Source organism: Podarcis pityusensis (assembly GCF_964106645.2).
Source record: "Podarcis pityusensis genome assembly, chromosome: 3".
Classification (NCBI taxonomy): domain Eukaryota; kingdom Metazoa; phylum Chordata; class Lepidosauria; order Squamata; family Lacertidae; genus Podarcis; species Podarcis pityusensis.
Window position 1 is genome coordinate 2,420,781 of NC_138026.1, and position 288,358 is coordinate 2,709,138.

The following is a 288,358-nucleotide window of genomic DNA, read 5'->3' on the forward strand; positions in this document are numbered from 1 at the left end:
TGTCAGGAGTGCTCTGATGGTGTTTCCTGCTTGGCAGGGGGTTGGACTCGATGGCCCTTGTGGTCTCTTCCAACTCTATGATTCTATGATTCTATTGTACTGTCTCCCCTCTGCTTCTGAAAGGTTCATTGACCTAAACAGAGAACAACTATTTTCTCTTAGCACGCAGTAGCAGGCTGCATGCAATGGATGAGGATCTCAGCATGATCACCTATGGAACAAATTATTTGCATTGGGCTGGAGGCCCTGGAAGGTAGAGTAGCTTTAGAAGGCAGGGGACAGAGTTCAAAAAGTCAGAAAATTTGGCTTTGAATGTCAGCTGTTCAGAGTTCTTGCCTGTCACCACGTGGACCATTCGTGTCCCACTGAAGACTTGTGATAAGCAATGAATAATCTGGAATTGTGCGTTATGTAAAAGCAGCCTGCTCAAGGAGGCCAATCTGCTGTAAGCTTTGGTCTGGCTATGCCTGCTCCTCAGCCCATATATGCATTGAAGCATAAAACGCTCTGGATATTTTTAGAGCTCGCTTTGCATAAAATAGAGAGTTTTGAGCACAAATTGTATTTTACTATGGAGTCCTAGGCACTACAGTCTTCAAAATGCAACCTATTTTTATATAATCTGAGAAATCCACCCAAAGAGAGAAAGGGATTCTCCCAATTTGATTAAGGTAGCTAGACAAACCTGGTTAATTCTCACACAGTGATATATACAAAAGGGAGAGTATAAAATGTTTATATAACCTTTCCTTCAGAGAGCTTAAATAATTAAATTTAATTCATTACATCACAACAACCCTTGTTTGTACTGATTTTGCCCTTGATCTCTGTCGTTAGATACCACCAACCATGTTATCCTCCTGGATGAGGGCACTGTATTACATGGCTGAGTTCAGACAGTAGTATCGGGAGAATTATTTTCAGCCTCTTGGCAGTTAGTACCACAGAGAACTGTTTAATTCCCAATGCTGTTTAATATCAATAGGGAGACCTGAGACTAGTCATTAGGCGATTGGGGCAAGGTGCCATCAATATGCTGGTGACAATATGCTCCCTGCAAGGCCCTTTCCACCTGGGGGCAGGCTCACCCTGCCCTTTCTCAGCGACTCCTGGGAGACCAGAGGGACACTTACCAGCTGTGGGTGCTGAAGAGCCCACACTCACTGGAACAACTCTGGGGTTGGGGCAAATGTCAAAAATGCTTTTAAATGTTTTTACATAAATGGTGGTTTTAAATTTTGGTTTATGGTTTGGTTTTTGTTCTGTTGGAGGTGGGATTAGCACTTAGTTGGGGCTGGGGATTAGTTTAATGCTTAATAGAACTGTGATTTTTTAAAATTAGTTTCCATTGTTTTATATGGTTTGAATTTGGTTCTTAAGGGGAGAGGGTCAGGGAAAATGGCTGGGGCAGGTTCCATGGGGGGCGGGGGGGGGATGCACTGGGACAGCTGATCTCAGTGAGAAAGAGTTATGCTAAGACCAGACCATGTCATTACCAAGGAGGCAGGTTTAGTCATTGTTTGAAGACTATCCCTGCCTCCAGATGTGGTCTTGACCGGATGGATACTGGAATCAACAAGAGAGACCCACATGACCTGAAGGTGCTGCTGTGCAATGTCAGGTCAATGATTCATAAGACCACTGCCATCTATGAATTGATTGTGGATAGAGGACTTGACCTGACATGCGTGACAGAGACTTGGTTGGATGAAGCAGATAGGCCTGTCCTTGCCGCTGCTTGTCCACCAGGTTTCTTGTATGCACAGCAACCCAGGTCATATTGGCGGGGCGGGGGAGGGGTTGCAGTGATTTTTTAGGATGTCCCTAGTTTATACCAGGCGTCCTATTGGGAAGACCCAGTTCTCTGAGTGCATGTTCTGGAAGTTGGGCCATAAGGGCAGTACAAGATTCCTTTTGGTGTACCAACCTCCCTGCCAAGCTGCTTCAGGTCATGGTGGATGTTCTCCTAGAGATACCTAGGGGATTTTAACATCCATGCCAACATAACCTTACAAGGGGTCGCTCGGGACTTTGTGGAAAGCATGGCCTCCATGGGGCTGTCCCTGAGTAAGTTTGGCCCAACTCATAGTCACAGACATGCCTTAGACCTGGTGTTCACCTCTATTGGCATGGGTGATCTAACACTAAGTAAAAGCAAAAAAAAAAAGAAGTGCCATGGTCAGATCACTTCCTGGTGCAACTGGACTTCTCCATGACCCTTCCCCTCTGCAGGGAGGTGGGACCAATTCGGATCGTTCACCCTCCCTCACCACTTAATGGATCTAAATGGTTTCTAGAGAGTGGTAGGGGATGTTTTATCCTATGTTGATGGCCTTTCAGCTGATTCCCTGGTGGCCCGCTGGAATGCAGAGTTATCCAGGGCTCTCGACTGTCTGGCTCCAAAGTGCCCTCTCTAATTGCATGTAGCCTGGACAGCCCCGTGGTTCCCCAAGAGTTGAGGGCGATGAAACAATTGCTGAGACAGCTAGAGCGCTGGTGACGGAAAACTCATTCTGAATTGGACCGGACACAGGTTAGAGCTCAACGTTGAGCTTACCAAGTGGCGATGACGACGGCGGAGAGGACTTTCTTTACCGCCTCTATTGCATCTGCAGAAAATAGCAGGAGGAGACTCTTTCAGGTGGTTCGCAATCTAATGGAACCACCTTTGCCATCGGGGCCTGGTAAAGACACCAATATCTCCCGCAATGATTTTGCAACTAAAGTTGCTCAGATTCGGAAAGAGGTAGACTCCACCGTGGGAGCAGGGCCGGGGAGGAAGAGTGCTATAGTCCTGTCTAGTCTTGTTACATGGGATCAATTCCAATCTGTTACCTCCGAGGATGTGGACAGGCTGCTTGGACGAGTGAAACCGACCACCTGTCTCCTTGCCCATCCTGGCTCATAAAAGCAAGCTGGGAAGGGCTGGGCAATATTTTTAATATTTTGTTGGAAGCTGCCCAGAGTAGCTGGGGAAAACCAGCCAGGTGGGCAGGGTATAATTAATAAATTATTATTATGACACTCAGTTCTATGTTAGTTTGTTTCTTAATCTCCCGCAACTGAGGCACTGTAGGTGATTCTTATGTCCAAGAAATTGTACAACTGCCTGCTGTGGGCAGATTTGCATTTCTTCTGAAAGAGCAGATGCGCAGTCTGGGATGGGCTTCTGAATCCAGTATTGTCCTTGAAGGCTCAGCTGGCCTTGGTGGCTAGATGCTGCTTTTATCAGCTTTGGCTGGTACGACATCTGCAGCCGTTCCTGGACAAGGATAGTTTGGCTACAACAGTCCAGACATCGTAAACTTCAAGACTGGATTACGTCAGTGCATTCTATGTGGGGCTTCTTTCGTGGCTGATCTGGAAACTGCCAGTTAATAGAGAAGGAGTCTTGGTTGACCACAAACTTGACATGAGCCAACAGTGTGACACGGCAGCTAAAAAAGCCAATGCAATTCTGCGCCTCATCCTAGATCAAGGGAAGTAATAGTGCCACTGTATTCTGCTCTGGTCAGACCTCACCTGGAGTACTGTGTCCAGTTCTGGGCACCACAGTTCAAGAAGGACACTGACAAACTGGAACGTGTCCAGAGGAGGGCAACCAAGATGGTCAAAGGCCTGGAAACGATGCCTTATGAGGAACGGCTAAGGGAGCTGGGCATGTTTAGCCTGGAGAAGAGGAGGTTAAGGGGTGATATGATAGCCATGTTCCAATATATAAAAGGATGTCACATAGAGGAGGGAGAAAGGTTGTTTTCTGCTGCTCCAGAGAAGCGGACACGGAGCAATGGATCCAAACTACAAGAAAGAAGATTCCACCTAAACATTAGGAAGAACTTCCTGACAGTAAGAGCTGTTCGACAGTGGAATTTGCTGCCAAGGAGTGTGGTGGAGTCTCCTTCTTTGGAGGTCTTTAAGCAGAGGCTTGACAACCATATGTTAGGAGTGCTCTGATGGTGTTTCCTGCTTGGCAGGGGGTTGGACTCGATGGCCCTTGTGGTCTCTTCCAACTCTATGATTCTATGATTCTAAGGCTCCAACCTGATTTTTGACAGGAGTAAGAGTCCTATTTGCACAATACACCTCTGTTCGAAAATCTCACTGGCTGCCAAATTGCTACTGGGCCATGTTCAAGGTATTACTCTAGGTAAATAAAGCCCTTATTTATGTAAGAGCCTTACCCATAAGGCACCCATTTGATAATTCAGACGGCAGAACTGGCACTTTTACAAGTGCCACGTGAAGTCCATTCCACATTGCAAAGCGTCATTCCGTTAAGTGTCGCAGAATCTACTCTCTGAAACACCTCCCTATTATACTAGGAACACACTTTCATTGTATTGTTTATGGCACCTATGTAATAAAAACTTTTGTTTGGGCACAGCTACCTAGACATGTAATATTATTATTATTGGTATGTTTTTTTATATACTTTTCAAAATAATATCAGTAGTGTCTTACGAATATTTTATATTGTTTTATGTAAAGCACTTAAGAGATTTTGAGTAAACACTGTATCTCATGAAATAATGAGTTGTGTTTTAAATACCATATTTTCCGCCCTATAGGACACACTTTTTCCCCTCCAAAAATGAAGGGGAAATGTGTGTGTGTCCTATGGGGCAAATGCAGGCTTTCGCTGAAGCCTGGAGAGCGAGAGGGGTTGGTGCGCACCGACCCCTCTCGCTCTCCAGGCTTCAGGAAGCTCTGCGCAACCCTAGGGAGCCCGGCGCCAAGGGTTGCGCAGAGCTGCCTGCGCTCCCGGGCTTCCCGCAGCTCTGCGCAACCCTAGGGAGCCTGGCGCGAAGCCGCACCGGGCTCCCAAGGGTTGCGCAGAGCTGCCTGCATTCCGAAGCCTGGGGCGCGCTGAAGAGTGCACCCGGGCTTCGCACAGCTCTCCGCAAGCCTGGGGAGACCGGTGCGTATCCCTAGGCTTGCGGATAGCAGGCTGTTCTGGGGGCTGGGGTCGGGGGAAGCTTGGGCTTCCCCCGTGCCAGCCCCGTGCCTGGGGGGGAAATATTTTTTTTCTTTATTTCCCCCCCCCAAAAAAACTAGGTGCGTCCTATGGGGCGGTGCGCCCTATGGGGCGAAAAATACGGTATATAAATAACTTAATTCCGTGTTGGTCAATTGTTCTGTATTAAAAAATAATAAATTTATAGTTTTAATGATTTTATTGTACATTGCCATGATGTTTTTTTTATGAGCGAGTGCTTTAGAAATATTCTCATTAATTAAATAAAAATGACAAGATCTTGCTGACAGATATATCTAGATACAGGTTTACATGCTTATCCACAGTTCATACAAATTAGGCTTCTATGCAGTTCTATCTAATTGAAAACAGGGGGGCTCCTGGTTGGGTGCATTAATATCCTGATCGTGTTGCACATTCTCTTCAGTTAAGCACTTAAGCAGTGACTAGCACCGGCATCTATGAAGACTGCCAGAGTGCAAAACACTGGTAATACTATTCGTAGAATGAAATAAAGTGCACTGACAAATATCACTCACCCACCATAACCAACAAGGGATGCGTGACAAAAACATGGCACCCCACCAATAATTTTCAAATGCAGTTTCTTTCTTATTAACTGATTGGGAGAATGGTAACAAACTGAACTGGTGCCCTAGAACATGTCATAGTATCATCAGCAATATAAAGGGGATCCTCATGGAAGTCTCCTGAAGATTTAAAAAATAGCTGCTATAGAGATGCATTTGCAACATTATAATTTCTTATCCTGTCTGTTGGGTTCCTGGAACAGACAGACTCTACAGGAAAGTATATATTTTTTCTACTTCAGATTTCCAACTCTCTCTGGCTTTTCATGAGTATCTACTCTTATAGCTCCATCTACAGGCTTAACTGTAAATTTTCATTTCCCAAGACCCATTGCAGGGAACTGATTCCACTTAAACAATTAAGCAATCACTAATTTTCTGACTCAACTTTTTGTAACTGAATAAATATTGCCACACTGGGTGACATTACAGAACAGCCTTATGTCCCTAATATTTTACTTAAGCTGTGTTCCTACAGGTAGACTGTTTAGAGAACTGAAAGGGTTATTAGGAAGAACAACACTCCTTTGTTTTACATTCTATCCAAGGCAGAGCTGCAAAATGCTGCCACTCAGACAGGAGAATAAGTAGACTTGTACTGGTGTGCCTCTTCCACCATTCTGCCTTGCTCCATTTCTCTCCTTCCCAAGAGTGTAAGGTCCAACATATTCCTCAACTGCCTCACTGACAATTTCATTTCACAGACGGTGGAAGAAGCAATGAGGGGGTCATCTATCTTGGACCTGGTCCTCACCAACAGGGAGAAACTACTGCATTTGACAAAGTGGAAGTGCTGGGAACCTTGGGAAGAAGTGATTGTGTCCTCTTGGGTTTCATTATACACAGGCAAGGGAAAGCTGAGTGTTGTCAGACTTTAAACTTTAGACTTTAAAAAGCTGATTCCAAAAGCTGTAAGAACTACTGTGTGTAGTACTATGGCCAGAAATACTCAAAGAGAAGGGAGTCCAAGTGAACTACTGAAGGTACAAATGCAGACAATTCCAATAAGAAAAGTGGTAGGCATCGAAAGAAACCAGTGTGACAGCATTAGGAGCTTGCAGATGAGCTGAGATTTAAGAAGGCATGTATAAGAAATGAAGAAAGAGCAGCCAACAGTTGCAGGGAGAGGGTCAGGCAGGCCAAAGCTCCAAATTAGCTCAGGCTTGCAAGAGAGGTTAAAAATAATAAAAAAGGTTTATTTGGCTATATTTGAAGCAAGAGGAAGCAGCATCAAGTAGTAGGTCCTCTGTGTGCAGAGTACAGAGAAATGCTATTATAATCTGTTTGAGCTTGCCGTAGAGGTATTGTATATTCTGTGCATGGTTGTACCTTCAAACCACTCTAGTTCCAGATTTGCTTTATTTTAAAAAATGCACACAATCTGCTTTATGGTGAAGGTTGTGTTTTACATACTTTCATGAAAGCAAGGTAAACAAAAAACCACAAAAGCTGCTTACTCAGCAACATTTAATGTAATTTCCAGTAAAATTTGTGCATCAATGATGGTCAACATATGGTACATTCATTGTATGCAAAATGCATTTCCTACTTAAGAGATTTTAATGGTAGAAATATAGGCTCTTGTGCACTTTGATAAAGACCAATGGTGGCTCTAATTGTACTTGATGAATAAAGTACTAAAGCCCATTTCATAAAATCAGCTTTTAGCACTATATAGCTGGTTTTAGTGTAATTAAAGCTGAAAGGCTACTATCCTTCTAATGCACAATGCAATACAAGAAGCAAACAGTAATAAATCAAGAAGATTTGGTCAAGTGTGCAAACTACTTTCGAAACATGTTGTGCAATAACTTCATTACTAAGAGCACTCAATAACAGGCACAGATGTACCAACAAAGCAGGTATTGACTGCTGCAGCGGGGCGGGGAAGACAACGGATGGATACAGTAATCGCATTTGATGCTGAATTTAGAGACGACTTTTAGACTCCTCTGTGTTTAAGCCATCTCCCGAAGCATCCTGAGCAGCACCTAGTCATGCACTGGACAGAAACTCCACAGCAGTCTCCTTTTCGTCAGTGAGCTCTTTAGCAGTCAAATCCATCTTCTCACGGGAGAAGTCATTAACAGGAAGGCCTTCGACCAACTTCCATGTTTTATCCTGTGAAAAATAAATTGGTGACTTCTAAAGCCTTTAAACCATAACAAATTTCAACTCCACAGTGTTACAGGATAAAGGTGTGACAGGGCTATTGATTAGGTCAGCCTTTCCTGCTGACTGGGGATAATGGGAGGTGTCCTCCAAAACAGCAGGAGGGCACCAGCTTGGAGAAGGTTGGATTAGGTATTCACTAGCCTCCGCACAGGAGCTTAAAACAAACTAGACATTAGATATAGGGAATCATGGAACCACAGACTTCTAATAAACAAGCTGGTCATTCCCAACCAGCAGAGGTGTTTTAGGGAACTTCACACTTTGCCAAAATACTTGATTTTTTGGAGAAAGCTACGTTAAACTGTTATGAAAATAATGTAAGTGGTGCATATGATTTGAATGACCACCCTATGTCTACAGTTACTACGATACTGTATTCAATATATTATTGAGGTGGGGGCAAACCTTGATGATACCTTTGAAAGATGTGATGAACAATATTTTAGAAAAAGGAGATATCCCAGTAACATGGAAAGAAGTATTTATTACTTTGATTCCAAAACAGGATGCAGATATGTTACAAATTAAAAATTATAAGGAAATATCGTTGTTAAATAATGACTATAAACTGTTGTCAAGTATTTTAGCAAACAGATTGAAAAGAGTATTAAAAGATATAACACATGAAGACCAAGCTGGCTTTCTTTCTGGTAGTTAGATGAAAGATAACATAAGAAAAATAGTTGATATAATTGAATAGTTGACGACCAGGAATGATAAGCAAGCAGTGTTAATAGAGGCTATAAGTGTAAAAAAGCTAAATATGGAAAGAAATTGGGCCACCTATGAAGATTTGGTGATGGAAATAGATAATCAGTGGAAATTAAAATCTTATGAGGAAATTAAAAGTTTAGTAAAAGATTGGTTGCATTATGGTCAAAGAAATGAAATATTTAAAGAAGATTTAAAAAATAATGGATTTGAGTATATAAAATCCAGGTTTGAATTAGATTTGTTAAGCTCCAAAATTAAAATATTGTCAAAAATGTATAAATTACTTTCAGAATGGCATGTGAAAGATGAAGAAGTTAAATCTGTTATGGTACATTGGGCAAAAGATATTGGTTATAATATACAATTAGAAGACTGGGGAAAACTTTGGAAAGACGGAATAAATTTTACAGCGCGCAGTTCGCTTAAAGAAAATGTAATGAAAATGATGTACAGATGTACAGATGGTATATAACACCGGTGAAGTTAGCAAAAATGTACTGATCAGATAATCAATGTTGGAAATGTAAAGAAAAAGATGGTACCTTCTATCATATGTGGTGGGTTTTTAAGAAAGTGAAGGCTTTCTGGGAAATGATATACCTGTATAATGAACTTTAAAAAATGTTGAAATATACATTTGTAAAAAAACCAGAACCTTTTTACTGGGTATTGTAGGCAGAGAAATACATAAGTAAGATAAAACACTCTTTTTATATGCAACAATTATATGCAATTATTGGCCCAAAAATGGAAACGGGAAGAGATTCCGACGAAAGAAGAGTGGCAGAGGAAACTATTGGACTATGCAGATTTGGCGAAATTGACGGGGAAATTTTGGAACCAGCAAGACCAGATCTTTCTGAAAGACGGGAATAAATTTATGCTGTATTTGAAAGACAACTGTAAACAACTGACATTGTTAGTAGAGTTACAAGAAGTTTTATAAGGTTAGATGTATCATTTATTACTACAGTTGAACCTCTGTTTACGTAAACTTTGGGATGCGCCCAAGGAACGGATCCCTTCCACAACCGGAGGTACAACTGTAGTATGATTCTTAAATAGTTTATTTAAGATTAGGATTTCAGGGTAATAACAACAATAATAAAATGCAATATTAGAGTATAAATAGGAAAACCATTAGTCGAGGAGGAGGGAAGTCTGAGGCTGAGATGGCCAAGTGGTTTTTATATATTATATGTAAGATGTATGTTTTGCCTAAAAAATATTTGTAAAACTCAATAAAAATAATTTCAACAACAACAAAAAAATAGAGGTGTGGGAGGGAGTTCATCGTTACACAAAGGTGATTGTTCTGTCAGGCCAAGCATTTTAGCTTTTCTAAAATGCCCCTTGCGTGCTGTTCTGAGGGTTCTCCTGGCCCGCTCCCCAAAGCCGGGAATGACGAGGAGAGAAGGGGAGCCCCACTGCACAAACAGAAACCCTTCACAGTGGCTCCACTTGCAGGACTCATTAGTTAAATCCTGCACTATGTGCTTTAGGGGTAGTATCTAAACTGCTGTTGCTGTTTTATAGATTCTTTAATGCTCACGGTAGTGATGTCCACATTGCATTTGTGCTTCTTGAACTTTGCACAGTATCACATTTACTTAACAAGTATTTCAGAAACTGCATATTTTTTACATACCTTTATTACAACAGGAAATGAATAGATCAGATCTTCAGGGACACCATATGAATTTCCATCAGAAATAACACCCATGGAAACAAATTCACCCTTTAAATAAGAATACAAATAAATAAATAGTGTAGTACTTTCCCAATTATTTACTTCACATTTGGCATAAGCATATATCGTTCTGAAGGAAGGGTCTGCATCCTGTTACAATTCTTTGCATTCCAGAATATCAACTTGCCATTTTTCTCTTTACACTTATGATCAGTTTTATCACATTTGTGATATTTTATCACATTTGTGATTTTACCAAGAAATTCATGAAAGCATATATAAGATTATCAGGTGATCAGCTGTATGCCTAATATAAAGGAAGTATATACTAAACTTTAAACAGCTATTATCAAAGCTAGCTTCTTTATGGGCTGCTGCAACACTTACCTCTGGAGTGCCAAACCACAGGTCTCTCACATGATCACAGATAGCTTTGGCTGCCGACATTGCACTTGATAGCTTCCTGGCTTTAATAACAGCTGCACCTCGCTGCTGAACAGTCTGTAGTATTGACAGAGGAAAATTACTGGACTATTTGCACCTACTACCATAATTACTCATTATTATAATGAGTCCAAGACAGAGAGGCTGGGGTTTTTTGTTGCTGGGGTTTTTTGTTTGCATCCTGTCACATAACAGTTCTGGAATAATGTATGGGGGGAGTTTTTTCTTCTACCGCATAAAGTAACAACTTATGTGAAAGATCCAGAATAGATTAGGGCTGGGTAAGATTTGGTTTTCAACATTATGATCTATCAGCAGCTATATACGCTGATATATCACAATGCCTGAAATGTATCTTGGCTGCTTCCTCCTCCCCACCTTAGGGGAGGAAGACGCAGCCAAGATACGTTGCTCAGCCTCATACCACTCTGACGGCTGCAAGAGAAGTATGGGGGCTTGAACAGCTGAGGGGTGGGCAGCCCCCGCCCTCTGGCTCACGTGAGCTGGAGGCTGGGGGCTCCCTCAAAGGTGCCTGCCTGCCTTTGCTCAAGAAGCCAGGCAGCGTCTCTTATTTTTTCTTTTAAAAAAGTAAGATAAACAAATTTTAAACAATTCGACATTTCAAATTTAGCAATCAATCATTCCACCTACAAAATTCTCTCCCTTCCTCCATGGTTCCCTCAAAATTTCAATTTGTGCTGCATATTATAGTTACTCTATACCTTCACCTTATCTCACAGTAAAAACAAAAAGTGCACCCCCACTGCTGTTCTCACTCAAATCCTCAAATCTTACTTACCAATTCTACATATTCTATCTATTTCAGCTGCCATTCTTCTTTGGTAGGTATCACCTCATCGCACCATTTTTGTGCGTACAATATTCGTGCTACCGTGGTTGCGTAAAGAAATAGATTTATACGAGTTTTTTGGATATCTGCTCCAGCTATCCCTAGTTAAAAAAAAGCTTCTGGGTTGTGTTTTTTTTGGGGGGGGGTTACCTTGAATATCCTTTTCAACTCATTATAAATCATTTCCCAAAAGTCCTTAGCTACTTTGCATGGCCACCACATTCCCAACAAAGATTAGATGTTGATTTATAAATTTTGGCTAATTTACTTGGTGTTAGGGACCATCTACATATCATTTTCATAACAATTTCGTCTTGGGTTTCCTATACTAACAATATCTTATATATCCTCGAAATCAGTTTTTCTCTATTTTCTATTGGTTCCCTTTCAGACTGAGAACTTTGGTCATCAAAGCCATACTTTTTATGACATTTGAACATTTCATTCAGTTGGTAGTAATGCAACCAACTCATTACCTGATTTCTAATATCCTCAAACTTTTTCATTTTACATCTTTTTCTGTAAAATGCCGAAAGTCTCTCTATATTGACTACTTCTTTTCCATGTTCAAATTCTTCTGGGAGATTGCTTCCTTAGCTACAATAGCACTGAAATAAAGCGTATGGGGGAATTGTGTCTCTATGCAGTGGTCCCACTGGTGTAGGGCATACAGTCCTGGGAAAAAGAAAACCCTCTTTGAATTCTGAATTCAGACACTCTGTAATATGACATGTTTTGTTGCTCATCTGGGGTTCTATTTACCTAATTTTAAGACCTGCTAAGGAACAGATGGTTGTTATTATGTCCTCATATGTAAAACCACAGAATTCAAGGTGAGTGTACTTTCTTTTCCCCATGACTATACATGCATAGAGTTTATCTACATGCAAATGTCAGAGCATGGCCACTGTACAAAACCGCTAATGTAGAAGCTGATATTCTGAAATCCTGACTCTGGAACATCTGCTACTCATGTTACGTTGCTGCAATAGACAAGACAAGAAAAAACGAAATCACCCACATTATTAACTTACAGTAATGAAGTCACCCTTGAGCCAGTTATCATTCTTCACAGCTTCATAAACTCCAATATCTTTTCCTTGCACTTTCACCTTGGCATGATTAACATCTGGATATTGAGTAGAGGAGTGATTCCCCCAGATGATGCAGTTCTTAACATCCCTGGCAGTCACACCAACTTTGATAGCAATCTAGTTTTATTGAGGGTAGGAAGCAGAAAATGCCAAGATCAGATGGTAATTTCAAGCATTTAGATTATTCAATCTTTTAAAGTTACTTCTTTCTTTTAAACAAATTACTTCAATCTTTTAAACAAATTATTTCAAAAAACTGGCTTACATAAAGAACAAAAAAGTATTTTCTATAACTTAGAAGAGAGTTCCTACCTGGGATTTAGCTCTGTTGTGATCCAGACGGGTTAAACAACTGAAATTCTCCTTTGGTATAGATGGAGCAGACTTTGAGGCAATCAGGCAGTTGGTATTTGCTGGATTGCCTACCACAATAACCTGATTGGGGGGCAAGGAAGAAAGTGGACTATTTACTGCAAGTCTGTCAAGTGACCAACCAGCTAAACCACAATTGCTGAGATTTCAGATGTGATTTATAGTTTAGAGATTTTTTTTTAATGCTAAAGCAGTATATAAATTGTGTAAATCAACATTTCACTGATCATGTGGAAATTGAAATCTGATAAATGGCAAATTACTAAACTAGAAACATTTTGTAAACTGGTTAACAAGACAAATGGTACAAAAATGTCTCCCCCCCCCCCTTTAAAGACTCAGGTAGCTTAAAACTTGGATGCTCGACTTTAATTAAAGAAGTGCCAACTTCATTTCTGTATTCAAAGTACTTCACATGTTATGATAGCAATCCTTTTAACAGCTTAAAGGGTAGACCAGACTTAGTGTCCTTATATTATGGACAGAAGTAAGAGAGTGACAATGATGAGATGATATGTAAATCAGCAATCTCTTGAGGCACAGCTCATTCTCTTAGCAACCACGTCACACCAGCTGTATTCACCTTAACAGTCTTCTTTGCATACTTGTCCAATGCAGCTCCTTGTGACTTAAAAATTTTCACATTTGCCTTGAGCAGATCTTTGCGTTCCATGCCCTCTTTCCTTGGCATGGAGCCAACTAGGATGGCTATATCAAGGTCTTTAAATGCAACATCTTCTTTGTCAGTTGCAATTACCTCTGTAAGTAGAGAGGAAGAGGGCTGAAAGATGAGTTTATGGTAAAACTATGAGGGGAAACCAGTGCCTTCAGAACAAGGCTGTGACCAAAATCCCAAAGCATATCAAAAAGTCTGCCACTGCGTCTGCTCAAGTGTCAATTCTCTCTTTTTCTAATGCCTCAACCTAATGCCTTTTCTCTAATGCCTCAACCTATTAATAAATTGTGAAGTGAATTTGCTTCGTGACTTCCATGATCCAAACTGGTCTAAACTTTGTTTAGATTAGTGTTTCTCAAACTTGGCTCTCCAGCTGTTGCTGGACTACAACCCATCATTCATAACCACTGGTCATGCTAGCTAGGTATGATGGGAGTTGTAGTCCAACAGCAGCTGGAAAGCCAAGTTTGAAAGCACTGGTTTAGATGCAAGCCAAAAGAAAACACAAGCCTCCTTTTTCTCCCGTTTTTTTCAAGGTTATTGAAATAATGATTCAGTGGCCACTTTATTAGGTAAGCATAACCAAAGGCAAAAGCTTTCAGCACTGAAATTAACTACATCACACAAATGTACAATCACTGAATCAGTGTGAGGTAGGTTTCTAAAAAATTTGACTTTCTTTTAATTGGCACTAGTGGTCAGTAGAGCAAAACGTGCAAGTATACTACCGGACAAGCTTCCCCAGTGCTTTGAAAATTATTTTCTTCCACCACAGACTATACCTCCCATAGTCTGCTTAATGCGTTGGGCTTTTAATCGTTGGGCTTAATGCGTTTTTAATCTTACATTTAATTCCTCATGCAAGCCAACATCTCTTCAATTTACAGAAAGGCAAAATGGTCCTCTTTTGCCCTGACATATATGGCCACTACACTGAACAATGCTGTTAAATCTGGCAGTAATGTCTCTCTCATTTGCCCATATATTTCAAACCTAAGCATCTGCAGACAGAGCACAAACTGAATTTTCTTGTCACCTCTTAACAGAGGAAGAGCACAGTCTTGCAATTCCATAAGTACGCCATCCAGTACAGTCATCATGGGAGTGATATCCAATAGCACAAGAATAAGAGGCTGTAAAGCAACAACAGTTGTGTCAGTTACTTAGTTTATTTAACATTGATCAGATTACATGTAAGATCAAATTAAATTAGATTCCTTGTCCTGTTTGTACCACCATATTAATGAAGTACAAAATATATTTAAGAATAATTTATAATTTGTCAGAATCTTTCTTACCATTCTATACAATGAATATATATTAAAAAACTCATTTCTGCATAATGGAATCTCACTTTCCCTCCACAAGATAGTCACTTTAATAACAATTGACAAAAAAGTCAATGAGGCCCTTTTCTTGCACTGGATGTCTGTTAACAACTGCAGAGTTGACCTTTGTGCTCATATGGACTGCTTATGGGTATGCTATCATTCATTTTATCCATTACCTGATCTGCTCCGAAGACATCACCCTTAGCAATGCCGTAGAGCAGAGAGTAGGCAATCTGTCCAGCAGCACCAGTCACGAGGACTTTGATTGGTTTGGACTGAAAGAGAAAGAATATTTGTAGATTTCCATAAACACGTTTTCTCTTGTTACTGTAGAATGAACTTTCATAAAAGTTAGCGTTTGGCAAATAATTTGTCAGGAAGGTTGTTAGGAGGTCTATGATTCAGCTAACCTTCCAACTGTGAACGAACCAGACTGCCAAGAATTCATTATAATTATTCAGTCTTGGGACAGCCAAAACACATTTTAAACTTATAAACAGAACAGAAACGTTAAAAGGACAAATCTCCCATGCAGAATACAGAAACATCAATATTCCGTACCAGCCTAAACATGAGCTATTTTAAAGAGATTTCTCAAAAACTACAGTCTTTGGAAACACGGCAGTTACATGTAGAAAATGAAAAGCTGAAAGACAATTTTTATTTAAGACCACCATATAACAAGACAAGGGTGAAAAATATACTAGGTAACCTTATACTGTCAGATATATATGAGAATATAAAGTGCCTTGCAACTTTTGGTATCTACAATTAAACATCTGACTTTAGGCAATGACATAGGAAACTGACACACTGTTATAGAGAACATGCATGCACATATTTAAGAGATCTTATGGGGAGCAGTTCTCCTTATGCTTGTACCCTGCCTTTCTTTCATCATGAAACCCAATGTGGCCATATGTGGTTTCCATTTAGGCACTGGCCAGATCTGCTCTCACACCAAACTCGTGGGGTAAGCTAAGTGTTGTGCTCATTTAAGGAAGGTATTTGAGTCTATTCATTGCTAGCAAAATGATGCAGGCTGCTATTTCAAAGCAGAGAAATTTCAGCTCACTCAAGCAACAGCTCTTAGATTAAAAAGTTTGAACAAAAGAAAAGATGTGGCCTCAAGAAAAACAAAATGCAAGTTTCAACAAGGGAAAAAAAGTCTGCTATTTTATATCTGATGCACTACTTTAACTTAGCAAGACAATGTTTTTCAGGTTTAGTAGGATTTGCAACTTATGTAATGTTGGATGCCAGCTGTTTGAAGTCTGTATTAATTACAATCCCCAAGATCCTCTTCCTAAGTTACTGGTGTTGGCCAGTTTACAGTAACTGGATAAAATAATCATGGTTATCAACAAAAAGAACTGGTTTAAACTAGAGAAATACAAATCCATTTAAATGTTATGATTAATTATGAGTAAAGAACCTGTACTAGTGAAAGCAATCATGAAAGACAATGCATCATACCTGTAAAGGGAAGGAGAAAGTTAAATAGACTTATTAGTACAGTGGTACCTCGGGTTACATACACTTCAAGTTACATACGTTTCAGGTTACAGACTCCACTAACCCAGAAATAGTACCTCGGGTTAAGAACTTTGCTTCAGGATGAGAACAGAAATCGTGCTCCGGCGGCGCGGCAGCAGCAGGAGGCCCCATTAGCTAAAGTGGTGCTTCAGATTAAGAACAGTTTCAGGTTAAGAACGGACCTCCGGAACAAATTAAGTTCTTAACCTGAGGTACTAGTGTATTAGTTATTAATATTGTTACTAGAATTCTGGCTTCCTTGTATCTTTGGAGAGGCATAATTACCACAATACCTCAAGGACTGCCTCTCCCCATATTATCTGACCTGGACTCTGCAATCATTATCTGATGCCCTTCTATGTGTGCCTCCTCCACAAAAGGGTGGCAAGACAGGAATGGGCCTTTTCTGCAGTGGATCCCTGTTTGTGGGATACTCTCCCCAGTAAGGCTCACCTGGTGCCTTCATTATACACCTTTAGACGCCAGGCAAAAATGTTCCTCTTCAACCAGGCCTTTGGGCTGTGTTATATGAAGTATTCCCAACTCTCACCTGTCACAAGTTCCATGTAACTCCTCCCTGCTGTTTTCAGAAAAGCAACAGCTGCCAACATACTTTCAGCACCCTTCCCCATGTGAAGTCATGACTGTAAGCTCAACTTAAAATTGCGTGCAATTAATAATTCTCATAATTCTGTGTATAATATTGGCTTCTTCACTGAGTGCCAGAGCCTGCAGCTGGGAGTGTGAGGGAGGTGACTTGGCACCACACAAGTTTCCAGAGCCCTTCAGTTTAGACTGGGAGTGAACTGTGGACTCCTTTTATCTCCAAGCAGTGGGTATGTAGGTCAGGGCTGTTGGAAGTCCAAAACAACTGGAATGCTCATGCGGGCTACCACAAACTTAGTAGATGCACAAGCATGTTGATCCACCTACAGTTCTTCCATATTTCAACAGCGCTGCTGTATTACTATAAAAGCTCACAGTGTTATCTGTAAAGATTTAAATGCTTTTTTTAAAAAAAGGTAACTTGTATAATTTGTTACTAAGAGTTAATTCTTTATACCATCTCTGGTTTTACTGCAGAATATGTCCTGTGCTCTGACATCATCAGGATTAAATGGTGTGTTGGGGATTATGGGGGAGATTGCTGCAATCAACATTCCTGCTTTCACGGGCGTTTTATTAATGATGCCATTCATTTAGTCTCTAGTAGTTAAAGTAAATCAATATTTTCCCTCCAGGGTTGTGCTACAAGTCAACACTGACAGTTTCTTTATTCCAGATGCTTCTGTGGCATAGCTATACAGCACCGTCTCTTTATACAATTTTGGTGCCTAATTGCTTCCATCACAGACTGCACTAATTTAACAGCCTGATCCTGTGAGCTTTTATACCTTTACCCCTTAAGATAAAATATTTTTAAAAGCTTCTTAAAAGGTAAAGGTAAAGGGACCCCTGAACGTTAGGTCCAGTCGTGGCCGACTCTGGGGTTGCGGCACTCATCTCGCTTTATTAGCTGAGGGAGCCGGAGTACAGCTTCTGGGTCATGTGGCCAGAATGACTAAGCCACTTCTGGCAAACCAGAGCAGCGCACGGAAATGCTGTTTACCTTCCTGCCGGAGCGGTACCTATTTATCTACTTGTACTTTGATGTGCTTTTGAGCTGCTAGGTTGGCAGGAGCAAGGACCGAGCAATGGGAGCTCACCCCGTCGCGGGGATTCGAACCGCCGACCTTCTGATCGGCAAGTCCTAGGCTCTGTGGTTTAACCCACTGCGCCACCCGCATCCCTAGCGCCAAAAGCATTTAAATCTTTACAGATAACACTCTTACATGTTACCTAATAAAGTGTTATGAGCTGCAGACCATAAGGAAAAGGGTGTGTCTTATGGGACACCCATTGCCTCCTCTCAGTGGATGAACAGCTATATGGTCACATACCATAAACCAGACAAAATTTTGCAATTGATTTGCACCATCATAACACAGTGAATATAAATTTGCACCTTAAGTCAGTCCTTTCATCAGAAAGCATCAGACTATGGCTATGGCCCCAACCAGAATTTGGAAGTTTGCCTACTTGAAGAGCACCTTGAAAGTCATACAAGGAGACATTCCAGCAATACCAGTAAGTCACACACTGCTGAAATTGAAGACGATAAATGGGGCATTGTTATTGAGCAAGGCTGGCAGTGCTCTCTGCAGCTGTCCCCTCAAGTGCTATATACCCTGGTTACTAATGAACAACAGTGACATAAAACTTGAGAAAAATATTTTCCCTTCCTGCCCCATCACCGCTTGTAGGTTACCTTCCAAGCCAAGCAGATACTTTTCCAATTTACAAGGAGTTTGGATTTGATATCCTGCCTTTCACTCCCTTTAAGGCGTCTCAAAGCGGCTAGCATTCTCCTTTCCCTTCCTCCCCCACAACAAACACTCTGTGAGGTGAGTGGGGCTGAGAGACTTCAAAGAAGTGTGACTGGCCCAAGGTCACCCAGCAGCTGCATGGGGAGGAGCAGAGATGCGAACCTGGTTCCCCAGATTACGAGACTACCGCTCTTAACCACTACACCACACTGGCACCACAAAGGCTTATGATAGCAAAAAGAATGTAACTGGGTAGAGCTTCTTCTCACATACTCTGTAAAAACAGAGAGCCAAGGCAGCGTGCATCACAAAACCCAAGTACAGTGGTACCTCGGGTTAAGAACTTACCATAATTTGTTCCGGAGGTCTGTTCTTAACCTGAGGTTAACCTTAACTTTAGCTAATGGGGCCTCCTGCTGCCACCACGCCGCTGGAGCACGATTTCTGTTCTCATCCTGAAGCAAAGTTCTTAACCTGAGGTACTATTTCTGGGTTAGCGGAGTCTGTAACCTGAAACATATGTAACCTGAAGCGTATGTAACCCGAGGTACCACTGTACTAAAGCCCAGAAAATGTTTTCATTGCTTGCACTGCAGTTGCAAAATGGGAGAACAGCAGCTATGGGCTTGCTCTGATTTACCAGGACTTTCATGCATGGTTGAAGATCTATTACTCCAACTCTCCTTTGTCCTTGCCACATGTATTCATAGAACCATAGGATTGTAGAGCTGGAAGGAACCACTATATAAAGTGGTATAGAAATAAAATAAGTAAATAAATAAATAAATAAAGTAAGTGGGGCTTGAACCCACGACCAAGAGATTTTAGAGTCTCATGTGCAACACACTAATCTACTGAGCATATAACTCAGCCAAGGGGACCCCGATGTCTCATCCTACACCACGCTCAACCCCCACGCAGTTACCTGAGCCGGTGCTCAAATTATGGTGGCAAATTACGTCTGCAATGCTCGTGGGTCTGGTTTTTTCCAATTAAACCCATCTGCCCCAGCCCGATTAGTCAACCCCAGTCCCTGGCTCGCCTTTTGAAATAGAGGGACCCCCCCCGCCCGGGTCCCTGCCCCCCGACCCCGCCCTTCGAGAGCAGAGCCTTCAGGCGCCCGCCCGCAGGTGGGAAGTTTCCTCCCCTCATCCTGGCAAGGGGCCTTGCGCCGGTTTGACCAGGTGGCCGCTGCCCCTCCGCCCCGCAGAAGAAGGACAAGCGCAGCCGCTGCCTTCGCTGCCCTCCCATTTCACTGCGGGTTAAGGCGCCCCCTTCGCCGCCGGTCCAGGATCTCGTCAGAACCTCCTGCCTCCCACCCAGCCGAGGAAATAATACGATTCATTTTAAAAGGCTGCGGGACGCCTCGCTGCACAATCTGATCCCGAGCTCAGCCTCACTGACCATGGCGGCGGCGGCGGCGGCGGCGGAAGAAGCGCGCGCTCTCTCTCTCTCTCTCTCTCTCTCTCCCGGCAGGTCACCTTCTCCCGAGGAGCGGCAGTCGGCGGCGACAGCAGAGAAGGCGGAGCTCCGAAAAAGCCACGCCCCGCTCTCGTCGCCGCCTCCCGCTTTGCCACCTGGAAGTTGTAGTCCGTAGCTCCCCAGACGGCATGTGGCGCGGAATCAAGGTTGCGGCCCAGGAGAACTACAAGGCCCAGGACGCACCGGAGCCGGCATTTGCCCTCAGTCGTGCGTCCGCTGAGGGAAGACTCGGCTTTCGCCTTGACGTAGAAGTCACGCGCTTCTCTCAAGAGGAAGGTGGGGGGGGGCAGTTGGGGCGCATGCGCAGAAGGCGCCTGAAGGGCTCGTGATTTGAGGCGCCCGGGAGTTTGGCTTGAAGTTCATGGATTTTAGCTGGCAGCACGGATTTGAAGTAACAGCTTTCAAACAATTTTCAGACGGAAAACTGAAAAAAACGAAGACGGAGAAACTCAAAAACCAGGATGAACTTTCATGGACGACAGTACATTCCCATCAGATATATGAGCCCGGTCTTGGCTGGGGAGGGCGGGGTATAAATAAAAATTATTATTATTATTATAATTATTAATAATAATGAAGTGTTACTCTGAATTCCAGGTGGGGAGAGAGGAAATTATAAACAGACGTCCATAGCAAATTAAATGCCAAAAAGGACAGACAGTAACAGTTAATGTATATTAACAGTGGGGGCTGCAAAAAAAAAAAAAAAAAATCAGTTATTAACAGCACAAAAAATCTATCTTTGGTGAGGTGGCAGACTCTCCTTTCTTGGAGGTTTTAGGCAGAGGTTGGGTTGCAATCTGTCAATGGATGCTTTAGCTGAGATTCCTGCATTGCAGGTAGTTGGGCTAGATGGCCCTCGGGGTCCCTTCCAACTCTACAATTCTATGATTCTATCATAAAGATACTTTGTATGGCTTGCCATGGCAGAGGCTGCTCATTTCATCAGAGCCGTTTCGCACGGAATATTTTGAGGATGAGATGGGAGTAATCATCCTCCTAACCCTGTCAGGACTGGAGGGGAGGGAGCTTCACCCACAGATCGCCCAACAGTTGCCCCCAATCCAGAAGGCATGAGGGGGCTGGGGACGCTGGGTGGAAAGCACCGTGTGTCTCTTTCGCAACTCTCCAAAGTCGCCGCAATGAGCAAACTCCTGTTTTTTAAGATTAAAATTCGGACTTAATTAACGGGCATGCTCTGAGTGAGCAGAGATAAACTACTAATTGATTCAGCCACTGAGGAGCTAAAGGATTTGAGTGGAAGAGGGGTTATCATCACAATGGAACTGGTATGTTGGAACAAAAGGGGGGTGAGTCTTTCTTGCTTCTTTTTGATATACTTCATATTTGCTATTTTACTTGGCAAATCTCCCTGGAAGGAATGACTACCAATTGATTATGCATGCAAGCGGGATTGGAGAATATTCTAATATTTAAGACTCATTTTGACCTTATTATTAACTTTGTGGAAAAGATTTAGGAAGCTGCAATTAATTCTAAATGATCGTTAAGAATGGAAGATGGGAATTGAGGCTTCTAGCTAAAGTATGGGCTTAACTGATCTGGACAGAGATAAAATGAAGAGGTTTGGAAATATGCCTGGTACAATTGGCAGAAAGTCAGATTTCCTCCATTTTGGAATGTGTCGCAGTTGATAATTACAGGCACAAAGAAGTGAAAGTGAAAGACATGGAAGAAAATAAACACCCACACAAAAACATATTGTTTGATTTAACTCACTTGCAAGACAAACTCAGAGGCTGCGAAAAATGAACAAAGGATTAACATCGGATTGATTTATGGGAATCACCTGGACTAACTTAGAGACGCAGCACAAATGTGAGATGATTGCTATCCCCCGACCTCAGAGCATGGGAAGGCAAACAAAGATTTATAATTTGGAATAATACATGGACTGTTTGATTATTTTATAATTTGGAATGTTTTTAATGTGGCTTTTATTGGATTCTTAAATTGGAAAACTTAATAAATATTATTATATATGTATAAAAAAATACTTTGTTCTGTTAGGATATCTGAACCTAAGGGGTCCGGATCCAGTCACCTCGTGCCCTCGCCGTGAGCGTGAAGGAGTCAAGCAGACACCAGGGTGGGTTTCACAGAGAAAAAGGTTTATTGCAAAATCTGCGCAGAGACAGCCAGCGGAATAGCTTCCAAAGACTGGCCGCCCCCCCTATTGTCTTACAAGCATTCTTATACTTAAGCTGCAAGCTTGGTTCCTCAGTTGCTCCCCCAATCAACAGGCAGAGATACACTTCATTACCTTATTAGGCTAGCTAAGCCCTCCTCCCCCCCTTTGCATATATTGTTTGCTTTGCATTGTATATGTTTGCATGTTCAGCACAACTGAAGCAGGAAGCCAGACAGGAAAACCACTGCTGGCCTACATAGCTGGGCATGTTCAGCACAACTGAAGCAGGAAGCCAGACAGGAAAACCACTGCTGGCCTACATAGCTGGAGCAACCTGGCCTGCATAGCTGGAGCAACTGTTAGCTGGGGCACTAATACATGGTGGGGTTTACCCTCCCCTCTCCCTTCAGTTCCAATTCAGTCCATAATTGATGGCACTGAATCTCATGAAGAATTGTAAGCCAGCAACTTTGCACTGTAGTCTCCTTTGTGAAGTTCCTTTGTTTTTCATACAGTTCTTTTAAAACAACTTTCCATGCTGCTTACCTGACAGAAGACATTTGGGATATAAATGTACAAAAATAGATAATGTTGATAACTGATATTCTCAGCTTGAACAGAGCCAATGAGGCAAATCTAAAAAACAAACAAACATGGAAATGCTACATAGATCAACCCTCAATGAGATGCAGAAAAAGTATATTTCAGAAAGAATTGCAAGTAATAATGACATCTACAAACAGATATAAAAACACAGCAAATTGAAATTTATTGACATTGTACCCGTCCACTTCCTGCACTTGTGGAAATGAAGCAGAAGGAAAAAAGGAAGAGAATTTTTGGTCTTGAACTTTCTCATGACTATGGCTGGCTAGGACTATGATTTTGGAGTGAAAAAGCATTGGAAACAGACAGCTTGACCTTCTCATAAAAGCTTCTGCTGTGCAGCTCCTATGACTCTTGAAGGAGACTGAAATTTCCAGGAACTCTTTCAATCTTACATTCTGCCACATTAATAGCCCAGTTTGGAGTTCTTCCCAATTCCTTTTTTGTTTTTGCTACCCTTAATAATTAATTATGCAGACACTTGGCCACCTGACTACTCACCCTTAATTTCAGATCATCCATGAAGACCCAAAACAGATCCTGTGCACACAGGGGTGAGGGGAGACTGTCGGAAATCAAGCCTTTATCAGGAGAAACTGGCAACTCTCCCAGGCACCCGGCTTGGTCTCCTGTTGACCTCCCTGCCTGCTTTCCCGGCAAGATCCAGGCAGAGGTCGCGATAGGCAATCCTTCTCAGTGTGAGAAGAACACACCCCTCTTTCCCCCGGCAGGGGAAAGAGATAGACAGAAACGTATTTACATGCCTTTATTTCTGTCTTTGCAGCGTTACAGAAAACATGACTGCTCTCTTCATACTCCTGCAGTCGAGAGAGAACAAACACTTCCTGTCCAGCTCATATTACACTCTGAGCTAATTCCGGTGCCCTCTGCACTGTGAATTGACTGTCCCTCTGTTTCCCACAGAACAGTCCCAACATTCCCATTATGTTTTGCTTTCAAGCTAGCAGCTTGCAGCTGCATTGCTTCAATATCGTAACAGAGACAACTTCCATTCATTCACTGCGAGAACTGTCCATTTATTTATCTTCCATGCTTCCTGCACTTTAATCAGTTACCAACTCTTAAGATGATCCATCCACTGATAGCAGACATCTAAGTTTGCTCAGGAGCCTTTGATGGGGATTTTGTCAGACTAATAATAATAATAATAATAATAATAATTTATTATTTGTACCCCACCCATCTGGCTGGGTTTTCCCAGCCACTCTGGGCAGCTTCCAACAAAAACCAAAAATACACTAAAATGTCATGCATTAAAAACTTCCCTGAACAGGGCTGCCTTCAGATGTCTTCTGAATGTCAGGTAGTTGTTTATCTCTTTGACATCTGATGGGAGGGTGTTCCACAGGGCGGGCGCCACTACCAAGAAGGCCCTCTGCCTGGTTCCCTGTAGCTTTGCTTCTCGCAGTGAGGGAACCACCAGAAGGCCCTCGGCGCTGGACCTCAGCATCTGGGCAGAACGATGGGGGTGGAGACGCTCCTTCAGGTATACTGGGCCGAGGCCGTTTAGGGCTTTAAAGGTCAGCACCAACACTTTGGATTGTGCTCGGAAACGTACTGGGAGCCAATGTAGGTCTTTCAAGACTGGTGTTATGTGGTCTCTTGGTTCATCTTGCTCAGTATTGTCCTTGTCTACGCTGGCTGACAGCAACTATCCAGTGTCTTTCCCAACACTGGCTAGAGATGCCAGGAACTGAATTTAGAACCTTCTGCAAGCAATGCAAATGCTGTATGGCTGAGTCTGCATACTCACCTACATTTAAAGCACATGATTCCCCCAAAATAATCCTCAGAACTGAACTTTGTTGAGGGTGCTGAGAATTTTAGTTTGGGAGATAAAACGAATAGTTCCCAGGATTCTTTGGAGGAAGCCATGTGATTTAAATGTATGATATGTAAGTTGCTGACATTACAGCCCTTTCTCAAATAAGTTTAAGATACTTCTAAGGAGATCTTACTCATTTCCTTTAATGTGAAATAACATTGAACTGGTTTGCAGGCAGGCAAGTTGCACTTTTGAAAATATTGTTTCTCACGAAATAAAACTTAGCATGAAATGCCTGTCTGTTTCTACTTTTGGGGGCCTGGGGGCGGGAGGACGTGCTGGTGTCCAAACATAACTATGCTACTATCCTGATTTTTCCGATTTCTCTCTTTGGAGAGGAAAACAAGCTGTTAAATGCAGATGCCCTGTACACTCGAAGTCTACGAATTAGAGTGATACAAATGAGGACCAACTTAGACCGCAGTGCCAACCATGGGTGTAGCCAGGATTTATTGGGGGGGGGGGACACCGACTTATCTGCGACCCAGTCGGTCAGTTGTTTTCATTTATTTTCTGGATTGGGGGCGGATGCCCCTCCGGCTCCGCCCATGGTGCCCACTGCAAAAGACGGAGCCGGCGAGGCCTTGCCCCGCTTCCTGTCTCGGCGCGCGCGCAAACGAATCCGAGGCAGCGGCGGGCGGGTCCCTTGGGCTTCCTGGCTGGGGAGCCTCTGCTTCGCCGGTTGCCAAGTGACGCCGAGAAAGCGCGCGCCCGGCGGGAAAGAAGGGGTTGCCGCCGCCGCCGCCTTTGCCTTCCTCCTCCTCCTCCTCCTCCTCGAATGGTGAGCGCTGCGGGAGACATTTGTGCATTTCGGAGCACCCGAAACTCGCCTGCTTTGCTCTGCTCTTTTTTCCTCGCTTGTTATGTTTTGAGGGGCGGGCGGGGAGAGAAGCCCCCATCCAAGGACCTGCGAGGGCAAGAAGAGGCGGCGGGCCGGGGCTAGTCCCAAGTTCCTCGCGTAGCCGGATTTTCCTTTCCTTGACCCTTTTTTATCCTATTACCCTGATTACCGCGGTAGTTTTCTGATACTCCTGCCTGCTGCCTTTCAGTTTATTTACTGCGCGTCGCTTGTGACTCCTCTCCGCAATATAGGCACCCAGAGCTGTGTTTCGTGGAAATAAATCGCACTCGGGATGCACTCACACCCTAGTGAACAGGTCTTTGGGGTTACATGCATTTTTATTGAAGGAATGAAGCAAAAGCAGCAAAAAGTCCTGCAGCACATTTGATCATGGCATAAGCTTTTACAGACTAGTGGCCACATTGTAAGATGCATTGAATGAAAGCTTAGGTCACGTTTTGGTGTTTAAACTGCTGCAGGACTTCAAACTAACACAGCTGCCTCTCTGGAAATTGGTATGAAGGTGACCAAGCTTAGCTTTGTAGTCTCAAAGGCAATAATAGTTTATGGTGATTCATATGATTTAATATAAATTATTATGTTTTGAAATCTTCACTAGAATTTACAGATGTGACAAAGTTTCAGTCTCCTTCTCACACCCAATCCTGTATTTCCCAACCTTTTCCCGACTGTGGCTCCATTCCAACCTTGTTTCCTTCCTGTGGACCCCACCCCCAGGCATAGACAATGGGGCGGGGGGCAATAAGTAAAAATAAAAATCAATACAAATCTGAAGTTCTGCCCCCCAACAAAAGCATGCCCCCTAACAAAAATCCTGGCTACGCCCATACTCCCCCATCCCACCAGTAAAAAAGTAGCTATTTAAATGTTTGTTTGTAAATGGAATATATTTTATTTATAACTTATACAAAATACAATTACATAAAATGATAGGAACATAATGAAATATTGTTGAAGCAGGAAAATGTAGAATCACAGAGCTGGAAGGAGCCCCAAGGGGCGTCTTTCTAGTGCAGCCCCTGCAATGTAGGAAACTCAGCTAAAGCATCCATGACAGATGGCCACCCAAGCTCTGCTTAGAAGCTTTCAAGGAAGGAGAGTCCACAACCTCCTAAGGGGGATCCATCTTCCATGTATTATAAAAAGTAAACAACACTTATTTGTCCCAAGAGGGAGAAACCTACAGATACAGACCAAAAGGCACACAGAAAGTTCTGTATATTTGGGAGAATTTTAAAAAGCAAATGGTCCTCACTGACTTGGTTCAAAAAGATCTTATTCGGAGGAGCCCTGGCTGCCTAGATAAAACTCTATAGTCCACAGGTTTTCAACCTTTTTGAGTCTATAGCTCCCTTGGCCAACTACATTCTTTTTGCAGCACCCCTGTGGGTGTCAGGAGCCCAGTTATGTCCCCCCTTGCCTGCAGAGCTGGAAGCTTCTCGCCCCTTTTTGAAGACCCTCCCTTGTGGAGTGTTCCCTCAGCCTCCTCTCTTTTCTTCCTCTCCTTGGGAGTCCTCCAGGCAGCAGCTGCCACTGCCCTTGATCTCTGAGCTGCCCCAAAGAGGTGCCTCCTCACACTGCTCCACAGGGGCCTGGGAAGAGGATGTCCCCAGCCTTAGTAGCCCAACAGAAACTGGCTAAATGTGAGGCCAGCACCTTACCTTGCGTGCTGCCGGGCATGCATGGCAGAAAGGCTTCCCTTCAGCACCAGGCACTCGGCTCCCAGGCAGGGAGCACAGCAAGCACAAGAAAGGCCAGCGTGGTGCCTGCCTGCCCGCCCAGCCTCCCACTTACTGTCCATTCCCACCAGCAAGGGCAGGTAGACTGGCTGGCTGGGCTCCCTCACCCACTTTCTTGCTTACTCCAAGGCCGCCTCTGCTCCTGGCAACCAGCACCCCCTGGTCAGCCCCAGAGGTACCACTTGTGGAGTTTGAAGGCAGGGCTGCTGAAACAAACAAGCCTTTGGGAGACAGAGATGTGATAGGACATCAAAGGGGAAGGAAAGAGGGACTGAGGCCAGTGTTGCCTGCGGCACCCCTGACCATCACTTGAAGGTACTCCAGGGGGCCCTGACACACTGGTTGAATATCACTGCTATAGCCTCACACACCCTTACCTGGGAGTAAGGCCCACTGAACAGAGTGTGGCTTTCTTCTGAGTAGACACTTATCTAGGCGCTGGGGTGGATTGCACTATGCCCCTTGCAGAGTTAGGCCCAGACTACCATCGGACCCAGCACTAGCAGCAGCAACAAACAGCTCTGGCTCGCCCAGCCCTATCCATTGCCACTCCACCACCGCACTTACCTGACCTGGGTGTTCAGGATCGGGAGCCTCAGCGATTGCCCTCTCCCGCTGGAAACAAACCAGGACTGCTCCAAGAAAAATGCAAGTGGCAAAAAGGAGCACTAGACCCACAATTTTTTTAAAAAAAGAATTTTTTCTTCACTTCCTTCTGTGGTCTCCTTGCCTTGTGCTGTGGCCCTTCATTTATGCAATTTATAGCTGTGCTCCCCTTGGAATATCCCGGGGGGCCCTAGGGGGCCATATGCCCCCCAGTTGGGAAACACTGCTATATACGATCCTTACCAATTTCCACGGAATTTGTTCATTGTTTAAGATGAGGACGCAAGTGTTAGATGAGGCAACCTGTTTACTTTTTAAAGTATCTTCTAATGTGAATGGTTCTGACAGGTACAATACTTAACTGAGGATCAGATGGCACTTTAGTATCTTAAAATGTTGTTCTAAAAGGAGTTAATAGACTTTAATTACAGGGCTTGACAACCTGATCCCACTAACTCTGCCTACTTAGAACAGATTTGTTTAGCGTGGGCACTGCTTCTCTCCAAGGATGTTTTGGTCATTTCTAGATTAGATTTAATCTATTTAAAATTTTAAAAGATGATGCTGTTAAGGTGCTACACTCAATGTGCCAGCAAGTTTGGAAAACTCAGCAGTGGCCAGAGGATTGGAGAAGATCAGTCTACATCCCAATCCCAAAGAAGGACAGTGCCAAAGAATGCTCCAACTACCACACAATTGCACTCATTTCACACGCTAGCAAGGTTATGCTTAAAATTCTACAAGGAAGGCTCAAGCAGTATGTGGACCGAGAACTCCCAGAAGTGCAAGCTGGATTTAGAAGAGGCAGAGGAACCAGAGACCAAATTGCAAACATGCGCTGGATTATGGAGAAAGCTAGAGAGTTCCAGAAAGACATCTACTTCTGCTTCATTGACTATGCAAAAGCCTTTGACTGTGTCGACCACAGCAAACTATGGCAAGTTCTTAAAGAAATGGGAGTGCCTGATCACCTCATCAGTCTCCTGAGAAATCTCTATGTGGGACAAGAAGCTACAGTTAGAACTGGATATGGAACAACTGATTGGTTCAAAATTGGGAAAGGAGTACGGCAAGGCTGTATATTGTCTCCCTGCTTATTTAACTTATATGCAGAATTCATAATGCGAAAGGCTGGGCTGGATGAATCCCAAACCGGAATTAAGATCGCCGGAAGAAATATCAACAACCTCAGATATGCAGATGACACAACCTTGATGGCAGAAAGTGAGGAGGAATTAAAGAACCTTTTAATGAGGGTGAAAGAGGAGAGCACAAAATATGGTCTGAAGCTCAACATCAAAAAAACAAAGATCATGGCCACTGGGCCCATCACCTCCTGGCAAATAGAAGGGGAAGAAATGGAGGCAGTGAGAGATTTTACTTTCTTGGGCTCCATGATCACTGCAGATGGTGACAGCAGTCACGAAATTAAAAGACGCCTGCTCCTTGGGAGAAAGGCGATGGCAAACCTAGACAACATCTTAAAAAGCAGAGACATCACCTTGCCAACAAAGGTCCGTATAGTAAAAGCCATGGTTTTCCCAGTAGTGATGTATGGAAGTGAGAGCTGGACCAGAAAGAAGGCTGATCGCCGAAGAATTGATGCTTTTGAATTATGGTGCTGGAGGAGACTCTTGAAAGTCCCATGGACTGCAAGAAGATCAAACCTATCCATTCTGAAGGAAATCAGCCCTGAGTGCTCACTGGAAGGACAGATCGTGAAGCTGAGGCTCCAATACTTTGGCCACCTCATGAGAAGAGAAGACTCCCTGGAAAAGACCCTGATGTTGGGAAAGATGGAGGGCACAAGGAGAAGGGGACGACAGAGGATGAGATGGTTGGATGGTGTTCTTGAAGCTACCAGCATGAGTTTGATCAAACTGCGGGAGGCAGTGGAGGACAGAAGTTCCTGGCGTGCTCTGGTCCATGGGGTCATGAAGAGTCGGACACGACTAAACGACTAAACAACAACAACAAAGATTAGATTACTGCAATGAGCTGCCCTTGAAAGCCATCTGGAAACTCCAGTTGGTGCAAAAGCAGTGGCAAGGGTCTGATGGGAGCCTTATTATGCAAGTATGACACTGGCTGTGTTGGTTTCCAGTGTTGCGCTCTCAATACAAGATGGTGATTTAAAGCCTACATGATTTGGGACCTTGGTATCTGAAAGACACTGTTCTTGTATGAACCTACACACATTACAGTAATCAGGAAAGGATCTCTTAAGTAGTAGTGTAGGAAGGGGTGTGGGGTGCCCCGGGTGGCACTGGGGCTGCAGGGTGCCCCAGTCACTGCCTCCTAGTCCCTCCTGGCCCCCCTCCCAGGCACCCTCCAGACTTGCAGAATATCCTAATTTGGCCTGTAGGTAACAGCTCTACGAACACATTCCCAATAGTGGTTTGCTTTACACAACAGACTCCCTCTTATTGTTGAAAAGAAGAATCCTTTCGTGTTGCCAGATAATAGAAAGGCTGAGGCTGCAACGCCTGCAGGAGGCTTTGCTAACAAGAGGGAAACCCCTCAGGGCAGAAGCGGGGAAGGAGCTCTGACTGGGCTTCTGGGGGTTTCCCAGAGTGGAGTGGCTGTGGAAGTGAAACGGGAGCCAGAAATGTTGCGCTGGACCTGGGCTGGGCCTGGAAGGAGGTGCCTGGGGCATCTGCTGCTCTGGAGCGGACTCTTAAGGAGCTCCGCCTCCGGAGTCCTCTCACTGGGCCATGACACTTGCACCCATGTAGCCGCCACCATCGTGCATGATGTCGTCGAGCCCCTGCCAATCCTGGAGAAGCTGCCACTGCAGATGGACTGCTTGGCCATGTGGGTGAGTCAGCTCCAAAGGGCCCAGTGCTGTCTGAAGAAGCAGTGCAGGAGGCAGGCTGTTTTTGGCCAGCACTGGGCCGGCATGTATGTACTAGCTGCATCTCTCCTGGGAGGGACGAATTTGCTTGGGCATGAAGAAACCAGGTAACTTGCTTCAATTGCATATTCAGGCAAAGGGTCAAACAGCTAGGACCCAACTCAGTCTGATGATGGCTGTTGCTAATAACGAGGGCAGGGAAAGAAATACAGGGCTCTTGGAAGTGGATGTGTATATGACAAGTCAGTCTTGTGAGTACGTATTTTCAATTAGACATTCACAGGTCAGGTTATAAAGGGAAAGTCCTTCCTATTTGCCAAGTATACACAATTCCTATGCACAAATAAACTGCCTGTTGAGTTGTGGGGTACAATTTGCATAATGACTGGAAAGCTGAAGAAATGCAAATGTTGTCGTATGACAATGGAGTGTTTTTGTGTGTGTGCGTGTGTGTATTCTTTGAAAGTTTTGCAATTGGTTTCCCATCTTACTAGGAAGCCTGCTTTACTTTCACTGTATTTCTGATGAAAATTTGTGAAGTTTTGTCCTTGAAATCAGTAAGCTTTGTAGGCGAATTATTCTACTTTATTATGAAGTTACTTTTAAAATGGCCTTCCTACTGTGTTTTGAGAAATGAAAGAATAGTAGAAGACTGGATAATTCCATGAGGCTGTGGTGCATGTTAAATAACTTTATCCGGCATAATTTCCTGGGATTTGCATAGTGAACTTTCATCAGCTGCAAAAAGCATTCCAGTGACACAGACCAGGCTAAATTGAGAGGCCCAATATGCAGTGAAGTGAGATTGGAGGCAGGCAACTGCAAGAATGGAAGCAATGAAATGAGTTGTTCTAGCAGGATGACTTTCTGTGGAAATTTACATAATTGCCACTCTAGCACAGTGTTTCTCAAACTTTTCTGACCGTGTCCCCCTTCCAACCTTGTTTCCTTCCTGTGGCCCCTCCTGTCCTACCGGTAGAAAGGTAGCTATTTAAATGTTTTGTTTTGATAAAGAAAAATAAGGGTGGTTTGCTTTTGCTGCCCCACCCCCCAAGGGACTGAGTCCCCGAAGTCCATGATCGGTCAGAGATGAATGGATGGAGGCAGGATGCAGCGAAAGCAAGGCAGATCTTTATTTCTCTGTTGCAGCCCCCCCCAGCAAGGAGGCAAGAGAGACCCAGAACCAAGAAGAAACATCTCTTTTAAGGGTTTTCATTTTGGTGTGGAGAAGGACATCCCCTCTACAACAGTCAGAAATTATATCATACATAAGGTTGGGGTTTATTTTTTTACTGTGGCTCAGGCCACAGGTGTGATATTTCTGAGGATTTAGCAAGTTTTACATCGTTCCAGACACAGTTTACACAGTCTTGTGCCGTGGCCCCCCATTTACACAATTTTCACCTGAGGTCACCTTGAAATATCCTGGGGGTCCCCAGGGGCCGTATCTGTGACAAATGAGTTTTAATAAAAAAAATGTTCTATTTACAAATGAAACATTTAAATAGCTACCTTTCTACCTGTAGGACAGGAGAGGCCACAGGCAGGAAACCAGGTCGGAAGGGGGCCACAGTTGGAAAAAGGTTGAGAAACACTGTTCTTGGGTTTAAGCTCTATAAACTTTTGTGTTTACTTTTTAGTAAAGTTGCATAGGATTGCACTTAGTAATGTTATTAAAATGATTGCTGCAATTTTCAGTCTACCTAGAAGGGAATGAGGGTTGACCTGTACAGTAAACATCTTATAGGTAAGGAACATAAGACACGTGAAACAGTTAAAACTACAGTAAATCTACTTGGTGTCTAAATTCATTGATCCAAACTAGCAGTTCATTCTGTTAAAGTAGGAAATGGGACACAAAACAACTGTGCCCATTTAGATACCTTTTTTTTGTACTTCTCAGCACCAGTCAAGTAATCTTGAACTCAAACTGCAGGAAATACTTGGAATTCCACTGTAACAATATCCAGCAGAGAATATTTAAGTAGTATTAAGTTTCAAATACCTGAAGCAAAATGCTCTTCAAGCATCATAAGCAGTTGCAGCTTATAAGAACTAGTATAATCTAGTTTCTTTTTACCATTTCCCAAATGAGGCATAGTTTTAATTTTGTCACCAGAAATTTACTGCAGGGGGGAAATGAATATTGCATTTCATTAAAGATTGTCTAAACTTTAGTATCCCAGGTAAGGCTGGGTGATATCTAATTTTCAACATATCACCAGCTAAACATCACAATATTTTAATATATCACGATATATGGGTCTAACTCTTAAACTGACAAATTTTTACTTACTTTTAACGTATTGTTACAACTGTTGTGTTATAGTAGTACTGTACCAGTAATGTTTAAATTAGCACATTTTGTCTAAAAATAAAGCTCTAGAAGTAATCAGTAGCATAGATATCAACACCAGTTATTTGATTGTTTGTTAATTTTCTTTTCTACACCAGGCCAAAATAGAAAAAATAGAATGAATAAATTTTAACAGAACAAAAGATTTTTAAATAATATTTTTATTGCAAAAAATGTGCATTTCTTTTATAAACCAGGCTAAACCCCTAGTAACACCAATACGATATAATTTTTTTAACGGCAGGAATCTTGTCTTCAGCTTATTTATAGAATTATAGAGTTGGAAGAGAACCTGAGGGCCATCTAGTCCAACTCCCCTGCAATGCAAGAGTCTCAGCTAGATCATACATGACAGGTGGCCATTCAACCTCTGCTTAAAAACCTCCAAGGAGTGGTCGGTTGGCTGGATGCTCTCATTCTCTCTTTGCTGCTCAGAGTAGGAAAGCCTCCTGTCAGACCAGTTACCAGGAACGTGCTTTGAGACCGTGTGACAAGCTGACAGAAATATCCCCAGGAGTCCCTCTAAATTAATGTGGAACGATAGGGGTGTCTGTAGGACAAGAAAGAGGGTGGCTTTGAGAGTTTGGTGAAACCATGTAGACCATGTGAACATGTGGATGGAATAGTTTCACATGCACCAAGTGGAATAAAACAGGTTGATGTGATAGTATGCTAATTTTGGTGAAACCTTTGCTTTACCTACTAACTTACATGAAAGTGAGTGGAACACAAAGGGACCTCTTTATCAGATCCTGGTGAGAATAAGTTTGATCACAGTCATTCATACATTGGTAACATTCTGATAAGATCATCATGCTCTGAATAGTAGAACTACCTCTGAAATGCAGTGCTATAGAGTTCTAAATAGCCCAAAGGAAAAACAGAATACTAGCTTTATGTTGATTGCTCAGGCTCAGTTCACCTTGTTTGTTGTTGTTGTTGTTCAGTCGTGTCCGACTCTTCGTGACCCCCTGGACCAGAGCACGCCAGGCACTCCTGTCTTCCACTGCCTTGTTCACCTTGTTTAGGTTGATATATACTGTATTTTTGCTCTATAAGACGCACCCGACCATAAGGCGCACCTAGTTTTTAGAGGAGGAAAACAAAACAAGATAGCAACACAAAGCCTCTTGAGCGAAGAGGGAGGAGCACTCCGGCTGCGCTCAAGAGGCTTTGCGTGTCTATCCCTGAAACCAGAAGAGCAAGAGGGATCGGTGCACCAATCCCTCTTGCTCTTCTGCCTTCAGCGATAGCTGCGCAGCCTGCATTCGCTCCATAAGACGCACACACATTGCCCCTTACTTTTTTGGAGGGGAAAAGTGCGTCCTATAGAGTGAAAAATACAGTATATTTTGCTTATATATTTTTTTTATTGAATTTAAATGTTACATCACAAAATTAAAAAGAAAATCATCGGTTAACAAAAATATGTTATATAGAAAGTAAAATGTTACTAAAAAATAAATGTTACATATACATAAAAGAAAGTTCTTCCATTCTTTAAACCCTTAAATTACATCCTCCTGTATGAACCTGCCCACAGTAAGTGTCCAGCAAAAGACTAGCTCTGTGTCCTCTCATGTTCAGAGAGATAGTGGCTGCATGCATTGGGTCAGGTTTTCCCCTGCCCTGGACTTTGACACTCTTCTCTCAACCAGCCACATGCCATGTTGCTTATTTGGCCATATATGCTTTCTACTTCCAACAGTTAAGTTGGTCAGGCAATAGATGGAGAGAAGCTTGTTTCTAAGACTGCAATCCTATACACTTAAACCTGGAATTAAAATCTCATCAGACTTGGATCACACCCATAGCATACATTTAAATCACCCCTATACCACTTTAGGGGATGTGGGTGGCGCTGTGGGTTAAACCACAGAGCCTAGGACTTGCCGATCAGAAGGTCGGCGGTTTGAATCCCCGCAACAGGGTGAGCTCCCGTTGCTCGGTCCCTGCTCCTACCCACCTAGCAGTTCAAAAACACATCAAAGTGCAAGTAGATAAATAGGTACCGCTCCGGCGGGAAGGTAAACAGCGTTTCTGTTTGCTGCTCTGGTTCGCCAGAAGCGGCTTAGTCATGCTGGCCACATGACCCAGAAGCTGTACACCAGCTCCCTCGGCCAATAAAGCGAGATGAGCGCCACAACTCCAGAGTTGGCCACGACTGGACCTAATGGTCAGGGGTCCCTTTACCTTTACCTTTATACCACTTTAGCAGTCATGCTGTCTCCCAGAGATTCCTAGGAAATGTAGTTGTTAAGAATGCTGAGGGTAGCTTTGTGAGCGGTCTCCTCTCAACAGCCATAACAAACTGCAGTTCCCAGGATTCCTTGCAGGAACCAATGACTGTTAAAGTGGTATAGGGGTGATCTAAATGCATGCTGTGCATGTACCGGTAACTTTACTGTGGCTTATGCTTGAGTATACATGGATAGGATTAAGCTGTAAATCATTCTTTTAAGATGAACATTCAAATGTTATTGGGGTTTTAATAGGTGATGTAGTATACCATCAGAAGACCTTTTTCTCCATCATGGACTGGTTGAGCAAGATCCAGTAGTTCCAAGATTCCTTTTGCTGGGAGCTGTGTGACGTCAGGGATCAATAACAATGAGGCCCAAAAAGGCTACCTGATTTTATTGTGGTTCCATGTGGGCATCATACAGTTCCTCTGTTCCTCTACTACAATGGTTCCCAATTAGCTAATTACTGAGGACCCCTTATTTTTCAAAAGCCAAGCCACGGACGCCCTACTTTTGAAATTTTTGATAACTCTATGCTGGTTACCTCTGCAAAGCAATTTTTTGAACAAAATGTGGGGTAGCTCCTAATAAGCAATGGATTTTAGGTGCACTAAAAAGCAGACTAGGGCTGGGTGATAGCTGGTTTTCAACATCATGCATCAGCAGCTAAGCATCATGATATCCTGATGTACCACGATGTGTGGTCCTCCCCCCCAAAGATGGACCTGGCGATGGTGGGGGGGGGGAGTCTAACGGAGACCTCACCCCATTGCTGGCTTGTGCTGGAGGCAAGGTGGGGGCTCCTTTAAACCTCTCCCTTGAGGGGAGTGCAACTGCACGCCTCTCAGTGGAGAAGTGTGGCACAGCGTTCACTTCCCCAGCTGGGGCTGAGGGGGGTCTGGGATGCCTTACCTCCCAGCTAGCAGAGAACTACAGTCTATGTCTCTGCTCTCCACAAAACTCTCCTTCCTGACTGCTTCCTCTGGACTTTTTAAGCTCAGCAGTTCCAAGAGATCTTCATGGGTCCCAGGTGGTGCCATCTGCTTGCTGCTCCACCCATCTCTTACCTTGCCTGATTACACTGTTACCCTGGCCACTTACAGGTAACTCACAACATACGCACATTTAACTTGCGCACATTCAGCTTTCCACACTTTGCAAAAAATGTTAAAAAAAATTAAAAGGGAAAAGGGGTGGGTATCCAAGAAAAAAGATTTTGTCAATCCCAGCTGTGGAGCTGGTAAAGCTGTAGGTTGCAAAGGAACAACTGAGAGGCTTAGAATGTACTCTTGATTGTTCCTCTATAACGGACTTCTTCAACCTCAGCCCTCCAGATGTTTTTGGCCTACAACTCCCATGATCCCTAGCTAGCAGGACCAGTGGTCAGGGATGATGGGAATTGTAATCTCAAAACATCTGGAGGGCCGAGTTTGAGGAAGCCTGCTCTATAAGCAGGGCTGCCTTTTAAGTTCAGTGCTGACTTGAATTCAAGTCAAGACTGCAAATGAAGAATTGAGAGTGAATTTAGTGTGCTTTTGATTCTTTGAAATTATATGACTCTATAGGTCATTGGAAGACGTGTGGCCTGCATCCATCTGTCAAATATTGCTTTGTAGAGAATCACAGGTGATGTGTATCTGGAACTGTGAGTTGTGTCTCTGGAACTGTTTGAATTGTGCTACTTAACAAGTTCTTCAAGATTTTCTATAGGATTCCAACCCCTGGATAAAGGTACCCCCAGGGTGTAGATTAAACTGACAGGTGGGTTAGAAACTGAAATCTATCAATATTCTAATGATTGCTTAGGCTGCTTCAAAGTGTTCTTTAATATTTTCCCAGCATTAAAATTGTAGCAATAAAAATTGAATGTTACCCAAGTGCTGAAAAGAAATATGTAAAATACGTTCTATTGGTTCTGTTCTTGACTAAACTGAAACCTTGCAATTATCATGCAATTGTATGTAGTTAATTGTATAACATATGTTTTTAGTGTAATTGCTTCTCTTTCTTTGCAGTGAAATCATTTTCCATTTTAGGTATTGACCTACTGACCCAATGGAACTTGATTTTCACCTTCAGTTTCCCCCCTCTAGTTCACTTTCTTCTCTTTCTTCCTGCTGTGATCAAAGGGGTCCCATTATCTTGAAAGAGGGGGAGAAGGACATTCTTGTTCGGTATTATTTACACCGGACAAGAGGGTACACAGAGACTGAACATGGAGCCCGGCACCACTTCCGTTGCGGAACTCTGCAAGCTATCCGTGCCTCCCGCAAAAATCCTCCTCAGGCCTCTTTCTCTTGCCGGTAGCAGAGCGAAACACAGCGGTGAGAAGCAGAATGCAGCACGTGTGGAATAAATCAGAGCAGACACAAGGCAGTCCTTATCTACTCTTGCCTTTTAATCATGAAGAATAACATCATAAATTCAGACCTGGCGAGAACTGACACATTCTCCCTTTCGCATCACGTCCGAAAGTCAGACTGAAACACACGGAGTCAAACCCCTCCCTTAAGTGTTTCTAACCACGCCTCAGGAAAGAGACGTCACCAGAACTCTTTAACTCTGTGAGTTCTGAAACCATTAACACCCCCTCTCGTCACGAATCCTGAGGGAAACTGTGAACCCCTATTTACAGACCTCTTTGAGTTCAACTCACCTCCCATTGCCTTTTGCCTCCCACTGGCATCTATCCCAGGCAATTGTTGAATCCCTTCCACACTCCCAGAATCACACTGTGCGAAACCAACCCACGCACTGGTGACCTGAAACCTCTCCGGTGGAATCCCCTTTGTGGTCCGAGTTGACCGCCGGAGCACAACCTCGGGCGCTCCTCCTGACCCACTGGGGTCAGCAAGTGTGTCTCCAGCAAGCTCAAAAGACTCCCCCTCTGACTTGCTGCGTCTTCGGGCTTCCCGCACTTGGCTAACAGGAGATGAAGGCTCACTCTTGGGTTCCCTCTTAACCTGTGGAGAAACCCACCCCTGTGCTTGACCATCATCAGAAACCTGGTCTTCAGCAACAGGCTCCGCCTCTGCCTCTCCTTCCTCCCTTTCTTCCTCCTTTTCCTCCCCCTCAGAATCGGACAAGCAGTCTGAGAGAAAATCAGAACCATACCTAGGCTGTGACCAACCATCCTGCTCAAAGAACTCAGCATGCTTGCTGACCAGCAGCGTGGTCTGATCACCCTCTGGGTATGCAAACTTCCACCCATTTGTTGCAGGATCATACCCACAGAAGATCATGTCCTGGTACCTAGGACCACCCTCCTTCCGTTGCGCTGTTGGTATTGGCACTGAAGCCTTGGAACCAAACGAACGGAAGAAATGCACCTGTGGCTTCCTCTTGTGCAACAGAAAATACGGTGTGTCACCTACATCGTGATTGTAGGACCTGTTAAAAACAAAGTTGGCAGCTTTCCAAGCTTCACTCCAAAAGCTCTGAGGCAGCCCAGAGTCACCCAGCAAAACTCTGACAGCTTCAGCCAGTGTTTCACTCCTGTGCTGTGCCACGCCTCTCCCTTGAGGAGACTTTGCACCCGTCACGTGGTGACGTATTCCTTTTTCCTTGAAAAACTCCTCCAGAGCAGACCCAGTAAACTGTGACCCTCGGTCGCTCTTGAACCCTTGCACCCTGGTGGAAAACCTTCGTTCCACTTCCGCAACCCAATCCTGGATCAGTTGCGCCGCCTCCCCCTGTGATTTGAGAGAGAAACACCAGCCAACCTGGCTGTGGTCATCTGTCAGCGATAGCACATACTTGGCCCCACCCAGACTCTCACACCTCATGGGTCCTGACAGATCTGTGTGAATCAACTCAAAAGGTTTTGTGGTTACCCTCTTTACCCCGGGAAACCTGCACCTTTGAACCTTGCTGCATGCCCTGCACACTAGGGATCCCTCACATGGTGTGATTTTACAACCTTCGGTGCAGCCTGGCAGCCTCTTAACATCCTCCAGACAAGCATGAGACATTCTCTTGTGCCATACATGAACACATGAATCATGGCTGGGAACACTAGCACACTGCGCCTGTGCTTTCCCTGCATTCCCACCACCCTCCAGAGGTGTTTCCAGAACAAAGAGATTGTCCTTGCTCTCCACGTTGACAAGTTGCCTCCCCCCTCTGAAAATGGAACAGGTGTTATTTTCAAAACAAATTTTGTATCCCTGCTTCGCCAGAGCAGAAACCGATAACAGGCAACACTTCATCCCTGGTACAATGAAGCACTCCAGCTCAGCCTGCAAAACAGAATTATAGACATTTGCCACTTTAGATACATTTCGTTTTTTCCCGTCAGCAAATTTACAAGTCATTCCAGTTAAAACAGCCCTGCAATTCTGCAGCTCCCCAGCAGATGGCGTTATCAGGTGATGACTCGCTCCTGAGTCCAGCACCCACTTCATAGTTGTGTCCCTGCTGGCATTGTTGTTCAAAGTTGCCAGAGAAGCCGCGAGATGATAACAGTCTCCCTTCTCTGAGTCACGTCCCTCCTTCGCGTTCCCACGCTGGCCTCCTCTCCGAGACTGGTTCCCATGAGAACTCAGCTGGTTGACCTTGGGGACATCCTGCCCGGCCTCTCTGCTCCTCTGCGGACAAGCCCGTTTTAGGTGGCTGTTCGATCCACAGACATAACATCGACGAGTGGAAAAAGCCTGAACACAGCTCTCATCTGGCTTGCCCCCCCCACCTCTGCAACCGGTGGAGCTGCCTGCGCCAGACCTGCCTTCTCGGACACGCCTCTCCTGTTCGTCCGAAAGACGCCCTGTCACGTACGATAGCGTCAAATCCTGTGGACTCATCGATTCCATAGACAGACACAAATTGTCATAACTTTTGTCCAGAGAGCTGAGCAAAATATAAACCTTCAGCTCTTCTGAAAAGTTGACCTGTAACAGGCGCAACTCATTGAAAACAGATAGCATCTCAGTAACATGCTGTCTGATGTTCCCACCGGGACGCAGCTTCATCTCAAACAAGCGTCTGGTGGTGTGGATCTTTGCACCAGCCGTGGTTCTGTGGTGCACCCTCTCAAGGGCTTGGTAGGCCTCCTGAGCAGTCTCAAGCCCTTCAACCAGAGGAAGTTGGGAACCCTCCAAACTGAGCACTATAGCTCCCAGGGCTTTCTGGTTTTTCCTCTGCGACGCGTGAGCAGCCGCTATGTCCGCTGCCGCTGCTCCTGCTGCAGGTGGTGGGAGAGGGGGCCCCTGGGTCGCCTCCCACAACCCCTTGGCTACCAGCCAGGCCTTTAGCTTCCGGCTCCATTCGGCCCAATTTTGTCCATTTAATTTCTCAAAGGGAACTGAGAATGATTCACGATCGTCTGCCATCTCCTCCCCGGGGGCTAAGCTTACTCACGTCTTCCGGCAGTAGCTTCCTCCGCCTCCCGGCTCCGGCAGATCGCTTCTCCCCAGCGAGCTCCTTCCAGCTTCAAAGACACAGCTCCAGAGCTCCAGCTGGACCCCAGCAACTTTCCTGCTGGCTTCCCCCACACGTGGGACGTTCCTGCACTGCTTCAAAGCTTTGGCGAGCTCCCATAACCTGTTCGGTATTATTTACACCGGACAAGAGGGTACACAGAGACTGAACATGGAGCCCGGCACCACTTCCGTTGCGGAACTCTGCAAGCTATCCGTGCCTCCCGCAAAAATCCTCCTCAGGCCTCTTTCTCTTGCCGGTAGCAGAGCGAAACACAGCGGTGAGAAGCAGAATGCAGCACGTGTGGAATAAATCAGAGCAGACACAAGGCAGTCCTTATCTACTCTTGCCTTTTAATCATGAAGAATAACATCATAAATTCAGACCTGGCGAGAACTGACACATTCTCCCTTTCGCATCACGTCCGAAAGTCAGACTGAAACACACGGAGTCAAACCCCTCCCTTAAGTGTTTCTAACCACGCCTCAGGAAAGAGACGTCACCAGAACTCTTTAACTCTGTGAGTTCTGAAACCATTAACAATTCTCTTGGCATTTTACCGCTGCTGATTCTCTGAAGCAATGTTTTGTCTCTGAGAAGGCATTCAGTGGTGTAGTTAGCACGTCACATTAAACTATAGTTTAAACTATACTAAAGTTCAATGAGATCTTCAAACCAGATGTCAAGTGTGCCTTTGGGAGAAAGATCAAACTTTTTTTGTTTTTAGGCTGACAAACACCAACATGTACAAGTGATATGCAGTTGCTTTCACTTCAAAAAGTGGGCAAAGTGAGTTTATATTTTAAACATATTGGCATCTCCAGTAGTCTTTACGAGATGTGCTTCAAGGAATCTTATGTTTTTTTAACCATAGAACGAATGATCTTGGGACAAGTTCTGAGGGATTGTTTTGAGAACCTTCTACTATGTTGAAAGATATTTTAGCTAACAGCATGAAGATTGACTGCTTCATTTGTAAAGGGAAGGATTAAAAGAGTTAGTCAGAAGTCATTACACTGAATTACATTTTCTTGCTGACAGTGATTGAGATATGTTAGTAATAACTCGAATGTGTAGGTGCCTTTTTCCTCACAGTGTGTTTGGTCTTTTATGAATACTTGAAGTAGTCCCAGTAGTGGGTCATCTAAGAAAATAGACAGGGTTGTATCCATTCAGGGCCAGCCTAAGACATTTTGGCACTTGAAGCAGACCCTAAAATGGCACTCTGCTTCACCAGGGTAGAAGGGGTGAGGGACGACCTACAACAGGAACAAAGGGGGAAAGGAAGTTTGGCATTGGGTTCCCCAGTGGATCCTGCCGCCTGAGGCTGTTGTCTGATGGGTGGGCCGGCCCTGTTTTCAATGGCTACCTTCTGCCAGCAGAAGGAGGCCTTCTGCTCATGGGAGAGTCTTCAGTCATGCTGAGGCCTCTGCTAAGCTAAGCAAAGAGAAGAAGTGGAGACGATTTCTGCCACTTACTCCGGCAGTAATTCCCCTCATGTCACTCTTCCATGTTGCCTAACACCCTGGAGCAGATTTTTAGAGATGGATGGGACTATACAAGGAAGGAGGAATTGGGAACAATCACCTTCTGCTCTCTTCCATTAGCTGAGGCATTTGCTGGCGCAAAAGGCCTTCTGTGAGCATAATGTGTCTTTTCTAGGGATCAGACAAATATGGAATTTGGGCCCATCTCTATGCCGCTGACAGACTTCCAGCCCCAAGGCAGTAGGGAAGCTTGAATTAGCCACACCATCCCATATTGCCCAAACTGTACACGGGTTAAGGGCATAGCTCTTAACAGCTGCATTTTCCTGGCAGTTTGAAATCTGAGTAAACATTGAACTTAGCACAACATGCTAATTGGAAGGTGGGAGGTTTATTTGCTAATTGAATGTTCTCATATTATATGTAGCAGAAGAAGCCTTTGAAATAATTAGGGTTGGACATTTGACCTGTCAAAAATACTAGAACAAATGATTAAGACTTAACCAGGTGTTTAATTTTTAAAGCCCTAGTCAGCAATTAGTTTTGCTAGAGGAAAGGAAGATAGTAAAGAACCAGGCCTTTGCCATGCTCCAGGGTAGACCTCTGGCAGGCTCATTGCTATAGTGATTGCTCCAGTTGTTGATTCCTAATTTAAAGCATTGATTATTCCATGTTGCAATAAGAAAAAAAGAAAACTAGGCTGCCATCTTCACAAAGTAGAATTCTAGATGTTTTTTGATTGGTCAGATAATAAACAACCACAACTGGTCAGTTGATTGGCACCTGAATCCTAGAAGAAATACTTGAAGATCATGGCCACAGTTACCACAAAGTCTTCAGAGGATGATGGGCTAATCCAACTAAAGCATGCTTCCCCAAACTCGGCCCTCCAGATCTTTTGAGACTACAATTCCCATCATCCCTGACCACTGGTCCTGTTAGCTAGGGATCATGGGAGTTGTAGGCCAAAAACATATTGGAGTGCCAAGTTTGAGGAAGCCTGAACTAAAGCAAAATAAAGCTCATATCAAATTAGGCTTCATTTAATTATTTGTTTGCAAAACCTTGTTAGAAGCATGATCCATGTTTGGGTTTTAGGCATGTCTGTATTGTTTGGCATGAAAACAACTGTGGGAATCAACTGAGAAATGAGAGTGGTGTGTTGAGGTCTCCTTCCTATGCAGTAGGAAAAGTGTTATTTTATATTTGCATGATCTGCCATGGGTTCTGCCTCTGATTATTAGTGGTATGTGCACAGGTGTCAGAGTTTGTGGTAACATTTCAAAATTTTGTTAGAATCAAACTTATTGTTTATGATCAGTTACATGGAGAAGATTTGCTTGTTCATTTGTGTTAGAGGGTTATTTCTTTGTGCTGCAGTCAATACCAATTCATGTTTATATTTCCCTGTCTTCAATTTATTCAAAGTCTCTCCAACCTTTTTTTCTTCATTTATGTAATGAATGAACCTACTTTTCTGAAGAACAGCATAATATAATTTAATATATACCTGTTGAAATCCAAAACGTGTACTTCGTACACTTTTCTCCTTCTGAGTACATCTGGGGTGACTAACCTGTGGTCCTCCAGATATTGTTGTACACCAGATTCCATCTGTCCCAGGCAGTAGTCATGGGTAGTGGGAGCTGTACTCCAGCAGAATCCAGAGGGTCAAAGGTTAGTGGCCCATTTTCTAAAATCAATAACAGGTTGCATATTTGTTGGATCAGCTATTTCATGTTTGTGTTCTGTAAGAACCCTCAGATGAGTGCTCTCAAGATCCAGTTGTTAATATTAAATTTATATTTTATCCTCAAAATGTGGGAACTTTTCCACTAATTTCAGTGTGCATTGGATGGCATTATTGATTTAATAATATTTATTTGGTGGGAGGCATTTACACTTCTGTCACAATTGAGGAATGGTGGTCTTTTTGTCCTGGGAAACGTCTCTTGCTGCATCACCATATAGATTTCATTATGTGTAATCTGATGTCATTCAACATTTTCTAATACACAGGGTAACACCTGAAATATGGCTGTTGGCAGTATTTTTCTTGCTCGATTTGAACACTCACTTCTCACTATATTTTAATGTCTCTTAAGAGGCATAACAAATCTTTGTGTAGTTTTTCCATTTGTGCTGGAATGATCATTCCATCACATACACCATCATATCAGTTTCCTTGCTATTTTAAATTTAAAGGGATCTTCTAATTGCATATTCTGTGCCTGTGGTAGTTCTGTTCCTATGGCCTCCAATTTCTTATGATATGCCTTGGATTTTCCTGGAGAGCTAATTTTCTGTATTGTGAATGGGAGTGAAAGCCTCAGGTTCTCTGTTACATTAACAATTTAGAAATATATGAAGAAAAGTCGTTCTTCTCTTCCTGGGCAAGATGGAAGTTACTTGGAATTAAGTAATCCTTTAACTTAAGTAGATATTTATACAGTGGTACCTCTGGTTAAGAACTTAATTCCTTCTGGAGGTCCATTCTTAACCTGAAACTGTTCTTAATCTGAAGCACCACTTTAGCTAGTGGGGTCCCCTGCTGCTGCACCACCACCGCATGATTTCTGTTCTCATCCTGAAGCAAAGTTCTTAACCTGAGGTACTAATTCTGGGTTAGCGGAGTCTGTAACCTGAAGCGTCTGTAACCTGAAGCGTCTGTAACCTGAAGCGTCTGTAACCTGAGGTACCACTGTACATGCTTGAGAACTGGACTGTTCATTTACAATGTCAATGCTTACTGAGATGGGTGGGGAGGACCTCTCTTTTTCAAAACCTGGGATGGGGAGGGAGGGATGTAATCAGTATTAAAAACTCAAATATACAAGCTAGGTGCCAAATGGCTTCTTCAGCCAGGGTTTATAATTGCCAAAATGGAATGCCTAGTAGCCGTTTTGGGGACAGATGGCTCGAAAGTCTTATTTTTCAATACAACTTTTTGGTTCCTAAAATTCTGATTCAGAAGGGGAAAGACAATAGTTTGCTTATTTCTCCTCCCCCAGAACTCTCTTGTATCCCCAAAAATCTGTCTGGCAGGGCTGGGGAACCCCCTGGAACAGGGGCAGTGTTGGGTGCTAGAGGAAGTTTCAGTGAAAACCACATCCTCTTTGTTTCCAGCAGAAGTCCCCACTACAGTGGAACCCATTCTGCAATAGAAGAAAACCTTCCATTGCTGGAAGGATCCAAAAAATTGCATTTTAAATGTTGGAAAATGCAATATATCCAGAAGAGATGTTCTAAATATTGAAACACTTTCATCCTATAAAAGAGAGAATTTTACAGGATGTGTTGCTAGTGTGTGAAAACAGTCAAGATCCAAGGATCCCCAGGCAGGCAGCTCCAGATGGTGGAGATATCAAGTGCTATCCTGGCAAGCATCTTCACTTGATCACAAGTGGCTAATTGTTTTCAATTACATGTTTGAAAAGAGTTGTTACCAATTAGGCCTCTTCTAAGTGCCAATTCTCCACTGTGAAAATGGACAAGAAGATTCCACAATGCCACCTTTTACAGGTATTTTTCCCTGTATAAGACGAGGGGGGTCGGGCGAATGTTTTTTGGCGTGAGCCCGAGATTGTAAGCGGCGATTGGCCGCTTGATGGTTTGGGGGGGGAGATGCCGAAAATCACTCACCCGCCAGAACGCAGCAAACAACCGCTGCATGCTTTTTAAAAAGAAGAATTGTGACACACACAGCTTTATAGTGGTCCATAGACTCAAAATACACAGTACAAACAATGGTATATATCACTGTTAAGGCGTAAGAGCCGCCTTGCTAGCCAACAGAGGAGCTTTAGCCTGTACAGTGGTACCTCGGGTTAAGTACTAAATTTGTCCGGATGTCCGTTCTTAACCTGAAACTGTTCTTAACCTGAAGCACCACTTTAGCTAATGGGGCCTCCCGCTGCTGCCGTGCCTCCGGAGCCCGATTTCTGTTCTCATCCTGAAGCAAAGTTCTTAACCTGAGGTAATATTTCTGGGTTAGCGAAGTCTGTAACCTGAAGCGTATGTAACCCGAGGTACCACTGTATATACTGATTTCTGATTCTTGCTGCCTCCGAGAGAAAGTTTGCTACAGCCTTATCCTCAAGGAGAATCTTATCATAAAAGGAGTCAGCAATTCCAGGTTGTTCTGCTAATATTGGTTTGACAAACGCTGTCTAACCTGTTTATACAGACTAGATTATAATAAAATGTGTTTCATACATTCAACATCCTGGGAACATGGGCACAGCCTATCTTGGTATGGGATGCCAGCCACTCTTCCACTCAACATTTTAGATGGAAAAACATTTAATCTGACCTTTAAAAACGGACAGTGATAGTTTGGCACGGTCAGATTCTTAAGGCAGGGAGGTGACAGAAAACCCTGCAGATACTGAATTCCTAATGCAGATGAGCCACAGGTCACATATGAGCGAGATTGGAAATCACTGAGGGCAACATCCCATAACCTCTGTTTCACAGTTTTGAGGGCAGTATTAGAGTTGCCATATTTTGAAGAGCAAAAAAGAAGCCACTGCCAGCCCAAGCTGGGGAAAGAGATGTGAAGGTACGCGGGGCCTCATTCCCAAGCTTGGGCTGGCAGCAGCCGCGGCACGCAGAGCAGCCTGCGCCTGAGGAGCCCGAGCCCAAGCCAAATCCCCCCAATAAACAAACAAACAAACAAACAAACAAACCCACCCCCTGGACATTTCTTTTAAAAATAAAAAATTCCTCCCGGATGGGCATGTTGGCCCCCCAAAAGAGGACATGTCTGGGATTTCCTGGGCGTATGGCAACTCTACCCCTGGGCTATTACAAGGGCAGTAGCAGTTCTAGGAGGAACACCAGACAACTGGAGAGATGCTTTAACATCACATTGCCCAGGCATCTCTCTTGGCTATGCTACAAACAGAGTTTAACAGCTTTGTATTTGAAAAGTTAAAATCTGCTATAAATTGGATTGATGGAATTAAAGGTGGGATTATACATCTTTCAGATAAATCAAGAAAAGCCTAGTCTACTGGCATGCCTTACAGAGGGGTGTGAAACTACTGTTTTCTAGAAGTACCGTACTTACCCGTCCATTAGACACCCCCATGTATAAGACCTGCCCCCTATTTTGGGGGACTCAATTTTTAGAAAATGAAGGGAGATTGCCAGAAGTTGTTGAGCCTCTCTCCCTCCCCCCAGCTGCGGGCAGGAAACACTCCCTAGATCATTTCCCGCGTGCAGGTAGGGAGTGTTTCCCTCGTGCAGCAACATCAAGGGAAGTTGTGCTCCAGCCAGCTGGTTGGCAACTTCCCCTGATGCCGCTGCACGCAGGAAACGATCCAGGGAGTGCTTCCCGCGCACAGCGGCATTGGGGGAAGCTGCACGCCGCCAGCTAGCGCTCCCAGATAGCTCCCTGCGCGCAGCGGCTTCTTCCCCCCAATGCCACTATCCATGTATTGGATGACCCCAGTTTTTTGACATGATTTTTGTGTCACAAAACCTCGTCCAGTGCACAGAAAAATATGGTATATTGAAATATTTGTTGTTCTGTTTAGTTGTAAATGTATAGTAGTAGTTTAGGTCAAGGGAAAAAATACTTCATAGTGTTTCTGTGTACTTATTCATACAAGAGATGTCTCTAAGGGGTAGCAAATTCCCCCCCACATATTTCACATATAATGCCATTCACTCCTCCAATTTTCACTCACAGTATACCACTGTTCTATATAGTATAGTAAATAATTGCTCCCTTAATAATAGCCTTCACTGTTGTGATTTTGCTCCACATCAATCCAGAGCAAGTCACAGCTCATAGGTAGCAGAGTAAACAAAGCTTAAACACTATGCAGAGTTCCAAAAAGATTCAGATGCAGTCAGCTTCATCCAGTATTATTTACTGAAGGCAAATGAGCATAACAGTTACGAATCCAACTCTTCTGGATTGGCACAGTCCTTAAGAATCCAGTTGCAGCAAAACCTTAAACTTAAAATAAGACTAAAACTTAGCACTTAAACATACTATGTACAGATCACCACACAGGAATGAAGTAGACAGAACCAAGAAGGAAAGATAAAGTGAAAGCCAGGTTCCTTCTGGCCTGTTATTATTAGGCAGCATGACCTTGGGAGAACGAACTAACAGGACCAGTTGTTTTAAATAAATATTTTTTATTAATTTTTCATTAATAACAATCAAATATGAGCCACATTAATACAATACCATATAATACAATTAAAAGAGCCAATTATCCCATTCCAAATTAAACATATTTGAGTGACTTGCCATGTTCTGATTTAGGAGATAATGTTCCTTCGTCCTGCTCCAATCCTCTTATTTAATCCAAATAATACAGTTCCAGTCTTGATCCTTTATTTTAACAGCCACTGATGTGATGACTTTCGTTCATATTTAACTATTCCATATCCACTAATTTGCAAGAGGAGTTTACCGTATTTTTCCGTGTATAAGTAGGTTTCCCCCCTAAAAAATAATGTCAAAAATTAAGGGGCATCTTATACATGGATACATCTCGCCCCATTTTCTTAAATCTGAGTCCCCCCAAATAGGGGGTGTTTTATAAATCGGGGCGTCTTATAGACGGAAAAATACAGTATACATTGGAACCTTGGGTTGCGAACATGATCTGTGCGGGAGGCATGTTCGCAACCCGCACCGTTTGCAACCCGCAGCACTGCGTCTGCGCACACGCGGGTTGCGATTCAACGCTTCTGCGCATGTGCAAGCGCTGAAACCTGGAAGTAACCTGTTCCGGTACTTCCAGGTTCGGCACAGTGCGCAACCTGAAATTGCGTAACCTGAAGTGTCTGTAACCTGAGGTACCACTCTCCAGATTGAGACCTTGCACTAAGTGGCATCTTGTCTCCTTCATCCAGAACATGCCTGTTTTTTAAGTCCAAAGTCAGATCCATCTTAAAAAACAGAAGAACCTCTGCTCGTAGTGGCTGCGTTGGAGAGTTTCCGATACGTGCAGTGCTGTGCACTCAGCATTCCCTGTCCCCTGCATTCTGTGGGAATGGGACTGGGGTGTAAATTCACCCCCAACCCTGGGGAGCGGGGGCGTTGCTGCAAGGATAATTATTCTCAAATTATCCTTAATTGGCTGCACTTAGCTGTCTTCCACTATCGTGGGAGCTGCTGTTCACCATAGCGGCAAGCACCAGAAGTCCTAACAGGACCAGTTTGAACCAGCTTAAGCCAAAAGAACACTTGCTCTCAGCATAGAGGAAACTTGTCAGCAAAAAAAGGTTTCAGCTTGCACCAGCTAGAAAGTACTAGCTCAGGGTTAGGCAACTGAAGGCCCAGGGGCCGGATGTGGCCCAATCACCTTCTCAATCCAGCCCCCAGATGGTCCAGGAATCAGTGTGTTTTTACATGAGTAGAATGTATGCTTTTATTTAAAATGCATCTCTGGGGTATTTGTGGGGCATACGAATTTGTTCATTTTCCCCTCCCAAAAAAATATAGTTGGCCCACCACTTGGTCTGAGGGACGGTGGACAGGCCCATGGCTGAAAAAGGTTGCTGACCCTTGTTCTAGATTGTAACACAGAGAGAAGTTTCCAGAACCTTTTTCAATCAAACAGAATAGAAAATATATCTACACTTTAAACCAATACTTTCTGTACTTCAAAAATGCTAGCCACGACATTTACACCCCCAAATTAGTTTTTTTAGTCACCCCAGATTCATACAAAAAACTTCCTGTTCATTTCTAGTCAATTAAATCTTCAGTTTTTAAGCTTACTGGAATCTAATTTGTAGAAGAACAGTTTGGATGGGTAGTGATTAGTGGTTACAAGTACAAAGTTAATATGTCTGCTTTGAAAATATTTGTAAAGTCTGAAACATTGCCATGCATATAATACAATGTTAATTCTGTAAGCAAGTCTTATATCTACTTTTGAGGACAGTAAAGGTGAGCCTAGAGATTCACACTAAAAGTACATAAGATCACTTACTCACCTCCTTTGTCTGTAATGGGGATTGCAGAGTAGGTATCTCTGCTCCCTTTGATGTTTATATAAAACAGATAAAATGCATAAATTGGTTATAATCAAAGATGAATTAAAGCCAAATAGCATCCCAGAGGACAAAGCACCCCAGGCGCCCATCAGCAGCCTCACCAAATGACAGACCTAGAGGAAACTTCAAAGCTGCAAATATAACTGCCAGTGATATCCACAAAGAATCTAGATGCTAATAGAAACCTAATTTTCACAGTTCTGAGATACCCAGGTTTTAGAAAAGAAGTGATGGATACTACTCATAAGCCACCTACTTCGTTAAATGTTTTATTTTGCCACTCTTTCAGAAGTACATCATAATATAACAATTGATTAGTAACACAGAAAGGAAAAACATTTGATATACTTTTTTGAAACATTAGTATGTTACAAAAGTGTCTGAGTCTTCATATGTTTTAGTAGGAAATTCTTCATTTATTGTATTTGATGTAAAATTATACCCAATTACTAAATTGCATATGTTGGGGGGGGGGAGGGGAGGGAAATCATACCAAGATTTCAAAAAAGTTTTTTGGGTGGGAGGGATACCCACAATTGTTACTGCATAATTTTTCTTCTAATATAGTGGCTTAAGTATTAAAAAATAGGTAATTTATGAAATTTTAAATTTATATTTGCATTTCATTATGGATGACATGTTCTAATATAAATATGTGGCAATAAGCTTTGCATTAAGTACACTTTTACACACATTATAACAGTAATATAGAGCAGTAATATTTAATAAGCATATTACTTAATTAGATGCTACTCAAACAAGTAGCAGCCGTGTGTGCATACTTCTTGACTCTAAACTGGCGTAACTCTAAACTTTGCATTACAGTATGGCTAAGAAATGTGAAAATTACCTTCTAGGTAAAAAATGGTTAAGCAAAAATGTCTTAAGTACATTTTTAATAACTAAAAATTAATTCCTATGCATTTGTCTTTAACATCTGGCTCTGTTGTTCAAAGATGGTGTTGTGCAGATTTTTTTATACACTTGTAGACCAAAAAAAGGGGGGGGGGACTTTTACTGGCAAGAAGCCAAATGCAATTTTGTATGCTTACAAAACATACTTTTTCTTTCCATTAATGTTCCTCTGGGGCATTCCTTATTTGACAAAAGTATGTTTGTTAGCCTTATTCCAATAACTTTCCCCCTCTGTATCTTTCCTGAGAGTCTTTGGGGCTCCTGGTGGGGCCGGCCTTGGCCAGAGGGCCGTAGTTTTGGCCTAAGAGCAGAGGGCGAGAGACCAAGCTTTTGCACTGAAAACTGTTGTATTCGGTCATTCAGTACTGTCTGGATTCACAGATTGACAAAATAGACATGTCTCCACAGACTTGAAGTGCTCGTATGCATAACGCGGAGACTGAAATGAAAGTGATTTGAAGAAGAGTTACAATCTAAACTAGATGTCCACAGAATTTTGTGTGGATCATAAGGGAAGCTTACTTTCACATCCACCCATGGGCATGGCCGGGGGGGGGGCAGGGATAAAAATACATAGGTAACGGAGGTTCCGCCCCTCCCAACAAAAGGCTTGCTCCCCCCTTAACAAAAACCCTGGCTACGTCCATGCATCAGCCCCTTTAAACTCCATGATACCCTCATGATGGTCCGTCCTTCGGTCAGAAGAGGTAAGAGATGTGAAGGTTCAAGGAAGGGCCTTTTCAGTAATGGCTTTGCGTATGTAGAACTTCTTTCCCACTGAGGATTGTCTTGCCACTCCATTCTTTTTGATGACGATAAAAGACTTAACTCTTCCACCAAGTTTTTCAACAGGATGGATTTGATGAGTTTTCCCCTTTGTATTGTGCCATGATGCTCTTTTAAATTTTTGATTCAGTTTAATTCTTTTAAAGCTTGTATTTTTTTCCCCTGACTATAGGTGACCATAGGTGAAGAGTGTTATATAAATATTGACACAAACAAATTATGATGCAGCAGTTTGAGATATAATGCTACCTGTATTAACCTGTATAGATTTTTGGTAGTTACTTCAGGAAGTCCCAAGTTAAATCCTTGGGACCTTCAGTTAAATGCTTATGTTGCAGCAAAAGCAACAGAGTCTTGTGGCCCCTTAAATGTTATTTCATTGTATTTCATGGTCTGGAGTTCAGTTCACCTGATGCATACATAACTTTTTTATTCTAAGCTGGCAGGGTGGTTGGTGGTTGGAGTAGATTGCAAGTAATGAAGTCAGGGGAAAATAAAATGCAAAAATTACAGTGGCAGTTGTATTAAGTCTTACATGTATTGAAAATTGTTCTGATGACCAATTGCCAGGCAGTGTTGATTATAAATATCCTGGCATCAATACAATACAAGAATGGTGTAGGTGCAGATTATATAGAAAAGTTCTGCATTAGTTTTAATTGTTGAAAAGAAAAATGAAGATATTGTGCTTTGGAACAGTTACCATATTTGTACATTCTTTGTAGGCTACTTGTCTAAGACAGGCTCACTAACTTTTTTGTACCAGTAGGCACGTTTTGAATTTTGAGCTCTGTGGGGCATGATTAGTGCATACATTTTAGGGTCCCCTCACCGCTGAAAACCTCATGATAACTGTGGAAAGTGAACCCTGTCCTACCTGATCCTGATTGTAGAGACAGCATAAAATTGACACACCCACCCACCAGGACAATATGATGTTGTTGCTGTCTTAATAACATAGTATCATGAAAAATATACCAGGTGGCCACTCCACTTTCTCTTGTTCACCCCTCTTTCTCTCTGAGCAGCTCACTCACATACATGCATGTACAGATCTGTCTCCACCAAAGTGCTGTCTCTCTCTCTTACACGCACAGAGCATACTTTAGCCACATGTTCAGAAAAGGCGACAAAATGTGTAACAAAAGTCTCTGCTGCCAGATGACTGCTGGCAACAAGTGGCTGGCCGAATAGGGCAACCCCTGTCCCTCCTTCCTCTCTCTGTAATATCTTGAGGGCAGAAGAGGGGAAGCAAGCGCCCACCGCCAGCTCCATGTGGGCAGCAAACAGGATGGGCAAACATCTGAGGGGGGGAAGCCATCCCTGCTGCTTTTCATCTCCCAAACACTCTTCCAAACCAGCTAGAGTGCAAAGGAGGGGGCTCTCCCAGGTCTCCACAATTGCGCTGTACTGCCGTTTCCACAGCATATAATATTTCTTGCAAAGAAAAGCAGATGAATGCATGCAATCAGGTTAACAACATCCCATAAAGTGGTTGGTGCACTGGGAGATATGTAGCACAACAACCACCTAAAACAGTAAATTTTATTTTTCCTGTAATGATATCAAAGCTTTTAGTAGTTTAGTTATTCTGGAAGGATCCACATCAACATGTCTCATTAGGAAACTGTCCCCTTAATGTCCTCGAGATAAATTATACGGGTTTGTTCCACTTTGCTAGTCTCCAAAGAAGCTATCTGTTGCTGAACAAACAACACTAGTCACATATTATAAGGCACCATCCTGGAGCTTTCATCATGCACTTTGTAATAGTTTATAGTCTGAAAATAGTAACATTAAATGCAATAGTTAGGCCATTATAATTCTGAGCAAAAGGTTCAACATAAATGGTGTGCAGATGGTAAATAAGGCTGCACCATCACCTCTGCCCCGTAAAAACTTTGTTATGGACTTCTGTTTCAAAATAAATTTCCCCCACTGAATACAGCATACTTAACTAGGGCCACACATTTGAAAGAAACAGAGGAACATGTTCATAGCAGAGCATACAAAATACTGTTAAATAGTTTTAACCCCACTCTAGAGTTCCTGGTCCCTGGTATAAGGAAATAAATCCAGGGTGCCTGAGTCTAGAATCTGAATCTATTCTGAAAACGCATGATGCAACAACTTTGGCTGAAGCAAAACAAGTATGTCTCTGGAAAATCAACTGTGAACCTTTTGTGTGCCACCTTGATTTTTGTTGGGAAAGGCAGAGATATAAATGAAACAAAACTGTTGGTGGCATGCACATTTAGTTATCGTAAGAATCAAAAGAAGAAACCAAATGGGCTGCCTTGGAGTACTTAAAAAAAAATTATTTGCGGTCTGATCTATTCCTTGTACTAATATTCCCAACCTGCGCTAGTGTTTTATTTCAGTTCTTTAATGCATTCAGTTTTATTTCATGTTGAAATGAAGAAGAGTATTGTCCGTGACAGACAATCCTAAATTAGGCCTGGAAAAAGTGAAAGGTTTTTCTTGGAGTATGTAGAAGTTAAGTGGACAAAGACACATATATACAACAAACCTGATGATTTTTTTTTAAATCTGTACATTTCTCACATGGAAGGATGAAAGGACAATAGGTCATCCAATAAATGGAATAAAATATTATGTTTCAACACTAGATGGCACTATTGTGTAAAGCTGTGTAAATTTTTTTATGAACCTTTCCTACCTTTTGAACTGTGAATGTTTATTTAGAAGTTATTTAATTCTGTTTATTTGCAAGGCTCCATAGTATGCCCATCTAATCATTTTTCAAAGCATAATTAAGTGCATCTTTGGAAAGTACTGGTATCACCAAAGTCACATGATGTTATTAAGATATTTGTATGAAAATTATTTACCTTCTAGATCCCGGGGGTGGGGGGAGGAGAGGTCATTCAACCAACATTCTGCAAAACAGGGAGCAGGTAATTTCAGATTCGTTGTGAATATAGTAAAACAGACTTCCCTTGTATTACTTCAAATACTCCTTAAAATGCCTTAGGATTAACGCAATTATGTGTAATACAATATTGTCTAGATTTGAAGCTGTCCATGGATTGGGTGAAAACATGAAATTCAGCTTTTCCTCCTTCTTTGAATAGTCAATGTGGTTTCTCTTCCCCTTGACTACCAAAATTTTGCATTCTTCATGTGGTCCAAAGATATTTAAAAAATTACATTGTATATTCACAATTTTAATAATGAGCCATAATTGGTGTTTTTAACACTTTGATATTAAAATTAAAAAGAGCAGAAGGAAACAATTTTCCTGAGAGTGCACAATATTTTCTTGAACTTTTTGGGTTAATGGGCGTCTTGCTGCAGTAAAAGATTAAAGTCACTAATCAGTGGATGGGTCTCTCTCTTAAAGTTTGTGTGCCTTGTAGAATACATGTTTAATCTTGAAAAAGCCTCTTAAGCGTAGCCAGGATTTTTGTTAGGGGGAGCAGGCTTCTGCTGGGGTGGGGGGCAGAACCTCAGTTAATTGAGTGCTTTCAATGCTTTTCAATATTTTTTGTGGCTGGCTCTAGGGGGGCAACTGCCCCCTCCCCACCCCCCGCAGCTATGCCCATGTGGGCTGAACCATATTGCAAACTTTATATTTTAAGTTGTTCATTTACTTGCGTGATTAATGATTCTTACTTTCCTGGAGCAACCTGTGAAATTTAATTTTGGCACAAGTTCCTAGAATCATAGAATTGTAGTGTTGAAGGTGCCCCAAGAGTCATCAATGCAGGAATCTCAACTAGATTATACTGTATATGACAAGATGACCATTCAACCTCTGCTTTAAAAACCACCAAAGAAGCAGAGCCCATCACCTCTCGTTGGAGTTCATTCCACTGTAGAACAGCTCTTACTGCCAGAAAGTTCTTCCTGATATTTAATCAGAATCTCCTTTCTTACGACTTGAATCCATTGGTTCTGATCCTTGCCTCTGAAGCAGGAGAAAAAAAGCTTGCTCCATCTCCTATGTGACAGCCCTTGTGATATTTGAAGATGGCTATCATATCTCCTCTCAGTTTCCTCTTTACCAGGCTAAATATACCAACTTGTCAACATCCTTCTTAAATTGTGGTGCCCAGAATTGGACACAGTATTCCAGGTGTGGTCTAACCAAAGCAGAATAGAGAGGCATTAAGACTTCCCTTGATCTGGACACTATACTAGAATAGCATTAGCTTTTTTAAGCTGCTGCATCACACTGTTGACTCATATTAAGCTTGTGGTCTACTCAGACTCCTACAGTAGATACTTTTCACATATACTACTGGCAATCCAGGTGTCCCCCATCTTATATTTTTGCAGCTGGTTCTTCTTGCCTAATTTTAGAACCTGATATTTGTCACTATTGAAATTCATTTCATTACTTTGGGCCTAGTTCTCCAATCTGTTAAGGTCAGCTTGAATCCTGATTCTAGTGTGATGTCATGTGCAAATTTGATGAGCAATCCCTCAGTATCTTAATTCAAGTTGTTTATAATTATGTTGAACAACAATCGGGCCCAAGCTCAGTCTTGTGTTTCACAAACAATAATCAATAAGGACTTAGATGACCTTCAGATTGCAGAAGAGTTGGCCGTGGTTCCTAAGATGCTGTGTTGTGGCTCTTTACTTAAGGCAATGCGCTTGCATCCATAGCATTCCCTTAAAAGGCGTTGATGCCAGTGATCAAACTTTCACACTGAAAAAGTAATCTGTCACACAAGGCTGCTTATTATATACATTGCATGTACATTGAGTAGAACGCACCTCTCCCATTTAATTACACAAACACATTTTAATTAATATGTCTCATATTACCATAATCAAGCAGAAGATCACATGTTAGAGGTGTGTTTTGCAATCTTGAAAAAGATGACAAGTCAGGAGGATGTTGTTACTAAACAGCATATCTTGCAAGTGAAACAGCAACTGAGAAGAAACCAGGGTCATACAGCTATTAATTTTCATCACACAAAGTTACCTCCATACAACTGTCACAACAAGCACTGAAGTGTGGGTTGGTGGTGTCCTCAGTGAAATATGTACTGACGGCTAAGGGAGTAGCAAGTCAGTTCCATTTAAACTTGCTTCCATTCTCTTAGGAGATGTAGCCACACCAAGAAAAGCTAGATCCCTGTGTGTGTGTATAGTCCTGTATCTTCTACGACAGAGAAGAAAACTCCAGGTGATGAATAATATTCGCCTTTGTCCTTCCTAAGTCAACTGAGGGGGGAATTTAGGATTTTGCTGTGGACTGTGATGTGGACCAAGTTAACCTTCTGTTGTCCCCCTTCTCTCAGTCTACACTGGGTAGACCTTCAGCATAGAGTTTTGTGAAGAACAAAACAATCCATTAAAGGAGCATGACTCTCCTGCATGAGCAATTGAAGAAGCATTTCTGAATGGCTCCCTTAGTAGGAAGAAGCATTCTTTGAAATTACACAGTCAGCAGTAGAAAAGCATATTGGTGCAGCAGCTCAAAAGCACTGCCCTTTGCCTCTATTGTGCACGGGGGAAATAAGGGTTCAGCTTTTGGTGCTGAGTAAATTGTGCTTTCACTTTGATGGTAGGAGCTCTTTAGCCTAATACTGCTTCCTTGAAGAAGAAACTGCATGCTTCCTGAACACCATTCTGTCATGTCACCAAACAGCTGCTGAAAAATTACACTTTGGATACCCTCAGTCTAAGCTAGAGGAGTTGTACTTTTTGCAAGAGCCAGCCTTGGGCCGGTTTTAAAGTTTAAAATGTTCAGTATTTTAGGCTTGCTTTTTTATTATAGTGAAGCTGATTTTGGGTAGTAGGCCCTTCTGAAAGGATCATGTAGTCCGGTGTTAAATGCATTGTTGGATCAATGGAACATAATTCCTTCTCCTAGAAAGCACAGCTGCTACTTTTCTTGGGGCTGTTAGAGTTTCATTCATCAAAGCCAACTGAGCGTTATCTCGAATCCTAGTGAAGCCATTGAGACTTGAGGGTGTGCATACTCAACCACCAAGCAACCTAAATCATTCATTGGAACAGCATTTTGGAATGGGGAAGCATTAGAATAATAGAATTGTAGAGTTGGAAGGGACCCCAAGGATCATCTATTCTAACTCCCGACAATGCAAGAATCTCAACTAAAGCATCCAGGATTGGATGAATGATCCAGGATCATTTAACATCTGCTTTAAAATCTTCAGCGAAGGAGAATCTATTACTTTCTGAGGGAGTCCATTGCACTGTCAAGCAGCTCTTACCCTCAGAAAGTTCTTCCTAATGTTTAGTCACAATCTTTCTTCTTGTCATTTGAATCTGTTGGTTTGGTTTCTACCCTCCAGAACAGCAGAAAACAAGCTTGCTCCCTCTTCCATGTGCAAGCATGTTGAAGACGGCTGTCGTGTTAAAGCAGGCCAGACCCCTGAAACAGAGCAGGCAACCCAGAGAGACCTGCAGCTCCATTTAAGGCTCAACCTGGGCTCAGTCTGGTGCTGCAGCAACATTGCACTAGCCGAATCCTGAACTCTTGCCTTGGAATTCCTTTGCTTGGACTGGAAGCCCTGAGCCACCGAGACCGTCACTTGGAGCAGAATGAAATGGCACCCCCTGATATTGGGACCTCAGAGAAATGCGGTGTCAAGATGGTGGTCATATCGGTTGGCAACCCCGTCAGGCTTCCCCTCCCAAAGGCCGCACCCCATGCACTCATCCCTTGCTGCAGGGCTTCTGTCTTCTCTTGATAGGCAGCCAGCTGCTTCTTCCACATTCCACATTGGCATTAGCTTTGTGCAAGGCAGCCACCAGCTTGTTGCTGTTGTTGTCTTTCACGGTGAAGAATTCTGCCTCCCACTGGACTTTGCAGACAGATGATTAGGATTACTTAGCAGCTGAGGCAGTGTTAGGATCTGAAAGGAATTTTAAGGAATATAACTAATAAAAGGTTAGAGCAAAGCCAGGAATGTAGAGCCCAAGCCATCTCAACCAAGGTGCAGGGGAGGGGTTGCTTCATTTTACACAGAAGAAGACTTATCACAGAGATTTGAAGGGGGCCGCCTTCTCACCCAGTCACCTGCGCCTGAGTAATTTCCCTATTCCCTACACTTCTGGGCTGTCAGAGTATACCTGGGAGAGACACACAAAAAACAACCACAAGCCATCTTGAGCTGCCAGCAAATAACTGCTTCTGTGGGAGCTTTCATGAGGCACTTCCCTCTGTCTGTTCCTCTCAAGCTCTTCCTTGTTATGGCTGGCTTGTTTGATGCTGGGGAAGATCTAGTTGCTTGTATAGCTAACATACATAGATGTCAGGGTACTGCCAGAGGGTCCTGGCTCCCACTGAGGAAATCAAGGATGCAGATAAAGAGAGCGCTTTCCTGTTCTTTTATTTCAATTAATGAAATGCAAGGAAACCCAGCTTACTCTCAGTCTGACGTTGCCCAGAGTAAAGCTCCACCTCCCTCACCTTTGTTGTTGCTGTTCAGTCGTTTAGTCGTGTCCGCCTCTTCGTGACCCCCTGGACCAGAGCACGCCAGGCACTCCTGTCTTCCACTGCCTCCCGCAGTTTGGTCAAACTCATGTTAGTAGCTTTGAGAACACTGTCCAACCATCTCGTCCTCTGTCGTCCCCTTCTCCTTGTGCCCTCCATCTTTCCCAACATCAGGGTCTTTTCCAGGGAGTCTTCTCTTCTCATGAGGTGGCCAAAGTCTTGGAGCCTCAGCTTCAGGATCTGGCCTTCCAGTGAGCACTCAGGGCTGATTTCCTTCAGAATGGATAGGTTTGATCTTCTTGCAGTCCATGGGACTCTCCAGAGTCTCCTCCAGCACCATAATTCAAAAGCATCAATTCTTTGGCAATCAGCCTTCTTTCTGGTCCAGCTCTCACTTCCATACATCACTACTGGGAAAACCATGGCTTTAACTATACAGACCTTTGTTGGCAAGGTGATGTCTCTGCTTTTTAAGATGTTGTCTAGGTTTGCCATCGCCTTTCTCCCAAGGAGCAGGCGTCTTTTAATTTCGTGACTGCTGTCACCATCTGCAGTGATCATGGAGCCCAAGAAAGTAAAATCTCTCACTACCTCCATTTCTTCCCCTTCAATTTGCCAGGAGGTGATGGGCCCAGTTGCCATGATCTTCGTTTTTTTGATGTTGAGCTTCAGACCATATTTTGCGCTCCCCTCACCTTTACTTCCTGCTGCCTACTGCGAGTGTGAAGGGCAGATTCCCTCTGGGCTCTTTGGTCAGAGATTCTCATCGAACGCCTGCGTCTTGGTGAGGGTGGGGGTTCTGGCAAACTCTCCCAAGACAGTAAGTCACTTGACTGCTGCAGATTCCAACACATCTGACTCCTGTCTTGGGTCAATGTTTCTTCGCTCCTGTCCTTCACCACTCATTATTTCCCAACTCCCCCCCTCTCCTCCTCCTCCTCCTCCTCCTCCTGTATGACCTGTCTGAAACCACAATTTGAGGTCCATACTGTCCGCCCCCACCTCCTCTCTGAAGGCTCCTGCGGTGGCCATCCCCACCCATCTTCCTCATTTGCTCAGTCCCTGACAATAGGTAATCTATCTGGTTTTGGTCATGTGGTAAAAAGCAAAATATTTTATTATCTTATAATTTCCCCTCCCCTTGTAAGGATTCTTGAATCTATATTTTATTCTTTCATTCACACACACCCCGGCCCTGATTATGCTTTTAACAATATATCAATTCTCTTAATTCTGTCCTGTCCTTTCATTTTAAAGTGTCTTGTTACCCAGATGAACTGCAAACTTAAGCTTTGCAGTTGTTCTGTTAGTAATCTTGATACTAAGCCAAAATGTCCTTAGCAACTGGTTAGCGACCACATACCAGAAAGGATACATTTGTGTGCATTTGTTTGAATGTTATTTGCTTACAGAGCCAAAGAACAAAGAAACAGGGTGGGGCTTGTACATGTGAGGTGTGGAGATCAAACTTGAACTGTGATGCAAGCAATCTGGACTTGGCTGCTTCAACATGTGGAAACTGCGTTTACGTAATGGATGTTCCCATGCATGTGAAGAGAACAATGTTGAGACAAAGCTGAATTTTTGGCGATGGATTTTGTCACTTTCGCAATCTCCATCACATGTCTCTTAAAATACAGTTCTTTCTAAGCAGCAGTTGAACCCCTTCTCTCCAATTTCTGTTTTCCTTTCTTCAAGGGTAACTTGGAATTTCCTTTTTGGTCTAGTTACCAGTATTTGTCCATATACTGCCTTGCAAACAAAAGACCTGAGACTGTGGTTGTTTACTGATACATCCTTGCATTCCCTTGCCAAAAAAAAAAGATCTCAGGCTGTTTATCTTGGGCATGATCCCCTTTGGCATATGTAGCAAGGCTGTTGTTTAAAGTTACAATCCAGTTTGGAAATTGGAACTGGATTATTAACACTAGACCAATGTCTGCCCATAATAATGGATTGGAAAAGTGTCAATAAACTAAAGCTTAATCTAGATTGGTTCCCTAGGTTGGATGAGTGGGATATGTCCTGTTTTTGACAGGGTAATTTACTCCTTCTGAAAGAGCAAGTGCATAGTTTGGGGCAGTTCTGGATCAAGTATTGTGGCTTGAGGATTCATTGGTGCCAAGTTCCTTCTAGTAGCTTTAGCTGGTGGACCAGCTACAGCCCTATCTGGACAGTCTGACGTCTGTTGTTTATGCTCTGGTAACCTGTAGGTTAAATTACTGCAATGTTTTTATACATGGCGCTTGAAAACAGTTTGCAAACTGCTGATACAGAATTCAGCTGCCAGATTGATCACTGGGGCAAGATGATCTGAACACATACCACCAATCCTGGACCAACTGCAATGGCTGCCAATTAGCTCCAGGTCCAATTCAAAGTGAGCCTGTAAAGTTTTCAAAGCTTTCACCTCTAAGGCCTTGTGTAACTCAGATGCCCAATAACTTGAGGACCACCTCTCTTCACAAGAACCAACTCAGACCCTGTGTTCTTCATCTGAGGCTTTTCTCTGTGTGCCCCCTCCTAGGCAGGTGCAGAGAGTGGTGACAAAAGAATGGGCCTTCTCAGTGGTGGTTCTCTTCCTGGCCCCCTGCATGAGCCATTCCGGCTGCCGCGCTGCGCCCCGCCGCCAGCCAATCAGCCTGGCTCGGGGGCGGGGTTTAGTCACACCTAAGCAGCTGCGGCAGCGCTGCGCCCTCACTTTGCTCCGGATTTTCATCGGGCCACCCGTCCAACCCTTCCTTTAGGTCATATCGTTATGGTTGACGTTGCTATGGAACTTGGTTGCTTGCCTTGGTTGTCCAAGGAGCCTGGTAGGAATTTTTATCCATTTGGCTAATTGGCTTTTCGCCTACCTCCTAGCAAACCGTCACAACATTTTGGGTATTGGCGGTTAGGCATTGGAATATGTGTGCTGTGTTGGAGGGCAGGTCGTGGCCATCACCTACCCCTCACATTTTGGGTATTCCGTTAAAGTGGATCCGGTGGTCGTGGATCCTGTCCGATGCCCTGCTGGTGGCTAGGGCCATGGCACGACCCTCGGTGACGTCAGGGGGAAGCTTTCAGTTGTATTTGCATCAACAGGCTCTTCCCACTGGTCGTTAACCCTTAAAATGACTTCCTGCTGGATGGGGTTGAGTCATGTATAGATCATCTGATCCAATGCCTAAGCCAATACCACTCACATGCTGTAATCAATAAAGTTGTGACCTCATTTAGCCCATTAACCTAAAATACATGTGTCCTTGTGTCTTATTTATCTCCAAGTGGGTGGCAGGTCCTCAACTCACAAATTAGACTGTTTGCTTTACTAAAACCCAAAGTGAGTAGCTGTTGTGGTGATAAACCACAAGAGTGAAGTTTTTGATAGACAATTTTAGACCAGACACTCTTGTGACAGTCTTGCATCACTAGGGATATTAGACTGGGGGGATTTGAGTTTAGGTGAAGCCACAAGTTAAGTGTTTTACGCCAGATCCATAATTCTACCGAGGGAAGATTAGGCGCAATAATGCGTTTGGGACACAGGGTGGTACAGAATTTTTTTCCCTTAAGAACTTTGATTGGACAGCTTCCGTAGATCTAAGGTGAGTGCCTGTCCAAATCTGAGCCCCATATAATAACTGTGCTAGGGGTTTAGCTTGGAACACTTCCAGGACTGATGGTATATATTTACCACCTTTTGTGTAGAAGAAGCATGTCAGAATTTTGGTGCTTTGGGATGCTTTTTCTTTTACACATTTCTGGTGTGCTCCCCATGACCCCATGGACTGAAAAATAAGGCCAAGATATTTGAAAACTTTGACCTGTTCAATTGGCTGGTTGTCCATGCGCCATCTATGGGCCCTATAGTTTCTTAAGAAAAGCATGACTTTGGTTTTCTTGTAATTCACGGCCAGCTGTTCTCTCTGGCAATAACCTGAAAATGCTCTGATCAGTCTTACTTTTGTTTGGGATAGAAGAACCGCATCATCTGCATATAATAGAATTGAGATTACTTTTGTGGCCAGTTTCCCAATGTCCGAAATAAGAATGGCGCTAAAAAGAGGCATTGGCTGGCTTCATGGTTTTTACCACATTGTGATTTTTGCCAAGCACACACACACACACATCCTGATTTGCGATATATTTCCAGGTCAGAAATTATGAAACCAATATAACAATATGGACTTCAAACCTGTTTTGGATGATATTTTTAAGTCACTTTGAGTTTAATATTTTTGTGGAAGGGGAGCTATTAAAAAAAAAAGAAAGAAATATAAAGTCACAACCTGTAGACTGCACTGAGTGGCTCTCTGGTAGGTCTTTCTCAGTCCTCTCTGGAGATGCTGTGGTTGAACCTGGGACTTTTTACATGGAAAGTATGTTTTCTACCACTGAGCTGTGGTATTTCCCCAAAGCATTAAAGTTTGGGCTTGACTGTGTGTGGTGGAAGAATATTGGGATATTATTATATAACTCGTTGTGTGCCTTAGTGAGATACGTGGTACCTGTATTTGTAATGATTGCATAAGAAGCAGAAATTCAGTTGTTTGAGCTTTTTCTAGCTCTTTTTAGCCTGGAGATGTGGGAAAGTTCACCTATTAGATTTCTGCTTCTCATGAAGTGAAAAGGGCACAGGCTATAAATAGCTGCTTAGTTTTGTGCACCACACACTAGCTTTATTTCTCCCTTTTTGTACTGAACACTCCAGCAGTAATTCTGTGCATGTTCAAGTGGGTGCATGCTGGCAGATCAGCTCTTCCTTACGTACTTTTCAGCTTTCTTCAGGATCATAAAGCTTTGTAGGTTGTTCTAGCATGTAGGCCACTTTGCATCCATTAGAGGGTGCTTCTGTATCAATGACCTATCTTGCTTCTTGGACTCCAGTCTTAAGTCTTTTGTACCTGTTACTACATAGATGAATTGTGCTTTGTAGCAGCACTCCGGAAATACATTTAATCCTTTTTTTCTGTGAATACCATTTACATAAATGGTCAAAATTATATGAATATGTAGAAATTAAACATTACTGCACAGTTTGATATACTGCAAATTTGCAAACAAGGTAGCTAACCAGATATATGTATGTGATGGGACGATGAGCTGCTTGTGTGTAAAATCCTAGTCCCTCAGAGTTTGGTCAAGTTTGCAAACCTCTGTCTGTAACGGAGCCCCTTAAACATGGCTCCGTCAGTCGCTGGCAGATTCCGACAGTGGTTGCTTTCGGAATCGCTTCCAACATAAAAGCTCCTTAACGGAAACACGTCTTCTGGACTCTCTGCGTGACAGTTTCCGGCGAGGAGTGGGTGTCCCTACAGGAGGTCCTGAAACCTCCCCACTGTTTTCGCTGGAAGTGTCTCTGAGCCATCCCTCCAGCTCCCTTTCCCTCAGCTCAGCTCCTCTCCCCCTACTGGTTCCCTCTTCAGCTGCTGAGTCTCTCCCAACCTGTGTGAGCCCTTTCACTTCCCTTCCTTCCGATGGCAGTTCCCTGACATCCACCTCCCCTCCAGGGCCCCCTTCATCCCCTCTCGCCCCCTCCTCTACGGGCGGTGAGGAGGCAAAACCCCGGAATGAACTTCCTTCATCTTCCGATGTCCCGAACACTTCTCTCCACCTGTTGCGGTTCCTGGTCTCGAAGTACTCCTCCTCCTCAGAGTCCATCTCCCCTTCCCCTTCCGATTCCGAGAATCCTTCCAACTCCTCCTCCTCATCGGTGGTCCCAAAGTATTCCCTCCGGAACCTCTCCACAGGCTGAGGTTTCCTTGGGAACCTTTGATGGAACGTTTCTATCAATACCTCGTCATTGATATCTTCTGCCATTACCCAAGTGTTTTCTGACTCCGGTTCTCCTTCCCACGCTACCAAATACTCCACCTGATCCCCCTTCCATCTGGCGTCGAGGATTTCTGCCACATGGCTGCTGCATTCCCTTTCTTCTATGACCGGTCCCCGAGTGGCCATCCCTTCTCGTCCCCCCTCATACGGTGACAGTAACGACCTGTGAAATACTGGGTGCAGTTTCATGTGGTTGGGTAACCGGAGCCTGAAAGCCACTGGGTTGACCTGTTGAATGACCTCAAAGGGACCCAATCTCCTGGGTCTTAATTTCTTACAACCTCCTTTGAACGGCAACCCTTGGGTTGACAGCCACACCCTATCTCCCACCCTTATGGTTTCACCTTCCCTTCGGTTCTTGTCTGCCTGCCTCTTGTATTCTTCCTTCGCCCTTTCTAAGTTGAGTTGGAGCTGACGATGGATTGCTTCCATTTCTTCTACAAAATGCTCGGCTGCCGGGACACCCCATCTCTCCCCTTCTCCCCCTGGGAAAGCCCTGGGATGACACCCATAATTAGCCAAGAAGGGGCTCATCCCTGTGGACACATTCTCGGCATTGTTGTAGGCAAATTCCGCCAGCGCCAACTTTTCTACCCAGTCATTCTCTCTGTCATTGACATAACACCTCAGGTATTGCTGGAGGACCCCGTTTGCTCTTTCCGCCTGCCCGTTGGTTTCAGGGTGCCGGGCAGTCGAAAAGTTGACCTCCACCTGCAGTAAGCTCATGAGCTTCCTCCAGAACCTGGAAGTAAATTGTTTTCCTCGGTCTGAGACCACCCTCAATGGCACCCCGTGCAACCTAAAAATGTGTTCTACAAATAACTTCGCTGTCTCTTCCGCCGTGACTGCATGCGAGCAGGCTACAAAGTGGCACATCTTTGTTAGTAGGTCTACCACCACCATGATGGCTGTTTTCCCCTTGGACTTCGGCAGATCAGTCATAAAATCTATCGACACTGCCTCCCAAGGTCGTTCTGGGGTTGGTAAGGGTTCTAATAGCCCCGCCGGTGCCCGCCTCTCCCCTTTGGCTCGCTGGCATTGCTCACACCCTCTTACATACTCCCGTACATCTTCCCTCACCTTAGGCCACCAAAATTCCCTGGTGACCAACCACATGGTTTTGTGTTGTCCAAAATGCCCCGCCGTGGGGCTGTCGTGCAACTGCTTGAGTACCCTCCCCCTTAAGTCTCCTTCAGGGATATACAGTGCCCCTTTGTAATACAAAGCTCCATTTCTTTCCTCGAAACCCCCTGGTTCCTCTCCCTCACCCCTAAGACCTCTGAGCTTATTCTGGGCGTATTCATCATTCTCTGTTTCCTCTACCAGTTCTCTTTGTCCCACCAATGCCGCCCCACACACCCAGCGGTCCTCTGGAATGACATGTCTCTCTTCGGGTGCTCCCTCCCCCTCCAAATATTCAGGTTTGCGTGAGAGAGCGTCCGCCCTAATGTTCTCTGGGCCTGGCACGTAACAAATCTCAAAGTTAAATTTGGAGAACTCCTGGGCCCATCTCACTTGCCGTTGGTTGAGCACTCGTGCCGTCCTCCAATACTCTAGGTTCTTGTGGTCAGTGCACACTTGCACCTTATGTTGTGCGCCAATTAGCAGGTGCCTCCATCTCCGGAACGCCTCATGAATGGCTAGTAGTTCTCGGTCATACACCGTGTAGTTCCTCTCGGATTTGTTCAGCTTTCGCGAAAAAAAGGCACACGGTCTCCACTCTGACTCCTCCTTCCCTGGCTGCAGAAGCACCGCCCCAATAGCTCTGTCTGATGCGTCAGTTTCCACTCTCATCGGTTTTTGTAAATCCACATGCAGGAGTTGTTGTTCCGAGGCGAAGGCCCTTTTTAGTTCCTCAAATGCTCGCTCCGCCTCCTCAGTCCAAACGAACTTCTTCTTACTGCTGAGACAGTCCGTAATGGGCGCCGTCAGGTGGGCAAAGTTTCGGATGAACTTACGATAGAAGTTCCCAAATCCTAGGAACCTCTGCACATCCTTCCTTGTTTTGGGTGTTTTCCATTCCAGCACCGCCTGGACCTTGCCGGGATCCATGGCCAATCCCTTGTCTGACAGGCGATACCCCAGGAATTCCACCTCCTTGGTATGAAACTGACACTTCTCCAGTTTCACCCACAGCTGGTTGGCTTGCAGCCTGCTCAACACTTCTCTGACGTCTCTCACATGCTGCTCCTCATTCTCAGAATACACCAACACGTCGTCTAAGAAGGCCACACAATTCTTGTAAAGCAAAGGCCCCAGGACATGGTTCATAAACGATTGAAAGCACGCGGAGCCTCCTTGTAGGCCGAAGGGCATAACTAAATATTCAAATGCCCCCAAAGGGGTGAACATGGTGGTTTTCCATTCATCCCCCTTCCTTATTCGTATCAGGTTGTACGCCCCCCTTAGGTCCAGTTTAGTAAAAATCTTTCCCTTCCTGACCCTTGTCAAAATGTCGTCAATCCTGGGCATAGGGAAAGCCACTGGTTCTGACACTGCATTTAAGGCCCTGAAGTCACACACAAGCCTCGGCTTGTTCGTGTTTTTTTTATCCACAAAAAACACTGGGCTGCCCCCCACCGCCCTGGACTCTCTGATGAACCCTCTCTTCAGGTTCTTGTCAATGAACTCTCTTAGCTCCTGCATCTCTCTGTCTGACATGGCGTACAGCTTGCCTACAGGGAGCTGTGCCCCAGGGAGTAAATTGATTTGACAGTCAAAGGGTCTATGCGGGGGTAGTTGGTCAGCTTCCCTTTCGCTGAAGACGTCGCGGAGATCTGCGTATTGTCGTGGTACCTTCACGTTCTCCGTTACTTCAGTCCCTGCTAGGGTGGCTTGGGCCCCTGCCAAACCCTTTCCCTCTTTGCAGTGTTCTAAGCAATGTGCTGAACCAAAAGAAACCACTCTCTGATGCCAGCCCACCAGCGGATCATGTAACGCTAGCCAGCTCATCCCCAATATAATGGGAGCTCCTCCCAAGGTGGCCACATTAAACGCTATCAGTTCGGTGTGCCTTGCCACCTTCATTATCATTGGGACGGTCTGCAAGCTGACTTCTCCTCCCAACAGCTCCCTGCCATCGATCGTGGTCACCTGCAGGGGGTTGCTTAAAGGGATCGTCTGTATCTGGTGTTCAGCTGCAAACTCTTTGCTCATGAAATTGCAGGAGCTGCCTGAGTCCAACAGCGCCTTTATCTTTAGAGGGTGTCCGTTTGGCAGCTCTAGCGCCACTTCTATCACTAGGGCGGGTTTAGGAGGTTCTGGCGTGGGCACTTTCACTGCTCTTTGGCCTGGCTGCTGTGCCCCGACGGTGGCAGCCAGGCGTTGGCTTTTACTTGCTTCGGTATTTCTTCCTCTCTTCCCTCCACAGCTCCTACCATCCCTTGCCATTCCTTCCTCTGGGGGCAGACTCTGGCAAAGTGACCTGGCTGTTGGCAGAGATAGCATTTCCGGGCGCCTTTTCCCTCCTTCTTTCCCCCCTCACTGGGCTTTGAAACTGCGCGCGCGCGCGCTGTTCCGATTTCCATCGGCTCTGCCGGCGGGAAAGTTGGCTCTGGAATGTCTGGAATGCGGAACTCCTTCCAACGTTCCCCCTTCCCTTCCCGCCTCTCCAATGCTCTCGCCTCCTGGCGCGCTCCTATGGTCAGCGCTGATTTGGTCAGCTGGTCCATAGACTCCGCCCTGGGCGCCCGGGAAAGTTCGTCTTTCACAGCCGAAGAAAGCCCTTCTTCAAAGAGCATTTGAATGGGTTCCGCCGATAGATCCCACCCCAATTTATGGATCAACATGGTGAACTCAGTCCAGTACTCACGGACAGATCGGCTCCCCTGTTTGCAAGCCATTAACTGTCTGCGGACCACTCCCTGTTCAATATCGCTGGAAAACATCAGATCCATGGCGCGAAAGAACTTCATCGTGTCCTTTAGGACGTCACTATTCGCTGCCATCAGGGGTCTAACCCAGTCTCTCGCCCCCTTTTCAAGATGCCCAATCACGAAAGCCACTCGTGATTCCTCGTCAGGGAATTCATCAAACTGCAGATTGAGGGCATATTGCATCTCTGTCCGAAAGCCATGATAGTCTTTGGGCTCCCCCCCAAACTTCTGCACCAATCCTGGTACCTTTCTGACGAGCTGGGTGTCTTTCCCCTTTTTGTCTGCATCCTGAGCCCTCCTCTCCTCAAGCCTCGCCGTCTGCAGCGCTAGCTGGACCTCCAACACCCGGTACCTTTCTTCCAGGCTTGGACCCGCTCCAGCTCCTGCTTCTCCGGTTCCGGCTGGGTTGCTCATGATGCCTTCTCCTGCACAAGCTGCTCACGAAGACTGTCGGAATGCTGTGATGGGACGATGAGCTGCTTGTGTGTAAAATCCTAGTCCCTCAGAGTTTGGTCAAGTTTGCAAACCTCTGTCTGTAACGGAGCCCCTTAAACATGGCTCCGTCAGTCGCTGGCAGATTCCGACAGTGGTTGCTTTCGGAATCGCTTCCAACATAAAAGCTCCTTAACGGAAACACGTCTTCTGGACTCTCTGCGTGACAGTTTCCGGCGAGGAGTGGGTGTCCCTACAGGAGGTCCTGAAACCTCCCCACTGTTTTCGCTGGAAGTGTCTCTGAGCCATCCCTCCAGCTCCCTTTCCCTCAGCTCAGCTCCTCTCCCCCTACTGGTTCCCTCTTCAGCTGCTGAGTCTCTCCCAACCTGTGTGAGCCCTTTCACTTCCCTTCCTTCCGATGGCAGTTCCCTGACAATGTACTTTGTACATAATAGGGTTAGGAGATATAAATGCATTTTGAAAGTTAATACATTTGACCCACCGGTAGTGCTTTCTGCTTTGGAGAGGGTTCTGTTGCCCTCCTCCCTGCAGTTGGCATATTTTAGGCTAGCCATGTGTCTTCTTTTTCCAGCACATGTTCTCTTTTTCAGGGTTACGATTTCTGTCCAGGTGGATTTTTTAAATTTGCCAAAATGTCTCTGGCTATACTTTCTGGAGGAGACATAGACATAACTGGTGCCTGAAGTCTTGCTTTCGTCCTCTCTTCTGCCCCCCTCAGCAATATATCACAGCTTCTATAGCCTACATATAGCGGGGGTATTTAAAACGAGAGTTGTAATGGCGTCCTCTTTTTGTTGTAGTTCAGTGTAGTACTTCAAGTTTGACTCTGTTTGGTATGAGAGGTCTAAATGCCTGGCAAGTACTTTACATCGTAAAGGATAGAAATATGTTTGGTATCTTTGAGTTAAAAAAAATACAGTTAAAACATGTTCTTTTGGAAAGAATTGCATTCTACTGAAGATGGTTCTTAATTATAAGCTTTTAAAATGATGCTAAAGGGCTAGATAATGACATAAGCTAAGTGCATTTTTTTGTGTTTCTGCCTCCAGACTGTCTGAAAGAAACATAGACTGTGATTGCTTTTCTATTTCTTTTGACTTTAGTATTAAACCATGAAAGATTTTCTGTAGAACCCCAACTTAAATTTTAATATTCCCATGCAGAATGGGGCTCTAGCCCAAATGGTACCTCAGTATAATGTGGTTCACAAATGCTGATAATGCTTAATTAAGCTAGTAAATTCTACAATATATTTTTCTACGAAATACTGTAATGTTTTTACACAGACAACTGGTGGTAAGGTGCATGATTCCCTCCTGAGCTGCAAATTAAAATGTTAGAATATGCAGACAACAGGAAGAACAGGTTAGCTTAGGAAGCTATTCCTGACTCTTACTTAATTGGAAAAGTGTTAATTGGATAATAAATATTCTAAGAGTATTCTTTATAGACACAGATTCATTGTTAGAGGACTGGTCTTACAAGGTGGCAGAAAGGCAAACTTCCTAAGAGTGACCGCTATCAGTCCATCAAGAGACCTAATGATAGAATTGAACTAATTATTTTAGTCATACAAACAAATGGTAAAGGTATAATATAATAAATGTGGCAATAGATGCCTGGGGTGGTAAGATTACAGGTGTTCTATTTATTTGAAAACTCAGGTGTCTGATCAAGATTTTTGTGATAGAATAATGAACTGCTGTAACTATAATACCAATTTGGAAAACAAGACAAAGAAAAAGTGAAACCCAGAATATTCTGTCATTTTCTAGTTAAAATAGAAAAGTATAAAAGGAGGAAGTGCTGAAACAAGCGCCAAGAACAAATGACAAAACTAGATGTTACTTTCCAAACCCAGCCTATATGAGGGAAACTTATGTTCCCCTTATTAGGTATAAGAGGGTACTGAACTTTAACAACTTTAATTTAAGAGATCTTTAAACATCACTCATTTACCTCGACCAGGAGTGATAAATTAAGATGCCATGTTCTTTATAGCCTGACAGCTTTATGGGGATTGTGTGTAAGCAGCCATTATAGGTTTCCTATTATATTCAGTCATTAAAATATATACCACTTGATTGTAGGAACACCCCTCCCCAAAGGTTGATATATTGATGAGTGGCATTATAAAATTATGGTCTTTCTTCATACCAAAGCACCGCCAGTGAGGAGGAGCTGGCTTCTACGTCTCTCTGTATAGAAAAAGCTAGGCCATTAACCCATTTCACGTGTTAGAAGTTACATCATGTTATAAGTCTCTTGCCTCGGAAGTATTCCAAACTCCTGGAGACTTTCCACATGGTCAGGCCGGCACATGTGGACTCCATCACTTCGAAATGAGCCTTCACATGTGGGCTGTAGACACACAAATCCCTCCAATCATATATGTGCTTAGTGAGCAATGATCAGAGCCAAATATTTGTGTAGACTAGGAATGTTTTCATATTCATATTTTCATGTTCAGATGGAAGGAGTCTGTCTTGAGCTGCTAAGAAAAGGTGCATATTAAAATTAATGTGTTAAAATTATAACATTTACACTTATGCAAATGCTTTATTTTTGGTACTTAATTATTTTAAATGTGATTACTGAAATGTTTGAACAAGTGCATATGTTTCTTCAAAGTCATTTTGTCCTCCCTATCTGTACAAGGACACACAATAAACCTAAACAAGTAGTGGAGCAATCTTGAATTATTAGAATGTAAACGCTGATGGTTCTTTTCTTTCCTTCAATGGAGGTGGGCATATCTGAAAATAAAGTGCTTTTCCTAATGCAATTCTGTTTGAAGATCAGAAAAGAACAGAAAGGCAGAAATAGAAATGTAGTGTTTAATTTAAGTGGATTATTCTTACAATTTTTGTGAATTTTTAGAAATGGTTTCTCTTTAATTAATTCTCATTCATATTTAAAATAGTTTTATCTTTTCTGTAGTAAATAACGTCTTAAAACTGTATGATTCTCAACACTTCAATTTATAACTTATTGAAATAGTGTTCTTAAAAGAGTTGGCAGCTCAGATTCCTATAGTTATCCTGTGTCAAGTGTCAAGAGATATCTTTAGTTTGGATCACTCATCTGCTATCAAATAAGCGACACAGGCCTTACGGTTTTTGTGATGTTTTTTATTGTAATGTTTTCTGTTTATTTTTATACTATGCATTTGGCTTTAATCTTTTGTAAGTTGCTTAGACTAAATGACTAGTAAGTTAAATAAATAATTCTCTAGTAAAATATGAATGTAAAACTTTTAATCCTCTTAAGAATCTAACAATTTGTACTTTGATCACTTTGCATATCCTTTTTGATAAACATTTCTAAGGTTTGTAAGCTAACTTCCAGCATCAGTTGAACACTGAGTGCCAGCTTTCATCAATGTTGTCACAGGTAAAATTGATATATAAACTATATGTATCCTCTTTAATAAATAGCATTGCCTTAAGTTATTCTGTTGCTCTGTTTAATCTTATTACCACTTCAGTTAAGCTGTTTTGAAAGTCATAGCTTTTATCAGTGATAGAGACACGAAACAATACCTTGTTCAATAGTAGACAAATCAGGGAGATATAACCCGCTTCATGTTATTCAGTGCAGGAATGGGGATCCACCAAGTAGCCATGCCCCAAGTGGAGGGTGAGATCCAGTTGGCAGACCAGAATCTTATTTCCATACACTTCTGGGGACCAGTGACATCAGGTGACTCATTTTTTCCCATGCGGTTTTTGGGAAGAGTTGCACACAGCATCATTGGTGTCCCCAAAGCCCCTTTCGTCCAAGCCCCCCCTTTAGCTGCCCAATACTAGATGTGGTAGCTGAAGTCAGGTGTAGCAGGAGGTGAGCTTGGTCAAAATGGCCTGATGGAACCCAGGGGAAGGCCTAACAGGCTTAATGAGGCCCACTGGCTAGAGATTCTGGACTCTAGGGTGTGCATGAATAGTTCAGCCATCTGTATAAAAGTGAAGACTCTGTCGCTGCAGCCAGCTGTGATCTTGGCATGGTTGCTCAGTGGTGGGGCTGCTCCCCTTGTCCTTGATCCCACGTTAAGTGACTTGGGGCTAGGTTGCTTAAGCAAGGTTTTTGAGAAAGATGTGTAACGTCTGAAGCAAGTGTTTGCAGGATTATGCTGAAGCCTGGAAAGCGGGAAGCAAAATCCCACTTGCATTGCCGGTTCTTTTGTCAAATCACCTGAACAGTTCTTGGGTTTGATAGACAGAATTTGGGCTGATTCTCATACTGTCTGTCACAGATTGCTTGTGACATCTTGTACAGTATATATGTTCACACATTGTAACGTCAGAGTAATGGAACTTTACTAGCCTGTAGCTTGTTTGGGTGGTTTGAAAATGATTGATAAAGTTCACTAGCAGCAATGAGTAATTTAGGTGGGGAGGGGAATTCTTTTTCTTTTTCAGAAGACTGGTATTAGGTTTTCAGAGCTAACACAATTAATGGGACTTGGAGTCCCAGCTTCTGCTAGCCTAGCAGTTCAAAAGCATACCAGCGCAAGTAGATAAATAGGTACTGCTGTGGCGGGAAGGTAAATGGCATTTCAGTGAGCTCTGGCACTCATCATGGTGTCCCATTGTGCCAGAAGCGGTTTAGTCATGCTGGCCACAAGACCTGGAAAACTGTCTGTGGGCAAACACCAACTCCCTCGGCCTGAAGTGAGATGAGCGCCCTACCCCTTAGCTGCCTTTGACTGGACTTAACTATCCAGGAGTCCTTTATCTTACTTGGAGATTTTCTAGACTATGGACTTCTAGCAGAATGAACATACAGTTAGAATCATAGAGTTGAAAGGGACACCAAGGGTCATCTAGTCCAACCCACTACAGTGCAGGAATCTCAACATGTGATCCTCCATCCAGTTTGAAACCATACTGGAGCCTGCTTGGTTTTTGCAAATGTCAGTTTTATTGCTGCACCACAGTTAATTTTATTATCAGGATGAAAGTGTTTCAAGGTAATATTTAGAACATCTCTTCTGGATATATTGCATTTTCCAACATTTAAAATGCAATTTTTTGGATCCTTCCAGCAATGGAAGGTTTTCTTCTATTGCAGAATGGGTTCCACTGTAGTGGGGAGTTCTGCTGGAAACAAAGAGGATGTGGTTTTCACTGAAACTTCCTCTAGCACCCAACACTGCCCCTGTGCCAGACAGATTTTTGGGGATACAAGCGAGTGCTGGGGGAGGAGAAATAAGCAAACTATTGTCTTTCCCCTTCTGCTTATGGAAGCATATTCTGGGCAAAACTACACTTGGGAAAAATATGGATGTCATTACTGGAACAGCATGGTTCTCCAACTATTGTGTCAATTGAAAGTGATCTTTGGAATGTGGGAAAGGGAGAGTTAGATCCTTCATATCACAACCCACAACCTAGGGATCTTGCAGTGCATAAAGGAGAACTCTTGTTGATGATGAGGTTCAATCAACATCCTTGGGGGAGAACTACCAGTACCTTATTCACGGGACAACTGGCTGGAAGATACAACCCTCCAGCTGCACTGTGCTCCTTTGGGAGGGAGGGCAGGTGTGATGGACAGCAGAGCCAGAATAGAGTCTGGTGATGCAGTTCCTCTGAAACTCCACCAGAGTGCTGGAGTCAGCACTTTGGGGGGGAAGAATAAAAGGAGCAGTTTCTGAGGGAGAGAGTTAGGTAGGGCTGGATTTGAAAAGAGGGATAGGATTTGATTTGAGATGTTAGACAGGTTTCAGGTTGGGAGATAGGGAGTGAGAACTGGTTCTGAGTTAAGTTAAACATACACACTGATTAGACTATCCATAGCTAGAGGAAGTAGCCTCATAGCTTAGGCATTAAGACCGTGTTGAGGGTCTGGGAAAGGTAAACAGACAGGAGTGTTCTGGGAGGTAGATCCTGTGGGAATTCAGGCTACCTGGGTCTCGGTATAGCCAGGAGGGGAGAGTTTTTCTAGGTACAGAAGATTCCCAACCCAACAACAAGGAGTGAGGTGACCCCCTGGGTCTGTTATACCATCTAGAAGAGCTCAGGGGTGGGATGGTTAAGAGTGGGCAACTGAGGAGATGTGCCCCTCGCTCATGAACCAAAGTATTAAGCTGTGAAGGAAACTGTATGGTGTTGAAAGTATTTAACTGTAATATTTAAGTAATAGAAACTGAGTTGAGCATTTTCCTATCTGTTCTAGAAACCTGGACATCTACTACCTGAAGTGTAACAACTGATTTTTAGTAACTGAAGTTTAAGAAGAGTTTTGCCTATAGTGGCATGTTTAAGCCTGAGACATCTTAGAGTTAGTTAAAGTAAACAAGTTAACTTCTACCTGAAAGAATGCATTTCCTGACCCATTTTGTTTCATAAACTTCTTTAGTTTAATGAAACTTTTCTTGTTTGTTTAATCAACTCCTACCTGAGACTCTAATCCAGGCTCCCTCAAACTTGGCCCTCCAGATGTTTTGAGACGACAGTTCCCATCATCCCTGACCACTGGTCCTGCTAGCTAGGGATCATGGGAGTTGTAGGCCAAAAACATCTGGAGGGCCAAGTTTGCGGAAGCCTGCTCTAATCACTAAGTTTTCCCTTACACAAGCCCCCCAACAATAGCCTGTGGTAAATGGTAGAAATTTGTGTAATTGGTGCACAGTGAGGTGGGTGCTCTATATTTAATAGGGGGCAGATAGTGGGAGTGGATCTGCCACATTATTAATTGGTGGTATTAAGTGGTTGCTCCGCTTCAGCAGGATATAAATATAAAAACAAATAACAAATAAACACCGCCACCATCCTCTGACAGAGGACGAGTCCTCTGCTGTGCCTCACAGAATTCAAAGGCTACAACATAACACGAGATACCTTTAACTAACCACCCAGTTTCTTTAGAGAAGCAGAGCCTACCACACTTCAGATCAGCCTGCGCGAGGCTTCAGTTGGCTCCATTATCATCTCATGTACCTTCCTTCGCAAGGCTTCTTGGAGCTGTCTAAGGTCCTGTTCCTCTTTGCTCCCTGCTTGATGACATTGCTGGTTTCACCTTGAGCCGCTACCTCTCATGGAACTGGACTCTTCCATGTAGATCCACAGTATTCGCTTTATTATCACTCTATTTAAAATAATTTTGCATTGTTGAGATCCAGGGAAAATTTATTTATCCTGCTGCAAAATAGTGATGCACAATGGCAAAGCTATTTATAGCAACACACCATGGTTTTGTATATATACTTTGTATATATACTTTATGTGTGTATAATTTTTTTTATAGAAAGATTGCAATCGGCATGGCTGTTCCTTTGTCACAAATACATCTTTCTTTCACATCCAGTAATCTGCATCCCTTTGGGACAGCATATCTCTCTCTGGTTCTCACCTGTACCAGGTGCTGTTTTTAGGGATGGAGTCTCTGCCACAAGCTCACCTTGAGGACTTTGGTGGCAGCAGTGTGAGGCGCACAAAGATCACCAGAGCAGAGAGGATAACTTGAGAACATCTCGCTCCTCTGCTGCCAGAGGTTGCTGGCCACCTCAGCTCTTTCAGAAAGTACCTGTCGAGTGAGAGGACCAGTAGAGCAAAAAGGCAGCTGCTGAAACATCATTTAGCCATGTGTGTATGTGCAGAAGTAATACTATTATTTAAAAAAATAATTTATATGCCACCTTTCATTTCAAGAAGAAGCCTCTCGGTTGAGAGCTGGAAGGAACTGTTTTCAGGGTGATAGCTCTGGATTTCTAGTAGCTGGAATTTAGGTAATGTTTCTGGCTATGAAGCACTTACTATGAGGAAATTATGAGCCTGGGTGAGTTGCAGGCTGGGTGTGTGGAAAGAAAGGGGGAATAGCAACCAAACATTGTTGTTCCTATGATTTCTTTGAGTGCTGCATGTGTGTTTTACTCTGTGTGGGGCTGGGAGGTGGTGGATTTAGTATCTGCATAATGGCAATACTTTGATATTGAACAGATAATTCAACAGTTGGTCTGTGATTACTTAGAAAAGGACGCTGTGATTACTAAGACCCAGCATGGGTTTCTCAAAAATAAGTCATACCAGACCAATCTGATTTCTTTTTTAATGGAGATACAAGTTCAGTGGATTAGGGGAATGCAGTAGACACAGTGTATCTTGATTTTCACCAAGTCCCCCATGATATTCTCACGAGGAAGCTCGTAAAATGTGGGTTGAACGAGGGAACTGTTGGATGGATTTGTAGCTGCTTGACTGACTGAACTCAAAGAGTACTCATTCATGGTTCCTCATCATGCTGGGGAAAAGGGGTGCCGCAGGGTTCTGTCCTGGGTCCGTTGTTGTTCAGCGTCTTTATAAATGATTTGGACGAAGGAATTGAGGGGATGCTCATGAAATGTGCAGATGATACCAAACTGGGAGGGGTAGCTAATGCCGCAGAAGACAGAATCAGAATTCAAAATGACCTTAATAAATTGGAGAACTGAGTCCAAACTAATAAATTGAATTTCAATATAGACAAATGTCAGGTTCAACACTTAGGCGGGAAGGACCAGATGCATAAATATAAGAAGGGGAACACCTGCCTTACTAGCAGTACAATATTACTATTATTACTATTATTATTACTATTTGTATACCGCCTTATACCCACAGGTCTCAGGGTGGTTCACAATATAAAAACACAAAATACATAATCGAAATAAAATCAAGAACCACCCAATAACCCCTCCCCCATGGGAAAAGGATCTAGGGGTGGACTCCAAGCTTAACATGAGTCAACAATCTGATGCAACAGCAAAAAAAAGCTGATGCTATTCTAGGCTGCACCAGCAGAAGTATAGTGTCCCAATCAAGCGAAGTAATAGTACCACTCTATTCTGCCTTGGTCAGACTACATCTCGGTAAAATCTACACACATATAAAAAAAGTTCTGAAAATGCCTTTTTAAAAAGTGTTTTTAAAACTACATTGAATTTTTCATAAGGCTCACCATCGCCATTTAGTGTCCCATTGTATATCACACTTAAAACGTTTTATTTGAATAGCTGAGTCCCTGGAATACTGTGTCCAGTTCTGCACACCATAATTGAAGAAAGATGTTGACAAGCTAGAACATAATAATAGAAGTAATAGTGCCACTGTATTCTGCTCTGGTCAGACCTCACCTGGAGTACTGTGTCCAGTTCTGGGCACCACAGTTCAAGAAGGACACTGACAAACTGGAACGTGTCCAGAGGAGGGCAACCAAAATGGTCAAAGGCCTGGAAACGATGCCTTATGAGGAACGGCTAAGGGAGCTGGGCATGTTTAGCCTGGAGAAGAGGAGGTTAAGGGGTGATATGATAGCCATGTTCAAATATATAAAAGGATGTCACATAGAGGAGGGAGAAAGGTTGTTTTCTGCTGCTCCAGAGAAGCGGACACGGAGCAATGGATCCAAACTACAAGAAAGAAGATTCCACCTAAACATTAGGAAGAACTTCCTGACAGTAAGAGCTGTTCGACAGTGGAATTTGCTGCCAAGGAGTGTGGTGGAGTCTCCTTCTTTGGAGGTCTTTAAGCAGAGGCTTGACAACCATATGTCAGGAGTGCTCTGATGGTGTTTCCTGCTTGGCAGGGGGTCGGACTCGATGGCCCTTGTGGTCTCTTCCAACTCTATGATTCTATGATTCTATGATCTACAGAGGAGGGCAACCAAGATGATCAAGGTTCTGGAAACCAAGCCTTATGAGGATCAGCTGAGGGAATTGTTTGGCTTGGAAAAGAGGAGACTGAGAGGAGATATGATAGCCATCTTCAGATATCTCAAGGGCTGTGACGTGGAAGACGGAGCAAGCTTGTTTTCTCCTGGCCTGGAGGATAGGACTTAAACCAGTGGCTTCAAGGTACAAGAAAGGAGATTCTGACTAACATCAGGAAAAACTTTCTGACAGTAAAAAACTGTTTGACTGTGGACCAGACTGCCTTGGGAGGTTGTCGACTCTTCTTCCTTGGAGATTTTTAAGCAGAAGTTGGATGGCCATCTGTCATGGATGCTTTAGCTGAGATTCCTGCATTTCAGGGGGTTGGACTAGATGACCCTGGGGTCCATTCCAACTCTGTGACTATGATATTGAGGATGTCTTTCCTTTCATTGGGTTATTTTAGTTGACTGACTGTGTGTATAATTAGACTGATTTTGTATAACTGTCTGTGGGTTTGTTTTAAATTGCTTCAGTTTTTAGGTTGAAGATGGTTTTATAGTTTCAGTTGGTTACATATTTGAGAGTAAGATTTGTGAACTGCTCTGGGATTTTCTACATTAACACACACCATAAACCCCCACAAGGTATCAGTCTTGAAACACTGTAGAATAAAAAAAGTCTTGATTCCATGTCTAGAGGCTGGCAAAGCGGGGATTTGACCGAGCTCCCAAAGAAAACCAACATCAAAAATATCTTGTCCCTTGTTTTCAACAACTTAACCTTAAGGCCTGGATAGGTAGTCTAATAAGTGTCTAATAAAAATAGTGGTTGAATATTGTTGAGGCAAATTAATGCTTTTAAAAGTTGTGACTGCATGAGTGGATGTCTATAAAAGCTGGACTATGGTGTCTCCCAACAATTTCATTGCAGAGCTCATGATATTTGATATTTTACTTAAAGACCTAAGGACATGGAATCTATTCAGTACATGAAAATTGAAGCCTTAGTTAAATAAAGCATTTTCTATTTCTCATGTTTGCCCAGAAGAAAGGACTAACCACCTGATATAATTTTGGTACTGTTACACATGTAAATGTCTTAAAATTGAAAGCTCTGTAGCTATAACATGACCACTTATAATTGCAAAAGATAGGACTTATTTCCAGACTTCTTAAAAATGTGAAGAATTAATTCAGTGGAGCATGAAACAACTTCTCAGCAAATGGAAATAAGTTTACAGTGTGTGATTTTCATGCCACTATTCTTTGGTTATCAGATAATGTATTTCTTTTCAGCGATTATTATACAAGCCATAGTTAGGCCTTTTTGACAATATGCGCTTCGGTGTGACTTTCAAATCAATATAGAATATTTTTAGTTTTATATCCATCAGTGTGTTGCTGTTAAAAGGCACATTTATAAGGATAATACTGACACACATTTAAAATCTTCACAAAGCCCTCACTTTGCCACCACATTGTTATCTTTGGCTTGCATGCTATAGTTTTAAACAAAAAGAATTTGAATATATTTTTGTCTTTTGAGTTGATGAATTTTCAGAGCAACAAACAACTCTCTACCTTTTAATGAGTCATTCTAGCAACTTGAATTTAAGAGGGAAAGCATTAACTGAGCACAGTGGTTCAAAAGTAAGTTCAGTTCTTCCCCAAACCACGTTATCCTGACAGGGCTGCTTTCAATTACAGAGCCCCATTTAGAGAGAAAACTGCTTAGGACGTGAGGACTGCATCTTCACTGATGAATAGGACACTATTTAGCATGTTTGAGAAAGCATAAATGTATAGTGAAGACAGGAAGAGCAGAGCAGGATCATAAATATGGATATGAAGTTAGGGTGCTGCTGCCATTCAGGTCTGTGTGAACACAGTTTGTACTTAAATAGGATTTTTGATGTCTTCCTTCCTTCCTCTAATTTGTTAAATGAATTCCAATAAACCCAAGTTTCTGTTCTCCTTCTCTTCTTTCTCTCACTTTTTCTTTCTATTTAACTTATTTACTGCACAAGCTTGCAATCTTGTGTCCATGTTTGTAATATCAGCTGTTTAAAATACATGTTTTAAATTGTCGGAACCTGCCCTGGAACCCTTTGGGTGAAGGGCAGGAAGAAGTAACAACAACAACAACAACAACAACAACAACAACAACAACAACAACAAACAAATTTGCCTGTTTTCTCTTTTGAGGCAACTAAAACATGATTTGCCTTTTTTCTTTTCTCCCAAACCTCTTTGTTCTTGTTTGAATTATTTCACTGTTCTGTTCCATTTGTTACTATGCCTGTGTTCCTTCCCTTTTCTGCTCTCTACACTGCCTCCCTTTCTCACCCCCCTGTATTTTATTTAACTTCCAGTTTAAATATAATATGTCTTCCTTCCCTTGCATCTACTTATCTGTTCTTTCTATCTAGGCTCCCTTCATTACTCTTCTGGTGTCTTTTAAAAACAACAATCTGCTATTCCTTTGCTCAGCCTCTTTTTCCCTCTTACCATCAAAACTGATTACCTCCTTGAAAAGTAAACTGCTAAGCTTTTATGCAGATACATTTTTTGCTCCTCTTTTGGTAGTATCTGAACATGCTGGTATACTCACATTGTGTGCAAGCATTTGGGGATAACAAACCTTGCTATCGGAAGAATAACATTTGGAAAGTAGGCATAAACATAGTCTATGAATTCCCTACTAGTTGCTTTTGGTTGTGAAAGAATTAAAAATTGGGATACTTGCTGTTCTTAGTTTTTATAAGTGTTCTTTTTTCAGCTTAATGGACAATCAAATTCAATATCTTCTTCTAGAATTAACTCTCAGCTGCTTCAGATGACTGTCTTTCTCTCTGAAATGCACCTATGGTCTTTGAAGAGCACCTTGCATGTTCAAGGTAAAGCAGATGTTACCATTTTGCCAGCTTTAGCAATATTCAGAAATTAACATGTAGTAGTTTGTTCATGTTTTTCAGAACATACATAATTCGAAAGCCTGCCCTTTGCTCTCCATCCACTGTCACAACTCCTCTCATGTATAAACAAAAACCACTGTACTGATTTCAGAGCAACTTTCAGGATAAAAAAGATAATTTGAAAGAACAATGTCTCTGTATAACGATTTATATACCTGACTCTGTAAAATAATTTCCTTATTGTTTCAAAATAGAGAAAAATCTCTGTGTTTTACAACATGTGAAGTTGTCACCCATCTAGTAACTGGTGAAAGAGCCTTGCAAAGATGGCAATCCTATGGATTCTTCTGGATGTCTCAGCAGTTTTCAGTATCATCAAACTATGCTATCCTTCTAGGTTACCTTAAATGAAACAGCTGATGTGAAATCATTTGGGGGTTTTGGACTACAGTGCAACCATTGTAAGGGTGACAAGCAGTTTGTATGTGTCCTTTCCATCTTAAAATCTCAAGAAGGCTAAGGAACCTCCTAAACTGGAGGTTGTTTTGAGGTAGATGAGAGTGAAGCTGAAGTTAAATACACATATACAACAGAGGTACTGTGGGTAGGAAAACCTGCTGAATTGGATGGAAGGGTGCTACTGATCTTGGATGGAGGACTCCCCCAAAGGACCAAGTTTGCATTTTGGGGCTTTCCTTAATTTCAGAAGGTGCAGGTAGTGTTGGTATCCAGGAGGACCTTTACCATCTTAGGTTGCCTCTGGCACACCAATCTGTATGCCATCAAAGTCCACATAAAACTGAATTTTATAAAAGTTTTAAAACCTATTTTGTGTGAACCCCCCCCCCCCACCTCACCCCGCCCCACTCACTGCTTGCTGACCGAACAACTGAGCAGTGGGGAAATAGGGTTTTTTTATAGTTCTGCTTATCAGCCGTGTCTCTTCTTCCCCACTGCTCAGTGCAGTCTCTTTCTGCCTGTGGTCCCAGTCCCTTTCTCAGCTCTCAGGACAAAATATAGCAAGCTTCTGGTGGAGAATCAGAGTGGTCTCTTCATTCATTGGCAGTTCACATGCCTTTTATGCTGGATGCTGAGAAAGACTGTATTTCTTAGTGTGCAACACAGAAATGCCAGGAGAGAAAGGAAACAATCCATTCTTCCAGCAACACCCCACTTGGGAGGTGAAGCTATGTGGGTGGGGGAAATAGAGTGGCCATGGACTGAACCCCGGTGGATTGCATCCAGGTCAAGAATTAGAAGTTCCTTTCACCTGCCCCAGTTTGGGGCTAGTTCATCTGAAAAATTTCCTAGGCACCAGTATGAATTGCCCAAGCTTTAAGTGCATCTTTGTGGGCCCTATTTGTAGGCTTGCTTGTAAGATCAACTAGCCTAGTGGGCTCTGTCTGTCTATTTATGTAAAGCATTCTGTACTGCTCTCCACCTGGAAGGTCTCCTATAGTGGCTTACATAAAATCAATAAGAACAAGGACAGCCATTGCCCAAAGGCTGCCAATCTAAAAGAGAAAAGAGAAAAAGAAAAAAGCTATTGGTAAGTAAAAAGCAAATTCAGCCACTGATTCTTAAAGTTAAAAAAATTGCGTGTGACAACCATCTGGGCTAGAAGCAGCTCAAGAAGAAGAGGCACCAGATGTAGCTGGCCTCTCAGCAGAGCTGATGGAGTGGCCCAGCTGCCTTCCTCTCTTCCTCTCTGCTGCAGCCTGATGCCAGGTGACAGTTGAGTGATGGAAGGGCCAATAGAGCTGGTCCTCAAGGAGTGTCAATGGAATGGTCCTGCTTCCTGTACCTTCTAGTGAATCAAAGAGAGGGCCTTTTCAGTTATTCCCCCACTCCCTGGGTTTTAGAACTCCCTTCTAATTGTAGAACCATATGTAAATCAATAGGAAGGCTTTCAGATGGAGTCTCAAAACCCATCTATTTTGGACAGTTTCCCATTAAGGTCTTTAAGTGGTGCTGGCCCGAAAGTATTTTCAGTGGGTGTTTCTGGAAGTATTTGTATGACTGCATGCATGGGTTCTCAGTTCTGTTTATAAGATAGTGCCCACCCTCCCAAGAAACATGTCTAATTTCAAGTGCCAGAATTATAATTCAGTTTTTTATTTCCTTATTTATGTAGACCAAGACATTGGAATCTATCATTACTATGACAAAAAGGAAGCAGGTAAGATGTAAACCTCATGAAAAAATTATATACACTCCTCACTTGATTTTTTTTTCAAGCTCTCAAAACTGAAACACAAACACACAAATATATATTTAACTTTTCTGAATTTTGAAAGTACTGTATAGGAATTTTTTATGAATTATGTTGCGGAACCTGAAATTCTCTGCAGTTAAATTAGTTAAACCATTGGTTCAAATTATTTTAAAGCAATTATTTTAAAGCAATGAATCAGCAAAGACAACATATATGTCAAAAGTCATAACCTCATTTTATAAAATTAGGTTTAAAATGTAATGCAATATTTGATGCTGGGCATGCTAGTTAGTTTTTATTTATTGGAGTTCCAGCAGAGGGCATTGTAAATTCATAGGAGTGCATTGGTCTTGGCCTCCTGGATCCTCCTCACCTGATATTTTGAAATAGACATTTCAGAGTGAATGATCAATTTTCTTTATCTGATTAATCCTTTTAATCCCAGAAGATTCATGATGGGCCAAAAGGTGCAGTTACTTCATGTTTGAGTCCAGGTTAAAGTGGTGGCTTGTATGGGCATCACATGCTACTTCTAGAGTTCTGGTGGCAGCCTGACTCAGCTTCTCGTTTGGATTCAGTTGTAGTTCACTTCACTATCTGATTACATTCAATCCTTTATAATATTGACCCACCTGCTGGGATTGCTCAAGTCTATTTCACTTCAGACTTAAGACATCTGTCCAGGAAATGAGAACTTTAGAACTCCCCCACCTTTCAGATCTCTGTACTTTTCCTAAATGTGTAATAATTAGCATTTTGCTGACAATAAATGATAAGGTTGTTGGAACTTTGTTCTTTTTCTCCTTCTTTTAGAACCACAAGCGAACTTTGGCTGCTTATATGAGAAACAACAGTTAGCAGAATGTAAGACCTATTTTCAGTTTCCTTATTACTGTAAAAAAAAGAGTTAAAATATTATGTTTTAATTTATTTGAATTTATAACCTGCCCAGTACAAAACTGAAAACAGTTTTAAAAGTTAAAATTATACAAAATACAATCACAAAAAATGCATGAGTACAAAATACACAACTGTGAAACTCTCATGGTTTAGACTGTGTTAATTACTTTTCAGTTTATATGCTTTGATGTCTAAACGTAGCCCATGGCACCAGCCCTTTTTGCTGTTTTTACCAATATGTGTCTGGGAAACTCACTTTGTCATAAAACAGAATCCTGAAATAAAGGTGGAACACACACAAATTATTCTTGTTGTTAATTATATACAGTGTTGATCTATTCTACTCTTCATCTCCTTCTAGTAAAAGTGGATGCAAGAGGGCAGAATGAGGAGACAGGAGAAACTGGACTTGTCGTTTGTCTCACTCCAGACAAACCACAAGCTGTAGCCAGTGCTTGCTCCTGACTTGATGCTCATAGTTTAGAGAAAATAAACCCTGAACCTGGATCCACACGTAACCCTAAGGCAAACCATGGCTTAACTCTTGGTAGCACTGCAGCAGCAGGACCAGTGGAGGAGAGAAGTGGCTGCAGTTTTGCTCCATGTACCACTATGCTTTCTCAGATCTTTAAATGAAAGGCAGTATATAAATCAACTAGAAGAAGAAGAAGAAGAAGAAGAAGAAGGAGAAGAAGAAGAAGAAGAAGGGGAGTTTGGATTTGATATCCTGCCTTTCACTCCCTTTAAGGCGTCTCAAAGCGGCTAACATTCTCCTTTCCCTTCCTCCCCCACAACAAACACTCTGTGAGGTGAGTGGGGCTGAGAGACTTCAGAGAAGTGTGACTGGCCCAAGGTCACCCAGCAGCTGCATGGGGAGGAGAGGGGAAGCAAACCCGGTTCCCCAGATTACGAGACTACCGTTCTTAACCACTACACCACACTGGCTCTCTAACCAACTAACTAACTAACTAACAAACATTTAGCCATGGTTTTACTTCACATTATAGTGCAATACTGCTTTCAGTTCACCATTCCTTCTGTGTGCCCCCCAAAATTGGCCCTAGGGAGTTGGAATAACCCCTGGAACAGCAAGCAGGGAGTGGAGGAGAGGGTGAATTGTTTCATCTAGCAAGCCAAAATGCTTGTCCTGATGAAATTACCACCTTAGTATGATGCGAAATTCCTTACGTTAAGTGGTCCACCAAGACCCTCAGCAATTTTTAAGTGGTCCATGGGGGGGGGGGAGTTTGGTAGACATTGCAATAGAGCAGGGGTGATAAGCATTTTTTTGGCCCAAGGAAAGTATTGTCTCATGGCCAGCCACTAGTGGGTGTGGCCAAATCAAAAGTGGGTGTGGTCATCTATTACTCTGGCACACAGACATGCACAGCACTTATGCAGGCACACACCAGCAGTGCAAAGTACTATACCCTTAACACAGTCAGAAATGCATACAGTCACACACAGTTGAACGCTATCAGCAGACTTTATACAGATACTCTAGGCACTCGACATAACACACAATACATACACTGTCGTCCCTTCTCTTTCTCTGTCCTTGCTTCTTTCTGGCAATCTTTTCCTGGGTCATCAGCTTACTTTCTGACCGTGAGTGGTCTGGAATCTTCATTTGAACACCTCCACAGCACTCCCCCCAAAGACAGAAGTGGTGGACTCTGCTGGTCTTACTGATTTTCTGTGGACTTTAGAGGTTGTGCTGTGGTTCCCCACTAGGGTTGAAACTGTGTGGTTTGCTGCCCTCTCTTTGTAGAGGTCTCTGCTGCCAATTCCACCAACACTGCTGCATTCAGTAGATTGCTGGAGGGCCAAGAAAATATACTTGTTTGCACAGTGGCTTACTGTGGCCTTCGTACAGAGCCCCCGGTCGTCTCACGGACTATTGACCCGTACACCACTAATCCGCTGCCACCAACCAGGTCCTCCCTGGTAAAATCACTTCAGTCTCAGTCAGCTTTTCAATTAATAAAGAAGAGTGTATTTTATTTCAGACACAAATAAAACTTTTACAGCATTCCAAACGTTGTTGCTCTTTACTTTCTTAGTCTTATTTTCCTCTCTCTATCTCTTCTACCTCCCCACACTCAAGAGCCCACTGCCCTAACTGTCTCTCTATTACCAACTGCCTTTCCCAACCAGCCAACCCACGAAATCCAACCAACTACCCACCCACAACTCCCAACCAACTCCTCCCAGAACTAGTTTTATAGACCCACTGACTCCACCCCCCTGGGTCCTGTCTGTGCAACCTATTTAACTATTTCCCCTCCAGCACTCTCTCATATATGTTAACGTCACACTTACTACCCCTATTATAGAGTTTGTAGCCAGTAATAACCATGTCCCCCTGGTTCCATTTCAGGCAGTATTGTAGCCAATCAGATTAATCCAAGGTGTACTTATTGCTAATTGAACACTTTTCAATACATTGTCTGTATGTTCCTTTTAAAATCTTAGCCATGCAGCTCCCCCATCTTGGCTCAAAGGCTTCTATCATTAACATGTAATAATAATAATAATAATAATAATAATAATAATAATAATAATTTATTATTTATACCCCACCCATCTGGCTGAGTTTCCCCAGCCACTCTGGGTGACTCCCAATCAAGTGTTAAAAACAAGACAGCCTTAAATATTAAAAACTTCCCTAAACAGGGCTGCCTTCAGATGTCTTTTAAAGAAAGGATAGCTGCTTATTTCCTTCATGTCTGAAGGGAGGGTGTTCCACAGGGTAGGAAGGCCCTCTGTCTGGTTCCCTGTAACCTAACTTCTCACAATGAGGGAACCGCCAGAAGGCCCTCGGTGCTGGATCTCAGTGTCCAGGCAGAATGATGGGGGTGGAGACGCTCCTTCAGGTAAACAGGACCGAGGCCATTTAGGGCTTTAAAGGTCAGCGCCAATGCTTTGAATTGTGCTTGGAAACGTACTGGGAGCCAATGCAGATCTTTCAGGACCGGTGTTATGTGGTCCCGGCGGCCACTCCCAGTCACCAGTCTAGCTGCCGCATTCTGGATTAATTGCCGTTTCCGGGTCACCTTCAAAGGTAGCCCCACGCAGAGCGCATTGCAGTAGTCCAAGCGGGAGATAACTAGAGCATGCACCACTCTGGCAAGACAGTCTGTGGGCAGGTAGGGTCTCAGCCTGCGTACCAGGTGGAGCTGGTAGACAGCTGCCCTGAACACCGAATTGACCTGCACCTCCATGGACAGCTGTGAGTCCAAAATGACTCCCAGGCTGCGCACCTGGTCCTTCAGGGGCACAGTTACTCCACTGAGGACCAGGGAAGGCCCCACACCCGCCTGCCCCCTGTCTCCCCAAAACAGTACTTCTGTCTTGTCAGGATTCAACCCCAATCTGTTAGCCGCCATCCATCCTCCAACCGCCTCCAGGCACTCACACAGGACCTTCACTGTCTCACCTTTGTCCCTAGCCCGCCAGAGGTAATCGACCAGCGCAACCAAGGCAGTTTCAGTCCCATGGGTGAGGCCTGAATCCCGATTGGAAGGGATCCAAATGGTCCACATCCTCCAGGCATGCTTGGAGTTGTTCAGCAACCACCCGCTCAATCACCTTGCCCAAGAATGGTAGATTTGAGACTGGGCGATAGTTGGCCATATTGGCCGGGTCTAAAGATGTTTTTTTTAAGAAGCGGTTTAATGACCACCTCTTTCAGCGGGTCTGGGAAGGCTCCCTCACAGAGGGAAGCATTCACCACCCCGCAGAGTCCATCGCCCAGCCCTTCCCGGCTCGCTTTTATCAGGCAGGATGGGCAAGGATCAAGGAGACAGGTGGTCGATTTCACTCGTCCAAGTAGCCTGTCCACATCCTCGGAGGTAACAGATTGGAATTGATCCCATGTAACAAGACTAGACAGGACTCTAGCAATCTCCCGCCCTGGCCTTGCTCCCACCTCCTTCTGAATATGAGCGACTTTATCTGCAAAAAACTTTGCAAAAGCATTGCAGGAGATCTTGGGGTCCCTAGCAGGCCCCGGTGATGCAGGTGGTTCTTATAGATTGCGAACCACCCGAAAGAGTCTCCTGCTGCTGTTTTCTGCAGATGCAATAGAGGCGGTGAAGAAGGCCCTCTTCACCGTCGCCATTGCCACTTGGTAGGTTCAACGTTGAGCTCTAGCCTGTGTCCGGTCTGATTCAGAATGAGTCTGAATCAGAAAACATGGGTCTCTCTCCAAATGCCTCTGACACGTGCATTTTCCTTTATGGCTCTTTGGCCTCTTTGACTATCATGTTCCACTACTTTCATTGCCTAAGTCCTGTTCCATCCCCATTTGGACAGTCTCTGCACATGAAAAAGTATGACCCGGCCTTATTCAACATCTTTATCAACGACTTGGATGATGGACTCAAGGGCATCCTGATCAAATTTGCAGATGACACCAAACTGGGAGGGGTGGCTAACTCCCCAGAGGACAGGATCACACTTCAAAACGACCTTGACAGTTTAGAGAACTGGGCCAAAACAAACAAGATGAATTTTAACAGGGAGAAATGTAAAGTATTGCACTTGGGCAAAAAAAATGAGAGGCACAAATACAAGATGGGTGACACCTGGCTTGAGAGCAGTACATGTGAAAAGGATCTAGGAGTCTTGGTTGACCACAAACTTGACATGAGCCAACAGTGTGACGCGGCAGCTAAAAAAGCCAATGCAATTCTGGGCTGCATCAATAGGAGTATAGCATCTAGATCAAGGGAAGTAATAGTGCCACTGTATTCTGCTCTGGTCAGACCTCACCTGGAGTACTGTGTCCAGTTCTGGGCACCACAGTTCAAGAAGGACACTGACAAACTGGAACGTGTCCAGAGGAGGGCAACCAAAATGGTCAAAGGCCTGGAAACGATGCCTTATGAGGAACGGCTAAGGGAGCTGGGCATGTTTAGCCTGGAGAAGAGGAGGTTAAGGGGTGATATGATAGCCATGTTCCAATATATAAAAGGATGTCACATAGAGGAGGGAGAAAGGTTGTTTTCTGCTGCTCCAGAGAAGCGGACACGGAGCAATGGATCCAAACTACAAGAAAGAAGATTCCACCTAAACATTAGGAAGAACTTCCTGACAGTAAGAGCTGTTCGACAGTGGAATTTGCTGCCAAGGAGTGTGGTGGAGTCTCCTTCTTTGGAGGTCTTTAAGCAGAGGCTTGACAACCATATGTCAGGAGTGCTCTGATGGTGTTTCCTGCTTGGCAGGGGGTCGGACTCGATGGCCCTTGTGGTCTCTTCCAACTCGTTGATTCTATGACTGCCATCCTTTAAGGCTTATTTATCTTGAACCAGATGTTCCTGAGCTGCTGCAGCTTTCTCTGCACCCTTTTCACGTTAAGGCCAGTGCAAGTCCGCCTTGTCCCAAAACATTCCCCCATGCCAAACATTCCCCCATGCAAACCCTCCTCACAACACCACTGCCTTGCTCTTGCATTGAGACCCCACCGCTAGCTGGCCCTGCATTTAGAACTGCTTTCTTAGAAATTCTATCTATGTTCAAGATACTGGCTTTCAACCTCTTACCTTACAATACAAATTTGGCTTCCAGTTCTGCAGGACTATATTTTACTATGTCATTGGTGCCAAAGTGCGCTGAAACCAATGACTCCTCCCCAATTTCTGGTTGTTTATGGCCACCAGCTGAGTTGCTAAATACAAGACATTTAAGTTGAATGAAGTCTGGACTATTGTATTTTGGGGGCTGACTTCAGCTGATCTGAATGTTGGAATTAAATACAATTTTGGTGGTCTCTTACTCCCTCCAGATTAAGTTGCATAATTTTACTGAAAGCATTTGTCAGAAGTGCCAATCTAAGCATGCTGGTTTCATTATACAGGAGGAGATAACAGTTTGATCGATGATACGACAGGGCATTTGGTACCATATGATCTTAAAATATTTTGGTTGCGCTATTTTGAAAGGAGTTATTGATAATATCACTTAACTTGATATAGAACCTGCTTATAGCTATTTAAATGTGTGTTCCCTTTGGGAAAAGACAGAACCTCTACCAGAGTGATTCAGATTGATTTAATAAAATGTTGTCTATGGAACCTGTGTCAGAATTATAAACACATTTATTGTAAGGTAGAAAATATTCAGTATTTAATAATAAAATATGAAGTAAAATCCAGCATTTTACATATTTGGATATGTAGATAATATCTTATACATACTTTTTATTTGCTAGCTCGAGATTATCCTTGGATACTTAAGAACAAACGTCCGGAAAAGCTGCGAGACACACTTAAGGAGCTAGAGGTACCTTTCAGAAAGTTTCAAGCATAATAACAATTAATCCAGTTTTTCAGATCTCTTTCAACAGCTTTAATTTTCATAAAAGATCATCCCTTCTGGAGATAAGTGCTCTTTTGTCTGGTGGGTTATCCAAAACAGTTGCATCTTTGTTTAGCATGTCAGGCAATCTCTCCTCCTTGAAAATCAGAAGCACTTTATCTACAAGTGAAATGCGTACAGCCATCTATACACTGTCTATTTTTGGTTGTCCTCCAGGAACTGATGCAAAACAGTCGGTGTGTGCTGAGCAAATGGAAGAGCAAATACGTCTGTCAGGTAAAATATTTTGACATGCTCTTGCAATGTTCTGTCAACAGAATTGAACAATTGTTAAGTGATTATGTAGAGGTACAAAGTTAACTGGTTCTGTTTGCTTAAAAAAACAGTTTAAGACCCAGCTAAAATTCATCTTGGTGAAAATGGCTATATTCAAATAGGGATGCAGTCAGGTAAAATGTATGATGTGCTGTGTTCTCATTTAAAATTAATTGTTCAATATATTAAGCAACTTTGAACTGGACCTATGCTGAGTCAGGTAGTTAAAGAGAAATTCATTAAATTTTGAGCATGACACATTTGTCTGTAAAAGTAATTAATTCAAAATGTGCAGCACAGTGACAGGAACTGTAAAATAACCAACTAGTTTAGATTTGTTACCAAATGACGTAAACTGCTCAGAGGCCATAGTGGCATGTGTCTGTATTCCTATCTACATAAATATCCATACAATATATAAAGAAAACATCTGCTCACATCCTTGTTAGCAGCATGGGAAGTGGGAACAGGTTGAAAACCTAGAGTGTGTGATTCAGCATTCTAATCAACAGCTTTTCCTTGAAATATGTTTAATGTATTTAACTCATTAAAAGCTATTCCTAGCTTTTTATCCCTGATCTTTAACAGATATCTCCTTAAGCTTACCACTGCTTAACAGAGAGTGTTGAATTTTGAACAGTATTACTAATATACAGTCTAGCCCTCAACCAGTGTCATTTATCCAAGCCCCATTAAAATGAATTGAATTCTCTTGTAATTGTAACTGTACTTTCCAAAGTTAAAATCTGTTCAACTCTAATAATATATTTAGCCTTCCCTTGTAACCCAATTACTTTTACTGAAAAATTCAAAGTCAAAAGTAAGATGGTGATGGTTAATAATAATACTGTTTAAGCTACAATCCCAGGTACCTGAGAGTGTGCCCATTGAACACAATGAGGCATACTTCTGAATAAGCATATACAAAACTAATGCTGTAATCTTATGCCCACTTACTTGAGGGTGGTACATGTGTAGGATGACAAATCAGAGGTGGCGCTGAATATATCCCTCTTAAATTCAAAACTGAAAAATTAATTTCACCTCTACTTGGCCTCCTTACAAGAGGACCGGAAGGTAGTCCTTCTTTTTAAATAAGAAGAAATGATACACGAGATCAGTAAATTACAGCACATTGGACTTCTGTACCAGGAGAATTGGTAAAAACTAGTATTTAACTACAATCATGAAACATATAGGGGAACAAGCCTTACTGAGGATTGGTTTAGCATGACTTCTGCCAAAGGGAAAGCCTGCCTTGCTAGCCTTTTAGAATTGTTTGAGAGTGTCATGCAAATAGAAGCAACCTGGTAGACTGTGACAGCAAAGGTCAAGACTTGCTGATCCTTTGCTGGTATCTAGCCCTTTAAGTAGGCCCTGATCCACACTACCAGGCACCAACAAGCTGATGACATTTGGACTAGGAACTGCCCTCCCATGAGACTGGAGGATGCAGTCATCTCAGGATGGCAGTTGGGAGGGGCAGCATAGCCAGGCCCCGAGATGTGCACTGCCCACTTCCTTCTGCACTTGTTGCTGGCCTTATTATCTGATTCCCCCCACTGCCTGCTCTTCCGATGCCCCACTGAGAGGAGAAGAAGGTGGAAGGGCATTGGAAGAGCCTGTGGTGGAGGGGCATCAGAGGATAAGGCAGGGGGACCTGGCAGCAGGTGTGTGTTTGTGCCATTTTCTGTTTTGCCTCCAGCAGCAAAACATCCTGAGGTGGCCCTGATTGGATATTGCCCACAAACTCCACCTGGGAAGGAAAAAGGGTGAGGCACTATCCTGATGGCATGGAAGAAGACTGGCTGCTGTGTCTTAGGCAGAGTGAAGGGTGGGGAGACAAGGAGGATATAAAAAGCTTCAGAGGGAAGTAGGGGGGAAGTACAGGGAACAGTGGAGGTACAGGGAACAGCCTGTCCACATTTTGATATAAGGGTGGGTTGAAGCTGTTTTGCACCTGAGAGGGAGATGTAGTTGTGTGTTTCCTCTCCCAATATTTTAAGCCTTCCACACCTTCCTGGGCCCAAAAGCCAAGCATGGGTCACACCCTTTCCTTCCTTAAGATTGCAAATAGTTGGATCTACTTACCCACAGAAATATTTATTGTGTGTTGTTTTAAGTATGTATGTTCCTTGTGAGGGGAAGATGAGTAAAATAAAAACAATGATTTTGACTTGCATGTGTCTATAAAGAATGCAACACATTTTTTTATTTATTTTACCAGTTTCTGTTAGTAGAACTGAACTCTGATTTGCTGCTATTCACATTTACTTGTGCAGAGCTTGAAAGATGAGTATTATGACAAGTATGAACAGGTGATATTTTGGTTTTGAAATCTATTTAGCAGCATACAAGAACAATGCTAAAATTAAGACAATTCTGCAGATATTATATTTAAGAAGTATCCAATGCTTGCTTAATGCTTATGCTGCCCTTGCGTTTTAGCTTACCATCAAAGTAGTTTTTAATACAACCTATCAGGTGTTCCTATGACCCGTTCCCCTTCATTGCATTTTGAGGAGGACTCACTTGTTCAGGAGGCAACATACAGTTAATTACAATTATATGGTCGGATCAAATACATCTGCATCCAATTTCTGAAACAGTAACACATAAAACCAATATAGAAGGCTAATGTTACCATAAAGGAATATGAGTGGAAGGGTGTGAATGAAAACCTCACAAACCTGCTTGAATTGCCTTACAGTTGTTCTATTACTATTTGTGCATGCGGGTGGCACTGTGGTATAAACCACTGAGCCTAGGGCTTGCTGATCAGAAAGTCGTCAGTTCAAATCTGTACGGTGGGGTGAGCTCCCGTTGCTCTGTCCCAGGTTCTGCCAACCTAGCAGTTGGAAAGCATGCCAGTGCAAGTAGATAAATAGGTACTGCTGCAGTGGGAAGGTAAAAGGTGTTTCCGAGCGCTCTGGTTTCCATCATGATGTCCCATTGCGCCAGAAGCGGTTTAGGGCTGCTGGCCACATGACCTGGAAAGCTGTCTGCGAACAAACACCGGCTCCCTTGGTCTGAAGCGAGATGAGCACCACACCCCATAGTCGCCTTTGACTGGACTTAACTGCCCAGGGGTCCTTTACCTTACCTTCACCTTTACCTTTACCTGTGCACTGTTCTGAGTGATTCTTTCTAAAGGTTTTGAGCTTATTTCCTCTAGTTTTGATGGTGTACAGTGCAGCTTTATATTTAAGCACTCTTCTGGTAACCTTTAGGCAACAAGAAATTGCATGCATGCAAGTGAGTGGCCTGACAGAGGTTTCTGATGTGACATATTGCTGCCACATGTGTATGGAATTATTCACATTGTGTACATGAACCTTCTCAGTTGCCTCTGGGTTCAAGCTTCCTATCCAACAGGCTCACTGTCGTGGGAATGGCACTATTCTTCTGTTGTTGTTTTAAAAATGTTATTTGAAGATGGTTGCAGGATGTGTTTGGTTTGCAGGCGGATTGAAGTGCAGTCGGAGTGAAGCTCTGGAGCTTGTGGTTGTAAGCATCATTTAGTGGACAATGGGAGCCTCTAACAATAATTGGGGGGCTCTTCTGGGGATTATAGATAACCCTATGACAGGATCCACTGGGATCAGCAACTTAGATGCAATGGAGCTCTGTTAGCTTTAATTCCCCAACCCTGACTCAGCTGAAGATACAGTGGTGTAACTTGATCATCACAGCACAGCTGGGAGTCAGCCAAAAGGGGTGCTCTGAGGATGTAGCAGAAGCAAAACCAGACAGCGGGGCTTGGGATGAATCTTAAGCTTGTTCAACTAAGTTGCATGATCTGGCAACCTAGGATACAGTGCTAAAAGACTTGTTTTCCCTCTGCCAGGCTTCAGCAGCAGCAGCTCTGCTGATGAATGGAGTTTGGATCTGTTATAACTTTACTCTAGCTTAACTTGCTTACTCAAGTTTCTTGTGCATAGGATTACTCCTCAAATAATTATAAAATTCTCAGGGAAGAAAATAGGACAGCCCTAAAAAGAGGTTTAAATGACATACTTGACAGTAATTTATGTTGCATCATTGTGTTGTTATGTTGGTCACAATAAATATTGCGTGTGAAAAAATTTTCAGTTAATATGTAATCACGGTTTCTTAATGCTTGCTAAGAACCTCAAAGAAGAAATGAAAAATGAGTCTGTAGGTTGACATTATCATGAAATTACCCTCATGATTTATTTGTTATAGGAGTTATGGACAGGGTTCCATGACATCATCATGGCATATCTGCTGTCACTGCATGTTTGTTACCTACCAAGCATGGATAATATGGGGTATTGATGCTTCACATTGGAATGAATGATAACAGAATTGCCCAATACACTGTAGCTTGTCAATATTACTATATTATGTCATGTTTCTGCTAGTATTGCTTTGCTTTCAACATTGCACCTGGGAATGCTTAGAATTATGACTACACTATGCAGATCTGGCACTGGCACTGCTGCGGCATAGTGGTTGTTGGCATAAGGAAGTTAAGTCACATTGGAAAAATATTCTATTGTGTTTGAAATACATTTTTGTAGGAATTTTTGGGCCCTTAGCATTTGGGCCTTGGCTTTTCTGTTCCTCCTCCACACCCCCAAGATAGATTTTGTGGCAATCTCTTGTTGCTGCAATCAGGTGGTATATTTATTCGCTCACATACTAATATGTGAAACTTGTCAAGAAGACTTGGTGGTATGTGGTACTTCCCAGGGTTCTTTGGCATAGTGGAATCTATTTTTCTGGATTAATGATACGTTGCTTTCTTGAGCATGCCTCAGTATGGAGTACAGAGGTCAACCGTTTTTCCACCTGGCCTACAAACTAGCCTACTCAACTTCTAGAGAGTTTTGTTGTTCTTCAGAAACTTTATCATTTATATTTTGGGGGCAATTATAAGAACTAGCCGAACACCTCTGAGCTGTAAGATCACATTATCAACTTGAGAATAAATTGTGATTTTATCTAATCCAACTGCAACATAAGGATAAATTGAAGTTTTGAAAGGTTGCCATAAGTGCTGGTAGAGTGTGACTGTGTCTAACATTTTTACTAGGACAAAACCTTAAAGGACATCTGCCATAACTGGGGAAGCTGATGATTATACAAAAAGATACTCACTAGATTAACAGAAAAAGAGGTTGTTCTATTTCTAAAACCACAAACTAAATCAGAACTGCTTGATCTGGATATGCATTTAGAAAGATCTGAATAGCAGGATTATGTTTTTGTTTGAACTTGTGAACCATTTCAGAAGCAATCCTTTGTACAAACTTTTTATACTGTGTTAAATGCCTGTACTTTGATGGCACTAAACAAATAAATACTGGAATACATTTGATTTATATAGCTGAAACAGCTTTATAAGTTTTATCTTATTCATCCTCACAAAAGTCCAGTGAAGCATATTACTGTCAGTTCACTTTATAGACTGAAAACTGAGGATGAAAAGTGTTTATGTATGTCCATGGCTGAGGTGGTTGCACCTTTCTTTCTTTGCTACATACCACTCAAATGCTCACATTAGTTGTTTTTCTCATAAAGTTCATTCTGCTATCTTTTGATACCGATTGATTATCCAACATAGCTGATCCTGATCCAGAGAAGTGCATGAAAATCTTCACCTTGCATTGGGGGTTTTGACTTCAGCTGTTAAAGGTTCCTCCACAAGAAGCTTGTTCTGAGCACATACTTAAATTGCTTGAGATAAATGAGGCTTCTGTGTTAATTGTCTGCATAGCAATCTGTTCATAAGTTTGTAATAGGATAGCAGGACTATTCTTATGTGCTTATGGCCAATGCTCAGGGATGATGGGAGTTGTAGTCCAACATCTGGATTGCCAACATGGGACAGGTAGAAACCTGGGTTAGCTGAACATCTGCAGGCCCCTCCAAAGTGTTCCACAACGAGTTCTTTAAAAGAGGCTTTCCAAGTTGATAATTGTGTCTTGCCAGGTCTCTTGTAAAATGTGTGCACACGCGCTCTCTCTCTCTCTCAGACTCATAAGGTGATTGACAGGTGGGTGGCTCTAACCATTTGTCAGTCATGGTCTGCAAGGAGCAGGGGCAATAATTCCCCGCCCCTGCTATATAGTGTGGAGTAAAATGATACTCCTTGCTCAACAGGAGTGGGGAACCATTCTTCCTCCAGCCCCACTTGTCAAGCACTCGGTATTATGACAGGCTGAATCCCACCTGGTTCTCTGCAGAGATCAGCTGTGCAAGTGAGTTCCCCACCAATCCAGATGCGTCTCTGCCTGTCCCACATCTGATGTCACATCTAACATCAGCGGTGGGGCACATGGATGTGGCTGGGGAAAATGGTCTCACAAGCCAGGGATCCATGCCAGGCTGGATTTGATTCATGGACTGCTGGTTCCCCACCCCATGGTAGAACACAAAAACAAGATATTTGTAATGTGCACCAATCCCTTTTTAACGGAAAAAACCCTACTGCCTATGCCCACATTGCAGAGCCACAGAAGTCACCTTTAAAATGCTCCTTGATTGCAGTAGTGCTATGTTAACAAGAGCAAGAACATTTTTGGTATGTAAAGTGTACAAATTAAGCATGGATGTCCTATTTTGTGCACCTGTTCTCTTTCTATCCTCACTTCTCTGTTCCTATTTCCTGGGTTTTTAATATACCTTTGGATTATTGTTTTCATTGGCCCTATGAGTGGTTAACTGATTGTGCAGAGCACATGAATATAAGTTATCAAGTAACTCCACCTCACAGGTTCAAATCTATGGTGTCTTCTTTGCTTATCCAAATTTTTACTGGGCTGTAGCTTGGGGAAGGATTACAGCCATGAATAGCAGCATCTGCAGTTACTATTTTCCATGCAAATTATGGGGAATTATATCCTATAGTGAAGCATTTCATGCATAGTTGGAACAGATGTAGTCAAAGCTCGGTATGTTTTTGCTTTTTCCCTTCTCTCTCTCTTTATTCATTTCTTGTGGTGCACCTAATCTGTTTTGCCAGCCAAGCTGTAGTATATGAAATCTATAAAAATATAGATGATAAAAGGTATTGTGGAACATATCATTCTCTACTGACAAGTTGCATCTCTCTCTCCCCCCCCCCCCCCACTATTTGGTTCAGCTCCTCTTTCATTCAGGTGTACTGGTATCCCTAGGCCTTTCAGGGCCACAGCTGGAGCGAGTGGTGATTGACAGAACCCTGATGGGGAAGCTCATCTCCGACACTATCAGCGATGGTAATTATACCCATGTGCAATTCAGTTCCCTACATTTGCAGTGGAACAGGAGGAATAGTATGTCAATTATAGTATGTCAATAGAGCAATTATTACCACTGGGGACTTGGCAACACAACAAGTAATTGCATTTAATGCCACAGTTGCCACCCTCAGGACCAAAACCACTTTAGGAAAAATATTTAACATCAAAGTTTCTATTCTTATCAACTGTTACATTTGTTTCTAAATCTCAGTTCCTTGTATAATTTCCCCCAAAGGTATTCAAGTTTAGCACATGTAATTTCCTCCCATCTGAGAGCTTTGTTCTATATTAGTACAATGACTTGAAATAAACAGTAATACAACAGTAAAGCTTTCTGTGTGGCCTGCATCTAAAAGTTCAGTAATAATGTTAGATTACAGTATAAATTGACTTGGTCATTTTAAATATGTTCTTCCCAATACTGTCAGCTGTGACTGAAAGCAGTGTCCCAAGATCTCAGAAAGAGGGCTTCTTCCAGTCGTCCTCACTTGAGATCCTTAATATGTTAGGGGAACTTCAAGAGCATAGGTTCCTATTCCTTACCCATTGAAAAAAATGAACACAAAGCATGTGGCTTTTAAAATGGTATTAGACAAAATCTTAGAGGATATCTATCAATTGTTATTAATCAGGATAAGTAATGGAACCTTCATGTGCCAAGTGCAATGTACCATCAAATAGCACCTGTTGAGCTCTTGCTTCTATGCTTTTCTTGTGAGCTTCCTGAACATATCTGGCTGGCCTCTACTGGAAGCAAAGCTCTAGTCTAGATGGAGCCTTGGTTTGCTTTTGATGTGTTTGTTGCAATACCCTTATCTGTGGGAAACAATTTCTTTTTTAAAAATATAGACTTTGAAAACTAAATACTGTCTGAGGGACATGATGGATAAAAATTGCAGCTCTAGTCTTTAAATAATCTTACATCGTGTTTTTGCATGTATGTGGAAAGCACTGTACAGAAATACATTAATTTCACAATTGCCCTTGTAAGTAGATCTAATTCTGTCTTATAAAAGGACTGCTTGATACAAGGTTCCAGATTATGCTTCTAGCTGAAACAAAGCTGTACTTTGTTGTAAACTAGTATGCATTAACTGTTACAGCAATCAAATAGTATGTGCAGTTGTCCAGAAAACATATGATGAATTGCAAAATAGGAAATATGTGTTTTTTTCTGTATTTGAAAGACACTGGAAGAAGTGATATTTTGTCAGCTAGTGAAAACTCATCTGTTCACTTGAGCCTGCCTGGGCCTTTGGTTTTTATTGTTCCTTAGATATAGCAGATGAACATTTTTATACTTTCATTGGGTTTAATGCATTTTAATGGATTGACTTAAATTATGTTGTATCAGTAAACTTGCTTCAATACTGGGGCTGCAATTTTTGTCCCTCATGCCCCATAGACAGTATTTGAATGGCTTGCAGTTACAAAAGTCTGAGGTGAACTCAGTTCAAAGCTTTCTTTAGAATAATACCTTGACAGAGGCTTTCTTCCAGAAAGGATATTAGCATTGTTGATGTTCCCAAGCAGTAAGCAGATTTTATATTTATTAGTGCTAATGTACTTCCCATGGGTGGTATAGATAGGGTGACAGAACCTGCTTGGTTCAAGTTGTTAAAGCTTGGAAGAGGCACGCTTGCCACTCTATCTAGAATAGGTAACAACTTGTGTCTTGAGCCAAATCCGTATAACAGAAAGATCCTTTAACTTAAGTTGCACTTGTCACTCCTAAACAGTGTACTGTACTGTTCATACTTAGCTTTCATCTAGCCTTTACTGCTATGAAATTTCATAGAATTTCATCTAGCCTTTACTGCTATACATTACATACTGTATTTAATTTAACTGCCATCTGAGCAGTTTAAAATTACAGCTGCGCTAGGGAAAACAAACTAATCAATTAATTGAATAAATTTAAATACATAGTGGGTAGGATCCTGTATTCGGATTGGGGACCCAGGTTCAAATCCTTGGACAGGTCATGAAAACTAAAAGGTGCAGATTGCCATACCTTTGACATCTCATGAACAATAAAACTGGGGAGAGGATTATTTATTTATGTACATTTTCTTGATTTACAGAAGTATGTGCATTGTCTCTTTTTTCTTATTGTAAAGTTTTTCTATATATCAGTTACATATGATGTGAGGCATTAGTGTTCTATATACAAGGTTAGGGAAGGAGAAAAGAGGGGGAATAGGGGAGAGAAGTGGTAAACATATTCTTATATTTAGTGTGGGGTTTTTATGTCACCATCATTTGGGTGGGTTCTCTTTCTGTTTCTTTATTGTATTTCCTTGGTAGTGAGAGAGTTTGGGTGTGGGGCCCAATGTATGGTTGGCTGTGTTTAGTTGGCTGCTGTGAGATTTGTTTTTGTTATTTATAATAATTTTTATAAGGTTTTACAAATAACAGCATAACATCATTTTTCTATAATCATCAAAACTATATTTGGCTATATAAGCCTAAGACTACCCTCATCCCTGACTTTTGGTTTTCCCACCTACTCTCTTATATTGCATTTTTGTAAGTTTTTATTATTATTAAACCTTAGTCTTTATCAATCATTTATATATTATACTTAATAATAATTCATAATCATTTAACCTTACAAAACTTCTTGTAACCCTGCTAGCGATGTCAATTGTTTACAATTGTCTTTCAGATATAACATAAATTTATTCCAGTCTTTCAGAAAAGTCTGGTCCTGCTGGTTCCGAATTTTCCCCGTCAATTTTGCCCATTCTGCATAGTCCAATAGTTTCATCTGCTACTCTTCTTTCATTGGTATCTCTTCTTGTTTCCATCTTTGGGCTAATAATATTCTTGCTGCAGTTGTTGCATATAAAAACAATGCTTTATCTTGCTTGTGTATTTCTCTACCTACAATACCTATCAAGAAAGCTTCTGGGTTTTTTTTATAAACGTATATCATTTTCCAAGAAGCCTTCACCTCCTTACAAACCCACCACATATGATAAAAGGTACCTTCTTTTTCTTTACATTTCCAGCATTGATTATTTGTTCTATACATTTTTGCTAATTTCACTGGTGTTAAGTACCATCTGTACATCATTTTCATTATATTTTCTTTAAGCAAACTGCATGCAGTAAAATTTGTTCCATCTTTCCACATCCTTTCCCAATCTTCTAACTGTATATTATGACCAATATCTTTTGCCCAATGTATCATTGCAGATTGAACTTCTTCATCATTTGTATGCCATTCCAATAGTAACTTATACATTTTTGACAATATTTTTACTTTATTGCTTAATAAATTCAATTCAAATCTGGATCTTTTATATTCAAATTCATTTTTCTTTTTATCTTTAAACACTTCATTTATTTGACAATAATGCAACCAATCATATACCAGATTTTTAACTTCCTCATAAGGTTTTAATTTCCACTGATTATCTATTTCCATCACCAAATCTCCACAGGTGGCCCAATTTTTCCCACATTTAACTTTTTTTATAGTTGTTGCCTCCAGCAGCGACAACCACCATGGCATTTTACGCTCTAATAAACTCTTATATCTATTCCACACCTCATATATTGTTTTTCGAATTATGTGGTTCAAAAAACCTTTGTGAACTTTTACCTTCTCATACCATAAATTTGCCACCCAAATCTGTTATCAAATCCTTCCACATCTAATAGATCTGGGTTTTTTTAACAATATCCAATCCCTTAACCAACAAAGGCAAGAAGATTCATAATACAATTTCAGATCTGGTAGAGAGAAACCTCCTCTTTCTTTAACATCTGTAAGTAATTTAAATTTTATTCTTGGTTTCTTCCCTTGCCAGATAAATCTTGTAATTACTTTTTGCCACTCTTTAAAATCACGCACACCATGTAAAATCGGGATTGACTGAAAAACAAACAACATCTTGGGTAGTACATTAATTTTGATTACTGAAATTCTACCCCATAGGGATAATTTCATTCTTAAAAGAGATTTCCTACATCCTCCATTCATCCTGGGGCTACTTCCAAGAGATTTATATGATAACATACAGAAAGTTTTAGGGAGAGATATTCTAAATTCAGTGTAGCATCTGTGTAGAAATTAAAATGAGTAGCATAGGCCTGATGCGATGGTTAGCAAGGAGGTCAGTTCTTGACAACAAATGCTGAACACTTTCACGCTTTATCTGTAGTAGTACTTTCTGCATATTGGCAGTTTTCTAAACTTCAGAAGGCAGACAGTTGGGACAATTCACTTCTGGTATGTTGTATGTGAAAACTTCCCAGATTTGTCTGTCCTTTGACTCAACAGCTGCAAGAAACTCAACTGCTGTAGTCGAATCTGCCACCTCTCTGGTACTTTCCCCCCATGTATGCTTGATTGCAGCTGAATAACAGTATTTTCACTCAATCAGTGAAAGCTATCATAAAAGAGAGTTAGATTTCAAATTCTAAAATAACTGAAGAAGAAATGAATATAGGATGAGAAAGCATTATTATATTACAGAAGGGATTTGGAATATGATAATTTATTTAGCTGTACTTAATCTGAGTACCCCCTAAGCTTCATTTCTCATTTCCAGCAAGATCCTGAGAAGATGAAACACTGCTGTCCTTTAGGAGATCATAGAAGGCTGAATGTAATATTTTAAGGTGTAGCATTGAAAATTTGCTTTTCTTTCCCCAGTGTCTCAGTGGAGACTTCAGTAATTTGTTTTCTTGGTGGTGACAGTCAGGTATTACAGTGTTGACAGTTTTTCTTTGTTTTTCAGCTGTTCTTACAGACAGTTTCATGATCTTGTCCTTTTGGGAGCAAAGCAAACTCTGCTTTATTCAGTTCACAAAGAAGGCAAATTCTCCTGATGCAAACATAAAGCTTGAAAAACTCTCCTCCTTGGATTTTAAGGTACAACCACCTGTGATGTTTGCAAGTTTGATCATTATAATTATGGGCAAACGTATACTAAGAGTGGATAGGTAATAAGTGTCACTTACTAAAATATCCAAAACTAATTTTGAAATTGTAACTATTTGAAAGGTTCTAGTTTTTTTTAAAAAACTGAAGCTTGAAACAGCCAAGTATTATAGATAACTCTTTTAAATGACTCCCAGAGATAAAGTAACTTTAGGCAGACTTCTCTTGGATTAACTGGATGGCATTTTACCATTGTACTGTTGAGAGTGTATTAACTTATGGTCTCTGTGTGGGGTTTGGGGGTGTGTGCACAGTTAGGGAAAAAAACAATGCTGTCCAGTTGTAAAGACTGCGGAGAGAATAATTGGGTGCACTCTTCCCACCTTGGATCAAATCTATGCTTCCAGGTGCCATAAGAAAACTGCAGAGATAGCGCAGGACAGTGCGCACCCCGGAAATGATCTCTTTCAGCTTCTGCCTTCTGGAAGAAAGTACAGGGTTATAAAGACTAGGACTAGCCGCCTGAGAAACAGTTTCTATCCAAATGCGATTTTGGTTTTAAACGCAGTGTAAGGAGTCTCTGTGGGAGTATATTGTATTTACTGTAATTATGGGGTATCAGAGTTCTTAGGGGGCTAACCAGGCTGGGCTAGCAGGCTTGTTGGTTTTTGAATATCTGATGTAGATTTTTTTCAATTTCGTTGTTCTGTATGGGACAATGACAATAAAGATTATCGTATTGATTATCGTATCGTATCATAACTATTATGCTAAGCATCTATAGTATATGATTTTAAATAAAATGGGTTTCTGTCTTGAGTTAGTACTCTAGTATCTCCTATATTTGTTTCTAAAACAGAGATAATTTGCTCACCATGTGTCAGGGAACTGCCATCAGTTCAGGAGGGAGAGAGCAAAAGCCAAATGAATTATAGAGAGCCTACAGGGATCGTGGGAAGTAGCTCCTCTTCAACGGAGGAGAGTAAACACGCCTCCAGTGGAGAGGAGGTGCAGGAGTCGGAAGTGGCGAGGCGGTCCCAGGACTCCTTGCCTGGGAGAAGCGGGGAAGAAAGGAGTCCTCCGCTGCCCACGCCCTCTTTGCGCAGAAAGCATCCACGCAGAGAGGAGAGGCGCAGACTGGGCGTCAAGAAGCTGCTTTGCTGGGGAAAGTTTAGGAACTGCCCACTCACAGATTCTGCCAGCGATTGAGTTAGCCACGGGAGAGTGGCGCTCCGGACAGATAAAGTTTATTTTGGCAGCAAAACCAAGGCTTCACAGCCAAGTAGGGAGATATTTGCCTGCTTGCTCTTGAGCAACCCCTTGGAAACATAACACCATGGAACTGGAGAGCCACAGATATTCACAACAGTATAGTAATTTAAAATAAAATAATGGTACAAATGATGATGATCTTTGCAAATGATAATAATTGGGAGGGTCTAAGGCAAGTGCTAAGGGGCCAAGTCTTCTGCAAATCTGGCTGGATATGGCAGCCCACCCACCTTTATGCATGAATGCTGTAGAGGAGGTTACTGTATGCGACAGAGATCCAGAATCCAGAGCAACATAGATGATATGTGCTATTTAGCTTTGATACAGGGGTTTTGAATGAATTTTACCCTTCTTAACGTATCTGGAAAATGTACAAAATATGAGGCTGGAGATTCTTCAAAGCAAATAAGTAAACTTTTTTATTTCATATTGTCTCTTTTCAAAATACAGAGTGGAGATTAGTAAAGAGGCTGGTCTCTAGTGCATCGAAAGAATCCCTGCTCCCCTCACCCTAAGTGGTACTAGAATGCAGAATGCAGGGAAATGTTTTGCTCACCAATATTTTTTCATCCTGCCACTTTTTTCTTCTTTTATTTTATTTTTGCTTAATCGGGTTTATAGCAGTAAGGCTGGCTTTTCTTGGATTATGTTACACTTTTTACCACATTAAATTATAACTTGTTTGTTGGGAATACTCTCTGCTAGAATGGACATCAAATACATTTTCCAGGCTGTTTCAGTTCAAGGCCTCCTTTCAGCACTGACTTGTGTTTGCAAGATTGATCCAACCTCTGTGACATGGATTTGAGACAGTTCACTGTTCACAAGGAACTGAGCTGATATGTTGTTTACTTCAAAATGATGCACACTTGTGCCTGGCTGAGTATTTGTTAAGCATGGGCTTTTAGTACCCATGATCATGATCTGTGGACGTTTAGCCTAACTGCAAAGCTATATTGGGAGGGCATCTGCTTTGATAATTTATTTTCTAACCATGTTTCTGGACCCATATGCATGGCCCAATACATATTATGCCAGAAACATTATAAGTATAACTATTTAAGAAAAGAAGGAAAAACCACAGACAGCTTTGATCCATTGCGGGGCGGGGGGAGTCAAAGCAGTATCAATAACACAATATTTATTAGGACCATCTAAAATCACAAATCAGTAAGCTGCCTTTTGAGTTTAACAGAACTCTTCCTCAGATTTGATGTTTCAAAAACAAAGTTGCTAGTTGAGGGCAAAGTGGAAATTCAGTCTGGAATATGTTAACAGTTTTAAAATGATAATGCAGAAGACTCTTTGCAGATTTATTAGGTTAGACTGTGACCTGTACATATGGTCACAGGCTATACCAAGGTATTTATAGAAAAATAAGTAATGGCACTCTTATTTTGAAATTATGAATAGATAGTTATATCTGCATCTGGCACTTAAAGGAGGTTTCTTAAAGGACTCCCTCCCCCTGGCCCAGTACACCTCCAAGCCTGGCAGAAAAATAAAATTCAGAGAAGCACTTTGGAATGACAAGCCCTCACTTTTCACAGTTAGTTCAGGAATTGAGCTGGGCAGGAGGATGGTAGCAGCCAGGTGTTTGCCACATTAAGTGCCCTAGCTGCAGGGCGGCAAAAGATGAGATGTGGTGATTATTTTTTGATATTTTTAGTAGGCTCCAGTTTTCAGCCTATCAGAAAACTTACGGAAAACTGAGAATTCATAGACCATGTTCCCAACAAAATCAGCGAACTCATCCAGATTGATACAGGTAATATTGCCAGATTGATACAGACGAGACCAAAGAAGGCGCAAGGCACTGCTGCTCCAGTGACACCTGTACCAACCTTCAAGGCTTACACCATTAAATTTGTAAGGTTCCCCAATTAATAGTATGTAGTATCCATTACCCAAGAGAATGGCAAACGGGGGCCAGATGGCTGGAGGCCATTGCTCAGTTCAACTCCAGCACCCATGTGCCACTGAACAGTCTTCCTAGACCAAAGTGGTATAAAGAAGTGGAACCTTTGTCACTCCCATCATCCTTGACCATTGGTTATGCTGGCTTGCCTGAGCAACAGTGTCTGATAGAGCAACACTTGTTGAAGAAAAATCAACATAGCTTCTACAAAGGCAGCAAGAGCAACTTGTGTATGAGGTGGAGACAATGGCGCTGTTCTGGTGGCAGCAATGTGCTTGTCTGGGCAGGGTAAGGTAGCAGCAGTGAGGTCGGGGGAGCTCCAGGCTCGTACATGTACTTTTGTGGGGCTATTGCCCCAGTGCTCCTCCCATCTTACTACTACTGCCTTGCCACATCCCCATGCCAAAGAACACAGTACTGCCCGGAGAACGCTGCCTCCGCCTCCTCTTCATTGAGGCAGCACTGAAATGTAAGTCTTGTCTTACTAACCCTTTAGAGATCTTTGAGTGTCAATAGGCATCTAGATAGGGGTGATCTAGTAGACATTGTAATTAATAGACTTTAAGAAAGCTTTTGATAAAATTCCTCACAAAAGGGTCTTGATTCAAGAACAAAAGTTGGCTACAACTCATAATTAGTGAGGAGGAAATTTAACCAGAAGCCTGGCTTAGTTTGCCTTAGTTTAGTGTGGCAGTAAAAAAAAGACTGGAGAGGAGCAGAGTGACTGCATGCTCTTTTCTGCAAGCCTACAGATTTGCAGGGTCTCATTTAGCCAAGGTTTGGTTTAGCACAGAGCTTTCCAAACTGTGTCGCAACACATTAGAGTGTTGGCTGCAGTGTGTCACACAAACACTCTCCGCGCTCCTCCCGGGACTGGAAAGGGGTTAGTTTAACCTCTGATTTGCTAGTAAAACTGAATTACTGTGTCGCGAAATGATCCATGTCTAAAAAGTGTGTCACCAACATGAAAAGTTTGGAAAGCTTCGGTTTAGCATGTTGTGTGAACCAGGCCACTGAGTCCGGACACTGACCATGCCCCCTTCCCTTTGAAGTGACAGCATCCCATGTTGGGTTGCCATTCTTTCTTTTTTCTTTTATTTCATAGAGTCAGTCTTTTTTCTAAGATCTCCTTCCAGGTCATCTTCTCCAGCAGCAAAGTTAACACTTGCATTTACATTTTCTTCTTTATAGGTATTTTCAATGAAAAACCTGCTGCTTCTGTAACAAACTGTACAATAAAGTGTCAGAAAAGATTCTACCAAATATATCTACTTGACTCCTATTTTATAGCTATTTTTATTTTATGGGTCAATACCCATAGTGGTTTAGTGGTTTAGTGTGGTGTAGTGGTTTAGTTCTGATAGACTTCTTCTTGGCAAGAGTTTGGAAGTTCTAATCTTTACTTTCCTTTGATTGATGCATACATGTATTAAACGTTCAAAGGGATGATGTTTTTACAACTACTACCTATAAAACTGAATACAGCATAGGAAGTGGCATTATGTTATGTATCACTTTAGTGTTATTGAATTGTAATTTTCTTTTTAAAAAATGTATCATAGATTAAACAGCTTGGACGAACTAATTTCCCTCCTTAATTTCATTTTTTCTTAATTACTCAATCCAACACCTCTGCATTTGGGGGGTGGGGCACAGTACACTGCTTACATGTAGAGGAGGGAAACTAGCAAGCACAGGAAGGGTGGAATATTGTAACTCTATTTATTCTCCATTGTTCATCTTGCTCTTAACTGATGGGATCTGACCGACGCTGTCTTGTTCAGACAACTTTCACCACTAGTAATTGTGTGAGTCTGAGTTACTGAATTGGTCCATGGGAAAGGTGTCTACTGCTAGGCACCATCAACTTGATTGCAAAATAGAGTAAAGGAGGTGGGGAGCAGTGGGAGTGTGTTTGGAAGGCCTTCTTCTCTGACCTTTCCCCCTCAGTCATTCACACATTATTATTTATTTAGGAAATTTATACATTAAATCCCCCCAAAATTATAGAAAAAAATTCATATAAAATAATTCCAGGATAGTTTACATAAAAATATCAGCAAAGACATAGAATATAATTAGCTTAAAAACATTGTATTGAAACTAAATTAGTACACAATAAGTTAGTTTTGGAGGGGCAATTACAGATAAAGCAATTAGCCTTAGAGGGAGGGAAATGAAAATTACTAACTTTAATATCTAATAATTTATTTGATTGTGAGCTCTGTCAGCACACATCTTAAAAATACTACCATTCCATTTCCCCTTTTATTCTTCTAAATTCCCAGCATCTTGGAAAGTTAAACCATTGACCTTTTACAAGTTTTTCATTCCTATAGCTTTTTAATCCATTTCAATTTACTGAGGAGTCAGAAGGGAGAGTACAAGGAGTTAATGTTTACTGTGAGAGAACAACAGTGGTAATTACTTTGATTTCAGTTCCTTTTGATGTGTATTCAGGGGATGAAGAGGTCAATAATATTATGACCATGCAAATAGAAAGAAGTTCTTTTGGCCATAAAAAACAGCAAAGGATTATTAAAGCATTAACCTTGATTTTTAATGGCCTTGGTTGAGTGGTGAGATCACAATTTGGATGAGCCTGATTATTTACTAAATACAATACATAAATGCAACGGGTTCTTAACACCCATTGCACTCTGGCATTATCGCATTACTGCCATCCTTTGTTGCCTTGCAGACAGGAATATGAAAGCAATCTGTCATGTAGTGAGACTGGCTCCAGAAGCATTTCTCTGATAAGAAGACCCCCTGCCCTTTGCTAGTGTCTGGTCCAGTAGGCTTAGCCATGCGCTTAATCCCCAGAAAGTGGTTCGATTATTGCTGACCAGCAATAGCAAGATAGGTTTTTTTCCACCCCCCTAGCTATCAACCTTCCATTAATTCCTTAAGCAGAAATGTGGTGCAATCTATATTTCCTTGGCATGTGTCACCCAGATGGTGTACTGCTCATGTTTTCAAATAACCATGCTCCAAAATAACATAGTTTGAATAATAAATTCCACAAATCCTTTTGGAGGAATAGAGGCACACAATTCTCAAGAGCCACATAAACTTTACGCAAGATGCTATGGCTCATCCATATTACTTGGCGAAAAGTACATCTTCCCTTACAGCACTTGGCATTCTTAATCCAGGAGAAAAATAAATGGTACATCCAAACATTGTAAATGACCTTTTAACGTTTGAAGCTGTGTCTGAAAAAAGTAGCCTTAGCCTTTTGGTCAGTATTGCAGAACTTAATATGAGTAGCATTAAATCCTTACATGCAGGTCGATGCTGTCAAGCAACCATGACTGTGTGTTTTGGTATTGATTGGAGTCACAGCAGTAAATTCCTCCTTAACTCATGTGCTTCCTTATCCACCTATAAAACTAGGGACATAAGTATCTCTGCTTACAGTATTCTTTTGTTTACATGTATAAATGATGGGCTGGAACTCATACATGAGTACATGTCGTAATAGTGAAGCTAGTTCCTAGATGTTTTCAGTATTACGGTTACATTTAAATACAAATTTAGATGTAATCTATACATAATCAAGCACTGTTAATCCCATTGATTTCTATGGAAAAATTAAGCAAAATCCTTAAAATGTAACATTGAAAAAAAGAACTGAAAAACTCTCAAATTTGACCCATCCCATCACTATATGTAATGCACATACCATTTTTACTATGTGCAGTAGTAATGCATAGTAATTATTAAAAATGAGCAGTGTGCTTTTCCATATATCAGTATACGTACAGGATACAGCTTAATACCTTTTTTGATCCATTTTTCTCATCTCACAAAAAATATTTTGAAACACATTGTTTACTGGCTCATTTGGAGAAGAGATTGTAGTTCACAATTTTTATTTTGGTACAGTAAGACAGCAGATATAAGAGTTCTGGAAAAAATTGCAGTCACCCTCACTGTGATTCCTTTCCTAAAAAGCAGATAGAAATAGCTACTAAGATTAAGCACTGACCACAGAATGTAACAGTGAAAGTTAAATAAATTAAAAGTAAAGAAACAGCTACACGATAAAGCAATTTTTTTAAACTACCACAGCTTGTAGATGTTAATGTCAATTCTTCTGCATATTCCAAATATGTGTAGTCCAAAAAGAGCTACAGAATCACTACATAGCCCAGTGAATGACACATGGTGCCCCACACCAGTTAAGGGTGCTAAAACCATATATATATATTAATAAGTAACATTAAAAATAACATTTCTCCTTAGGCTAGCCTGTCCAGATACATAGAATGTTGACATGTGTTTTAATCTGGTTTTTAGCTTATCATTAATTTTACATATTTTTAATGTTTTAAATAATTGTTTTAACTGTTTTTGTTGATAATTTGTTTTATTCTTCTTTTAAACTGCTTTTAAGATTTTTTTACATTCAAGTGGTGTATACAACCTCAGTGTCACAATCCAAATGTAATTGACAGGTGGGCCTTGTAACTTCTTAAGTGTAAAAAAAACAGAAGTTCCACTCACTGACATCCTATAACATGTCTAGTTTTGCCCTTAATTTTAAGTTCAGCACTACATGTTGTGCAAAGCATCTGCAAACTTAATTAAGATTCATACTCCTCAAATAGAATACATTTATGGACAAAACCCAGCTACTTCTTTTAGGTTTTAGATTTTCAACAGGAGAGTTAAACACAAGTTTAAATATATTGTTGTTGTGTACTTACATAGCACCATCTGTGAACAGTGCGCTTTATAAAGTCCGGGTATGATAGCTTGCTACCCAGTGAAGCTTTCCATCTAAAATAGTCAAAGAGAAAATGGAGGCATGGGAGAAGAATGGGTGTTTATGTCAAATTCATGATTGTTTTCAATTATTTCTCCCACTGTCATCAGTTGAACTTAAATGCCTACGGTTGGCTAGATCTGGAGCTTCCATGTTTTTCTGACCCTTGGGCACCTTTTCAAACCAGAGAAACACATGGGCACTAAGTCCACAGCACAAGCTATTACATTATTACAACAGAATATTTCTTTCAAGCCTGATTTGGGTTCGGGTAGGAGTGAAGAAGGCACTCTGTGGGCACCAGGGACAGCCGCCATAGGCACTGTGTGCCCCACACAGATCATCCACCAAGGTGATCAAAGCTATCTCTGTTTCATAACTACCTGAAACTGGATTGATGTTCATAATTATATGAATTGATTTGCATTGTTTCCATAAAATTACCTATTGCATAGTCTCATACAAGCAAAACCTCTTAAAGATATGTTTCCAACACTTCCTTTTAAAAACAGAGCAACTTTTAAAAGTTTGTCAGGCAGCTTGCTCTGCAGTAAACCAGATAAACTTGGAGACACAAACTTTTAAAAAAATTCTGGTGCCCATCAATAAAGAATTGTAATCAATGCTTCCATAATTCACGTGTGATTTATGGAAATAACCATGCATGCAAATGAATTTTGCTGTGAACTAAAAATATATTGTTATAGTGATAAGTAGATATTTGTTCCTGTTACACAGGTTATTATTACCAGTTCAGTATTAGTCCAATATATTGCTTCTTTCCTCTAAAGCCAATGGATTGGTTTCTGTTCTGTAACACTCCTAATCCCCATAGCTTGAGGTAGACAGTGGTATTTCTTTCTCTGATCCATCCTCACAATAGCACTGAGAAACCAGCAGTGCTGTTTCTATTTCATAGACAGGGAACTGAGACTGAAATCTAGTGATGACTTTCACCGATCTTCTCCAGGTCCAAGTTCAATTCAAGACCAAATTGTCTGCTGCGTTACATTAATTCTGGAGAGTTTCTTCACCACTATTCTGGGCTATCACTACAAGTGAAATCAAAGAATAGATGGGATTCAACTGGAAAAGGAAGTAGTGTCTTCATTGGACAAATCATATTTTTACATGCAGAATGATTTTGTGAGAACCTAGGTGTAGACAGCCTAAGTAGCAAAAGTGTTGCTTTTCTAATTTCAGATGTGTCCTGCATTTTTTCCCCTCAGATATCTTATATTGATACACCCGAGCTAGGCAATAGAAGAACAAAGCATCATCTGGCAATAAATAGCAAAGAAGATAGAGTTATATGCTGGTGGTTGACAGCAAAGGATGAAGTGTGGCCTTGGTCTCCTGGTTCCAGTGAAAGGGAGAGAGCCAACTTGCTGCTCTTGACCTATGAGCATGGCAGCTTGCAGGTAGACATTTAAATTAAATCCTGGTAATCTTCATGTTTAACACTGTTACTGTGTGTTGGTTATTTATTTATTTATTTATTTATTTATTTATTTACTTATTTGAAAATGGTTTTACCCAACATTTCATCCCAAAGCACTTCCAGAGTGGCCTACAGAAGATCAATAACACATGAGGCAGCCACCTCAGGCTTACAGTCTAAAAAATAATGCATAAAGGAAAAAGGATGAGAAGGGTGGAAAAACACAAGCAAACTCAGGTGTTTTGTGTGTGTGTGTGTGTGGTCATTTTAAATAAACACAACAATCAATTTACAACAACAGTGTCATTCTTTAAAACAGCAGAAGAAATGAAAGGAAAAAAGTTGAAAAAGTCTTAAATGACCAGTTTGAATTGATGTTAGGCTGAAGTATTCAGGTCCAATAATTTTTGTCTGGAAAGGGGTGCCATCTGGTGAGGGGGCAGCCAGCCCCAATATTTTCAATAAGGGGTCTGTGCCCCCCCCCCCCAAAAATACTCTGCGGCAATCGTCTTATGCATGCTAAACATACTCAGCTCCTTCAATTGTTCCTCATGCAGCTTGGTTTCCAGACCCATAATCATCTTGGTTGCCCTTCTCTGCCCACATTTCAACTCCTCAACATCATTCCTAAATTGTGGTGCCCAGAATTGGACACAGTATTCCAGGTGTGGTCTAACCAAGGCAGAATAGAGTGGTACTATTAATTCCCTTGATCTGGACGCTATACTTCTGTTGATGCAGCCTAGAATAGCATTCACTTTTTTGCTGCTGCTGCTGCTGCTGCTGCTGCTGCTGTATCATCATCATATTATTGACTCATGTTAAGCTTGTGGTCCACCAGGATCCCTAGATCCTTTTCACATGTATTGCTAGTAAGCCAGGTGTCCCCCATCCTATATTTGTGCATCTGGTTCTTCCTGCCTAAGTGCAGAACCTGACATTTGTCCCCGTTGAAATTCATTTTGTTACCTTGCACCCAGTTCTCCAATCTGTTACAGTCATTTTTAATTTTGATTCTGTCTTTTGCGGCATTAGCTACCCCTCCCAGTTTGGTGTCACCTGCAAATTTGATGAACATCCCCTCAATTCCTTCATCCAAGTCATTTATGAAGATGTTGAACAACAACAGGCCCATGACAGAACTCTATAGCACCCCACTTTTCACTTTTTCCCAGGATGATGGGGAGCCAGTAATGAGTACTCTTTGGGTTCGGTCAGTCAACCAGCTACGAAACCACCTAACAGTTCCCTCGTTCAACCCACATTTTACGAGCTTCCTCGTAAACAAGAATGGGGGACTTTGTCAAAAGCCTTACTGAAATCAAGATACACTATGTCCACAGCATTCCAAGTTTGTAACTCCATCAAAAAAACAAATGAGATTCATCTGGCATGACTTATTTTTGATAAACTCATGCTGGGTCTTAGTAATTACAGTATCCTTTTCTAAGTGCTCACAGACCGACTGTTGAATTATCTGTTCTAGAACCTTCCGTGATATTGATGTCAAGCTCACCGGTCAGTAGTGGGTCTCCCCTCCTCCCTTCTGAAGATGGGGACAACATTTGCATGCCTCCAGTCTGCAGGGACCTCCACTGCTCTCTAAGAACTCTCAAACTTTATAGACAGAGGCTCTGAGATTACATCCACAAGCCCCTTGAGTATCCTTGGGTACCTCAGGCCCTAGAGATTCAAATTTATTTAAAGTAGCTAGATGTTCCCTTACCACCTTGTTTCTTATCTTGGGCTACAGCTCCCTCCTTACATTGTTTATTCTGTTATCTCCAGGTTGGACACTGCTTTCAGGTGAAAACAAAGTAGCTTGTTCTTGTTTGTTCTTCCTCTTGTTCTTCATATGGATTGTCAGCAAAAATGTCCCAATATGTCTTCTACCCAATTCAGGATGGAGGGCAGAGTCTCAAGAAATTTCGGCAGGGGGGAGAGCAGGCAGAGTCTTTGGGCCTATCAGCTGCATACAGCACACAGAATGTTCACCTTTTAAGATTTATGTTGGGAACAGTGCAACTGTCAGCCATATTTCTACTGAGATAATGATTCTGAGAAGATCACAAGTCCTTAGGAATGAAAGATGACAGGAACCAGCTTAGTAGCTTCTGGTTCCCTACTAAGTTTCACTCAAGATAGTTGGTATCCGAACCCTGTAAAATGATGCCAGATTTAAATGAATAAAAACAACAGATTTCAAATAAAGTAAAATGAATAGCACCCACAATATCAACAAATTAGACTGTTCACAGAAATGGGAATACAGTGCATAAGCAATAAATTTGTAGGTAGAGCCTTAAATGTTTAAGCAATGAAGAAAAAAACAAATACACATTTCTTCAGGAGTGTATGTAGGAGTCTCCATGTATTGAAATTTTCACTCAGCATTTCTAATTAGTTTTTTTTACACAGTTTCATAGTGTGAAATTAAACTAGCAGTTTGCTAACATCTGTAAAGTAAATCAAACAGTTTTCTCATCTTAAAGACAGACAATTCAGTCACAGAGGGCTAATTTTTATGTTTCCTTTATTTTCCTTTTTATCTTCCTGGTAAGCCAATTTTCTGCTTAAAATCTAATGTTTAAAACTATTATTTCCTTCAGTATGGGGGCTTTATCCCTTCTTCTCTACTTCTATGCAAAATGATGCAATTATTTATGTGCTTCAAAGTGTGCAGAAAAGAGCAAGTACCTATTGAAATAAGAATCAGGATTATTATTTTGCATCCCAAACATAAGGTTACAAGGACTATACATAAGATAGCAAATGCTCTAATTGCAAAGATTAGTTAAGCTTTTAATGGTTCATCTTTTCTTTTTGTCTGGACTAAGGTTATATAGATAGTGCTCTTTTCTTGATTAGCTAGATCAGGCTGCTAAAATGGAAATGTGCAACAATTGTACGTAGCAATTTTTAAAGTAGAAAACCAATCTAATTATATTGAATTATATTTTAATATTACTTTCTGCTACCATTACTGTTACTACACTAAAAAAAATTGCATCATGTCTGCTTAGTGCAGCTTATACACTACATGATGGGTAAGGCAGAGAAGTCCCTGCTCACATTACTTAAAAGTTAGAGTTCTGTCTGCAAGGTACCTTTCTGCGATGTCCATTTACTGCTGTGTACAAACTAAATAAGAATATGGATTTGGGGAGCAGACAATGAATATCTCCCAACTCAGACAATTCAGGCAATCTCCTACTAGAAATGGGCAGGTCAATCTATTTTCAGTCAGTATCAGTTTTGCATGTGTTCATTCATTAGTCTGTTGAGTTTTCTTAATTTTGTTTAATCTGCATGAGAATTTGTTTTTAAATACAGTAATGCATTTTATCATAAGATACATATTCAGATACATATATTATCCCAGTATTCATAATTCTTAAGTTTTATCCTGAAATACATATTTTGTTCTGTGCTTTGGTACTTTTTGAGAGGACAACTATTATCACAAATTTTAGAGAACTGTCAAATCTGAAGAATAAGTACATTCTCTTCTGCACATTTTTCTGGGAAGTGCACTGCAATTCATAGAAATCAAATTCCTCAAGCCTCCCCATCTCTTATACTCTTAGTTCTAGGGAGCAGAATAGAATAGGCAAAGAGAACTATTCCACTCACTATGTTTGAGAAGTATGGAGCTGCAGTGCAAAAAAATTCTCAACAAATCTAGAAGAGGCATCACCATTTGGAATGGAATCCAGATCAGAAAATACTGCTTTCTTATATGCAGTTGTGCCATTTGTTCCAGCTCTTACTTCAGAACATCCAGCTTCTTAAAGCATATTTTAGTTGTTTATGTTTTGCTCTTTAAGTTTGTTATCAGCCCTGGATGCTATTTTTGAGGAAAACGCTAGGGTGCAAATATTTTTTAATAAATAAATAGTATTGAGGTGTTTCTTATTCTTGAAATGTTGATCTGGTGACCTTTTTATGAAATGAAAAGTGATGCTGTGTAGAAAAGCAGATGAAGTTTAACTTTTTTCTCTCATTACCATCATCTTGCAATATTCTGCGGAAAAGGTGTGTTGTGCCCTTCTTGCAGTTTTCAAAGACTGGATGTCGCCATTCTCCTTCCATTATTACACTGTCTCAAACTCATCAGGTATAACTGCGGGAAAATGTTTTTCTCAAAGTCTTTCTCTCCATACACAAATATGAACAGCTGTATGCCCACTTTTTATGATTGATTTTATTTATTTTTAGTCTTCTTTTTGAAGAAAGCTCTAACTGCTCTGTTACCTATTTGTCTACTACCAGTGTGTCTCCAGAGGCCCCCCCCCCCCCACTTGGGACTAATTTGCAGTAGTGTTCTTTGACAAATAGTCAGAAAGCATGACTGCTTTCAGTAACATGATTATTTTCCCTTTCCCAAACTATACTTTTTGATCTCTTTTGCACAATTCAGTTATTATAACTTTCCCATGGTTGTTTCAGTCTAACTTTGTTAGCCTTATGGGTCACTGAACCTACATTTCTTCATCTATTATTCTGTAGTTGTTTGTTCTGAATCTACTGACATGAGCAGGAAATCCCAGTGTTTTTGTTGTTTATTAAATTTTTTGGCCTACTAATTTTTAACCTACTATACAGATACCAGTGTGGTATACGAAAACATGAAATAAAACTACTGTAGTAATACAGTAAATCAAAATAATAAAAGGAAAATCAGAATGGACAAACAGGGGCCCAGTTTCAGAATGTTGCGCTCTTAATTTTTACAGAATTAATTCTTATTAACAAATAGGACACTGTTGTTTACATAGTCACTTTTTATAACATAGGTCAGAGCTGAGTTAAGAGCTGCTATAAAAGGCTCATTTGCTTCATTTCAACTTTATCAACTTGATTGAGAAACTGCTGCCTTGGAGTGCCACCCCAACTGAATTTTCCATTCAACCTGGTCATTAGAAGAATTAAGAATTGGTAGTCTTGCCTGCCCTACACATCTCTTTTTCCTTTTGCGTCATGTATTTTAGATTATCATGATGTGGGCAGGGATTATCTTGCCTTTAATGTGTGTACACTGGGGTTTGCCAGCCTGGCACCTGTGGGCACCATGGCATCCACAACGGCCTTCATTGGCACCCAGAAACAGAGGACCCAGGCTCTGAGCTTTATTTAGCCCATCTAGAAAAAAGTTAGAAAGCAAAATGTGCAGGTACACTTCCAAGCAATTTCTTTGAAATGAAGCAGCCTGCCTGTCAGTGTTTTTAGCCCTTGAGTGAAGTCAGAGCTGTGGTTGATAAGAACTGTTTGGATACCAGGCAATAGGAATCTCTGGGGTCCTAAGGAGTGGCTGTTTTCCTTCTCCCCTTTAGTGCACTTTTCCTGCTTCTGTCTTACTTTCTAGCCCTTAGATCCACCAGTTTGCTTCTCTGTTTATTTTATTTTGCTGCTGCCAACAGCATGGAGCAGCCGGCAGGCATACAGTTAATAATAATAATAATAATAAAGAAATCTGTGTGCTGGGTAGGGGAAGAAGCATGGGAATCAGCTGTCACAAATTTGCTGCCTGCCAGCCATATGTAAAAGTCACAAACTGCTGCTTGAGAAACTTTTTGAAAATGTGGGGTTATGGTAAGAAACGCAGAAATCCTCCCTTTGCAGCTGTGTGTATTTTGCTGCATGCTGGCACGTGGAACAGCCAGCTGCTTGGGAGACCCCACAGTTAATGTCAGGAACTGGGCAGAGGAGGAATGATGGAGACTTCCTCCCCAGACCCACCATCTCCCAGAACCCGGCAAGCCTTAAAAGTGGGAGAGCAAAGAGCTTGAGGACAGAGGGCACTAAGTGGCACCCGTAGAGATGATGATGACAAATGAGGAAGTGGGAGGAGGGTGGAGATTCCCTTGGGACAACACCATTATCCAAGAGGCTGTGTTCCAAGCCTCTTTCTGTAAATACTGAATAAAAAGCAGATGGTAATAATTTTTTTTGTCTTTGTACGATCCTGGCAGCCGGCTGTGGGAGTTGCTTACAGCTGCCTGACAGTTAAATCTATGTGTGTGACTGAGAGAAGGAGAGAAGATATGGGGCTTGTCCACACTTCTGCTTCTCCCACCACTTTCTCCTGCGGAAATCAGCTGTTTACTTCTAAAGGAGAACAATCATCAGTCTGGTTTTCTGCAGACCCATGTCTAGAAAGCATGGGAAAAGTAGAATTGTGAATGAGCCCATGGCAAGCCTTTTTTGTTTCTCCTGCATATTCTACAGCAGGGACTGTTCCAAAGCTGTTTGGGGGGCAGAGCCCAATGCAGAAACATGAAGATGATCTTCATAACAAAGATAACCTTTTCCTGCTTGTTTCCAACTTGTTTCTTTTCCTGATGGGTCCCAAGTTGAGTTTTGGTGGAGAGAGGCATTGCCGAGTCATCATTATTCCCATCACCTTTTCCTTCCTCGTTCACTGCAGGCATGGTTCCCAAGTTTTTTTGTCGGGGGGGCAGGCAATCAAAGGCAATCATTATTATGATCATTTCCTCATACACCCCTAATTTTGAGAAGCTTGTAGATGACATTCAGACTCAAACATCACACTAGTTGGGACTGGTATTGTTCAACCAGTACTCTGGTGAGTTTTTAATGTATTCGATTTATATTTTCCTTGTATTTCTATTATTTTCTATTCCACAAAGATAGTTTAAAAAAAAAAAAATACTTGCCACCCAGCATTAAGTATGTTTTTATATTTGTGACTATGCATGTATATGGCTGTCTGTAGTAATTCAAAATTATTCTTGGATTCAGCTTTCTTCTGTTTTCTAGCTCTAATCCACAGCAGCATAGCAGTGGCAGATAACCGAAACTTAGCATTGTCTGGGGGGAAATAAAGTTTTTCAAACATTCTTGTTATCGAACAATAACAAAAATGAATTGATGTTTTCATATTTGAACCATTTTATGTTCCAGTCCCTTTTCTTATTCTGTTCTTTTGGAGGTGGCAGCCATTTTGTGTTAGGCCACACCCGGGCAGCAGCCATTCCCTGATTGGTGCCTTGGCACCTTCTCAAAATTCCAAATGTACCCTTAGACCCAAATAGGTTGGTGACCATTGGTGAACACAGTGCTTCTGCTTCCTAAATTTTAGGTATTTTATAAATGATAATAATAATCATGGGTGATATCTAATCTTAATTAATCTCAGAATAGACCCATTGGAATCAAGTAACTTAACCTTATTAATTTAAGTGAGCAGACTCTGACAATGACTTAGTCAGATATCACTCAATAACTTCAGTCTTTTATGTGCTTACACAAAGGTCAGAATGTCAAAACCAAATAAACTACCATTTTCTAAGAATATTAAAGTCCATCTACATAATTTTATAGTTGGCTGCACGATTCTCTCCAAAATCAAGAATAGATATGATATGGCCTGAGAATTCAAGGATTAAGTTACATAACTGATGGATATTTTTGATTTGGTAACAAATACAGTCTGAGTTGTCCATATTTTCATTAGATCAAAGCTTCTGTGACAACAATGTTCCACAAGACTAATAATGAACAAATATTGGACAGGACTGAAAGGCAACAACAATAGATTTTATTACTTACAATAATTTTATCATCTGCAATGTGAATGGGTCCTATGGTAAAGCAAATAATATAATTCCATTTTTAGAATTTATTAGCATTAGATTGTTTAAATCCATTCAGAGCTAAACTAAATTGTTTTGAAATTGAGTGTGTGTATTGTTTTACAGATTCTGAGTTACATACGTACCGATGGGGATCCACTTGATGCCGGCTTTAGCTCATGTAATCCTTATCAGATTCATACTGTAGAACACGCTTTCAATGCAGACCACGAGCCCATGGCTGACAGCTGCGTCTATGAGTATGTTAAGAATAAAGTTCAGTGTGTGGCAGTCACCAAAATACCACTGCTATCAAAGGCCATCAGCTGCTGCCGGAACATTACAGAAGACAAACTTGTTCTGGGGTGTGAAGATTCTTCAATAGTCCTATATGAAGCCTACCGTCAAGTAACTTTATCAGCACAGGCAGAACTATTGCCTTTCTTAATGTGTTGCCACCCCAGTGAAGCCATAGTCCTGGTCGGTAGTTCACAAGGGGAACTTCAGCTGTTTGACATGGCACTATCTCCAATTAAAATGCAGGTTTTAGCTGAAGACTTCTCAACCAAATCAACTTTGCAGTTCAGTGAACATTTTGATGTATCCAGCAGCCTCATCCAGATCCAGTGGGCTGCTCCTAAAGTTTCATGTCCAAGTATGGATGATGTAGAGATCCATGATCTTCTCTTACTTAAGTTTGACAAAGGACCTATTGGAGTGCTGCATTTTAAAGTTGGTAAGTTGATGCACTGCTTGTGGCAAAAGGGATTATGTTCTATAATTAACTGGTGCTGTTTCATAGTGAATCCACTGGAAAGGGATTTCTACGTTTTTCAAGCTGTTCAAATTGCAAATAGAGTAAATAATGATATTTTGTTATTTTATTATATTTATATATTCTATTCATTCCGTCATAAAACCCAAGAGAGTGTACATGTGGCACCCATCCGTGTGTAAGGAGTACCATGAGTATTTGCAGGGGCCAGACCCTGAGTGCAGTGAGGAGTTGCAGAACCAGGCCCTTGCTGTCTTTGTCTTGGAGTCGAGGGTGGCCTGGCTGGTGTGGCCAGGACAGGAGATGTGCAGCGCCTGGAGGCAAAGCCAAGAGGAGTATAGAAGGCCAGCATTTCCCCCTGGTTCTTGGCCACAGCAACATGGTTTATACCCTGCTGTTGCCAGTTCCTGCTTTTGCTTCTGATTCTGCTTCAGTTCCTGATCCAGCTTCAGTGATCCTGGCCTTGCTCCAGTTTCTTCTCCTTTACCAGTTTCTGTTTCTGCATTCCAGCCTCATCAAGTTTCCATCCCCCATTGAACTGCTACCATTGTTACCATCCGACCCAGACTGTTCACTAACCAGACCCAAACCTGCTTAGTTTCTGCAAATAGGTGGTCTAATGTGCCTCTAGACCATACCCATTTTCTGTTCTATTATTTGTCCAAATGCATTTTTTAAAACTAAATCTAACATTTATGCTTTTCAAAAGATGAAAGAGTGAGATATTAGAGGAAACAGTCATGCACATCAGCATAGGAAATAATTGAAGTCTGTTCACATTGCCACTGCAATTAGACGCATAGACACATTCCAATTTCAAATTAACTATCGACAGTTTACAATCAAACATAGGTGCAGATTTAGTCATATATATATTATTTGTAAATTGTCCTTGTTACCCAATAAATCTATTAAATGGGGGGGGGGGGACCCTTCTAGATATCCTGAGACATTTTGTCCAGTAGTGTGTTTAATAGTTGCAGACATCTACATGGAATTATATAATTAAAACAATTATTTGATGTATTCATACATGTTGTCTATTTTTAAATGCCTCTAAATTACCCAGTTACCTGTCAAAACAGAAGGCACTCTGCCTACATGTACCTTGTTCTCCACAGTTCTCCCCTGTGGCTCCAACTCACAACAGCTTTCCAGAAAGCACAGCTTTCCTTTTCCTATCTCTGGCACATTTGTGTTTTTTCTGAGACAAACAGGCTCTCAGCACAGGGATTTAGAGGCCTTTCTGCTAATTGCCAGCTTGTAAACTTAATTGGACTGTCTCCCTGGGTACTGTTCCTAAATCAATTAGGCAGTGAGTTGGCTGTCACCTTTTTTTTACCAAAGTAGGTCACTTGGAAATGTACCACCCAAGAGAAGTCAAGAACCCAAATGGGAAGGTGCTTACCTCCATGGTTAAAAGTTATCACACATTAAAATTTGTTGTGTGGGTTTCCATCAAATCAATACTGTGCTTGAGAGATTGTTGCCCTGACTCAGCTTGTTCATTAGATAAAATACAATATTAAAATATCCTCCAAAATATATCTAGGATAGCATTTGGATGTCTTTTCTCTTGACCTTTTTATGCATAGTTTAATAGCTTTGGTAGCTAAAACTAATATAACTCTAGATCTAATTAAATATAATGCTTATTTAATTTAAGAAGCATGTGTAACAGAGACTTGGTTGGATGAAACAGATGGGCCTGTTCTTGCCACTGCATGTCCACCAGGTTTCTCTTATGCACAGCAACCCAGGTCATGTGGGCGGGGAGGGGGGTTGTAGTGATTTTTAGGAAGTTATTAGCATGCACCAGGCGTCCTGTTGGGAAGACCCAGTTTTCTGAGTGCATGTTCTGGAAGTTGGGCAATAGGGGCAGTACAGGATTCCTTTTGGTGTACTGACCTCCCCGCTGCACCAAGGATTCCCTGCCCAAATTGCTTCAGGTCATGGCAGATGCTCTCCTGGAGACACCTAGTTTGGTTGTCCTAAGGGATTTTGACATCCATGCCAACACGACCTTACAAGGGACCGCTCGGGAAAGCATGGCCTCCATGGGGCTGTCCCTGAATAAGTTTAGCCCAACTCATAGTCATGGACATGCCTTAGACCTGGTGTTCACATCTACGGATGTGGGTGATCTGACACTAAGTAAAAGTGAAACAAAAGAAGTCCCATGAACAGATCACTTCCTGGTGCAACTGGACTTCTCCGCGACCCTTCCCCTCTGCAGGGAGGTGGGACGATTTGGATGTCCGCCCCTGCCACTTAATGGATCCAAATGGTTTCCAGAGAGTGGTAAGGGATGTTTTATCCCATGTTGATGGCCTTTCAGCTGATTCCCTGGTGGCCCGCTGGAATGCAGAGTTAAACATGCAGAGGGCTCCGAAGCGCCCTCTCCGATTGCATGGAGCCTGGACAGCCCTGTGGTTTTCAACGGAGCTGAGGGCAATGAAACGGAGCTGAGGAGAATGCATTTATATACTGCCTCTTGCACCCAAGGCAGTTTACAATTTTAGAATACTTAAAAAAAAGAAAGTTAAAAATGGAATAGCAAAAGTCTATCCGGGAACTGATGACAATACTCTCCCTGACCTGGATGCCTTCCCATGGGGCATAGAGGTCTTCAAGTAGGCCCCTGGGAAGCTGGGAGTGAAGCTGCCTTAACTGTTTTCTCAGGCCTTGATGGTTTCCCCAGGAGCTGGTGTCACAAGTGCTTTTCTGTTAAGGTACGTAACCTTATAGGCCTTGAAGCATTGCAGGTTCCCTAATAGAGACTCTGTCCCTGTTATCAGGCATTTTCATAGCTATGAAATGTCTTCTGGTGTAGTTTCTTCTGCTGTAGCCTAACTGGGAAGTAGAATGGGAGAAAATGCCTCTTTGTTACAGAGGGATAGGGGAACATCAAGAGTCCTGCATTAGCTGAGCAGAAGTGCTTGATTCTAGCCCAAAGCCACCAACAGATACAATCCTTAATGTCTGCCACTGTTGGAAAGCACTAATTTTGTCCACAATTGTCTTGTTTCCTCTGACAGGTGTCATCCCAAGAGGCCAGCTTGGCCTTGTAGAAATCATCCAGGAGTATATTCATCAGAATGAGATACATGAGGCAATTAATATCCTGAGCAGCATGAACTGGAACATAATGGGCCATCAATGCTATATAAGCCTAAGTGCCATACTAAACTATCTTCTCAGACAAAAGCTGAATCTTACAAGAGAAGGTACATTTGTCTGCATATCATAAATATGAGTAGCTGAATCATGAAAATAATAGCAGACATTGAACAGATGACTTTAGTCTTAACTTGTTATGGTCAGAGTTATATTTGTACTTGTGTTAAAATGAAGTTGTGTGCAAACAGAAGATGTTCAGTATCCTATATCAATTTACTCTTGTTTAAGAAAGACGGGCACCAAACTTATCATTTCAACTGAAATAGTAGTTGAAATGTTCCATTCTGTTTCGTACTGTTATCAGTGGTGTGTATGCATGGACATTACTTTCCTCTTCGTGAATCAAAAACCTCATTTGGGGTGACTTTTTCTTAAGATAAGTGTTAATAATTCAGTGGTGATTGGTTAAAGGAATACATCAACCAGCTTTACATGTTACCTGTTGTATACCCTCATACTTCTTTCCTTCTTTTGCTGTATCTCCCCTGTTGCCTACAGTGATGTCTGAAACCTCCCTACATTGACAGATCAATTCAAGGCTTAGGCTCATCTCTGCTTGATCCTGGGGGGATGGTTCTCCAATGAATAGCTGTGTGTGTGTTAGAACTGTGCTATTCCCAGGATTTAGATAGGAGGAAAATTAAGCAGGAAAACTTCATGCCATGACTCAGCGTGGAGGTGCAGCTGGGCACCAGGCTTGCCTTTTGTGGTAAGAAGGGGGTGTAGGATATGGGGAACAGCAGATATTAGAAAATTTGCTTGCTGCCCAAACCTGCCCCCAGGCCATCAGGCTGAGGCAGGCAATCCCTACACTGCAGTGTGAGATGCAGGACTGATTACCTATGTTTAATATTCCAGCAGACAAGGTCAAAATCTCCTCTTGGAAAACTTCTGAAAGTACACAGTGGGAAAGTGGAAGATGGCGGGGATGGGTGGGAGGGAGAGGCTTTTCATGAAATTTTGTTTTAAAATATTTGTATTATATATAGCTGTCTTGTTGAGTTCTTCCCTACATGCAACCCTGCTAATTCTGCTTTATAGTAGAGTTTTATGCCATCCAGGATTTATCCTATACAAGCCTAACAAAACCTGTCATGGTAATTTGTTTTCTTTTTATTAGAGGAACCCAGACAGCCCTTTCATTTGTAATGATTTGACGGTTATCTTTGAGATCTTCATTTCTGCCGTCAACATCAAGCTGTGCTATCTAATGAATCTGTAACTGTGCTAATACTTACTTGTATTCCATGTGGGCCATAGCATTTCAGAAGTGCAAAACATGCTGTAAGGAAAACAGCAACAGCAAGAGAGCATGCCTCCCCCCCCCAATAACCTACTGTACGTATTAAATTTTAATCAAAATTGATTGATGCTTTTGAAGGGAAACACCTTCAAAGTTCAGCTTATCTCACTGTCTAGATTTAAGATACTACAAAACCTCATTTCCTAACAGGTTGCCAATGCTCATAACACTGGACTATTAGAGCCTTCAGTGCTATCAAATCTTATAAAATAAAATGTACCTATGCTTAGAACTAAACGATAATTATCACTGAATACCGAATTGGTTAGTTCAAACAGACATTTATGGCAGCATATCAGAGAGAGAAATTTCCCTACAGGTCAAACACCTTTAAAGCACTTGAAAACTTTGATTAACTAAAATTCAGTTTGCCCATCTGCCTTGAAAGGAGCGTCTGTATCTCAAATCAAATTGTATCTGCAGCTAAAGGAAGAGAGGGATTTCTATCAATTATACTTTGCTTCTAGATGACAACAGAATTTTATTCCTTTTTTTGTGCTCACCTAGCAGTCATCTATGTTGTTTAACATCTACATCAGAGCTTTCCAAACTGTGTGTCCTGACGTGTTAGCGTGTCAGCTGCAGTGTGCAGGTGTGTCATGCGAATGCTCCCTGCTCTCCTCCCAGGGCTGGCAAGGGGTTAGTTTAACCTCTGGTTTGCTAGTAAAACTGAATTACTGTGTTGTGAAATGATGCAAGTCTAAAAAGTGGGCCACCAACATGAAAAGTTTGGAAAGCTCCGATCTACATGAAACCACTGAGTGGAGCCAGGTTGCTCACCATGAGAAGACAGTTTGAGCACATTACACTAGCTGCCAATTAGTTTCTGGGCTCAATTTAAAGTGCTGGTTTGGACCTATAAATCAGCTCAAGACCACAATATCTCAAGGACCGCCTCCCCATATGAACCAACCCGGACCCTGCAACCATCATTTGGGGCCCTCCACGAGAGGTCCAGGGGATGGCAACATGAAAATGGGCTTTTTCTGTTACGACTCCCAGTTTGCAGCATGTCCTCCCCAGGAAGGCTCGCCTGGTGCCTCCATTACATGTCTTTAGGTGCCAGCCAAGAAAATTTCTCTATAACCTGGCTTTTGGCTGACTGAACATGCTATGGCCTTTTAAATGTGTTTGTGGAGGGGGGTGTAGTGGATCCCATGGCTAACCACCAATGTAGTGGACTCACCCCGCTAACTATCCTCAATTAAATATAGCGGACCCACCACACAATACACCATTTAAACAAATTTCTACAATTTACCACAGGCTGTCTTGTAGGGGTCTTGTGTGAGGGAAAACTTAGTAATTTAGAGTCTAAGGCAGGAGCTGAACAAACAGGAAAAGTTTTATTTACAAAAATAAGTTGGTGAAACAAGCAGCAACAGCAAGAGAGCATGCCTTCTCCCCCCCCCCCCCCCAAATAACCTACTGTATTAAATTTTAATCAAAATTGATTGATGCTTTTGGGTCAGGACTTGTGTTATTTCAGAAACCAGTTAACTTATTAATTACACTAAAGATACTGCAGGCATTAAAACAAAGGACAGTGGTACCTCAGGTTAAGGACTTAATTTGTTCCGGAGGTCTGTTCTTAACCTGAAACTGTTCTTAATCTGAAGCACCACTTTAGCTAATGGGGCTTCCTGCTGCTGCCGCGCCACCGGCGCGCGATTTCTGTTCTCATCCTGAGGCAAAGTTCTTAACCCGAGGTACTACTTCTGGGTTAGCGGAGTCTGTAACCTGAAGCATATGTAACCCAAAGTAACACTGTAATAAAGGTACAGCTTCTCTGCACTTCAGGTAGATGCTAAGGTTTCTGGAATTGGTGGTAAATGCTTAATTCGGTTTCTGTGACTTTACTTTCATTCCTTTACTTAGTTATTACAGTTACTTAGTTATGTTACAGTTACCGTATTTTCAGGCGTATAAGACGACTGGGCGTGTAAGACTTTTCCAGTTAAAATACAGAGTTTGGGATATACTCGCCGTATAAGCTACCCCTCTCCAACGCACACCAAATAAAATTTTGAAAAACCAGTCTCCAGTCCGGCTCAGAAATCTGCTCCACTTCCCAGTGACCGGGGGTGGGGGGGGCCTGGCCAGGTCCGTTTAAACAGAGGAGTGAGCCAGAGGGCTTCCTCTTTGGCTCGCTTCCTCAATTGCTAGGATGTCGCTGAACTTCGCTCAGTTATTGCTTTTGTTGGACCTGCTGAAGCATTGGGGGGGGGGGATTTTTTACTGCTTTTGTTGAGCCACTCTCGTGGAATTTGCTTGGGACGTGGAATAGCTGACAGGCACTGTTTTAACCCAGGGTGGCTGGGAAAAAGCTTTTATCGGACGCCCCGATCAATTGGCAGTGGGTGAGTCCATCGCTGTGCGTGGGGAGCAGGGCATTTGAGGGGAGTGCTGTCTCAATTGCCGCTCTCGCTTTACAACTTTGCCGCCCTTGTGGCGAAAAAGCTTCCGGGTTTCTCCGTTCCTGGCCACCTCCCCCTCTCAGCTTCCCCTGCCCGAACTGCTCCCTTCGTCACTGCGGCTTGATAATCGGCTTCCCTCCCCCCCCCCGCCGTTTTCTACCTTTGCTTGCCCCTTCCTCTGTGCCACACTGTGCTGCGCTTAATGCTGTTGTTGGTTCCCTGCCTTTGTTGTGAGTCTTTCCTTTTACTGCAGGGGCTGCTTGGGCTGAGGCAGTGGCCACGTGTCTAGTTGCTGGGGCAACGCGAGGCCGCCATTTTGGACCACATGGTCTACTACCAGGAGCGGTTAGGGTCGTTCTGTTGCTGCTGATTGAGGGGGCTTCTGGGGCCAATTTTCAAGTGTATTTCTGCTTCATCTAGAGAGCTTGGTGTCCTCTGATTTAATTTGTTGTTGTTTTGTCCTTTGGTGGGGAGTTGCTGCAGGAGCTGCTGTTGTAGCCGGCATATAAGATGACCCCCGACCTTTGAGAAGATTTTCCTGGGTTAAAAAGTAGTCTTATACGTCAGAAAATACAGTAAATACTTTTGACACAGCCCAGCGCCCTTTGCAGCCTAATACTTTGGTTCATGAGCGAGGGGCACTTTTCATCAATTACTCTCTCTCTTAGCAAGCCCACTCCTGAGGTATTTGAATTAGTATAACATACCCAGGGGATCCCCTCACCCCGTGTTACTGGTTTGGGAGTCTTCTTTTCCTAGAACTCTCCCCTCCTGGCTAGAAGTCTGTATTCCCACAGGTTCTGCCTCTCCTGGCTCAGACTCAGCACTCCTGTCTGTATACCTTCCACAGACCCTCAACCCAGTCTTCCTATCTAAGTTGTGAGGCTCTTTCCTCTTGTTACAGATATTCTCCTCAGAGCGGATGTTCCACTCAACTCAGAACCAATTCTCCCTCAGTCAAATCCTATCCTAATCCCTATCTCCCATCTCAGATCAAGCCCTCTCTAACCCAACTCTCTCCCTCAGAAACGGCCCCATTTATTCTCCCTCCCAAAGTACTGCTGTGCCCCCCTCTTGGTAGCCAATGAGAGAGGCTCCAGCACTTTGGTGTGATTTCCATGGGACTGCATTGGGACTGCATCACGTTGTTGTTGTTGTTGTTGAATTCATATGCCACCCTATACCCACAGGTCTTAGGGTGTGGGGGTTGGGAAGGAGCAGTCACAGAGATCGCATGGGTCGGGCGCATGCAGATCAGGCGTGAGGCTGATGCAAGGAGCAGCCATGGAGACCAGGCAGGTAGGGGGAGGAGAAGAAGAAGCAGGAGTCATCACCGCTGCATGGTTTGAGTAGGAGGGGATGCATCAAGCTGCTGTCTGCGGGGCAGACAGTGGTGGCAGCCAGTGAAGGAAAGGCAGCTCAGATCAGCAGTGCTATCGGCTGAGATCATCATGCAATATCGGCGGTGCCTTTAAATTGGCTGCCCTGCTCTCCCTCATGTGAGGAGCGATATATTGCTGGGTCAAAATCGTTATTGTGGTATGCTTTCAAAACTGATTTTGACCAATATATTGAAACATTGTACAGCACTAAAACAGACCATAAAATTTGTGATATTGCCATGCAAAAATAACAAAAAATTAGTTGGGGGGAGGCAAGGGATGGCGCTGTGGACCACCTGGGTGCATTCCATGGACCTCCATGGACTTGGTCTATAGCACAAGTGGTCGCCCTGACCAATCCAAGCACCTTGTCCACATCCTTGAGCCTTACCAACTGAAACTCATCCAACACAGCAGGACTAGACTGTGCTCTGGACACCCCATGAGATTCATCTTGGTGGATGCAAGCAATTTTATCCTCAAAACGCCTTGCAAACAAGTCACAGCAAGTTACCGTTGGTTCTACCACCTCCTTTAGGCCAGCCTGTAAAAGGCTTCATACAACCTGAAAGAGGATACAGTGGCAACAGCAAAGTATGCCTTCTTTGCTGCTTTCACTATCACTAGGTAGGCTCAATAATGAGCCCTTATCAGTGCTTAGTTGCATTCATTTGGATATTTCCTCCACTTGCTTTCAAGCTGTCTCCCAGCTTGTTTTCTCGCCCTAAGCTCTGGAGTATACCAGGAGGCCAAACGGGCTCCATGAAGTGAAAGAGGGTGCTTAGGAACAATTGTGTCAACAGCTCAAGCCATTTGGATGTTTCAGAGATTGGCCAGGACTTCGACAGGGGTGCCAGTCATATCAGCCGGGGGGGAAACCCAGAGCTGTTTGGAATCCCACTGGATCCATCAGCCTTTGTGAAGGGGAGAAGATGGTGACAGCCTAAATCTCAACAGGAAGTGATCTGACCATGACAAGGGACAGGTGTCAATGTCCCTCACTTTCCAATCAACCTCTTCCTGCCCAGATGAGAAAGGAAGGTCCCAAGTGCGTTGGACCAGTGACCATGTTGGGACAGCCCCATGGTTGTCATGGTGGTCATGAAGTCCTGAGCTGCCCCAGAGCCAGCTGCCTTGGCATGGATGTTGAAGTCTCCCAGAACCAGCAGTCTGGGAGCCCTCAACACCGCCTCCGAGACCAGCTGTGTCAGCTCAGGCAGGGACACTGCTGGGCAACAAGGCAGGTGGTAAACCAGCAGAATCCCTAATCTGTCCCAACTGTCCAATGCCAGGAATGCACGCTCTAGATTCCCTCCCAACTGGACAGAGAGCCTGGAAAGAATCTCTATAGACCACAGCAACTCCCCCTATAATCGCCCTGAGACCTGTGGGTATAGGACAGAGGGTTGGACTCGATGGCCCTTGTGGTCTCTTCCAACTCTATGATTCTATGATTGATTCTAGGATGGTATATAAATTCAGTAAACAATAAATAAACAATAACAACCTGTTTCTGGACAATTGCACACAATTTGTCAGCTGTATGTGCATCTGGTGTTTAAATGCTTTTTGTCATCAATATTATAAATATGGTAAGCCCCCTTTGATGGCTCCTTTGCCAATTACCTCCTCTTTGTTCTATGCCCATTTAGGGGAAGGAAAGTTCTATATAGGAAACAGTTTGGGAGGACCAGGAAAGTGATTGTTTTCAAATGTCAGCGGAGCTCCTTGGTGAAACTGACAATGCAGAGGGAGGAAAGACATCATCATCATCATTATTATTATTATTATTATTATCATTATCATCATCATTAATAAATCTGTTAGTCACTTTATCTTGCCTAAGGCAACCCAAAGTGACTTACAACCAAACAAAAACAAAAAAAACCCATGGATACATTAAAAACGGGGGAAGGAAATATATTTAAAATGCGCAACCTACTTCTAAACAGCCACAGATAATAAAAGGCCACGCCAATTTCACCAATATCTGGAATCTTCCAACTCCCTTCACTTCACCTCAGTCTGGAGGAAGCTGTCCAGGCAATGCATGATGCCACAGCTGTTTGAAGACTGCTACTGGCAGTGGCCTCCCACCCCTCTTCCCATTATCTGGGCAGAATGGTGACAGCGGCTGTTGTCTGTGTAAAAAGTAAGGCGCAAGAGATTCAGTTCATTCCAGAAGCAGTACAATAAAATCTTAAAGCAAGTTGTTACATCACCTGTTGCCTCCATGGGGATGCTGATGACAGAACAGCACTAGGAAATATCAGTGAGTCAGTTGCAGGGGAGGCAATCAAAGCCCAAGAAGGGTACATTTTTGAGAGCTAGGACAAAACTGGGGAGGGGGGAATCCCCAAGCTCTTCCAGTGCCCCTTAAGGGGGAAGCAAATCCTAAAGCTTTCTCTTGCAATGGAAGCTAGGGAAACTTGATAGAATCATAGAGTTGGAAGGAACCCCGAGAGTCATCTAGTCCAGCCCCCTGCAATGCAGGAATCCTGCTCACAGCCAGGGGCATAGCAAGGGGGCTGCGGTAGGTGCATTTTGCCCCAGGTGTCCCCACTGAGGGTGTGTGTGACAAAATGGCGGGCGGCACTCACCGCGGGGTCTGCAGCACGCCCGAGCCACGTATCTCTCCTGGGAGTGACGCGGTGGCTTGAGCGCCCACAGGCTCTGCCGTGCCCCAAACAGTCCACCCGTTGCCTCCCCCTCAGCTGTAGGGCGGCTGAGTGGGAGGAGGCAGGCAGACTCCTCAGAGGCCCCGTGGTGCCCCCATGGCCAGCTGGCCCCGCCCCCCGGGTGCAGGGCACGTGTGCTGCCCCAGGCTGCCCACAGCTGTCCCTGGGTGGGCTCAAACCACCAACCTTCTGGTTAACTGCCAGACGCACTGAACCTTTGCACCATCTGTCTACCCTGTTCCCCCTGCACTCACCATTCGTCCTGTTCTTTGAAGGGGTGGAGATGATTTGGGTGTGTCTTCTTAAGATGTTCCTTTTTTCCCTGAAAAGGATATCTGAGCACACTAGCACTGGTGCACTTAGCAATGTGTTAATTTAAAAAGCAAACAAACTGACATTGGTAAAACTGACAGGACTTTGCCAGCACCAATTGACAGTTTCACTGCAGGGCAAGGGAAGGGCAGTAAAACAAATGACTGATGGGCAGGCAGGTAGAAAGGCAGGGCTACATGCCTAACCAACCACCACTTCGTACCTGGTGAGACAATAGCCCTATTTATCAGTTCACTTCTGAAAGCTTTATGCCGTAATCCCAGCCACAGAAGCGCTAAATATCACTGCCCCACCAACCCCATAAAATGTGACAATGAGGAAATTGTAAGAATGCTGTATTTTGGAAATAATAATCTCAGGCATAAGTGAATGAGCAAATAGTGTTGTTACTGAAGGAAAGTCTAGTGTAGAAGGAAGGATCTCAAAATGGCATTATGCATGCAAGTGTTTATAATCAAGGGTTTATGGCAGGCATAGGCAAACTCCGGCCCTCCAGATGTTTAGGACTACAATTCCCATCATCCCTGACCATTGGTCCTGTTAACTAGGGATGATGGGAATTGTAGTCCCAAACATCTGGAGGACCGGAGTTTGCCTATGCCTGGTTTATGGCCTGTCATTAATCCCAACACATTATATTCCTTATGTAACCTAAATATATTTTTGCCTAGTTATTTAAACTACGTGCAGGATAGCCCTGAGTGTACTGTAGGAACTTCCACCTTCCTCCAGATGGGGTGAAAGCCCCTGCTTTTATTAATGTTGTAGTTTTCATGCCACATTTTATTTTATTATTTTATTATTTTTATTGATTGGTTAATTTATTTAACATATTTTCTTAGTGTACTATAAGCTTTCTTTTTTGTGTTACACCCAAAAAGATGGTCAATAAATAAATAGTGTGCTCTCAGTTTTATTTATTCAAATAAGATATTCATTGTTACTGTCAATGACCAGCATAATAGGTTTTATTTATTGAAATGAGTTATAGACCACTTCCCATCCAAGCATCCTGAAGTATTTTACAGACTAAAATTTCAATCCTTAAATGTTAAAAACTTTCAAACCTATCAAATAAGTATTAATATATACATAAAATTAAACCAGGTACCATCAATGAGCATTGTCAGTGATTATACACAATATCTAAAATGGACCAGTGAGCCTGAGCAAACGAATGTGTTTTTAAGTCTTTGTAAGCACCTTACTGTGGGTGCCTCCCGCAAAGCAGTTATTTCTTCCATGGCCGGCAGCTGTGTGCAAACTAAAAGAGAACAGTTGTGGTGTGAAAACTTGAAATATTTATGGACAAGAGAAACATTCAATACTTTTAAAAAATGCTACAAAGGAGGAGTTGCTGCTGATTGGGACGGAAGTACTTTGGAATGTAGCAATTATATACTCTCATTAAGATAGCATTCTTCTGGTAGCTATGTTAAGTCACCCTGAATAATTCTGAAGGCAGAAAAGCAGTCCTGCTGTTGTCAGTGCTCCTTGCAGAGGTGGTGAAATACGCGTTGAGGTAAATTCCATTCCCCAGGGGCCATCACAGGAAAAGTTCTTCACCTGTTGACCTGTGGCACAATCGAGAAGCTTAAGAAAAGCCAGAGCTATGTTGCTATGAAGGACAAATAAGTAAACTGGAACTTGATATTTACAAGGAAGAACTTTGTTCATATTTTATCATGCTGATGAGTCATTATTGCCACATAGAAATAATTAGAGAAACAGCCTCTGTTCTTTTGACAGCTGCTTTGTTGTTGTTCCAGATCATCATTGATCCTGCCTCAGTTGTTGTACATAGGTTTACTTTTGTACCAGCTGTCACATTTTTTACTTCACGTTCCTGGCAATGAATTCATTGTGTCTGTCTTTGAAAAACCTGACTGACTGCAAACCAGAGCAGTTTCTTATAGGTGAAGGGGTTTCACTTGTTTCACTGCTGCTGTGTTTGAACTCCACAGCTCAGCTGGAGGCAAGCCTCGGAACCTTCTATGCACCAACAAGGCCTCTCTCTGAGACAACTGTGTTGGAATACAGGGACCAGATCAGCAGATATGCAAGAAGATTCTTCCACCATCTGCTCAGGTGAATGACAGCTTTAATTTTTTATTAACTTCAAATTAATTACCCATTTCAGTAACCTTGTCCTTTTAATGTGGTTAGCACATTTTCTTAAAAGATTGCCCTGGGGAAAAAAGCATTTATTATCAGTTTTGTTTGTTTAGCTAGACTTTCCTTCTTATCAAGACATGCATTGTAGACAGTGCTTTTATTCTAGAAAAAAGTGTCCCAGAGTACCCACAGAAAAAAGCACTGATTGTAGATAAGGCGCTGTTTTCATTTGTTTTGCTATAATCACATTTTAAAAGTGAATCTTTCCTCAATTTTATAGAGAAGTGAGTGATTCTGTGGATATGCTCTGTATTTAGACTAAAAGATATAACTGTTAGCGGGCGCTGAGTTTAATGGATACTAAAAATGTAAATTAGCGTTGTGTGGCCTAATACAATTTTTCACACTGAACTTCTAAAATTGGTCAATTTTATTCCTCACTCTTTAAATGTAATGATTATATTATCTACGTTTCAGGTCTCAACCCCAACATTAAAATCAGTTTTCAAAACTGACCCCTTATATTAGGCCACTTTCTTAATTTTATGGTTAATGTACCAAATGTACCATTTAGATGCAAGCAGGTGCAAAATGTGCATCCAACCTTGACATGTCTTTAAGATCTTTTAATAGGGACCACAGAGCATTCCCATAAAGGGTTAACAGAGGCAAGGAACGACAGAGAGAAATAATTTAAGAAACTTAAATATTCTAATTTTCCCTTTTAATATATTAATCTTGAAGAGATGTTAATTGGAACAGTTTTTCTTAAGCAACCCTAGCAACAGGCATTTATAGAGTTAAAGCCAGTCATTCAAGTTAACTGGTCTAAAGAGTACATAGGAACATATAGGGAAGGTGTGGAAGGGAGGGATAGTGGGGAAAGAATTCTGACCGAAAGAGAAGGCTGAACTGAAGAGTGATGAACACAGAGCAAAGGCGGAGCTAGCTGCTCTGGCACTTGGAGCAGCGCACATGCTGTGCCCACGGGGGTACCAACTGCGGTGAGCGGCGAGTGTCCGAGCAGCTAGCGTCCTGGGGGTGGTGCCATGAGCGGCGAGCAGCCCAGGGGGCGTGCCGCCCGTGGTGAGTGGCGAGCGTCCCAGGAGGGTGCTGCCCGCGGAAGCGTCCCAGGGGGGCAGGGCGGCAATGTCAACCCCCCTCAGGGATGACACCCAGGGCAGGCCGCACCCACCACACACCCCTTCCTCCGCCACTGACACAGGGTGGATTCAGTAACTCGCCAGAAGTTGCAAACACCAGGAGAATGTCTTGGTAGTGTTTCTGTGTGGCATGGAGGTGCTTAGAAGCCATTTTCCAAGGAGGAAGAATGTGAGTTTGGGGGCACTGATAGGTTGTCTAGGAAGTTTGTAAAGGAGAAGGGGTGGGAGGGTTGAGGCTTCTTTTACAAAAGGGAAAAGAGAAGTGGCAACAGATAGATAGAAAAGATTCAAATCCAATTAGGAATATTCTGGGGCAGGGATCTTGCAAATGGTTGGAACCAGGTGGATATGAGTAGTGGTCCTTAAGGTGAATCTTTGGCACAAAATAGAATGGTAAAAAGCAGAAAAGGTGGAGGAAAGAACCAATGGGAAGACAGACGAAGGAAAATGTCTTCTAAAAAGTTGTAGAGAACATAGAAAGAAAGGGGATTGAATGAATAAGAGTGAACAAAGAGGAGCTGACAGAGAGAAGTGGGAATGAGCAAGGAAGAGGAAAGTGAGGGGGGGATTGTCCACAGCACTAAAAGGAGGGAGTGGGCGGGGGGGGGGTGTTCCTTGGAGAAATTGGGAGACCAGTGAGGGAAGAAAGGGGTACAGGTAGTTAATGGACTTCGTAAGGCAGGCTTAAAGTACCTCTCCTCGTTTGTCTGTATAACTTGAGATCAAGACCATTCGGTACCTCTTTGGCAACAAAAAGGGGGCAAGAGTTTAAAAGATTGCTGTCATCTGGGGCACAAAGCATCCATTTTTATGATCAAGCTCCATTATTAAAGTAAAGCAAAGGCTATGCAGTGAGTCTTGGTGGCTCACTGGAATCAAAATGGATATAACAAATACTTTAAGTAGTGCTAACTTGGTAGTAAACTGATGATCCAGACTTTTGCTAGCTTACCAGAAGGTAAAAACTGGCATGCAGCTGAAGGCAATAGCTGCTGCCCACTTCATGGCAGGAGTCCCAGGGTCTTCTTTTGCAGTTTAGCAAGTGATATTCTGGAAAGTCAGAGGTTGAGTTTGGGGATAATGTGTATACCAAAGAAATGATGACCTTGTGTCATGTAGACAGCATTTCTTAGAATGTGCTCAACCTGGCAATGGTGGCAGCTTCTCCTATTATCTCCCACATCTTTTGAAACATCCTCCCAGTTCAGGTTACCCATAAGCTACCCATGTAAAAAATGATCAAAGCTAGGGAGATTTCATGACATCAACACAAGTGTGGAGAAGGGTTACATAACATACTGAAGCATCAGTTAGCAAAAGTATGAGAAAAAAGGCACGGACTTTATTTCCCTGTATTTTTATTATTTTTATTTGTTGCATTTATATACCCCCTTTCAGTCAAGGCACACAGGAGGGGTCTGTCTGGAGCAGGCCCTGATGCTGTCTGAATAGGTTCACTGTAAACGAGTGAAACTTTTGGTGTAATGTGCTCAATTGTTTGAAAGCATCTGTAGCCACTATTGTCCAGAGGTCTAAGGAAAAGCTGGTCCTACAACCATGAAAAAGTGCATTGAGTTCTTAATTTTTACTACCAAATGTTGATCTACATTTTAAAAACTGATGAGATATCACACTTGACACAATAGGGATTTTTAGTAGAAGCAGCTACTCATCCCTAACCTTAGTTCCCTCTGCTTTAGTGCTGCCTTTGGTGTGTAGACATGCTGATATGTTTGCTCAATAAATGTAGCTTTCAAGACATACTGTTAAGTTTACATGATCACCAGAGTGAGAGGGCTAAAGCTGGAACAGAAGAAAAGCTGAAGAGAATTAATGTAATAAAAGCTGGGATTTAACAGACAGGGTTGAGCAAAATAAGTGTGAAACAACAGGTGTCATCGGTTCTTATCAGCATTTTTAATTAACATCTGTTTTCAGCCCAGAGTACTTTGGAAGAGAATGTTGGAGTGTGCCTGTATTTTAAGATAAAGGTAGACTATTGAGGAGTTCCTAAACAGTAAGAGGTTGAGGACCCTAAGAGATAGGGAGGAGTTGTGTGCAGTGGGGATGTTAGTTGCAGCATTTACAAGCCTGAAGGAAAGCCATTTTAGCAACATCCCTACAAGAGATTGCTATGGCAACAAAATATTTTCTCTTAGAGGAAAATAAAAATGATAAGGAGTGTGGGAAATTCAAAGGGAAAGGAGATTCTAATAAAAAGAACGTATGAGATACATTTTGAAAGCAGCTACAGCTTTACTGTTTGAATTATAATTTTAATTGAATAATTCTATGTACCTCTTCAGTCTCTTTCATTAAGCGTCTCAGAACTTTGCCAAAATTAAAAGAGCCAAACTGTGAAAAGGAAATGCGTTCATTCTTACAACAACATAAAAGGAAACTGAGGCTACTCAATTATATGTGATTTAGTGCATGTGAAATGGACATCCTATGAAGTTGCCTTTAAATTGTTCCCAGCATCAACTATTGTCACATTGTAATCTATTAATCTCCAGTCACACTGATCGGGGGATTTTTATACGTTTTTCTCTATACCACTGCAATATATATAGTAAAGTGCATGGTGTCATACAGAAAATTCCTTAATCCATAGGAACACCATTTTAACAGCTCGTTTCATACGGACTACTGTCACAGGAACTAGTTCAAAACCATGTTGTGCTCCTCGGTCTGTTCATGTGAGAAATGCAGAAACAGAATTTGGACGTTGCAACAACAATAAATCTTTTCAACAATAAACCAGCTTTAATTCCTTTCAAAGCCTAATATCCTAGAAGGGGGGGGGGGCTCTACAGAGGACTCCTTCTTCCCTGCCCACTTTTGAAACATTGCATGTCCCCCCACCCTATGAATGTCTCTCTTCTATTAAAGGAAAAATGAATGCAGCCGCTTTGACAGTCTTACTTATGCAAAGATGACAAGCAGGCAGTATTCTACCCAATTGCTTAGCAAGAAGAAAAACTGCCAAAAAACCACAAGGGACCTTGGGATGATTGGCAAAGCCTTCCACATTTTGCACTTTTTCTACTTCATTCAAATAACTATTTCTCACTTGCTTTTAATTGTACAGTACTTCTGTTGTACTGATACTCTTAGACTTCATTTCAGTGTGCTTTCTGAGATACATTCCCGTCAGTTCATTTAGTTATTTGCACTATGCCATCGTCACACTGTTTACCAGTGTTCTAAAGGCAGGATATACACATACATTGTATTGTAGTGGTTGCTTTCCGCCCTAAAGGGTGTGCACACACTCCACTAATTCAGACCAAGACTGAAAGCCTTATTTTGCGTCTTTAGAATCTCAGAAAGCAGTGTGATGGTAATCCAGTACACACTTCTTAAATCTTTGCAAATATAACATAGAAAAGAAATATATTTCATTATCTGGCATTAACAGCAATAACAACAAATTCCACAGATGCTGACTTCAATTAGTATTGGGCAGTCCTTATGTCCAGATAGGTATAGAGGAGACTGAGAGGAGATACGATAGCCATCTTCAAATATCTCAAGGCCTGTCACAGGGAAGATGGAGGAAGCTTGTTTCCTCCTCTTCTGGAGGGCAGGACCCAACCCAATTACACCAAGGTACAAGAAAGGAGATTCTGACTAAACATCAAGAAGATCTTCTTGACAGTGACGGTAAGAGCTGTTTGACAGTGGAACGGACTGCCTTGGGAGCTTTTTAAGGAGAAGTTGGGTGTCCATTTGTTATGGATGTATTAGTTGAGATTTCCTGCAATGCAGGGAGTTGGACTACAATTCTGTGATTCTGTGAGATTGAGGATTATAAACTATACACCTGACCACATAAAGGGCAGTGAGATCTTCAGAGCACTGAGTAGTAGATGGAGGGTGCTCATCCTTGTAACCTTGAAGTGTATGTTTATTTGTGTAAGGGCTGACATTTAGTTTCCACACCACATAAATAATCATTCCAAAACAAAGCTTGTATGAGAAATAATTTCTGATCAGAAATAAGACTTCACAGGCGCATTTCACATATCTAGACCATAGCTGTCAACTTTCAGATTTGAAAATAAGGGATCAGCAGCCTCACCTGTCCTGGGGACAGTCTACAGGATATCTAACAATCCGGGATAGCAGCGGGAAGCAGCGGGAAACGGCGCTGGAATAAGGGAATTTACAGCAAAAAAAGGGAAGGTTGCCAGCTATGATGACCACTCAGCCTCTGGGCACAAGTAGCCTGTGTCAATTGAACAGTGCCAATGAAGCCACTGTTGGTAATATCGTGGTTGTACAGGAGGGGGTGGACTGTACCTTAAGTGCTTATAGCTGATTATGCACACTTCAGAAATATTCAAATGTTAATTTAATTGAAATTTAGGGTGCATATCTTTGCATACTATCTGATGACAGTACCATGGCTTGGTCTGTGGTAAATATTAAACCCTGCAAAGTGAATTGAATTATGTTCAATAGAATTTCTTCTATTGCTCAATCAGTGAAATATGCAGTGACATTCTACTTGGAGCTGATTTTGCTCTATTTGTATAGGAATTTACTGTAAGTAACTACAAAATACACCACTATTTTTTTAAAAAATAGGGCTCTAAATCTCTTGAAATACTTTTTCAAATTTGTTGTCATTTTTTTTGGTCATTCCTTTTATCAGATTAAGCAGTCTGTTTTCAAATACTTTTTGATCTCTTTTTTTCCTTCTAAACGTAATTGATATTCCATCATAATATATTATCTGTTACTGAACCATTCTCCCTTTTTAGTTATCTTGAGTTTAAAAGTAAATATTACACAGTGTGAGTAGCATTGTTTTTAATTTTGTAAAACCAGACTATTGTTTCTGTTCCAAAAATTGCTGATAGGAGAATTTATGAGGAAATTGTTTCTTATGAATAATTAGTTCTTAAGAAATGGGCAGGTTGCCTAGAAAATGAATGAAAGAGTAAACTATTAAATTGAAATATTAAATGAAATAACTGAATTAAAAGTGATCATGTAAGCCCTAAAGCAAATGTTTGGTAACTATAGTTGATTTAACCTATTTTCATCAACCGTTCTTATGCTTAAATACAATTGCTTGATGTTAAGTAAATGCTCCAACGATATTCCAAATACTTAAAAATTTGCATATGCATTTCAGAATTCGAACAAATTAAAACTTAATTTCTGTTGGATTCAATTACATGCAAATTGTTTCCAATATTCATTACTCTCATTGTCTTCCTTTGGAAGGATTTTAAATGCTCATTTACATATCACACATCATCCTTCACTGGACTTCTTGGTGAGGCAGGTTCTAAGACTTCTTCATTTACAAGGAAAGGTTTATAAATTAAAATTGTGGCACAGATTATTTTCTAAACATTGTGCATTCTTACTGAAAACGAGGGGGGGCGTAGCAGTACTCCTTTTATCAGTTCAGCACCAGGAATACGCTTACATGGTCAATGAGCATGTCTAAGACTGCTTGTTGGTTATAAATAACTAAAAATATTTTCTATTGCCAGCATATTCTCCCTCCCCACAAAAAAAACAAGTACATATAAGAAGGGTGGTGAGACCCACCAATAAGCAGGGCCAGCCAATAAGTATTAGAGTGCCTTTGTTCTGTGCATCTTTGCTTCTTCATAGGACATGGTTCTGAAATGTTCAGCATGTTTAAACTGTTTTCAGTATATTGTATTTTTAAATCATCACCTGCCCTGGGACCTTAGATGAAGGGCGAGTTAGAAATCTTACTACTACCCCTACTATTACTTACAACTACCACCACCAGCAGCAGCTGCAGAGGCTTTTTGGTCTCTTTTCCTACCTTAGCCTTCCCAAGCCTCAAAGCTTGGAGTGTCCTGTAGCATTTCACGTCCTCTTTAGAACCATGCCACAATATTTATTAACGAGGAATATAACCTCAATAACAGGAGATTTCAGAAGATTATCAATCTTTTTTCAAGCAATTTTAATCTCTATTTAATTTATCTGAATATGCATATGTACAAGGGAACATGGATGTGAATACTTTTAGATCTAAATTTACTGTTACGGTGGACCCTTTGTTCCTTCCTTGGTGTGCCAACATCAGTTTGATAAATTCAGATTTGTGGGCAGTGTTAAACTATAGCTTTTGCTCATAGATCATTCTTTGCCAATTTTGATGACTAGCAGAATCTACTGAATTTTCAATGAACTTTACATACACCAGCACCAGATTTAGGGCAGTGTGGGTGGTTCCCTGCACAGGATGTCAAGACGAGGGGCCACAAAATAAACATAATAATAAAACCTATTATTTATACTGGTACATACTCAAAGTTAGGCCCTGGTCAGACTGATGATTGATTTGCTGCAGCTGTGATGTTGCCCACTTGAGACCATATGCAGAACGGCAGACAAGAGGTAGGAGGGCATGAAAATAAGAAATATTTGGGGGGGGGGCACCAAACATTGTCTTTGTTCAGGGTACCATACTACCAAAGTCCACCCCTGCATACACTCAGTAATCATTACAACCTGAGTTATTATTTTTATAGCATTTTATTGAATTATAAAACAAAAAAATGAAAGAACAAAACAGATACAGTTACAACCTGTATTTAGCTCCAAATTGCAGATTAGGAAGAGTGGTTGCGGGGAGAATGGCTACTTTAAGGCCATGTAGTGAGTTCATGGTAAAGGTTAGATTTGTCCTGGGGTGGGGTGGGGGGTTTTCTGACTCAAATGCTTAAATGCTGTGCAGCACCAGGTTATGGTATGGTAAATAAAGTCCATTGTTGATGGCAATGTTAGTGTGTGTTGAATACAGAATATGCACGATCACTGACCATTGTACACATTTAGAGGCCAGGTTGGAGAATGTACACAAATTTACAGTATAAACAAGTGATTGTACATGCTCCTTCATTGGCAGTGTATAAGATCCTAAGCCTTCCAGTATCACCTGGATACTGTATAAGCCTGTTTGTGCTGTTTATTTCTGCATGTTCTCCTTGATGACCAGTGAATGTCCACAATGGCATGATTCAAGCACATTTTGTCCTCCAACACATGTATGCAGTTTTGTGCATGCACATTTCCCCATATTTATTCCTAATATCTTGCGTGTCCCTGTGCATCATGGCTGGCTCTAGCATCTATGGCACCCATAGATCTATGAGGAGCCCTCTGAACTGAGCACCAGTCTTATTCTCATCATTCACTGGTGGTTCTCTCTCTGCCTGATAGTTGGACGTAATGCCTTTGGTGCTCCAGATGTTGCTGAAATGCAACTCCCATCAGCCCCAGAATGCATTAGAGATAATGGGAATACTAGTTCAGCAACATCTGGAGAGACATAATTTTCCCACACGTGCTATATTTCGGTGCGAGTGTGCCACTCATATAATTCATGTTTAGGCATGATTTCAAACCACCCATCTCTAGATCTCCCAGCATTTGAAAAATTGACAGAGAAGTTAGATTAAAGATTGTAGAAGTGAACAAGCAAAACACTCACAGTACAGAACAGGTAGGTTTCTTGCCTGGGGTGGCTAAAATTTATTGTTCAGGGGAGCATCAAAACTTGGAACAAGCTCTGCTTCTGCCCACTACATATCTTATGAGACCATGTATATGCATGCAACTTTATTGATTTCAATGCTTGAACTGAGTCCTGTTTACTTCATATTTAAAATCTCTCTACCTATAAATTGTCATGTTGACAGCCATATGCTACAAAATATACAGACAGAAAGTGATACTTTTTTCAGTGCTATTATTCAGTGCACTTTCAGACAGACGAGAGCTTGAAGGTCATATATCTGTTGGCTATCACTTTTACCAAAAGAAGTATCTGAACTTCTTGGTTTGCAGGCAGATTTCCTTATCTCTCTTTTTCAAGAGACATATGGGTTCATGATTGTTTGAGGTACTTTGAATTGCATTTGTAAATTATAGAGGGGCATTCAGACTTGTTTCACTATCACAACCACCTAGGGAAAACATAGAATCATAGAGTTGGAAGAGACCACAAGGGCCATCGAGTCCAACCCCCCACCAAGCAGGAAACACCATCAGAGCACTCCTGACATATGGTTGTCAAGCCTCTGCTTAAAGACCTCCAAAGAAGGAGACTCCACCACACTCCTTGGCAGCAAATTCCACTGTCAAACAGCTCTTACTGTCAGGAAGTTCTTCCTAATGTTTAGGTGGAATCTTCTTTCTTGTAGTTGGGATCCATTGCTCCGTGTCCGCTTCTCTGGAGCAGCAGAAAACAACCTTTCTCCCTCCTCTATGTGACATCCTTTTATATATTGGAACATGGCTATCATATCACCCCTTAACCTCCTCTTCTCCAGGCTAAACATGCCCAGCTCCCTTAGCCGTTCCTCATAAGGCATCGTTTCCAGGCCTTTGACCATTTTGGTTGCCCTCCTCTGGACACGTTCCAGCTTGTCGGTGTCCTTCTTGAACTGTGGTGCCCAGAACTGGACACAGTACTCCAGGTGAGGTCTGACCAGAGCAGAATATAGTGGCAGTAGTACTTCCCTTGATCTTGATGCTATACTCCTATTGATGAGGCCCAGAATTGCATTGGCTTTTTTAGCTGCCGCGCCACACTGTTGGCTCATGTCAAGTCTGTGGTCAACCAAGACTCCTAGATCCTTTTCACATGTACTGCTCTCAAGCCAGGTATCACCCATCTTGTATTTGTGCCTCTCATTTTTTTTGCCCAAGTGCAATACTTTACATTTCTCCCTGTTAAAATTCATCTTGTTTGTTTTGGCCCAGTTCTCTAATCTGTCAAGGTCGTTTTGAAGTGTGATCCTGTCCTCTGGGGTGTTAGCCACCCCTCCCAGTTTGGTGTCATCTGCAAATTTGATCAGGATGCCCTTGAGTCCATCATCCAAGTCGTTGATAAAGATGTTGAATAAGACCGGGCCCAAGACAGAACCCTGTGGCACCCCACTAGTCACTCTTCTCCAGGATGAAGAGGAACCACTGATGAGCACCCTTTGGGTTCGGTCAGTCAGCCAGTTACAAATCCACTGAGTGGTAGCATATCAAGACCGCATTTTACCAGCTTCTTTACAAGAATATCATGGGGCACCTTGTCAAATGCCTTGCTGAAATCAAGGTAGGCTACATCCAATGCGTTCCCTTCATCTACCAGGCTTGTAATTCTGTCAAAAAACGAGATCAGGTTAGTCTGACATGACTTATTTTTCAGAAATCCATGCTGACTATTGGTGATCACAGCATTCCTTTCTAGGTGCTCACAGACTGTTTGCTTAATGATCTGCTCCAGAATCTTCCCTGGTATTGATGTCAGACTGACTGGGCGGTAATTATTTGGGTCCTCTCTTTTCCCCTTTTTGAAAATAGGGACAACATTTGCCCTCCTCCAGTCTGCCAGGACTTCGCCTGTTCTCCAGGAATTCTCAAAGATGACTGCCAGTGGTTCTGAGATCACATCTGCCAGTTCTTTTAATACTCTTGGATGCAGTTCTTCTGGCCCTGGAGACTTGAATACATCTAAACTAGCCAAGTATTCTTGTACTATCTCCTTAGTTATTCTGGGCTGTGTTTCCTTTGCTGAATCATTTGCTTCAAATTCTTCAGGTCGGGCATTGTTTTCTTTATCGGAGAAGACTGAGGCAAAGAAGGCATTGAGGAGTTCAGCCCTTTCTGTGTCCCATGTCTGCATTTCACCATCTTCTCCTCTGAGTGACCCCACTGTTTCTTTGTTCTTCCTTTTGCTACGAAAATACCCATAAAAGCCTTTTTTGTTGCTTTTAACCTCTCTAGCAAGCCTGAGTTCATTCTGCGCTTTAGCTTTTCTGACTTTGTGTCTACACGTGCTGGCTATTTGCTTGAATTCCTCTTTGGTGGTTTCCCCCCTTTTCCATTTTTTGTACACATCCTTTTTTAATCTTAACTCAGTTAAAAGTTCTTTAGATAGCCACCCTGGCTTCTTTAGGCACCTTCCATGTTTCCATCTCATTGGTATTGCCTGACGTTGTGCTTTTACTATCTCCCTCTTAACAAACTCCCAGCCATCATGAACTCCCTTTCCTTTTAGTATTACTGTCCATGGGATCTCACCCAGCACTTCCCTAAGTTTTATGAAGTCAGTTTTCTTAAAGTCAAGAAATTGAGTCCTAGTATGCTTGGCTGCTCCTTTCCGCTGTATAGTAAACTTCAGAAGAGCATGATCACTCGCGCCTAATGATCCTTCCACTTCTATCCCACTAACCACTAACTAATCAACATTGGTTAGGACCAGATCTAAAATGGCTGTTCCTCTTGTTGCTTCTCCCACTTTCTGGACAATGAAGTTGTCTGCAAGGCCAGTGGGGAATCTGTTTGACCTTATGCTCTTGGCTGAGTTTGACATCCAACAAATATCCGGGTAATTGAAGTTCCCCATTACTACTATCTCCCTTCCTTTTGCATGCTTGGCCATCTGTTCCAGGAAGGCATCATCTATGTCCTCTGTTTGGCTTGGGGATCTATAGTAAACTCCCACAATGAGGTCACTGTTATTCTTCTCTCCCTTAATTTTGACCCAAATGCTCTCACTTTGGCTTTGAGGTTCTAAATCTTGGATCTCTTCACAGGTATACACATCCCTGACATATAACGCCACTCCTCCTCCTTTCTTGTCTGGTCTGTTTCTCTGAAATAGATTGTATCCCCCCATTATTACATTCCAATCGTGGGACTTATCCCACCAGGTTTCAGTGATGCCTATTATGTCATATTTAGTTTGCTGTACCAAGAGCTCAAGCTCATCTTGTTTATTTCCCATGCTTTGCGCATTAGTGTACAGACACTGAAGTCCATTAATCATTCCCCCGTGACTCTTATTTAAGGATTTTTTCCTCCCACCACTAGGTCTGCGTGCTGTTTGCTCCATTTGGTCTATGACATTTGGATGATCATCTTCATCAATTGATAGACGCCTACCTTCAGGAGCACTGTCTCCCTCCCCCACATTAGTCAGTTTAAAGCCCTCCTGATGAGGTTTCTGAGATTTTTGGCAAAAACATTTCTCCCAACCGTTGTGAGGTGCAGCCCATTGCTTGCCAGAAGTCCATCTTCAAGAAACTGCAGTCCGTGATCTAAGAATCCAAACCGTTCCTGTTTACACCATTTGCGAAGCCAGCTGTTCACTTCCACTATTTTTCCCTCTCTCCCTGGGCCACGTTGTTCAACTGGGAGGACAGATGAGATGACAATTTGTGCATTTAATTGCTTCAATTTCCTGCCCAGAGCCTTGTAGTCTCTTTTGATCTTCTGGAGGCTATTGCTTGCAGTGTCATTGGTTCCCACATGAACCAAGACGAAGGGGTATTTGTCAGTGGGTTTTATGATTCCTTGCAGTCGTTCAGTTACATCTTGGATCTTAGCCCCGGGGAGACAGCACACTTCCCGAGACATCTTGTCAGGCCCACAGATCACTGCTTCTGTTCCCCTCAGTAGGGAATCCCCTATCACCACTACACGCCTCCTCTTAGGTTTGGTCGGGGTTCTTCCGTGAGCTGTCCGTTCCAAGGTCGCCTGCACATTCCCTGAGGACTGACTTTGCTGCTCGTCTTCATATACCTGATCGACTGTAATGAGGGAGAGATCCTCAAATGGAGTCTGCTCTTCGTCTTCCATGCTAGGGGAGAGGACCTCAAAGCGATTGTGTATTTCTAAACAATCAGAGCGAACCCTGGGCCTCCTACTTCTTTGAGTCACGTTTCTCCATATATCTGGCTCCTGTGTTGGTGAACTAGCCTCCTTCTCAGGGGAGTCCCCTGTCTCCTACTTGGTGGAGACGGTGTGCTCTGTTGCTTCCAAGAAGAGCTCCAGCTCTCTAATTCTTTGGAGCGTAGCTACACGTTCCTCCAGTTGCTGGACTTTGTCTTTTAAGAGGGCAATCAACATGCAATTGCTGCAGGTAAAGCTGCCTGCAACCTTTGGCAAAAACAAATATTGGGTTTAACAACATAGTCCAACAAACATGTAGATATGGATGTTGACTACTTATAGAGTATGAAGGAAATAATGGCTGGGCCACAAAGAGCTCAATGGGCTAAACACCAACATCTTGACCTCACTATTCACTATTTATTTATTAAAACGTAAATTTTAATGTATAATAAATATGCTTATCATATCAGGCCTATTCTTAAAGAGGTTACACAGAGAAATGGTGCTTGAAGAATTAAGATGAGCTGTCAGATTGCTTTACACTTGTGTAGGCATGTTAGCCATGAACTTCAATTTGTCCTTTTTTGTTTTCTCCTTGTGCTGTAGGCACCAAAGATTTGAAAAGGCCTTTCTGCTTGCTGTTGATATTGGTGCCCGGGACTTATTTATGGTAAGATTCCTGAAGTATTATTATGAACTATTATTCTTTGGCCATGGGATGATTTATGCCAGTTTAGGTGCACCATATAAAGGCTCCCAAGTAATTAACTATCTTAGCTAATTTTATGAATTGGCTCGGAGGTGGGTAAGTATCAAGGTTATCACATGCTGTTGATAGGTTCTAGGCTCCAGCAATAAGAAGCCTTTCACAACATCACACTATCACATTGTGTGATGATGGTGTGAATGAGCTTTTGCTGTCTAAACTGGCAACTCCCCTAATTGCCAGACAACCACCAGCACCTTCACTTAGGGTTGATTTGATCTTTGAGCTCTGTCTGTTCTTCTTTTGGTCACACCCACAAACACACCCACACACACCTTGTGCAACACAACTATCTTCCAGCAAAGTTACAAGGTATCCATCCACCAGTTCAGCAGTGACAAAAGTTCTGTCCGGCCAGTCACCCTGGATGAGAGGGACCTTTGGCCAGATCCAAGAGGGCTCTTCTTCTGCTTTTATGTTCACATTTTAGGTCTCTGTAGAAAGTGGCATAGAATGCTTGCTTCTCCTGACCTTTGAGAAGTCAAAGCTGAAAATGAGAGTTATATTTCAGCACTCTTATCCTTCCAACAAGAGCAAAATTAACCAGTTCTTGAAAGGATCTGTGTGCAAGTTCTGTGGGAAGCTCTTTTCTTGTAAGATCTTGCACCACAGTATGACAGTGAGGTCCAATGGGCAAAGGCAGCCGTGCTTTCTCAGTCTCCCAGCATGCTCCAGCATATTTCTTGGTTTTTGAAGAAAAACAATAGGGGGAAAACCTTTTGAGAGTTGCATTTGCTCAACTCTTTGAATAATGAAGACATTCTGTTTAAATTAAGCTTTGACACTAGCTGTTAATATCATTTATCCTATTAAGCTACTTGCCCTGCTAGTTTGATCTTAATATTTAAATTCTATGTTAAATTGTACAATTACATTCTTCTTTTATGGGTTATGAAAATTCCTTTCTAATTATACGAAAAGAAATTGCATGAACCTTTTAATGCTTTCTAATGTACAGCTCTAATCATCTAGCTTATTCCATCTAATTAGAAAGATGTGTGTACTGTGATAAACTTTCCTAACTAAGCATGCTTCAAAAGAAAATATTCAAAACGTACTTCTGACAAAGTAATTATATATGTTGTATTTATTTATATTTAAATTCCCTTGCTTTCCTCTTTATACTTCTTAAATTTCATTTCCCCCCTTCACTGTTGCCATGTAAGTCTCTTCACTAAGGCAGTGGTTGCCAACCTTTTTAGGCTACTGGGCTCATTTTGAATTTTCAGAATGCATAACATTTCACAAAATTACAGAGACAGTCTGACAACCTTATGCTTGCCATGGGAAGTCAGCTATATCCTGCTGATCCTGATTGTGGCGATAACACAATATTGATTCTACACACACACACACACACAGAGAGAGAGAGAGAGAGAGAGAGAGAGAGAGAGAGAGTTACTGTCTTATAGCAACAGGGAGCAGTGCCAGGAAAAATGTACAAAAGTGGCCACTCACTTCTAATTGCTTAGAAGGCATCTGCCTTCTAACTTTCTTTCTTTCTTTTTTTTTTTTTTTATAAATGTTTATTAGGGTTTCACATACAGAATAGATATAATAAACAATATAGCATATGTCTTAACATAGTTTCACATCTTCTTTGGACTCCCTCACATCTCCCGTCCCCACTTTCATCGTTGTAACTTTTTGCCAGCAATTTATCATCTTATTTAGATTCTTATGTCCCATCTATTTATTTATAATCTTGTAATTCTCGAAAAAATTTATATTTTCTCAATCTCACTTATCATCTTAAATCATCTAATTTAGTGGTGCTCAATTATTTATGATCTAGCATCCTGCTTAACATTCACTCAAATTACAGTATTTTTGTAGATAAATCTTGAATTTCTTCCAGTCCTCCTCCATCCTCTCCTCTCCCAGGTCACGGATTCTGCCGGTCATCTCAGCCAGTTCCATATAGTCTATCAGTTGCATCTGCCATTCTTCCAGTGTGGGTAGATCTTGAGCTTTCCAGTGCTTTGCAAGAAGTATCCTTGCTGCTGTTGTTGCGTACATAAAAAATGTCCAATCCTTCTTTACCACCCCTTGGCCGACAATACCCAAAAGAAAGGCCTCTGGTTTCTTTGTGAAGGTATACTTAAATACCTTTTTCAGTTCATTATAAATCATTTCCCAGAACGCCTTCACTTTAGGGCAGGTCCACCAGAGGTGGAAGGATGTTCCTTCACTCTCTTTACATTTCCAACACTTATTATCAGACAGGTGGTATATTTTTGCAAGTTTGACTGGGGTCATATACCATCTATATATCATTTTCATTACATTTTCTTTCAAAGCATTGCATGCAGTAAATTTCAACCCAGTACTCCACAGCCTTTCCCAGTCCTCAAACATGATATTATACCCAATGTCCTGCGCCCACCTTATCATAGCCGATTTAACCATTTCATCTTGTGTATTCCATTTTAACAGCAAGTTATACATCCTTGAAAGTACCTTAGTCTTTGGTTCTAACAGTTCTGTTTCTAGTTTCGATTTCTCCACATGGAACCCTAGTTTCTTATCGTTTTTAAAAACTTCTTTAATCTGAGCATAATGTAACCAGTCTCGCACTTTATCCTTCATTTTCTCCAAACTCTGCAATTTCCAGTTGTCTCCATCTTTTTCTAGTATTTCCCAATATTTTGGCCATTTGGCCTCCATATTGGGTCTTTTTCGGGCCTTAGCTTCCAAAGGTGAAAGCCACCTTGGAGTTTTATTTTCCAACAAGTCTTTATATTTTGTCCAGACATTAAACAGTGATTTTCTGACAATATGGTTCTTAAAGGCCTTATTGATTTTAACCTTGTCGTACCATAAGTATGCATGCCATCCAAAAGTATTGTTAAACCCTTCCAAATCCAACACGTCAGTGTCTTCAAGAAGTAGCCAGTCTTTTAGCCAGCAAAAAGCTGCGGCCTCATAGTACAACTTTAAATCTGGCAGGGCAAAGCCCCCTCTTTCTTTTGCATCAGTTAATATCTTAAACTTAATTCTGGGCTTTTTGCCCTGCCAGACAAACTTAGAAATATCTCTCTGCCACTTCTGAAAACACTCCGTCTTATCCAAAACCTGAAGTGTTTGAAACAAAAACAACATCTTTGGCAATACATTCATCTTGATAGCAGCAATTCGGCCTAACAAAGAAAGTTTCAGTTTTGTCCAACCGTCTAAATCTCTCTTAATTTCTGCCCAACACTTTTCATAGTTATCCTTAAATAGACTTAGATTTTTTGCTGTTATGTTTACCCCTAGGTACTTTACTTTTTTAACCACATTTAGTTCTGTCTCTTTCTGAAACCGTTCTGACTCTGTATCTGTCAAGTTTTTTCCCAACACCTTAGTTTTCTGTTTGTTTAATTTGAATCCCGCCACCCGACCAAAGTCATAAATCAGTTGTAATACTCTTTTCGTACTAGACTCTGGCTCCTGCAAGGTCAAAACCAAGTCATCTGCAAAAGCTTTAAGCTTATATTGTTTCTCTCCGACCTGGATTCCTTCCACCAACCGGTCCCCTCTAATCATATTCAGGAGCACTTCCAGAACCGAGATAAATAACAAAGGGGAAATAGGGCAGCCTTGTCGTGTTCCTTTTTCAATTTTAAACTCTTCTGTAACCACATTGTTAACTATCAGTTTAGCTTTCTGCTCTGAATATATCGCCTCAATCCCATTCTCAAAACCCCGTCCCACTCCCATTTCTTTTAAATTTCCCTTCATAAATTTCCAGGAAATGTTGTCAAAGGCCTTCTCCGCATCTATAAAAATTAAAACTGCTTTTGTGTTTATATCTGTTTGCAAAAGTTCCAGAATGTCAATAATGTTCCTTGTATTAGCAAACAAGTGTCTGCCTGGGAGAAAGCCTGCCTGGTCCTTGTGAATTACTTCATTTAAAACCTTTTTAAGTCTACTTGCCAAAATGTCTGCAAATATTTTGTAATCCACATTTAAAAGAGAGATGGGACGATAGTTCTTAAGTTGTGTCTTTTCAGCTTCCGACTTTGGTATCAATGTGATAAACGCTTCCTTCCACGACTCCGGCGCCCTCTTCCCCTCCATAATTTCGTTGCTGACCTCCATCAAAGGTTGTATCAAATGATCTTTTAGTGTCTTATAGTACTTGGAGGTCAGCCCATCTGGCCCTGGAGATTTGCCCAATTGCATGTTCTGAATGGCCTGTTCAATTTCTTGTTGTGTTATTTTGCAATTCAGGATTGTCCTGTTTTCTTGTGACAATTTTGGTAATCCATTTTTTGCCAAAAATTGTTTAATCTCAGCCTCGTCTTGCGGCCCTTGAGTATATAATTTTTTAAAATATCTCTGGAAACACTTTCTAATGTCCACAGGATTCTGGATATTTCTTCCTTCAATCTCTAAATTTGTAACTGTATTCAATCTTTGTCTTCTCTTCAACTGCCAAGCTAGCAGTTTTCCACATTTATTCGCCGACTCAAACGTTTTTTGTTTCATTAATTTGACCTTCCACTCTATTTCCTGGTTTATCAATTTAGAATATTGTGCTTGATAGAGTTTAATTTCTCTCAAAGTTGGCTGTGACTTCGGGTTTAATCTTAACTTCTTCTCTAATTCTTTTATTTTGTCCAGAATCTTGTCTTTTCTCTCATTTTGCATCCTTTTCTTTACTGCATTCTGTTGTATCAAGAATCCCCTCATAACGGCTTTGCTTGCATCTGCCTTCTAACTTTCTTTCTTTCTTTCTTTTTTAATGAAAGCACAGGATTCCTCAATGAAAGTTTTTTGGGGCACCATGGGGCACTCACAGGCACTGGGTTGGTGACCCCTCCACTATGAAAATACAGACATTTCAGATGATTTCTTCAAAATGCCCAGAATCCCTTTCAGTATATGAGATCTGCACTTTCCCCTCTATATACTGCTAAGCTTTGAGAACTGTGTTCTTGCCACCTGTTGTGTTGACTACAGTTATGTCCTCTCTCTGTCCTTTATTTTTGCAGCATCTCCCAATCCTCCACAAAAGGTTAACTCACCTTACTCTTGCTGCTGACTCCCTGCCCCTCATTTTCAAGTTCTAACTTCTAACTTTCACAACTTTCCATTTTCATCTACTTGTCCCCTTTAGGCCCCCTTCTCTAAACCTCTTGTCATGCTGCTGTCTATACCTAAAGTCTTTCCCTATTTGTTCAATGAGTCAGTTAGTTCTCCAGCTTTAAGTTCCTCCTCAAGGCCCCTTTCTTTACCCTGAAGTAGCAGATCCACCTTCATTATCTCATCAGGTTCTCCTCCACCACACCCCATCTTTTTATTCATTCTGTGGCATCTCATCCTCTAGTGTGCATTACAATATGGCCTAGCTGCTGCTGTGCTATAAACACCTATATGCCTCTCCTCTTAGACCCATTTATCCATCTGATGTAAATTACAAGTCTTCTACTTAGGTACATCATTTCTGTGGTTCTATAAAACTCCTAATAGGCTGGCAGTTTTAATAAGTTAGAACAGTAATAGACACAAAGTGTGTGGTCAAATCTTAAGAGTTGTTGCCCTAGCACAAAAACATAGGATGAGGCAGTCCAAGAGCTGTGCCAGTTGCTCAAAGTTGATATACAGTGGTGTCTCGCAAGACGAAATTAATCTGTTCCGCGAGTCTCTTCGTCTTGCGGTTTTTTCGTCTTGCGAAGCACGGCTATTAGCGGCTTAGCGGCTATTAACGGCTTAGCGGCTTTAAGAAAAAGGAAACAAACTCGCAAGAACTCGCAAGACATTTCGTCTTGCGAAGCAAGCCCATAGGGAAATTCGTCTTGCGGAACGACTCAAAAAACGGAAAACTCGTTCGTCTAGCGAGTTTTTCGTCTTGCGAGGCATTCGTCTTGCGGGGCACCACTGTACCACATATATATGACATGTATTCTTACATCCATGTTTTCTAAAAGTTCTCAACACCCAGCAACTTCCACTAGAAGCAGCTTAGACTGCAATCCTATATCATGGGCATAGCCAAGGGGCGTGTGTCAGGGGGCATCTGCTCCCCCCCCCCCGATCAAGTAAATCAATAAAAAATACTTAACTAACTGAGGTTCTGCCCCCCCAACATGAAGCCTGTCCCCCCCCCCACATATATCCTAGCTATGCCCATGGCAGAACAGGTTTTGACTTTAGCTAATAAGTAGAATATGTGCACTGGAAGTCAATCCTCTGGGAACTGCCCTAAAATTATGATGAAGGGCGGTAGATAAATCTCATAAATAAGTAAGTCCATTGCTTATTTGCTTCTCTTCTACTCTTGAAGATAAACTTAGAGCTTTAGCATCCTTCTTCTTCTAAGCCGTTACTTTGCCTTCTATACTCTTCCACAAAATATGCCATTGCTTTTTCCATATACCACAATGAAGCTTGTGCTTCCTTTTGAAGCAAGGAGACATAATTTCATTCACTATTTTGTGTTTTTTTTCTAGACATGAATCTAAATGATTATGAAGCTGAAGTTCTCATTGATCATAGATAGGTGAAATTTTACTAGGTCAGACATAAGCTCCACTTGACAGCACTTCTTAGATGGTGGGTGCATTCCCCAAGGGCAGTAGGGAGTATTTCTTTCTTCTTTGGCGATCATTCATAGCTGAGTAAGATTGTCTTCCATGAATATGGTCTTAACAGTGTGTCTGTAAGTGGCTGTGGAGGCCAATTCTGGATCCACATGTCCTTCCACATGGAGGCATAGGTTTCCGCTGGGGGGGGGAGTTGATCATGGTGAGGATTTGCCAAACGTGCCTTCCTCTTAGCTCCTTGCGTCCTGAGTTCGAGTGTCTTCAAAGCCCATGGCACCTTTGGTAAAGGCTGTTCTCCAACTGGAGCGCTCACAGGCCAGTGTTTCCCAGTGGTTGGTGTTTATACTACATTTTTAAAGATTTGCCTTTAGAGCGTTTTTAAACCTCTTTTGTTGTCCACCAGCATTACGCTTTCCATTCCATTCTTAATTGTGGTCCATGTTTCACAATTGTATGGTAAAGTTGGTAGTACAATAGCTTTGTAAGCAAGCATTTTGGTTTCCCTTCAAATGTCCTAGTCCTCAAACACTCTGCACTTCAGTCGGGAGAAAGCTGCACTCACTGAATTCAGGCAGTGCGGGATTTCGGCATCAGTGTCGGCCTTTGTGGAAAGATAACTGCCTATGTAGGAAAAATGATTGACATTTCATAGAATCATAGAATCCTATTTATTTATTTATTTATTTACGGCTATTAGCCCATAAAGTATGTACAAACATAAAAGCACAGAGGCATAAGGACCGATATATTCGGCACCAGAAGGTGAACACCATGATGCAGGGGTGGGTCATTGAGCAGAGCCAGATAACAGCTTGGGGCCCGGAGAGCTCCAAGGGACGGATCCCAGAAAAAGGAAAACTGAAGACGAGATCCGACATGCACTCTCTTCAAAACTGTCCGATTAGTTTTTGATGTTGTTGTTTTTGGTGGTTTTTGTGTGTGAGATAACCGCATTCAGGAATCTCGCCACCTGCAGAGTTACAGAAGGATCTGTATCCTGCAAAAGTAGTGCGGCATGTGACTCAGCAGGCCTGCCAACCAAGCGCAGTAAAGCAGGACCCAGGAATTTAGTCCTGGCTATGCTATGTAGGGGACAGTTGAACATTATATGTGGGAGAGAATCAACAGTTTTCCCGTCACACACGCATAGCGGAGACACCAAACCCTTGGAAAATCTGTGGCTCAGCAGGTTCGATGGAAGGACATTGAACCTTGCACGAATAAATGCAAGTCGGTGTGGTACAGATGAAAGAGATGACATATATGATGGAAGGCCAAGTGGTGGGGTTATTCCGTGATACCTGGGGGAGCAGACACCCCCACCCCCGGCGAGGTTGTGTTGATTTTCAATGTCTGCTAATCTTTGCTCAATAAGTCTTTTGGCTGAGCGTAAGTTCATCTTTAAGGAGTCCGCTGGGGAAATTCCGATGCTCAGAAGTTTGGCATGGATTTTTCCTACCCACGGATTGACAAAGTCGTCCCGCCAGAGGCACTGAAAAAGGTAATGGTTGGGAAGCCTATGCCAGCTGGACAGCCAATAACCAAAGACTCGCTTCCAGATGACAGTCTCCAATGATGCAATCCTTAACTCCAGACGTATGGCTGCGTTGCTCACACACATGGGGAGTTTCAGGAGGCGACGGAGAAACTGATTCTGCAATGTCCCCAACAATGTTAAATTGGACCCTGGGGCCCAGAGCGGGGCAGCATAACAGAGGGTGGAAACCACTTTTGCATGGTACACCTTCAATGCAGAAGGGATGTGGGAGGCTCCGTCGGCCGCAAAAAATTGGAGTAGAGTATAAAGTATTGTTTTCCCTTTGTTTAGTAAATACTGTATCTGTGGCTTCCAGCTTAGGTTGTAGTGAAAAAAGACTCCCAGGTATTTAAATTTGAAAACCTGTTCTAATTGGACTCCATCTAACTTCCAGCTGTAAGTTTTCCGAGACCTGGTAAAGACCAGGACTTTAGATTTCCCATGATTAATTGTCAGATGGTTGAGTTTGCAATAAGCCGCAAAAATCTTTAGAGCTGTGCATAAACCGACTCTAGAGTAGGAAAGGATCGCTGCATCGTCGGCATATAGGAGCAGAGGGCAGCGAAAATCAGCTAGGCGGGGGGCATGAATGTTGGCTTGAGACTCATTCAGAAAGAGCTTCATATCGCTAATAAACAAGTTGAAGAGGAGTGGGGCCAAAATGCAGCCTTGGCGCACACCTCTATTTATTGGGACCTCGTTGGATAGGTTTCCCGCCGGTGTGAGTCTCACTCTAGCCGACGACCCGTGGTGTAATTGGGTTATAAGCCATAACAGCCTTCTATCTATGCCCCATCTCTCTAATTTCTTCCATAGACAGTTTCTTGGGATACTGTCGAAGGCGGCCTTTAGGTCTATGAAAGCGACACATAGGCGCCCCCGACTCGGGGCAGAATATTTTCTGGCAAGATGATACATGATTACCATATGGTCAGTGGTCGAATAATTGTTCCTAAAGCCCGCTTGCTCGTGGCCAATCAAATTTGAGTCGTTTGCCCAATGGGACAGCTTAGACAGCAAAAATTTTGCATAGATTTTCCCGATGATAGACAAAAGGCTGATGTTCCGATAGTTCTCCGGGTCAGCAGGGGGACCCTTTTTATGGACTGGCACGATCACGGCCTCCTTCCATGACCTAGGGATAAGCCCCGTAGAATTAATTGCATCAAAGACTTTGGCCAGGATTTCAGCCCACCACCTCGGTTGCGCAACAATAGCCTCAGCGGGGACTAGATCCGGCCCGGGGGCTTTGCCCGTTTTCAGATCTAATATCAAGTCCATTATCAGGTCTGGGTCGGTAGAGGGCCACAAAGGTAGATGGTCGGCTCGGAATTCAGTGGATGAGTTGGATTCCTCTGCCAAGGAGAAATATTTACTCAAGAATTGTTCCCATGTGGGCGCAGGGATAATCGTCAGTGGGTACTTCCTTCCTCTTTTGTTTATCAAAGCCCAAAATTCCTGTGGTCTGCGGGATCTAGAGGCCGCAATCAAGGCTCGCCAACGCTTTAGATACCACTCACGTTTGGCCAGCTTTAAAGTCTGTTTGTATGCTCTTTTGGCTTGTAAATAGGAGGATGGTAGAGCCTGGGCATTAGAGTTTTTGTATTCATTATAGATGGAACGAAGAAGGGATCTTGCTTGTTTGCAAGAGATGTTAAACCAAGGGGCCCCAGCACTGCAATGCGCTACTTTCGCCTTTTGAGGAGGTGATGTAAAAAAAAGTGGTAAGGTTTGTTGTAAGAAGGTTAAAAAGTTTCAAAACCGAATTGGAATCTTGTAAGTCAGTAGTTATTTGAGGTAGATAGGCAGTGATTTCCCTATGGAAAAAATCCTGGTATTTTTGGGCCACAGCCTCCGACCATTTGATCCCTCTTATTTTGGTCGCTGATGAGGTTTCCAGAGGGACTGAGTGTTTATAGTCCTTCTGGTACCGGAACAATGACAAAGTGGTCACTATTGGGAGGTGATCACTGAAATGTTGGTTTTCAACTTGGAAGGAAAGTACATTGACGGCCAAATTTGCGGAGATCAAGAGGTAATCGATAACACTGTTAGATGCTGGTCCCAGGTGAGTGAACTCCCCCGGTATATCGGGGGGGAAGGTGCCGTTCAAGAATACTAGATTCAGGCGAATGGCCATTTGGTAAAGGGTCACTCCAGCTTTGTTTACTCTGTTGTCTTTTGAAGTTCTAATTCTAGCATGTTCCAAGTCAAAGTTGTCCAAACATGGGGGAGTCCACCATTTGGACTTGGTTAGTAGGTCCCAATTTGTGGCAATTCGAGCATTAAAGTCTCCCCCAATTAAGGAGTACGAGTTAGGGCATTTGGTATGACATGACAATAGGTGATTTTCAAATGATTCCCAACTCCAATCAAGATCAGGTGCTGAGCCTTCGGGGGGGAGATAAACATTAGTAATTAGTAATGAGGACTTCCCTTCTGCGATCAGTCCAGAAAGAGCAAAAGGCGGGGAAGCCCGTACCAGAGTGAATTTGGCGCGAAGTTGGAGTGAGATCCCAATCAAAAGACCCCCTTTGGGGCGACCACCTTTCAAGGAAGGGGAGGCCGGAAGTGTTAGAAGATCAAAGCCGTCTATGGTAATCTCTTCCTCATCCCATGTTTCTTGGAATAGGATGATGTTAAATGAATTTATGTACTTCCTGAATTCGGGGTCTGATTTTTTGGTTCTCCAACCAGCAATGTTCCAGCTAAGTATTGATAATGTCGGGTCCTTGTACTGTCCCGGTAATTGTCACTTTGAGTTGTTTAATGGGTTCTTGGAGGTAGAGCGAGGACCCATAAGGAAATCAGTAATTTTAGTTTGTGCGGATAAAGTCTTCTTCTGTGTTGATTGAATCCGTGATTTGGTAACATTAACAGGCAGGAAGGGCTTTGCCGGGGAGGAAGAATTAGGCAAAGTTGGTGAGGTCGGATGCTGTTCATTGAGGTGAGTAGTAGCAAGTCTTTGATGGGCTATACTAGTAGATCCGTCAGAGTTATCAGTCTTAACCAGGGTAGCACTAAGAGGTGTTCCAGTCATCACTTGTAGTTGCTGCGCAGCTGGAGAAGAATTATCACGCAGATGTATAGAAAGATGTGAACGTGGGGATGGTACATGCATAGTCATTTCCTGGTGATCTTCAGACAGGGTAGATTCTAGCTCAGGCATTGAGGCAAAGGAATCATCAACTTCCATATTTTGATTGGACATAAGGTCTAAGACGGGAGTATTGAGTTTATCAACTTCCTCCACGGTAGAATGGTGCTGTTGGAGCTGTTGGTCAACAGGTGATTGCTGATTCAGATCAGTAGGGGGTAACAAAGTAGCAGGTTGAGAGATTATCAGGGCATTTGATGGAGACGCCTTGTGGGACGTGGAGTGCCTGCTCTCCTCTCTCATCGGCATAGAGGGGTCCCCTTGCGATAGGAGTCTTTGTTTGAGTAGATCCAATCTATCGAGAATAGCCTGCTGTTCTTCTGAAGGGAGTTTTCCATAAGAGAAGATAAGATTTCTCTCTTCAGGGATATTCCAATCTCCGATTGCAATTGGATCATTCCTCAGTGTAGCTAGATGGGCACTTGAGGTCGCAGATGGAACAGGGGGTACCCGGCTAGGTGTTTTCCCCTTTATTATAGGAACAGAAGGAGGAAACGAGCGTTCATTGCCGGTTAAGATGTTGGCAAAAAGAGGTTTAACACTCGTGTCCTTAAAGACTCTTGTTGTTACAATCTCCCAGGGTGCCAGCCGATCCTTCTCTCTTGCAAGGAGATGTGGGATCCTTGCAGACTGGAAGGAGAGCATAAATTTCCTTGGCCAGGGCGTGGCAATTAGGGGTACTACAGATATAAGATCTATCTGGAAAAAAGGAATATTTAACAAATCACGTAGGTACCCTTTAGCCATCCTCAGGTTATTCCACCTAAGTCTGGGGGCGTCACGGGAAAAAATGGCTAGACATATTTTATTAGGTTGAAAAATCAAGGATTGCCTATTCCTTTGGGGCAGTGGCGGCCTGCATCTTGAGCTCTTAAGGTGAGATTTCTGGTCAGGTTGTCTCTTTAAGGCACTTACAAGCTGCACAGGAGATTGATGCAAATTAGATAGCTCAGTTGAGGAAGGTAGATGAGCCAGAAGGGCCCGTGAAAGTTTATTCAATGACAAAGAAATCCCCTCCAATTCCTTGAAAATGAAGCTTAAAGTCCTGATTACCAGTTGTATTTGATCAGGTACTAATTCATGGGCAGTTTGCCCTAATGCGTCCCGTTTCAATGACGGAGGTGTAATTAGGGTATCAGGGAGGAGGGCTTCCCTATGGCTTCCATCCCCCGCTGGATCAGCTAGCTTTTCCGGCTCTCCTTGATCATACAGAGGCCAAAAGCGGTTGTATGTTTCGACCGCAGAAACAATTACTTGCTCTGTTTTGCTGTTATTGTTAGTAGATGGTGGGGGAGATTCAAGCTTCGACTGCTTTACTCTTGGAGGTGAGCAACCTTTCTCAGCAGATCTTGGTCGCTTGCCATGACCCATTTGTCACTGTCTCACTAACTACGGAGGTTCAAAGTAGAGATAAACGGAGATAAAAGAGAGAACTTATCTTTATGGGCGCAACTCCTCTGCTTCTCCTCCTCCACTTCTCAACATAACCCAGTCTTCAAGGCGGCGTTACTAATCAGCGGCAGGCTTTCTCAGCAGAGGGTTTGAATATCCTTGTTGATACGTATATTGGCCCCAACAGGCCAACCGTAGAAGTAAAACGATTAAAAACTTCTAACAGAAGTAAAATAATTTAAAAGTCTAATAAAACAGCTATAAAAACGGCAGTAAAAGGCTATAAAAGGCTATAAAAGGTTTGTAATCCGGAGGGTTCACGAAGGAGAAGTTGTTACAGCCGCCATCTTCCTCCCTCCTCCATAGAATCCTAGAGTTGGAAGAGACCACAAGGGCCATCGAGTCCAACCCCCTGCCAAGCAGGAAACACCATCAGAGCACTCCTGACATATGGTTGTCAAGCCTCTGCTTAAAGACCTCCAAAGAAGGAGACTCCACCACACTCCTTGGCAGCAAATTCCACTGTCGAACAGCTCTTACTGTCAGGAAGTTCTTTTTTCAGTGTTACACCATTAAGTTGGATTTGTGATGCTGCAGAGGGGTTGTTTTTGGTTTTTTGGATATTGAGCGATAGGCCAAGCTTTCCATAAGGTTCTGCGAAGATAGTTAGGATGGTTTGGAGGTCATCTTCTGAGTGTGCACATACTATCTTGTCATCAGCATATTGAAGCTCTATGACAAAGGTTATGGTAACCTTATTCTTTGCTTTCAGCCTACTCAAATTGAAGAGCTTACCATCTGTTCAATATATGATTTCTACTCCAGTGAGGAGTTTTCCTTCGACAATGTGTAGGTTCATGGTGATGAAAATTACAAATAGAGTTGCGACTATAATGCATTGGGAAGTATTATTTTGACCAGGAAATATACACAGTTTCATCTTGGGACTGATTATGTGCATATTTACCATGAGACGTGGTGAATCTGCCCTGTGGCTTGTTGTTATGCATATTAGCTGTGCAATTCACTTTCTCCTGTCATATATTTATTAGTGTAGTAAGTGTTGTGCAACCTTCTTTAAAAGCTTCTTTGGCTCAACCCTGGTGTCCTCCGACATAGTGCTCTAATAATAAAATCATTTATTTCACTGAAAAGCACCACATCAAATATAAATGAAACAATGGCTATCAATTTCTACAAAGTTCAAATACAATAGAAAAGGGCATTACATGATGGATACCACCTACTTTTATTGGGTAAAGGCTAATCCTACATGTGACAGCAAGGATCAAGCAATATTAAAGTTGTTAGTTTTAAATCCTTTTGTGCTGTGTTCCAGCTTTCAGCTGCTGACAATTCAAAAGGACATCCACTGTACTGTTACAGGTAGGATAGACTCAAGGAATAGACACTTTAATAAAAGTGTCACATTTTTAGTCATGGCCTGATTGGTAAAGAACAAGAAAATTCTGAACAGAACTTGGAATTTTGCCCAGAAATATCCTATAAAGTAAGGCATACAAGATGTATTGAAATTAATGAGTGATCACTGCCAATGCTTAACTAAAGTTGTTTTTAGTTACAACATATTCTTAGTCATTTTTCTTGTTTATTGCATGTTTTATATCATAGCTTACATAACAGAATCATAGAATTCTACACCAAGGGACACCAAACATCATCTGTTTGAAAGTCATTTCTCAATTAGTGGATGAGGAGGACCAAGTTTCTTATCGTGCCCTGATTTATTTTAGAATCAGTATGTGGTGTGATACCTGGGAAAAGGGTATAGTTGACCAGTATTTCCAGGTTTCATGATAATCTAATTCTTTGTGATGCAGCCGCCACAGAGTGGAAAGTTTTATCATTGCCACTCATCTGATGCATTGCTGAAGAAAGCCTGGCTTGCAAGTAAACCATAATTAAAAATAAATTGGCTTACCATTGTAGTTTATTAGGATCAAACAACTGCAATGACTTGCTTGCATATAAGGGCAAGTCAGTCACTGGTTTGTCCTTGCTAACCCACCCTGCCCCTCCACTGTGCACTGAAGGAGGGAGTGCAGGAGGAACTAAGTGTGGTCTGCAAACCGCTTGTTCACATGAAAGCATATTTTAATTTAATTTAATATTTAATTTAATCTGTGGGTTAAAGTGACATGCCAACAGAGTCAGTGTGATCATAATGTAAGTTTTAAGTTGCAGCGCAGTATATTTTACCATGCACCTCCAACTCTGAAAAATTAGTATATTGTGTTTAACCTGTAAATCCCTAAAACAGTTGCCATAAAATGTCAGTGTACAAAGTTGCTTATTATACAGTGAAAAAACAAATGACAACCAAGACTGGCTAGTTCACAGCTATTGTGTTAACTAAATTGACAGTATAAACCTTTACCCTTTTAAGAACTTGCTCAGGGCTCCTTGCTGACAATCATATTAGGTCTATGGACAGAGGAACTACAATATTCATAGCAAACTCTTTATTTCTTTGCCCCAAGACATACATTCTTCTAAAACCACACCTGCTTTTCATTTCAGGAGAACTATGCATATTCAGACTACTAAAGTTCTGTGAAGTTGCATGCCTTCATGTTCAGCCCACGTTCCTTAGCCCTTAAGTTTTTTTGTGTGCCCTAATCCTGTATGTGTTTGCATTTCTTCCTATGTAGAGGTAACATTCACATAGCAATTACTCAGGGAGGGTACTATCCCTTTATTTTTCCGTTGTTACAGATTTGTAACTTCCTAGGTGGATAAAAACAAGTTTTACAAGTTTATTCCAATTATGACTGTGTATGCTTGAGTAGAGATTAGCTGCTATAATTAGCAGCGAAAATACTACACAGATACTTATAAATTTTTATGAACATTTCCTGTGCACTGTAATGTCTTGCTTGTTGAAATTATTAAAAATTCTTCAGACTGCTTCAGTTACAGCTTGCTAGTAACTCAAATGGAGGGAAACTTGAAAAGAAAGCTGCTTTATAATGTTCAGTTTGTGCATTTTTTAATCTGTGATAAGTGCAATTTTCTAACAAGTCCCCCCCCCAAAAATAAAAGAGATGGGTGGGACAAGCAATCCTATTTCCCAAACATTAGACTCCCAACAACTCCACCCACACATCTACCTACCTATCTGAAAGACAGTAGTCTTCATTCCCTAATAAGAGGCAACTAATAAGGTCATCCAGTTCTGCCCCCAAACAAAAAACATTGTAGAAAGTTCCTTTCTGCTCAAAATTCCCCACCCCTCAAAATTTAAAGACAACTTGCACAAAACCCATTTGCTGAAATTTTGTAGGCTACATCCACTCAGCAAGGTTTGATATTCCTGCATGTTTCATTCAATTATATCAAAAGATTAAAAAGTTACATGTTTGTTGATTTCCCCACTATAGTCAATTGTAAAAGTTGGAAGTTTCAGACTTTCCAAAAAGAGGTTCTGATTCAGACCTGTGCCTAAAACAGGTGTTCTCGAAGTGCCTCAAACTGATCTGATCCACTTTCCAAAATAGAATTCCAACTGAATACACCATTCTTCCCTAATCCCAGTGTCAGTAAGCATGCAGTCACCATGCTTACTTTTCAGACTAGAGCATACAGAAAGCATGAAGAAGATCAGAACTATACTCTCTGTATACTGTGCTGCAGATTTACAGCTGCACCCAGAGAATGATTTGGATCTATCCTCCTTTTGCTTTGCTTTCCCATTTTTCAGGTGAGCATCTCTTGTTCCAGGGCTTCCATTCCAAATATCATTCTTACTCTTGCCATTTAAAGAATAAATATGCAAGACTTAGGTAATACTCCTTCCCATTTAGTTGAAATCATGATATAGTATTATATAGACTGTAGCAGGTCTGTCTCTTGAATAGTTGGGTTCTTTGCAGAGAGAGAATACATTTCTATTCCTTTTTGACTGTGAGTTTTTTGTGGGGGGTTTTTGCAAGTAAACATAAAACCAAGACTAGGGGCATTAATTTGAAAATAGTTTTTACTAATTATGGAAAGAAACAATGTTGTAAAGGCACATAGAGAATTGTATTGTCTCAATGCAAATTATATAATAGCATGTATAATTGGTTTGCTTTTTCAAATTGTCAATTATTTATTAAGTTGTAGTTTGCTAAACTTAGGCTGCAATCCTAACCCCCACTTACCTAGGAGTAAGCACCACTGACTTCAACAGAACTTCCTTTTGAGTAGACATGGTTATGATTGCACTGTTAAGCATCAAGAAAAGGACTTGACTCTTTGCACTATAATGAAGCACATGCTTCCTTCTAAAGAAAGAAGAACCATCTCTTTCTGCAACAGAAAAGTTTATAGATAAAAAAGCCTATGTTGCTCCCAAAATAATTTCAAGCAAGGCAAGACGGAGGTCCAAAAGCACACACTGCAACACAACTTAATGGATACTGACTAGCAATCTGAGAGATGAGTCCCTAATATTTCTCCCTTTAGACATTGCTTTCCTTGCCTAGACACACATTTTAATCAAAATCTCATAGATTTTATCTGCAAAGAAACCAGAAATTTTCTCACAGCAGGAGGGACTTGCATCAGCAGCCAAGTGAAGACAGTCTGGATTAACCAGACTACCTGCCACCTGGAACAAATCCACTGATTGAGGCTTCGCAGATAACACATTGGAAGCAAAGGAATATTTCCTCTCTTTTTTTAACAATACACACAGCCATGACATAAAATATAATTCAGATAACTTGACTTAGTAATATATTCTGACAGGATTTTTCTCTCTGTGTGTCTCCCCCCCCCCCCACTGGCTTCATTTGTTTGCCTATCACACATAAAATAATGGGAAGCCAAGGAGCAAGGCACTAGGTATTCAAAAGCATAAGGACTCCTCTTTCAGGTCAAAGACCACTAGGAAAAAACCACATATTTCCATGCAGCATGTCCTTAACATCATTTAGAATTTGGGTATATTTGCATCTATTAAAAGGTACTTTAAAACAGGCTCCAAGCACCACACTCCCTTCAGCAATGTGTGCTTTTCATTGAGAAGTAAATACCTGCTGTTTCTCTTTACTTTATTCCCAGACCAAGAAGGGAATTAGCGGTTGCCATATTTGAGGAATAGCTAATGTGGCACCCTCCAGATGTTGTGGATTGCAACACACATCAGCCCCAGCCTTCATGGGGCATGACACTGGCTACCCCTGCCTTAAACAAGGACAGATTAGCAAAAGGAACAGGGCAGTGAAGTCATGCAACGATGAACAAACTGTGTTCCCCTAAACAGGGCAGGTTCCAGAACTACTCCTGCTAGCCCCTTGTACTGAAGCTACTAGGGAAAAGATCATTTGTTCTGAACCACAGTCCCAGCAGAGGGCTCCTGGGAGTTGTTGGGTGCAGGAATACCAAAGAAGGATGGTAAAGATGCCAGAGGGATCAGTTCTAGTGCTTTATTAAGAAAGGTTGGGTAGTGTTCTCGAATCTACCAGCGTGAGTTTGGCCCAACTGCAGGAGGCAGTGGAAGACAGGAGTGCCTGGCGTGCTCTGGTCCAGGGGGTCACGAAGAGTCGGACACGACTAAACGACAACAACAATAGGCTCACAGCAAATAGGCCTGCCAGGTTTCCTAGCCTTCTCTTGCAGAGATGCAGAATGGACACCATAACAAGGATGTGGCATGTCCACGCCCAAGCAAATGGTTATACATTCTTTATACACAAAACAACATACATCACAATGCCTAGGATGTCCCATCGCTCCACCTGCCCAGAAGGTGGCAAATGCCCAAACCTTACCAAAAGTTTCCCTTTCTGGTCTGAGAGCCCAACACCCCAGGCCCACAGATAAGAGTAATACCAAAGCAAGCCAATTAGTACCTATCAAAGCAAGTGAATATAATATATATGAGCTCATTGCTACAACCACTAACAATAATTGTGGGGCTATCTTATTGTGTTGAACCAAGGGTGAATTGTTCCGGAAGCTTTGCTAATGCCAACGTTCTGCCTGCCAATAGTAGTTCCATACTGGTCCCGAATTGTTTGCATTATCTCTTACACGTAGGCCTGAAGAAACAGCAGTAAATGAATACCTAGTACAAAATACAAACAATGCAGCAGCAGCAGAGCATTCAACAATAATTCCAGCAGTAAATCAGTAAAAGTGGGTTGCTAATATGGTGGACTATGCTATTCCAAGCATACATGTTTTGACAGCCCTTGTTCCAATTGCTTAGGTTCCTTATACTCCCTGTGGTCAGCTGCTTAGCCAGGCTTGTGCAGTCGCCCTTCCCTCCGTTTTTTTGCCTCCTGCCATTCTTACCAGAGGAACACAGTACAGCACTATAGCAGCTGCATGTGTGCTCTTTCCCACACACATACTCTAGGATTTAAAGGACCCATAATTTTTAAGCAATTGTTGGCAAGAAAAAGTAGCAACAGCCAGAAGGGCCCATAGAAACCTGGCCCCTGCCCTGCTTCAAAAGAGCAGCAAGGGGCTGTTTGAAAACCCTTTTTCAAACAGCTCCACAATGAAACTCCTAAAATGATTGGGGCTTCAAAGGTAAGATCAGCATCACCTGACGTCCTAGTGGCATCAGGTGACTGACAGGTGGGCAGCATCAGCCACCTGTGAAATTTGGCCCACCAAGGTTCCTAATATTTATTTAGCCCAAAAAGTGACTACTGCTTCCTCCCATTTTCAGAGTGGAGAAGGCAAAACCCAGAATGGAAACACTCAGAGATAATATAAGGACAACAGTATGTGAATAAGGAACTAGAACAGAAGGCAAATGAAGTCTGGAGATGGTTGGGGAAGGGCGTCCCATGAAGTGCTGGGAGTGCGTCCCATGAAGTGCTTGGCAGTTTGGTTTCAATCATCCCTCTAACCAGAGATCTGCCAAGCTTTCGCTTTGCTCTGCCATACAAAATCAGAACCTAAAGTGCCTATTAAAGGTTTGCTTATACTGCCGGGTTGAGAGCTCTATTCTTCCTGGTTAATGGTTAACACCTTATTCATTATTAACTGTGAGGATAGAGCATGAATAGGATAATAAACCTGCATTTCAAAAGAGTAACACAGAGAAAATTATAAATATAGTCTCATCACTTCCATCTGCATTTCTGACCTAAGCAATAAAGAAGCCTTTTTTCCTTTCAAATTCTCCTTTGTTACTTGTCCAAGATTCATTTTAGATTAATCTTTTATTTTGCTTTATTTCTAAAGGACATCCATTACTTTGCTCTAGATAAGGGTGAATTGGCACTAGCTGAAGTGGCAAAGAAAAAAGCTAACGACATTGACACAGAATCAATAACCACTGGAGTTGGTAAGAATTAATGCTGTTTTTAAAAATGGCTTTTTTGTTTTAATCAATACTTGTTCTTGTATCACTGTCATGTTATGCTTGTAGCAGGGTTATTGGTTAATTGGAATTGTTTTTGGGGTGAGAGAACAATGATGGCATCTTCACTGAACAGAGAAAGGTAATCGTTCAGAAACAGCTTTTAGATACAAAAGTATGAATGATGACATTGTAGAAGCGCCAAAATTAGTTAGAACTCTGTACAAAGCAAGAAGGCACTATTTGCATATTACAAAAAGGTTACACAAAGTGCTAGATTGTGAAATTCATATTTATTTAAGATCTCGACTTAGAGTCATGCTTGCTTTGAACAGGTTTTCACAGAAAGTGCACTTCATTGAACCAATTAGATTAATCTAATTTGCAAATTATCTGGTTCTAAAGCCCTTGTGTTGGTCAATGGGACATCCACCTCTAAGCAGAATATAGTATATAGCCCAGGCACACAAGATTGGACCTATATTGTACTGCGACTCAAGCCCAGCTTTCTATTTTTGTTCTGTATTTTGCCCAAAACACACCTCTGAGTACTTATTTTAGAGACATATGCAAGCTAGTATATATTTTGTATTCTAGGTAACAGTTATTTTTATCTTCCGTCTTTACTGTCTGCTGTGTGATACTGTGAATGCTATGTTGGTTAAATAGAACAGAAGGCTAGGTTGGAGGGAAATTGGAAAAGATTCCAGACAGAGCTTAGCCAACCGAAGAACAGAGGAAAATAATAGCTTGGCTTTAAATTTATTCTTTTTTTTCTGCAGTAAATGTAAGGAATTTCCTCAAAAAGTTAGATGAACATTGCTTTTATCCTTTTATAGGACAGAAGAAGAAGGGTGTATGTGAGGTTAAAACAAAAGTGTATATCTGGATGAGTCAGAATTATTTTGATTGTGACAATTTAGGGGGGAAATGGTAAATGAAGCACATACCAATTTTAATACTGTATTTACCTGAATCTAATGCTCACCTTTTTTGGCCAAATTACATTGCGAAAATTAAGGTGTGCATTAGATTCGATTGCACATTCACATTTGCTAGCAAATCCTTTTTTGGTTTCAAGGTTCTGAAAATTGAGGTGCGCATTAGATTTGATGGCACATTAAACTCGATGGCACATTATGGCTATATTGCCATATTTATTTAATGCTAATTTAGCATATATGTGTTGTCAAGGTAATGTGTCATTGTTCAGCTCTTTGTGTGCATGCTAATGCTCAGTATACAGAAAATTACATGATAACCTTAATTTGTCTCTTTCATCATCTGCCTCATAAAGTGAACTAATAAATGCTACCTCACTCAAAACATTTCTCTTGTACCTGGTTCTCTGGCAACCAGAGTCCAACTGACTCATCTCTCTCCCAGCGCCTACGCAGAAAGCTCCCTGTTATTCTGTTATTACTGCAACCTATTAATAGTTAGCAGAGGATGAACAAATTTCAGTGATAAGGTTGCAGTTAAAAATATTTATTAACTCAAGATTTCTAGTTTAAGCTACTTATAAAGATATAATTTCCCATGTATCTGAATAAATAAATTAAATATTTTATTCCCAGTAAAAAATAGAAGTGAAATTATTTGGGAATCCTGTAGTTTCTCTTAATTTCAGGAAATCAGTGCAATGTTACTTTTACCTGAGAGCTTAGAAAGAGAGAGAAAGGTTCATCTGATTTTCCTGCTAGTGTCTCAATACAAACCAATATTGTTGAGATTAATTCGATAAAAGCTTTTTAAGAGGCTATGGTCTCTAAGGGCTTTCTGTATTTGAAATCCCATGTGAGTGCATCTTGTGGCATTATGAAATCAAAATAACACTTTTAATGCTGGGAAAGTATAATGTCCTGTTCCTCATCCATCCCAGTTCCTGAACAAATTGAAGACAGATGGTCATTGAGTATTACCATAAGTAAAAAGTTTTTCATGGCATTTTGTGTGCATTGCAGCTGATAACCCTCCATCCTCACAACAATCCTGTGCCACAAAATGTTACTTCAGTTTCATATATGGAAAATTAATGCTCTGTTTTGATTATTTGGTTGTGAAAGAATTCAGTACCATATCTCCCAAATCAAGACATTGCAGTAATCTCACCTAGAGGTTAGCAGAGCTTAGACAACAGAAGTTAAGCTATCCCTGTCCAGATAGGGGCGCAGCTGGGCCACCAGTCAAAGCTAATAGAAGGCACTCAGTGCCATGGGGTCATTTGAGCCTCAAGCAACAGCAGTGGATCCAGAGGTACCCGCAAAGTGTGTACCTGCTCCTTCAGAGGGAGTGTAACCCCATCAAGAGCAGGCAGTCTCCCATCCATTTGGTCTAGGGAACCACCCACTAACAGTGCCTCAATCTTCTATGGATTGAGCTGCAGTTTGTTGGCTCTCATCCAGTCCATTACCGAGGCAAAACAATGGAAAATGACCATCCAATTAGGGCTGGAACCACTGCAAAGTGGTGCCACCCAACCCTAACTCACAGGAGCTCCAGAAAGATACCATGGTTGATGGTATCAAAAACTGTTAAGAAGTTGAGGAGAATTAGCAAGGACATGAGCAGAGGCTTCAGTTTCGTGTACTACCCAAAATCATCTCAGTCTTGATGGTGTGTAAAACTGCAAATCTCTGTTTTTACCAAATGCACTGGGACATTACTTTCCCACAATCAAAGGAAAAGCTGATTGCCAAAGGCAGTCTTCCACATCACCTCTTACAACCCAATTCTATGCATGTTGATTCAGAAGTATTTCCCACTGACTTTCAAGGAACTTACTGTCAGTTAGGTATAGTACTGTAGTCTGAGTAAGTTCTTCACTCTGCTGGTGAAGACATGCATCTATTTAAATCCTCCTTTTACATACATGATTAAATTCCCAAAGGAGCAGATTCCTCCCACCATCCGCCAGATCATGGAGATTGAAGGAGAATGGAGAGGCACCAGTTTATTCTCTGCTTTCTCCTAATTTCAGAGAGGATAGCACACATCAAGGCATCCTTGGAGCAGCTGTATAGAAGCCGCAGTCTGTTCCTCAGTCTGGCAGCAGATGCTCTTGGAAAGATAATGGTTGCACTGACATGAGCAGGTGCTGCTGCTGCTTCACAAATTATTCAGTTGTGGCTTCTCTTCCTCCTCTATAAATCAAAGGAGGGGTACTATTTAAAAGAAAAACTTAACAACAGAATTGTTATTGGAAGAAATTCAAAGCAAAAAATAAAAACAGATTACTAGAGCTGTGCTACACAGACCAAATCTCAAATGGCAGCAAAGAGGAAATGTTGTCTGCTCCAGCAAATCTTTTTCCCATGACTGAGGCTTATTCAGGAAACATCCTGAACTAGGATGCTACATGTCCTATTCCTCTCACACAATCACACTACAGCACAAATAGTAGAACATGTAGCTATTTCCACTTCAAGATAATAAATCAAGCTACCAGAGGAACTGCTGCAAATGGAAACTAGCCATAAGAATTGCCATAATTAATAAAGGTTTGTGGCAGTGAGCAACTCACCCATTAAGGCATTACTGCATTATGAAGACCCAGTGAAAAACCTATCTAATAAATGTCAGAAAGTTTCCCAGGGCCAGCTTTCAACAAATTGCATTAGGTCACAGCAAGATGAATTTATTTTAACCTTCAAAACAATTGCTTTCACCCCAAAGGGATTCATGTTGTGACAAGACAGCCCGATAAATACTATATGGTTCAAAGGGAAACTATGAAGCCCCATCCCTTTAAAAAGAAATTTACTTACAAATTTTGGTGGTTTTGAGCTTTTTTTTAAAGTGACACGACAATTTTATAGTTCAGAAAAACCCTACATGGCTGGTTTGCTCAATGGCCCATTAGTTAACATGAACAATATTTAAGCTTATTTTCCTAGTTGGGGGGGGGCGTTGTAAATTACAGTTAAGCATATGGAACCACCAAGAGTACGAGTAAAGCTTGGAATCTTAAAACTATTTCATGTTTCACTTATTTACATATAGCCAAAGTTCATTAAATCTATTTTTGACTGGCCAAGCATAAAGGCTTTTAAAACAAAACTATGAGTTGGTTTCTCACAGAAGCTTGATGAACAGGGCACAAAATTCCAGAATATTCAGAAAATAGTCTCTAGACTTCTGTGAGATTACCACATAAGTGGTTCTTGGTTTGCCAGTAGTGTCTTCTTACATACATGAAGACAGCTTATTAAATTGTTCTCAACTAACTCCACTGACTTAGTTATGGAGAGAAGTTCAGACTTGAGAGTAAAGTCTGAACTTCCCTCCATAATTTATGGTTCATTATGGGTGTGATTTCATCCATTTTCTCTGTTACATGTACAGGTACCGATTACCACCTTCATTCAAGCCTCAAATGTACTAGGGCCAGGATAAATAATGACACATGGGTATAATTTATTTCTGGGCTGGTCCCTAAAGTGGTTTGGGTTTAAAGTAAGGCAAATTATATATGCTTCCTTCACTCATTCATAAGTACCCTGCATGGCAAATAAACACATGGACATTCACCACATGTTCTAGGAGATAGAAATTTTGTTTGTGGTTAAATATCTCAGTGCGTTTTGACTAATTTTTCAGAGGTATTAGAAAAAATATTGCAACAATAAAAATATTTGTCATGTCACAGCACAGTCTTGTGGTAAAAATTTCACTTCAGACTCACAAAAGATGCAGACGCAGTTTTAACTAATCAGAATGGTTTTTATTTTTCTGTTATTTGATGTTTCTGAGATTGTAGGTCCTTTATAGAGCTTGTTTAAACCATACGTATTTTTATGAATTCCAGACATTCTTTCTTGTAAAGTTTTTGTATATGTGTGTGTGTTACCCTTTTACTTTTTCTCCACTTTACCACTTCTGTCAGAGGTCAGAGACTGCACACACAGTTTTCTGCACGGAAGCAATCCATTTAAGGAAGCAGCCCCAACTTTCAAGTTAAAAATCATTTATATAATAATAATGATATGCTGATATTAATTTTTTTTAACACTTGGGATAAAAAGTTGAAAGTAAAAATTGAAAGTAAAAAGTACCTCAGACGAAAAGGTATTGTGTGCTACACTCATTTCAAACTATTGGCCATTGAATCAGGACATGGTTACATATAGTAAAAGAAATATAACAAAATAACCAAACCTTTAAACTTCTTAAAATATATCTCCCATGCTTCATATTTTTTTGTGCTTCAGACTAGGTCTGACCATAGAACACAACAACATTAAATTCCACCACCTCTGCTTGCCTTTACTATGTCATGTCATCAGCTTTTATCTATACATTCCACTGCTAGGCAGCTTAAGCCCCTAATAATTATAAGTACATCAAAGGAAGCTGGTCTGCTTAGCTCCAGAGAGGCTACATTAGGCTGTACATACAGTACTATATTTTGAAAGTTAGAATAATACCACTATTTACTCCCCCCACCTTCTGTATCATAACACTGCCTACAGTAGAATCCCATTTAAATACTCTGAATCAAGCTACACCCAGAGTATTCCCATACTAGGTGTTTTAATGAGGTGTTTTAATGGTAACCTCTAAGTTAGATTACTGCAATAGGGCTGCTTCCGAAGACAATTCAGAAATTTCACCTGGGCAAGACAGAGCATATTACATATATAAGAATCTCCCCTAGAGAGCTTACCCAAGGGTTACATTTGAGTCCTTGCGCTTCTCTAGCTTCTGTGAATAGACTATTTGGCATATTACACCAATCCTGGTCTGACTGCACTGGCTACCAATCAGCTTCCAGGCCCAATTCAAAGTCCCAGTTTTGACCTATGAAACCTTAAATGGCTCAAGACAGCAATACCTCAAGGACCGCCTCTCCCATATAAGCCAGTCTAGACTGCAATCATCATCTGAGGCCCTTCTTTGTGTGCCTTTTCCACAAGAGGCCCGGAGGGGGGCAACACGAGAAAGGGCCTTTCTGCAGTGGCTCCCCATTTGTCGAACACTTGACTGGTGCCTTCATTATACATCTTCAGGTGCCAGGCAAAAATGTGACTTTGGCTGATTAATATTCTATGACCTTTTAAATGTGTTTTCACTATTTATTTTGTGCTTTTATCTTGTATTTTTATCTTGTGAACTACCCTGATATCTTCGGATGAAGGGTGGTATTAAAGTTATGTAGCTTACAGCAGGAGAATGACAAATGTCCGGTCCTAAGAATCCTCAGTCTGGAAGCAGGCACACACCCATCATGTTGACTACACTTGCAATATTCAGAGAGGGAGCAAGAGATGGGTCATATAACGGGACACATTGTGGTGGCAGCCACACACATCCATATTTTAATGTTTGGGTGCCCACAACCACTGTGTCTTAATTTGTATTCTCTTGGCTATATATCTGCCAAAATAAACATCCAGGTACTGATCAGTGCAGACCCCAATAAGGCATAAATACTACCAATAGAAAAAACCTGTAAAACAATGTTCTGATTAGCAACAGACACCTGCGACAGCATAATCCCACTAGGAACATGAATCATCTCCGCAGGTAGATGTGTCATTACCAGTGCTGGCGCAAGCCAATAACAAAATGCTTCCTCAAACAGTTCTTCGCCTTCTGCTGTATCCTTTTAAAGAGTTGCCCACAGAGTGATTTTTTGGCTATTTGTGATAAAGCCAGTCAGGACAAAAACAAAAAATGTTTTGTCATTATTGGCAACATAATGTTCCCTTTAGTGTACATTTTACAGCAAGAACAACATGATTTTTAAAGTCTCTTACATTAAGGATAGTATGTAAATATTTATTACTATTATGTTTCACTTGTGAGAGAAATGGGGCTTGCTCACAAGCGTGTGGAAAATTTCAGCCATAGGTTATCTGATCCTCTGTATTGTCACTCCTGAGTGCATTCATTTAGATAGAATTTGGCAAAAACATGTACTTGTTAGCAGCTGGTATGCACATTAAGTTTATAACCTTTCTTCTGTTTACTCTGTGAGATGTAATGCGATGTGACAGGGTGTAACACATCAGAGACGTGGTGTGTCAGCTGAGGAATTTCAAAAGGAGCTGTTTTTCTAGGTTTGAAAATAGGTGAAGTCTTAAACAGAATGCTCTTCCAGAATATTAATTGTTATATCCCCACCAAATGTTTCAGGCATAATATTCATCAACTGCTTATAAACATTATAACTGTCCTGAGGTTGATTATAAACGTCCTGAGGTTGATATCTAGACTTAACAACAACAACAGCTTAGCAAACAGGTTGCCTGTGCAAACAGGTTAACAGTCCATAGCAAACAGGTTAACTGCCCATAGACTTCTATGGACATCTATTTTTAATTAGTTTTTATTGGGTATTTTTGTGTTACAAAGCAAACAGATAAACAGGGAACAGTACACCTATTGTCTCCACTTTCAATTCATAGTCTTCTTCACAGTTCATTTACGTTTGGAGAGAGACACTTTTGCCATAGACATCTTACAGTTGGGGGAAAGGGGAGGGTAGAAGAGAGATGGGGGTATTGTTCTTTTGTTGTATGCCTATGGCTAACCTGACCCAACAAACTAGCCCACGTCCCTCACACAAATAAGCCACACCACAATCAATTGAACACAACCAACCAAGCTTGGGAATCCCTAACCTCTCACAATATCAATAAAAATATGGACTTCTATTAAGTTCTATTGAGTTCAATAGGATTTACTTCCAGGTAAGTGTGTACAGGATTGCAGCTTAAGAAAATGGGGGGGGGGATTTTTAAGCATTTGTAGAAATGGCCTCTATTGAAGATGCTGGGCTGTCAGTCTACTTGTGCACAGGGGTTTACAGGCCTAAGTTCTTGTCCCTATACCCAGCTAATATTGTTTGATGAGGGTAGTAACCTGGAGTTCAACTTCTCCCAGGGAGGTCAGATGGAAGAAGTGCACCCAGAGCACCTCCAGTAGTTGGCACTAGTTCTCTGATTCTACTGAACTCACGGGGGGTGGGGATCACCTTTCAGATTCCAGCGGCAGATCAAGAACTAACCCCAGAGGACAGGTGAATTTGAAGAATGTTAGACTTGTAGGAACTAGGCAGAAACAAGAGTGTTTCAGACACTTTGTATGAACACAGACAGAAAAGAAAGAAGAGGAAAGAGAAAATTCTCTTAATATTCTATTCACAGAAGCTAGAGAAGTGCAAGGACTCAAATGTAACTCTTGGGTAAGCACTCTAGGGGAGATTCTTCTATTAAATTGAAGCTCAAGCCCCACACCCAGGGAACTTGGGACTCCAATTTAGATGTTTACGTAGCAGCCTTCTCATAATACGCATGCACTCCTAAGGTATGTGCAAGCAATTATATGTATTCAACTAAGAACAGTGGATCAAGAAGAGAATAACAATAAAAGGAGCAGTATGCGAATAAACTTCAGTCTAAGATGTTCCACCTTCTCCCAAGGTCCAGCTATGCCAAATGAAGTCTGTGCCTTTAGGCCACACAGTCAGTTTGAGAATGCAACCAATGGTTCTTCTAGATCCAGAAATTTAGAATGGCACAATAAGGAACTCCAACCAGCAATGGGAGCATGTTGCAAGAGGAATCTCCAACAGATGGCAGTAGAAGATGGTATCTGCGGCTCTAAAGCATCAAGCCAATAGGAATTACTAAAAAAAGTCAATAGTTCTTAGCTTCCTCTCCTAGGTGTATTTCAGCCACTAGTGTCTCTGCCCATGAAGTTTAGCAATCTCCTAATTGAAACATTCTACAGGAATCAGTTCAGCTCTTCCATCTTCTTTCCTCCACAAAGAGCCACCCATTTCCTTAACTGTTCTGTGACTGCTGCTCTCCAGAGACCACGAATGGTCAGGGCAAACCAGCACTCTTGCTGAATGACAAGGAGCTAGCTGACCACGAAGCACAAGTGTCCCAGGCACCCTTCTGCTTGTTAATTTATTCCAGTAGTTATATAATAAAACGTAGAGTGCCGCTCTCTCCAACATGCAAATGTGGCATGCTGGGTTTGGAGACTCTGCATGTCTTGCTTCCACCACTTGGTGGACTATCTCCCTTGCTTTTTTGCTTCATCCCTTCACAAACAAGAGCTTCCAAGATCCATAAGTAATTTTGGAAAAATAAGAAAGCAAAGTCAGGCCTTTTCCTTGGCAAAGTATTGGCCCAACTTTGAACACACTCTATCATGGAACCTAATAATGATCAGAACCTAAAGAATCTCATGGCATTTTTGGCAAGGGTGGGACCCAAAAAGGTTAAGGTGCTTCCCCTTATCCTGGCCTTGAAGAAAGTGGTACTGACAGCAGGTGGTGGCCAAGTTCTCTTCCTTGATTAACTAAGCTGAAAACAAGCTGTATACCTTTTCTCGGGTTGAATTGGGATGTTATCTTCTAGATCAATGCTGTTAAGATTCTGTGTCCATTTCTAACCATAAGACAAAAGCTACTGGTGGCTGCCTTTTGCAACCTTGGCAACCTCATCCCTATATCCAGCAGATTATCTTTACAGCCATGCTGTCATGAGCTGTGATTGGCTGTGCTCATGAAACAAGCTAATGGACCATTCAATTTAGAAAAGAAAATGTGATTACAATATTCTTATTTGTATAATTTTCTTTAGTCTTCATTTTTATGAAAATAATTGTATCCTGACTTATCTATTGCTCTCTGTTTAATTAAATGGTTCTCACAGCAAACTCCTATAAATAGCTATTCAGAAGTAAGTCATATTAAGCTTAATGGAACCTACTCCAGGTAAATGTTTTTAGCAGATGTAGGGAACCCCTCACTCTTCTGATGTTGAACTACAACTCCCATCAGCCCCAGTCAGCATGGCCAGTGGACAGATGTGACGGGAGTTATAGTTCAGCAACATCAGAAGGGCCACATGTTTCCCACATCTGGTGTAACAGGATTGCAGCCTCAGCAGCATACATTTTATGAAGTCATTCTGTGCTGTGTGACAGAGAAGGGGAAATGCCTTTTTTAAGAAGGTTGTGTGTCACCCACAGTTTTCAAAAGCACTTGTCATGTAATGTGTGTGTGTATGTGTGTGTATTCAGTCCCATTAATAGGTAACAATTTTGATTGATCAAAATGTTTTCAATAAATTAACTGATTAATCAATTTACTGTGATAGCCATAGTCATAAGAGGAGCATGCTTCTGAGCAAATAAAGGGTTTTATTTCCCTCATCACTGAGAAAGTACACATCAGGAAACAAAGGAAGGTTTGGGCTCTCACATTCTCTCTTATATGAAGAACTTAAAAGAATGGATACACCGGAGTGTCAGGAAGATAAATTTAAGTTGTTCTGTGATGCATGGGTATCTGTCCAATCATAATAAAGGTTAAATGTCTTCTACATTGGTTCTATCAATTGTTCTGTGGACATTGCAACTGCATGGTACAAATGTCACTCAACACAATTCTAGCATATCTTTCACCACTGTCTAAATAAATGTTCAGCAAGAGAGACACAGCATTTAAAAGTATGAAAACATACCCTTTACACTTTTGAAGTTAGTGTCTTATTGTTTGCTTAAACTTTCAATATGATTGTTATCAGGTTGAAGTTTGTATATTTTTCTTCTTTTGTCAATTATTTTTATTGATTTTCCTAATTATTACAAATTGTTACCAAATAGATCTCAGTGAATCTCTAGTTGACATCACTCCATCATTCCAATAATATTTTCCATAAGCTGCCCCTTTACAACCCTGCAAACAGCAAATAGATCAAATAAACCTCAGTGTATATATTTAATTACAGCATGTGTGATCTTTCAGTAAGTTCTTATTTCCAGATTTTGGGGTTGTTTTCCCTACTTGAAACTTCTCACATGTTCAAATCAAAGTTCTTTCCCTGATTAGTTGATTTATCACAGTTCTCTGTCTCCTCTGTCCGTGCTCACATTACCCAAGGTCACATTTCTTCATACTGATAGTAGAGTCAAGCAATACATAGTGTAAATTTCGCTCACAGTGTGCAGATGACAGTTTGCAGAAAAAGCATTCTAGAAGCAACTGAAGCAACCCAGCCATTAAAATGCAACACTGCAATGCCTTATAAATGTATCTTTTTTCCAGTGCAAACAAATGCACCTATTGTGATATGTATTTCTCCATAATTCAACCTCTTCATGGCTTGTATATTTTTCATTTCAGTAATGATTTCTGTGACAAATATTAAGTTTGCAGTACAAATAAAAACAATGCACTAGTTTAAAAAATACCATACATGGGATAGGACTGCAGTCACTGTATGGAAGCATTTTCCAATCTTTCAATATATACTGATGGATCTTTTGTCCATCCAAATTGCATGTGCATCAGAATCATGTGTGCATACCACCTTTTTAGATATGTCTCCTTTATACCTGTAATATCTTCCAGTCCTGGACCATCAGACCATTTTTTAAATACAGGCACACTCACCCCATTCACATCGGGGTTACATTCCGAGGCACCACATATATTTGAAACACATTGAAAAAGCTTGCAAACATCCCATTCCGCCCCCATTCTGCCCTTTTAGTGATGTTTCACTGACATCTTTATAACGTTTCCATGTCCCTTCTGGGTTCAGTGTGATGCATGTATACATGGTCACGTACATATTGAACACACATAAATGGGGGGCTGCCTGTACTTGGAGTGTTTTGGTTTTTTATAATATTCATTTGAAAATGCTGCACTGAAAATTGCCAGTGCATACATGTTGTCTCTTAAATGCATGTTTCTGGCTCTTGTGGAGCAAAGTGCTCAAATTACAAGCAGTCTGGAGGAAGCATGATCTTATACTTTGTGCCATGCCTTGACTGAGCTGCTGTAGGCAAAAATAGGGGAAGACAATTTGGAAGAGAAGCTAGTATGTTTCATTAAGTCTCCCCCTACCTTTCCCCTCATAATTCAAGCACTGCTGTAGATTGTAGGAAATGCACTAGTCTGCTTAATTTGGGGAAATACATTCAATGAAATTCTCTGACTAGAGGAGATACAACGAGTGTATTTGAGGAACTGCCAGTGAATATCAAGTTAGCAGAAATGTGTTCAGTCACACACTCTTCATGTAGTAGCAAAGATTATTTCACTTTTCCTGTGTAGTGAAAGATACTCTAAGGCCACTGTTCTGTGCCCCCTTACATGGAACAAGCACCACTGAACTCAAAGGGGCTTACTCCTGAGTAGAGGACTGGGCTATAAGGCCTGTATTCTGTGAACACTTGCCTGTGGATAAGCCCCAAAGAATACATTGCAACATACTTAAGAGAAAGCACACTGTAAGCCTGTTCGTCTTAGCTCTTGTTGCTCACCTCATTTTTTCCAATTTTTCTGTATTCTTCTTCTTCTTTTTGTTATTTTACTACATAGGAAGAAAAAAATATCCCTTTTCTGTCATTTCTTCAAATACTTGTACCTATCTCCCACTTCAGCGTTTGCTTTGGTTTAATGTTTTATTTCAGTTTTTCTCCATATAATTTCTCTGCTATACTAGAATCATAGACTCATAGAGTTGGAAGAGACCACAAGGGCCATCGAGTCCAACCCCCTGCCAAGCAGGAAACACCATCAGAGCACTCCTGACATATGGTTGTCAAGCCTCTGCTTAAAGACCTCCAAAGAAGGAGACTCCACCACACTCCTTGGCAGCAAATTCCACTGTCGAACAGCTCTTACTGTCAGGAAGTTCTTCCTAATGTTTAGGTGGAATCTTCTTTCTTGTAGTTTGGATCCATTGCTCCGTGTCCGCTTCTCTGTTTTTATATTTATAGCTGTTGTCTTAAGTTCCTCAAATATTTTTCTTATATGGATATATTTAGAAACTTAAATTTGTAGATTTAAGCACTGAGTTGAGTGATACTGATTTGTTACCTCCCTTAATGCCTAAATTTCTAATCTTAAATTTATCTGGGAGTAAGTTGCTATTTAATTCAGTGGGACAATCTTTAGAGATGCATAGAATTGCACTGAAAATATGCTTTGGAAATTATTCTGCTTGTGCATCTGAAACTATTTTCACATTATATGATAACAACAAGAAATTAGGATTTAATTTTATGTTTAGTTCTAACTGATACTCCTTTTTGATAATGAAACCTGATTGCTTTATTAAAATGCTATTAAAAATTCATTCTCTGATTAAATTGGTATTTTTCAAAAAAAATTGTCATCAGGAAGCAGTAAAGCTCAGTAAAAGTGTAAACATTTCCATATTCATTTTAAAGGCCTTTGGCACTAGGCCTATAGAAAGTGATGTTAGGTATTGACTTGTCAGTGCAACAAAGCATTTAGACAAGAGATGGGCCGTAAGTGCATATCAGAAAACCTGTTTCAGTGTGTTTAATAGCCACACCCTCCTTGTAAATTATAAACTGTCAGTCACGGTTATTGAGAGGTGTTTAAAGCAAGTCACGTTCTCATACTCCAAACTCTTTTATGTCCAATGCCTTAAAGGTATATTTTGAAAGGGCATCTGTGTTGTCTTCCCTAATGTAGCATTTTTCTGGGTAACACTGAAGTGCAAGTCCTGTTTTGTTTAATGTGTACATTATCCAGTAAAACACAGTAGACACCATAAGGGTGGGCAAAATGTGCATGAATACTTATTTAAAATCACATTATCCACTTCTTAAAATTTACCATTTTATACATTGGGTGCACGCATAAAGCTGGCTTCCTTAAAACCATGGATTGTAAGTCAGGAGCCAGGATCAGAAAACATAGCGCCTCCCTTGTTGGTAGGTATTCATGCCTTAAGAGTACTGATGTTAATCATCTTCACTTGTTATCACTTCAGACCATGTTTTCTGCTTTCCAAAGGAATCATGGAATCATTAACCATAACCAGCATCAATAAATATGCAACTCTGAATCACAGTTAATGCCAATGTGGACAGGCAAGGCAAACATTTTCTAGAGAAGGACCCTGCATCTCTGAGATTGGCTCCTGATTTGAAAACCAAGATTTTCAGGAATCATGTTATTATACCTGTGTCCTCTCCTTTCAACACATTTTTCTCTGTACTTACTAAGAACTGGCCCACCATCCATAGTTGACATGGTCAGGCACATAGGTAAAGGTAACCCTGACCGTTAGGTCCAGTTGCAGACAACTCTGGGGTTGCGCGCTCATCTCGCTCTATAGGCCGAGGGAGCTGGCGTTTATCCGTAGACAGCATAGAATCATAGAATCATAGAGTTGGAAGAGACCACAAGGGCCATCGAGTCCAACCCCCTGCCAAGCAGGAAACACCATCAGAGCACTCCTGACATATGGTTGTCAAGCCTCTGCTTAAAGACCTCCAAAGAAGGAGACTCCACCACACTCCTTGGCAGCAAATTCCACTGTCGAACAGCTCTTACTGTCAGGAAGTTCTTCCTAATGTTTAGGTGGAATCTTCTTTCTTGTAGTTTGGATCCATTGCTCCGTGTCCGCTTCTCTGGAGCAGCAGAAAACAACCTTTCTCCCTCCTCTATGTGACATCCTTTTATATATTTGAACATGGCTATCATATCACCCCTTAACCTCCTCTTCTCCAGGCTAAACATGCCCAGCTCCCTTAGCCGTTCCTCATAAGGCATCGTTTCCAGGCCTTTGACCATTTTGGTTGCCCTCCTCTGGACACGTTCCAGTTTGTCACTGTCCTTCTTGAACTGTGGTGCCCAGAACTGGACACAGTACTCCAGGTGAGGTCTGACCAGAGCAGAATACAGTGGCACTATTACTTCCCTTGATCTAGATGCTATACTCCTATTGATGCAGCCCAGAACTGCATTGGCTTTTTTAGCTGCCGCGTCACACTGTTGGCTCATGTCAAGTTTGTGGTCAACCAAGACTCCTAGATCCTTTTTACATGTACTGCTCTCAAGCCAGGTGTCACCCATCTTGTATTTGTGCCTCTCATTTTTTTTGCCCAAGTGCAATACTTTACATTTCTCCCTGTTGAAATTCATCTTGTTTGTTTTTGCATGACTAAGCCGCTTCTGGCGAACCAGAGCTGCGCATGGAAATGCCGTTTGCCTTCCTGCCAGAGCGGTACCTATTTATCTACTTGCACTTGACGTGCTTTTGAACTGCTAGGTTGGCAGGAGCTGGGACCAAGCAATGGGAGCTCACCCCGTCACGGGGATTCGAACTGCCAGCCTTCTGATCAGCAAACCGTAGGCTCTGTGGTTTAGACCACAGTGCCACCCGTGTCCCACGGTCAGGCACATACCAGTGTTTTAATAGGGTGACAGAGGAATTGGGAAATGTACAATTGCCATCTTTGTTTGCATGCTAAAATTACTTTAGAAGGCTAAATATCACAGGTGGTGGAGACATCAAGGATGAGGAAGCAGAGGTCTTGGATTCAGCAATGAGATTCTCAATTACTTTAGTGAGGTTCAGTGGTGTGCAGAGGACCAGAGTACAGGGATTAAAAAAGAAGTTGTAGGAGAGACTGTTGAGAGTGGAAAAATTGGCATGTTCTAGGAGTTTGGAAGAAACAACTAGATGGGAAATTGAGCAATAATTGGGGACAGGGGATCAGTAAAAAAAAAATTATTTTTATTTTTTTAGAATGGGGGAAAGGAGCCAGAGCAGAGTGATTGTGTGACTAAAAGGAAGAATAGTAGTGCAGGAAATGGTAACCAGGAGCTGGGAGGGGACAGGATCAAGAGGCATAGGGTTTGGAATAACTCACTATCAAGTGAAATGAGGGAAAGAGGAAAGCATTGGCAGAGGAGGCTGGAGAAGCTGGAGGGAGAAGTAGGGGAGGGATTTAAAGAAATCAGAAAGTATGGATTCTGTTTTATCACTGAAGCAAAAGGCAAAGTCATGAGTGGACAGTGAGAACAGAAGTAGTGGGGCAGACCTTGGAGGGCATCAAAGGCAGGAATGATGCGATAGACATTCTTGGAATAGATCAGTGGAAATGGGATTTACTTAGCAAGGTAGATGGCAGAAGATAAAGTGGAAAGAGTGACTTTATAATGGATAAAATCACCCAACTCTTTGGTCTCTTGCCTCCAGAGCTACGTGAGAGTATATACAGAAAATCAAATGGCGGAAATAGCACATTACTCTCTCTTGATGCCAAAATTCTTTTGATAGAATTGATTCCTTGTTTATGACACGCCTGCTAAACAAATTGAAATATTGGAACTAAGTTCTTGCACCTCATTAAGCAACTATACTCCAAATCAAAGGCAATCGCTTCAATCAATAGCTTTGATGCTCAGGCTATGGATGTGTCAAGGGGCACCCGACAGGGCTGCCCTCTGTTGCCCTTGTTGTTTGCATTGGTCATAGAGGTATTAGCCATCCAACTGCGCAACAACACTTCTATAGAGGGGGTTAACATGCGGAATGTCATATACAAAGTGAATATGTTTGCAGATGACACCCTCTTATTTTTGGGAAATTCAGTAACAGCCCTCAAGTCACTTAAGCAGCAGTTAGAAAGGTACCACAGGGTAGCAGGAGTGCAAATCAACTCTTTAGATGACACTACAAGGGACTGGTTACTAGTTAACTCTCCATTTGCTATAGCGCATGGACTCCGCTAACCCAGCAATATTACCTCAGGTTAAGAACTTTGCTTCAGGATGAGAACAGAAATAGTGCTCCAGCAGCGCGGCGGCAGCAGGAGGCCCCATTAGCTAAAGTGGTGCTTCAGGTTAAGAACAGTTTCAGGTTAAGAACAGACCTCCAGAACGAATTAAGAACTTAACCAGAGGTACCACTGTACTTAGGTATTAACATCACTGCAACTGGGACGTAGAAGCTACAGAGGACTGAATAAAGACATTCAAAAAGAACTTAGGAAATGGAAATATATCAGTTTTAGCTGGCCCGGGCGAATAACCATGGTTCTTCTATTTTTTCAGGTTTTGCCTATTCCCATCCCTCCTCTTCAGATAAAGAGATAGCAGAACAAAATCAGTGTGTATTTGTGTCAGGGAGCAAAAAATCTAGGATATGCAACAAAACTCTCTACGGAAATAGAACAAAAGGAGGGATGGGAATGCCTAACTTAATGTTATACTATGCTCCTTTTCAAATCAAATCCTTGATCCCATTGCTCAGGGGAAGAACAGAGGATTCTTGGGTCCAACTCAAGACAGTCCCTCAAAAGGCCACCCTTTCTTACCTTTACCCTTGAAAGAGGTAAGGGACATAGACATTCCATTTACTAGGTCAGTACTGATGGTGTGGAGAACATAGAGCAAAACGCCCTGACCCTTCACCACTTGTCCCATTCCCGGATCATCCAGCTTTCAAACACACAGATAAATATTGACCGTTCAAGGAGTGGGAGGACGTAGGCATTTACACAATCCGTGACCTGCTTCCCAGAGGAACTGCAAGGTAAATTAAAAGGCACTCATACTACCTCAGGCTCATTCTTTTGCACATCATTTGGAGCACAGGGGAGTGGGCCTACAAACACTTACCTTTGGATCCTTATGCAGTAGATCAGCATATGATTGAAAGGTGCTGCTTCCCAAATATACAGCAGTTTATTAGATCAAGAAGCGGGGAGTGCTAGAGGCTTTCAAATTATATGGAAATCAGATTTACGCCACCCAATTGAAGATCACAAATGGGAGGGTATCTGGACCACTCCCCTGCTCAAAACCATCTCTGCTCACCCACAAGAGGCCTCACTGAAGGTCATCCTCCGATGGCACCGGACACCAGTCAAGTTGGCAAAAATCAATCTCCCCTTTTCCCCTTTATGTTGGAAGGGCTGTGGAAAGCTTGGTTCATTTATTCATGATTGTGTGGGAATGCCCTTATGTTCAAAACTTTTGGAAGAGAGTATTCTCCATTATATCCACAATTACAGGTCAACCCCTTTCTCCACCTCCTGCCTTAGTCCGACTATCTTTGGACACCCTGCACCACAGCGAACTAGCAGGCTTCTTACGGATGATTAGCAAGAGCTCAGCAATGGAAGAACCAGACTGAAATACCCCTGAACATATGAGGAAATACAGCAGTGTCTGAGTGTCTCACCAGACATAGGAGGGCAATTAAAGGCATAACAAATAGAGACACCTTCCAAGAAATGTGGACCCCTTTCTTTAACTATTAATGACCAAAATCAATATATTGTACCAACTGCTCAATATTCTCAGTGGAGGGGTTGTATTAAGTAATATGGTTGAATGTTGGATAAGTGTTTTATTTTTTTAAAACCAATACAAAAACACTTACATTTAATTGCAGAAATATACTGGGACTGGGAATTAGATGAGTGGATATTTTGTTGGAAGATTGGGACAGATGAATTATTGTGAAGACAGTGATGATTTTAAGTTGGAGAGGGGACAGTACTTCCAAGAAAGCCATTTAATCAACCGGCTGCAAATTACAGGAGGAGTTAGAAGCAGAGAAAGTGGACTGTACAATGTTAAAAGAAATTAGGTGATGGTCAGAGGAAATTCCATAGCAGAGGTCACAGAGCAGACAAGATCAAGAGAGTGCTCAAACCTGTGTGTGAGGGAGTCAGTCCAAAAGTGAAGATAGATTGAGAAGGTTAAAGAGAGGAGATGGGAACCAGCTGGGTCAGAGGGATTATCAATATGAATGTTGAAATCACCAAGAAGTAAAGCAGAGAAGAAAATGAGGCAGGATCAAATCTGATATGAAGATGGAGAGGAAGCAAAGTCAATGATATAAGAGATAAATAGACAAAGAGAGTTGATAGGCTGGAAATCAAAAAAGCAAATGAAGTAGTTAGAGAGTTAGATGCCATAACACGCCATTCATCAGGCCTCAAATAGACAGTGTCTTTCGGTTTCACCCTGGGCTGGCTGGCAGACTGGTTGTGTGCTACTGGTTCTGAGCTGGCCCCACCTCTTAGTTTAGTTGGGAAATAATGCTCAGTTGCTGGAGGGAGCAGCAAAAACAAAACAACTCAAGTTGTTTATTGTTCCAGGCATTCAAGATCATATTTTCATCCTATGTTTCTTACACAGAGCCAGAGCCTGCTTTTCACAGTCTGCTTATATTTTAAAAGTTTGCCTGGAATCTTCTCCTGATATGAAGTTCTACCTACAAATCCTGCTATTGCACTTTAATAAGGCTTTTACTGCATTAAGTCTGTTAGTGTGGAGCTTGGTCCCTAATTTCACTTTCTTTTCCTCCAGAACGCACATAAACACATTTTACCTTTTTTTGGTGCTTTTAGGCAATCTACACTTGCACACCTTTCACCACCATCACTTTCTCTCACTTTAAAAATTGTTTTTATGGACTTAGTGGGGGCAGAAGTGTTTGCATTCTGTCACATATTGTATATAATGGTACCTCTTAGTGCACTTCTTGGCAAGGCGGTACTGTGCAAAATAGATACATTTAAAGGTTCAGTTTAGGCTGCTTATTCCAGTGCTACATTTGACCAAATTGTTGTGTTGGTGCCAAAGAAAGGGACTGGTGCAAGCTGACTTTCCTGCCTATTTTGGGGTTTGGAGGACCCCTGTTGAATACCAGTATCATGGGGGCTGAAGAGGAAGGGAGTTCCATAACGACCAGGCAAAGGCATTTTCTGCAGGCTTTTTTATCTGTATACATCTCAGAATGCGCTGTGTAATAAAATGACAATATATTACTGAGAGAAACCATGCTTTCTATGCAGTGGTTATACTGTTATACTAAAATGTTAAGTTTCAGTCTTATGACCATGAATTATCAAATTAATTTCCCGTGCATTGCTTAACTTCCTAGCTGCAGTGCATTCACCATAATTGCTTTAACAATCTGGTATTTTACTAACTGCTCCTCCAAATCTGAGTTTGTGAAGGACAGATCCAACAAAAAGCCTGGAGGGGCACAGGTGGGCAAATTGGTTCCACTGAAGTCACCTGTGGGGTCTTTAGGTATCTTTCAGCCTGACCACATTCTAAGACCATCTCTAATGAGGCTTGTGTCACTGACAAGCTGGAGAATGTGAACACCTGTAGGAGTTAGATGTTAAAGCCCAATTCATTCTTTAAGTAACAAGAAAGGGTGAGCATCTGGGTCAGATTTCAGTTACTTGTCAGTGAAATGTGTGCACTGGGCCATTAAAAATTTGGCCAGGCATATCTTGACAGTTCAGTCTTTCATTTTGCTCTTAGAAAACAGCCATAACTTGAAAATATTTAAGTTGAAAGCCACTTCATTAAGGAAAATTATGAATTTTATATTATATTTTTGAGGTTAACACAAGAAAGTCTCTCAGCTGCCAGTTGTATCTACTGCCTGTTTTCATTCAAAAAGTTCAAATTACAGAAGTAACAAACTTTAAAACAAGAGAATAACTTACCTGCTTGGCTGTGGAATGCAAATTTAAAAGGAACAGTATGTCAGTCTTAAATTTTATCTTTGTTTCACTTTGCTTAAATTAGACATATATAATTATAAGCTCTGAAGGTGTTAACATTCCTTTGGGGTGTTTTTTCCCCTCCTTTGGAAAAAAACCCTTAGTACAGTTGAAGGAAAATCCCTTTCCAATAACAGTATTTGTTCTTCCAACGCAACTTTTTAAGATGCCCACTAATTCTATAGTATGCAGTGGGGAGCTAAGCTTGGAAATCTTGTCCAAGAGCGATGGACTTACTTAATTCCTAGACATGCCTCAGCCTCAGTTGTCCCAAGATAAAATGCAAATAATAGAACTCTTAGGATTTTTGCAAGGCTGATGCAAGAAAATTAGGTGAGCAGGGATGCAGGAGGCATCCATTTTAAACAGGTTTAGATATGGAATTTGATAGTTCCAGTCCAATTGAACTTTAGCCACAATCTGACTGCCTCTTGCATTGTGTGTCCCCCTTTTGCACTCTGCAGCATAATTTTGTTAATGGTATATAAAGTATTATTTTACAGTTATGTGCATTGGTTTATCATGTATCTGGTTACTTTAGTAAACTTAAACATATACCCCTGGTTATTATAGAAAACCTGGAGAGAGAAATAGAGAGTGTGTGTGTAGTGAATAATAATGCACATAGTATAAAATATTTGTTTCGTGGAATTGGTTTTTTAAAATTCACTTTTCCATAAGATCAAAAAGAGAGATGGGGATCAGGGGGGAAAAAATCCATGTGGATAAGGTTGACATCAAGATTTCCAGAAAATCCCACTGCTAGTGAAGAAGCACTTTGAAAAGGGATAGATATGAATAACCTCAGCACTACTTTATACCTAGTGTTAATGTAGGGAATTTGGCTCTCACATAAATCATTCCAACAATGAAGGACTTCTTCAGTATTAGGCACAGAAACAGTCTTCTTGACCAAATTACAGAACTCCCTCCCCAGACTTTCTTGCTATTCTTCAGGTGTCAGGCAAAGTCTTTCCCATTCTCTTTCTCTTTTGATGATTTCTAAAGGTGGCACTGTGGGTAAAACCTCAGTGCCTAGGGCTTGCCGATCGCATGGTCAGCGGTTTGAATCCCCGCGGCGGGATGAGCTCCCGTCTTTCGGTCCCAGCTCCTGCCCACCTAGCAGTTCGAAAGCACCCTTAAGTGCAAGTAGATAAATAGGTACCGCTTTATAGCAGGAAGGTAAACGCCATTTCCGTGTGCTGCGCTGGTGCCGGTTCGCCAGAGCAGCTTCGTCACGCTGGCCACGTGACCCGGAAGTGTCTCCGGACAGCGCTGGCCCCCGGCCTCTTAAGTGAGATGGGCGCACAACCCTAGAGTCGGACACGACTGGCCCATAAAGGCAGGGGTACCTTTACCTTTACCTTTTTAAAGGCATTGGAGACCCTTTCAATTGCCTTTTTAGACTGGTTTTTAATTGCTGGCTGTTTTATCTGTTATTTTTTATTGTGGTTTTTCACTGTTGGTTTTTCTTGTATTTTATGTTTTATCTGAAAGTGTGTATAAACCACTCAACATTTCAAATCTCTTAAGTGGTGTAGTCTAAAACAAACAAAAATATATTATTAAAACCAAACCAAACCAAATCTAAAATCAATAAAGCAGATGTATAAAAACTTATAACAGTAAATAAAACAGAAATTCGGAGGACTCACAAAACAGGGTAAGGGAAAGCCTGGGCAAAAAGAAGTTTTCACAAGATGTAAGCAGCAACTTATTATTGTTGCCGCACAATGCTTACTGTATTATTTTACATATTAAGCTGCCTTGAAGCTATCTGGCATAAGGTGGGATAGAAAAGCTATCAGTTGAATCCAGATTTCCCATGTTTTCCCATGCTCACAAGGCAATCCCATGTGCGGGGCAGGGGGGGTGGGAGTTAATTTTCCCTTATTCCTCCTGCCACCTCATTTGCTCCTTAAAAAGCTGCTCCAGAGGGTTAAGCAACTTTCCAGAACAGTGTGGGAGGCGATGCATGGGAAAGACAGGACTGGATAAACCTGCACGCTGCAGATGCTCACTTCTGGGCAAATAATTGTGAAGAGCTGCTGTTGTCTTACTTCAGCAATCTGGCTGGAGAATTTCAAAAGCACCAATAAGCACTTCTTGAAAGAGGTCAGCTGCTGCTGCTCCTGCTGCTGCTCCCAGGTATTTGTTAGAAGAACCCTCCTATGTAATATTGTAGTTTTCTGAATTTAAACTTTCTGTGAACTGTCCAGAGGACTTTGCTGATTGGGCAGTCAACATATTTTATACAATAAATGAGAGCTTTTCCATCCATTCATGAAAGGGCAACAGGATCAAGCCCTATGTATAAATACATAAATGAATATAAAATACATGTCAACTTTTTTATCTTATATACCGTAACAGATGTAAAATGCAATTGTAAGTTACATCCTCCAGACCAGGTACTCTGTTCAGCAGTCTTCTAAGTTTAAGTCTTTATGTTTTAGAAAAAGGATTATGCTAGCCCCACAGTCCTACTTGAGCTAGCTGGGGTGATCTCAGGTGTGGCACTAGACTCTTCTACATTGGTGGTGCTAGGGGCCTTCAATATTCACACAAAGACAACCCAGTTGGAAGCGTCTCAGACTTTGTGGCCTCTGTGTCAGCACTGGGACTGTGATCATTTTGCTGTCCTCTCTGATGTAGATGTTATGGTTATTGCTAATTCTAGAAATGTACCTTTGACACCTGGTTATCTGGTTGTGACGGATATGTTTCACTTTGTGGAGCTTGAGAATATGGCCAAGATCCTTGATGGCATGAAGGCAACCACATGAAAGCTTGATGTTTGCCCATCTTTGTTGATTAAAAGAGCCAGAAAAGGTTTGGTCAAGTGGGTAAGAGAGTAGTGAATGCCTTTTTAGAAGTTGTAGTTCCATCCAGCCTTAAAATAGCTGTTGTGAGACCATCACTGAAAAGCCCTCTCCAAATCACACAATGTTGAGTGATTTTCAACCATTCTCAAAATTCAAATTTTTGAGCAAGGTTTTTGGCCCAAAGCATCTCATCTTTAGGAGTTCCTAGATGAAATGGATTATCCAGAGCCAGTTCAATCCAGTTTCAAGCCTGGGTTTGAGGCTGAGACAACTTTAGTCACCTTGGTAGACAATATACACTAGGAACTGGACTGGGGGGGGGCAGGGCGGTTATGTCCCTGTTAGTTCTGCTGGATCTCTCAGCAATGTTTGATACCATTGTCTTTGGTTTCCTTCCAGACTGTCCAGCAGGGATTTGCTTTTGAGAAGCTGTCTTAAGTTAGTTCGTTTTCTTGGGGGTCAGTTGCAGAAGATAGTGTTTAGGGACTGCGGTTCAACACATTAAAGTAGAGAGGGGAACCTTTTCCATTTTGAGGACTGCATGTCAGTGGTGGGCAGGGCTAGAGACAAAAGTGAGTGGAGATGTGACTCTTACTTTTGTACAGTAGCCTACATTCCAGCCATGCAAAAGTTTGAGGTTTCTGGGTATACACAAATTCCATTCTACATCCAGGGAAGCAAGAAGCACAGTTCAAGGGGACATTTTGATGTGGAATAGCAGTCAGTCTTGTTCTCCATGTTATTTAACATCTATATGGGAGAGATTGTCCAGATATTTCAGGTACATTGTTTCAGGTACATCAATATGCAGTAAAATAAACTTTAAAAAAATACAGGAAGCATCTAAGGGTGCTGTGCAATAAAAAATAAAAATCACAGACATCAAAGGGTGTGTGTGTTGCTCAACGTGTTTTGGCCAAAGACACATATAGAGTCTTTTGACAACAGTAACTTTTGAGATTGGTCTGTAAGAAACAAAAGTTAAACCATTTGTGGGGGGTCATAGTATAAATAAAGAGCCCCTTTTTTGGCATCTTTGAAATTTCTTTCTTTCTTTTACATCATCATCAATGTGCAGGTTATACACAGGACTTCCGGGGGAGGTATCATGGTGGACTAAAGGTCTCTCATCGGCTCTTCACTAAAGGAAAAAGCAACTTTAAGCAATTAACAACTTAAAAGAGTTTTTGCATCTGTCAGAGAAAACTGGCACCTACTTTCAGTAATAAAGGAGAAGGAAAAAGCTACTGTTTATGGTGTCAAGTAAAAAAACAAAAAACTGGATTTATGGTTTGAAATGAGAAAGTTTTAGATGGGCAAGGGGAATCTCTGTGAAGCTTCAAGTGGAATACTTTTTTTTAATTCTTCCTTTGACAAAAGTGTGTTTAAGAAATTGCAAGCCACTTTGCCAGCTGACACTGTATTCCTGGGAATAGACCTTGCTTATCTTGTGCTGTTTTCAAGACGAGACAGCTGCAAGCTGTGAAATAGCTGAAGTGACGGAAGCTGTTTAGAGTCGAAACTTCTAATAATATAAAAAGTGAAGCAGGAAAAACCTCAACATTCGGAATGCTGCTTACAAGGAAAAAGAAAAACACAGGCATAAAGAAAAAGAGGGAAGAAAGAAGATCTTCAGAGTCGTTGCTTACTGTGGATATTCTTAAGCAGATGATGACAGACAAAACAGTCTTTTAATGGGAAAATAGAGGCTTTAGAGGAAAAAATAGATTAAAAAATTGACAAGATTAGAAGGAACAGTAAATGAAATTAAGAATGAAACTAAACCAGAGAGGATTGAAATGGAAAATGGGATCAGAAATGACACAGAGGATCTAGATGACAGAATTGGCAGGACTGAAAGATGATACTATGGCAGAACTAGAAGGAACATGTGATGAAACTGAAGAACTCACTATACAAGTATATGGAGAAATGAAGCAACTAAATGATAAAGCTGAGATTTTGGAAAACAAAAATGAAGTTATAAATGGAGAGATACCTGAATAAACTGACATTGATGGAATTGAGAGAGAAAGAGTTGGAGTGATCCCAAGCTATTAAATCCATGACATTCTTTTTGGAAAAAGAATGGAAGAAACATAAATGGAAACTTAAAGAGATAGGAAAAAGCATGGTAAATACAACAGGAAGTGGAAATTGGAGGTATATGGCTATGGAATATTGTCTCAATGTATGTTCACAGCAGAGAGACTCTTATACGCACAGAGAGGGAAAGATTTATCATTATTTAATATGGAGATGGGACGCGGGTGGCGCTGTGGGTAAAACCTCAGTGCCTAGGACTTGCCGATCGTATGGTCAGCGGTTCGAATCTCCGCAGCAGGGTGAGCTCCCGTCGTTCGGTCCCAGCTCCTGCCCACCTAGCAGTTCAAAAGCACCCCTAAGTGCAAGTAGATAAATAGGTACCGCTTTATAGCGGGAAGGTAAAAGGCGTTTCCGTGTGCTGTGCTGGTGCCGGCTCGCCAGAGCAGCTTCGTCAAGCTGGCCACGTGACCCGGAAGTGTCTTCGGACAGCGCTGGCTCCCGGCCTCTTAAGCGAGATGAGCACGCAACCCCAGAGTCGGTCACGACTGGCCCGTATGGGCAGGGGTACCTTTACCTTTACTTAATATGGAGACATTGTTGCTGAAATTGTTGGAGTCAAAGTTGATATGTTTAATTAGAGAAAAAATGCAATATTATTCACTGGAAACCCCTTTTGGACTTTTTGTTTGAAAAGGAAGATAAGCATGCAATATTTGGGTTTGAAGATTGGAAAAATACTGGTTTAAGAAAAGCGGAATAGTTGGATGTTGTTGTGGAGCGAATGCCTTGAATAATTCTTTTTATGTAACTGACAAACAGAATCGGAAGTCCTTTTTCTTTTCTCTTTCTTTCTCTTTCTATATTTTTTCACTTCCTTGTTTCCTTCTCTATCTTGTTTGTATCAAAAAAGCTTTAATTAAATTAAATGAACTAATATGCAGATGGTACACAACTGTACTTCTCCTTTTCATATAGTACAAAGAAGCTATTGATATTTAGACTAGTGCTTGAAGACAGAAATGGGCTGACTGAAAACTAAAATTTGAACTTGGTCCAGACAAGGCAGAGGTGCTCTTGGTCAGGAAAGACTTGGAAATAGGGAATCAGACTGTTCTGGATGGGGCAGTATTCCTCCTGAAGAGTCAGATGTGCATTCTTGGGGTTCTCTTGGGTTCAGCATTATACAGATGTTAGCTATGTCCAGGGGTGCCAGTTTGCTTCCAGGCGCAATTCAAAGTGTTGGTGATTACCTGTGAAGGTCTAGGATACTTTAGTGATTACCTCTTCCAATAGCATCCAAACTACTCCCTAAATTCAGAAGAAGAAACTGTTCTTTGTTTCCGCCTAAGGTGGAAGCACAGCTGGGTGGGACAAAAGACAGGGCCTTGTCCCATGAGCTATAATTTGTTCCCTCCCTCACTGATTTCACTTCTTATTGAAGTCTTTTTATTCTGGCCTACTTTTATTTTATGGGTAAGACTGTGTGTTTTTTTACAACTTTAGCAGCTGACTATCAAAATATTCACAATTGTTTTCAAAAGTTCTTCCTGATGTTTAGATGGAATCTCCTTTCTTGTAACTTGAAGCCATTGGTCTGAGTTCCACCCTCTGGAGCAGAAGAAAATAAGCTTGTTCCGTCTTCCATAAGGCAGCTCTTTAGATATTTAAAGATAGCTACCATGCAAGATGTGGCAATGCATAATCCCATTGCCTAACTGCACCATGTAGTTTTGAAGTAGAAGGCTACATCTCTAGGGTTGCAATTTCCCCTTTTGCCTCCTATTGTCACTGTAGTTTTAAAGTACAAATCACTAGGAGCTCCTCTGTGGAAGGTGGAAAAAGGCAGCACTTTATAATCCAGGCATTTGCCCATTCAAAAAATATCCCTTTGCGTATTGTAGCCTCGATAAACATGTATTAACTGAAAGTTTATTTCAAGAACTTATTACTGTCCCTTAAAAGTTTTGACTGAACCTTCTGAAAGTACCCCACAAAAAAGCATCTGTCATAGTAGGTAGTTTATGCTAAAGTCATTGCCCAGAATAAATTAACCCTAATGTATATTTACATCCTGGCCATCTTCCTCAGTACTCTAGTTCCCTTACCCCCTGCAATAGTCAGCATTATTAGAGTTCTGTCCAAAAAAAACACGCACCAATTTCTGATTCAGGAAAACCTCACAGCTGTGGTTTGTACCTCTTACAGTCTGGCAGTGTTTCTCTGCTTACCCTAGTTGTCAGCTACATTTTGCTGTATTCTTTTTAACAGGCAGAGAATTGCATCTGTCTGGCCTACTAGTAGTGCATTGGGGTACATCTGTGATTCCTAAAGCACATACCAAGAAACCCTCACTTCTCATCTTATAGTTTATCTTTAGGAGGAGTTATATTTGTTGAATGTATTGAATTTTTCAAAGATCAGCAGGAAGAGTTGTGATTAAATGCTTGCTCAGCATTTTAAAGGCAGCTTCTGTCCCTGTTGCCTAAGGAGGTCATACGTTACAATTACTTTGCAAACATCAGATTGTGCAAAACTGGCTGTGCATACCACGCAGAGTGCAAACACACATAAAACATAGTAACATGGCTTATCTGCCAATTATCAACAAGTTTCTTTTTCATGCCAAAGAAACTGTTTAAATGCAAGAGCAGCTGCTACTTTGTAAATATTTTAATGGCTCCTGTTAAGTAGAGCTGTCAGTGCTCCTTCATTCTTCCATGCCACTGCATGTCTTTGAACTCCATTTCATCCTAGAAAATGCTATGAAGATTTGAGTACCGAAAGTGTTCCTGGTTTGTGGGCACGGTGCCAGCACAAAGAAGGTGTATTTGCATCACTACATACTAAACCGAACAGGGAAGGGAAGTCTCTTGTCTTCTCAGAAGGGCCTGCAGGTAAAATCACATGACCATTTGTTATGAGCTTCTTGTGGAAATAGGTGGCTGGTTCTTCCAGCCAGGCTGGACCCTGAGATCTACAGGTATAGGATGGTATTCAAATTTTAACAATAACAACAACAGTAGTAGTAGTAGTAGTAGTAGTAGTGTTTTTGACTCACTTGTTGGATCATCACCCGATCATGGTGAGTGGGCTTGCACATTCCTATGACCCTTCTGAGCGAAGCTGTCCAGGGTATCGATAGGCCAGCAGGGTCATCCAAGATGGTAAGGTCAAAGGGGAGGAGCTAGACAAAGAATGATCCAAGGAGTCCTCAACAGCAGAACAGGTGGAAGATAATAAGTGGCATGTTACAAAGGAAAGTGGATATGATTTTCACCGCTCAACAGCTTTAAGAAAAATGCCGAGAGCAAAACCAACCCCTGTATATGGCGTTTACTGACCTGACTAAGGACTTCGACACTAAATCGTAATGCCCTGTGGACTGTCCTTCTGAAAATTGGCTCCCTAGATAAATTTGTGAACATCATTCGGCTCCTCCATGATAATATGACAGCAACAATCGCAGATAACAGTGGTTCTCAAAATGAACCATTCACAGTGGGATCAGGTGTTAAACAGGGTTGTGTTATTGCCCCAATTCAATTCATTATTTTCATTTCCATGAACCTACACATTGTCGAAGAGAAACTCCCCACTGGAGTAGAAATCATGTATCGAACAGATGGAAAGCTCTTTAATCTGAGTAGGCTGAAAGCAAAGAGTAAGGTTGCCATAACTTCCGTCATAGAGCTGATGACAACGTCGTGTGTGCACACTCAGAGGATGACCTCCAAACCATCATAAATATCTCAGAAGCTTACAGAAAGCTTGGCCTATCGCTCAACATCTAAAAAACCAAAGTGCTGCACCAACAAACACAAAACAACCCAGCAGCACCACAAATCCAACTCAGTGGTGTAACATTCAAAAGTGTTGATCACTTCTCCTATCTGGGCAGTTATCTTTCCACAAGGGCCAACATTGATGCTGAAATCCAGCATCGCCTGAGCTCTGTGAGTGCAGCTTTTTCCCGATTGAAGTGTAGTGTTTGAGGACTGGAGCATCTGCAGGGAAACCAAAATGCTTGTTTACAAAGCTATTGTACTACCAACCTTACTGTATGCTTGTGAAACATGGACCACTTCTAAATGCCATCTCCAACTCCTTGAAAGATTCCCTCAATGGTGTCTCTGAAAAATTTTACACATCACTTGGGAAGACAGGCAAACTAATGCCAGTATACTGGAAGAAGCAAAGATCACCAGGGTCGAAGCAATGATTCTTCAACATCAACTTCATTGGACTGGTCATGTTGTTTAGATGCCTGCTTATCATTTTCCAAAGCAACTATTCCAAACTTAAGAATGGAAAGCGTAATGCTGGTGGTCAACAAAAGAGGTTTGAAGACTCTCTCAAGGCAAATCTTTTAAAATGTATCATAAACACCAACAACTGGGAAACACTGGCTTGCAAGAGCTCCAATTGGAGAACAGCCAAAGGTGTCATGGACTTTGAAGAAGCACAAACTCAGGATGAAAAGGAGAAACATACTAAGAGGAAGGCACATTTGGCAAATCCTCACAGTGATCAACTCCCACCCAGAAACCTAGGTTTCCACTGTGGAAGGATGTGTGGATCCAGAATTGGCCTCCAAAGTCACTTACAGACTCACTGTTAAGACTGTGTTTATGGAAGACTCAGCTACAAGCCAAAGAAGAAGAAGATGTTTTGGAAAACTGGAAGCCCAGGGCAAAGGCAGCATCTTGTGGAAAATACAAATCAAGGTGTAAACATAAATTATTCTGCTTTCATTCAAGTATCTCTTTGTTTTCCTTTGCTACCAACAGATAAAAATGTACAGATAAAAAGATATATGGATTTCAAAACTGCTTTTTGAAAATCTAGTTTACATGCTTGAAGACACTCAAAAGCTTAGAATAGGATCAACGGTGAGGCTATGAGTTGGCATGCACATGGGTTAAGGCTCGTGAAGTCTACTTGAAAAGTTATGTGCCTCAGTGGTTCCAAATCCGTAGATCTCTGAAAGCAGAAAGTATAGGCTGCAAACCTATACTCATCAATCTGAGAGTCAGTCCCATCAAACTCAATAGGATTGTTTTTGGGGAGAAATGTATAGCCTTGCAGTATACAGGTTTTACTTGATGAAACTACTTTAGTAAAGTAGCTCCTTTTTTATATGGAATGAAAATACATCATTTCAGTAATCAGTAATGTTTGTTTCCCATCCTGAAAACCAAGCCTTTACACAGCAAGGAATCATAGGTACTTAGAAGCATCTTTGCCCTCGTAAGCTGGTAAACATTTCTGGGGCTCTGGCTCAAATAAATTAACAGACATGGCATATAGCATGCTTAGCTTACATTCTTTCCGCAGCCCATGACATTAACCTGAGCTGTGTGCAGATTAGGTTATCCAGGGTACAGAGAGCCTAGAGAACAAGGAAGGTATAAAACAGGATTTAAAGCGGGGTGGGAAGGGAAATGTTCTTATGATTTGGGGGGGGGGACCCTTTTAAAGTCTCTATCTGTAACAGGATTTTTATTTCTTAATCCATAGTCTGAAAGCCTGGGATTTAATTATTTCTAACAGTACTATATACAATGTTTTGGGTTTTTTTGCTTTAAACGTTCACTTTAAATTATATTTTGGGGGGATTACAAAAGCTTGTTATAAATATGCTACTCCATTATTTTCCTGATCTCTTCACTGTCACTATTCTAAAGCACAAACAGCAAAAAGAGGGAAATTAACATTAATGCAAATCTAAAGTTTAGTTGAAGTGAGGCAGCAAAATGCACACTGGGAATAATTCACTCAGATTTAAATGTTTTTTGGTCCCATTGATTTAATTAAGAGAGATTTAGGGCTTATCCACACTTTCTGCTGCTCTTTCCAGGCACAGTCCAGGTTTTAAAGCTCTTGTGTCCAAGTGCCCTTAAACTTGCTCTTTAAAGCTCAATTGGAGCAAACGGCCATCTGTGGAAAACACAGATTACAAAAGCAGGGCAAAAGGTAAGTCCAGATAAGACCTGAGACCAATACTTTACTTGTCTATTAAAAATTAGTGGGATGAAAAAGTGTTAGGATATTTCCATTCCACCTTTAAAAAGGGAACAGGCTGTTGTGTGTCACATGCCTGTTTACTTCCTGCTCACTGGGAGTTTCTGTTTTGTATATAGCTTTTGTTCTGGCTCCCCCCCCCCCGACATGGATGCAAGCAGTCATGTTTTTCCTTTGTTCTGACAGGGTCCGTCACCCTGGGCGCAGTTTGGGGGGGCACAGGGCGTCATGAGCTGTTGCGTCCTTCTCAGCTGCCCTCCAGAGTAGGATGCAACAGCTCACGGCACCCTGTGAGCCCAGCACCGTTTTTGCAAGTCTCACAAAGTGGCGCTGGGCTTGTTCAGCACCATGAATGTACCCCTCCTGCCAGAGGGCAGGGGCTCGCTCCATCGGTGTGCTCTGTCCCCATGGCATGCTTTGTGGGCCCTGGCGCACATGCACCCACCCCAGGCACTGGTGGGGAGCACTCTGCCATGGTCTGTGTGCCTTGCAGTCTTGTGGGGACTGTAAGCTCTTAGACGTCATCTGCTATCTCACAATTTATTCAACTATATTTTAACATAGAATGTCTCATGATGTGGAATGTCTAGTGGTACCACATGACATGAACCGGAAGGTGTCAGACTCACACATATCTACCAGGGCTATCAGCTGCAGCAGGAAGCACATCCTGGCTCCAGGATGTCATAGTCCTTTCATCTATACAATTTATTTGGAGGTGGAAAATAGATCTGACCCACGTGTGTGTAACTGACAAAAGAATCAACTGGGTGCCTAGACATGGGGCTTTGCACACTCTCCAGGAGAAGAGAGACCCCAGTTAGAAACACGCTTGGAATACGAAGCAGTTTAGTGTGGAATACAAGTTGCGCTGCACAACACACAAAATGCCTCTGAAATTAAAATAGCCAATCTTTACTAATCTCAAGGTACTGAGCATGAAAATGACAATCAAAATTGTTGATTGGCTCCTGTTTAGGAGATCCTAAGATAGCCACGCAGAAACAACCCAGTCCATGTTGACTACACAATTTCATTTGGCAACGCTCTATTTCAAACTCCTGATTGAGACATATGGCATCATATTGCATCAGCTCATCATACACACCACTCCCAGAACCAATGACATGCTGTTGAGTAATGTAGTTGAGTCAATTGCTGACATAAATTGATGCAATAGTTAGTATAAAACAAAGTCTTGCAGGGTGAGCAAGTCATTTGTGTGCTACTCTCCCATTTACCCCTGTGTCATAAGTACTACAAAAGTGATCCCTGCAGTGTAAATCCAACAGTAGTGATGCCTTGTAAATGTGTTAATAGTGCAGATAAAACTTTCATTACGTTTGTGGGGAAGTGACATTTGCAAGCCAGAAAAGTGTCATCAGTCTGATAGTAAAAAGGCGTATCAGCTCAATTTTGGATGTAATATTGAGGACCAGGACAAGGCCTGGGCCCCACACATATGATTCAATACGTGTGCAAAAAAAAAATACGTGGGAAAAGGGCAAACAGCCATTTGCTGTTCCTATGGTTTGGAGGGAGCCAAGCAATCACGCAAATGACTGCTACTTCTGAATGGTACCACCTGTTTCTGAAGGCATCCCTGTGGGAACATCTTCCATCAAAATGACAGTTGCATTTGCTAAATAAGCATATGAAGGGGTTAAGGCTCACAGAGTTCCTGTATTCCTTGAGAAGACGGGTCTGTGTGATGTCATATCCCCTACTTCCTGTGGTGGGAAATAGGACAAAAGATCTTAATATTTTCTCTTTCCTCCTTGCCTCAGTCTCTCTTCTTTCAAGCCAGCAATATGAGCAGATGTACATGCCTGGCCTCTGCTGAGAGCCCAGGCTCCATATTGGAACTAATTTGTATTTTGTAACTAAGAAGTATTTTTACCTGCATACTACTTTGATGTATTTGCTACCTGCATTGAAATGTAAGTAAACATTTTTTTTTGTCTTAAAATGTGGTTAATTCTTAGCTACAGGGACAGAGAAGGGAAGGTCAGCAGACCACAAATAAACAGGGATAAAAAGGTGTAATTTCCTAATTCATAGCTTCCAGTAAGCTGCAAAAGTTAATAAGTGTTTTCACTCTGCTAAAAGGGCTTTATCCATCTCCATCATTCACAAGGAAAAAGAAGTGAACAGTAGCATACCCAAACATGCCATCTTCTTTCTGACCAGTACCACATGGCAAAGGACTTCCCATTCCTGAACCTTCAAGATAATTTTCCATTGATTGAGACAGTGAGAAGGGAGGTGAACTGATGTTGGGTTCTCCTCAGCCTTCAGTGTCTAATGATGATCCAGATGTTTGCCATGGTCCGTCATCTGCACCATACCATCTTGCACAAGAAGAACTGAATGATCTTGTTCGTGATCTGGAGCCACCCAAGGCCAAAGTGGAGTTACTGGGATCAAGACTTTAACCATGGAATTGTATCAAGGAAAATGTCCTAATGATTTCATTTCACAGTCATCAGCAGCAGTTTGCACCTTACTTCAGAAAGGAAGATTACCCTGTGTTCCTCAGAAAGGAAGATGACCTTGTGTTCTGCTACAATGTAAATGATGTAATGGATGTCCTCAGAATCACACATAACCATGCAAGAATAGTGACTATTCATAGGCTCCTCAAAATTGAGTCTCAAGATGGTGTTGCTGCATAATGGAAATAGAATTCCATCTGTTCCAGTCGGACATGCTGTCTACATGAAAGAAGCCTACAACAACCTAAAACAGACTGTCTTCAACGCAGGAAGTATGGCTGGCATCTCTGTTGTGACTTGAAGGTAGGGTCTGTGTTGATGGGTCTGCAGTTGGGATATACAAAGTACTGCTGTTTTTCATGTGAATGGGACAGCCGAGCAAAGACTTTGCACTTTGTGAAGAGAGACTGGCATCAGAGGAAATCTCTGAATGTCAGAGAGAAGACTGTGCAACTCCCAGCACTGGCAGAAATAAACAAAATCTCACTACTGCCCCTACACATCAAACTCGGTCTGATGAAAAACTTTGTAAAAGCCATAGATCAGCTTTCAAGTGCCTGTCTGAAAAATTTCCTCAATTCAGCGAAGTAAGAATTAAAGAGGGAGTTTTTGTGGGTCTTCAGATCTGCGAGCTCATCAAAGACAAAATGTTAGACAACCTGCTTCAGGGTGATGAGAAAAAAGCTTGGGGTGCATTTCATATGGTGTCAACTAACTTTCTCGGAAATGTCAGGGTAGAAAACTACAAGGAACTGGTTGAGAACATGTCTCTGTATCACAAACCTGGCTGCAATATGTCCTTAAAGGTCCATTTTCTCCATTCCCACTTGGATTTCTTCCCTGACAACTGCAGTATCGTTAGTGATGAGCACAGTGAATGTTTTACCAGGAAATTACAATAATGGAAAGTGAAAAGTGGTCCACTTCCCTGTTGGCTGATTACTGTTGGATGCTGGATGCTCACCAGAGATGATCCCGAGCAACAGGCAAAGTGGTGTCAGCTGGCTTTTGCCAGTTCATGTCATATGTGCATATTCCTCGATCATATAATAAACTGTTGTGGATCTCAAAAAAAACAGTAGCCGGTTTTGAATTTTCATTGTCATATTTGTCTCAAAATCTATAAAAAATGAGAGCACCAGGCACATTTACCCCTCTGAAGCCTGCTCTGCCATCCCAGGAAGTGGCGTCAGTGGCGTAGCGTGGGTTCTCAGCACCCGGGGCAAGGCAAGTAATTTGCGCCCCCTAACCCGGGGCAAGGCAAGTAATTTGCGCCCCCTAACCCGTGGATTTTAGCACTCGAGTCTCTTCCGCACCCCCTCCAGATGTTGCGCCAGGTGCAGCAGGCCCCCCTGCACCCCCCACGCTACGCCACTGCTCCCACCACAAGTCTTCAGGACAGCCATCCGAAGGCTGGCGCGGGGAGAAGGTCTCTCCGCCCCACCGCCAGGCTTCGGAGCAGCCTTCCGAAGGCTGGCGCGGGGAGAAGGTCTCTCCGCCCCACCGCCAGGCTTCGGAGCATCCTTCCGAAGGCTGGCGCGGGGAGAAGGTCTCTCCGCCCCACCGCCAGGCTTCGGAGCAGCCATCCGAAGGCTGGCGCGGGGAGAAGGTCTCTCCGCCCCACCGCCAGGCTTCGGAGGAGCCTTCCGAAGGCTGGCGGTGGGGCGGAGAAACCTCCTCCCGCCGCCAGGCTTCGGAGCAGCCTTCCGAAGGCTGGCGGTGGGGCGGAGAGCCCTCCTCCCGCCCCCAGCCTTCGGAGCAGCCTTCCGAAGCCTGGCGGCGGGAGGAGGTCTCTCCGCCCCACCGCCAGGCTTCGGAGCAGCCTTCCGAAGGCTGGCGCGGGGAGAAGGTCTCTCCGCCTCACCGCCAGGCTTCGGAGCAGCCTTCCGAAGGCTGGCGCGGGGAGGAGGTCTCTCCGCCCCACCGCCAGCCTTCGGAGGAGGTCCGAGGACAGTGGGGTTCCTGCTTCCTCCAGGAGGGCCGGCCAAATGCGCCCCCCCCCAAATGTTGCGCCCGGTGCGGCCGGCACCCCTGGCACCCCCCACGCTACGCCACTGAGTGGCGTGGATCCCTCCACAGGTCCAACAGCACTCTGTCCCCCACCAGAAGGGAGGCAGCTGGGACTCCTGTCTCAACACTGGAGCCAGCAGGTATATTTGGAGGGAGAGAAGGGTCTCTCTGTTCCAGCTTGGCCCTCCTATTCTTCCTGGTCTTCCTCCAGAGCCTGCTATGTTGGGTTTAAACCCAATGAATGTACATTTAGGACCTTCTTTTAGCTGCTTTTAAATAGGCTTTAAGGAAGTCTTTATCCCAATCTGTTTTTCATTGCTGACGTTGTTCTAAAGTTTTAAACTTATTGCTCTATTTTCACTGTTTATGAAATTCTATTTAAATTAAATAGAATAATTTTTTCATTATTGCATTCTAAGCCACTATGCAAAGGCCAATCGCCTACAAATGTGAGATACAAATACCTTAATAAATATGTTCCTGTTTTGATCAACATGCAGGTAGCTCAGGTCACCCATATATGAATAAGAGGTTGCCTTTGGTTCCGTCAGGGGCAAAGGCAGGGTATGAATAAATATATAATGGGAGACTTGTTTTAATAGAAAACCACTTTGACAGGTTCTAGTCCCAGCTAGTAATAATTACTGTGAAAGTCAGTTACTATCACCATTGAGATTGTATAAATACTTCATAGCTAGTCTTCTGTAGTAATTGCTTTGAAAAGCCAATTCTTATACAGTGGTACCTCGGGTTACAGACGCTTCAGGTTACAGACTCCGATAACCCAGAAATATTACCTTGGGTTAAGAACTTTGCTTCAGGATAAGAACAGAAATTGTGTAGCGGCGGTGCAGTGGCAGCGGGAGGCCCCATTAGCTAAAGTGGTGCTTCAGGTTAAGAACGGAACTCCAGAACGAATTACGTTCTTAACCCGAGGTACCACTGTATCCAGTAAAGCATGTAGCAATAGTAAACTTTATTCTTAATTTCTGTTTTTAATTTTAAAAACACCTAGAGATTCCAGGCCATATGGACAGAGAAGATGCTTTGAGTGACACTTTTGTAAACCTGACTATACAGCCACAGGAGGACCAGAAAGTTCAAGACAGTCTCCCAGCCTCCAGTGCCAGCGCTCGATGTTTCACACATGTGACATACAACAGCTCTACAAGGTAAAGATACTCAGTGCATGCAGGAGTGTTGCATTTGGAGAAGAATGTAACATTTTATAAGTTACCGTTATCTAGCATAATTTACTCTAAAGCAGATATTTTAACTTGGCAATTAAGCATACATTGGCTTCAAAATGTATACTGTAACACATATGCAGTTCCTTGAAGACAAACTCCTTCAATTTTGTAGGTCAGAGGGTCTCTTACAGTTGTTTTAACTGCATGTCTCTTAGTTCTTATCTGCTTTTTATTATCAGTTCTTATCCATCCATTATCTGTGTTTAATCTCGTATTCTATTCACATGTTTTATCCTATGCTTGTTTTTTTGTTCCTATTTGCTTTAACAATTACCTGTTTTAAATTCTAATTCCTCTTTTATTCATGTTTTTCTTATGTTCATTCATTCATTCATTCATTCAGGGTCTTTGGTGCATGAGGTAGGGTTGCCATATTTCAAGAGGTGAAAATCCGGACACAAAAAGTTGTTGAGCTTTTTTTGGCCACCACCAAGCCAGAACCTGAACCAGAGCTGCCTGTGCACCATTTTTTTTAATTGGTTCCCCCTGGATGGGCATGTAGGATTCCCAAAAGAAGACATGTCTGGGAATTCCCAGATACATGGCAACCCTAGCATGAGGTGCAAGCAGGTGGCCTGGGAAAAGGTTGCAAAACAATTGAAAAAGATCTGTCCATGGCCCTGCAACTTATTTGTTTTCCCCCTGAAAATAGAGATCAAGGCTGTTTTGACCAGGGCTGGAATAACAAAGCTGTACCTTAGGACCTGTGATTTTATTAATAGTGGTGCAGTCTTCTCATATCTCCTTAAACATTTAGTAGTTAATGGTGGTCTTCTCAACAGCCTTGTCAGGGGCCTGTGCTTTTCATAATATGGCACTGATTTTGATGCTGGTGCTGATTCTGAAGTGGCAGGTAGAAAGAAAATGCTATTAAAACAAATGTAGGTGCTTGGATTTGTAGAACAAAAACAATTTATGAAGGCTGCAGTCCTAAACACACTAGGGCAGGTTGCCAAGACATTGCCCTCCAAACGTTGGTGGTCTAAAACTCCCATAACTGTCAGGAAATTAGGGATTTGTTGTTCAAGAGCACAGTAGAATTAACTTCTGAATAAACATGCATAGGATTGCTCAGTAAGTGCTCCACCAAGGCACTCAACAATCTTCAAGTGGTCCACAATTCTGGTTTCATATCCTGGTTTAGCTGGACCCCTTAAACCCCCGTTACATGATTTAGATGATATAAGACTTTTGGTTTAAGAAAGTAAGCTGAACGTGCAAAACACACAACACATGGCTCATTCCCAGGCCACAAAACCACAGCTTATTGGACCATAATAGTTATATCAAACCTTGTTGGTTTCGGTCAAAGGTATTTCCAGGTAAATGTGCTTATATTTCCAGGAATGTGCTAGCTGAACTGCTACCTAAACTTTTTTTTAACAAACCCTACATAAGTTGAAACATCAGCTTAAGCCTGCTGTCTCAATGTACATCTTAGGAAGCAAGTTCCTTTGAATGTAGTGGGAATTAATTCCAAGGACATAGGTTCCAGTTCCCATGAGCTTTGGGAAGAATTTAATAATATTCCATGCAAAGAATTTACACAATAATCCAAACTCCAGCAGACATATTTTAGAATATTTACTTCCTATTCTTGCAAAGAATATTGTTCCCCATAGTAAGCTGAGCAATGGAATGCTAAAAATTATTTTGGTTTTTCAACTTTAGTTTTACTTCTTGCATTGCTGTTTTGAATTCTGAAGTGGATCAACTAAGAAGGGTCATCACAGATTGCTGATCCTCTCAGCTAAACTTATTTGCAATCATTGAAGCTTCATAAAGTGCTTTCCCCTCCCAAAGGCTGAGATTACTTCTTGCTGAGCTGAAGAACATAAAGAGAGCTTCCAACCCTCACTAACAGCTTCTTCAGGCCACTAAAATCCAAGTGATGGCTGCCAACCCTAAAATAAGGCAGATCCACTATCCCTGTATTTTCTCTCCTCTTGAGCTCCCAAATACAAAAGCAAGTCTTCATCCCTTACTAGTAATTGTTTGGAACCTTGGAAGTCACATGAACCTCACCAACTCTAATGTGAGATGAAAAGGAACTCCCTGTAATAACTTCAGATTGGCACAGAAATAATTGACTTCTGCTAGAGGCCAGAAACCTGATAAACTTTCTCCTCACTGTTATAAAACATTGCAACTGAACATAATGTGCAATTTTTTATGGAGCAACTTGCATATATTTGCACATTGCCAAGTTCCTACCTCACGCTAGGTTGACAAGACTAATACATCTTCATTTCTTCTCCTACAGAGGATCTGATGAGAAAATATACTGCAAAAAATATAGTCAGAAAAGCCAACATTTGAATTATATTCTATTGATACTACACAGTGGTACCTCAGGTTGAGTACTTAATTCGTTCCGGAGGTCCGTACTTAACCTGAAACTGTTCTTAACCTGAAGCACCACTTTAGCTAATGGGGCCTCCCGCTGCCGTCGCGCCGCCGGAGCCCGATTTCTGTTCTCACCCTGAAGCAAAGTTCTTAACCTGAAGCACTATTTCTGGGTTAGCGGAGTCTGTAACCTGAAGCGTATGTAACCTGAAGCGCATGTAACCTGAGGTACCACTGTATTTTTATCCACATGTAAAGTGGGGCTAAATACTGCGGCTGGCTCCAGAGTGGAAGTGCCAGTGCCCCCTCGGGGCAGAAGCTTCGGAGAGGCGGCTGTGCCCCTCTGTGATGCTGCGATCACTCACAGTTCTGCCCCTGGAGCAAGCTGCAGCCGATCGTAGTGTAGGAGAGGGCTGCCCAGAGCTGTGGACGATCACAGCTTTGGGAGCTGTTGCATCCTTCTCAGCCACCCATCTGGAGTGCGAGCCCAGCGCTGCCTTTGTGAGTGGCGCTTGGCTCGCAGCCTTGAGCTGTTGCGTCCTTCTCATGGCGCCCTCCAGTTGGAGGGTGGCTGAGAAGGAGGCAACAGGCTTGTGCCCTGGCCCCTGAGAGCCCAGGGAGCTATGGGCACGGCTCCCAGGATCACAGGGCGTCCTCCCTGCAAGCAGCGCAGCTCACAAAAGCAGCGCTGGGATCACAGGGGCCAGGACACACACCTGCTGCCTCAAGGACACAACAGCTTATTGTGCCGTGATGCTCCACCCAAAACACTGCCTGGGGTGACCGCCCTCCCTCCCCGCTATGCCACTGGGCACATAGTATGTTGAAGAGCTAAAATAACCCTTTCTACATTTTATTCAATAAGTTTCCTTGAAAAAATAAAAAAGCTAAGAACTTTGTAAATAATTTATCATCTCTGTAGTTACAACTCTTACAGTTGTATTTTTCCACCATTAGCATTATTGCGGATACCGTTAGCATTTACACGACTGCAGATAACCAATTCATTTTGCACTCTTTTGTTGTGATTTGAATCAGAATTTTAATATCCAGTCTCCCTGTATCAGTTTCCAGTTGGACTTTGGTTTTGCCTTCCTAGACATAAGAATACCAAAACTTATACATTATCTTTGCTGACATTACAATATCACATTTTACAAATAGGCAATTATAATTTGCTTTACTGCTGCAAAAACTGGATAGATTCCATTTTTAGTGTTGTACTTCATTCCATTTTTCAAGCCTATCAAATCTCTACTATGTTTATATTTCCTTTGCCAAACACATTTCCCTCAGCATCATTAGTGCCATTTTGGACCATTCATTGTAAGTTTTAAGTATACAGTTACAAACCTTCCATTAGTTATAGTCATATGGATGTGTTCTACTTGTAAGAGCAAGGTTCTACATGTTTTTTGAACATGTAAAAGTATTTAGGCATCCTTTTCTGTGCTATATTAATAGAACAACAACTTTGCTACTTATAACATGAATAATGCATTGTTTGTTCTTTTTTTCTTAAAACTGATGAGCCAGGAAGCAATGCCAGTAGGCACATAATATTAAAGGTGTGTCAGAAAGGGTGTACTGTAAAAATAATAAATGTGAAAACATTCTAATCAACCTGCCTTTGATTCACAGAAGGTTGAACAAACCTGTTTACCTGCATAGTAATAAATCACTGGTGTTAGAGTACGTCCTTATATAATTTTAAAAAATGAGTCTCTCTTTAGTTTGGAAGTGAAGGATAGCAGCACTTTTCAAAAGATTCAAAACAGGAATGCATCAAAGGTGCAATGTCAAAAAGGCAAGAAATATCATCTCAGGATCACATAACATCTGTCTTGAACAGTGTCTCTTGTTGCTACCATACGTGACTTTCCCAGATAGGCCCTCCAAGGGAGAAAGGAGGACTTTTATCAACAAGATACCAAGCACAGTCCTTATATGGTATAACTGCGAGCATGCAACTGTATTGTGCAATTTTGACATATGATGTCCCAAATTGTTTCAAGAAGAACTGCTAAACTGAGTATCAGAATCACATGCACAATTAAATGTGATTTAAGGCCATGGACTTAAATGGGTTGAACTTATTATTAGACTTTAATTTGAATATTTACTTTCACATCACCCTGTATATTAAAATACAGTTTGTATTTTATTATCTTTCTCCCCCCTTCCACTTGAACTAGTGGTCTTTGTCACAAACCATGTGTGTAACATTGGGGAGTTTCCAGCATTCATTTTTAAGAAAGGGTAAACAAGGCATCTAACAAATGCTCTACTAAAACATTTTCTAGTATAGTATTCCAAGTGTCCTGCGCCAAAGCAAACTGTCACCATGATAGAAAAACATCACAATTATTTTCACATTAAGCCAAACTGGCCCAACCCAGACTGACCTTATTTTACTCATCTCACAGTCTTTTGAGCCTTATTAAACTTGGCATTGTGAAGGATCATGTGACACCAAGCCTATTTCTGCATCTTAGATAGAAATAAATGTAGTACTTTGAGTACTTCTATTGCATACAGCTCTTAGGTAGATTTATATGTATTAGGTAAAAGTCACTAAGTTGCTTTTATCCCCTTCTGGGCTTTTCATGTTTGTTGACTTTAATGAAAACTAGAAGCAACATCTTCTTCTAAGCCTTTTGGATATAGTTGAAATCCTCCCAAGCACTGGTCAATTTTAAAGAAATAAATGTCTAAAGAGGATGGACAGTTTTAAGCTCTCTTAAAAACATAAAAATAGAAGGGTTACAGCAATTTGGCAGCCAAAAAAGCAATTTACAGGTCACCATGGAATCCGCAGCTATGTGTAGGAAAGCTGATCAAGAGACTACAGAAAAGATAATGGAGCTGGAAGCCAAAAGGATCTTTCCATTTTGAAACTCACCTAATCTGGTCTCCAATGAAGTTCCTTAGTTTCTTTTCTTGAGCCAATAAAGCTTAGTGGGAGAGGTGGTTGCATTATTGTGGCTTTAGCATGGCTCAGAGAAAGCTGAAGAGCTGCAATGTTACTATACATTCATAGCTGCTTGCAGAACCTCCATTCAGTGCAGTTTTTGTTGTTTCAGCCTTTGGCCATATCATCACATGACAATAGACTATTAACCAATTAAAAAAATAAAAAACCAGCCAGCCTTTATAACAGTCTTCACTGTTTTGCGACCAAAACGCTACCACATATCCAAAGCTTATCTTCTCAGCAGAAAAGAGGGATTTTACATTCAGACTGAATCATGTGTATCATCAAAGGCTAATTCTACTTAATACTAACTACACCATCAAGCAAGTTAATGTGCAATTACATCAGAGCATTCACATTCTCAGGATAACAATTTACATGCTGCAACTGAAAAAAGAGGCATTTGATCATTAAGTTAGACTATGACAGTGACACATGGTGTAACAGTTCTGCAAATTAATTGATATTTCCCTATTGATGAAGAAACCAAAGTTGCTGTGAAAGAATGTTGCTTCCTCCACCCCTTCTTCTGCTCACAATCACTACAATGCAAATAAGTACACAAAAAGATACACAAATCAAAACTATTTTCTATTCAGTGAAGGCAATACTAACTAACAAGTTGCAAAGCAAAATGCTGATTTTGTTTCCCTAATAAGGAAACTGCCTACATAAAAAAATTTAGATGACCAACAATTAAACTTTACTGTATAAACCGACATACTTTTTTATGATTATATTAAAATCCTCAGAAATGTTGAAAAATTAGTGACTTATTCAGTAAATACATTCCTGGGCATCCACAAAACGTTCTGATAAACTGTTATTTATATACGTAGAAGCTATATACAATTCTCAGTAATAGGCCATTTCCTTTATTATTGTTGCCAAGGATATGCAGCTAGTATTCAAATGGAAGGCTCATTAGTCTAAAGAAGAGCGCACAGGAGACTTCCGGGGGCGGCGCGAACGGCAATGGCGGTCCTCTTCTAACCGGGAAGAGGAGGCTCCGCAGAAACTGGGTCGTCCGCTACGGTGAAGCGGAGACCCACTCTGGAAAACCACAGGCGGCAAGAGCCTGTGGTCTTGAGGCTCGGTGGGCGCCAGAAGCGACCCCCCAAACGTCAAAGGAACCCCGTAAGGGGCTCCGGAGCGTGGAGGGGGGTGGCGGCGCTGTGAGCCGTTTCGCAATCTGCGGAGCGAAGCCACGCTGCTGCTGCCGGTGAGCGCTGATCCCTTTTCCTGTGAGATTTGGATCCGGAATCAAAACCAACCTATTCGTGAGTAAAGACTGAATCACTTTAAATTAGAGACTAAAAGCTGAATTAAAAGATTTGAACTTGGCTGAGAGCAGAGAGACGTGGAAACAGGAAGTCCGTCTTCCGCTGCCATTGAACTTTAAAAAGCAAAGAGCTGGAGGAGTGGAGGCTGAAAAAAGAACTTTTAACTTTACTGATCTAAGCACCCACTGAACCTGCAATCTAAAGTAAAGACTTTAAGTTTATGATTTGGAATTATCATTTGCATTTGACTTTCCTTCTTTTATTGGATTACAATTAAAAGGTGAAACCCAGGGTCCGGAGCTGCCTGAGCTCTGAGAGACTGAGCTGTCAGTATTGCAGATTTGGATACTGTATATTGGAACTTGCAACAATCTGAGGGTACTTAGACCTCCTAATTTGAAACATTTTTTTGGAGACCAGTAAGCACTGTTTGTAACAAAGTGACTATTAATATCAACTCTGCTAAATACTTGTACTTGAAGGTTCTTGGACATTAAATTAGACTCTGAAAGACATTTTAAGCTCCCTCTAGAGGATTGGATTAAAACAGTGACTTTACATTTACTTTCGATTCCCCGGCTGTTTGCTTTCTCTGGGCCTTTCTATTCCCATGGGAATAACTCAGTGTGACCTTGACTGATAGATAACGTTGGAATGAGTGGCACAAGAAGAAGAGGAAGAGTTAGACAAACAACTTTGACAACTCTAACCTCAGCCTCACAGACACGTAGATCATCTGTACCTACTTTGCCTTCAGAAGTAGAAGAAGTTGCCTCGTCACAGGCAAAAGAGGGAGAAATAGAGCAGTTACAATTGGAAGATATGGCCTCAGGAGCATCTGCTTCTATTTTAGATAAAATTTTTGAAAAATTGGAAGCTTTGGACAAGAAAGCAGATGAGCAAACAGCAAAGATTGACCAAAATACAGAATGCCTAAATAAATTAACTGGACAAGTGGCACAGAACACACAGGCAATTGGACAGTTGACGGAGGCCACAGCAGAAAATCGGAAATTGGCTGAGGATACCAGACAAAAATTAGAAAATTTAGAACAAGAGGTAAGACCACTCACCAAACAAGTAGGGGAACATCAGATTTATCTTTCTATGATAGAACTGCGAAATCGTGAGAATAATTTGAGGATTAGGTCGCTACAAGAGGCAGAAGAAGGAAACCTAGCTGAGCTCTTAACCAAAGAATTCTCCAAGTTCTGGAATTTGGAGGAAAAGGATTTTAAAATTGTGTCAGCTTTCAGGCTTGGAAGATTTATAAAAAAGGAGAGGCCCAGAGACTGTCTGATAACATTGAGATCAAAGGAGGAAAGGGACAAGATTTTGGGCCTACACTACGGAAAGTCACTGGACATTTTGGACAGAAGAATTGAAATTTACAAAGATATTCCTAGACAACTGTTGGACCTTAGAGCCGCCTATTCTGAACTTGCCAAATTATTAAGGAGCAACGCAATTGCATTTAGGTGGGAATTCCCCCAAGGAATATCCTTTACCTTTAGAGGGAGAAAGGTCAAAATTAGAACATCGGAAGAGAGAGACAAATTTCTGTCTACATACGGAGAGGACCTTCAAAAAGGAATTGAACTACCTCCTGGGCCTGGGGCAACGCCAGTACCAGCACCAGCACCTGTGGAACCTGAAGATCCTGTGAACAAGATACCACCCCTTGAAAAATAACCAGAATAATTTCAGGATGTCTCTGCAACTGTTGAGCTGGAATATAAATGGCTGTAACATTCCGGAAAAAAGGAAGAAAATATTTCATATATTAAAAAAAGAACAATTGGACATTATTTGCCTACAGGAAACACATGTGACAAGGCTACACAGAAAAGTGTTAATAAATAAAAGATTGGGCCAGGAATTTATATCTTCGGACAAAGTCAAGAAGAGAGGTGTGGTGATATATGCGAAAGAGAGCCTGTCACCCAAATTCTTATTTAAAGATGAACATGGAAGAATTTTGGCAATTGAGATACAACACCAAGGAGAGAAATTGTTGATATTAGGAATCTATGCACCTAACGAAGGGAAATCGGAATTTTACAAGAAGCTGCATGAGACTATGCTGGATTATCTGGACTACAACAACATCATAATGATGGGAGATATGAATGGGGTCGTATCAACTAACATGGACAAGTCACAAAGTCAAAATGTTAAAAAAGACGGCAGACTACCTAAAACTTTTTTTGAAATGACAGACAATATGGACTTGATTGACATCTGGAGGACAAAGAACCCACTAGGAAGAGAGGGAACATTCTTTTCTGAAGCCCAACTGACCTGGACAAGAATCGACCAAATATGGATATCTAGAGGCCTGGCACCTAAGGCCAGAAAAGTGGAAATCTGCCCAAAGACCTGCTCCGACCATAATGCAGTAAAGATGGATATGACACTACTACCAACTGGATCCTTTAGATGGAAGATGAATGACAATTTGTTCAGAGATCAGGAAATTACCAAGAAGGCCCAAAAAGTTTTGAAGGATTACTTTGAGATAAATATGAATACTACGGTGGAAAAAAGAATCGTCTGGGACGCAAGTAAAGCTGTAATGAGGGGATTCTTGATACAACAGAATGCCGTAAAGAAAAGGACACAAAATGAGAAAAAAGATAAGATCCTGGATAAAATAAAAGAATTAGAGAAGAAGTTAAGATTAAATCCGAAGTCACAGCCAACTCTGAGAGAAATTAAACTTTATCAAACACAATATTCTAAATTGATAAATCAGGAAATAGAATGGAAGGTTAAATTAATGAAACAAAAAACGTTTGAGTCGGCGAATAAATGTGGAAAACTGCTAGCTTGGCAGTTGAAGAGAAGACAAAGATTAAATACGGTTACAAACTTAGAGGTTGAAGGAAAAAACATTCAGAATCCTGTGGACATTAGAAAGTGTTTCCAGAGATACTTCAAAAAATTATACACCCAAGGGCCGCAAGACGAGGTTGAGATTAAACAATTTTTGGCAAAAAATTGACTATCCAAACTGTCACAAGAAAATAGGACAATCCTGAATTCCAAAATAACACGACAGGAGATTGAACAAGCCATTCAGAACATGCAACTGGGCAAATCTCCAGGGCCAGATGGGCTGACCTCCAAGTACTATAAGACATTAAAAGACTACTTGATACAACCTTTGATGGAGGTCAGCAATGAAATTTTGGAGGGGAAGAGGGCACCGGAGTCGTGGAAGGAAGCGTTTATCACATTAATACCAAAGACGGAAGCTGAAAAGACACAACTTAAGAACTATCGTCCCATCTCCCTTTTAAATGTGGATTACAAAATATTTGCAGACATTTTGGCAAGTAGACTTAAAAAAGTTTTAAATGAAGTAATCCATAAGGACCAGGCAGGCTTTCTCCCAGGTAGACATTTGTTTGCTAATACAAGGAACATTATTGACATTTTGGAACTTTTGCAAACAGATATAAACACAAAAGCAGTTTTAATTTTTATAGACGCGGAGAAGGCCTTTGACAACATCTCCTGGAAATTTATGATGGGAAACTTAAAAGAGATGGGAGTGGGACGGGGTTTTGAGAATGGGATTGAGGCGATATATTCAGAGCAGAAAGCTAAACTGATAGTTAATAATGTGGTTACAGAAGAGTTTAAAATTGAAAAAGGAACACGACAAGGTTGCCCTATCTCCCCTTTGTTATTCATTTCGGTTCTGGAAGTGCTATTGAATATGATTAGAGGGGACCGGTTGGTGGAAGGAATTCAGGTCGGACAGAAACAATATAAATTAAAAGCTTTTGCAGATGACCTGGTTTTGACCCTGCAGGAGCCAGAGTCTAGTACGAAAAGAGTATTACAACTGATTAATGATTTTGGTTGGGTGGCTGGATTTAAATTAAATAAACAGAAAACTAAGGTTTTGGGGAAAAATTTGACAGATACAGAGTCAGAACGGTTTCAGAAAGAGACAGAACTTAATGTGGTTAAAAAAGTAAAATACCTAGGGGTAAACATAACAGCAAAAAATCTAAGTCTATTTAAGGATAATTATGAAAAATGCTGGGCAGAAATTAAGAGAGACTTAGATAGTTGGTCAAAATTGAAACTTTCTTTGTCAGGCCGAATTGCTGCTATTAAGATGAATGTATTGCCAAAGATGTTGTTTTTGTTTCAAACACTTCAGGTTTTGGACAAGACGGAGTGCTTTCAGAAGTGGCAGAGAGATATTTCTAAGTTTGTCTGGCAGGGCAAAAAGCCCAGAATTAAGTTTAAGATATTAACTGACGCGAAAGAAAGAGGGGGCTTTGCCCTGCCAGATCTAAAGTTGTATTATGAGGCCGCAGCGTTCTGCTGGCTAAAAGACTGGCTACTTCTTGAAGACACTGACGTGTTGGATTTGGAAGGGTTTAACAATGCTTTTGGATGGCATGCATATTTATGGTATGACAAGGTTAAAGCAAATAAGGCCTTTAAGAACCATATTGTCAGAAAATCACTGTTTAATGTCTGGACAAAATATAAAGACTTGCTGGAAAATAAAACTCCAAGGTGGCTTTCACCTTTGGAAGCTAAGGCCCGAAAAAGACCCAATATGGAGGCTAAATGGCCTAAATATTGGGAAATACTAGAAAAAGATGGAGACAATTGGAAATTGCAGAGTTTGGAGAAAATGAAGGATAAAGTGCGAGACTGGTTACATTACGCTCAGAATAAAGAAGTTTTTAAAAATGACAAGAAATTAGGGTTCCAGGTGGAGAAATCGAAACTAGAAACAGAATTGTTAGAACCAAAGACTAAGGTACTTTCAAGGATGTATAACTTGCTGTTAAAATGGAATACACAAGATGAAATGGTCAAATCGGCTATGATAAGGTGGGCACAGGACATTGGGTATAATATTATGTTTGAGGACTGGGAAAGGTTGTGGAGTACTGGATTGAAATTTACTGCATGCAATGCTTTGAAAGAAAATGTAATGAAAATGATATATAGATGGTATATGACCCCAGTCAAACTTGCAAAAATTTACCACCTGTCTGATAATAAGTGTTGGAAATGTAAAGAGTGTGAAGGAACATTTTTCCACCTCTGGTGGACTTGCCCTAAAGTGAAGGCGTTCTGGGAAATGATTTATAATGAACTGAAAAAGGTATTTAAATATACCTTCACTAAGAAACCAGAGGCCTTTCTTTTGGGTATTGTCGGCCAAGGGGTGGTAAAGAAGGACCGGACATTTTTTATGTATGCAACAACAGCAGCAAGGATACTTCTTGCAAAGCACTGGAAAACTCAAGATCTACCCACACTGGAAGATTGGCAGATGCAACTGATAGACTATATGGAACTAGCTGAGATGACTGGCAGAATTCGCGACCTGGGAGAAGAGAGGATGGAGGAGGATTGGAAGAAATTTAAGAACTATTTACAAAAACATTGTAACTTGAGTGAATGCTAAGCAGGATGCTAGATCATAAATAATTGAGCACCACTAACCTAGACAATCTAAGAAAACAAGTGAGATTGAGAAAATATAACTCTTGTTGAGAACTAGAAGACTATGAAATATAGAAGGGATATAAGAATGTAAATAAGATAACAAATTGCTGGTAAAAAGTTATAACGATGAAAGTGGGAGCGGGAGATGTGAGGAAGTCCAAAAAAAATGTGAAACTATGCTAAGATATTTGTTATATTGTCTGCTACATTTATTCTTATTGTAAACTCCAATAAATATTATATTAAAAAAAAATAAAGAAGAGCACACAGGTTTATTTTAATATCCATTTACCTGAAAAAGGAATAAAGCAATGGACATTCTGCTGAGGTCTCTCAGTGCCCCTTCAGAAAGTTCTGCAAACATGGTTAGCTAAACATTCCAGGGTGCCTAGTTTTAGATCATCATCTTCATTTAGTTGGGCTCTGCATGTCCTCTTCAACATTTTATTGGTTTCTGATGCCTCCTCACTTAGCCACATTGAATTTACAAACACACATACACACACAGAGATTAAATAAAATGGTCTCCTAGTTCCTTACTAATATATTAGTGATCCTGAGACCATGGGCATAGCCAGGATTTATTTTGGGGGGCAGGCTTTATGTTGGAGGGGGCAGAACCGAGTTATCTGCAAAACAATTGGTCAGTTAGTTAAGTACTTTTATTTATTTACTTGATGGGGGGGGCAGCTGCGCCCTGCACCCCGCTGGCTATGCTCATGCCTGAGACTGTAAATTGTTTTAATACAATATTAGTATTTCAACATTGTTGTAACATGCCCTGATACTTCACTGTGGTAAGAAATGTTGTTAATAGTAACTCTCTATATAGATTAATTCAATACATCTGATCTACAGGACAAAAAAGTAGACACAATACTGGGCTTAAATCTCTCCAAGTACCCCTGAGGCCTGATGAGCATGCAAATACTGCCCCCCCCCCCAGCTGATCTGCACGCAGCCATGGAGCTGGGCACTTGGGCACCCCAAGCAGGGCACATGTCGTGCACCCAGGGAGGGGCTGATTGGTATGACACCTGGGGCAGACCGCCCCCACCCCTTCCTACGCCCCTGTCTGCACGCATCAGCAATGGAGGTGGGTTGTTCACACTGAGGTTTTCTTTTCTTTTTTTACAATCCTTGATTGTATATATATAAATTTCATTAAATAAATAAATAGATATGAGCATGTGTGTGTGTGAGTGTGCTGTGGCCACACGCAAATCTACATCATGAACAAACTGACGTGAATCTATTCCCAGCAGGACTAAATCTGGATCCAATCCCTTCTGTGCACATAAAGTTTTTGTAATTGAGATTTTTGACCCTCAGGGAGCTCAAAACAGTAAGGCTGTAAGCCTATATGTTAGGGGTAAGCCCAGTTTAATCAGTGAGACCTACGTTTGAGAAGACATGCAGAGGCTTGCAGTGTGAGGTCTACAAAGCATTTTTACAATTATGTGCAGTCCTTCACATTATACTTTGCCTGTTTCTTTTAAGATCTACTTTTTCTAAGGAGACAGACAAAAGGGACTGTGAATTTGTAACTGGCAATTGCACGGCTCCACAGGTGGACAAACCTGCATCTTGGTGTCGGACTGGTAAGGATAATGTCAAATGTGTATAACAAGGAGTGGTTTTGGAAACTGATCAGCTGACAGGTCTGGAAGAATTTTATAGTGGGGGGAACCATCACTTGTGAGGTTTCCTAGTTGACCTGCAGAGTGCTCATCTGTAGCAGTGAGACAGCATGGTCTAAGCCAGGGGTAGTCAACCTTTTTATACCTACTGCCCACTAATGCATCTTACTTGATTGTAACATTTCCTTACCGCCTCCCAGCGCTCAATGGAAGGAGGATTCAGCTTGTGCCATAGAACCCCCTCCCGCCCACCTAGAATCCTGAAACGCCCACTAGTGGGCGGTAGGGACCAGGTTGACAACCCTTGGTCTAAGCAGTTGGAGGAACCAATCAACTTTTGTGCCTTAATTCCTCAGTCCCATGAATGAACTGGTGTCTCTCTAGCATTATGGTAAATATTTAAAGCAAATGAAAGACATTTCACAGACATAGTACAGTTGCAGAGTTTTTACCATGCACTGCTTGATTACCTTCCTATGTAATAAGCTCTTTTATTCCCCCATATTCCCATATTGTCTCATTCAAAGAACATTTTTGTTATACCCTAGCAAGGTTAGGTAAAAATAGAACGGCTATGATTGGGTGAACATAGGCTGCTCCATTTAAAGGGGCTGAGGGCCCAAATTAGATAGTTCTATCAGAAACATAAAACAAAGAGGTGGTCCACATAATCATGTATCTCACTTGTTCCATCATCACTTAATTGCTCAACGCTTGAATCAGAGCTAGCTCTTTGTACAAAATCCATTGGAACGTATTGTGTATGACGATATTTTAAAATTCTGGTGTTTCAATTCTAGCAATTCTTTTACACCTGCAAAGCAATCACAATGTTGAAGTCAAAGGTTAGACAGATTAGTCTCATAAAGGTTCCCAATCAAAAATACATGTAGTTAAAGGGAGTTCATTTAGGGAAAGTATTAGGGTAGCAACAAATCTAAATCAATCTATATTGCGTGCCACAGATCATGTGTGCACATGTTTTGGTTAGTAACAGACTGACAACAGTGAGTCTGGCTAAGACAGTGAAGGTGTGACCCCGGAGAAGACACTTTATGGCAAGATGTGATTTAAATAGAGAAATGAGAATAGAAAAGAAGTGAAATAGACAGTAAGAATCAACAGGAAACTGGAATACGCTATACTAGTAGCTTGTGTTATTTATTATTGGTATCATTTGGAATAAGAAAAACATCTTAGGTAAAACATTCATCTTTATGGCTGGAATCCTTCCTAAAAATGAATGTTTCATTCTCCCCCATGTTTCCAAATCTTTTTTAACATCTTTCCATACCTTAACATAATTGTCTCGAATATGTTGGGATTCTTTACTGTCAGTCAGACACTTAAATACTTAATCTTTTTCTCAATTTTAATGCCACTCAGCTCCTCCAAGTGCTTTTTAGACTGCATAGCCATATTCCTGACCAGCATCTTAGTCTTCCCTATGCTCTGCCCAAGGCATGTTTCAGGTCTGTTCTACTGGCACCTACATTTACTTTTGTACACTACACTAGGAGATGGGGATTTCTTTCTTTTTTTTAGCTTACACCAGAAAACTCAAGGATATCACTAAACATAGGGATAAATGAGAAACAGACCTAATATATTGGAGCACATGAATAGCCCATGTTTACATGAATAAGAAAGCACTATCCACATGGCAGGTCTGCCATAAGAAAAAGTGTGAAGGTGCCCTGTATGTATCTTTGTGTGTGTGTGTATAACATTTACTATGTGCATCTTAAAAAGAAACTGGATTTAATTGAAATAGTATTTCTATCTTAATTGTTTTGCTACCTAGCTCATTCAAATTACTTACCTTGTTTTTTAGAAACTCCCGAGGAAACACGTGATGGACAGGTAAATAGTTTTCCATGTTGCTCCACAGAAAATACATGTTTGCAACTCCTTCTGTCACATTTTCAGAACACATTTTTATTTGTTTACATAGTGTCATCAGTGTGCATGGTTTTTAAAGAGTACAGGTATTTCATCCAAGGAGCTCAAAAGTTTAAAATTCAACAGAGGGCGGGGAAGCAGGAAAATAGTATACAATTAATTTAGTTTCACATGCTTAGTTTGCTTACAGAGTAGTCCACCATCACAGCAATACCTCAAGGACCGCCTCTCTCCATATGAACCTACGTGGACCCTGAGATCATCTTCTGAGGCCCTTCTTGGTGTGCCTCCTCTACAAGAGGTCCAGAGGGTGGCAACACGAGAACGGGGCCTTCTCTGCAGTGGCTCCCCTTTTGTGGAATGCTCCTGCCAGGAAGGTTCGGCTGGCACATTCATTATACACATTTAGGCACCAGGCGAAAACGTTCCTTTTTAACCAGGCCTTTGGCTGATTGATGTCCAATGACCTTTTAAAATGTGTTGGAAGGGGGGGATTATTGGGTTGTTTTTATTTTTATTATGTTTTGCTGATTTTTATATTGTGATTTTATGTTGTGAACCACTCTGAGATCTACAGGTATAGGGCGGTATTCAAATTGCTGTTGTTGTTAAGGTGAAAGTTTTCCTCTGCCCAACACATATTGCTGCCCTGAAGTGCTGCTGGCTGATGACAGAGTGACACAAGCATCACTGTTCAGTGCAATGTTCCCCCTTCTGCTCACTAAACAGTATCCATCATAAGACTTGACATGAGACATTCTGGGGGTGGGGGAGGGGCGGAGCTGAGCCAGCTTGGCATTTGTTGACTCCCCAGCCAGTTGCACTGCTGTCACACAACAGTATGTTGTCCAATTTGAGCCTGGTGGCATAATGAGCTGCCTTCCTACCCATCTTTCACCTTGCCAGTATGAGTGGCAGTGCCGTGGCAGTGCAGTGGCCCCACCACTCTGTAAACCCCCACTAGCTGGGTGGAGGGGAAGGTTCGGGTTTTGCCTTAGTTGGAGTAGAAAACAGGGATTTTAGAGTAGGACAGGAGTTGTCCCTCATTTGTTGGATTTCAAATCCCATCACCCCCAGCAATGGCCAGTAGCCAGGAATGATGGGAATTGTTGTCCAAAACATCTGGTGCAATAAGGCCCGGCTTGTGCAATTGTAATTAAAGTCTACAGCAAACAGTCTCAGTCCTGTAACCTAGTTTACATTCCAAGAATATATGAGGTCAGAACAGACATGTTCCTTCTCCACTGAATATTCAGGGCCATTCATACAATGAGAAACAGGAGTCTTAGCCTAAGAGATTTGCTCCATGCTAAGTTACACACTGGCTATATCCATGTGATAAACTATGCATTAATTTAAGAAAAAGTGCTTATTCCAGCTGTTTGTGTCTTCAACTAGTTTAAATTTTATCCTTATGTTCAACCCAAGAATTAATTTGCATTTCTCCCCCCATACGGCGCTCAGCGTATGGGTCCTGCCAAAAGCCATTCAGATTCTGTACAGAATACTTTGTAAGCAGCCTACTTGATTGACATGAGCGTAGCATAAAATAAAAATTAACATTCTTCTGGCTTCCATATTCTCAGTTGACACCTTTTTTAAAGTAATGAGCCAGTGCAGAACTTGTAAGTGATCCTTCCCCCTCTATCAGAAAGCCGCTCCTGAGGACCTAGTCCTTAAATTAAGACATACTTCTGTGCACTTTCACAAACGTCTGCATCTAAAAATGGCTCCGTGTGCATTCCATGGCAGGTGAACTAGAATTTCACAACACTTTCCCACAACGAACAAGTAAGGTGTGAATGGCAAACACCTCTGCAGGCACACCACCACCTTTTCTTTTTGACAGGTTTTAACACAGTAGCCCTAACCAACAAGGATGAGAATTATGGCCTTCATATAAAATTTGCTGACAAGGATCTGGTCCATGGAACCAAAAAGCTCTCCCATTAATAATGCTATACAAGTTTCTACATGACAAAATATACTAGTAAACAAGATCATGTGATCATACACTAAAAAGACACTAGCTTCAGAGCTACCTTGCTAGAAAGAGATGGTCATTTATAAAAGATAAAGATGTAATTAACTGGGGAGGGGACAGCAAAAGAAAAGTAGACATGCCATATAGCAGAGGGAAGGGAAATGTGGCCTCAGGGTCACACACAATCCTTGGCCTAAGTGCAAGCAGCATGCTTCTTAATTTAATGAGAGCAGAGTGGGGAATGGGGGGGGGATGATGGAAGAACAAGTGGGGTGAGGGAGCCTCTGCAAATGATCAGTTTAGCCCTCTAGCAAAAGTGATCTGTCTCTCTCCTGGCAGCAGCAGCAGAGTGGGGGGAAACGGGTGGGGCGGCCACCCACCCACTACTGTCTTTGACTCCTGACAAACTACTCCTGAGGGAATGTGGCCCGAGACACACACAAAACCCCTCCCATTTGCCCACCTTATATAGTTCCCAACCTTCCAGTCCAGAATTGAAGATTATTATTTGTCCATCTCCAGACAAAAACTGAGAGGCATCTGACAGCTATAGCTGCGGTAGTTTTTGAACAGGAATGTTGGAGTGGCAACTGTTCACAAAATACAGATCATACTGGCTAACAGGTTTTATTCCCAGAGTAGCATAGGAGTGTTTTGGTGCATGAAATGTGCCAGGGTGTGTTAGTTGGTTTCTGATCTATAATTATATAGAGGTCCAGAATAGGAAGGAGCTTAGTTGTATGAAACACTTTGTGTTGTGCAAAGTAAAGCAACTGTTTAGAATATGCTGCCAAATGCTAACTCATTTCAAAGTCCATACTACTCTTAATAGCAGTTTAAATATAGAGAAAGGGCAGGCAACAGTGCTGGAAATATAGTACAATTATAAAGATATTCACTGTTGAAATGCAGGTTTTATGCAGTATTCTGCCGGGTTGTTTCCATCTCACTGTTAGAACAGATATACCATGAGATGGAGCTGCTGGTCTGGTAAATGCATGTTGTTCAAGACTGATCTAATCTGACATGTGAAAGTTCTTTAAAAAACAAAAATCCTCATGAATTCCACTTGAACTTGCCAGCACACAATAAGCCTGAAGCAGCCTTAACTTGCACACTTTTGCTGCCAACTTTTATACTTTTTTACTTAAATGACTAGAGCATATGTTGAATATTGCAGTGAGGCAAGTTTCCTTTTGTTTCAAGTTCCACGCCTAGTTCTCTTTACATCATGAAGGCTGAAGCATTTGTATGTACTGTAATTTGAAAAGGGAGAAGTCCCTTGTTTGGGGCGGGAGAGGGGAATTCATATTGTATATTCTATTGCACCAAAAGCATAGGCATGCATCCATGTTATACAAAATATACCCAAGATTTGAATGTGTACATTTTCAGAAATTGTCATTTTTTTAAAATGCTTAGCTTTTCAGAATTTTGCTTGAGAGTTCAAAGATACGGGACCACTTGATACATGACCAAAAACGTGGTGTTATAGGTTGTTATTCAATAAATAGTTAAGTTAACATAATTAAGACTTTTTAAATTGAAAAGTTGTTTGTTTCATTGAAAATGTGGTTATAAAGAGAAAAATACAAGTCTTAATATCCATCCTGTACTGTAACAAGTGTCATTGTTCTTTTTTTCTTTTCTTTTTTACAGGAAATCAGAAGTGGCTCCATCGAAGTGGTGCATTTTGGCCTGGTATAAGCCAAAATCTTAATAGTTAAGATCTTGAAAGAAAGTCAGGAGGACCCTACGCACCAATTGTTGAGAATTTTCAACCTCCTTATTTCAATCAATTCTGTAATAGAGTTCAAATACTGTATTTACTTGAGTCTAATGCGCCATCAAATCTAATGCGCACCTCAATTTTCAGAACCTTGAAACCAAAAAAAGTATTTGCCGGTGAATGTAAATGTACCATCGAAGCTAAGTAATCTTAATTTTCGCAACGTAATTTGGCCAGAACGGGTAAGTATTAGATTCAAGTAACTATGGTAGCAGTAAACGCTCAGCACTTTTAGTCCCATTTATTTCTATGGGAGAAAGTTCAGCAAGTAGACATAATGTCTGAATGTAGACATTCAGTCATAAAGAAACCCTCTGTCTGTCTGTCTGTCTCTCTCTCTCTCTCTCTCTCTCTCTCTCTCTCTCTTTCTCATACACATACACACACAGAGAGAGAGAAAACAGCTTTGCAACTTTATTACAAGGAAGTCCAGCAAATGCTGCAAATAATTACACAGTACAAATACTGGATATAATAGAGGGACAGTTATATGAGGTAGATTTGGAAATGAATCCAGGACTGCTGCCCTAAAGTGGGTGACTTTTCTACCATCTGATAGCACCTTTGTTCCAGGTTCACAAAGGCCTAGACATGTCTCCTCAGAAGTAAATTCTATCTAGCTAAATGGGGCTTGCTCCAAGATAAGCAGGTATACAATTACAGCCTAAATATCTTTTAAGGCAGCCCATTCCCTTGAAGTTTGCAAATACTTGTTCTTCTTTGCCCATCTGTGCAAATCCCTAAATTTTATAATGCCACAAATTGCAAAATAAACCCTGTATACATTAAGGCCAACTGCACTGTATAGTTGTCACATGTAGGGTAATGAAGACCATGAACTCATGCACAAATTGGGGACCTGATTGAGACCCTGTGAAACTTTTCTTCCCAGTTCCATAAACTGACAGCATAAATAAACCTTCATGAGGGTGTGGGTGAAAAGATTCATTTGGAACGGGAAAGTGGGCTTCAGCTTCTCATCTTTAAAGCCACATGGAGATGGACCAACCCACCTTTCCCCCAGCTCCTGGGCCACAGGTCTGGAAGGTCAGTCAAGGTGGTGGAGCCCTGAAAGGAACTTCATGCAGCATTAAAATGTTATGAAGGAGAAGGTAATTCAAGAATACGGACAGACCCCCTTTCCCTATCTCTGCCTCCTTCCCTCGCATAAGCATAAACATAATCCACAGTGGCAGGAGGAGCAGTTAAAAGAAATCTCAGAATTTACTCCTCCCTCCTTTACGACTACAGGTTTGAATTTCCACTTAAGGCTTTGCAATAGATATTCCATAACATTCTAACAGATAGCATCTTCACTCAGGATACCTCTGCAAAAAATCATCCTTTAACAGCCAGTACAATTCTTTGAAGAAAAATGCTCTCCATTTTCCAGTACATCCATATCAGTTTAGCTGAATAACCATTATTTTCCCCTTAAAAAGGCATGGTGACTCTAATAATCTAACCTTCTATAGAATTATTCAGCTTTTTCAGGCATTAACAGAAAATGGACTGGGCGGACTCCTATGCTGCATTTTGTCATAACTACAATTTGTACTCTCCTTTTAAGAGTAGTTTTCTCCTGACATTGTTCAATGCATTTTTTTCTGGTGTTGTCAGGAGACATGTATAATATAAAAAGATCTTAACTGTGGTCACACAATTTAAAACTAAAGTTATGTTGAGTTTAGTTATGTACTTAATTTGTAATATTGCCAAATAAAGAGAGATAAAATTATTTTTATACTTTGCAAAGAGTCCTTGTCAAATCTGCATCTAACCTTGTGGATGATGGGTTTAGTAGCAAGACTGGGGGAATAATGCATAGAGACTTATCAGTAATAGTCTGATGAACACATTAAATCCATGCTGAAATGCTTATGTCCTCAGCAGACAAAAAGTAGTAAAATGCGTAATATTTTCAACACTCACTGGTCCAGTGGCCGAGAAATACAAGACCTATGAGACAGTAGTCCACCATATATCACTGCATATAAAAATAAAATTGTTACTGTGTGTTTTCTTTCAATGACAGGAGGAGAGCATGTGCCCCATAAGGTATATTTATATAAAGGCACTTTCTGCAAAGGTCTATGCAGTCCAACAACAGATCAAGGGAGCCTTTTGCTTGATCAGCCTAAGGATGCTGAAATGCGTTACTTAGCCATAGAGCTATTTTGCTGAATTGCAGCCATATTTCTGTCAGTACAAGTGAAGGTCTATATGAGGGATTAATCTGACACCAGACAGTGATCTTTAATCCTTCAGTATATCATAATCTATTTACTTTGCATGCTAAGAGGATTTTGGTTTTAAAATACACAGGAAGTGATGCTAGAAATGTACAGAAGATCAGGAATGCCGTTTCCAAAATATCTCAGTTTTTAATAAAATCCCTTTATAGATTTCTTGGAGTTCCTTCCTTTCAAAGTACTGAATAGGGATTTAGCTGGAAATGGGCATATTTTTTTATTTATACTGCAGTTCTGCAAATGTGTTTCTTTCCTGGGTGTGTGTGGGGGGGTGCTAGATACAAGGCATGAAAGGAAAGGATCTCTTACACTGCAGATCATTTCCAGCAAGTTAAACTGGGTATTTGTTGGCAAAATCAAAATAGATTCCAAGCTACTGTGAATTTTAAATGTATTGCTACTGTGTTAGCTCAGTTGGTGATTACTGTACCATTCAGGTGATAAAACAAACAGAATAAAAATAATTCTTAACTCACAGAACAGAATTGGAATATTATACCCAAAAAAAACAAAACCCTTTGATATACAAATTACTGTACACCATTATCTTAATCCTGGCGTTGAAGTCTCCACAAATGCCTGTTAAAGACTTCTTATAAGCATGTAGATGACAACTGCACTTTTAAAATTATTTTTCATTCAATAGGTTCAACCTTTTCTACAATATACCACTGAGCAGCTTAAGACACAATTTGTTATTTACTTCATCAGAAGATGCAATAAGGAAAGAATACTAGTTTGAGAAACAGAAAGTGTATTCTGATATTTAAAGACTGAGTGACATTGAAAACCAAGGGAAAGTTGCTTAGAAAATGTTGTGCTAATAACATGACAGCATGCTGCATGCTGAAATTCTGTACCAGGATAAATCCAATTCTGTTTCATGAAAAGCTGGACTGATCAACCTGCAGCATGAAGCAAACAAAGCACCTTGGTTTATAGTCATGGGGGGAGCCAGTACTCTGTACCCCTTGAGTACCCCCAGAAAAAGCACTGCATTTAGTGCCTTATTTAATAGGGGTTGGTTCTGTGTAGACCCCAAATAAAGAAGCAAAGAGCTGGATTGTGCCATTAACAAGGCATGGTGAGGTGAGCTGGGAGCGCCCAACCTTCTGAGTATCTCTGCTACCTCAGTTGTCGCATCAAGCTAAACACAAGACCATCTCCACTCCCCTTTCTTCTCTGAAAAACTAAACCAAGCAGATTGAGGAAAACACGTAGACCTTTAGAGGTGGAGGGGTATGGAGAAGTGGGGTGGAGAGGTGGGATCTTCCATTTAAGTGGGCAGCTCCAGCTAGTATCATTATCTATTATTAGTGTTATTAATATATCATTCTGAAATTTGGCAGACTCCCCCCCCCAATGGCAAAAAATTAAAAAAGTTAGAGACTTTTATTTATTTTTTTAAATAAAAAATTTAAAAACCCTTAAGAGGGTCCCCTGGATGGATCTGGCTGAAATGTCATGGGCTTAATCCTCTCAGGAGGGGCCCCTTTGCTTGTCATTTCATCTACTTACATGAAAAAGGGGAAACTTATATCCTTTTTTATTCCCTGTTATAGACAATGGCGGGGGGGGTCAGCTTTTGATGTAACAGATTAGATTTTGACCTGAATAAATAATCAGATCAGAATAACACATAACGGATCTCAAACAGACTAGGTTGCTTATAAATGCAGGAGATACAAGGCAAAGTCCTTGACCACTGAGCCTGCTTCCCTAAAGGGTACAGTTTCCAAGTGTCACCAAAGCACTATTTAGCTATTCAACAGAATGTATAGTACCACATGCACTGACCCCTCCACTTATGAATTTCACATACTGAGCATTCCTGGACTGTGTAAACATATCAGAAGTTTAAGTTTAAGTTCACATTTAATTGGATTTGTCACACATCTTCCTTCACTGGAATTCTAGAGACCAACAGGACCACCAACAGGACCATCATCAGAACTACCAACAATATCAGTGGGGAACACCCCCAAGAGGTGTCTGGAAACCTTTTGGAACCTTTTGTTCAGTGGTGGGTTGACATAATCAATCCTCTGCAGCACTAAGGAGTCCCTGTAAGTCTAAACCAATATACGTTATCATCTTTCCAGGACAAAGGAATTACACCAAATCTCCTCAACTGCAGATCTCCCTCAACCTGCCCAGGACAAAAAAACCCACTTAAGTCAAGAGGTGAGATATTAACTGAGACAGCTCCATGGCTCTTATGGTGGCCAATAATCACCATGTTCTGGTCCTGTGGAGGAGCACAATACAGGTCAGCTATCAGAACAGCAAGCACTTCCAGTGAGCAACTTGTTCCAACAAAGGATGGAAATGAATGGAGGTATTTTGAGCCTCTGCCTCCTTTGGGAGAACTAATCTCTTGATGAGCCCACCCTCTAGCCTGACCTATAGCCTGGTACACTCCCTGCTTGCTGTACTGGTGAGGTAGGTTGAGAGGAACTTGGTTCCCAGAGCCCAGGAAAGGCACCTGTGAGAGTCCTTGCTCTGGTTCTTTGGGCTCTCATGCTGCAGGATCTGGTTCAGGGGCTCCCGCCTGCCAGCTTTGCATTCAGTGGTCCCCTGATCACCATCATCTGCTCAGAGCCAGAAATTTGACCTGACTCATGGGCTGGCAACAGCTTTGACTCGGCATCCTGGTCACTGCTGGACTCAAGAGAAATAACATGAATTATTTTTTAAGCCCACCAGGCAAGGGGGACAAGGTAGGAATGCTGATATGAAGGTAACTGAACACAGACAGCCTGTGACTATACTGAGATAATGTCTTGACACTTGCATCTCACCATAGTTTGCATTCATAATAATACACATGCAAGGCTATTGGATCATATTCTGCCAGCTCCCATTTTTAAAAAAGATTTCAGGTACACCTTTGACAGACACAGTCATATCATCCCAAAACAAGTTATTTCTCTTATTGCCCTATGCAATAAGACAAAATGCCTTTTTTTTGCTTCAAATTCCTGTCTCTGCAACTTAAACCCAAATAAAGAGACAATTCAAGCAAGGGACCAGCATGGGCCCTTTTTTCCTTTGAAAATAAACCGCTGCCACGGAAGAATAACCCTACTCAGGAGATAATGAGTATGCATATTGGGAGATATTCATGTTTCTTTGCTGCAGACACAGGTCTCGGAGAGAGATATATTTGAAGTGATTTTTTTTTTTTTTTTTACCATGTTCTATACTGTGTTTCTTAATGCTACAATTGCATCGATTGAAGTCAGCAGATCATTCACTGCATCCTGTGTAAATCTCTTGAGCATTTCAAGTGACCCCATGACTCAGGGTAAAACATTTAAAAAGAACAGCTTGCTTTTCAGATACGACTGACAAGGACCAACACTTCTCAAGGTACAAAACACAGAAGCTATTTTCACCTCCCTCATTAACTCACAACATAATGCTTAGAATCTAAGATGATCACTGTCTATAACAGTGGTTTTCAAACTTTTTTTCTCTGAGTCACACTTTCAGAATAAATAAAAAAATTCTACTTTAAAATATGATAATGGGACATCCAGAAAATATAAAGCAATGCAATTAGATAAGAACATGAATCATTCCCAGAATATAAGTATAAACTAGTCTTCTCTAGCACTCTGGTCGAATGGCGACTGAATCACAACTAAGTATCACTTGATGCTCTTGCTCTCATTTTGAAAAGATATCTATATTCTGCAAAAAAAATTATACTATATATACTACACTGAAATATTTAAATATTTTTAATTGTCCTTGAATCTTCTCACCACCCTTGCAATCCTCTCCTGCCACACCCTTTGAGAACACAGCCATGTTTTGCTTACGTTCTCTCCATTTACTTTTTTAGTCTAACTCTTGAGTCAAACACTGATACCATATTACAGTTTTTCCTTTAAGGAACAAACTCAACTTCTAGAGTTTTCTAACCAAGTCACAATTTATTCCACATTATTGTACAGCTGAGTGAAAAATTAAAAAATAAAAATAAAAATACATGTTCTGTGGGATAGCAATGATGTTAAAGAGGCAAATCACATTTGTATTGATTTGTATTGATTTTTACTGATAGGGGGGCAACTGCCCCCCCTGGCTACTCCCATGGTGTGCACCCATGGATTTTTGCCTTTGTGGAAAAGGGGGCAGGAGCACTCAGGGGAATGTTGCTTGAGATAATACATGCAGGACTTCCACATGTGCTTGCACCACAAAATCAGCCTCTCACCTCCACAGATGTCTCCACAAAAAGTGATGTGTGGTAGGCTCCTCAGAACCCAACTCACCAACCACTGGTGATCAAGGCTAATATGGAGGTGGGCACCATGGCCTGCCCAGGGGCCTGAGGCACAGCTCACTGGGATACATGGAGGATCAGCCTGGTCGACATGGCAGAGCCATGCTCTACTACAGCTGGGGAAAGTCAGGGACTCACAAAGACACTTTCTCACCTCCAGACATTAGGGTGTGCCTGGGCACACCTGGCACACCCCGTATGCACACCTATGCCTAAAATTAAACTACTACTTCAATGCTTTTTTGGAAATGCCGAAGGTCAGATTCTTTCCAAAAATATTTCTCCTTTTTTTGGTGCCCCTGCTTTGCTCACTCTTCCCCCATTTTTCTGTTATCTTTTTATTATTTATTACATATCCCCACCTAAACCTATTTGTTGGGCTTATGCTGACAGATGCTAGGCTAGGTTGCCAAAAGTTGGAAGACAGGTGTTCAGTTAACAGCTGAGAATTGGATAAGATACTTTTCGTTTATCACTGTGACTAAAAAACTGATGTTTAATTTGTTATTCATGAATGCACTTTACTTTTTGCTGTATGGCATGTATTCATTGAGTATACATGGCAACATCACTGTGCTGTGCAAATGTCAGCTATGGGACACAGTATAGTAACACCTGGTATTATCCTGGACAATAAAGTCCTACACTGAAAAGAAGAATCTTGCCATAGTGACTTTCACTACCTTTCTGCTTGAGCTTCTTGTTTTTGTTTTGCCCAAAGCTATTGAAGAAGAAGATTTGGAGCTATTTTTGTGGAAGTTCACCAAAAACTACACTTCTGACATGGGTTGTGATTTCCAAACAAGCCGGTTTAGGTTCAGCAATTCTAAGAACCTGTCACCTCCCAGGAACATCAAATAGAATCCAATGCAGACAATGAAGATCTTCGTGACTGTACTACTTATTCTACATCAAATATCTCCTGTCTAGGTTTAATGGACAGAGAACGTTTAATGGTTGCCAGATTCTCAAATCCAATTAATGTGAATTATTAGGATTTAAGCCAATTGGCTAAAACTCCAATTCTAAACATATTACTTAGTAGCATGTCCCATTGATTTCAATAAGACTTATTTCCAAGAAACATGTATAGTGTCAGGGTATTAATCAACTTAAGATCCTTGTACTTAGCTGAGCTGTAGATCAGCTTGAACTTGATGGGGCTTAGATTGGTTTAATGTAGGTGGATTTACCTGGATTGCAGATTGGGCAGCTTTTTAAACAAAGGGATAGACAGACTTACATTTTACAAAAGCAAGTGCACTATTGCTTTCCAAAGCATATGATTTTAAGCTTTCTCTTCTTCTGTTATCTTACTCTGCTAAGGGCATTTTGAGACCAGTGTGTTAATGTATAGAGTCACTCATTAGTACACAGCTGTTGCAGGAGACCACAAACATCTTTTCTCCAGCTACTGTGCTGGATACAAAACAATGCACCTGCTAGATTGTGTGTTGTGTGTTGTGGCATCATTCACTCCCCATTTCCCACTATTTTGAAATGCTTCTCCAAGTTGATTAGAAACTGTGTGATCCCTGCTAACCAACTAACCTAAAATACACACACACACACTCCGCACCAACAGGGATGTCTTCCCCACTGCACCTTTCCATCATTTGATAAACCTTTTCCCAGCCAGTGAAAATGTGTTTTTTATTTGCTTGCTTTCCCTCTACACCATTGATGTGATCACACACTGCAACCACAGAACATGACTGTTCTCTATACACCCCCCCCAGAAGTATAAATTTCTTTAAAACAATTTGAAGACACTTTCTATAAAAAAATAAATAAATCTCAAAGCAGTTTACAAAAGCAGTAATAAAAAAGCAATAAAACAATTTAATGAACATCATCGTTAGAGCTCCAAAAGCAGTTCAAATTGGCCTCAATTATTAGGAAGTGGCAAAGAGCCATGGTTTTGATAGACCCCTAAAGCACACAGTTGTTGATGCCTGTCATATTACAGAAAGGAGTTTCTCACATAAGGTAGGTCCACTTTTTATCATAACATACTAACAAGTACATAATTTCTTTCCTTCTTTTTGGCAGGGCTTTTTTGAATCAGGAAACATTTCCTCCTCCCCCTCCTCCTCTACTGAATTTATATACCTCCCTATACCTGCAGGTCTCAGGATGGTCCACATCCTAGGTAGTAATATTTATCAAACAAATAGGGAGAACCAGCTCATGCACATAACCAGTGCATACTGTAGGGAGTAGCATTTTAGTTCTAACTTTAAGCATGCCAATATTCCCAACAGAAGTCAATTTCCTGAGCCATATTAGTCTGTTGCAGCAAAAGCAACAAAAGGTTTTGTGGCACCCTAAGACTTGCCCATGTTGATGATGATGATTTTATTATTTATACTCCAGCCACTCTGGGCAGCTTACAGCATATATCAAAACGTAATAAAACATCAAACATTAAAAACTTCCCAATACTTCAGATGTCTTCTAAAAGCTATGTAGTTTTTAATCTCCTTGATATCTGAAGGGAGGGTGTTCCACAAGGAGGGTGTCACTACCAAGAAGGCCCTATGCTAGAGTTTGGGATATATAGCAGGGGAGTGCAGAAGTAAATAGTCTGGTAAGACTGCTGGTTGAAAGGAAAATGAAACATGTTTTCTGTAATAAAAAAGAATAAAATATGTTTAAAAGGGGAAAAGAAACTTAAGTCATCCTGAGTACAAATTTACATGTGACAAACATAACGTTAACACTAACACTAACGGAGAAGAAGCAGGAAGGAAGTAAAGCCTGAAGAAAAACAATCTACAGAAAGTTACTCAGGAAGAAATCAACAAGAGAAGAATAGGTTGCCTTTCTGCCTATTGCCCCCCTCCCCACTGGTTCAGGTAAGTTACCACACTGTTGCTTTACTCTCAGCAAGACTAACACATTTACAATGACATAAGCTGTCATGGACCTGAGTCAGATATATGAACTGTACTTCAAATATTGTAAGGCAGGGGTCAGCAACCTTTTTCAGCCATGGGCCAGTCCACCATCCCTCAGACCATTTTTGAAGAAAAAAAATGAATGAATTCCTATGCCCCACAAATAACCCAGAGGTGCATTTTAAATAAAAGCACACATTCTATGAATGTAAAAACACCAGGCAGGCCCCACAAATAACCCAGAGATGCATTTAAAATAAAAGCACGCATTCTACTCACGTTAATAGACGCTGATTCCCAGACTGTCCACGGGCTGGACTGAGAAGGCGATTGGGCCGCATCCGGCCCACGGGCCTTAGGTTGTCTACCCCTGCTGTAAGGTAAAGGGACCCCTGACCGTTAGGTCCAGCCGCGGACGACTCTGGGGTTGCGGCGCTCACCTCGCTTTACTAGCCGTTTGTCTGCAGACAGCTTCTGGGTCTTGTGGCCAGCATGACTAAGCCGCTTCTGGTGAACCAGAGCAGCGTACGGAAACACAGCGCACAGAAGTACATACTGTACTTCACAAAAATGATGAAAGACTCTCATATGGCATTAGTAGAATATACTCCACCAGTTTAACAACCATTTGTGGTGGAACATTTGCCTCTCAGCTAATTTAAGGTTCATTTAAAATGTGATAGAATGAGTACAAACAAAATTTGATCTCCTATAACCAAGTAATTCATTTTAATTATGTGAACTTAGAATGGGTCCTGTGATCATTCATCTAGTGCACCAAAAATATAAGAACATAGGACGAGCCTGCTGGATCAGACCAATGGCCCATCTAGTCCAGCATTGTGTTCTCACAGTGGCCAATGAAATGCCTATGGAACACGTGCAAGGTTATCAGAGCTTAGCTCCAAAATCTGTTTTCAGTAACAGGAGTGAGGCCTGCTATAATACATGAATGAATGAATATCAGCTCTAAGCAAATTGCCATACCACCACCAAAGCAAAATAGCCACGTCCTGTCCTGGCAGAGTGCCAGGGACTAAGCCAAGCATTTCCTGAACTAATGCATGCCTTCCTGTCAGGTTGTGGCCCCATCATTTTTACTTATGTTTTCTTTTTTTTTTCTTTTTTTTAAATGATATTTATTAAAGTTTCAAAGAAAAAATTACATAGATAAAAAGAAAAGAAAAAGAAAAAGAAATAAAAAAAGAAAAAAATACAAAATACAGAAAAAAGATAAGAAACAAAAAAACACACATCGATCTTTCCATAACTTACATTTCATTGCCTTACTTCCCTGACTTCCTCACACCTCCCTTTTTTGTATTCCAGTTCTATTAGTTAATTCAGCAATTCCTTTCCCTCTTTGTTTTTGTCTTAATCCTTTAACTTAACATATTATAACTTTAGATTCTCATCTGTTAACAATCCATTTGTACATACACCTTTATAACATTGCTGCTAAGACCACTTAATTTCATTCTGACATCATTCTAACATTCATTAATTTTGCAATATTTCTGTAAATAGTCTTTAAATTTCTTCCAATCTTCTTCCACCGACTCTTCTCCCTGGTCTCGGATTCTGCCAGTCATTTCCGCCAGTTCCATATAGTCCATCACCTTCATCTGCCATTCTTCCAGAGTGGGTAAATCTTGTGTCTTCCAATACTTTGCAATAAGTATTCTTGCTGCTGTCCTTCTTTGGCACCAATTGGCCGACCATGCCCAGGAGAAAAGCCTCTGATTTCTTTATTTTTACTTATGTTTTCTTAAGTAAGATGTTATTTCCCCATATTACTTGATTACAAGTAACTAAGTACCAGTTAGCATAAAGGTAAAAGTAAAGGGACCCCTGACCGTTAAGTCCAGTCGCAGACAACTCTGGAGTTGTGGGGCTCATCTCGCTTTACTGGCCGAGGGAGCCGGCATTTGTCCACAGACAGCTTCCGGGTCATGTGGCCAGCATGACTAAGCCGCTTCTGGTGAACCAGAGCAGCGTACCGAAACGCCATTTACCTTCCCGCCGGAACAGTACCTATTTATCTACTTGCACTTTGACATGCTTTCAAACTGCTAGGTTGGCAGGAGCTGGGACCGAACAACAGGAGCTCACCCCGTCGCGGGGATTCGAACCGCTGACCTTCTGATCGGCAAGCCCTAGGCTCTGTGGTTTACACCACAGCACCACCCGCGTCCCCTACCAGTTAGAATAACCATTGCTAACTGTAGAACACTGGTGAAATCAGCTCCTGTTGATTTTGGTGTGCTGACCCGAAAATGCAAATACTTCAACATGCATTCAAATTCAACCATATAGATCAGGAATGGGGAGCCTATTGTCCTCCAGCTGTTGTTGGATTTCAGTGCCCATCAGGCCCAGCCAGCACAGCCAATGGTCACCAATGTTGAGTGTTGTAGTGCAACAGCATTTGCTGGGGAACAGATTCCCCATCTTCTCTATATCCTGTTCAACCTGCTTCCCAAATAGTTGGAAGCTGTGACCTAGACATGTAAAGCATTCACAACATATGCTCAGCAGGAAAAAATGATTTCAGAAGACAACATTGACCTGGTCCTAAGCACAATGATTAAGAATTAAGTGTTGCTTAAATGAATTGAACTTAGTTATAAGTAAGGTATTGAAGATAGGCCTGGGAATATCCATATAAATATCCATTGATATATGCATGCCTTTCTCATACCAAGTTATATGTAATGAAACTTCATATGTTACCATTTTTGCAGGGGCATTATGTGATAAACAGTTAAAATGGAGAATTGCCATATGACCAGCTAAAGTCATGTCAGATGCAACTATTTTACATCTTGGGTTACAACTGCAATTCTAGACAACTCTAGAAGTTGGCTGCTTATTTCATCATCAATCATGATTAAGTGCATACATATTATCTAAAAATGGTGCTGGGTGGATGTACATAGTAACTATTTGTAAGGTATTGAGCTGGATGGATGTAATTAGCTAAAGGCCATAAAACATGCATAAGTCAGTTTAGTAAGAACAAATCAGTTCTAATCCTGCTGTTCTGTCACAGTAAGCAGACACTCTTTTGGCATACCTAGAAACAGGAACGGGCTATAATAGAGGCAGAACTGGAAGTCCATGTATTTGAATTAATCTGTATAAAACTAGACATAAAGCTGAGATACATTCAGAGTTCTGTCATGAGAATAAGCTGATTACACTCCTCAATCTTAAAATACATGAAGATGCTACATTTCTTGCACTAGTGATCCTACTCACCATGAAGTTGTTACAGTAAGTACCACATTTTTTAAAAAAAGAGGTGTCAGTACTGCGTAGTCTTGAGTACCCCCCCAAAAAAAGCACTGATCCTAGGACAAGTATAGGTAGTTGAATAGGAATGCCTGTTAATTATTACTCCAGGTCCATTATTGTTAAGTTCAGTGTTCAAAAAAAGGGGCGGGGAGGAAGTCAGGTTAGTTCAACAATCCTTCGCTGGACTTCTTAGGCTTGATAATTACATGTTATTGGATATGGAAGAGACTGGGTCATAGAAAATGCACTCCCACGTTAGTCTCTGTATAAGTGATGGTTCTCTGGTAATTACTAAACAATTTCAAGTAGCCCCAAGTTTCATCCTTCAGATTTCAAGGGTTGAATACTGAAAATCTCACTAGTTGTGGGCACTTGAAGAGGAACAAAAAAAGGAATCATTTACTTAAAGTTCACATGATTGGGGAGTTTCTGAGACAGCAGGCGGGGTAACTAAGTGCACAAATCTATTTATTTGTAAAATACAGTTGTTGTTGTGGTGGTGGTGATGGCTCCAAGAAGGGGGAAAGTACATGGGCACTGTGATACCCACTATTCAAACAACGTATTGTTTAAAATATACATGAGTTTGGTTTACACAGAATTATATATTAGCCAACAAAGGAAACAAGTGAATCCATAGCTAGAAGAAGGGTAAAGGAGGGTAAAATGCAAGTATTATTAAACCCCAGTCCTAAATGTAAACCACTTCAAGGTGTTTTTTAAATTATTAGATATATAAATCTTGCTAAATAAAAACAAACAAACAAACAAACAAACATAATTGCCAGCACTTTAAATCAAAAATTGTTTTATCTAGGTCGGGTCTGAGACAACTGAAAGGCATCTAAATCACAGCTGTTTTTTATTTTTTTTTAAAGGCTAGAGGGAAATGGAGTTTGCCTTTCTGGTAACTAGATCAAATGCAAACAAAACCTTTAAAAATGGCAAGGGTGTGATTGGGGTGTATGTCCCAAACTGGTGACCCACCTTCCCCAATGCTGTTGAGCTCCTTCAACCCAGCCAGCCCGGCCAAGGGTCAGGGATAATGGGAGTTGGGAGTCCAGCACTGTCTGGAGGGCCACAGGTTTCCCCTCACTGTCCTAAACATGTTACATGGAACAGTCCATTTTTTTCAATTAAATTTACTTCTGTGTATGTGTGCACGCTTTCACCACGTTCAAAATACTAAACACCATTGTGTAGAAGCAATGTTACTGCTTCTAGAAAACTGTGTGTATAAGCTGGAGGGGTTAGTCGTATCATGAAATGCTCTGTAATTCATAATCTGAAGAAACTGGCGGACAAACATTCAGCGCCCAGTGTCAGACTGTAACCCTCCGCTGGTTAATGTATTGCATTGCATCTGAATTGCTAAAACGCTTGTAAGCCTCTGGGTACCTGGATATATTTCCTACCTAAAGTTAAAAATCAGTCTGAATTTATTGTAAGCAATTAGCTGCCACAAAATATAAAGGGAGGAAAAACAGCCACTACAATTTAAAACATACATAATATTTATTCATATATCCAGCAAATGAACAGAACACTAAACCTTCAATGCATCATGTTCATTTACAGAGTAACAAAAAGAAAAACACAGGTCCCTAGCCCAAGAGCTAGCAAGATAATTGGGAGAGGGTGTGCACACACACAGCAAGAGGGAGGTGTAAGAAGACAATAGAAGGGGAGGACACAGTCAGTAAGGTTAGGAAGTAAACGAATGCTGCCATGTCTGCTACTCCTGAGTAAGATTCTAATCCTATTTTGCCAAAGGAGCAAACACAGCTGCAGAAGAAATTCTTTTTACTACCTAATAGAATATTGCCTTTGCTTTTGGAAACAATTCATTAACACCATGGAACTATTCTTTCCTCTGGACAAAATAACACTCATAGCATATTGTGTGTCAATACAGTGTGTTATCTGTATAATTCAGACTGTGGCTGAGAGGAACTGGCTTACGTATGACAGCCCTGCAATGTAGTCCACTGCTAATATTGCAGGTTAAAAGTGGTGATGAGGCCAGTTTGGATTTCTAGCACAACAACAAACTACTCAAAACACTCTTCAGTTTGCAGCAAATGTCAGTAAAGTTCAACTACCCCCTCTGACCACCTGCCAGCTCATGCAGAAAAGCCTTGTGTTCAGTTGACTTACATGAGATGCCATAAGAGGAATCTTACAAAAGCCAGTGTGGTGCAGTGTTGAGGGTGTTGGACCTGGGAGACCAGAGTTCAAATCCACACTCAGCCATGAAGTTTATGGGGTGATTATGAGTCACTTGCAATCTCTCACCTTAGCCTACTTCACAGGGTGGGCCACCTTGAGCACCTTGGAGGAAAGGTGGGATATATCATTAATAAACAAACAAAATAAGGAGGCAGTCCACTGACTGTGGTATAGCCAGTAGAGCCTCCTCTGAAAATCTTGTTAACTGGCTAGGGATGTTCTGCTTAGTGTGTCCAAGATATGTGACCAAGATGTGACCCTACAGGACAAATGTAGTCAGGACTACTTGACCAGCATCAACAATGGCTGGAGTGGAGTGTCCACTGACAGCTAGATTGACTGGACATGGGGAACATGTCTTCTGCACAGGAGACCCTGCTACTTGCTGTTGAAGATTATTTCTCCAAAGCAGGAGAGCCAAGACACAGTGATCCTATACTGCGAGAGGGGAGGGGGCAAAGGGGGCATGAAAGACTCTTGCCACAGCTATGCTTGGTAGATTTCTCCTTCCCTTGCTTACCTGGGTGAGGTATTCTGCCCTAGCATCTCCAGTTGTAGGAGTGAGAGCTGCAGCTGAGTGCCTGAAGATCTGAGGAAACAGTACTTTGCTGTGAAGTGATTTGAGAAGGCACAAGTTTAGGGTTGCCATATGTTCATTTCCCCCTGGACACATCCTCTTTTTCACAGTTTAAAGTTCTGTCCAGCTGGATTTTTAAATTTTGGCTAAATGTCTGGGAGGGGGTTGTTGTTTGGTACCATTAGAATCACAGAGTCGATGAGAGAGCAGGATTATAGACCTTTGACTTGATCCAACTATAAACTCCAAATGCATGAGGTGTTTATGTTTGTGTGAGAGTGAGAATTGCTGCTTTTTGTTATCAGGGCCCGTCTGAAGAGTGGAATCTCGAAACGCAGCTCTTCTTTCCAGTCGGCGGAGGGAACGGAAGCAGCCAAGGCCGGGCCGGGTGAGAGGTGGTGCCATTTGTGTGCCAGGTGATGGAGGTGGTCGGCAGGTTGTTTCCCTTCTCTATTTTTGATAATAATTTTTATTAGTTTTCAATTACAATCTAATACTATCCTCATTATAGGAATACCAATTTATAATACAATTATTAATACCAATTGTTCAAATACCGAATTATATAATTTAGATGAGATGGCCTCCCACATGCTAGAATTGATGGCTTGATTGTTTGCTTTATTTCTGTGTTCCAAAATCTTATTAATTTCCATTACATTCTGGTCATAATAATAATCCCCTATACAACAACTGCAGTATCAATAACTTCTATTCATGTTGACACATTAAATAATTTATAAAACTACAAGTGAGGAACTCAAACTATATCCTTGTTCTTCCTGTGTGTGGCAATTATTTTGTCAGTGATGTTTCTTCCTGTCCTTGTAAGATGTTATGTCTTTCTTTCACCCGGTTCTTGCTGTTCTCCATCATGCCTTGGGCAAAGCTGATATCCCACTGTTGTTCCTGAAATTTCTAAATTGCTCCGTTTCATGCTTCATTGTTTTACAACTTTATCAACAGATGCAAAAATCACTGTGTCCCAATAAATAACCTGTTTTTACCCTTTTCCCTCTCAGCCTGGGAAGAAGAGTGGTCTGTTGAACTGCAGATGACTCAGTAGTGAACCTTATCAGTTCCTTGGCAAGTTCACAGACTCCTTTCATCCTTCTGTCCAACTGAAGATAAATGAGCAATTATACTTCCAATTAAATTAAATTCCAAGTCCTCTTAGCATTATTCAGTTCACTCCGTAAATAATAAAGGATGGGGAAGAGTCAGCTCTAAGTTTCCATCATAAACCTTTTGCAAAATAGAGCTTCCCTCCCTTTCTCCTGTTTTTTTACACACACAGTTCCGTTTAATATTACATTCCATTATCAATAATCCAATTTCTTCTGTCCTTGCTTGTACAAATACAACTACTTTGAACTAACATTAAGAGGAGGGTTGCCAAATCATAAATGTAGAGAAGAAAACTTTAAATAAAGAAACCATAAGCTCCCCTCCCCACACACCATCTTTTGCACTGAATGAAGTCTTACTCGTATCTCAAATTCAAACCTTAAAGTCTTTGCAGTTGTTATTGTTCCGCAGTTTGTGATCTCATCTCTTCTAGCATGTGCCTGTACTTTTGTCCAATTAAACTCTAATTAATTGGAGAACCTCTGCTTCTTATTGGTGGCATTGGAGGGTTTTTGGAGGCTTATTTTGTCCTTGATGTTACTTCCTGTCCTTGTAAGACTTTTTGCACTCAGCACCTCCCTGCCTCCCACAATCCATGCCTGAGCGAGAGCCAGGTACCGAGACGAACTGCGAATGAAGTCCATCCCCCCCCCCCCCCCGTCCCTGGAGGGAATTTGCAATGATAATTACCTTCAATCATCCTGGGTTTTCCTTCACCAACAATCTCCTGCTGTCGTGGGAGCTGCCTCCATTAAGGCAGAGTGGAACCAGAAGCCACGGGTAGTTTCCCTTCCATGACATCTGCTAGGACCCAGGCCTGGTGCTGGAGCCTAGCTCTGCTATGTGCATGTCGGTGACAACTCCCCTGGTGCTGGAAATGGCTCCTTCCAGCTGGACCTGAGCTCGACCTGCCAGGCCACCAAGGTGCCCAGCAAGCCACTATTCCACTTCCACTTCTTGGTGGCACACAGCCATGGGGCGCATGGAGGGGCCAACCCCAAGATGCAGGTGGGCAATGACCCACGCAGCCCCGAGCCCCTCCACTGGCTGCTGTGCTTGCCCTTTGACCACAATGTGCCAGTGCAGATGGTGCTGCAGGAGCTGCTCTTCAACCACGGCTTCCAGCACCTCAAAGTTGCCTGGCAGGTAGAGGGGCGAAGTGGGGTGGGTGAGTGGGTGGTGGTCAGCTTCAGAGGGCGCTGGGGGGCAGAGAGGAAATTTCAGAGAATGATAGTCATATCGGAGCCTCAGGATCCCTTCCAACTCTACAGTTTGCTGATCAATGAACCCTGAGAGGCAGTGGCCGGCAGTCATCAGAATCTGGAGGGAAGGCTGGCTGCTGCTGTACTACTAATCTAAAGGACCTATCGCTCTTATGTCCCTGACAGATGGCATCTAACCTCTGTGTCTTAATGGCCATCAGTAGTGGAATCCTATGTAAGTTTATGTGGGAATAGCCTACATATAGTAGGGATATTTCAAATGAGAGTTGTCATAGAGATCTGTAGTTAAAAGTAGAAGTCAGCAAATGTGTCCTCTTTTTTGCTCTCCAAAATATGGCAACCCTGCACAAGTTGGCACACTTCTTTCATAAATTGCTGGTAACACTGCAATGATTGACAATGTGCCCTTTTCCCAAGTGCAGTTGGCACAGGCTGCGCCCATCAGTGGGCAGCAATTTACTGTGGGCATCCATCTGTCTTGGGAGATAATGGAGGACCTGAAAAGAGAACTGAGCTATAGGCCTGTTGCACACCACCCCAATCTCCTACTGGGGCAAGATTCCCAAGATTCCAAGTGCTTACCCACAGTTTGTGTTTTCTTTTGGAATGAGGGACAGCGGAGACTGGTGTCTTTAGGATATATGGTTTATTTACACATATATACACATAGCCTGAGTCTACGATGGAGGGGCTCACAGCATTAACACCCCAAAAGGGTCTAGTTTCTCCCACAGCCACAGTCTTAGATTCAAACAGAAATCAAACTTTGCTTTCAAACCTTGCTCTGACTCTCTCTCTCCAGCTTGCCCTTTTTAACTCTAAACTCAGGCTTTGTCTGAGGGGCGCAACCCATTTGCTGTTAGGCATCCGGCGATTACTTCAAAACAGGAAGCTCACCTGGCTTATATTTTAACAGTTGCTGGATCCAGGGGTTAGAAGGAACTTGCATTCATGCATACAGCCTACTTCCCCCCACCCCCGTCGCCCAAACTCATAATAAGCCTGAGAAAAGGCAGGAGAGGTGCCCTGAGGTGTATGCAGCAACAGAGAGAAACCAAACACAAAAAGAACAGAAGGGGGAAGGGAAAGATTAAACCTACAGATGATTTTTTTTAAAAAATGTTATCAGCCTAGCTCAATCTCTGATGGGACAAGTGAAGAGAAAGTCCTCGCCTGATGTTGCAGCAGTCAAAAGTGACTGAATGAGTAGCTGGGAGCAAAATCCCCTTAAGTGCATAGAGTAGAGCTGCCGGAAAAAATGCTAGCTGAACTCTAGGAAAGTTCAAAACCACGGGTGGTATTCAGTGCTAGTCCTACTCAGAGTAGACCTCTTGAAATTAATAGACATGACTAGCTTGGGTTCATTAATCTTATTGGGGCTACTTTGTGTAGGACAACAAGAGGCCCCCAGCCAGCCTGCCACTCTCAGGGGCAACACGGAGAATGCTGTCCTACTTCAGTACACAGAAGACTGTCCTTTGCCAGACCTGCTGTTTCTGTTTTCTATAAGGTTAGTACACATTCAACCCTTACCACTTTTTAAAACCTCCAAGCCTGCCAACACCTTATTTGTGTGACTGTAATTTGCTTTAACTGTTTTTAATTCTAAATTCTGAATTGCTATAACCCTGCTTGTGAAGGGCTGGTGATAATAATAAAATAAGAACAGTAACAATAATAAGTACTCTGCTGAACTAGTTTGTGGAACTGATTGTTTGTAGGCCATCTTAATACTATACTACAATTCCTAAGGGGGACAGTATTCTGCTGAACTTAGGAGCTGTTTCACCACTGCAGAGTCACTGGAATTTCAATAGGGTTTTTAATCTCTTCCATTTCTCCAGTCTAGATGCTAGAACCGGTGTTTCTACAAAAGCTATATTTGGGTCAAGTACATGTGCCATCAGCTACTCTGCAAGCTGAAAATGTTAACGCTCCCCAAACTGGAAGTTAGAAGTGTATAAAACAGAACACCCCTGCCTCACTCCTCAAAAGGAAAGGCAATGCTTTATTGCTTTAGCTAATAGAGAAGTTGCAAGAAGGATCCCAAATCAAGCTTCTAGCATCACAGTTATTTTAAAACAGATTGCTCTCAAAGTGCTTTGTGTATGTGGAAGTGGGATCACTGAACTTGTAGAGGTAATGATGCAATAAAAGATCCTTTTGCTCTTAAACAGTCTGATTTGGTTCCTAGTTTTGGTAGAACTAAACTGGCTAAAACTGGGCTGCAAGACTACCTGAAACCCTGCTATGTTTATATTTTTAAATATATTTTCCTCTACATTACAGTTGTATGCCATCTGCCTGAAGCAAAATTTAAACAGTCAAGTCAGAAATACGGAAACCCTCCACCAAAAAAACCCCGTCAGTTTATTATGAAAATGTTGACAGACCCTTAAATTACCACAGCGCTCCTGGGCACTGTTACAATTCCTATTTTACTGTGAATTTCAAAAGGAAAGAAACAAACTTATTTTCCCTGCAGCCCATTATTAAGACATATACTCAGGCGACTGCAGAGACAGCTAGTATACATACTTTAGCGTGTACCTACATTAACTCTAATAGCCTCTTAATTTCCTTTCCCATCACTCTGAGGAATTAGAGAAAGAATTTATTTTTGACTCTATGCGCACAACTTCAATTCACCTTCTGGTGTTCTCCCATGTCATCTCCACATGGAGGTGAAAGAAGGACAGAACTGCATTCTGGCTTCCTGCAGTATTGTTTGGGAGGTAGGGCAAGGGGAAGAGGAAATTAACTATTGCAAGTAATTCTGAGTCTACTGAAGTCAACAAATGAATCCACAGTATGCTTATATGCCAGTGTGTTATCTGACTCCTCAGCAGGGAATGGTTTGCATATTTCACATTCAAGACAGAAGCCTTTTGGTCCTGGAGTGAATTTGAATGAAGGTCCAAATGGGATTGCAGCCCATGACTTACAGCATGAAACTGTCCCACTAAATGATACTTCAGTTAAACTATTCTAGATTAATTTCCTTCAACTAAATGATACTTCAGTTAAACTATTCTAGATTAATTTCCTTCAACTAAATGATACTTCAGTTAAACTATTCTAGATTAATTTCAAGGGAAGTAGACGTGTTAGTCTTTTGAAGCAAAAATATTGTGGTACCTTGTTGAATAACACATTTATTATGGTGTATGCTTTTGCAAATCTGAGTCTTCTCCTTTCCGATTCGTGATGCTAAACTACAACACCCATCATCCCTGATCACTGGCTGTACTTTGCTGGGACCAATTGAGCATTGGAGTCCAAGCAGCACTGAAAGGGCACCAGGTTCCCCACCGTAGTTCTGGGGGAGGAATCCGACGCCCTTGCTAAGGCAATTGTTGCTTCAGGGTTAGCATTTTGGCTTGCCAGCTGCAATGACTCCCAATCTCCTCCACCCCACCATGATGTTCCCAGGCTTCTTCTGACTCCCTGAAAACCAGTTGTACAAAATTTTAAAATTTAACGGCACATTTTCCTTTACATAGGATAATACAGAGATCTTGTGCAAGACTGATAAGTGGCTATACTGAAATTAAGATAAAGCAGTCTTGCACAATACCTCATTACTATTATTACTGTTATAATAATAATAAAATTCCCCCAAGGTACAACCTCCAAGGTAATCCACCACATGTGTGGAGCTCTTGATTCAATTTCTGATCTGAACAAGGCTTCTAAAATTCTAACTTGCCTTCAGCAGGTGGAAATCTATATAAATAAGCAGGCTGTTCTCCACTGGGCCTCAAGAACCAAAAGGGCAAGGCTGTGCTCAGGTGAGAAGCAATGAGAAGTAGAGTGGGATAATAGAGACCACCCTCTTAAATGTCACCAAGCCACATGACAAACTGCACACCAATTTTAAAAAGTGTGCTGATGACCAGCAGGTTATTGTCACTCAGCAGATTTTCTGCTGTAAAAGGAAATCCAGATTAAATGTTAATGATGATGAAGATGATTATGTACAGGCTGGAATTTTAAAGATGTCACGTGGACGACTGCAAAAGACTAGGGAGCGTGAGCAGCATTGATTCCAGAACCAACCTCTGTCTGGAAGCACACTTCCTTTGCAGGATCTGGACCCAGATTTCTAAGCAGGCAACTTGGTCAGCCAAGCAGCAATTTCCAGCTCCCCACATAACCTCAGAAACTGCTCTTGGACAAGTCTTTAACCCTCAGTGTAGAAAGAAAGACGGAGGAAAGATTCACTTACCAGGGAGGGGAAAGGCGGGGTCTCCTGGCTGCTGTTATCACCCCAGTCACAAGCGCCTGCTTCCTCTGTCCTTCTAGGCTAAGCCAGCAAAGGCGGCCTTTCTTCCGCAAGAAAGGAGGCTGTTTCTCCCCTCTCTCTAGTCTAAGGGACTGAATTGGACCTCACCGCGCTTGGTGCTGCGCCTCCGCGTAGGGAAGGACACTTAAGCACATAATAAAGGCACCATGCCTTGCGCAGCGGGGACTCCAGGTGCTTTGGGCCCCCGAAGGCCCTGGCTATGCCTCGAGAAAGCTGTAGAGGGCGCCCTCCTTCTGCGCCGTTTCCGTTTTCCAGGCGCTGTGCTTGAACACGCTGCGCAAAAGGCGCAGTTGGGAGGAAGGAAAGAGCCAGTGAGCACCTGGGAGCCGCTGACACCGCCCGCCCGCCCGCCCGCCCCCCCCCAACTTCCAGTAAACTGGCCAACTTTTTCTCAGGCAGTGAGTGCCGGTGCCTCGAGCAGAGGCGCGGAAAGCGCTCGCACCGGGGAAACTTTTACAGGTGCAGTGATGGGAGCATCTTTGCGCTTGCTACCGCGCAATTGTTTAAAGGCACAGGAGATCCCAGACTGCAAAATTAAATACTTGGCAAGCCTAGCTCTTGAGTTCAGTGGCACTGCCCTAGTCCAGAGTCGGGGGAAATATTCTTACCTCCCTCCGCCTCTCGGAAACAGTCCCCTGTCACACACGGGTGCATCGCACACGCAAATTTCAGGGATTATTTCTAATATAATCTTTGTCTGAGTCTTTGGAGTTTTGTGAAAGGCATGTTGTTGTCGATCTAGTTGGTGCGAATAATCTCGCCAGCCGGTGAGCTGGAGGGTCGTTTCCCGCAACCTTCTCGGCGGACTTAACTGGAGACGGCGCAATGTTTTTCGCTGGAGACAATTCGCACGTTTAGCTGCGCGTGTAATTGAGTGACTCGGTAAATAATTACAATCCAACAAATCAACCAGTCACTTTCCCCAAATTTCGTGGGATTCTCATCTTAGTCTAGCTCTGTGACTCTTACAATGTGATCAAGGCTCTGGAAGCCAAGCCTTACGTGGAACATTTGAGTGAGTTGGGTATGTCTAGCCTAGAAAACACGAGACTGAGAGGAGATATGACAGCCATCTTCAAATTTATCAAGGCCTTCTCCTGCTCCGGAGGGAAAGATGGCTTCAAGTTACAACAAAGGAGATTCCAACTAAACATCAGGAAGAACTTTATGGCAGAAAAAGCTGTTCCACAATGGAACAGACTCCTTCAGAAAGTGGTGGACTTCATTGGAGGTTTTTAAGCAGAAGGATGCTTTAGCTGAAATTCCTGGTTGCAGGGGTTGGACTAGATGACCCTCGGCGTCTCTTCCAACGCTACAGTTCTGCGAATGCCTATCTACAGCAAATACGAAATATTCTTCACTTGCATTTAAACAGGGGTTTTTCCCGTATATAGCTTTCGAATTGCCGACGGCTATCCTACATGTTAAAACTGCAGTCCTATAGACACTTACCGGGTGTAAGTCCCTTTGAATTCCAAGGGGCTTACCTCCAAGGAGACACGTGTAGACTTGCACTACTAGTTATATAGCAGGACAGTAAAAGTTAAAAGACCCAAACCGCCATCTAAATCCTTCCGCTAAATCCTTCCCGGTGCCTCTTCTCGAATTCATCGCGTCGGCTTCACAACCATCTGAACGCTGTAACCTTTCCTGCATCGTTCCACACCCGAGCAAATTTCCAAGGCTCAACCCGCTCTTTCCCCAGAGCCCCGCCCGAGCTGCTGGAGAGGAACCCGCTGCCTGTCAGTGTGGACATTATTGCTGAGTGACGCAGGATGGATCGACGGCCCTGTAGGGCAGCTTCCTCTGTTGAATTGAGACGGACTGGAGCTCAGCGATGAGAGCATCTGCTTTGCACGCAGAAGGGGCCAAACTCAGCCCGCACCATCCCCGGGGGGAGGGGCGGGAGTGGTGTCCCCCGCCTCTGGGATTTGGGAGAGCCTCTGTCAGTTGGTGCAGATAAGACTGAGCGCGGTGAAGCGCTGGCAGCTTCTTCCTAAAATCTGTGTTTATTTTATTTATGGCATTGATATCCCCCCTTTTCCTTCAAAGAGCTCCAGGTGGCGTACATGGTTCCTCTCCTTGGTTAATCCCCACAACAACCCTGTGAGGTAGGTTAGGCTGAGAGATGGTGAGCTTCATGCCTCAGCGGAGATTTGAACCCTGCCCTCAAGGCCTAGCCCGAACCCTGCTGGGTGGCATATGTGCTTTCTGCTGGGCACTCTGGAGCTTTGCCAGCGATCCCGGAAATAGCCCTGCTCCGGTGCTCCTGCAATCTTTCCTTTCCCGCTCTGCGGATTACTACCTGACAGCATCCTAAAAAGCAGAGACATCACCTTGCCAACAAAGGTCCGTATAGTTAAAGCTATGGTTTTCCCAGTGGTGATGTATGAAAGTGAGAGCTGGACCATAAAGACGGCTGATCGCCGAAGAATTGATGCTTTTGAATTATGGTGCAGGAGGAGACTCTTGAGAGTCCCATGGACTGCAAGAAGATCAAACCTCTCCATTCTGAAGGAAATCAGCCCCGAGTGCTCACTGGAAGGACAGATCGTGAAGTTGAGGCTCCAGTACTTTGGCCACCTCATGAGAAGAGAAGACTCCCTGGAAAAGACCCTGATGTTGGGAAAGATGGAGGGCACAAGGAGAAGGGGACGACAGAGGACGAGATGGTTGGACAGTGTTCTCGAAGCTACAAACATGAGTCTGACCAAACTGCGGGAGGCAGTGGAAGACAGGAGTGCCTGGCGTGCTCTGGTCCAGGGGGTCACAAAGAGTCGGACACGACTAAACGACTGAACAGCAACAACAACTACTACCTGACGCCTTGCGGTAGTGGTGAGGCAATGAGCGCCGTTTCCGTTATTGCTCCCTGCCTCGCACCGGGATCTCCTGGGCACAATCCAAAGAGGACAAAGGCGCGCCTGCTTTTAGAAATCCGGGTTGCTAAAGTGTGCAACGGTGTGCTTCGAGCTTCTCTTGGGAGCTACGGTGGTTAGACTGTCACAGATTTCAATATCCCTGGATTGACCCGAACTGCAATCTAGGAGTGAATTCAGACGACCGTTTGCCAAGTGGTGACTTGACAGCTGTACGCCTGTAACCACTTGGTAGGGCTGCCTTTATTCTTTTGCCAAGTATGAATTTTTTTCCCCGACTGATCAGAAAGCCTGCAAACCAGAGAAGCCTCTGCCAAGATTCTCCTTCATCGTTTAGCAGAACACTAAAAACGACCCGATTTCCCATCAGGTTACCTGCACTCCATAGAGAGGTGTGCTTTAAAATCACAGCTATTGCGATGGGCACCTGCCACACCCGATTTTTTTATTTCTTATTCCAGAGTTGTCTGTGCATATGCCACCCGCGTCCCTGGACACATGTCCTGCCTACACAACATCCCTTGCCCATCCTGCACGTTATCCCCGAATTCCCTTGTGAGCGCGACATGATCTTAGTCGCAAGATCATCCCAGCCCTCAGAGCTAGAGCCGTCTACTTGGACTGAGCTGAAATGCAGCTGGGCGGAGCGATGGGCCCAGTTATAGAGCAGCCATGGAGCCCTTGCCGTTCCAGCCAGGTGAACAATGACTCCTCTCTGCGACTTTCCAGCCCAAGAAAGTTTCCTTTCCACTCATTACACAACCCCATTGGTTCAACCAGACCGGCATCCAGGTGCTAGGACCGCGGTTTAAGCCGGTTTTATCTGACCAGCTGGGAGGGAATCAGTATTCCAATTCTGAATTAATCGCAAACATGACTTGGGAGCGTAGAACTAGTTAAAAGTAATTTAATTCCAAATAAGGCGTTCTTAGAACTGAGGTGTGAGACTCCCATTGCAGACTAACTGGGTGAGTTTGTTAACCACTCATTTGGCACATAAAACCACCATGATTCCTACCTAACCAGAAATGGACATTGTCACGGATTCTGAAGCCAACTATAACAAGCAAGAGACATATTGAAGTGGGAGTGAGTTAAAGATCTGTCTTTTAATTTATTCACTTTGAAGACGGGAAAAATCAAAGGAGGCAAGAAAAAGGACTCTTTAATTTAACCAGCAATATTAGGACACCGAGACTGCCCCCAGGTTTGTGCTTTAAATGTTTTATGTAAGTTAATTTATACATAAATTAAACGTTTTTGGTTGTTCTTAATTATATTTTTGTCTTTTGAAAGTTGCCTTAACTCTTTGAGCTTTTTTTTAAAGATTTCCCCCCAATTATGTTACATTCGCAGTTATAGTTACTGCTGCTTTAACAACTCGGTCCAAACCCCACTTAAGTGTCTTCTGATGTAAGCGGCTTTACACTTGATCCCAAACATACTTTACTTGGAAGTAAATCCACATGAGTTGAGTGGAACTTGCTTCTTAAATAGATGCGTTTAGGATTAAGGGCTTAACCTTTGGCTTAATTTAGGTGTGATAGGCTTGCCTCTTCCACTTACTGAAGGTTTATCACAACATTTCTGCATGTCAGTTAAGCCTGCTTAAAAGCATTTGCTATATTACTGTTTTTTTAAGTGCTGGACCTTTCATAGCGTTGAAAGATTCTGGCCGCTCAGTACTAACATCTAATAGAAAATTCAGGTTAGTGTGCTTAACCATAAATATCGAGCTCGTGCACAAGATAACTGGTTCTTTGGTTATTTTACGTTCTATCTTTGGGCAAATATTATGTCCCGCCCCCCGCCCCCCAAACATACTGTGACTGCAAACGGGCAAAACCACGAAAGTATCGTCAGTTGTGAAAAACCTTGTCTTCACATTAGAAAACCTTCCTATTCTTAATGGTGAAATGAACTTCTTCCTTGTAAACTTTATTTCATTCGCTACAAATTATAACTACATTAAATTATTACTAGCAAGCGAGTTCGTGGTAGTCAAACCTGCTTCGATATTTGCATATAAAAGCACGTTTTTGAAGTTTCATCATGACAAGATCGTGTAATTTTATTGCATACATTTAATGTGCCATCTTAAATCCGTCTCTGGCTGGGGTTATTCAGACGTCAGTTTACGTCAGACCACGTTGGGCAATGTCCCACCCGCCCCCGGGAGATTAAAACCACCACCGAGAAAATCGGTTGGCTTTAACCAAATAGAACTTCCACTAGCTAATCAAAAGGTAAATATTGCGAGGAAAACACCACACACTCCCGTTCATCCCTTCGGCAAACTTTCCACTTTCTGTGGGAAGAGTTCTAATAACCGGGGGGGGGGGGGCAGGGCGAGGGCGCCGCGGTTCGCCTCTCTCGAAAGCCCCGGGCCGGCCAGCGCCTCCTCGCCCGCCCGCCCGCCCGCCCCCGGGGCTCCCTCGCCGCCGGACTCCGCACGGCGGGGCGCGCCCCCTCGGCCTCCTCCGCGGGGCTTTGCGCAGGGCCGGCGTCGCTCCCGCCCGGGCTGCTCCTCCTCCTCCTCCTCCTCCTCCGGGCGGGCGGGCGGGCGGGTGGCCTGAGGACGGCGGGGAGGAGCGAAACTGCGCGGGCTGCGGCGAGGCCCCTGCGGCCGGAGACTGCGCTGCTGGGCTGCCAGCCCGGCCTGTTGTTAATGAAGTCGCCCCGTCTGAACAATGGCTGCGCGAGGAGGAAGGCGAGTCGCCCCCGCGCAGCCGGCAGAAAGATCCAGCCGGGGGCGCGGAGAGGGGCGGGGGGCGGGGGGAGTTGCGCCCCGAGCGGAGAGCGCGCGGCGGAGAGGGGAGCCGGGGCGCAAAGGTCTGGGGGGCAGCTTGCGCCATGGGCCGCTCTTGTACTCCAAGGATCTCCGTGTGGCCTACATGGTTCTCCTCATCACCCCAATTTCATCCTCACAACAACCCCGTGAGGTAGATTAGGCTCGGAGATGGTGTCCGGCCCAAGGTCCCGCAGGGCTGAGCGGGGATTCCAATCCTGCCATCCCAGGTCCAACGGGACCCCAGGTTCCCCGCCCAGCCCGACTCTCGAAGGAAGGTGCACGTTGCCATCTCCAGGGACCCCGCTCCACCCGTCCCTAGGCTCAGTAAACGCGAGAGTCTTTCTCGTTTCCTAACTGCACGCAAAAGGCAAATGAGGACACACTACAGGAGGACGAGTTGCGCAAAAGGCGGAGGAAGAGTCTTCTTGGAACTGGCTGGGTGCAAAAGAGGTTACGCCAAGCAAAGCGCTGCGGCAGGAGTGAAACTCTTCTTGTTGCTCGCAAGGTGGGGTAAAGTGCTTGCTCGTGCACTGCGTTCTTCTCTCACACGCGGGCGCGCGCGCACGTTGCTCCCTGTTGCTAAAACAAAAACAGGTTGTTCACGCGCGTCCGCCTGTCGGGGAGTCGCTGCTCGAGCTGCGAGATACTCCTGGAGATACTTGCTCCATTGCCTCTCCAGCAAGTGACTTATCCCGCTCTGCGTTCTCGTTGGCGACCCCCGCTCTCTCCTAGCGGGCAAGGGGGGGGGGGCGGAGAGAAGAGCGCTCAAGAAATCTCCCTCCGCAGATCCTCCGTTTTGCCATTCTGCCTGTTTAATATCGCGCTGACTACTGCGGCCTCTGGTTTCAAGAAGCTCGGCTTGCAGTCCTGTGCAAGGTGACTCGGAAGCAGGCCCCTAGTGAGTCACAGTGAAGTGCTCTGGCTTGATCTGTTTTCTTTCTTTAACGATGGGCTGTTGCTTTCAGACGCCAGCACAGATCCAATCCATAGATTTAAAAGAAAGAAGGACGGCAGGCTTTGCAAGTGCATTTCTCTCCCCGCTCCCCCATATACAAATGCAAGGAAATCTTTCTTCTTTAACTTACTGCCCCGATCCACGCCTCCACACCCACCCACACACCAAAGTGGATATATTTTTGCTTTTCTCCTGTGCCTTTATTAAAAATACCATTATTGTTTGCTCTGATCTACACTTGGGCTCTACGAAGCACGTTCAGTTGTTTAGCTTCTGTGAGCGATGAGAGTTGAGGGGGGTGGGGGGGTTGACCTAAACTGCAAGAAGCAGCTCTGCAGCCATTGGCGGAGAGGGGGCAAGAGGGCACCATCCCAAAGGCTCGGGTCCTTTTCCTTCTGAAGACATCAGGAAAGGCGTGGAGGCAGCACTCAACCCTGCCGCTCGCTAACAAGCAATGCCATTAAAAATCTTGAAACATTCCGTTTATGAAGTTGATTGAAATTCCCTCTCCGAGCCCCTCACCCGACCCGCTCACCCATAGGAGTCAACTCCTAGGAGCCGAGATCCCTTGCCCCCCTAATAATATTTGAAAGGGCTGTGTGTCCCCCCCAAAGTTGATGGGCATTGTCATTCAAATAGTGTGCCTGTGCCGCGTCATGTGATCGATTATGCAGGGCAGGGCTTACCTGGGCGTACACAAAATTTTATTCAAGTTGGCACTCCGGCCCTCACCTAAGAACCAAACCAAATCTTTATTACGGTCAAAGACCATCACCTCCATACATGAATAAAACATGCTCACCCAATAATGTCCTGGCAGTGAGCAAAGGTGCTGCAAGAAAGCGAAAGGTGCAAAACCAAGAAGAACTTAGTTCCTAAATAAGGAGCTCAGGCCTGCCTGGAGGCCACACCTTTTGACATAAGAACCCTTTAATCCCTCTGAGTTAGGGGAAGGCTGCACTCTGCACATGCTCCAGGTGCGCTCTCTCCTACGGCTCGCCTGGCCTGGGCCGTAGGCGGCTGCTTCTTCGATGAGCCCTGGCTCAGCCTGAGGCGGGGGCTCTGAAGGTGCAGGCCTCTGGGAGCCCCGGGGTCCGGTTGCTGCTTGGGGCGGCCCGCCTGGTACTTGCCCGGCGGGAAATCCTCTCTTGTTCCTTTCTTCTGCGCTGCCTTCCCCTGGCCGCGTCCCAGCAGAATCCTGGCCATAGGGGAACGAGCACCGTAACTAATTTTCGCTCAGACGCAGGACTCCTCTGGCAGCTGCACCCTGTCGCCATTTAATAACCCTACCGCGCTTCCTTCCCCAGTAATGAATGGGAACGGCAGGCGCTCGCTAACGGAAACCGGGCTCAAACCGGCTGCGGAGCAGAGCCACCTCCTCGGGCGAGATGGAGAGCGTCTCTCGAAAGTGGCGTCGGCTTTTCCCAGAGCGCCTTTTAGCGCACGCACAGATGTCTCATCTTTCAGCTTTGAAAACGAAGGAAAGGGCGGCTGCCGTCCTCTCAAGTGCTTCTCACAGCTAAGCGGTATAATCGGGTGCCTAGAAGCAGGGCCATTGTCACACGCCGCCTCGCTACTCCGTGGACGGTGGGACTCTGCGGCCACGTGGTCCAGAAGGCGAGGGAGCCAGACCGGCGCTTAGGGATGCACAACTGTCCAAATCCCAGTCGGAGTGCAAGAACATCCTTTTATATAAACTGCATTGAACGTTTTGATGGAGGCTGTGATCTTGCACGTCTGTTGTTCCTACTTCCCATAAACATCTATAACCCGCAACTCTTACTCATATTATAAACACATAAGATAACAATTTATCACTCTGAAGACTGTCATCTTCATTAACCTCCATCCATGCCCTGATTTTAAAATTAGTTTAAGGCAAGTTTATGAAGTCAGCTTCCAAGAGAAAATAAAATCGATGTTGAACTGGCGTTCTCACGTTGACAGAACAACAGCTAATCCACTTGTGGGTGTGAACCCTGATTATGTGCCGCATAAAGGACAGCAATTAATTATTTAGTAGTAATTAATAGGCTAATTAATCCCAGTGCTTTTGAAATGTCAGTTTAAATTTATCGCACAGGAGAGCTTTTTTCCTTTGGCCAAGGACAAAAAACCTGCAAACTTTTCAAGCAAGGAGGCAAGTTTGCCCCCTCAAACTACTACCATCCACCCCGTCCCTCCCAGAAAGCATTCGGCAGCTATGGTGTAATGGGCCCCCCCTCGCCGCCTGCTTGCCCGCGCAGGTCGAATCCCCCCGACGTCCGTGGAGAGGAGCGCCGTGCTGCGCCGGGGTCACTCCTTGCCCGCCTCCTCTGTCCCTGCCTGCTCACGATGGGACGGATCTGCCCTGCCGCCTTTGCCGACGGGGGCTCCTCGTGGAAGTCGGCGCCGGCGGGGGGGGGGGCTGGTTGCAGCCCCTCAGAATTTTGCGCTAGGCCACTTATTTCAGCACTTAATTCTACAACACTCCGTTCTCCATTATCACGTAGCTTTTGCCAGCCCTATATAAATAAAGATTGTTATAATTTTAAATATTTTTTTCCCATGCACGCTAAATCTAAAATCAAATCTTGATCAAATACAGTCTGGGTTCGATTCTAAATTACTATTTAAAACAAAAACAAAAACCCCAATTTCTGTAAACGCAATAGGACTTTCTGATAGCAGTACAGTATCTCAGTCCGGGGTATATTGTACCCTGAATCCCTTCGCTGAAGTCTTTGGTCTCATACTCGTGTAAGAAACTATTCCCTGGCTAAGCTGGTTTCGGATCCTGGCTTGTGGGTCCAGCTTCTATTCGCCCCCAGCCTGGACTAGCAGAATTACGATCCTGAAGTTTCATAAATATTCACTTCCTAGAAGCTTTTGCCAAGTGACCGGTTTAACAGGAGTGCCAAGTGGAAGCTTTCCAGAAGGTAATGACCAACACAACCCCAGGATGATTTGGCCCCAGCCTGCCCAGCTGCGGGGAACAGGCAGCGTTTGAGGGTAATTAACATATGAACGTTACTGCCAGGCTTCAGGTGTTCCTGTCTCCCTCGAACAGCACCCACACCCCGCCCCAAGATCCGTAGAGAAAGGCTTGCGCTGGGTAACTTTTGCGCTTTCCCAAAGGCAGAGAGTGGCCAAGGGGGCGGTAGCACACTCACACCCTTTCCATTGCGTTTATAACCCCTCAAAGTTTTGGTTGGACGCCAATCCAATTACAGTAATTAAAAGGCAGCTCACTGAGATAAAGTGCGGCGACCCAGCGTTCCCTCCTCCCCTCCCCTTGGAAATAAAATCGATCGGTCCCCGCCAGAGCAGCGGCCTGACAGAGGCACAGAGCTAAGGGAGGGGACTGGTGGGAGCGCTCCAGCCCCTCCGCTGCTCTCGGGTCGCCCAAGAAGGATGACGCAGACAAGGGCTTTTATTAGTTTGAATTTTATTATAGGGATATGTAGATAAAGGGAAGGGGGGAGATTTGCCTTACATTTCAACAGGTGACTGTTGCATTAACGGGGTAAATAATCAACTTTACAATTTCGCACTCTCTCTTTCCTCTCCATTCCCGAGAGCAAAGCAGGCCCCAAACGGGTTTTGTTTTTGTTTTTTTGGAGGCGGATGACAGAGTACGCGGGATGTGTCCAGCCAAGGCAACACTAGAGAAAGGAGGACTGGCGTGATATGCTCCAGGGGCTGTTCCGGTGGCGCCTAGCGCATTCCAACTCCCGCACCCACACCTACCCCGCTTTTGTCGCACCCTTTACCTCCCCACCCCTCGAAATGCCTCTTTCCCTCACCCCCCTTACCAAACGGAGCATTCCTGTCTTTCCCAACTAGTGGAACCTTCCTCTTCCCACCCGCAAAAATTATCGAGATATAAAAAGACCAAAAAAGTTGCAAGGGAAGTCCTGGCCGGGGGAAAAAGATGAGATGCGCGCGGTTCCTTCGATTTCCTGTACGTTAGGCTCAAGATATTGAGTTCACCTTCACCTCAGTTAATCAAACTAAAAATAAAAAGGGTCTCTGGAACCGACTTAACATTACACTATATACACAATTCCTGCCGTTTTTTGTAATACAATCCTACGGAGAGAACTGGGGGAGAAGAGTCTCCCAAGGAGATGGGGGGGGGATTAAGAGCTGTACACAGAAGTCTGCAATCGGCATGAAAGCAAAAGGCGCTTCCTCCCTCTCACCTTGGACGAGAGTGAGCGTTACAAAGCTTCCAGCAACATGGCTGGGGCTGGGGGAGGAATCTTGTGTGCGCGCGGGGGGGGGGGGGTGTCTCCAGGGAACATGTATGTGAAAAGGAGGAGAACGAATTTAGATTTAAAGTTCTCTTCTGTTTAAAAATAAGAGCAGAATGCGGAACATAATCCCAGACAGCGAATAAATAACACACCAGGAGTCCAGCTGATAAGAGAGAGGCGGAGAGCAGCAGGCCTGATCCAGTAGCCGTTTAGCCACATCCTTGGTTGTGTGGGAAGGAGCTGGAAAAATAGGCATGCTATTTGGACGCGGGGTGCTTACACTTTCTTTTCATGTTCTTTAAATATTTTTTGAAAAAAGAAAAGAAAAGTGAGAAGAGGCGGTTTGGGGAGCAGGAAGGCCGAGGCTTTGGTGGAGAGCGCGCAGAGACGGGGCGAGCCAGGAGGACGTCGGTGCGGGCGTGGGGAGACGAGGCTGCCCCGAGGGAGCTGGGGGGTGGCGGGGCTGCGGGTGCTCGAGCGGAGACGCGGCTGGCGCTGCCTTCCTCCTTTGGCGAGCGGCGTCCCTCACAGCACCTGGAAGCGCCAAGAGGCCTGGTCTTTGTAGTCCAGGCAGTCCGGGGAGTTGAAGTTCAGCTTCCAGGAAGAGGCGGCGGCTGGGGCCGGCTCCTTGTAGTCCAGGCAGTCGGAGGAGTTGAAGGCCAGTCCGGTGCCCCCGTAGCCCGGCTGGTGATGGTGGTGGTGGTGGTGATGGTGGTGGTGACTGGAGCCCTGGCCCAGCGGGTGGTGCGCGTGCGGGTGCGCCGCGCCGGCCATGGAGGAAGGCGCCATGGGGCTGAGCTGGTGCGCGTGCGGGTGCGCGTGCATGGGCAAGTAGGAGCCGCAGTCCACCCCGCCGAAGTAGGAGGAGGAGGGCGGCGGGGGCGGCGGGGGCGGCGCGGGGTAGCCCTGCGCGTAGCCGCCGCCCTGCCCGTAGGACATCGGGTAAGAGGCGGAGGGCGCGCCCGAGACGGAGCGCTGCATGCAGGAGGCGCCGCCGGGCGCCAGGGGCTCGGGCACGGCGCCCGGCGAGATGGACGCGGGGCTCCAGATGGACGAGGCGGCCACGGCCGAGGGCGCGCTGCCGAGGGACGCCGAGGAAGAGGACGAGGCCGAGCCGGAGCCGGCGGCCCCGCTGCCCGCAGGGTTGCCCAAGGCCGCTGCCCCGCCGGCCGGGCCCGAGGAGTTGGAGCTGGAGGAGGACGACGAGGCGGAGCTGGAGACGGCGGGCGGCGTGAACTGGCCGCTGCTCTCCGAGCCCGAGCTCTCCCGCGCCGGCGAAGACTTCTTCTTGGCCGGCCGGCTCTTGGCGCCGCTGCCGCTCTGCTGCTGCTGGCGGCACTTGGCGCGGCGGTTTTTGAACCAGACCTGCAAGAAAAAGAAAAGAAAAGAAAAGAAAATGGGGGCGGGGGCGGAACAGGCTCTTCCACGAATCAGGGACCCCACCCCTGCTCTGCCACCCAGTCTCTTCCCCTCACGCCCGATCTCCCCATTCCCCCCTCAGCCGTCTCCTACCCAAGGCAGAAGGCGCTGTGTGATCGCAACGAAACAGAAAAGTGCCAAACAATCTCAATCTACGCGGAATGGTGCAGGGGGGAAGAGGCCGTTTAGCAGCTGTCCAGGTTAGCCTATCATCCTCCATCACTACACATCACTACACAATGGATCTACACATCCATTGCCGGCTTCCTACGAGTGGTAATCAGGAGCTTCCAGGCTCTGGCTCAGCGCGTTCTCTCTCGCCAGTCTCCGCACACTGTTGCGTTCATGGGGGGCCCGCGAGAAAGGGAAGGTAAGTCGCTGGTGCGACCCAGAACAGAACCCAGCTAACCAATTCTGGGCGACTCTGGAACCCCACGTAGCCACCACAAATCACACCCTAGCCAAAACACCCCCAGACTCAGCACCCGCCTGGCATGACACCCACCTTCCGCTCAGGTGAATGACGCAACCCATCATGGTTGGATCAAGTTTCCCCACTAGCCAACTTCCATCCTCCTCCCAGCAGGCTCCTGCAGAGAGGGGCTGCCAGTCCACCCACATCCATAATGTCATACTATCAAAAAGTAGGAAAGGGAGTGGGAGTCTGCACCAGTTCCACCAACACAGCCCTGTCCAACCAATCCTCCTTATAGCCATTTATAAATTAAGCTGGCAGTCCAGCACCTCATGCACCTTCTACTAGTAACATCCAATAGAAGCAGGCAGTGAGCCAGCCATCAGCGTAGGAACATGAGAAGCTGTCTTATACTGAGTCAAACATTTGGTCCAGCTAGCTCAGTATTGTCTACACTGTCTGGCAGTGGGTTTCCAGGGTTTCCGAGGAGGATCTCTCCATTCAGAAACTGGAGATTTAATCTGGGATTTTCTTCTCCTAAAGCATGCACTGCTACAGAGCTCCTAGCAGCTCCTTGCCCAAAGGATTGCTATTAAAGAATCCTATTAGCTAGAGATTTTATATGTAGCAAAGATGTTAAATCCATCCCTCCACCTGTCCCTCTCAAATATCTAGCAAGGAGGATTCATCTGCACCCAACAGGCAAATGCTAGATGTGGAGAACTGCACCCCTAATTAAGCATCCGTCCAACAGAACACAGTATTCTCTTTCCAACACCATTCTACATTCCCATCCTACGGAGAGAGGGAGCCATTATAAGGTTACCAGACGTCCCGTTTCCCAGGGACAGTCCCTGGATTTACAAACCAGTCCCCATACAAAATCCAGTGAAGTTGAAAAGTGTCCCCAGATTCATTGAAAAAAATCTGGTAACCTTAAGCCATTAGGAACAAAGTTCTCAGCCTGTTCCGTTCAACAGTACCCAGCTTGGCCTCCCCCCTAAATATATATCTAGAGCTATCATCTTAATATACCCTGCTTTATACTATCTTTTAGGAGACAGTATAACTCTCAGCATACCCAAAACAGAAACCATTCCTTTGTTGCAGACACACCCATCCCAGTACCATTAGTATCCTTTATGATCAGTTAAGAGCAAGCCAGCATTTTTACTGTGTCATTCCTTATCCTTCAACCTGTAAGACTAGTCAACAGGTAGCATTCTATCCTGTTACTACTGCCCACTGTCTACTCTTCCTTTTGCTCATCAGTTGGTCAGCTCCCTCATCTACATCTCCAAAAAGTCTAAGACAATCAGTATCCTGCATCCTTTAGCAAGCTCCTAGATAAACTCTGCTCCACCAAACTACATGGAACAAACATGAACCAAATCCATATCCAACCAAAAACTATCATAACAGCCACTGCTTTAGTGCACACTTGCCCAGCTGAGTCTATGGCGTAAAAAGGCAAGGAACACCACTCAGTGTTGTCAGTATGAAAGGATATCAGCATCAGCATGATACAGTTGCTACCAACACACTGAAGAGCAGCCAAATGAATCTTGTTTCCCATTATTATTACTTATGCAAGATCGTCTCATCAATTCAACAGGTTCCTTCACACTTTACCAGCCAGAGTTCTCATCTTAACACGAGAAAATCAAGTTGTAACCAGCATAACATCCACCTGTCAGTGCCAAGGACATACAGCCCAGTCACCACCCAGTTGTATTAAGTGCTCTGTTACAGCCAGTCCTTCAATGAAATTCCCAGTAGAGTTTCAAGACTGTGTCACGTTGACTACCACCTACATATCATTTCACCAACAGTCTGACAGTGTGATGAGCACAGAATTTTTGAAGTTAAAACAGTTTGCTTCCAGGACTTAGCTGCCTTAACACAGTGCACTTATCTATCATTTATATGGAAACTCAGTTCATCTTATTATCTGACAGACAAGATGGATCACCCTTAATCACTTTGTGGGAACTGGAATTTCAGTGTAGCAATCCAAGTCCAGAGAACCCATAGTATGGAATTCAGAATGGCTGTAATTCTCACATAAGTCCCTCCCCCCGCCTCCCATACAGGTTATCCTTGGGATATTTGGTAAGCTTTTATGAATCTCAGCCTCAATCGCTAACATTTTAATCATAGATTCTTTTTTTGTTAAGTAACATGCCACATCAGCTAGTAGCTATTTCACGAATACAATAACAGTATAGGAAACAGACTTAATTTCAAGTATGTTTGCATTGAACCTTGATCAGAGTAACACTCTTTTCAATAGGTGCTTCACCACTGCAAGTCCCAGTGAGTTTCCAACAGGGCTTGCTCATAGGTAAATACATGTAGGAATACATGTAGGAACAGATCTCGGAGCCATTTTAGTCATTAATAGTGTCCTACATACATAGCTCTCTGTGATCTATTATGCATAGTTGTACTTCACTCCATTTACGTGTAGTAAAACACAGCCTGCCCACATAACATGCATGCATGCATTGAAATGCAACAATGACATGCACTTTTTAATTCCTTTCTTTTTCAGGTAAATGCTTTCCATGTAGAAAACCCCTTAGGTCTGAAATGACCCTCAAAGAGAAAGAGGACATTGACCAGATAATTAGCAGATAGGAAGAATCTCACCTTGCACAACAGAGGTGTGGTTGCATTTTCATTACAGGTATATTTACAGTTCTAAAGAGAAGCCTTATGGCCTGTCCTATCTAGTCACTAACACTAATACAGCAAGGGAGGTATGGTCAGGAAATAGTCTATGACCTTGCCTCAGCAGGCTGAAACCGAATCCCTCCTTTTCCATGGGTTGCCAGAGGAAACCCCTGAAATAAGCTCTAGCCAGACGAAGCTGGATTGCATCAAGGCTTGGTGTGATGCCAAGCCTAACTAAGTGGGGCTTCCCCAGAGTTGTGTAGACTGGTCAAAATCTTATTAGCAAAACTTTGCAAATGCAAAATAATAAACACTCTTCGTTCACCTCTCTGCATCAAAATGTTCAAAATGGAACTGGCTCTTTTGGACTCCTGTGAAGGAGTATCTGCTCTCCACTCTAGCCTACAGCAGCTGCAGCAGCATCCAAATTAGCAGAATTTAGTTCTAGAGGTGCCCTTTGTTGACTGTTGGGGATCCATCTGGAGGAAAGTGGGCTTTAGGGAAATAAAGGTTTGAGAAATCTGAGCTCAAAGTGCATTTAAAAAAGATTTTCTTCCTAGGATTCTGACTTGAGCCAAGGTGTGTACGCATACATACCCACACCCAATCCAAACACAGCAACCTGAAGTCTGGCAAATTAGCGTCTGCCTGCTCCTAGTCTTTTGGAATAAACAAACTGAAAAGCAAACCCTCATATATGGCAAAGCCAGTGTGTGAGTTTCAAGTCAACAACTGAGCTTAAGATGCTACAGGAAAGGGAAATGTATGTGTGGGATGAGGTGGGAAGATAACAAAACAAAAGCCTCACATAATGTAGCAACTGGGTCACAATGTTTATTTTACTAGTCCTGTGGGAGTCAGCTGAACTACTTCAGGATCAACCATGTCTCTTCAATGGGTCTGCACTAGGGGTGCCTAGGGCGGAGCTTTTTTAAAGAGGGGACACTGCAGCAGCCAGGGACACCCAGCAACCCCCATGCCGCCCTGCAATCCCTTGTGGCGCCCGGTGGAAATAGACTTCAGTTGAAATTAATGTGATTTTTCCTTCCAAGAAAGGTAGAAATCACAACAAATTTAAGTTGTAAAGAAGTCCTAGTGAGAGACTTCCAACTAATAATGATTAAGGTTCTGCTCTAAGTGTATTTAGGATTGTCTTGAATATAACACATATTTACTTGGTAATATTTTAAGGAAATTTGCTCCAAATGTGCCTGGGGGAGCAGACCTTAAACATACTGACATACTGAAACTGATTTTAATTGTAAGATATGGCTCCCCCTTATGCTCATGGGGTTGCAAGGTATGAGGAACATACTGGCATATGTGGTGGGGATGTAACTATGTAAACAAGTTCTGGAATTAGGCGGCAACAGAAATTAGTATTATCATAGACAAACAGGTCACTCTGGGCTCTCAGTTATGTCTTTTATCTATTTTTGATGGTGCCAATGCCAATATTATTTGTAAACAATTCATTTTATATTTGCTGCTTGCTTAGCGGTTTCTCAAGGGTGAAAGGACACATCTTGCTACTCTTTGGACTCATGGTTCAAAAATGTTGTGTTTATTGTCATTTATTAAAAACTGACTCATAAGATACATGCTTCCAGGGGCGATGCAGACTCCTCAGATTTTGCATTGTCTGGTCGTTGTTCATTATTTACATGACCAAACAACTCATGGTTGCCACACTCCTACTCAATATGGTTTTATCTAGTGATGTTTATGAATACTTAATATATTTTGCATAAAAATGAATCCTGTATCCCACCATGGAATATCTGTTATGCTATCCATTCTCTTTATATAGCTCTATTACCTTATAATGTATTTTCATTCTGTTTGCCCTCATGACATTTTATGATGCATTTTAGTTTGTTGTTTTGTTTATTGAATTGGCAATTTTTAAATTAAAGTTTAGATTTAAAAGGTAAAAAAACCAACCCTGATGAAAATCAATGGGGTTTAAACAAATTACGCACAATCCAACAAAAGTCAGTCACACTTTAAAATTAAAAAGCTACGCGTATTTGTTTGATCTCAAACCCAACTGAACTTGGTGGGCCTCAGTTGGATCTAACTTTGGCTGGAGTGTGCCCATTTATCTGTGTTTAGGATCGGATTGTTAGCCTCCTGACTAGTGAGAAGGAGAAAACAAGTCAATAGAGAGGGTCCAGCTAGTCTTTATATAGCCAAGGGGAATTGGACCTTGACGCCAAACGGAGGCGGTTGTTGAGACTCCAACAAGCGGCTTCAAAGCTCCTAATTGTGAGACTTTTGGTTATATAACTTAAGCGCCGAAAAGTTATTTCGCTCCAGCATTGGCGGGTAAGGAATTTTAGCTGCAGTTTAACAAGAGAGGCCTAGTTAGGTGCGAACTCAGGGAAGATATGGCCAGCCACACAAAAAATGGGGGAAATCCGCAAATTAAAACAAAGCGAACTTTCCACGCGTAAAGTCCTTTCCGGTTTTCGAGCGCGCCCCGCCAAGAGAAGAACAAAACCCCCAGCGCCCCCCGCCCCGGCCTTTCCCCACCACAGGGCCAGCCGCCCTTCTGCCCCAGCTTCGCTGCTTTCCCAAGGGCCATCGGACCTGGACTCTGGACTCCGGCAGGTTGATTTTCAGCGCCACTTCCTCTCTCATGAAGATGTCCGGGTAGCGGGTCTTCGCGAAAAGCGCCTCCAAGACGTCCAGTTGCGACCGGGTGAAGGTGGTGCGCTCCCTCCGCTGCTTCCGAGGGGTGGCTGCGGGTCCCGGGACAGAAAGACAGAAAGGGGCATTGAGGACCCGTGGCGGCATGGTCAAGATCCGCCCCCGCCGCCCCGCCCTCCGCCACCCCCGGCCCCTGGTTCTGGATGGGGAGCTGGAGGAGAGACGCGCGCTCGCCGCTCTCTAGTCCAGCAAGCGGGGAGGCACAAAGAACTCCAGATCACAAGGACAGCTCCTGATATTTTTAAAGGCGCATAAATATAAACACAAAGCGTCCGTTGGAGTAGGGGAGGGTGAGAAACTCCCGGGCAGCTCCCGGGGAGGAGGGGAGGTAAGCGCAGACGGAAATTCTATTCGGGTTGCAGACTGAGTTTCCTGAGCGGCCTCCGACGTAAAAGAGCAGCTCACTTGAAGTTCTGGGTCTCTTGGCGACAACCCAGTTAAAATGGAAGTATCTGTACTTAAATAGATTATTTACAGCCCAGTCATTTAAATAATTTTTTTAAAGAACTTTAGTTGGACCTAAGTTCCAGGGAAGACCTTAGGTCTTGAATCCTCCAAGTAAAGCTGCAATCCTAGGTATAATTTACTCCGCAGTAACTGCAGCAGAATTAAATTGGTGCTACTTTGCAGAACAAACACGCTTTTTGGAATGACGGTTTAAAGCTGCAGCCCTGCAATGGGAGCGAGTTTCACTGAAGTCAGCAGAGGGTTACCTCACAGTGAAAGCCCGTAGGATTGGGCTGCCTGCGCATTCAGGGTCGGGAGAACTCAAGCATTTCTGAAGGACAGAGAACTTCTTGAGCTGGGGATAGACAGCACTTTCTCGCATTATATGCCACGACTTCCGGCTTAACTGGGTTGTGGATCAGGCTATAACAGCATTTGAAAAGACACGGGGAAAGCCCATTAACACCCCATTTCTTCATTTCTCAGCAAACTCATCCGTGGGGGCGGGGAGTACTGTGGAGTTATGGACCCGGGAAAAAAGAAAAGATTGGCTCCTAAGTTCGGATGGGCAGCCCAAGTTCGCAATCAAAGGATTTCACCTCCACCCCCAGTTAGTTCTCAAGCACGAATAACCTTAGGAGAACTAACATTTAAACGTGTTTGTATTTGGCTTTAGATGTATCCCTCAAAGTGCAAGTAGTTTAAACCCACATTTGTTTTATTTGTAATATTGTCAAGGCATACACTCCAACAACAACAAAAATAAATCGGGTCTTAAAAAGCAAGTCAAAATCTGAAACTTGGCAACTCACACTTTGGACAGTAAACATTTTGCTAGCGTGCTCCCCATTGATTATAATTAGGGACTAAATACCAAATTACTAAATACCAACCTGTTTAAAGGTTGCCCTGGGGTGCTAGGGTGCCATGAGAAATAAGCATTTTAACATTGAATTAAACGCCAGGAAAATCAGCAGTGTTCACTTTCCAATACAGGGGTAGTTTAGGATACCACAGGTATGGGGGTGATAATAAGAGTGGATAATTCAATTATGGAAAATGGTTTTGCTGACCTGGAAAAAATAATATGATCTATCAAGAGCTTTATCCATAGGCTCTCGGATCCCTTTCGCCTTGTAGAACCTCTACAATAAATTGAGGAACTATTTTATTTCAGCCGCATAAATTAAATACGAGGCTGCTTGGAGGGGCTGGATCTGCCTGGCCAATAATCAGTCGGTAGAAGCAAAAGAGGTTGGTGGTGCTCACCCGGATACCCCACGGAGGGGTGAAGAAGATCCATCGCAGGTCCCGCCAGCCCCAGCCCATTCATGCCATAGGGGGGCTGTTTGAGGTAAGACATCATGCTAAAAGCTGGAAAGATTTTTCCAATTTATCCACACACAATTAGAAATGTTCTTTTCCCCAAAAGGCGTGTCTTAAAATTCTTGGTTTGTTCGTGGTTTTTTAAAAAAATTATAATAAAAAATTAAAAGATTGATTCTTCCAAGGAGGCGGCTGAAGGAAATCCCAGGGGCAGGAGAGCCTCTCACTGCAGCCTGCAGGAACAGAAAAAAACACACGCACAAGACAGAGAACAAGGCAAAATATCAGCTTTTTCCTAAGTTTCCACACAGAGCGCGCCTATTTTACTTCCCTCCCTCTGTTTCCCTCTCATTTATTTGACTTTCAGATAAAGTCAAGCTGGAATATAATTTTATATACAGCTATGGCAGATCCTAACTAAGGAAAAAAAAACCTCTCAAACGCGCAAGGAGGGAAATAAAGCAATGTAAGACTGTCAATTTAAAACAAAAAAAGGGGCGAGGGGTTTCTTCCAAACACCTGGTCCAGGAGTAAGAAAACTTGTACTCGGAGTTAGGCAAGATTAGGCCTTAAAAAAGGTATACATGCACATACACACTCCGTATAAATAGGGCTTTTTTAAAGGACAAAAGTCAAGTCTCTCCGTCGCACACAAGATGGCGGAAATTCCCCCCACCCGCCAAGAAAAGGGGGAAGTGGAATCAGAAAGTGACAGAGAGTGAAGAGGTGTAACCGGGTGGTGGAGTGGGAGTGGGGAAGGAGGTCTACTCCCCCCCCCCAACTTTTTTTTTTAAAAATAACTACAGCCATATTGCCATACAATCGCCGAGGGGCTTCCAGGGGGTACAATACTCCGTGATGAGGGAGATAAAGCAATTATTTAAAAAGATAATTGGATTAAAAATCAAAACGAGATACCAAAAAAGGGGGTAAGTATAATTAATTTGAAAGTGGGGAGAAAGAGACGCTTTAATTAGAAATGGCTAATGGCCTAAAAACAAACAGATTCCAGGAGCTGCTTTGAAATTCACGTTCCAAAGCCCCCCCCCCCCCCTGACGGAAGAGCCGCGGAGGAAGGCAAAGGAAGACGACACAACAAAGTTACCTAATTCTTCGGGTGGCGGAGAGTAGCGAAGACTGAAGGCAGGATCCTAGGCCCTCTTACTAAAGTAATAAAGTAAAATTTAGGCCAACGCAAACTGTCTTTCAACTACATGAGTAAGGATGGTGGCTTATATACCCGCAGAATCCCTGTATACGCAAAACATTCAAGGTGCTGTAGCTGTTTTTAATTCTACAGCTCCTTAAAAGTTTTGTTGTGGTTCCTCGAAGTTATATAATTCCAAGGATTTATAAGAGGGTTTCTGGGGGGATTTTGTAGGCATTTGTTGTTGTTTTTTTCTCAACTGAGAGAAACAGATATTTAGGTAAATTTTCCCATGTCCAGATCCAGCAGGTTCATTAGCCGATGGATTCGGCAGGAGAGATGCACAAACAATAAGTTAGACAAACCAAGCAGATACAATAAAATAAAATCAGCAGATGGTGGCGGCATTAACCTCAATTAATTATTGGCCATAAACCTTAATTGGACTGCAGGCCATCCTGCTTCCAAAACCTATATTTATAGCAGAAAGATTACAAAACCAAACCAAACCAAAATAAATAAATAAGAAACAAGAGCAAGAACTATGAAGTGGGATTTAAATTTAAGCTAATAATTTTTTCTTAGGCTGTAAAGGCCGATATATGCCAAATTAATTTAAGGCATTCCACACTCTTAAAACTGATTAACCTGTTGCTGTTTCCCTTAAGTTTGGATTTGCTTTAAAGTTCTCCTTGGTTTGATTTGAGAAGGAAGGGATTTCTGCCTCTTCACGCGATTCAAAAAGTGAAAAGAAAGTCCATCTGCTTTACTTTAGCAGGCTGCGGTCCTAAGTGTGCTGACAAGATTAAGGGCCTTTTGAAACCCGTGTGGTTTCCTTTAGAGGAAATAACATTGGGATTGGGCATTAGACTTTGCAAAAACCTCAGCAACACGGAAATTTTTTGTTTTGTTTTGACTTGGAGGATAGTTCCATTCTTCCAGCTCTACTGTCTTTAAAGTATTCAAGACTGCAACTCTCTGAAACATCAACACTTTTGCTTATTTATTTCAGTTGCAATCCCCCCCCCCCCAATGCGTTTTTCCGGGATCGCACTTGAATAAGCCTTTCAAAATATCTCCTAAACAGCGGCCCCCTCAGCGCCTTCCTTGGGCGCTTTTAATTTCAGGAAAGGACAGTTGGAGCGAGAGATCTTCGGACGAGGCACCTCGAAGGAGGCCCGGGAATCCCGAGAGGGAGCTGGCCAGAGGGAGAAAAGCCGGGCGGGGGGGGGGCGGCCAAAGGTCCTCCCGGACAGGCCCCGCGGCAGCGAAGATGCAGCAAGTCAACATTGTAACAAAACAGAAAAAGTCGACTCCCAGCCTGGAGAGACAGACGGGAGTCCCGTTGGAGCTCAGCCGCGACTCGCCGAGCCCTTTAGTGGGAGTGCGCCGAGACTCGCGCGGAGCCCCGCGCCAGAAGGTGCCCAAGGGGAGCGCGGGAGGGCGAGGGAGAAGCCGGCCAGGGCCCTCGAGGTCCAGTCGGGGCGAGCCCCTTCCCCGCGGCCGGAGGCGGGAGGGCGAGCGCGGAGGGAGCCGGAGGGGCAGCGGCGGAGCCCCGTTTCCCGGCGGCCCAGGCAAGTTTCGAGGGAAAGTTGGAGTTGCCTCCTGGGCCGCCCGCTCCGCCCCGCCGCTCCGAGAAGGGCTCCTCGCCCGGCCGGGACAGGGGCTGCGGGGCGGGCGGGCGGGCGGGCAGGGGAGCGGGGCGAGAGTCCGGCCTCACCTGCGGGAGAAGCCGGAGGAGGCAGCGCTTTTTACCTTGCCGAGGTCGCGTCTCGCCCAGTTCTTTAGGTGATTGGAAATGTAGCCCGAAGAAGATTGATCCCCTTTCCGCCGCCCGGCCCGGGTAGGTGAGCGCCAGGCGAGTGCGTAACCCAGCCCCGCCAATCCCCGGCCTCGCCGCCGCTGAGTGACAGCCGCCCGGGCAATGGCAGCGCGCGATGAGGAGCGCTCCCGCCCCGCCCCCGCCCCCCGCCCCCCCCCCCCCGCCCGGCCGCGCGCGCAGCAGCAGCCCCAGCCCCGCGCCCCGCGCCACTCCCGGCCCGGCTCCCTCGGGGCTCCCTGGGGATGGACCCCCCGGCCCGCCCGGGCCACCTCCGCCCCCTCCGCCGGGACCCCCCTCCAAAGCGGGCCGGGGGCGCTGCGCCCTGGCGCCCGGCAGGGGACTTGCTGCGCTCGGGGGAGACCGGCCGGGCCGCCGCCCTCGCCCCGCGCTCGCTTCCCGGGCGGCCCGAGGATGCCCTCTCTGCCGCTCCCGGCCGGTGGTCCCGGCCCTTCTCCCCTTCTCCTTTCAGTCCGAGCCGCCTTGCTCTTCCTCGAAAGAAAGTTCGCGGCGCCTGATCTCGGGCGCTTCAACAGCCCGCGGGTCCCATGCCTTTCGGTGCCCGACAAGTTTTCGCGGAAGTCCCGCGAGGGAGATTCAGCCGGACTCCGGAGCCCCGAGTTTGGCCTCCGACCCGGCCAGATGGACACCTGTTTCCCGCTCTAAATTCGGGGAAGGCAGGTTTCTGGGGAGAGCAAAGGATGTCCGGGGGGGGGGGCGTATTTAAAGGGAGAAGACAAACGTCGAGAACCAGTAGACGCCTCGATACCCAGATCTCCACGGATTACTTCGGTTCTGTAATTCCACAGGGCAAAAGTCGAAGTAGTAGCAATTCTAGTGCAGGCTGCGGTGGGGGATGTGCGCGCCAGTCGTCCCCCCCCCCCGCCGCCCATTTTTGTGGCGTATGGATCCCGTTTGCTTGGGCTTCTCCAATCTGCGCGTCGCGCGGCTGCTGGAAACCTGTTGCCGGCTAGTTGCCAGGCAAGCTGCGCGCAGCAGCCTCCGAGGTCCGTCTCTCGGGGAGCCGGGGGGCGTCTCTCGGACTTGGTAATTAAGTGTCTGAGGCCGAGGAGGACAACTTTAATAAAACATAATCCGAAGTGAGCTCTGATTCTAAGTGTATTTGTGGAACAGTAAGTGCCCGCGAAATAAAGTAAATTTGCTCCCAACGACCTTTTGCTAAGAGTGTTACACAAAAGTTCAAAGGGCGTCAGTGGGTCCTCCTGCCAAGTAAGTTTCCTCAGAATGCGGGCATAAGCATAAAAGTTGTTAAAATGCGCAGATTGGTTATATCTATACCTACTCTATATCATATTCTTCAACGCATTTCAGTTGCTAGCCGCCAGCCTGCATACGCCGCACGCGCATCCATCCGCAACACACACCTTCTAAGCGCACAGAGTGCGCGCCAGGTCGAGGGTATCTAGTTCATTATCATAAATATTAATAGACACGAATTCTTTACAAAGAATTATTTCTTCCCCCCTTTTTAAAGGAGAGAAGTTTTAATAGAAAGAAAACTTCTGAACATACAAAGAGTAAAGTGAAAAGGAATTATAATCATCACCGTGGTTTTTTCAAAGGGGAAAGAAACCCTCCGAATCAACTGGTTGCTAACAAACTGAATGAAAGCGAGGTCAGGAAGGGATTGGTGGCCGCCGCTTCAAAGTGAGGGTCCTCTAACCCGCTGCCCCCGCTCCGCTTTCCCCTTTTTCCGTGAGACACTTTCCCTTTGGAGTCCCAATGAAACACGGTAACAGAATATGAGGGAAGCACACTGTTTCTTTAACTGCTTCTCAAAGGATCCGGGAGATCTTCTTAGGACCTTTAATAAGGCTTTGGTGCGGTCCTTTTGTTGATCTCTCAAAATCAACTCCTTCTAATTGAAGCTGGAGCTGAAAGCGAGCTAATGTTCAAAGGGAGTGACCGCCACAGTCCTGACGAAATTACATTTTTCCCCCATTGAGGGGGACATCTAATCAAAGTGGACTGGCGGAGAGGCGAAAGAGAGGGAGAGAGGGAGAAAAATGAGGTTTACAAGATCCTTCTATAGCCCACAAAAGTCAGCGACACGGGCACTTCTCCTCAGAACAAAAGCCGCCGCAGCCCATTCACAAAAAGTAGAAAGATGGGGCAGGCAAAAGAAGGGGGGGGGGGAGAGGAGTGGAAGCGGGGAGTTCTCGCTGGGACCAGTACCTTGGCCAAAGTATGGGAGACCATTATCCACGGGGGACCTCCGAGCTTTGTGGGGGTTCTTTTCTTCTTTAGTGTCAGTCTCCAGAAATAGCCCCATCAGTGGATTATGGAGTCAGAATAGGGGTCCTTCTGCTCACCCCTCCTCAAAATTCAGAATTAGCTTTAATCTCCCCTTTCCCTCTGTAATAAAGCAGATTGTGCGGGTGCGTGTGTGTGTTGTTTTGTTGTGTTGGGATCCTGATGCTGAGCCGGGCAGGCAGATTCCTCAGGAACGTGTTCCTTTGGCCTCCTCAGAGTCAGATTTGGAGTCTGGCAGCCGCCTGCCTCCGTCTCAAGCTTCGGATGATGCGATCAAGTCTAGTGAAAAGCTCAGAGTATCAAGTAGCACTAAACCCCTACGCTTTACTTCTCTCTCTCTCTTTCTGTGTTTTCCCCCTCCCTCCCCCTGTAATAAGAGTATTTGTCTAATCCCAAATTGCAGGCGAATTTCCTTAATGCTCAGCCCATAAAACCCATGGATTAAGGGCAGGAAAGGGGGGCACGAGCAACTCTCAGAGCCAGAGAGAAGCCAGGGAGACACGGACACAAAAAAGTTTAGTATGTGGCGGGGGAGACGCGGAAGATGCGGGTCTCGCTATTTTCCCTTTCTCTCTCCTGCAAACCTTCAGGTGCGGAGAGACTAAGCCGGCAGCGGTCGCAGACTCGCAGGAGGAAGCCGAGGCGATCTTGGGCCGCAGGTTCGGGGCGCGCAGAAATACGGCCTAAGGCTCTTTGCCTCTTTCTCGAGACACCCACTTGGAAAGAACTTCTCCAGTCCGGGGCTGCTCCCCCGCCCAGGCCTGGTCGGCACCTTTGGGGAACCAGCTGGCGTCGAGCAGGGGCTCCCACTCAGGTGGCCCTAACTTGGCAGGCGCAGGTAAGGGAAGGGAAGGCGCCGCAGCGAGACGAGAGGGGGGGGGGCAACAGAGGCGTGAGAGCTGGAGATGATGGTCGCCGCCGTCCTGTGGTGGGTGGGGTGATGGTGCATTTTGGAGGCAAAGGTCCCCAGGCGAGGGGGAAAGGGACACACATCCATCCATCTCTCTCTCTCGCCTCGCTCAGCAGCCAGCGTGCCTCTTGCGCGCAACTTTGCATTTCCAAAGTTCAGCTCCCTTTTTCCGCGCTAGGTGTTCTCTGCTGCTTTGGTGTTCGTTTTGTTTTGATGCAAACGCCTACTAGTTATAGCTCCGGGAAAGAGGCAGGAGCCTCTCTCCTAAGCAAGAGGTTTTCTCGTGAGCGAAGGGTTTCCTAGATAACCAATGACTAGAGTTTTAGGATGGACTCCGGATGGTGGAGAGCTCTCCCCGAAGAGAGCTTCTTTTTCTTCGAAGGAAAATCCGGGGAGGCAGTCCAGCCTCTTGAAAGAGAAGGAAGTGGCTGTGAGTCCCGGCAGGAGGGCCCAGAGCCGGGGCGAAATAAGCCCCCCAATGCTGGAGGGGCCACACCAAAGCTGAGCCCGAAAGTTACCTGGAAGCAAAGTTCCAGGGAGTCTGTGGCACTTCCTTCCCCAAAGGATTGCTTTTCAGGGACTTGTTGGGCTGTGCAAAATTCGTAGCTCGCTTTCCTCTCATCTCCCTCCCTCTCAGGGTATCTAGAAAAAGTTTTCCCAACTGTGAATTTAAAAGAGAAGCAAACGCCAGCAGTTAATAAGCAGAGCCTCTTCCGACGAGAGTTAGGGGTTCAGTAAAGAACCCCCGTTTGTGCCAACCCCGCCCTTTCCCTTCAGCCCTGGAAAGCCTCACCCAGCAAACCCCATTATCCGGGGGCCCCTTTCAAGCTGGCTAGGGACAGGCCTGGCTGCGGTGTCCTGGCGGGTCCCCTTTCCAGGCCGCTCCTGGGCTCAGCTGAGTTTCCAGCGGGGTCCCTGCCGGGCTCCGCCTTCCTGCCCGCGCACTTTCACCGGCCCCGCCAGAAAGCGGCAGAAATCCCTCCCGCCCTTCGACTGGTCCTACGCGAAGTCCAGGAGAGAGGCCCAGAAACCCGGGCAGCGCCCCCGGCCGGGAGAGGAGCTCACCGCCCAGCCCCGCAACTGAGCCAAGTCCCGAGCCCTTTCCCCAAGAGCCAGAGCGGGCGCCGCGCTTCCAGACGCCCACCTGGACCGGGAGGCTGCGGGCCGAGCCCGCTTTGGGTGCCGCCGGAGGAGCAGAGAGAGATGCAACAAAAGAGGGAAGGTCGGAAGCGGAGCAGATTGCTGGCCGCAAATTAATAAATTCTAACCTGACTCTCGCAAAGCACCAAAGCGAATTAACCTGCATTATGACAAACAAGGAAAAAGGTCTCCCCCTTCTCTCTCCCTCTCGGCCCAAATTAGCAGCGGCTTTTAAAGGCAGACGGTGGAATTTGTTCGCTTTGCAGGATGGCAAGGAAAAAAGCTTGGGGAGGGAGGCGGGAGAGAAGGATTGTGGGAGAAAGAGAGACTTGAAAAGGGGGAGGAGAGACGGGAACCGAGGGAGGGTGGAGGGGAGAACAGGAGGGAGAGATTCTGGCCCGAATTTCATCCAGTAGTCGGCGAAGATAAGAGGTTTAATTCATTTAGCATATGAACGCCCTCAGAAAGCGATTCCCATTATGGATACATCCAAAGGCACAAGGCGCAGGTCCCTCGTATTTACACTGGCACTTGTTATCATTTAACCGGATTATTCACGATGTGGATTTTGTAACATATCGGGGATTCTCCTTGTGCCGCTTTCTGTTTTGCCTCCCTCCCAGTACAAGACCCTGAGCTGGATCCGAGAAGCGCGCTCTCTCTCGCTCGCTCGCTCTCTTCTCCATCTCCCCTCCCACCGCTGCCCAAGGAGTTTGCATTGGTTGGATCACCTAGGCTTCTCAGGAAGAGCAGAATCAACAAGAACCCCGTTTGTGAGGCCTGCTAGTAACTTTTCCCCACAGCAAAATTTATTATTAAACAATATTTTTAAAAAGCACAGCACAGTTTATAAAATTACTTGTTAAGCAAACTCAGCTCAGATTGAAATGGCACAACCTGCCTTTTATCTTATTTGAAAATTTTAATAAAGTGCCTCCAACCTCTCCAGACAGAAAATCCCAGCTCCTTAGGCAAAACTCTTGTCCACCTTAATCACAGCTATCCTGCGATCACCTCCCTGAATTCCATGTAGAGGCAGTAAAAAATGCAGGAGGCTGCACTGCCCATCTGGTTAATTAGGTTAAAACGTGGGGCTGACACAAACTTTAAACAACAGCTTAGTAGAGCTGTTCGAAGGCAATGCTACGGCAAATATTTGTATATGAAACACCAACGTAGAAAACATTGGTGCAACAGTATGGGAGCCAGAAAACTTGAAAAACAAAACATGCCCCCACCTCAATTTGTTCCTATTTTTCAGTCAACGTTCGTCAGAAAGCTAAACATAAACTATGTAAAAGTAGATTTACAGTTCAATCCTACACTCAGAATGAAACCAGACTGAGTTCAGTGTGACTTACTCCCAAGTAAATGTGCATAGTATTGCGGCCTTATTTAGTTTTGCACAGATGTTATGTCTAAAAATAATAGCTATGAAGTTATGCCATAAAAACATTCATGAGAAATATCAAGATTATTATTATTATTTTTTTAAAAAAGGTTTTGTAAGAAAAGGAGACCACCAGAGTTATGGTAAGAAAGATCCAGCTTTATTGAAAATTTATACATAACTCAGTATTGTAATAAATAAATGTAACAGTTTCCACAAAAATGAGTGGGATGCTAGTGAAGGATATATTAACTTGCAAGGGGATTTTGCAGATAATGGCAAGACAGGCCCCCGATGGATACACAATAAATATTAACAGCATTGTGGAGCCAGAATGCAGAGGCTGAACAAAATGAAGAGAAGGGAGCTAAACTAAGAGGTAAATAAATAATTAATAAAAATGGAATTGCCTCTAAAGATGATTTTTTTTGTAAACTGATCACACTTCAGTCGGTCTCATCATTACAATCACTTATTCAGATCACAAGGCTTTTGAAAGGTATAGGTTAAAAAACCTTCTCTCTGAGCACATCAAAAAGTCTTAAATTTAATATAAAAATAAAAATGTGAAACTGCTGCTGAAATAAACATTGGTAAATATAGCGCATCGTAATAAATGGTCTGAGTATAATCTAGCTAAACAATTTTAGGTAGCATATTAAGTATTACACACAACAGGACTGGATGAAATCATTCAAAATTATTTTTGTCTTCTCTCCCTCTGCAGTATTATTACATAAAAGAATGTATTTGAAAGTTATTTCAACAAAAGATTAAAAAGCCAGGGTTTCTCCCCTTCTTAAACAACCCAGGTGTTGCCACAACATTTGAATGCAGACTTATTTAAAAACATGTAAAATTTTTGTCTAAGTCTGCAAGTAAATCAGGGAGAAAGGTGATTTTGAAGGAATATTGCTTGAATCGGAACATGTGGGGTGAGGGAATAAGAAAACAATTTGGGGTAAAGCTGGTCTAGTCAAATGGAAGGTTTAAACATTTTCTGAAGTTTATTATTTGAGATTTTGTATTTTTAGTCTTGTGTCAGTATTTCCAAAATGTAAGAAGGGTTAAGCTATAAAACACAACAGTATCTTGCCCCATGAAAGCTAGTCACTGAAGGACACATTTCTCTTCTTTCTTGGCCATCTTTCCTTTGTTTTGCTCTAGGGTCCTTTCCAAATGCTCATCTTCCTCTTCGGCCCTGGGAAACCAAACACAATTGTCATCAGTTTCCCTAATAAAGCTCTACTTCACACGTCAATGCAATAGGTATTGCACAGAACCTCTCAGAAATTCAAGTCCCAACTACTATTCACTTAAGGGACCCTGGGCGGTGGGAAAGGGAAGGGAGGGCTTGCCATCTGACTGTATGGGTAAGAGCTAGGAGGGCAGTCATTACTGGAACCTAGGACTGCACAGAATTTCTACAAATTGAAGTGCTTTAGCACTAGATTGTTGACTTTTCTTCAAAGTTTCCTTTCTTGAATGGTATTAGATGAAACAAGGCTACCATGCAGGAAAAGCACACTCCCGTTAGAGATGTTGGCCAAGATACAAAACTTACTGTTTTTCTTGAGCATCTAAATCTCTGACCAGTGCATCACGTTTATTAACAAGAATAACAAGCTCATCGAGCAAAAGCTGCTCTCTCCTCTTCTGGGCTTCGGTCTTTTGCCAGTCTGAAAAGAAAAGAAAGAAATCCAGAACTGCGTGCTTTGAAAGCTTAACTTACGTATGATCTAAACAAATCAGTGCCAGATCATTGGCCTCCACAATAAAGCCTCTTCCTTTGTAGGGACCAATAAGGGTCATTTCATTTCACATTCCTATGGATTTGTGTAACTTTAAACTGCCGAGACTCTCAGTTGATGACTTCAGGTTATAGCTTGATGGGGAAGGGTGGGAAGATGGATAAATCGGACCCAATAATTTTATGTTTTCCAACATTTAGAGTCTAGGGCATATTAAAAAATGTTCCAATTGTATGAAAACACACTAGTGTGGAGTGAATGGAATCAATTTTCTAGCTCCCAGTTTGGAAATTAGGAAACTTGATGATTTGCCTTTATGTGCCCATTTTGCATATCGGTTTGTCTAGGCAAAAAAACCCCCAACCCACACAGTGTGTGCATATGTATGTATGTATGTATGTATGTAGGAATCATACAGGAAAAATTACAGGAATTGAAACAGGAAAAATTACAGACAAAAAGCCAGCTAAAGCAAATAGAAAAACACTTTTCTTAATCTCACTGTAACCTACTCTCCCCTCCAAATAGCCTATTCTTTGCTAATTTCTTTCTTGCTACATCTTAGCTGTTGGAAATGTCTCACACTGGGCACCAGATGCTTCAGAATAACTTTAAAAGTGAGTATCAGATAATCAGCATTTTTCTTTGAGGTAAAAACACATCTGCTAGACAGTATTACACAGCTTCTTCCATAGTTGTTCAGACTGTTTGGCAGCTTGCGTAATAGCTGAATCTTAGGCCTTTATCTAGGAAACAATTCCAAATTTGGTTGTTGTTGAAGTTTTTTTTAAAAAAAGGTGGAGTACAGATCTACACTCATTTCTTTCACTTCTTCAGTTTTGCTTTAGTTTGTTATTCAAAGACGCTGCAGAAAGAGGGAGGCTGTCTCATACAGGTATTTCCTTTTGGTGTTGCATTGTCTCTTACTTTTTATAAGGCAGTGTTTCATTAAAAAGGGCACATTTAACACTGCAGCCCTCCTCAAGCTCTGAACCAACTGCTCTCCAGGCCAGACTGCAAGGGCCTGCACCTGTCAATCAACCTCCAGTCTGCCCCGCCTCCCTCATTAGGAAGGTAAACAATGAAAAGAAGGAGAAATAGATGATGAAGGAGATAGCAGAACAAATGAGAGGGAAACAGGACACTGGCTTTAAAAGAAAACTCCATCACTTCTGACTCATGTGGTGTCCCCTCTCCTCGATCAACTTTCTAAAAAACAACAACCAACAACACAAAAAACCAGAGGCAAGACAGTGCAACCCTTTCGGATTTCTCTCTTCTCTCTCCATTGCCCTGGGCAATCATGTTAAAACTCACATGGCTGGTGCTTATTCAGATAAACCTAACAATGCACACCAATGGTTACCATGTGAATCTTCACAAACCACACAAGAATGTGCTGGTTCAAATCCCCCTGACCCCCCTCCAAAGCAAAATTTATTCAAGGCAGCAAACTGTTCAGAAGCTTTATGAAAGCAAGTGGTGCTAGAGCGAATTCAGTCTTGTATTTACAAATTAAAAATTAGATGCAGGCTTATCCAATAAAGGTTAGAACAGCAGTAAAAAGCCATTCTTTAAATTGCCTCCCCAATATACACAGTATATGCAGACTAACAGTGACATAGAGAAAATATACTCCCTCACACACAGCTGCAGAAAACAACAAATATATCTGTAAAAACTACATCCTAGACACTGTGCTTACATGAAAGGACTCCAACAAAGTTTTCAGCATATTTTTGTTGTTGCCACTACTGTATTTATTTAATAACAGCATTTACAGGCTGCCCAGTAGCAGATGATTTCTACTAGTAATGATATACCTACATTTCAACAACAATAGTTAGCACCAAAGTCTGAAAGGCATCAACTCCCTCTGCTTTCAGAAATATGCCTAATTTCTTAGCTGTTCATAATTTGTTGAGATCTTACACTTGAATGCATGTATTCAGAGTGGCAAAATAAAGCAAGAGCACATGTCATTTATGGCTTAAATATAACAATTCTCCAAAAACGATACGATACAATTCTCTAAGAGTCCCAAACATATTGTTTGAAATAAATTTCTTTTATAGGGCAAATGATCCCATGATACTTGGGCTGCAACCCTACACACACTTAGTAAGGCGTGAGCCCTATTGAACTCAGTGGGATTTCTAAATCCACATGCACAGGATTGTACTGCTAAGGTTTGCTAATTAAAATAGTAAACAACCAGACATGAATGCTCATTTCTATTTCCAAAATTTAAAAAGTCAAGAAACTTAACCACTATTATATGTAGGAGCAACCTTACTTATATCAGTTCATGTGAAGGCTATTTAATGTAGTGTAAGTAGATATACGTATTGGCCAACAAAGTCCTCTAGTCCTCAATCTTTTTTTATTCTGGTCTAGTCTGTGAATAATAATGGCAGTAATCCTTCTGATTACGTTTTCTATTATACCCAAAGATTCAAAATAAAAGAAGACTGTAAGTTCTGTTGTTTCCAATGGGACTTTTTAAAAAAGTAAAAGCTACGAATCACAGCCTCCAGTACGGTAACTTTTGCTCCCACCTAAACACGTTTATTAGGAAATAGTTGAACTCATTTAGTCTTGGAGTGCTCCAGTTACACGTTCTGAAGTTTGGAAATTAAATAAAATCATTCACTACTCCACCTGACTACAGCAAGCAAGCAAACCCATAGGAAGCCTGTTCTGTAAAGTAAGTTAAGATTTAGTTAAATTCAAAAAGCAGACCAGTCTCCACAAAGGAAATGGTTTTTGAAACTTAGAGCAGTTTGTTATATGCTGCAGACACCAGCCATTTAAAGAAAGAAACAGCCACCAAAATTTTCACTGGGTGAAAGCAAGCTGCTTATGTGAATCTAAAGAGTTATTTGGAGCCTAATATGCTGACATCCTTATATGGTGAACAAAAGCAAGATGCATAGAAATTATATTAATCACAGGCTTTTTCTTAACAAAAAAACTTGCTCTGGTCGTTTATTATCTGCAGCTCAGCTAGACCCAACACGCATTACTTTGCTAAGAAATGGTTTTAGAGCTGCCATTCTAAGGAAGTTCCCTTGAAATCAATGTGATTACTCCCATAAGCATGGGTTTAAGGACCAGTATATAGATTGGCTTAAATCTAAGTACTGGGGAACATTGTTTCTTCTCTCACTGGCAAAAACAAATTTTTAAAGAAGGATATAGATTTAAAAATTTTATACAGAATAAAAACCTGCAAAAACTAAAGTATGCAGGGCTTCTTTTTCTGAATCAGTTACTATTTATTTTCTTTAAAAGGAGATAATTAGTTTGGGAAAAGAAAACACATATTGGTATTCTAGCAGAAATATACTCCAGTATATTGAAAATGACCAAAGTTCTATAATAAAAATCCCTTAAATCTTGTCACTATAAAATAAGCCTTGCAACTTTTGATGAAAATTAACACTCGTTTTGTAAAGAGCACATTGGGGGATTGCAGTCAAAGCCTTATCTTTAGTTCCAGTCAACTAGCAATCCTGAAAGAGTTTGCATCATCATCAGAGGAAGCCATTTGATAGGATTCTACTGCTGAACCTAATCAATCTATGGAATACTGTGGCAGCGCCGTGTAACAAAGCTAAAATAGATTTACAAATGGGGTTTTAGGGGATAAGCTCCTCCACAGGATTACATATTGATTTTAAATATAAAAGCTTATCATATAAACCATAACTACAAAAATAGTGAACCTATGCATAAATCCTTTTAAGAAGAGCACCTACTTCAAACTCGAAGCCAAGAATGAATCAAGATGTACACATTTCTAAAGGAGATCTATTTGTTGGGTAGAAAAATGAACACACGCCACTCCTAAGGTGTGTAAAACATGAACTTCAGCTGTTCTAAGGAGGCATTAAATTTTAACAAGTGGCGCAATGCATGCAAAAAGGTGGCTGGAACCCAAAGCTCCTCAATACTCAGCTGGTGACTACTCTATGTTTATACTTTGTTTTCATGAGACAGCCTTATTCTGCACTGGTTTTCGGGTCCCTTTAGCTTCACAATAAGATATTTGAGGGGGCTAGCCAGTCAGCCTCACAGAGCTATTTTGGTGATTAAAAATGGGGTGAGGGGTGGGTGGGAATAAACAGTTTCACCAGCACTAGGTACCTCCGTTGCTAGGATCGGGGCTGAGATTTATCTGCCCCCCCCCAATATTTTATTCAAGTTGGTGCTCCTGATCCTCAAGAAATATGTCGTTTTCTTTCAACACGTAACCAGATTATATGTTGACCTGTGGCTTTTGCTGGGATGGCAGTATTGCTTGTAAAAATAAGAATATATGGCCAAAAGAAAACCAGAATGTGGTTGGTCAGGCCTGTATTCTGTGTGAAAGGCTTCAACACCCCAAAATGATGTTCTATTGCAAATGTCTCCATTTTAATCACTGGCTTACAGGTTCACTGAGACTGCAATCCTATGTACACTCACTTGGAAGTAAGCCACAACTGGATTCAATGGGGTTGTGTGATTCTGTGTGACGGGAGTTGGTTTAAGACTGTGAATGCATCCCACAGAAACCAAATCTGTCCTTGGATATACATCTGATTATATCTGCCATTCAGATAAGTTTCCAAAATTCCATGGAAATAAGGCATTCCCTGCCTCCAGTGTTTCTCTCTGTTAGTTGTGTTACAGTGTTGAATGAAGAAACCATGTAATCAGCATCTCAGGAATTGCTAAGACTTGTTTCAGTTTAGGGTGAAATGCACCAAAAGCACAAAGTTGCACAGCTGCCTCTCTCCTTACACTCTACCCCAGTCCCATAGAAAGCAAACTCCTTGGGACCGTGGGGGCTTCAGTCCCCACAATAAAATATATGAGGGGGCCAGGCCTCCACAAAGTTGATGGGCAGTCCCATTCAAATGGCGTATGTGCACAGTGTCATTTGATCAATTATGTGGGCTTACCTGGCCCCCACAATATTTTATTCAAGTTGCCCTGTCCCTTAGATCAATGGATGAAACCATCTGTTGATGGTGCCACATGCCACGGCAATAAAGCATGCTGTGACTTGAGCAGGTGCTTTTAGTGCTGTGGCACCAGGTCTCTGAAATTTCTTCCCTTAGAAGTGAAACAAGCCCCAATGTTGTGGTTTCAATGTTTGTTGAAGATGTTGCTTAAAATTAGTGTATTTTATTTCTGGAGTTTCAAATTCTTGTTGGCTTTTTTGTTTTAACACTGTTAAAACACCTGTGTTGTATTTTATATTCAATTTATGTATTTAACTTTTTATATTGGTTTAATGTTTAATTGTACAGTACTGTGTTTCATATTTTTATATTTTATTGTCGGGTAGAGTTGGTTTTTACTCATCACTTTATGGAGAAGTGCCTCAAAAAGTGGGGTATGCCATTTAAAAGAAAAAAATTAAAAATAGTGTATGGAGTGATAAGCCAAACCATGGCTTAGCGTGAGTGAGTGAGCAAGCAGGCAGATACTCCAGTCCTACTGCTTCTTTGCTGCCTGGAGCCATTGTCTGGCTTAGCTTCAAACAAACTATGAGCTGTAGACAAGGTTTGTTCTTGGCTTACTGCTTTTGGTTTGTTTGTTTTTTTTGTGCGTGTTTTTTTTTGGGGGGGAGTACAAATCAGATATAATGCTAAATCATAGCTTAGTTCTGGGGATCATGGCAGCAGCAGAACTGGAGGATGAGCAAAGTGGCTGCAATTTTTGAAGTGACCACCTTTGTTTATGCTTGTGCAACTGGGCCAATGTTACATTTATGCTGCAGATGGACAACCCTCTTAATATATTCAGAACAGCACCATTAACCTGTTAAACTAGATCAGGGGTCAGCAACCTAAGGCCCATGGGCCACAACCGGCCCACGGGGGTTGTTTTATCGGCCCCCGAACCGAGCCGCCCTCTTGGCAAGTCCTCGCGCGCTGCGCTAAACCGACACAGCGCGGCATGGGGACTCACTTCTGCAGTGCCAGAAATCGTGTCTGTGTAGATGCAGACACCGGAAATTTCAGGTGCGCCCACTCACGCGCCCCCACCCACAATCCAGCCCACGGAGGGGGCTCCACGGCAGTGTACTGGGCCAGGCAAGGTAAGCCTTGCTGACCCCTGAAATAAATGAAACATAACTAAGACTAATTTAAGAGGATCTTGGTGGCAGAAGGGGAGTGGGTAACTTTGAGAATCTAGCAGAATAATATAAATAACATTTAAATGTTAAGGCATAAACAACAACACTATTCAACTTTTGAAAAGCCCTCCAGATGTTGTTGCTGCTGATGTTATTATTAATACCAATTATTGTAATGATGTCTCTAGTACATATTTTTAAAAAGAAAAATATGTTTTGCTGTTTTCAGGCCTGCATAAACCTGCTTCATGTTCTTCAAAAGCTAACTCAGTGTTACTTCACACTTTTACTTAAGAAGCCCCCAAACTTCAAAGACTTAGAAGTCTCCCAAAAGACACCTTCTAGATGCCTGGGCCCAAAGTTTTATTTTCTTTTGAACATTTTGTTATTGTTGCTGTCAAATCCCTCTTTAGAAAGCAATAAACATGTTAAGGGTTTATATTTTTTTCAGGATTCCTGTAATTCTTGAGTTTTGTCAAAAAGCTACAAAGAGGTGGATTAGAAAGCTACCTGACACCTCACGCCTTTTCCTCCCAAACTCATGCTTTCAGTGATGTCTCTAAACTAATTAGAATTGATTCATTATGGATCAGGTACCTTATCAGGTGAAGAAAGAAATTACCATGGACAGTCAAAGGGTTAAGAGGTCAATACAGAATAGCAAAATCAATTTGCATTGATTAGACAAAAGGTCCATTTTACAGAGCCCAGAGGATTAACTTTTAAGCAAACATCTTTGAACTGTAAAGGCAGAATATGTGGCTGAAAACTATAAGTAGAACAGCTTTATAAAGAAACCTAGCATATTTAAATAACAAAATAAGGTAAAGCAGTAGTTTAACCTATCTGGATGTTTACTTTTATTATAAATCATCCTTTGGATTATTGTACAGTTCTTTAAAAGCATTAGGATGAGGAGACCATTGTTTATCCCTTATGTCAATCTGCTCATGAGTATTCATTCCAGTGAAGTGAGTAGCTGCTTAGAAAGATACAGAGAATCAAGAAAATATACGTGCAAAGGGTTGCACTAATGCTGTCATTTTCTCTGAAAAAATGTTTTACTTGACATGTGCATGATATTTTTATAATGAAGATGGGTGAGGTCTATTTTTTCTGTGGAAGTACTGTTGCTAACAAATATTTAAGATGTAAAAATAATTAATCTGATGTGTCATTTCTTCTGTTTTTGCACTGAGGCAAAACCAGTGCTGTGTGTCAGAGCTTATGCTATTTAAAGAAATAAATAAACGAAAAGTTCCTAATTGATCTAGAAGGGGTCACACAGCATTTTTGGTTTGTATCTAAAAGCAGAATACTTTCACAGACAGAAGCCTAAACATTCAAAACATTTCTTACCTTCAATGGCAAGCATTGCTCTCAGCTCCCTGTTCAACAGTTCGTACCGCCTCTCTAGGTCATGCTCCTTTTCCCTAGGCAAGTTGCAAAAGTTCATCAATATGTTAATTACTAAATCATTAAACGTTTAAAAGAACCTTTAATTTACATTGATTTTTTTGGACTCAGTTAGGACTCTAGGTTTAAGCTACTCTAAATAAATGATACACGAGAACAAAGGATTAAGAAGTTGTACTGCTGGATGAACGTTCAGCAAAAGGCCTGGATGGTGCTTTGGAGGCTGGGTCTCCTTGTGGGTCGCTGGGCAAGAGAAGCAGAGCAGGAAAATCCTTGGTGCATTCCTAAGGTGGTCTGAGGAGCAGGGGAGAGCTTGATCCCTACATTTAAGGGAAAAGCGGACTTCCCTCCAGCGGTTCCCAACCTGTGGGTCCCCAGATGTTGCTGGACTACAACTCCCATCATCCCTGAGCTCTGGCCTTGCTAGCTAGGGGTGATGGGAGTTGTAGTTCAACAACATCTGGCGACCCACAGGTTGAGAAAGGCTGCAACTCTGTTTGTAGCAGCCCCCTCCCTCCCTCCCCCCCCGTGTGCTTCAGGGTTGCCACTAGGGGGCCAGGCAGGAATTTTTCCCAGTCTGCATTTTGGATCACAGATTGGTTTTTTGTCTACTTCACAATGAATATTTTATTTATTTGTTTATTGAATTTATATACCGCCCTATACCCGGAGGTATCAGGGTGGTTCACAGAACAAAATAAAAAAATAAAATCACAATATATATAATCAAACAACAACAACAACCCAATAGAAGAAGAATGCTAGATGGACTGCTGTGTTGTTTAATTAGGCTAATTTTCTGGATTTGGTCATTTTTGGCAGTTTAGGTGAGGGAAAAGAAATAGTTTGGTTTAGCCTGGTGACATCCTTTAGGCACCTTTCAGTTGGTGGACTGGCTCCAAGGCTCACTTATCGGACTCTGTAGTTTAGAGGGCAAGACTCCCTTATCCACCTGGGATTCAGCGGTCCTAGAGGGTGGGGACTAGGGAATCAGGGCAGGCTAGGGAGCCATGGCCTAATTCAGAGCTTTCCAAAGTGTGTGTCGCGACATGTTAGTGTGTCGGCTGCAATGTGTAGGTGTGTCCTTCTGGATCTGGAAAGGGGTTAGTTTAACCTCTGGTTTGCTAGTAAAACTGAATTACTATGTTGTGAAATGATGCATGTCTAAAATGTGTGTCACAGCATTAAAAGTTTGGAAAGCTCTGTAGGCAAGGGTAAGTCGTCCAATGGCTATAGTTTCCGCCCCATAGTCATCCTCCTCTGCTAATTTCAGTTTAAGGTCTAAATAAAAGCAGCCTGTTCAACCCTAGCTTATGTGTCTGCCTCTTTATTTGCCTATTGGGATGCAGGTTCATTTACTTTAAAGGATTTTCTTCTACTCTCGAACATCATTGCTCCATAGGACATAATACATTGTCTTCAGAGTTAACAGATGAATGGAGGCATTAGATGTAAAATAATTCGCTGAAGTAGAAGGAACCACGTATATTAATACTCAGGGTTCAATTGTGGAATTGGGTTCACCAGATGTGGTTCTGCAGCCTTCTGCCACTGAATGCTTTGTCCTCAGAGAAGAGTGGTCCACTTATTCTGCAGCCATAGGCAATCTGGCTGCATATCTGTCTGTAAGGAGCAAGGCTTCTGGGCCAGAGGGTGGTCTCAGCACCACTCTTTTTAGAAATAAGTAAGTTAATACTGACAGTAAACAATAAATACTGAAGAACTGTAGAAAGTGTCATAATAGCCCTGGCAACCTCAAAGACAAATGCCAAAAGCAGCAATCTACATAATACTGCTCTACAGCAATAGACATTTATTCCTACGCGCCTTGCACAGGATCCATACTCAGTGGAATGTGCATCTGGAAACCATCAACCTTTCCTTATTTCTGAAAGGGTCTCAGAAATCTTCAGAATGGGATTGCTCTCCCTTGCCTGTGGTGACATAGCTTCATCTGAAGTTCACTAAAGTCTTCTTCCACTCCTTATCCCTGGTCAGCTATTGGGTCAAGGCCCATTGTCCCTTTTTTAATGCCATCCACAGGCAGTGGTATTGGGTGCTAGGCAGTTCAGCTCAGTTCAGATGGTCATTTGGACCATGATTATGAAGCTGAGAAAAAGTGTTGGGGCTGAGTGTTCCTCCTTAGCCCTAGATCATATACTGGCTTATTAACTGACAGTTGCCTGCTTTGGACATAGTGCAGAACTTTTTTGGGAAACTAAGATGCAAAATGGGAAAGAAGGAACAGTTTGTCCCATGCTGTTTTTTTGTGCCTGCACAACTATCCAGACCAAAGCAGCATATGTGCCTGTTGTGAGAACAGAAGATACCTGGGAGCCACAAGCAGAGAGAGAAGGCAATATTGGGCTAGCGGGAAATATTTGATATAGGATGGTTTCTTATACTCTTTGTAATGTGTGAACAGAAACTTTATGTTTACCTCTCAGCCACATTCCCTGCACTAGCCTGCACAGATGGTTTCTGCATCTGGCAGAGGCTAGATAAAAAGGCCCACTTCAGAGATTACAAGGAAGGACAGAAGATGCAAGTCACTTGCACTCCTTGCTCCCTGAAGCCATTTCTAAAAAGCACACTTTCCCAGATTTTCACATTTCTAGCACGCAATTTAATTTAAGTGCATGTCATTTGCATATTACTCTAATGCAATTTATTCATTAGCTCTCAGTAACATAAAAAATAGGAAATTTATCTGCCGTCCATTGTCCCCTCCCCTCTTTTTCCGCACACCACAATCCTATTGATTCAGCCTATAGGTGATACTGCACAAGTGATACTACACAGTGTTATTCTGCTTGCAAGTAGTTTCCCCCTTCAATTCGGTGGTGATGTGTGTGTGAATTACATCCGGGTCTCTAACATGCAAAGGCACCTGTAAATCTTTTGATTAAGGCTGAATATGCAGGTCCTGGAACCATTCATTTTCATGTTCTAAATTTAGGATCAGGCCATTATGC

General features: G+C 42.5%; 4 protein-coding genes and 1 long non-coding RNA gene across 12 annotated transcripts in view; 1 reads left to right on the forward strand and 4 right to left on the reverse strand.

The window, feature by feature from the left end:
* Positions 1–7,018: 7,018 nt before the first annotated feature.
* Positions 7,019–20,429, reverse strand: MDH1 (malate dehydrogenase 1). Its single transcript, XM_080997505.1, has 9 exons — positions 20,218–20,429; positions 15,088–15,186; positions 14,617–14,713; positions 13,488–13,663; positions 12,845–12,967; positions 12,473–12,649; positions 10,532–10,645; positions 10,103–10,192; positions 7,019–7,686 (listed from the first exon to the last, which is right to left on the reverse strand). The coding sequence occupies exons 1-9, from the start codon at positions 20,218–20,220 to the stop codon at positions 7,561–7,563; spliced, it is 1,005 nt and encodes a 334-aa protein (XP_080853631.1). The 5' UTR covers positions 20,221–20,429; the 3' UTR covers positions 7,019–7,560.
* A 153-nt stretch (positions 20,430–20,582) lies between these two features.
* LOC308472526 lies at positions 20,583–25,452 on the reverse strand. Its single transcript, XR_013983554.1, has 3 exons — positions 25,373–25,452; positions 22,994–23,083; positions 20,583–20,719 (listed from the first exon to the last, which is right to left on the reverse strand). It is a non-coding gene; the product is annotated as an uncharacterized lncRNA (long non-coding RNA).
* Positions 25,453–25,579: 127 nt separating this feature from the next.
* WDPCP (WD repeat containing planar cell polarity effector) lies at positions 25,580–227,083 on the forward strand. Of its 5 annotated transcripts, none has more exons than XM_080997392.1 (18): positions 25,580–25,680; positions 82,224–82,306; positions 84,459–84,503; positions 85,353–85,403; positions 91,654–91,724; positions 91,977–92,036; positions 99,187–99,301; positions 104,077–104,210; positions 113,413–113,604; positions 121,346–121,955; positions 125,033–125,221; positions 135,252–135,375; positions 148,851–148,914; positions 168,833–168,935; positions 205,697–205,853; positions 219,525–219,625; positions 221,499–221,527; positions 225,210–227,083. In XM_080997392.1, exons 2-18 carry the CDS (start codon positions 82,246–82,248, stop codon positions 225,255–225,257), a joined length of 2,154 nt encoding a protein of 717 aa, XP_080853518.1. In that variant the 5' UTR covers positions 25,580–25,680; positions 82,224–82,245; the 3' UTR covers positions 225,258–227,083. The 5 variants fall into 5 exon arrangements, with proteins under 5 accessions (XP_080853518.1, XP_080853519.1, XP_080853517.1 ...); XM_080997393.1 differs by lacking the exon at positions 25,580–25,680 and adding an exon at positions 32,169–32,233; XM_080997391.1 differs by lacking the exon at positions 25,580–25,680 and adding an exon at positions 42,815–42,843.
* A 30,497-nt stretch (positions 227,084–257,580) lies between these two features.
* Positions 257,581–270,399, reverse strand: OTX1 (orthodenticle homeobox 1). Its single transcript, XM_080997483.1, has 4 exons — positions 270,306–270,399; positions 267,347–267,636; positions 265,511–265,662; positions 257,581–259,773 (listed from the first exon to the last, which is right to left on the reverse strand). Exons 2-4 carry the CDS (start codon positions 267,441–267,443, stop codon positions 258,934–258,936), a joined length of 1,089 nt encoding a protein of 362 aa, XP_080853609.1. The 5' UTR covers positions 267,444–267,636; positions 270,306–270,399; the 3' UTR covers positions 257,581–258,933.
* Positions 270,400–276,221: 5,822 nt separating this feature from the next.
* EHBP1 (EH domain binding protein 1) overlaps positions 276,222–288,358 on the reverse strand; it is a 276,734-nt gene continuing 264,597 nt past the window's right edge. For all 4 annotated transcript variants that reach the window (XM_080997355.1, XM_080997356.1, XM_080997357.1 and 1 more), the window contains 3 exons: positions 285,327–285,400; positions 277,648–277,762; positions 276,222–277,284 (listed from right to left, as the gene is read on the reverse strand). In XM_080997355.1, the coding sequence (XP_080853481.1) occupies positions 277,194–277,284; positions 277,648–277,762; positions 285,327–285,400 (280 nt within the window). In that variant the 3' untranslated portion in view covers positions 276,222–277,193. The remainder of the gene's footprint in view (positions 277,285–277,647; positions 277,763–285,326; positions 285,401–288,358) is intronic.

What these genes read in the sequence shown, in the direction of transcription:
- MDH1 (XM_080997505.1), bottom strand. An exon ending in ATGCAAAGAAGACTGTTAAG is followed by an intron (nt 12,968 to 13,487) that starts GTGAATACAGCT and finishes CCCCCCAATCAG; the next exon opens with GTTATTGTGGTAGGCAATCC. An exon ending in ACAACAGAGCTAAATCCCAG is followed by an intron (nt 12,650 to 12,844) that starts GTAGGAACTCTC and finishes CAATAAAACTAG; the next exon opens with ATTGCTATCAAAGTTGGTGT.
- WDPCP (XM_080997391.1), top strand. An exon ending in GAGCACCTTGCATGTTCAAG is followed by an intron (nt 82,307 to 84,458) that starts GTAAAGCAGATG and finishes TTATTTATGTAG; the next exon opens with ACCAAGACATTGGAATCTAT. An exon ending in TTCTTCCACCATCTGCTCAG is followed by an intron (nt 135,376 to 148,850) that starts GTGAATGACAGC and finishes CTTGTGCTGTAG; the next exon opens with GCACCAAAGATTTGAAAAGG.
- OTX1 (XM_080997483.1), bottom strand. Translation starts at nt 267,443, where the DNA reads ATGATGTCTTACCTCAAACAGCCCCCCTATGGCATGAATGGGCTGGGG. An exon ending in CCCCTCCGTGGGGTATCCGG is followed by an intron (nt 265,663 to 267,346) that starts GTGAGCACCACC and finishes CGGGACCCGCAG; the next exon opens with CCACCCCTCGGAAGCAGCGG. An exon ending in TGCCGGAGTCCAGAGTCCAG is followed by an intron (nt 259,774 to 265,510) that starts GTCCGATGGCCC and finishes TTTTTCTTGCAG; the next exon opens with GTCTGGTTCAAAAACCGCCG.